Raw genomic sequence first — 270,413 nt, 5'->3', positions numbered from 1 at the left:
TGGGACTTGTAGTCCCAGCGCTGGGCGGGGCCCCGCGTTTCCCCGCACCGCGAGCCCTGGAGGTGGGAACTTCACTTGGTCCGTGGGCGGGGCGGGGCGGGGCGGGGCGGGGCGGGGCGGGGCGGGGCGGGGCCGTCAGAGACTGTACCTGTCGCGTTCGCTGCTGTGGCCGCACAGCATAGAGCCTGAGACACTCCACGAATATTGAATGAATGAATGGTGTCGAGGATGAGAGCTAACGATTTTTTTTTTTGAGCATTTAGGTTATGACCGACATTGCCCTAAGCATTTAATCTGTGTTCTCGCGTTGAACGAATGAATGACTACAATATGTTAAGTGCTAAAATATAGTTGTTAGATATACACGGGAAGAGTGAGAGCCTTTTTTTTTTTTTTTCTTCTTTCCCCCGGGGTGGGGGAGGACGTGAGGGTGCCACCTTGCTAGTCTGGAAAAAGGGGGAGGTGGGGAAGGGGACATTCCCAGCAGAGGAACTAGCCTTTACAAAGACAGAGGAGCCTCCAGGTTGTGGCTGGAGCCCTGACTGCAGAGGCGGTGTCAGGTGAAGCCAGGAGGTGAGGCCCACCTGAACCGTGGGATAAAGCCATGCTGCTGCTGGGGGTGCTGGATGCTGCTCATGAAGCAACTCCCCCGGATGCTGTGATGCCCAAGTGGGAGACCTAGGTGACAACATCTACCTAGAATACTGATGCTCTGCTAGCAGCGGGGGCTGGCACCGTCATTCCATGGGCCTCCGCATCTGAGGCCGCACAAGGAGGGGACTGAGACGCCTGCTAGATAAAGCTTTCCCCAGCTCCCATCCACCTGGATCTCCCCCATTACCCCGAGATGACATAAGGGTGGGAGTCCAGGCTGCCCACATTCTTGGTTTAGAGATGACAGTTTCTTCTAAGGAGCGTTCATTGGCCTCTGAAAAATCAAACTCATAACTTGCTTCTTAAATTGGGTGGATGGAGGAAGGGAAACCAAAGGCGTTATTTTTATATCAAAGTGCACAGTCACAGAGCTGAGTCCTGATTGGTAGGATGATGATGGGATGATTTGATTCCCCCAAATCATCTTTGGAAAACTGGGATACATACAATATGCTTATCCTTGCTCAATTACCCAGTGCCAACCCCAGGGACTGCTGGAACATGGAAACTAATTAGATGATTCTTGTCTTTAAGGAGCTCCCGGAAGAGGGGGCAGATTAATACCCCATCCTCCTGCCCTCCATCAGTCTGCCCTTGTGTAATATGCCCAGACAGATCTAAATAACCTTCCAGGGAAAAGATAAAGCAACTGCAATCAGTTTGTGCTGTGATCATACTGGTCAGGGATAATAATAATGCCACCGACAGCTAACACTGAATGCTCACTCAATGCTAAGCACTCCACTGAGCACCCCTCACCCCCACCATGTCCTCTGGGGGTAGGAACAGGGATGAAAAGGGAAATCTGTTAGGGGCAGGTTAGTGAACTCTGAATTGACCACACAGCATCTGAGACCCAGAAACCCAGCAGATGGTGAGAGAGGCTGCTTGCAGCCTGCACCGTGAGTCAGCGCGTTCGGGAGACCCCTGGAGATGCAGCCACCGGGGCATCCAACCAAGAGACGCTGCAACCTGGCCTTGAGCCAGGGCAGCAGAGCCGCAGGCTTTGGTTTTGCAGCTCTGTGTGCTAGGCTCAAAATTAAAAGTGTTATTTCTAAGAGGATGGAAACCAAAAAACATCTGAACAATCTACAAGGATTCATACCTTGACCCAAAGTGCTTGCATTTCTGTTTTATAAAAGGTATTTGGTGTGTTTAACACATAATAAAAATAGGCAATGTTGGTGGAGTGCTCACCCTCCCCAGGTGCCAAGCACTCTAAATTCCTTATCCCCTGACTACTCTGCCCCGGGGCTGTAGGGGGGAGATCTCTCGTGAGACGCCCCTTTGCCCCCCCCCCCCCCCGCCCGCCTCCATCGGTGTCCTCCAAGCTGCCCCTGGGTGCGCTGGGGGCGCTCCACCGGAGCCTGGCCTCTCCCCCTGCTTGCTCCCCAGCGCATCTCATCTTTCCCTTGTCCACAAAAGAAGCTGCTTTCACTTGTCAGTGGGCAGCGCGGGATTGGGGGGGGGGGGGGTGCGTGCTGGAAAGAGAATCCGGTCCAAGTTGATGGAGGAGAGTGGCTGCTAGGCGGCTTGTGTCTTATCAGAAATCGGCGAGCTGTGTACACGGAGGAGATCGCGTCCATTCCCCGCCCGTCTTCCCTGGGTGGCTCAGGTGCGCGCTGGGGGTTCAATGCCATCCCCATCCTGCACCCCCACGACCCTGGGGTGGCACCGAGCCCGGCTGGCCCTGCATCCTCACGCTCCTCGCCTGGGATCGCCCCTGCTCTGCCTCCACGTACCATAGTGGGCTTGCCCATTCATTCATTCGTTCATTCACTCATTCGTTCAGTGCTTGGTCCATGGCTCATTCCTCCAGGAACGCATCGGGGCCCGGCCCCACGCAGGTGCTTGGTTAGTGGCTGTGGAAGCAGAGCCAGGGAACCGGTGCCCGCGGAGGGGCCGCCGCCGCCAGGCCACAGGGCACCTTTTGGATTTTGACCTTCCAGCGGCTTTGGGCCAGGCGGGCTGCACCTGCCCCTCGCTCGTGCAGGTGAGCTTCCTCATGAGCTCATCCTCGGCCTCCCCCCCCGCCCCACCACCTCGCGGTTCCGTCCAGGGGCCTCAGGAGGAGGCTGGAGCCTGCTCGGGCTCCTGCAGGCCGGAGCGGCGCTGGGCGCGGTCGGGGCGCCCCCCCCCCCGCCGCAGGGCCCGCGCCCCGAGCGGGCGGAGCGATCTTTGGCGCCCCCTGGTGGCGCGGAGGAGACCTCGCGCTCCGGGAGCCCCTCCCCCGCCCGCGGCGCACCTGTCCTGGGGGCGCCCCCAGGCTCCGGTTCCCGAGGTCACCTGGGCCTCCTGCCCTTGGCCACAGAGCGAGCAGTGGGAGTGGCCAGAGGAGAATGCCAGCCTGTGGCCTGCCTGGCCTGCATCCCGCCGCCCACTGGGGAGGTTAGGGAGTTTGCGTGTAAGGACAGCGGGTTAGGGTCCCTCCTGCGCACAGGTCCTCAGAGAGCCCTGACGCTGTGCTGCGCGCTCCTCTCCGGAGGTGTCCTGCTCCTTCTCTCACCTAAGAACCACCTGTGTCCCCCACCACGGCCACGGCTCCCTGCGTGCCCTGGACCCCATCCTTCCTCGTGGGCATCACCTCCGAATTCTCCCCTGGCTCCCAAATGTGTTCCCACTGTCTCCTGGATCCTTTCCAGCGAAGCCCAACCTGCTCGAATGCATCTCTTCTTTAAAAGGAACGAAAACCCTGCCCCGTTGCCAGCGCGCCCCCCTCCACCTCTTCGCTGCCGTTTCCAGCATAATGTCTTGAAAATGAGCGACGGTGGGCCCGGCGCTCACTCTACCTTGAACACGATCAGGTGCTCCTGTCCCAGGCGTCGCTGGCATCTGCATGGCCAAACCCAGTGATCTGTTCTCATCTTGCTGGACCGCAGGGCAGCTTGGACACAGGGGGGCCCTATCTACCCCCTTTATTTTTTTTTTAAAGATTGTATTTATTTATTCATGAAAGACACACACACACACACACACACACACACACACACACACACACACAGAGGCAGAGACACAGGCAGAGGGAGAAGCAGGCTCCATGCAGGGAGCCTGATGTGGGACTCGATCCCGGGACCCCAGGATCACATCCTGGGCTGAAGGCAGACGCTAAACCACTGAGCCACCCAGGGATCCCCCACCTCTTCAAACTACCCCCTCGCCTCCTTTGCTGGACCCCTCCCCTTCCCTACCCCTAAAGGATTTTAGATTTTGACCTTCCAACAGCTTTGAGCCAGGCAGGCAGGCGCCGTTCCAACTAAAGGTTGGAGTGGCCCGATGCATAGTCTTCAGGTCACTTCTGTGCTCTAACAGTGCTCCCCAGGTGACCTCCCCTGGCCCCATGACATTGAACACACATCTAGACACGGATACCTCCCAATCTTAGAAGATTCATTATGCTGCTGTTGGGTTGAGTGTTCTAGGAAATATCAATTAGGCCAAGTTGGTTGAAAGTGTTGTTTAGGTCTTCTATATCCTTACCGATTTTCTACTTGTTCTAGCCATTTTTTAAAAAAGATTTAATTATTTATTTGAGAGAGAGAGAGAGGGAATGAGGGAGAGGGAGAGGGAGAAGCAGACTCACCACTGAGCAAGGAGCCCCGCCTAGGACTTGATTCCAGGACCCCGGGATCATGACCCTGAGCTGAAGGCAGATGCTTAACCAATAAGCCAGCCAGGTGCCCTGTTCTATATATTCTTTTTAAAAATGTTCTATATATTCTTTTTAAAAAGATTTTATTTATTTATTCATGAGAGACACGCAGAGAGAGAGAGAGAGAGAGAGAGAGAGAGAGAGAGAGAGGCAGAGACACAGGCAGAGGGAGAAGCAGGCTCCATGCAGGGAGCCCGATGTGGGACTCGATCCTGGGACTCCAGGATCACACCCTGGGCCGAAGGCAAGCCCTAAACCACTGAGCCACCCAGGGATTCCCTGTTCCTCTATTCCTAATAGTGTTATTTGCCCCATAATTTACTTTGATTATAGCATAGCCACTCTGGCTTTCCTTTGATCAGTGTTGGCATGGTCTGTCTTTTCCCATCCTTTATTTTTTTTAACTTATTAGGGCCTTTGTATTTAAAGAGGGTATCTTACAGGCAGCACATAGTTGGTTTTTGCTTTTAAAAAACCCTATGTTGGGATCCCTGGGTGGCTCAGCGGCTTAGCGCCTGCCTTTGGCCCAGGGCGTGATCCTGGAGTCCCGGGATCAAGTCCCACATCAGGCTCCCTGCATGGAGCCTGCTTCTCCCTCTGCCTGTGTCTCTGCCTCTCTGTCTCTCATGAATAAATACATAAAATCTTAAAAAAAAAAATCCTATGTGACAATCTACTGGCCCTCCCCTGGGCTGTTTGAGAGCTACCCGTAGGCCCCAGGGGAACAGTCTTTATAAACATAGGTCAAAGTGGTCAGTACTCTGTGGCTTCACACCCCTCTTAGTTGGAGAATGGTCCTTGGTTTGCCCACTGGGCCTGGAGTGATCTAGTCCTTGGCTTGTCTCCAAAGCCATCACCTACCTCTGTCCACCTTGGGTGTGCTGACCCTCTGTTGTCCCCAGTGATACCAAGCATGCCTCAGCCTGGGGGTCTTTCCCTTGTTCTAGAATGCTCTTCCTCCAGAGTCCTAAAGGGTTCACGCTTTCTCTTCATCAGCGCCTTCTCTTCATCAGCCGTCTGCTCAAGAGGACCTCTTTGACCACCTTCCCCACTACTTGCCCCTTTATCACCTTATTGTCTTCAGAGCATGTTTCTCTGCACAATACTTATCTGTGCTTCTCTCTCATGGTGAATGCCCCCAACTAGAATCTGATTCCATGAGGTCAAGGACTTTCTCTTGATAATGGCAAATCTTGTGCCATTATCTTATGTCTGTGCTTGGAACTGCATCTTGCTCTCCCATTTATTGTGGAATAAATCTTTGGGGCATGAGTAAATAAACAGAGTACGTTTGTTCTCTCCAGGTGAATTACACAGTGATTCTAACAGAACTAAAAAACTAAGAAAAAAAAAGTATTATTCAGCAACTAAGTTATATACACATCAAAGCCTTCCTCTTCTTCTTAAGAACCTGTCACAGCTTATTTCTGTAACGTTACAAATGCGCACTAAGTGCTCATGTGTCACATACACACGTCAACCCTGGGTCTAATTCAAGCCTTTGCAGTTTACCTCCATTCCTGATTGAAATGTCACCCCTTCCTTTCCTCAAGACTTTTTTTTTTTTTTTAAAGATTTTATTTATTTATTCATGAGAGACAGAGAGAGAGAGGCAGAGACACAGGCAGAGGGAGAAGCAGGCTCCGTGTGGGGAGCCCGACATGGGACTCGATCCAGGATCTCCAGGATCAGGCCCTGGGCTAAAGGCGGCGCCAAACCACCAAGCCACCCGGGCTGCCCCTCCTCAAGACTTTAAGAAGAGGGGGTATGAATACGAAGTTCTCAGTGCATCCTCATGAAGATGGTTTGTTGGGATATCTGGGGACTTGGGAGGTCATTTGTTGGGGGTTGAACTGTGTCCACCAAAAGACACACAGGACAGTAAAAATGAATCTGCAAGCTGAAATTATGCAAAGCAATCTTTTTATTTTTATTTTATTATTTTTTTTAATTTTTATTTATTTATGATAGTCACACACACACAGAGAGAGAGAGAGAGAGAGAGAGAGAGGCAGAGACACAGGTAGAGGGAGAAGCAGGCTCCATGCACCGGGAGCCCGATGTGGGATTCGATCCCGGGTCTCCAGGATCGCGCCCTGGGCCAAAGGCAGGCGCCAAACCGCTGCGCCACCCAGGGATCCCCTTTATTTTATTTTAAAAGATTTTATTTATTCATGAGAGACAGAGAGAGAGGGGTAGAGACACAGGCAGAGGGAGAAGCAGGCTTCCCACGGAGAGCCTGATGCAGGACTCGATCCCAGGACCCCGGGATCACGCCCTGAGCCAAAGGCAGCGCTCACCCACTGAGCCACGTCAGGTGTCCCCATGCAAAGCAATCTTGATAGTTGCAGGACACTGTGAATACACTAGAAACCCCCAAATCATACACTTTAAAATGATTAAAGTGGTGAATTTTATCTCAATAAAAGTAATTTTTAAATGGACATGTGGAGAGAAAAAAAAAATCTGCCGGACCAGTGTGATTGTTCAGTGACTTCCCAAACATTACAAACTTTCTCCTTGGTTATAAATACACAGGCAAATAAAAACAGTAAAACTAATATTTATTTAGTACACTCTAACTTAAAATATCAGAGGCATTGAGAGTGATGGTGCTTATTTCTTTGTTTGAAAGCAGCACAGGTGGTAAAATCGGAACGACCCAGAAAGATGAGCGTGTCTCTGCACAACATGGACACACAAGTCTGTGGAGCAGTCCCTGTTTGCCCAGCGGTGTGAACGTACCTGATGCCACAGAACTGGCCACTTGGAAGCAGTTAAGGTGGTGCACTGCATACTACGAGGATTTAACCACAATTATAAGAAAAAAAACTTACCAGGAGCAGTATGAGCAGGGCTTGCCTGTTCCGTGGTGTAACCTAGGATGCGCTGCGAGCATCTCTTCTGGGCCTTTCCCAGCTGTCACCGGCCCTCCCGGGTTGAGATCAGCTCCAGCGTTGCCTGTGCTCTTGGAGCCGTGGGAAGCATCTCTGAGGGCTCCTTCGGTGTGAAGTCTTCCCGATGTCACTGGCTCGGGACACGGTCCTTCTCGTGGCGTGGGCCTCGCCAGGCTCCTCTGGCCGCTCGCATCCACGCCCCTCGGCGGCGCTTTCTTCTGGGACCCCGATTGTGACCTCCAGGGTTAACACTCCTCTTCCTCGCTGCTCTCTCACCTGGGACAGCCAGGTCCCTGCTTCCGGGATGCACTTCGGTAAAATATCAAGTGTATTTGTCACGGACGGTGGCACACCTACCGACTTCGCTGGCTGTGTGGGAACCGAGGAGCACGCGTGGTGACCAGTGACCCACGGACTTTGCAAGAAGCGCCAGACAGTCGCTGATCACGATGCACGGCTGTCATTCATGGAGTGATCTGCATGCTGGAGAGCTCCCCGAAGTCTGTACCCGGGGCAGCTACTCGGTTAAGACACAGGGTAGCTGGTACTTGAACTGAGTTGTTGGGGGACTAATGTGATCTTATTAGACCGTAGTAATGAAAATTTCTGCGTATTGGAACCATGCAGAGCAGGGACCACGTATATTGAAATCCTGCCCCCCCCTTCTTGCTTTTCCTTCTCTGCATTCAAGGGGGACTTCTTGGCCTGGGGCTGAAGCAGAAGGGGCCTGTGGATCTTTTGAACTTTGTTTTTATTTCCCCCAAACCCCAGCCCTTAGGAGAACAAAGGGGAATGGAAGAGGGACAGCAGAACTGGTGTCGTCTTCCTTGTGGGCAAGGTGTCCTGGAGAAGCAGGGTTGATGAAGCATCTTGGACCACGGGGACATTCCCCTGGTCTGGAGTGAGGAGGTTCTGGGCCTGCTGCCTCCAGTGCCCAGCGAATGATGCAGGAGGGGTATGGCACCCAGGTGACAGGACCCTAGCAGGCAGGCTGCCCAAAGAGGCCCACATGCCCAGCAAGGCTGCAGACAGCACTGGAGTGTGGGACCCCATGGGGGCGGCAATGACCAGTGTGGACAGATAGGCCGTGGCAGCAGGCACCCCACAGGGCCCTATCCCTGCATGAGTCCTGACTTAGGAAGGGGGCAGGACTCTGAAACTGGCGTCCGTGGTGCGTTGCCCATGGCATCGTGGAATGTGAGGCTTGGGTCAGAAGCGAGGCTGTTACAGGAATGGAGTCCGTGGGATTGCCCGCACCCCTGAGTCTGTGGCTGGAGTCGTGCCCGTGATGCCTGGGCTGTGGCACCACTGTGATGAGCTGGCCGGTCCGAACCGGTACATTCACAGCACTAGAGATGGGAGGTTATTACTGCTGCAGTTGGGAGGACGTGGAGGTAGCAGGTTCAGAGCAGAAGTAGTTGTTTAAGGTCTCACAGGTAACGAGGTGGAGCAGGGGTTCAGACTCAGATACTGTCCTTGCCTGGAGACTGTAAACCCCTAGAAGGGCACGGGCTGGATCCTGTTCCGTCATTTTACCATTCCCCAGTGTAGCACCAGGCTTGGGCCAGCCTCCAGTGCTCCCTCCCTCTCTCCCAAATGTTGACCAGCACCTGCTCCCTGAGCTTGTTTTCCATCTACAGAGGATGAACTTGGTGCAAACCGTGATCTGAGGGTGCTTAGAGGAACAGGTGCCGCTGTCAGCCTGCGGGGACCCGGCCCAAGCCAGAGGCATCCTGACACCTAGTGGCTTCTCAGTGTAATTGCAGGCCCCAGCCCCTGATCCCCAAACTCCAGGGCTCTGGTCCTGTTCCTCTCCATCCCTGTGGGGAGTGAGGGGAGTGTGTGCGGGGGTGTCTATAGCTGCTTGCTGCCCTCGTTGACTTTCCCTCCTTGCCAGCAGGGCAGTGTTGGGCTAGAAACTGAATAGGCTCTGGTAGATATTTACTCAATTTTATTTAATTCCATAAGATATGGGGTGCCTGGGGGTTCAGTCCATTAAGCATCTGCCTTCTGTTCAGGTCATGATCCCAGGGTCCTAGGATTGAGTCCTGCATCTAGCTCCCTGCTCAGTGGGAGTCTGCTTCTCCCTCTCCCTCTGCCCTTTGTGCTCTCTCAAAAAAACAACCAAAATCTTTTTCAAAAATTCCATAAGATCTTTCACCCCAGGACCTCGGGATGGGCAGAGGCTGAATCTCCTTCCTTCTTGCTGAGGGAAGCCTACTGCTGGCCTAAAGCAACCACACGACCATCCAAAAACCTGCTCAGGTTAAGCATACAAGTGTTTACTTGGAAGAAAGAACCTCCTACTTCAAAGAATGTAAAATTTTACAGAGACAACCACAAAATTCCAGCAGAATGCCCTGGGTCTGGTGAGGTGCAAAGCACAGGACACAGTGTCCTGCTAGGTTAGGATTTTGTTTGACTTCAGTGCAATGGTCACTTTCACCATGAGTGGAGGCAGGGGAACACGTGTACATTTTTATTGACAAGACAAAACCCTTCTTCACCCTAAAAGGGATACGACATAAAATGGCTTATCAGAAGATGTTATAATACTATCTCAGCAGCTGCTGGCATCTCCTGGCACTGCCAGTCAGTTTTTCTTTTAAGTTTGACATCAGTTGGTGTTTCTCTATGTTGAAAACTCTAGTATTTATTTTTTAAGATTTAATTTTTAAGTTAATCTCTGTACTCAATGTGGGGCTTGAACTTGTGACCCCGAGATCGAGTCGCATGCCCTACTGATTGAGCCAGCCAGGCGCCCCTACTGTTTTCTAAGTTGAGCAAGCAGAGGACCACGAGTAAGACATCGAGCCTCCCTGCACTTCCATTCCTCACCTAGAGTGAAGACAAAACAAAGCAAGACCCTGTACTGCAAAGCATGTTGCCCCCAGTATGGCACAGGCAAGTGTGCATGGCAATTTGGAGGCCTGGGGCTGTCAGTGTTTTTTTTTTTTTTTTTAAGTAGGCTCCATGCCCAGTGTGGGCATGGCTCATGACCCTCATGACCGTGAGATCAAGAGTTGCATGCTGTAGCGACTGAGCTGGCCAGGTGCCCCGGTCAATGGCTCTTTTAATGAAAATGGGTGCTGGGGTCAAGTAAGATCAGGAATTGCTGGATTAGACAAAGCTTAACCAGTTTTTTTCACGAGAGGAATTTTCAGAGCCTCTAAAAGGTCCTTTGAATCTTGGGGGGGCAGAGGAAGGTGCAACATTTCCCAAGTTACTTGCTATGGGGCTCTTTTATGGGGGAACATCAAAGCCCAGTCCCTGTGGGGTTAGAGATCTATGGTGATACTTAGGGAAACTATCCTACAACAGAGGGCGATGTGCTTAATAAACATGGCCATTATTGCAGGGTTTTTGTTTTAAGAAGGTGACTAACCCCTCCTTTTGCTAGTCCTCATTTTTTTTTTTTTTTTAAGATTTTACTTATTCATGAGAGAGAGAGGCAGAGACACAGGCAGAGGTAGAAGCAGGCTCCACGCAGGGAGCCCAATGTGGGACCCGATCCCGGGACCCTAGGATCACCCCCTGGGCCGAAGGCAGGAGCTAAACCGCTAAGCCACTCAGGCGTCCTGCTAGTCCTCATTTTGACCAGATGGAGTATCCTGCAGCCACACACCAGCCTCAACCCCTGGCTTGTCGAAGGACACACCTCTGTTATGAGGATGGTTTTGGAGTTCGGGCTGTTGCAAGCCCTGCAGTGGGTGGTGAGAAGGGCCTGGCTCTGATAGGATCCTGGCACTGCTACTACCAGCTGTGTAGCCTCCGGTGAGTCCCTTAACCTCTCTGTGCTAAGTGCCCCTTTTTTAAATGAGGCTATTGCACATACCTGCCCCTGGGGCTGTGCGAGGAATGAAGGAGACCAAGTGGTAAAGCTGCCAGCACGGTGAGTGGTCCATCACAGGCAGCCCTACTAATGCCATTATTAGTAGTAATAGTAACGGTGATTATGCTGGAACCCCGGCTGCACAGATCGCTGACCTCAGGTGTATGGAGGAAATTTACTTATAAAGCCTCCAAGGGGCACTTTCATTTTGTTTTGAAATATACAGGTTTCCTTTATTGAAGAGCAAAGAGTAGAAGTCTTGCTTAGTATACGTGCTGCCGAAGTGAGTGCCAGAAGTCTTGTTTATATTGCATCTTTATTTCTTCACTTAAAAAAAAAAAAAAAACTACTGTGGTAAAAAAATACATAAACCTCACAATTTTAACCACGTGTAAGTGTGCAATCGGGCAATCAATCCTTGAAGGACATTTGCAAATCTGTGCAGCTACCACCACCACCCATGTCCAGGATGTCCTTATCATCCCAAACAGAAACTCGCTTCCCTTTAAACCCTGCTCCCCGCCACCCACAACCCAAGGGAGAGTTCGGACAAGGGACAATGGAGGGTGAAGTTCCTCTCAGTGTCCTGCCTGTGCAAGGACCCAGGATCCTACTCCGCTCTCCCGTCATGCAGAACACCAAAACGCAGCCCCATCCCCAGCATTTATAGACTTAAAGCCAAGGAAAAGATAAGCAGTTACGTGCTGCTCTAACCTCCTCTCTGCATATGGCACCTTCAGGAAAAAGTGAGGTGGACAGCTACATGTAATGTGGTGTCCTTGACGGGACCCTGGCCCAGAAAAATTAAGGAAAAAAGTAAGAAAATCCGAACTCTAGGGATCCCTGGGTGGCGCAGCGGTTTAGCGCCTGCCTTTGGCCCAGGGCGCGATCCTGGAGACCCGGGATCGAATCCCACGTCGGGCTCCCAGTGCATGGAGCCTGCTTCTCCCTCTGCCTGTGTCTCTGCCTCTCTCTCTCTCTCTCTGTGTGACTATCATAAATAAATAAATAAATAAAATTAAAAAAAAAAAGAAAATCCGAACTCTGGACTCTAGTTCATAATAATCCATCTATGGGCACCTGGGTGGCTCAGTGGGTTGAGCATCCAACTCTTGATTTCGGCTCAGGTGGTGATCTCGGGGGCCCTGTGCTCAGCAGGGAGCAGGAAGTCTGCTTGGGGTTCTCTCTCTCCCCTTCTGTCCCCCCCCCCTTTTGTACTCTCGCTCTTTCTAAAATAAATTAAAAAAAAAAGTATCAGCATGGTTTCCTCAATTGTAGCAAATGTACCAGACTAACATAAGGCATTAATAACAAGACAAACTCTGTCTGTGAGTGGGGTTATATGAGCACTCTGCACTCTCAATTTTCCTGTAAATCTTAATACTTTTTTTTTTTTTTAACTTTATTAAGGGCAGCCCGGGTGGCTTAGTGGTTTAGCACCGCCTTCAGCCCAGGACCGAGTCCCACGTCAGGGTCCCTGCATGGAGCCTGCTTCTCCCTCTGCCTGTGTCTCTGCCTCTCTCTCTCTCTCTCTCTCTCTGTGTGTCTCTAGTGAATAAACAAACAAACAAAAGTCTATTAAAACAGAGAAAGCGAGGCAAGGGGTGTCGTGATGATCGCCCAGCCAGCGAGCCCCTCCTATTGAAGACCAGATGGGGCTGGTGGGTGGCTTTGGGACTGGGGGCAAGGCTGTGAAGTGGCCATGCTCCATTGTATGGCAGCAGGCCCCGCCCTTGGCTGTGAGCATCACATCTCTGGGCCCATGGTTCAGCACCCCAACTATACTCCCCGACCACAAGCTTTTTGAGACCTGGGAGCACCAGGTTTCCAGATACTGGGGCTGATGATGGAAATACAGTCCCATTTCAGGGCTGGGGACACAAGTGACAGGTGGGGTCTTCAGGATGAGGGCTGAGTCCCTCTTGGAGGTGCGGCATGGTCCTCCTGCAACCTCTGGCCTGAACTGTCACCGGTAAGCCTCTGAGACCACAGGCTGGGTGTTGTTAGGGCACATCACATGGAGATTTCACCTGTACTGGCCATCTAAGCATGTGTACACCCTGCATGGCAGCCTCAGAGCTCAGAGACCTAGGCCATGAATGATGCAGAGGAAGATGGGACCAGTCAGGGCCAACTTTTCCCCAAGAAGATTCCACAGCCTAGAGTGGGGATCAAAGATGGGAAGATCAAATGGAAGGAGGAGGGCTGCTGCCCTGTCCTGGGCAAAAATGACAGATGTCAGTGTGGTTTTGGGAACAGAAGGCATACTGCCTTCTGCCTCTGGGGGGGGGGGTGGGGGGTGGTGTCCAGCTTGGTAAGAAGACAAAGCAACTCATGGGGTGTGTGTGTGTGTGTAGCTGTCTTAAAGCCCTATAATGGATTTATCTCGGTTAAAATTCCAAGTCCTTTTTGGGGCCACCTGTTACCTCTCTGACTATTGCCTATCCTCAAACCAACAATAGCTGCAGGTATCCACCCACCTCTTGCAAGTGCTGTGCCCTCTGCCTGGATGCTCTTCCATCACTTCCCTCAAACTCCCCTTCTCAGTACGGCTTTCCCTGCCCTTTATGTAAATCTGTCCCCAGCCCCTGGACCTTTTCTGTTTTGTTTTTCCCCCAGTGGATCTCACCAATTCTAATACAGTATGAACTGCATCTTGTTTATTGTCTCTTTCCTGCACTAGAAGATAAATCCTGGGAGGGTGAGGATTTCTACCTCCTTGCTCAATGCTATATCCCTAGTGCCTAGAGAGAAGGGCCTGGGAGCAGGTGTTTGATAAATACTCGCTGAACTGAATGAATGACGCTGCGGGTGGTTCTCTCGGGGGCTTGCACATTTCTCCCACGCCTCCTTCCAGGTCTGGCTTCTAGGCTCCTCACTCCCATTGCTTCTCTTTTCCTGGCTCTGCCTGAGACCCTCCTGTCCCTGGTCTAATGGGCTCAAGACACCAGACGGTCGTGCCCCAGTCGGGAGCGGAGCCTGGGAAGCAGCTGGCTCCATCCTCCAAGGTCATCAATCCCGTGGGCAAAAAGGGTGTCATCCGGGCTGGGGTGACCCCGAAAGGCACGGAGAGGGGGTGCTCCTGTTGGCGCGCCCACCTTCGCTTCTCAGGCTGTAGAAGCCACCTGGCTTTGGGTCAGCAGGCTGGTCAGGCTGATGCCTGGGTTCAGCCCCGGCTCCTCCACTTCCCGTCCCATCTGTGGGCCTCAACTACACTACCAGCCACTCCCTGCTGCTGTCAAGGTTTAGTAACGTGAAATAACAAACAGGCCCCAGGTGAAATCCCCTGTGCTAGGCGGTCCCCGGCCTAATACTCAACCTGAGTGCAGCTGCAGCCTCTCCCCGAAGGGAAGCTGGGACTACCCGGCCAGCACGCTGGCGTCACGTGCCCGGCAGACCCCTGGCCCTCCCCAGGGGCAGGCAATCCCCTCTTCCCGTTCCGGGCCCCTTCCGCTTCCTAGTAGCCCCTCGGCGCTCCTTCCTACCTGGCGGGGCGGGACGCTGCCCGCGGGGAATGGCTGAGTCCCATCCTCGAGCTCACCCAGCTGCGTCTCACAGAACTAAGACGAACGCCAGGGGCCCGGCACCCGAGCCCGGGCCGACACGGGCCGACGCGGGCCGAGGACGGAGGCCCCGCCCTGCTCAGCACGCCGCTGCACCGTCAGCCCCCGAGGCCCCGCTCGGGCCACCGCGCGGCCCGGCAGGCGGGCCCCTCCCCCAGCAGGTGACCCACCGGGGCCCCCCAGCCCCGGCGGGAAGCCCTTGGCGCCGCCGTCCTCGATTCCGGGCCCGGGCCCAGCGCCGCAGCCCTTTCCCGCCACAGGCAACCGGAGAACGCCTCCGCCGCGGTCACGTGACCGAGAGCCGGTGCGGTCAGGTGATCCAGGGGACCAATCGCTGCGCCCGGAACGGAGAGGCCTCGGGATTGGCCCATCCCAGGCAGGGGGCGGGACTTTGCTCGGAGGCCTGGAAGCCTCGCCCGCCCCTTCCCGCCTGCAGGTTACCCGCGTGAATCTCGTTCCCCCGCGAGACCCGGAGTCGGGCTGGGGCCTGTAATCCCCATAGTGCCCCGGGCGGGAGCGGAGCCGTCGCGTTTCGGGGTGCCCGTCGCGCGCCGCTTGCGTCATTTTCCCGCGCCCTGGGAGCTCTGCTCGCCTCCGCACCTTCATCTGCACCGGGAGCGGCTGGGGCGGGCATGGGCGCGGGCCGGGCGCCCGGGGGTCGGGGGTCGGGCGTCGGGCGTCGGGAGACAGGCGAGGCGGCGCGGCTGGAGATGAGCGCCCCTGCCTCGGGCACCGGGGAGAGCAGGTGCGGGAGCGGCCGGGGCGGGGCGGGGGCGGGGCGGGGGCGGGCCCGAGTAGCAGGTGGAGGCTCGCCGTGCCACGACCCGGCTTCTCCTAGGAAGGAGGAGGCAGGTGCCCCTGACTGTTGTTCTTTTTGAATTTTGAACAGCACGGCAAGCCGGAGAGAGACGCCAGGCCTTCATATTTCTGCACTGGCCGTGGCTGGGTACATCCCGGACTTGAAGGCACAGGGAGCACGAGCAAGGGCATGTTCTGCATACCTGGACACCTGAGGCCCGAGCGTCTGCCGCCAACACACCGGGCTTCAGTTGCTTCCTCCGTAGATCTGGGGACCAGTGAGGGCTTTCCAGAGGGCAAAGCAAGGCCTTAGGAGCCCACTGGCCTGCCTCTGGATTCCGACTCTACCTTTGACTAGTGAGTTTGGGTTAATCACATAATCTCTCAGAACCTCAGTGTTCTCATCTGAAAAATGGGGACGAACACCACCAGCCTGTGAGAATTCAGTAAGACGCTGCGTGCACAGGGACAGTCCAGCCTGTCGCCGGCGCTCAGGAAGTGCTGTGTCTGTGTTTCCCCCTCTTCGGGCTTTGAAGAGCCGGTGACTGCCAGGCAGGAGAAATGTAACTGATTAGCTGGTGTTTGTTCCTCTTATTCCACGGAGTTTAATTTCATTGAAAGTCCTTTAGAATGTGTGGTCCTGGAAGCACATGTCGAGGAGGACAGAGTTCAGTTTAAGGAACAGACAGACAAGGGATTTTTTTTTTTTTTTTAATTTATGATAGTCACAGAGAGAGAGAGAGAGAGAGAGGCAGAGACACAGGCAGAGGGAGAAGCAGGCTCCATGCACCGGGAGCCCGACGTGGGATTCGATCCCGGGTCTCCAGGATCGCGCCCTGGGCCAAAGGCAGGCGCCAAACCGCTGCGCCACCCAGGGATCCTCAGACAAGGGATTATGTAAAAAGGGTTGAAGGGGTGGAGGCTCAAAGCAGGTGTTCCATATGCAGGGGCGTGGCAGGGAGATGGCTGGTGGCCCGCCTCCTGGTGACCCTTGGTGGTGAGAAGGGGGACTACAAGTCTGCATCACAGCCTAAAGGCAAGCTGGGCCTGGCTGTTTTGGATGCTGTACTGAGGCATTGGACACGATTTCTTTTTTTAATTTTCTTTTTCTTTTTAATTTTTTTTATAATAAATTTATTTTTTATTGGTGTTCAATTTGCCAACATACAGAATAACACCCAGTGCTCATCCCGTCAAGTGCCCCCCCTCAGTGCCCGTCACCCATTCACCCCCACCCCCTGCCCTCCTCCCCTTCCACCACCCCTAGTTCATTTCCCAGAGTTAGGAGTCTTTATGTTCTGTCTCCCTTTCTGACACGATTTCTTTCTTTTTTTTTTTTAATATATTTTTAAAATTTTTTATTTATTTATGATAGTCGCAGAGAGAGAGAGGCAGAGACATAGGCAGAGGGAGAGGCAGGCTCCATGCACCGGGAGCCCGACGTGGGACTCGATCCCGGGACTCCAGGATCGCGCCCTGGGCCAAAGGCAGGCGCCAAACCGCTGCGCCACCCAGGGATCCCATGACACGATTTCTTAATAAGGTGATGTCTGTTTGTAAAATCAGTGCAGGTATTCCAGAATGTTCCAGAAAGATAGACATCCTTAGAATACTTATATATATAATGTTATATATATAACGTTAATAGGTGAAGAAACTTAGAATGTTTTATATATATAAATATATAAATATACACACATATTCTATGATATTTGGTATATGTTACATTTTAAGTTACTATATATATGGGTATGCACATACTATGATTCTATGCACACTGTTTTGGAACCTCCTTGTTTCATCCAAACATAGATGTGCTCAAATCAGTCTCCATTTGGAACAGCGAAAGCCTCTACAAATTGACTCCTGTGCACTTTTAACATTCTTCTTTAACGCATTCTTTCTTTGAGCACACCCTATCCTGGCAGGGTGTTTTCACATGTATCATGTGTGGAGTTATGACCTTGTTTTTGTCCTTGTTTGGAGATTAAGTATGGATTAAGGAGAAGCTTGTGGGTGCCACATTGACATGGGGTGGACTTGTGATAGATCGTTTTCTATGGTAACTTGGCTGGGCCATGGTACCCAGATACATGGTCAAAACGTATTCTGGATGTTTCGGTAAGGGTGTTTTGGGAAGAGATTAACATTTAAATCGTGGGCTTTGAGGAAAGCAGATTGCTCTCCATAATGTGGATGGGCCTCATCCAATCAGTTGAAGGCCTAAATAGACCAAAAGTCTGACAGCGGATGGTCTTCAGCCTTGAACTGCACCACTGGCTCTTCCCTGGATCTCTGGCATGCCAGACTACCTTGCAGATTTTGGATTTGCCAGCCTCTGTAATAACATGAACCTGTTTGTCCATCTGCCCACCCATCCATCCATCGATCCTGTTGGTTCTATATCTCTGGAAAACCCTGATTAATACAGCATGGTTAAGTGGAGTTTCTTCAAGCATTTTTTAAAATCACTTCTGGTTTAGACTTTCTTGTCTGGGGTTAGTTTGAGTTATATTTTCCTAGAAAATTATCCATTTCAAATGGGTTTCAAATTTATCTACAACTATTGTGCAAAGCAGTCTCTTATGATTTTAGAAAATGTCCTCTGTATTAATGCTTATTTTTCATTTGTTATTATTTATTTTGGATATTTAGGGGTTGACATGTGCCATTAAAAAAAAAAAAACAACTGGCTAGTGACTCATTTATTTGTTGATTTTTTTTAAAGATTTTATTTATTTATTCATAGAGACAGAGAGAGAGAGAGGCAGAGACACAGGCAGAGGGAGGAGCAGGCACCATACAAAGAGCCTGATGTGGGACTCGATCCACCGTCTCCAGGATCACGCCCTGGGCTACAGGCGGCGCTAAACTGCTGCGCCACTGGGGCTGCCCGATTTGTTGATTTTTTTGAAAAGTAATTGATCAGTTTTACTTTTTTTCTGGTTTCAAACTTCACTAAATTTCAACCCTTTTTTCTTTATTCCTACTTTCTGTTTTTTTAAAATTCTTTTCAATTTCTTTTTGTTAATGAATTATTGCTTTTAGAATAATAAAAAATGTTTTTGTTGTTACACTCTGCTTTCTTTTCAGACCAACCCTTGGTGTTCCGTCAAATCATTGGACCCAATATTAGTTTTTATTACTTTAAAATTTTTGCTTATTTATTTAAGGCAGGTTTATTGGGATATAGTTTAAATATGGCAAGATTAACACCTTTAAACATAATATTCTGTAAGTTTTGACAAACACAGATAAGCGGTGTGGTTACCACTACAATTAAGATGTGGAGTTTCCCCATCACCTCCCAAAAAGCTGCCTTATGCCCTTCTGTGGTTGTTCCTTCTTCACCCCAGGTCCTGGCAACCACTGATCAGATTTCTAGAGCTCCTCTGCCCTAAAGATCATAGCAAAAGGAATCAAACATCATGTAGCTTTTGGTATCTAAATTTTTTCACTTAAAGTTTTTGAGATTCATCCACATTAAATGTATCAGAATGTATCAATTCAAATTTTTTTTAATTGGTGAGGAGTATTCCATTGTATGGATACAACCAACTTGTTTTTCATTCACAGTTGGTGGGTATTTTGTGTTTCAATTTTTGACAATTAAAAGTAAAGCTGCAGGGTGCCTCGGTGGCTCAGTGGTTGAGCATCTGACTCTTGGCCCTCAGCTCAGGTCTCGATCTAAGTGTTGTGAGTTTGAGCCTCCTTAAAAAAGTCAACAAAGCTGCTCTAAACATTCTGATATAAGACTGGAAGAAATATGATTTCACTTCTGTTGGGTAAACACTTTTTTTTCTGGTATTTAGGAAGGCTTACAAATGGAATGATTGGGCCATATGGTAAGTGGAAAGTATATGTTTAATCTGAAAGAAACTACCAGATTGATTTCCAAAGTGGCCACACCATTTCACATCCTCACCAGCAATGAATGAGAGCTCCTGTTACTCTACCCTCTAAATACTTGATATCGTTAGGTTTTTAATTATAGTTATTCACGTAGCTGTAGATTATAATGATTTTAATTTACATTGCCCTAATAACTAATGATGTTAGACATCCTTTTACTTTCTGCTTTTAATAATATTACCTTGTTGCTTTTTTTTTTTTTACCTTGTTGCTTTGTAACTTAAAAAACATTTTTTTAGGGGTCCCTGGGTGGCTCAGTCGGTTGGGCATCTGCCTTCAGCCTGCTTCTCCCTCTTCCTCTGCCCACAGCTCCCCCTGCTTGTGCATATGTACTCTCTCTCTCTGTCAAATAAATACAATTTTTTAGATTTATTTATTTGAGAGAGAGAGAGTGAGCAGAGGGAGGGGCAGAGGGAGAGGGTGAGAAGCAGACTCCCTGCTGAATGTGGAGCCCAACACGGCTCGATCTCATGACCCTGAGATCCTGACCCAAGCTGAAATAAGTCCCAATGCTTAACCAACTGAGCCACCCAGACACCCCTTTTTGCAGCTTTTTATGTTGGCTATTCAACTTACTTAAAATTTTTTGATACGGATTTTGAAAGCTATGAATTTATGTCTAAGTATAGTGTTGGCTGCATCCCACAGATTGATATGTCACTGTTTAGTTACTATTATTCTGAGAAATGCTGCAGTGAATTTGTATTTTTCTCTTGATCTTGGAGTTATTTGGTGGGTTAAAAATTTCCAGGTGGAAAGACCTTTGAGGACGTTTTGTTCTTAATTTCCAGTTTTGTCACATGGCAGGCAGAGTGCTGTTGTATTATTCTGTTTGGAATTTCAGATTTTTGTGGCTTAGTATGTGATCAGTTTTCATAAATATTGCAGGTGAACTTAAAAAGCAGTGTTCTCTGATTTAAAGACTAGAGTTTGATGTCCATCTGCATGATCCACCTTATTTTATTTAGATCTACTTTGCTTCTAAATTTAAAAAAAAATTCTCTTTTTAATTTGATGTCTGAATCTGAGAGACATTAAAGCCTCCTTCTTTAAAAAAAAAACTTGTTTTTAAAATATTTTTATCTATTTATTTGAGAGAGAGAGAGAGCATGAGTGGGGGGAGAGGGGTGGTGGCACAGAGGGAGAGGGAGAGGGAGAAGCAGCAGGCTCTGGGCTGAGCAGGGAGCTTGATGCGGAGCTCGATCCCAGGACCCTGGGATCATGGCTTGAGCTGAAGGCAGATGCTTGGCCACCTGACGCCCTGATTTTGTGGTTTTCTGAAGCTTGTTCTGTAGGACGTTCCTCAGGAAGGGCTCAAGGGAAGGAACTCTTGCATCCTTGTGATTCTTTCTCTGCTTTTCAAAGCCAATTATCAGATTCACTGGCTATAAACAAAAACAAACAAAAAACCCCTAATCATCCTTGCCTCCTATTTTCTTGGGAATCTTGAACACGTTGCTCCGTTGTGCTTAACACAAGATGTCAGATGAAGCCATCTGGGCCTGTTTTCCCAGTCTTCAGCCTTGACCCGGTGATCAAAGGGTACATTCCACTTGAGGGACTGGAGTGTCACCTGTCACCTCTAACCTTATCGACCCCCTGCGTAGAATTCCTTACCACCTTCTCACTGCCTGCAGGCTAGAGTCCAAATTCCTTAGAAGAATTGGTGGGTTTCAGTGACCCAGCCCTGCAGGGTCGAGGCCACTCTCCCTGGCCACTCTGGTGACAGCCTAGCCCAGCAAAACTTCATGCCTCCCCCATCCATGGATCTTTTATGTGTCCCTTTGCTTGGAGCATTCCCCACTTTCACGGGGGGAGCCCCCCTGTAGTCTTGCCCTTCCCTGTCGTGATATGCACGTTTGAACCTGATTTGCTGGGCTGTCCTGGTTACACAGAAGTGGGATGTCTGTGTTGCTCATCAGCACCTCGATGCTGAGCATCAAAATGTTGCAACGAGCAGGCGTCCTGTTCCCACGGCCCTTCCTGCTGCAGACACACTGTCCCTGGTGTGTGTCCCAGCCCTCTGCACCCTCACCCACTTCACCCAGTGAGCCAAGTACCCTATTGCATGGGGATGGAGCTGAGTAGTAGGGGACAAATGAAAGAGCTGCTGAGGTCCCCATCTACTGGTGGAAGCACTTGACTAAGAAACAAATATAATTACAGATTGTATCAGGGCTCGGAAGGAAATGGGGAGTTCCCAAGCTTGACAGGGTGGTCAGAGAAGGCCGCTCTCAGGAGAAAACACTGACGTTTACACGTGCAGGATAGAAAGAAGTCAGCCATGCGACTCTGGGGATGGGGGTGGGCAATGATGGCCTGTGCAAAGGCCCTGGGGTGGAAAAGAGGTGAGAAAGAGAGGCCAGTGATGGACACATGGGACGTGGGAAGGAGTTCAGGCTTCATCTGAGTGCCATGTGAAGCCCCTCAAGGGTTTTAAACAAGAGGGGGACGTGATCACTGTTTTGAGATGCTGTCGAGGGAAGGATAGAGGCCAAGAGCAAAGGTGGGACAGGGCAGGCAGAGAGATGGGTCTGGAGGCACAATCTCCAGGATTTACGACTCCAGGCTGGGTTTCTGGCTTGGCCGAGGGTGTGGGGCTGTGCCACCACCAGATGGAGACAGAGGCAGGGCGGGGCTGGGGGGACATGAGCGTCAAGGCCATCGTCCCAGGCTCCCTGAGTCCCAGGGCCTGCAGGCCCAGACATCTGGTGTCTGGAATCCTTCTGTCCTCACTGAGGTAAAATTTTCACCCTGGGAGGCTGGATTTAATTTTGATTTTTTTTTTTTTGTATTCAAGTTTTACAAGGTCAACTGGTAGAAAATATGGGCATTTCTTCTTCTTTTTTTTTTTTAAGTTAGAAAATGTGTGGCTATAGATGACTGAGCATTTCTGGTCCATCCTGAACAACAGACCGAAGATGATTCCAAAGCCTTCTTCCAAAGGTTCTGGGAAACTTAGGTTTTAATATGGGACAATTTTTCTATTCAGGAAACATCTGAATTTTTACTTAGTAAAAATGTTTCCATAAGAGGCTCACCACCTATCTCAAACCAACCTTTCAAATATGCAATTCCTCGAGGCATTAAGAAAAATCCACAACCTAGAAAGAACGCAGGGGCAGCAGCATAAGGGGCTGCCCACAGCTACACAACTCTGAGGTCCTATTAAACGCGTCCAAACCAGGACGCCTAGGGGGCTCAGTCGGTTGAGTGTCCAACCTCTTTTTTTTTTTTTTTTAAGATTTTATTTATTTATTTAAAGTGATTTATTTTAAATATTTATTTATCCATGAGAGACAGAGACAGAGAGAGAGGCAGAGATACAGGCAGAGGGAGAAGCAGGCTGCATGCAGGGAGCCCGATGCAGGACTCGATCCCGGGACTTGATCCCACGCCCTGGGCCGAAGGCAGATGCCCAACCACTGAGCCACCCAGGCGTCCTGAGCATCCAACTCTTGATTGCAGCTCAGGTCATGATCTTGGGGTTGTGGGATCAAGTCCTGCATTCTGGCTTTGCACTCAGCGGGGAGTCTGGTTGTGATTCTCTCTCCCTCTCCTTCTGCCCCCCCCCCCCACCCTGCAGTTCGTGCTCAAATAAATAAAATCTTTAAAAAAAAGAAACCCCCAAACTTCCACGTCCAACCCGCTGGGTTGCAGCACTCACTAGTTAGGGGCTTTCTTTCTCTGAGTCTACTTCATTTTCCGTAAAATGAGGACTTTGAAGTAGACCAGGGTTCCCGGAATTCTGGATTTCATAGGTCAGGAGCAGAGTAGGATTGGGGAGGAAGACACAGTATCGCCACCTCTTTCCAAGTATGGAATTATAGAAGAAACTACTATAATTTATGTTTGCCATTTCATGAAGGTACACTGTAGGGCCAGAAGTGGAGGAAGAGCATGTCGGATGAAGGATAATAAGGCTTTAATGCAATTCATTCTCGAGGAACCGACTTGGCTGGTCCTTTCTCGTCCCTTAAGGACATGAAGCACTCAGTCATGCTTTGGGGCGCAGATGGGTGGTGGCGACCCGCGCCCGGTCAACAGAGACCTGACGCAGGCCCAGTGTCGCTTGGGTGGAGACTTCGGGTCTCACCTGGTGCCATGCGGGCGTCAGGACTTGGAGACGCGGGCTCTACGCTGCCCGAGCCTCGGTGGCCCTGGGTCTCCTCCCCGATGACATGCTTGCTTGGACTTGAAGTCGTGCCAATCTCCAGGCTGGAGAAAATGCTAGTAAGAGAGGATGTTAGTCGCTGTTGACCGCTTTTTTTTTTTTTTTTAAGATTTTATTTACTCATGAGAGACACAGAGAGAGAGAGGCAGAGACCCAGGCAGAGGGAGAAGCAGGCCCCATGCAGGGAGCCGGACGCGGGACTCGATCCCTAGTCTCCAGGATCAGGACCTTGACTGAAGGTGGCGCTAAACTGCTGAGCCACCCAGGCTGCCCCTGTTGACTGCTTTTTAGTTTGGGCAGGGGACCCAGGTGTCCGTCATGCTGCCTATGAATGAGTGAATGAGTGAATGAGTGAATGAGTAAATGAATGAGGTTTCTTTTGCCGGGGATTCCTGCACTCTGGAGGCTTTGGCTGGGCGTCTACGTTGCTAGGTACTAGGTGCTGGTGGCACAGTGGCCGTGCCTGAAAGTGAGGTTCTGTGTCCCGTATTTAATTCTGACGTTGCGTACAAGTGACCCCGAGCCGCCGCACGGAACTGAGCGGGGTCCCCCCAGGGTTGCCGACAGCGGCCCATGTGTCTCAGGGCCTGTTCTTTTACCGTCAGCAGGTTGGGAGCCCGGCCCGGGAATCCTCCACCTTCTCCAACGGGTTACTGGAAAGCGGGTCCTCTGACCGAGCCCGAAGGCCCGTCCTCTGTCCGCCTGTGTCGTGTCGTGGGAGGAGCAGTCAGAGGCCCGGGAGGGACCGCGGGCTCCCGGCCCCTCGACGCCGGTTAGGGACCTCTCTGCACCCCCGCTCCCTTGGCTGCAAGGACCTCCGTCCGGCCACTGCCCCCAGCTCCTGGCAGGTCGCCCCAAGCCCTGGGAAGTTCCTGCCGGACGAGCCTCTTTTCCTCCCTGGGGTCCTTGGGCCACGCTGTCCCGGCCACGCTGCCAACGGGGTCGGGGGCGGCTGTGGGCTGCACGGTGTCAGCCGGCCTGGGGGGCGAGGCACAAAGCAGCCAGTAAACGTGCCTCGGCCCGTAACACCCTGCGTGGCCAGGCTCCGGGGCACCTCGCCGCTTGGCACCACGCGCTCGGCCGGGAGCAGCGCCCTGGGAGGGGCCGTCGGGCTGCGGGCCTAGCCTCTCGGGGGCCGCCCGACGCCCCTTCTCCCGCGGCTGACCCGACCCGGGTCCTCGCTGTCATAAACCGTGACCGAGAGTAGCAGTGTTGCTTCCTTCTGGGTCCTTCCAGGGAAGGACGCACCTGGGATGGTCTCGGGCGTCCCTAACGTGGGAGCAGCCCCGCGCCACCGCACCCTGGGCCACCAGGCCACTCAGGCTCCGGGAAGCCGGGCCCTCTGCACCTGATGCTGGGCGACCCCGCTCACGCGGCCCGCACGTGGCGCGCTTTTTATTCTGGTCTCTTGAAACTCAGGAGGGAAACGGTTCTGCAAGAAGCGACCTCCGGCTCTCCTTCCGCCGCAGAACCATCTGGATTTCGACTACACGGAACAAAAGAGAACAATTTATCGAACTGTAAGACTTACCGGGGACGTGGTTTGCTTTTAGGCTCAAGAGCAGCCACGGAGTGTGGCCGAGGGGGTCAGCCTGGTTTTTGTGGGTTCAGCGGTGCCCCAACATTTGCCCAGCCTCAGGGCCAAGTCTTGTTCAGGAGGTGACCCTGCTTTGGTCTCAGGCAGTGTGCTCCGTCTGGACTTTTTTTTTTTTTAAGATTTTATTTATTTATTCATAAGAGACACACAGAGAGAGAGGCAGAGACACAGGCAGAGGGAGAAGCAGGCTCCCCGCAGGGAGCCCGACGCGGGACTCGATTCCAGGACCCCGGGGTCACACCCTGGGCCAAGGCAGATGCTCAACTGCTGAGCCACCCAGGTGTCCCTGGACTAACTTCTTGCTGGGGGAACCCTAAACACTCTGTCCTCTCGTGTTCACCCCCACATGCTCATGTTAGGGGTGGAGCGTGGGCTCCCGGAGAAAACCCCAAGCAGGGCAGAGCAGGCGATGACCGTGGCGCAGTCACCGGCTACAAGGTGCCTTTACATTCACAATTAATTTGCGGCCGGTTTCTCCAAGATGCATTTCAGAGACAGAAACGAAGATGCCAAGGAGGTGGCTGCGGCTGGGCCAGCGACAGGCCACCCGGGGCCGACCTCTCGGTGTGCTGCTCCAGGGTGCGGGGCCGCCCAACGTCCCAGGCATCCTTACCCCGACCGTGAGCGGATCCTGTGTGCTGGGGGTGGGGGTGGGGGAGCAGAGGCCGAGCACCCGGACCAGGACCAGACGCCCCGGGGACCCGGCTGCTGCATGCAAGCCGCGGCCCGAAGGCGCCTGGCTCCGCGCTCCCAGGGCGTCCGTCCCTCCCTGGCTGTTCGCAGGGCACCCAGGTCCTCCGCGGGGCAAGTGAGCCAGGGGGGGTCTGGGACGTACCTGTGGTCCCCGACGGTAGCCCCGTAAGCCACCGCAGGGCCCTGGAGCGCACTTTGCTGCGCCCCCCGCGTCCCCGGGGGCCGGAACCCTGGCGCGATGGTGAGTGACCACCGACGCATCAGCCTCTAAGATAAACCACACGTGCTGAGCGGTTTCTAGAAGCGCCCCGGGGAGCCAGTCGGGGTCTCCCCGGGCCGCCCCGTTGGGAGGCAGGTGGACGAGGCTGCGGGGCCCACCCAGGCTTTGGCAGAGCGCGCGTGGGGCCGGGCGCCTCTCCCGCCGCTGCTCCCATTTCCTTCTCCAGATGGCCCGTCCAGGGGGTCTGCAACTTTCGGACACCGGAATCGGCTTTTCCTCCCCAAAGGAAATCTTGCATAAACCCCGTCGCCGAGCCGAAGTCCTGATACACTTGCAGGTTCGTTTGGGGACGTTATAAAGCCAACGCCCGGGACAGAAGCAGCTGTGCTGCTGGTCCCCGCAGGGGGGAAAGTTGGTGTCACGTGCCTGTTTTTTTTTTTTTTTTGGTCATTGAAATATTACAAACCTTGACTTTATGTAAGAACGTAGCTTCCGAAGTGTGAAGGCCGCGGGGCTGGATGCTTCCTGGGTCCCTCCAGTTCTAGAAGCCAAGTGCACGGTGAGAAGCCCTCCCGTGCTCAGAGCCACCCCCTGCACCCCGCCCAGGGGTTCCTCTAGATGTCCCACCTGCTGCGGCGAGGGGATGGACAGATGGACTCCAGGATCACGCTGCCTGGGCTGAAGCCGGGCTCCACTCAGCACCTCTGTGACCCTGGGCAAGTGATGTGCCCTCTGGTGTCCCCATGTGCTCACCTGTCAATGAGGGGGACAGCGGCAAATACTCTGGCCGGCCGTGGGAGTTGAGTGAAGCAGCCCAGCCTCCCGAGCCCCTGGCACAACGTACCGGTTCTCCCGGAAGGACACAGACCGGTTCCACCTGCTACCTGGGGCCAGGAGCAGCTGGAGGCTGGGCTCGCGGCATGCGCCCCCTTTTACGGAGTCTCCCGGGGACCCCTGAGCTGCAGATGCCGCCGGACACGGCCAGGGCCCAGGTGCACCACACTTAAGGGGTCCTCTGACCCAGTGCACCTGCCCCCGGGGGGGAAGTGGGGCACGTGTGGTTCTCCAAACTCCCATGGGGCTCTGGGTGGTTTGTGGCAATGACTCGGGGGAAGAGCTCGATTCTCGGCCTGTTGTGTTGACTGTTCATTCATGGCGTCAGTGAGGATGAGGCAGGTCCCCCATGAAGACGGGGGTGGGTCCGCCCAGACTCCAAGTTCAGATTCCCAGAGCTTCTACTCTGTTCCCAGGACAGTAATTTCAAGAATCTCGAACATCACGATTTGGGCTCAAATAATCCTATAAACTGCTCTGTCTCACACTCGTCTACGCAAAGCAGAGAGGGGGTGGAAAGGCACCTCTACTTTCCCCCCAAGGGAGGTGAACAGCAGCCCCCGGAAGGGCCAAGGGAAGCCTGAGAACCACCAGGCCTGGCTGGCCCAACACCATGGCTAAATTTAGTGTCATGATGAGCAATAAAATTCACATGTTCTTTATTTAGTCCATATAATACACCATTTTTAGAGGTTTTTCTTTTTTAAAATTGGATAAAAGAGCATATTAAATGGCACGTGTATGAAGTTTTCTCTTCATAAACAATGTCAGAACAAAAAGTTTTGAATTACAAAATGTTAAAAAATATGTAGGTACTTAACATTTCACTAAAGCGTAAAGTTACAGATATCTTCTAAAGAAAAATAATTGTGCCACTTACCTATTTTTGCTGTTTCTATGAACTTTTTTTTATTCTGTACATAGGACATTTTGTACAAAATATGAAGTCTACATTTTTATTACTTATTACCATAAAACAAAGATACAATGTATGTACAATATTAAAAGGAAGCCATACTAAAGCCACACTAAAAAGACACTCGGAATAGTGACATTTCTGATGTACAGATACATTTTGGAAAGAGTGAAGATGCCGAAAGAACGCAGAACTTTATGAAGAAAAACAGTCACCGGTTTATTTTCAATGTAGTACTTTTGAAATCAGTTTGGTACAGAATAAACAGTGTATCTATATAATAATATATAAGTTGAACAATTAGCACAGGGAGTCTGAGTACTAACTAGGAAAACTTTAATAGGCCAAAATATTAAATAATACTCTTGTCAAAGAAAATTAGTCTCTCTCAAAACGTATTTTCCCCCCCTTTTTGGTGAATGTTTGTCTTCAATAAAGAGCAGAAATAAAACCTCGACAAAAAGGTGTTCTTACAGGTTGAGCTTTATACAATCACCCAATCGTGGATATTTTGCTTTTTATCTAGGGCAGAAGAGAGTCTTCCCAGAACCCTCTCTCACACACATACTGAACATCCAAAATCAAGGATATTTGAGAGTCTATCAGCTAAAGACGGAAGTTCAAACAATGGTATATCAAAATACATAAGACGCTGCTTTATACAATAAAAAGCACCCTTTTTCCCTCAAAAGGAGAAGGCATCTAAACTTTTTTTTTTTTAAATTATAAATTTCATAATGGTAAAATGGATAGGTAACTTGTCAAGTTTCTCAGGAAGTGTTTCTTCTCGCAAAGTGGCCTTTCCCACTTTCAGCTGGGGCGATCTTTTTAGTTAGTACTTGGCTCCTAACCCAGAACCACCCCCCACCCCCACCCCCCCATGATCTTCCTCCAGGGACACAAGGAAATAAACATCGTGGGTGGATGTTAAGTGACACCACATCGGCTTTCCACAATGTTTCCATGGACACCCGAGACCTCAATTAAAATACAGATCCTAAAAGCAGCCACATTTTTATCTTTTATGCATCAAGACATTTAACGTGAACTTTAATATAGTCTTATGCCAGAGACAAAAGAACCTAGAATCACTAGCAGTACGCATCTCAAACAGCTCTCAAGCGGGATAAAAGACGTCAAAATACTGGCCACCCTGAGAGAAATACAGAGCAGACGAAGCACTAGGTGTAAAGGGTTTTCTCTCCGTGCTATTCCATCCCAAACAAAAAGCTCGACACATGCAAGGAAGTCCGTGAACTCTAATAGCAGCATTTGAAGACCGATGGGAACTTAGACGCTGTATTTTCCTTATGAGGTGTTTAGAATGTGTGCTCTTTTGGCCTGGACACGGTTCAAGCGGTTCGCTGCAGCCCTCCTGCCGCGGCCGCCCGTCTGAGGTCCGGGGACCACGTCGCGGCAGCCAGGGGACATCGGGGCAGCGCCCGGCACCGGCCGTGGCCTCCTGCTACTTTCTGCCCAGAGGCACCTGCAGCTCTCATCAGGCCAGGAACTGGCCCGACTCAAGATGACCTCCTTCTACTTGCTAGAAAACGTAGAAAATGAATTCTTAGAGATGATAACTTTTATTAACTCAAGAGCCTTGTTACAGGGCAATAATGTTTAAGTAGAGAAAAATAAGAGCCTGCAAACGACAACAAAAATGGACACATCATTTTAAAATTCCAATTCCGGTCAAGGTAGACAGAGAAAGCTCTGTTTAAAATAAGTTTCTCCTATGAGCTTAATTCCCGGAGCCCCTGGTGCTGGACCCCGGGCTTGGAAATATGGCTTTAGCTATACACAACACAAGTGACACCGCATACGCGTCACTAATCAAAGTAAAGAGATACCATCGGAAAACACAGCGGCTGAGGATTGTCATGTCATGTTTCCCAGTAAGTTATGTTAGAACGATGACAGCAAAGAACCAGCTCAATGAGATAAAAAGAAAGGAAAAAAACAGAGAGAGAGAGAGAGAGAGAGAGAGAGAGAGAGAGAAGCTATTGGCGTAACAATCATGGAGAAACAATGGAACAAGTTGTAGAGTCTTCAAAAATATGTAATACTTTTTTAAAACTGTTCCTTTGATTTGAAGAACATTGATATTCTCCTAGAACCACTTATTTGATTTTGAATGACGGCGGATTCCGGCCGGGGAGGACGTGAAGAGGCAGGCCGGGGAGCTGTCCTTAGCTCTGACTGGGGAAGCGGTGGCCGGGCCACCATTGTTTGAACTCCTAATCTCGAGCTGAGGCCGAAGCGCGTTATTGCCTACAGAACGGGGTCGAAGAAAAGCTCTGACTCTGAGTGTAACTGATTTGTATGGCACAAAAAGGATGTATTTTCTACAGAATCCGGGGAAGCCCGGGCAGGCCCGCGGGGGGCTAGCGGCCGTCCTGGGACACCAGCTCGTCCGCTCGGCAGTGGGCCTCCAAGGCGTTCTTGGTGTGGGGGTCCTGAGGCAGCTCGGGCTTGCGGCGCACGCCAGGCCGGTCCTTCTTCAGATCCTTCTGGGCCTGCAATGAAAAAGGCAGCGGTGTCGGCCACAAACGAAGCCGTCGGGCCAGTGAGCTCACGTCCGCGTCCCAAGTCAAAGGGCGGCCGTGAGCCGGGTGCCCAGCGCCCACGTTTGAGGGCTGCCCTGGGACCTCTGTGGCTCGGGCACAGCCAGCTGTCCCCCGCCCAGATCGGTCTCGGCCACTAGGAGACCGCTAGCGACTGGCGGCGAAGGGCTGTGTGTGCCACACTGGCACCTGGGACCCTAAAGACGTGCTGTTCTGCACAGAGGACTCGGCCCCTCTATTTTGCAAAGCCACCAGTTTTAGGAAATGTCATCAACAGCAAAAGCCTCCGATTACACACAGTGTTACTGAAGGCATTTAAGCGGCTATGTCCATTACAGAAGCCTTTCAGAAGGTGGAAATGTCCTTTGGAGGTGCATAAAAATGAATGAAAACCACATTAAAGCTGGATTTAAAGTCAAGAAAATGTCTAAAACTTCTGTCGAATGGGAAAAAGGTCCCTAAAGTAAGAGGTATGAAGTGGATCACTCTGGGGAACAAACCCTCGAGACCTGGGAAAACTGTACTTGGTTATTTACATAACATTTCCTAATATTAAGGAGTAAAAGACTCCCTTCTCCACCCCATTCTCTTCCTGAAGTTTAGAACATTGAGGTTTTACTTAAAAATTAAAAAAAAAAAAAAGAATCCTATTTTTGCATGAGGACTTGGAGGATTGTGTCTGCAAAGAAAGTGGGGTGGGTGTGTGTAGGGGGTTGATATGGGGGAGTTTACACCAAAGGCACCCATTTCCAGGAATAACATTTAAACAGTAAACAGGTCACTCAGTTTTGAGGTAGGGCCACTGCATTAATACCAGTATTTCTGAAACAAAAGCAGCCATCGAAGTCGTCTAAACAGCGTATACAGAAGACTGCCAATTAGGTAGAGACTTTAACCAGAACCAAGCCTTTCTGCCTGGCGTCTCCATCAAAGAGAAGACAGGCTTTAGAGAGAACAAATGACTTTTGTGGTGGTGAACAAACGTCTAATCGGAAAAAACTCGTTTTAAGTCAATCATCTGACACCAAAAGGGGCAAAACCACAACCACCTCTCGTAGTTTCTGGATATCTAACCTCAGCATAAAGTATACTTTTCCTGACTTTTAAAATGACTCCAGAACCTGCAGAAGTCAGACATGAAAAGTTCACATTTTTGCAGAGCTAATGCTTCTTAGGGTTCTTTGCAAATTTATCTGTGGAAACAGCAAGAACACCGAGGCTTAGGAAGAGCTTTGTGTGACATTTTAGGAATAGTTCTAGAAACGTTATGTGAATATCAACATTCATTTATGGTAAAGGCAGGAGTTTTGCTTCCCCCCCCTGAAAATTAGTGTAAGATGGCTTCGGCTGAACCACCCCCATCAGGAGGTTGTGAGGGCTGGGCACACGCCCCGAGGGACCTCAGTCACGGTGCTGAAGCATGTTTGCTCTCGCCCCCCCTGAGAGCTCAAGAGGGAAAATTCTACCCTGGATTTTATGTCCCTTCCGCGCTGAGCTGTAAAACAAAGCAAAGCGAAGCCAAACAAAACCAAGGCTTTTCCCTACTCGAGATATGTAATCACTGCTGAAATAGGCACTCCAAAGGGAAGAAACATTTTTAAAGACCAAGGCCAGGGGGACACCGGGGGGCTGGAACCAGTAAATGCCAATGGGAGGGATGGGACATGACCCCAGTAGCGTCTGGAAGGGCACAAAGTGTGCCGGACACGTGTGGGCCTCTGTGCATCGGCATCTTGGGTTGGCAGGTAAAGCAGAGCATGAGTCTCACGAACCACAAGAGGAGGAACACAGCGGGCAGGGAGGGGTGAGGTCGGCCTGGGTGGGGGTGTGTGTGCAGGCAGTGGGGGGACATGCGGGCAGTGGGGGGGTGCTGGGGGGCATGCAGGTGGTGGCGGGGGCGTGCGGGCAGAGAGCAGGGCACGGCCTCTCTGCCGCGTGTGGGCAGATCTAAGAGGCTAAGTTTATACAGTAAGTGGTAGCAGAACAGGAGGGGTTGGGTGAACCTAATCGTGCACGTTTCTGCTATGCAGTTGAGGACACAGCTAATCGAGATGTCTTGAGGGACCAGATTTGTCTTTACCATCACCAGCTGGGATGACAGGGAGAGAAGGGAAAATACTTCATGTGCACAACGTTCATTTGTCCAGGCTCGTCCTGAGCACGCGAGCCTTACACACACTCCACGTATTGAGTAAGGAGTACCTTCACTTCCCACCTTTCCGTCTCTACACCTTCCTTATCTGCATGGTTGACACTGCTTTTCTCCCGACCGACTGTTAAAAATGAGAATTGTAAACATTGTAAACGTCTCCGGTATAAATGTCATTCACATGAAATTTTACTATTTTTTCTTGGGATGTTCTAGGTAGGGTTAGACAACTTTCTCAAAAAAAGAAAAAAAAACAAAAAAAGCAAATCATGGTTCTGACAGGTCAACACATAATTGAATTTCACAAAATTCCAACCAACTGCATCCCACTTCCACGAGGACTTCCTCCCCTGCCCTTGTGCAGTCCTGCCATTTACCTCTCACCCACGTCCTGTTCTGGCCAACGTTCAAGTCATTTTAAGGAAACGTGGAGTTATTTTGGAAAAACAAAATTAGCCGAAGATAAAATTAAAAGGCTACCGAAAATATTCAGACTTTAATTTTTAGCTGTAACTTCTTATGTAAATTTGGTCTCCAAATTGTACACATAAAGTTTTCCTCCGTCGAGGTATTTTCTCTTTGCCTTAACAATGTTTTTGAGAATTTCAGGAATAGGATGCCGACATTTTTCCAATTCAGGAGAATCTATTAAATCAAATATTATATTTAAGAGACTGTACTATAAATATCTTCATCTAGATAACCTGAGATGGGGATTCATTCGATCCATAGAAATTTTTTTTTATTCAATTTTTATTTATTTATGATAGTCACACAGAGAGAGAGAGAGGCAGAGACACAGGCAGAGGGAGAAGCAGGCTCCATGTACCGGGAGCCCGACGTGGGATTCGATCCCGGGTCTCCAGGATCGCGCCCTGGGCCAAAGGCAGGCGCTAAACCACTGTGCCACCCAGGGATCCCAATCCACAGAAATCTTTAATATGTCCTAAACTTGGGTAATATTACTCTTGGGTAGTTTTATTCTTTTTCAAAGTTGTTTTGGCTATTCTGGGTCCTTTGTGTTGTCATATGAATTTTAGAATCCATATGTCATTAAAAAAAAAAAGTATGCTGAGATTCTGATGGAGATCACATTAATTCAGGGGGAACTGGTATTTTAACGGCATCAAGTCTTTCAGACCCAGGAACGTGATCATAGAAATCTAAGAGGTAAGAGCAGGGGAATGCTTTTTGTAGGGCTGTCAATTAACGGAAAACTTAGTTACATGATCTTATTATAAGAGTCATGGAAACAAATATGCTACAAGAGTCCTCCAGGAAATGCCCTGTCTGGGGAGTAGAGATTGCCTTTCGGGATGCAGCGAAGGAGATATGCCCCGTGCTAAGGGCAGGGGACAGATCAACCGGGTGGAAGTTTTCTCGGGACTGGCTATCACATAAAGACTAGGGCCGACTTCACCTGAGAGGGGAATGCTATTTTGGTTTGCCTTTTTGATCAAATACTTGATTCCTCATAGAGTCACCTTAAATTAGAAATATCACCATAATTTATGTTACATTTTGGACACAGGTCATTATTTTCCTAGCATTGATTATGATCTGTACTGGACCAAAGGATGTTCTTTTTTATTTATTTATTTATTTATTTATATTTTTATTTTTTATTTTTTGGACCAAAGGATGTTCTAAAAAAAACCCCAAACCTCCAATCCCCAAATATTTAGTGCGTAAGAACTGGCTTGTAACTCATCAGCTTCCTATCCATCTCTAAATGGTCTACACGAGTTAAAAACTAATGTGGTCACAGATTTTTGAGTAGGCTTCTTGGCAGGAGGGGCGCTAATTTGATATCCTCTGTGTCTGCAAGTAATGGGCAAGCTCTCATGTCTTTTTTTTTTTTTAAAAGATTTTATTTATTTATTCATAGAGACACAGACTGAGAGAGAGAGAGAGAGGCAGAGACACAAGCAGAGGGAGAAGCAGGCTCCATGTAGGGAGCCCGACGTGGGACTCGATCCCAGGTCTCCAGGATCACACCCCGGGCTGCAGGCAGCGCTAAACCACTGTGCCACTGGGGCTGCCCTCTCATGTCTTTAGCACACTTTAAGACATAAAATTGAAATGGTAATTTAAAAAAAGACCTCAAATTCCTGTCCTAGTGAAAAAAAAAAAAAACACAAAAAACAAAATAGGAAAATTAAAGCCCCCATAGCCAAGATGGAGAAAAATAGAAGGATTTTTGCATTTGATTAAATCTGTTCATTGCTAACAACTATGGACTCCAACTGAATCAAATAAAAACGAGTTACTGACATTCGCTAGGAGCGTATGGAGTCTCTCCCACTGCATTTCTGGTATTTTCTTTCTTTTTTTTTTTTTTGCCATTTGAAAACATTTCTGGTATTTTCAAGTTGTGTTCTTACGCTAAGGCTGGGAGCTGGCTGGGCAGGAAGAGGCACGAATGTGGTCAGTGTGGCTGCCTTCTTTGGGCAGCTCTGTGAAAAAGGAGGCTGGACCAGTGCTGTCCAATAAAAAAATAACGTGTTCCAAGTATGGAACTCCGAATTTCCCAGCAGCCACAGTAAAAGAGAGCAAAGGGTGAACTTAATTTTAATAGCATTTTAAAATTTAACTTGATATATCCAAAATGCTATCATTTCAACATGTAATCAGTAGTAAAAAGTTACAAGTGAGATGTTTTTGCATTCTTTTCTTCCTACTGAGCGTGGGGATCCCTGTGCTTTAGAGGAGATGGCCACACCGCAAGGGCTCAGCAGCCCTGTGTGGCTTGTGGCTGCGTGTCGGGACACGGCAGCCTGGGTGGTGGAGGTCCGGTGCTCCTGCTCACGCCCGATCCCATCTGATCTTGTGGGGAGTGAACTTTACTTGCATTAAAACCTCTGCTTAAGTGAGTTCCAAGCGACACGAGCACTGGTGAACCACCTGCGTCCAGCGCACAGCATACCTTGGCCGCTCTGGCCTGCGCTTCAGAATCTTAGCGCCGGATGGCGTTAGGAATTCTCAAGTAGGCCGAAGGGGATTAAAGTTTCAGAGTCAGAAAGGCCCTCGCCCCTCCGCATCCCCATTAGGTCAAGACCACACCAGCTTCCATGAACTGAAGAGAGGCAGGTACGCTCGGAAGCACGGCCACCAACAGGCTCCTCATGCCCAGGCAGGACACGTACCCTCTCTAAAGCCCAAATTGGACATATTCCCAACTTAGTACTAGGACTAAGAGTCTGTCTTGGGATCGGTGGGGATGGGACTATGTATCTCCACCACTTGGAAACAAACCACCTGAACACAGGTGTTAAGGTGAGGCGGTCCTGACAAAGCCCCAGCCTGCGGGGAACCCCGGCTCCTGACCCTTCCTGCGAGGCAGTGCGGTTCTGCTGTCGGGGAAGATGACGAGGCTCGGCCCTGGTGTCCTGAAGCCAAGGGGCAGCAGTGGCTGCTGTGGGGAACTGCCCGGGGCGCCTCTGCACCACAGCACGAGTGGAGGGTGCACAGGGAAGGCAGTGCAAAGACACCACCCTTGTGGACTGTTGGGTTTTCTGTTCAGGTGAACATCTGAGGACTGGTGAGGAGCTGAGACTATCACTGTTAACTATAAATCAAGAACATAATCAAACCTCAGGCACATACTCAAGCCTCAAAAATGACTTCTAGTAGTTTGATCACTGAGATGCACGGACGAAATACCTCCTATGGGCTGACCCGAACTTAGTTTTTAGCTTCAGCTTTGCACAGAAGGCCCTGCTGTAGATCATATAAGCTCCTAAAACCCTAGACGTTTCTTAAGCAACTCTACCTGGTGCGTCCCGGCTTAGCTCTGTGCTTTTACCTGGCGAGCCTCTTCGTTCACGGCCTTTCTCAGCATCTGCACATCTTCAAACAAAGGCCCATCTGTCTCCATTGCAACCGGAATGCTCATGGTGCTCGCTTGACTATACACTGCGTACTGCAATGCAAAGTGTGGAATCACTCTCTCTGTTAACGCTCGGGTTCTGGACTCTGGGGCCTCATCCTGGCCAGGGGCATGGCTTCCCACTGGCGCCCTCCCCAGGGCCCTCTCCTGAATGAAGCCTGCTGGGTGGTAATTAAACCAGCTTACACCTGCAGCGCCTCAGAAACAACACTTTTACTCCCCTAGGCCACCAGGGGCACCAGGCGAGGACTCTGACATAGGCTCCAGCATCCCTTCCAAGGCCTCTCTGGTCCCTGGGGCAGCACCCCACCTGGCAACCTGGCACCTGAGTCCATGTGCTCATCTGGACCACTCACAGCCCATCCCCCCCGGGCTGTGCACAGCTGCCGACCTCACTCCTTCACACCACGCTCTAACTAGCTGGAACCCTGTTAGCAATCCCACTGCTTCGTCTATACCTTGGGTGTCTTGGCCCTCTAGCCAAACTCTGAGACCTGGCTGTGCGCTCTGGGGGCAGCCCTGGGACCCATTCTCTCAGGGCTCCGTGAGCCACGGGCAGGTTTCTGGCTGCTGGCCTCTCCATTTCTGAGTGGGACATGGGGGAAGGTCACTCCAGAGGAGGCCATTGTGGTGGTTACAGTGAGCTAAGTGTGCCCTTTGTGAGGGCGGACAGGGAAGGAAGGCACATGGGTGGGGGAGATGCGAGTGGGGTGCCACCGCAAGCACGTCATACATGGCAGCAAACCTGAGGTAAATACCGTCACTGGGCTGATAGGAGGGGACTGGGGGAGCTGGGGCTCACTCACCCACCTGACCTGCCCACCCCCTTTCTGCCCACATAGCACCCCTACTTCCTCCCCTTGGCTCCTCTGATGGGACCATGGGCTCCAGGGTTGGGTGACCTCTTGGTTGCTGAGCCAGTTTTTTGGTTTTATCCTCCTGGGCCTCTCTGTGGCATGAAGGGCACAACGGATGGACCACCACTACCGCAGGGGCGTTCCTCTGCTGCTTCCCTGCCTCCCTGCCCGTGCCCGGTGGCTCCCTGTCCCCCTGTCCCCCACTCCCTGCTCCCCAGAGCTCTCGCTAACCCATGCACTCGGCCTGCAGGGGGCAGCTGCGCCTTCACGGCTCTGGCCTAGCCTCTGTTCTGGGCCCCCAGGACATCATCCTTGTTATGGCCACTGGCTCACTGGAGCCTTGGCTCGGCTGGCCTCCTCCTTTCCATGCCACCGGGCACCAGTCTGCCATCCCGATCAACCCCGCTGCTGCCCACACGTCTACAGGAGCCCCTGGGTGCACTGGCCCCTTCCAGTATACCAGACGTGTCGCTGCCAGAAAGAACTATCTGAAATGCAAGTCTGACTAGGCCACTTCACTCTTTACGACGCTACCACCTGCGCCCATTCAAGGGGATAAAATCCACATTTGTTACCTCTCCGGCTGCGTCCCAAATAATCCAGACCACATCCAGCCCCTCCTGCACAGCTAACAATCCGCCTGTGCTGAACAACTCAGCTTCCTCACTCTGCTCTCTCTGCCTCGAATTCACACTGGGTAGGTCCCCCTGGTTGACACTTCCTCTCCAAGGGGCTCAGCCTCTTGCTGGGGACACCTCGACTGTGGCTGTCCCACAGTGTGTCTTTCTGCGTCCCCGATAGGCAGGAAGACCTCCTGCCTTCCTCTCTAGCATGATCTCATCTGTGTTATAATCTGACCACCTGAAATGAATTCTCTTTGCCTCCATCTGGCTCCCCTCTCGGATCCTAAGCTCCTCGAAGCTGTGTCCTGCTCTCATCTTTGGATCTCGGGAGAGTTCCATGATTCAGGACACCCAGCTGGCGCCCATCTGCCAAGTGAGGCGGCGGCCTGCTTGGCACCGCGCCTCCAGGGGCTCAGAGAAACACAAGTGACCGCACGACTCCTCAGGTGGCGCCCTGTGTGGACTCGGCCAACGGCCGGTGCTCAGGGCAGCGCGGGGCTCTGAGTCCTCGCTGGGGCTCCGGGCAAGGAGAAGGACGGACAAGAACGCTACACGACGGTCACAGCAAAGCGAGTGCCCGCAGCAGGCCCTGGCAGGGGAGGGTTCTTACTGGGAATAGAGACCTCTGTCGGGGCTGGAGTCCACAGCAGGGTAAAGGAACACAACGTCCCCCCAGAGAAGCCCACCTCTCAGAGGAAAGCAGCCAGCCGCGTCCTGCGCCCCGGGCCTCCCCGCACACTGGGCCCGAGGCCGCAGCAGGACGGGAGCCCCGAGCCAGCGCGGTACCCGAGGTGCACAGGAGTGCCTGCCTCGCTTCGCTCACACAATTCTCACCCAAGTCCGGGAGGAGCAAGCAGTAAACTGTTCCTTGGCCTCTCTGGAGGAGGAGGAAACCACACTTACGTTAGAGATCCTCAATATTTCATGATTTAAATTAAATCACGCGTGACGTTAAGCAACTCCAACGGAGCTGCCACAGTTGCTACAACAAACATGACCCAAGATTCTGGAGGCGCCGCAGAGTCCCCAAGCCCAGAGGGACGGACGGGGCCCATCCGAGTCTGAGCAGGTGAGCCTCGCGGAGACTTCCAGATACAGGTCAGGGAGCAGGCGGTGGATTCTGGGGGATCCACGCTACAGAAGAGGCTCTGAACTCACTCTCAAGAAGGCAGGTCTGAGATGGAGAGCCATGCTCCAAAACCCCGACGGGGGCCGGGGACAGGAATTTCGAAGATTCCCTCTCTTTCAAGTGAAAAGCAAGTCCCGAGTCCTTGCTTCTCAGCTCTGAGACCTGAGCCCATGAAGTATTTTCCTTTTGGACACACGCACGGGGGGGGGGGGGGGGGGGGTGTCAGGGCATGCGGGCGGGACTCACGGGGGTTGACTCACACACACACACATGGTTCCACCGGGGAGATGGGGAGCACAGCGCGGGGAGCCCCGGAGAGCCGGGGGGCTTGCGGAGTCGCCCGCCTGGCCCGCTGCAGAGGGGGCCCCGGGGGGGACGAGAACTCAGGGGAAGCTCGGCCAGAGGGAAATGAGAACAGTGTCTATTTCAGAAGGGACACTTGTTACAGCACAGCAGTGAAACCAGGCCACGCTTGTTACACAACCAACCAGCTCTTCTTCATTTGTAACATGAAAGCCTCGTGCGGTTTTTCATGAGATCATGATTTCTACGTCCTAGAATAGAATGCGTAAAACCGGACTCTCTGATTTGTGCACATTTTATGTTTCTCGGGGTGTTGATTCTGGGTGCGTGTGGGGCAAGGTCTCCAATGGCCCTAACTGGGACCCCGTCTGACTGCCCTTGGCACGGGCTGTCACCCAGAGGCCCCTCTGCCTCCACCTGCCTCAGATTTATGCTTCTGCTGTGTCTTAAATGCCAGTATTTCAACCTCACATTCCGTTTTTTTTTTTTTTTTTTGAAGATTTTATTTATTTATTCATGAGAGACACAGGCAGAAGGAGAAGCAGGCCCTGTGGAGGGAGCCCAATGTGGGACTCGATCCCGGGACCCCAGGATCACGCCTTGGGCCGCAGGCAGACGCTCACCCGCTGAGCCACCCAGGCGTCCCTCACATTCCGGTCCCTACAGCAGATACCCGGGGCTGTCTAGCTCCACGAGGTGCTCACGGGTTCACCGTAACCTTACGACAGCACTTCCGTGGAAGAGCACAGAACAGATGTCGTAAGGGGGGTGGCTGCTGAGTTCTTCCACGCGGGGACGAGGACCTCACTTAGGAACGTCATGCGATTTCCCTAGGGTTTAAGTCTCTTGAATGTGGTTTTTTTTCGAGCAGAACACAATCAATATGTCACACAGATTAAACATATACCTTCAAGCTTTGTGCTCATGTGTCCCTTTTTCCGAAACGTCACATTTAAAAACCTGCACGATGACCTCAGAGACTGAACAACTTATGCACACCTCTCACCAGAGAACACAGACTGCTTGTCATCTAGATCCACCTTAGCGAACCTTTTAGGATTTTTACGGGGAGCTGAGTGGTTCTCATAAAGTACCATCTTTTCTTTTCTGGGAGGCTGAGGACAGCCCGGGGACCGTTCCTCTGGCGCAGCGTGCGCCCCTGATTTTCAGACAGGCCTCGAGCCAGGAGCGCCTGCAAGGACAGCGCTCCGGTCCATGTGGACCTAACACCAAGGACCACACAACTCAGAACCCCCGGACGCTTGTCACACGGGGAGCTGGCCCCAGAGTCGGCGCCACGCAGGACGCCGTCACCTGCCGGCAGTTCCAGAGGACACACCGTGTGCCAGGGCGCCCTGGAGCCTCCTCGCTACGACAGGAGAAAGCGTTAGTGGCAAACACAGCACAAGTCAGGCAATTTTTGACAATTAGAGGCTCAGCCTATAGGAACCCGATTTTAGGAGAGACGATACCCACCCCACGCTTCATCTATTTCAAATCTAACTCCCTTTCTTTTTGAATCATTTTGATATCGAAAAGGAAGGGACGTATCTACGCTGAGCGACAGCATCTACGACATTCGTGGGGAGAAAACAAACTGAAATCTTGGCCCAAAATAGAGGTTGTATCCTGGTTTTATTTTTACCACAGTGTCTTGATAAGATTTCCAGCTCATTGAAAAAGCAGAGGCAAAAAAAAGGTCAATTCTGTGGTAAAAACTTTGTGGGACAAAAATAAGTTACTTGTACAGAAGTCGAGAAGTACTTTTATTGCAGACATTTCCACATACAAGGCTAGAGACCGCCCCCCTCCCCTCCTGTGATGAAGCCACACTCCTAGCTCATAGAAACACTCAGTTATACCCTAGACATTTTCATGTTACTCTTTTTAGTACCTGGGGGTTTGCTTTGGCTAGATTTTCTATTTTAACCCACGCTTCTTCTCGTTCTTTCATTTTTAGCTTCTCTCTGAAAAATAGTAAAACGTCATTGGTATTAGAGAGACGGATCAAATGCAAGAGAAGGCGAGAGGCAAAACGGACATGGCCAGCAACACAATCACCTACTTTTTCCTCTGTCCCTTTCTGGTCTCACTCCACATACTTCACCGTGGTGATCACAGGGTAACGTAACACGGAAAACGAAATGCGAAAGACAAGCCAGACTTAGGGGAAGAAATTTAACAAATAAATAGGCTACAATTTTAACATGTTGAAGACTGCAGGTTCTCAGGAACGCTTATGGGAGGACATGTCAGGTCTCCATCCCTCCTGCTTTAGCTGCTTCTTCAGAGGACCTACATAATTTTGAAGATAAGCTTAGGAAGCCATGAAAAGTGAGACCCTTCCATGGCATATAGGAACCAGGGTGAATGGCCAAAGTCCTAACGTGGACGGCTTTAAAAAGAAACCTTCAGACCCGATTCTCGTTGCATCATATGGCCAGTGAGTCACATGACCTTGAGCAAATCGCTTAACTTGGACCCAACTTATTTATTCATTTGTTTATTTTAAAATCTGGAGGATACGCTGCATGATCTTTAAGATCTTTTGCAGAAAGCTAAGATACTCGCCGTGTGAAAAGCCGACGGCATGTGTGAACACGGTGCTCAGCTCTGCGGGAGCCCGGGAGGCCCCGTGTGCACCTGTCCCCGGGCCCCTTCCCTGCCTTGCCGCCCACCACCTTGCACGCAGCGGGTCTTCCTCACGTGCGTTTCCCTGTCTTTCCCTTCCACGCTACCCGTGAGGGCAGGGAGTTTTGTTGTATTCACTGCTGTGCCGCCAGAACCTACAACGGCCTGGGGTCCAGGTCAACACATAGGTACCGTCTTGAAGCATGGACACGAGAGCTGGTTATGTGTCTCCCATAATTTGAATTATACTCGTTCAAAGTTTATCTCCCCTACCCTGCTTCAAGCGACAGGCAAAGAATAAAATCTGCCCAGACTCGACTCTGAAGTCCTCGGAGCCTGACAGCAGGCCTGGTCTCGCGAAGGACACAGGCTACGTTCCAGAGGAGGCCCGCGTTCAGTGGGCGCGATGAAGCTATGCTGAGATGAAGATGCTTGCTCCTTCGCGTACACCTCATGGAACAGAATTCCGACTCCTGCCTTATACACCTGAAAAGTTACTGGACCTCCAGCCTTTCAGCGTTCCCTGAGAAAAGCAAACATTCTGAAAGTGAACGTCTTGCCTGCACACACGTTTTGCAGAAGTGATTAAACTGGTCACATAATGGAGAGAACAGCGATGTTCTCCGAGAAGAGGTTAACAAATGGTTTCGTTTGCTTTCCAAGTATGCAAGAACCGATTTTACTTTAACGCAGAACGTTTTAGGACAAACCAAAGCAAGAGGTTTATTCAGAACTGAGGGAGACAAAAATCCTTGAAAGAGCAGCTTCTGAAAGGGGCAACTTACTTCAGTTTCTCTGCTTTAAACTGCTGGGTGCAGTCGTCGAATAGTTTCTGGTTCATCTCCATGAAGAGCTTCAGCGCGTTGTAGATCAAGCCATGTATCGTCCTGTAAGCAGAGCTTCATGTTCATGCTCCGAACACTCCGTCTTTCCATCCACTTCCCTGCCCTCCTCAGACACAACCCGCTGCTCCCCAACTCTCCAGCGACTGCAACGGCCCTCCGCCCCGCGCCTCCTGGGCTTTCCAACGAGAGCCCGTCATGCTGGATGCACCTGCGTGCACGCAGCCTGCAGAGCGCTCCTGACCAGCTCCTCGCTGAGCACCCCAGCACCCCCCGCCCCAGGCCCCTAGCTCTCTGTCCCGGCTGACAGCAGCCAAAAGCCATCTTCCATGGAAACGGAATAAAAAAACGTCAAAACTTGAAGAAATGTAATGCAGACAAACCACGATGTGTAGGGAACGATAGTGGAAGCATTTTATTTCCTTATAAATGTCAGTTTCCTTTTCATCTTACTAATTAAGGGCAGGAGAATTTTTAATATTGCCGAAACAGAGCTTTGGAAGGCAGAAAATAACACTGCCACGGCATGGCTTAATGGAACTCAGCTTCCCCGCTCTGACATCCGTGAGAGGGAGGAGGCCCAGCTGCTCTGCGAGCTAATGGAGCCTGGAGATGACGCCAGTCCCACTGGCCATCTGATGACAGCCACACGGGGACCCCCGGTGGGACGGGGACAACTGCCCCGCGGCCTCGTGAGTAGCCACAGGAAATCTCATCTGTCTCCCCGTAACTGCTCTCACCGCTGCCAGGACTACTTCTGCTTTTGCCGTCGCAGGATTCATAGCGACTTCTTAACTCAGTTTATAATAAAACCCAACTCGTATATGGAAACATTTAAAGTGACACGTCTCTCTTTGCAGTGGGCAGGGGTCTGCGGCCCGTCAGTAGTCACCGCTGACCCTCGCGTCATATCCTAAATGACACACGGGGACGGTGGCTGAGCTCCGAGGCTTTTGTTACCACCTGCTGAGCGCAATAAAAAATGAATGTTGCCAAGAAGAGGCTGCTGAAAGTCGATACACAGACGAGGTCTGCTGGGCCGTGCAAGCAGGCTCTGCGGCCCCTCCAGCTGCGCGCTGATGGCGAACGCTCGCCGGATGCCTGGTGGGTGCCAGGGACTTTCTGTATATCAACCTGACCTGCATTAACCTTCACAACAGGGTGAAGGGCGCTGCGAAGTGCTCATGTATATTAACGTTATTTTCTTGATGAGCCAGCACAAAACACCAAGGTGGGTGCCAGCGTTTTCTCTATTTCTCAGATGAGGCCACTGGCTGAGTGAGATGAGGCCAGAACGTGAGCCAGGCCAGCGGAAGGGTGTGCAGGGGGCCCTGTGAGCCAGGCAGCCGCCAGCCAGCCGGCGAGTGTGGCCCGGCTGCCACCGCCCTGAGCCTGGCTTTCCTCGCCTGTAAACAAGGGGGCAGGATGGGTATCGGGGCTCTGCTCTCCCTGCTTTCGATTCTGATATAATGATTACAACACAGAAAGGAAAGAAATGAAAGGAGGAGGGGAGAGCAAAGCGCTGGTACCCATATTCATGTAAAGGACACGAAAACCAGTCGGTATCCCCCAGTGACAGGGAGTCTGCCCTGACCGTGCCTTGGAAGGTGTCAGAAGACCACGGCTTAGTGTCCTCTCCTCATCCTTGTTAAGTGACAGGACAGAGGACGCGGTCAGGCTGTGTGCCAGCACCTGCTCACCCCTTGCCGTCCAGGCAGCGAGGACAGGAGGGCAGCTCGTGCTCTCAGAGGGGCTCAACAGGGTGTATGGTGGAGGCCTGGGCGCCTCCGAGAACAGGGTGGCCACCGTGCTCTGAGGGCTCTACAGTGACCTTAGCTGGAGGAGATCTAAGACGAGGCCCCGGGACGCCTGGGTGGCTCAATGGTTGAGTGTCTGCCTTCTGTCCAGGGCGTGATCCTGGAGTCTCAGGATCGAGTCCTCCATCGGGGTCCCTGCATGGAGCCTGCTTCTCCCTCTGCCTATGTCTCTGCCTCTCTCTCTGTCTCTCAAGAATAATAAGGTCTTTTTAAAAAATAAATAAATAAAGATGAAGCCTGGAAGATGCCACTGCCAATGCAGCCGGGAACGGTGGGTGCCAACAGATGTGCCTCCGTATTGGCTTGAAACGGGGGTGAGGAGGCAATAAAAGGCCACAGATACAACCCACACTTCTCCTTAATTCTAAGCCCGCAATAAAAGCAACATTTTCTTTTCTAACTGCTATTTCGGACTTGGATTTCAATCCGAATTGGTTGGAAGTTTCAGCGAGATACGTGAAATGTTAAAATGCCCCAGTGGGCGACAGCCAGCTGTTTCTTACTTGTTCCAGTGGGTCTTGGAGTTGCGGTACAAGGATGGAAACATGATGGGTAGGATCTTTGCTGCGTTGTCGCTGATTAGACTCATGATATACTCATTGTTCCAGTAATACAGTGCTCGCTCTGCCACCTGGAAGACAGACGGCACAACTGATGTGGCCGTGACGACAAACATTCATTCAGCAGGACCCTGCCCACAACTCTGCGGGTACGTGGTGAATTATACTGGATTAGCGACTCATTTCCACAACCTCAGCACACTCTAGACTGTAACCCTGAGGAGCCCCCGACAGGGAGGCAGAGGGTTTCTTGTACATCAAGAATACAATCATTCATTTCTCTATTCGTTTAATAAACATTTATGCTGGGCCCTGGGTCACACGTGGGCCACACACCCGCCAGATGTGCTCATCCCTCTGCCTCCCACCCACCTACTCCCATCACAGGTCTGGGACGGGTCTGGTGCTGAGGTGTCAGCAGTGATTGAGGTGATGCAGAACTCCTGCCCTTGTGGAGCTTACGTTCTGGCAGGGGAGACAGTGATGGGAGAATTCATACTCCCGAAGTGACAGGCCGTGTGGCCAAGGGCCGTAAGGAAGGGGGCCAGGAGGAGGGCTGGAGGGACGGGAGCGGGGCTGACACTGGGACCCCCGCTGGCCGGGCTGCCTTGCCCACTGTGAGCTCACGATACATGCCAGCAGGTCCACGGGAGGCAGACGGACGGCACAGAGGTCCTGGAGACGACCTCTGAACAAGGCCAGAAGGCCTGAATGAGGAGCCGAGGACAGGAGAGCGGTGTGTGACCAAGGCCCCCTCAAACAGGAACGTGCGTGTGTCAGAAATAAAGTGCTTATGGACGGGGAGTTTCGGGGCTGAACAGTTCATCTACAAGCATCCACCTCTCAGGTGTGGAAAGCGAGGTTCTACGTGTTTGGGGTGCGCCAAACGTAAAGACAAAGGCACTTGTACGGAGGAGCCATTTCTAACAACTTTTAGCGAAAACTACATGTTTGGTGATGGGGTCACCCTGGAGGCTGCTCCCTCCTTGCCCTCCGTACCTGGAAGTGTGGGCTGGACACACATTTGGCCAACTGCCGGAAGAGCGGCTCCATGATCTTCACAAATTCTGATGGTTCGATTACGTCTAAGATCTCTTCTAGTTCATTTAAGAACATGACTTCTTTTGGACTATGGGTCTTTGGCCAGTATTTGAGAAGTGCCATCACCACCTGCCAAAGAAACACACAGCGTGACGTCTGTGATGCCCGACATCTGTGTTTCGTTGAGGTGTCCCCCCGCAGGTGACCCCCCCACTCCAAGCAAAGCAACAAATTAAGGTGGTGCTTTCTTCCTTGTAGACGGAACAGCTGCATGGTAAATCAGCACGTGGGCTTTTGGGAACTAGAGAAACAGCTCATTTTATATACTTAAGAACCACAACTTTAATGTATGTGACCCACTCTCTCTGATGAACCACCACTGACTGCAGTCAGCCCCTTTAGAAAACAGAAAGATAAAAAACAAGCAGTTAGAAGGGTTAGAGAGAAAAAGAACAATGGAGAAACACGGGGCTTAGGACGTCGTATATTTGTTTCTGTGCAGAAGTCGCCAGCTCTGGGGCTGCTGGTCACACATATGCACAATCCGCTTCTGTCTCAAACTGATCATTCATTCATATTTGGCTCTACACAACCACACGTGGTGTTTTTGATTGTGTTAAATTGTGCTAGAATATATCAGAAGAGGGAGACATGACATAAGCCAATGTTGTCAGCTCACGCATGCAGGGCTGCAGAGGGACCCGGGGTCGGGCCTCACTGCTCTTGGCGCGCGTGACCTGTGACCCTGCGCTGCGAGGACCCTGCATCTGAGGAGGGCTGGCCCGCCGGGAGCACGGCAGTGTGGCCTCAGCTGGGACCCTGCCAGAGCGCACCTGCGTGGCCCGCCCCCGTGAGCCGTGTTCAGCTGGTCGACGGCGGCTTCCTCATTCGCGGGGATTGGACGTTATGTTTCTTGCCCACATCAGACAGGTAGAAGAGCTTCTGCGGGGCAACCTTTCTTTATCTCACTCCTAGAGTTTCCAAATTTCCTACCACAACCGTATCAGTAAAGAGCGTCCACCCGGAGTATCAGATTCGACTTGGTAAGGATTAGTAACGTTTCTAGAGTTTAGCTACCTAAAGGACGCTTGCCCACGTATGATTGCAGCCCACCAGGGCCATTCTGGGACTACTGTCCCAGCCCTAGCTAGCATCAGGACTGCCACGAAAATCACCCCAAGTGCCAGTTCTCCCGGGCTGGCAAGTGGTCTCCACTGGCCCATCCTCTGCAGCTCTGCAGACAGCACCTCACCGCTCAGTGGGCCAACTGCTCCATCGTTATTGTGGCTAAAAACACGGCCGGCCTTTGAACAACATCCATTCAGAACAAGTCTACTTAATGCTCTTGACCTTCAGGCTCCTGGATAACCTTTTATGATACTACACTTTATAAAATTCCAACATTTATAAAAAAGACAAGCCTCCTAGTTTCGGAGTCTGACATAAAAATTTACAACATGATGGTCTTTCTTTTTTTTTTCTTTTTTTTTTTTTCATGGTGGTCTTTAAAGGGAATTTCTTAAAAAAAAGAGCATTTAATGATTTTTGTCCTACTTTTTGCTCAAAACCACTGAACAGACATTTAATGAGCACCTACTATTCCCCGGTATGGGGACCACTGTTAAGAATACAGCAGATGCCAGTCTTGTCACAAATCCACTCTTCCTTGTCAAATGGTATTTTAGTAGGAAAAATAGATCAACATGTGAGATACAAAAACTACAACTGGTTTAGCTATTTAACGTCTCTGAAAAAGGTTTTATTTCTGGAATTGGAGCCACACGCTGGACCTACTTTTCACACTATTTGGAGCGACTTATGGTCGATGCCACGGTTTCAGAGTGCAGCAGCGTTTTGTAAAAGAAGGGTCTGTCTAGGGGATCCCTGGTGGCTCAGCGGTTGAGCGCCTGCCTTTGGCCCAGGGCGTGATCCTGGAGTCCTGGGATCAGGTCCCACATTAGGCTCCCTGCATGGAGCCTGCTTATCCCTCTGCCTGTGTCTCTGCCTCTCTTTCTCGCTCTCTGTCTCTCATGAATAAATAGATTAAAAAAAAAAAAAGAAAAAAAAAAAAAGAAGGGTCTGTTTGGTAACGTAATCTAGGCAAAAGAGGCAGCCTGCTGCTGGGCACATCACACACCGGGCTGTCCTTTGGAGACTCAATGGGCTGCCACTCTCTGGCCAGGGCTGGGGAGGGCGGGTGGGCCCGAGCATGTGTGCCAGTGGCTCTGTCCCCTCCCTGTCACCCCAGGGAAGAAGAGGGTTCCCACCAGGCCCTGTAGTAAAAGCCGATTATCCTAAAGCAACAGGCAGACGACAAGAGAACATGACTTTACTTCCGTCCTCAGTCCGATGGGCTCCTATTCTTCATATGATAATGTACACGTTCAATGTGCCCAGAAAGCTGCTGAGCTTTCTAAAGTGCAGTTTACAAATAAAAATATTAATTGCAGACCTTAAACGGGAAGGATGCAGGTCTTTTAAATGGACCGTACTTTAAACATTCCTGACCTTGGCCATACTGGCTTCTGGAGAGCCTTGGGTCCAGGACCCTGAGAGCCACGCATGTGCCACGTCCTCCTTAGCGCTGCCAAGGGGACACTCACCTTCACAGGACTTTACCCCATTCGCCTAATCGTCGACAAGCTTTCAATGCTGAAGGGAGACAGACCAGCCTCTGTATTTTTGTGATACGGGGATTTCAAAGGAAGGAGTTCACCGAGGCGGGGGTCCGAACATTTTTAATGTGCAGAAAACAAAACCTGCTGGTCAAGAGAGCACCCGCCTGTTGTCTGGGCTGCAGGAGATTCAGGAAGCGAATCTGGGTGGAGATCTTGGGAGGCTGGGTGTGCGGGGGCCTGAAGCTTCTCTGCCTATGCCACCTCAGAGGTTCCCATCGAGGATGGAAGGACCCGGTGGAAGCCAGCAGCCGCCTTGCTCCTCCCATCGGATTAGTGTGGCCAAGGGCTCCCGCTGCTGCAAACCTCTGTGGGCCTTCACGTTACTCCCAGGTGAAAGATGGCACAGAGGTGAGCTGGGACAGGATTGGGACTCGTGCTGTGACGGACCCAGCTGGGGACCAGGGCACTACTGTGGGGGCCTGGCCTGGGGTAAACGCAGCCCCACGTCTGGTGGGGTCTGGAGCCTGGGGAGTGTGAGAAATACACACTGAGGACAGTCATGAAGAAAAGTGCATGCGTTTTCTCTCCTTCCATGTTTTCCTTTCCCTTTTAGTTTTGAGGTAGGCAAAGGCAGGGTGTGTGCAAATCTGTTCCCACACTATCGTCTCTGGTAACGCTTCTCACCCGTTAGTGTGGAGCCACGGGACCATTGAGGCCACCTCAGGTGTCCTTCCCCACCTAGATGCGTCTCCAGTTTAGTCAGGGGGATAAAGAGAACCCTACCTACCGGGAGTAAACACTCCATGTTTGATACTCAAGACTGGTAAGTTTGGTGCCTTTCCTGGGGGGTGAAGCTTCCAGAATCTCAGACAGAGCTGAAGCAGAGGTGTGTGGGGACCCCGGGGAGGGGAGTGGGGCAGGTGCTGGGGGATGCGGCGGTTCCTGGGTGGGTGACTTGGGGTGTCCATGCACGGAGCTCAGCAGAGATCAGATACAGAGCATTAAGGATTCCTCACGCATTTCCACTGTAAGACTCATAACCTCACGGGACCGCTGTGGAAGGCGGCCAGGGGGACAGAGAGATGCTGGAATGACATCTGCCTTTTTTATTCCAACAGTAACTTAAAAAATAACGGCTCAAACACCGAAAGTGACTCAGGACTTCTTACTTTGTTACTCAACAGTAAAAAACAGCCTAGCTGATTAAAAAAAAAAAAAAGGGCAGTGGATCTGAAGATGTTTGTCCACAGACACACAGGTGGCCAACAGGCCATGAAGAGATGAAGAGATGCCCAACATCTTCAGCCATGAGGGAAATGCAAATCAAAAAGCCCCTAAGAGATGCCTGTGCACACTCACTGGAGGCTAGAACAGACCAAGGGACAATACCAGGTGTTGGCGAGGATGTGGAGAACGCGGGGTCCCTGTGCAGCTGCTGTGGAGGACAGAGGGGCAGCTCCTCATGAAGCCAAACACAGGATCACCAGCGGATCCAGCAGTTCCAAGAGCAGGGATTGGCGTAGACACCTGCATGCCCACATTCACAGCTGCATTATTTGCACTATTCACAGGGGGTGGAAGCAGCCTGAGCGTTCACTGACGGGAGCCTGCGAACCACACACCAGGGAGTCTATCCAGCCACATCCAGGGATGGAGCTCTGACACGGGCGTGGCCTGTCTGAACTCTGAGGACATCCTGCACGTTTCCACCCATGCCCGGTGCCCCAAGGAGGCAAACTCAGCAGAGACAGAGCAGGTGAGCGTTCCTGGGGTGGGCAGAGGGGAAGTGGGAGTCGGGGTCTGTGGGTGCAGACCTACTGTCTGGGGTGACAAAGCTCTGGGAATAGTGGTGCCAGCTGCGGAGCACTGGGGTGTAGTTAATGCCACTCGCCTGTACATTGAAAATGACAAATTTTATGTGACATGTACTTAAGCACAATTAAAATAACGTCATATACCAAAAAGCCACTGAGTTGTCCATTTTAAATGGGTAAATTGTGGGGTATGTGAATTATAATTGAATAAAGCTATTTGAAAAAAAAAAAAAAGTATATTCAAATGTTTAACCTGGCCCCCGGCACGCTCCACCTGGTTCATCTAGGCCACAACAGCTTTTTACTTCTAATAAACGTGATACGCCAAGAAATCTGGAAATCTACACGCTCGACGGCAGCAACCTGGCACTGGCGACGCGGTGATCACAAAGCAGCTAGCCTTGAGCCTGGAGGGAAGGTCGCAGGTCACCTCAATTGGCAGGACCCAAGAAAGCTGCGTGTCCTTAAACCAAGAAGGGAAAGTGCTCAAGGGCACGCCATCCGGCGGCCGCGGCCACTCCGAGTCTGACGGCGTAACGTCATCCCCGCAGTAGAGGAACGTGTAACTCAAGTGACCACACTCTGAAAAACACCTAACACATGAGGGAAACCGGCGTGTTTATCAGTTGTGTGACTTAAGGTGAAAAAGTGGTTTCAACCACTACTGGGCAGCAGAGCTGTGGTGACACTGCCGTTTGGGGACGCCCACGCGCCACATCCTGCCGCGTGCTGGCAGCAGGGCCAGGCCCCGGCTGGGGCGCGTACTCACCGGTTCAGTGAGGGTGCTGTCCTTTTCTAGAAACTGCACTACACAGTACGCCAGCTGCAAAGTACACGGAGAGGAGGTATTAGCATTTCGCTTTAACACGGCAGCGCTGCTCTGCCTCCTGGTGCCCTGTGCTGCCCCCGCGCCCTCCGCCTCCGCTGGGGCTCTCAGGGGGACTCTCAGGGACCAGGTCCAACAGCTAAAAATATCAGCAAAGGGTCCTCTGGGCTTAACATCGACAGGTCAGCCCGGGTTTGAAGGGGATTTCTCTCACGATTATTTTAGAGACTACAATGAACGAGGAATCTGACAGCTGGGGAAAAACCAAATTAAAATCTGGTTCCACCTTAAACCACTGAACAGCTGAGGTAACGATCTGGCTAGGTGTAAAGCTACGATCACCAGGTTAACAGCAAAAGGAGGTGAAAAAAAAAAAAAAAACCCACCTCAAAGTAAAATACGTCCCAGGAAGCCAACGTCCTTATTATCACATAAAGAATTCACTTCCTGTGACTCGTGCTGTGCCCGCTGGCTGTCGGGCCTGCACCTGCTCAGACTCCCAGCGATCACGCAGGGGACTGGACCGCAGCTGGGGGCCACCCTGTCCCCGACACTCAGCACCCGTCCTTGCAGGGCTCACAAGTGCAAGAGTGAAGGGGAGGCCACGTCTCCCGAGTCCGTGCAGCCGCCTGACCAGGTAGTAATCACTCACTGGCCAAATTTTCAGGGTAACTGTCATTAGATTTCCACAACTGCAGAAAGCCCACAGTTTACTTAAAAAAATAAAATAAATAAAAATAAAAACACCTTTTTCTTAGACCATGTCATTGGTCACAGACATAGAGGCTTTTTCTTAAAGGAGCCAGATTTTATGTTTTTTAAAAAATTATTTAAATTCAATTTGCCAACATATAGTCTAACACCCAGTGCTCATCCCATCAAGTGCCCTCCTAGTGCTTGTCACCCAGTCACCCCATCCAATATCCCCGCCTCCTGCAACGGGGTCTTTGTTTCCCAGAGTCAGAAGTCTCTCACGGTTTGTCTTCCTCTCTGATTTTTCCCCACTCAGTTTCCTAAAGGAGTCAGATTTTAAATCCCACGACAGAAAGCTTCCTCTGAGATCTCTTGACGCGGGGCATCAAGTGAGTCACCCTCTTCTCTGCGTTTAGAACTAATTCTGAAATTCTCCATTCCTGAGAGTTTTCTGATCTTCTTAAAAGGGAATTTCTTTACCCCTGTATCCTTTCAATTAGCACCAGAACCTACATCAGCAACGGGACACGACAAAGACAGTGCTCCCAGGTAACAGGCTGGAATTCTGTGTCTTAGACCAATGCTCACACGGAGATGCCATGCTAGCGCACGTCCCCACATATGTGTCCTGCGGAGCACCCCTTACCTGTGGATGGTAGACACTCAGAGATTTCACTTTGTGCAAAGGTAGCAACACCTTCAGTAAGAAAATCTTGTGCTCTTCTTTTAGTGGTAAGGCAAATCCATTAATTATACTGTGAAAACAGAATTTATTCAAAATTTGAATATTTACAACTTCCAGATTAAAAAAAAAAATCTTGCCTTTTTTATCCAGCATAAAAAAATCAGTAAGCAAAATGTACGTTGCACAAAAGAGGAGCATATTAGCGGAAATTAAAAAGAAAATTAAAAACCTTCCAAGAAGCATTGTCATTTCTTTCTTTGTTAAGTGTAAGATAATTCTAAAACTCTGGGTTTGCAGGGCATTACCCAGAAGAGCATGACCCCGGGGGCAAAGCCTCCTTCAGACAGGCGGAGGAGGCCGGGAGGCTCAGGTGGGGTGCCCGCTCTGCTCCACGGCTGTCCACACCCGGCACCTTCCCTTGACCTTTGCCTATTTTTAGGAATTCACGCTTCCCTGGAGAGATTCGGGCTTGTTATTCTAATGCTGGTGGGATAGAGTCCAAGTGTCCAAGTGGGAGCTGGGTGAGAATCAGCCAGGAAGCTGCTCCCTTCTACATAGAAAGAGGGTCTTATTCCTGGACTCCAAACTGAAGCTTTATCTCTAATGTCAAGTAGTTTATCTACTGGTTTATCAGTTGGGCGAGTGGGCTTTCTATTTATTTGATTTTATTATTAGGCAAGCACAGACACGTGTTAGAGCTACAGAGCAGTTAAGGCAATTTCTAGATGGACCCGCACCATCCAGGGGCCTTGGGCACAGGAGCGCTGCAGGCAGGGGTTGTCTGAGGTGGGCACCAGGGCTGGCCTGCTCATTCACATCGGGGGAGACCGTCAAGGTCAAACACCTCTTCTGGAAGGATAAAATTATCGATCCTAGCAGCAGGGAGCACAGAGTTGCCTGTGTGACATGCCAGGCTGCACGGACGCTTCACACGGTCGCACACCCTCCTCGACTCTTAGGAGGTGAGTGGATCCCTCCCCCTCTTACTAGGAAAACAGCAGCCAAGAGTAGTTAAGGAAGGTCATACACCTAGGAAGGGCCCTTGACCGCTCACCACGCTCTACTGAGCGGGAGAAACCCGCTGAGTGTGCCAAAACTGGTCAACGTAGAATTCTCCACGAGGACAAATGGTTTTTTCAAATTATATCTAAAATAGCAAGGAGAGTTTTCTCACCACTGGAGCACGGATTGACCAGATGACAACAATGTTGCCTGAGAGAGACTTGTGTTCCCAAAGCTTTGGGGATGTACAGAGGTGCCCTCTCTGCAGGTCCCTCAGAACCTTTTAGCTGCTAATGCAGCTCAATCCCCAAGTAAGGTGCTGGGAGAGAGCCTTCCAAGCTTTTTAGCTGTGGAACCCCGGGAATAGAGGGCTGGAAGTCTGATATAAAATCCATGGGTCGGGCAGTCCCAATGGCTGCCTTCAGCCTGGGGTATGGTCCTGGAGACCCGGGATCGAGTCCCACGTCAGGCTCCCTGATGGAGCCTGCTTCTACCTCTGCCTGTGTCTCTGCCTCTCTCTCTGTGTCTGTCATGAATAAATAAATAAAATCTTAAAAAACAAAAACAAAAACAAAAACCATGGGCCACTGATTTAAAAAAAATGATAGCAAGCAAAGATTTCACTTGGATGAAGATGGCGAAATTTTTGAAATGTCTATTATTGTTAAGTACAGATATGAAAAGTTTATAAAATCCAAGCAACATGAAATATTAGCATTTACTCAATACTCCCAATGTAGGATAAATGATCCACTCTTGGGATCCCTGGGTGGCGCAGCGGTTTGGCGCCTGCCTTTGGCCCAGGGCGTGATCCTGGAGACCCGGGATCGAATCCCACATTAGGCTCCCGGTGCATGGAGCCTGCTTCTCCCTCTGCCTGTGTCTCTGCCTCCCTCTCTCTCTGTGTGACTATCATAAATAAATAAAAAATTAAAAAAAAAAATGATCCACTCTTCTAGGTGTCAACATAAACCTTCTCAAGGTAACGGTCTTGGATGAGGTGTGTGAAACAGAATCTGCGCGTGGAGCCAGGCACACAGGAGGGTTTCCTATCCATGGCTTTTGACCCTAGACCTCACCAACCCCTTCCATCAAGTGAGATCTTAGTTCCTTTGGAAATGGTTTCAATTTTCCTCGCTCTGGGGAGGGCTGACGGACTCAGTGAACTGGAGCATCCTGGAATCAACTCCCCTCGCTGCCAGCAACAGAGACGACTCACCTCCCCAAGATTTCCAGTAATTCTGCTATGCCGTTGTGATGCTCTGTTTCATAAATAAACCTAGAAGAAACAATTTGCCATTTAGAATTAGACACTGAAAGAAGAGCTGGAGAGACTTAAATCCTCTAAGGAAACCGTGTGCTTGGGTGGGGGGAGCCACAGGTACCCCTACCTGGTCATCCTCAGTAATAGGAGTCCTCACAGTTGGGGGGTGTGAAGACCCGGAGGCCAGAGTGCACGGGACTGCTCAAATTCCCCCCCCCCCAACATTTTGGAAGGTTTCAACCAGAGAAAGGCTGCAAGGTTTGCACCGTGAACACCTGTACTTGAGCCGCTCAGAGGTGACGATGAGGGATTTGCCATCTGCCCCAGCACATGTACATCCCGCGACCCATCCCTCAGGCCTGTTTTGCTCTGTGCCAACCTAAGTTGATGCCTTACTCAATTTTAAAGCCTCCACTTGCCCAGTGTGTGCAAGGGCAGAAGTTCTTTCCTTCCCACTGGGGCCGTCCCGCCTACTGACTCACAGACACCCTGCAAGGCCCCCACGTGGCTTCAAGCACCACCTCCCAGAATCCCCAATATGAGCAGCCGATTTGTGTCCTTGGAGAAGCCTCTTTGCTGTGCCCGCCTGGTGGGCTCCTTGGGGCCCTTGCAGCATCTGCTGTGCCCGAGGTCAGCCTGAGGACAGGGCTAGGACTTTTGGTCACTGTGTCCCCAGTGCTAGGACTGGGGCTGGCATCTGTCCTGTGCTTGCAACACATGTGTTGACAGGCTGGCGACGATGAGAGGGAACAGGGACACCGAGCAGGGCGGTCTCTCCCTACCCCGAGGATTTCCTCAGAAGCCAGGAGCCCACTCCTGCCCACACCTCGCTCGCCTGAAGTCCGCCCCAACCAAGGCACGGGTGCCTGCCTGACGTCAGTGGTGTCTGAAAAAGGCTTCTGCCTTTCGGCCAACAACGAGCAGTTTAAGAGTCTGCTCTAAGCCAAAAATAAGAGTTTGTGATGATTAAAAAAAATCTGACTCTGAAGTTTCGTTGTCCACGTTTGCAACAATGGAATGGAGACCTCAAGGTAAAGAAGAGGTCAAACAATCTAGAGGATGTGAAATATTCCCAAAGGGTGGGCCTTAAGACCTCTACGTTCTCGAATGAGCAGAATCCTCGGAGGGTCTGAAAGATGTCTGGATGGTGTGGAGGAGGAGGAGGAGGGCAGGGCTGGAGAGGTCTGTGAAACGCAGCGGGGAGCAGGCCGTGAGGCAGACATGCAGGGGGGCCTCCAGCACCTCACACGGGTCTGCTGCGACCACCGGAACAGAGAACCACCGTGTCACAGAGACGAGTCTGGCCATGCACGAGGGTGAGGTGGGGTCACCCAGATGGCCCCGGGCACCCGGGTGGTGAGGAACGGGCGGTGTGGTCGTACTGCAGGTGACGGGGCCCCTCGGCTCCCCGCTGCCCTCCACACTGCACCTGCCTGGAGACGGGAAGCTGGCGCCAAGGAGTCCCCACCCCTCCATGGTGCCTTTGCTCTGAGAAACACTTTAATTTATGAAACTCAACCTGAGGGCTCCCTTGTGCATCGCGTGTTTTCTCAGTTTCCATGTGCAAAGTTATAGCTCTGTATAAAGTGCAGCCACGCCACCTGAGTCACCGCTCCCCGCGTCGGCAGCCTGGAGGGCACCCGCAGACCTCGGGGCTGGGCTCTGGGCCTCCGCCCCGCTCGGGATCTAGGCGCTCCAGTGCTCCCATTCGAACAAGGACGGCCTTCAGCTCTAAGCCATTTTGTTTTCCTAAATCAGCAGGACTATACTCTTACCGATAGATTAGTTTCTTTCTTTTCAACAGGGTTTTTTTTTTTTTTTTAATTTAAATTCAAGTTAGTTAATACGGAGTGTAGTATTGGTTTCAGGGGTAGAATCCAGTGATTTATCAGTTGTATAAAACCCCCAGTGCTCATTACATCACGTGCCTTCCTTAGTGCCCATCACCCAGTTACTCCATCCTCCCGCCCGCCTCCCCTCCAGCAACCCTGTTTGTTTCCTAGAGTTATGAGTCTCTTATGGTTTGTCTCCCTCTCTGATATCTTTTTTTCCTTCCTTTCTCTATGCTCCTGTTTCGTTTCTTAAATTCCGTGTGAGTGAAATCCTATAATTGTCTTTCTCAGACTGACTTATATTGCTCAGCATCATACCCTCTAGTTCCACCCACATCATTGCAAATGGCAAGATTTCATTTTTCTGATGGATGAGTACTATCCCATTGTATCTATACACCACATCGTCTTTATCCCTTCATCTGTCGGTGGACATCTGGGCTCGTTCCATAATTTGGCTATTGTGGATATTGCTGCTACGAGGATGGGGGTGCAGGTGCCCCTCGGAATTGGCATGATAAATTCTTTGTTTCTAATTATTTTGACCTGATTTGAAGCAGATCTAAAAAAGAGAAAACGGGCGTAGTTCTCTTTACTTTTTCCAAAAGAGGAAAGAGAAGAAGGTGCAGAATGGGTTGAAAGCCATAAAGACGCATGGAGAATAGTCTAGTTTCTCACTCTTCCAGCAAAAAGGGATTGGGACTCTCTAAAAATGGAGCCAGAACCTGCGTCTGGAGACAGTCTCCAAAAAAGACACGATCGATACCTTTCCTCCTGGTGGGATGTGCCCCGAGCCTCACGGGGAGAGGTGGAATCTGTCTCCCTCCCTGTGGCTCTGTCTTCCTGTGAGCAGCTTTTATCAGCACAGACGGTAGAAGCGGGTCTGTGCCAGAGATGGGCTGAGCCTCGCAGAGGCCTGGTGGGTCCTGGAAACCGGCTGAGGGCCTGCCCTGAGCCACCGTGGGGCAGCCCCCGCAGACCACATGGGGCAGCAGAACTGCCCAGAGTCCAGTTCCGATTACAGAACTGCGGTCAGTGATCCGTGGTTGCTGACTGCAGCGGCTACAGGGTGGGGCCGTCTGTTACGCAGACAGATCCGAAGCCCTGGTCCGCCCCATCCACCTGGGCTCCAGCTCACCATGGCTGGGTTATCAACGGTGCAGATCTCTGTGTAACTCACACCTTGAACGCGCTCATTAGAAGGAGAAATTGCACAAACAGGGACTTTATGTTGACGTTATTGATGAGATGGACCGAACAGGTTGGAGTTATCTTTTCTTACGGATGGGGTCATGCCACGAATGTTGATGAGCGGGGTACTTCTCTCATGGTTTTTCTCCTTACCTCCTTTCTGCATGATATGAGTGGTGTGGAAGGTGGAGACCAAATCAACTACTAGATCCACGTAACATGTTTGGTTTTGATTGCACAGATCACGAATGATAGAGAAAAGATCGCTAAAACACAAAAGCGCCACCCTCCAGCACTGGGCGCTCAGTGAGAACAAACTAAATTATGTGCAATCACTTTTAAATAATTTAAATATTTTCGTTACTCTATTGAGGTTCTTCATGATTTGTGATTCTGTGATCTGAACAAAACCTATATTTTGACGAACAAAACCTCACTTTATGTAGAGCTTTAATTTTAGGCCTAAAAGGCTATTTAAATTGTACCTGTTCTTTGCTGTTTAAATAATGTATAGAATGTTTTGATAAATACCGCTGCCACGTAATGATCTCGTTCAAAAGGAATCATGATACCAAGAAGCATGAACTAGGGAACACAACACGCAGGAAACGGGATGTCCTTCTCTGATCATATGTGGTGCCCAGTCCTGGGATGTGGGGGACTTGGAACAGGTTCAAAGGAACTGGCAGCTCTAACACTGGATGTCATATCAAGTGTGAAGATGAGAGAGAGGAGCAGATGCCCCGATGACTGCGGAGGGCAGGGTAGGGGACGCCGAGGATGAGAGGGACGGCTTCCAGAATCCCCAGAGGCTGCTGGTCTCCGTGGTGGGATCTTATTTCCCACACCCAAGTGTCTCCATCTGTCTCACCTCCCCTGTCTCCCTTGCTGGGTCATGATGCCTAAGAAGGGAACCACCTGGGCTCTGTGGTGCTCCTGGTGATCCTGCACGTCACTTTCCCTCCGGCTCTATGGCTAGCCTGGGCGAAACCCACCTGCTTTCTTACCTCACAAGGGGACCTGTTACTGCTAGGATTTTCACTACCTTAGCCATCCTGGAATCAGGGCCTTCAAGGGCAAGATGACCCAGGCAAGCCCAAATTCTTGGAATAAACTGCTCATAGCAAACTTTCCAGGGACAGATAAGAAACATTAAGTCTTTCATTCATCAACATTCTTTTGGTGCCACCACAGGTCAGGTGCAAAGCGGTCACTGGAAGTGTGATAAGGCCGCTAGCACAATGCCTGCCCCAGAGGGAGACCTGCCTGCCAAGCCAGGGAGGCTTTCTGGGGAGGGGGTGTGTCTAGAAGCCTGCGAGGATGTGGAGAAGGGCAGCTGGAAAGAATGTTCTGGGAGGCACTAGTGGGTAAGGAGCCTGGAGATGAGCAGAGACTCAAGTGAGAAGGCCTGCCCAGACCCACACACCCACACACGGCAGCGCCCAGGGGTGGGGCTCATCCATCCAAGCATGGCCAGTCACCCCGGGTGACTCAGACAGCAGCAGAACCGTGCAGATGTCAGCGGGTGGGTGGAAGGGTGTTCAGATCTTAAGAATCAATGAGAGGCGGTGGCCAGGACCGGGGGGCGGGGGCGCGGGCTTAAGGTGAATATTGCACTTGGAATGCCACAGAACATCCTCTCACGAGCCATGGGGCTGTGCCCTCTTCCACAGAAACCCAGACAGGGCAACTTCTGCACCCAGCTCCCCAGACGGACCAGTCTCTGCGGTCCTGCAGGCCTGGGACGCCAGGGTTTCCAGACCTCTAGTGTGGTTCTCCAGCCTGTGAGCATTTCTAAGGGTCCCCACTTTGCTCCCCACTCCTGCCTTCTCTCTGAGATGCTATTGGGGAGGATGAAGTAACCCGCAGGTGAAAGGAGTGACAGCTGGCTTTGGACAGGTTCTGGATGGCCCCACACCCAGGGTAACGGGACAGCTGGGTGAAAATGGAAACAGAGGAAGGACGTGTGCAGAGGTGCTGGGTTGGTGAGGGAGGGGAGCGAGCAAAGAGGGACTGAATGATGGGGTAGGGGGCACTGAGTAAGATCGCGATCATCATCATGCAAAGAGAGAAATGTCACCCACACGCTGACTTACCTATAAAATATATTATTTATCTGTTTTCTGATGTAAGCTCTTAAGCCTAAGAATTTTCCATAGATTCTGTGAAGGGTAGTTTTAAGAAAATCTCTCTCCCGAGGATCTTCACTGTCAAAGAGCTCTAAAAGCTTCAAGAAGAAAAAGACACTTAGTGGATCAGTATTCCTGCTCTGCAGATTAGGACTTTTGTAGCTTCAGCTAATTTGTACCTTACCTGCAATACAAACTTCTGATCAATATATTTCTTCGCTATATTAGGTTGGAAATCTGGAGACTCTAAAAATCTTAAGAAAAATTCATAAACAAGCTAGGAGGAAAAAAAAAACAATGAGTCAAATAATATGGTATTTTATTAGATGGAGACTAAAGGTACACCACGAGTTGAATCTCTGAAAATATTAGCCTTAAAAAAAAAAAGCTGCTTATCTACAGAATTAATACCAAATACCATGGCTTAATTTAATTATAATTGATGACGGTAATTGTTTTATTTAGCTCAGAACCACGGACTATGCCCTTAACTGGCATTTAAACGAAATGGTACCCATGGCTGGGGTCACTGGCACCTAACTGACGTGGCTGGGAGACGACAGTGAGGGGCGGGATCTGCAGCCCACCATGAGCACGTGTCCTGTCAGGGCCTGGGGGACAGGAAGCTGGGACTGCTCGGTGAGCGGGTCGCAGACAGTCACCCGGGGCTGGGATGCTCCTCCTCTTCATGAGTGGGCTATATGCTGTCACGGTTACACGGCAATCCCACATGCCTTGGGGGATGTTCTGTCCCCAAGACAGCCCCCCCTTTGTAATTGGATCCCCATCTAGCTCGTTCCCAGCTTTCACCTCTCTGTCTCCCCTCCTGTGGACGACCCAGGCCCCAAGGTGGTGCGTGGCTTGTGCACACTCTGCTCATGCTGAGCTCAGTGTCTTCTCAGGCATCCAGCCTGATCTATGAGCAATTTCTACTTTACGAATGTGTCAGAAAAAGGTGAGTCAGCAGGTGAGCCTTTGGGTGTGTTAAATCTAAGTGCTGAAAACTAGGGAAGCATCTATCTGCAAAAGGCCTCGATCTGATGGCTATCAACAAAGGGTCACTTTCATTACAAACATATTGACAATTCCAAATAGACAAAAAAACCCATTCATTGTTCTCACTTCTGCTAAAATACCTTTCTTATCTGCACAGGTTTGCAAGGTCAGCGGTCCACTTGCAATCAGCTGGAGTGAGGCCCTAGGGCCAGTTCACTCGCTTTAGAGAAAAAAACCCTGAGAATGCACACACTTAACTCACGCCCCTGTTGCTGGGGCACTCCCAGAGTTCAGTACCTGTAGATGAGGCCAGGCTGCTTCTAACGTGGGCTCGTCTTCCTCGGGGTCAAATTCTGCTCCCGTAGGATTGGAGGAAGGTGGTAACGTTCGAAACATGTTAACTGCAAACTAAAATCCACATATTCTTGAATTATAACCAGGACATTCAAGATATTTACAGAAAACATTGAAAAAAAAAAAAAAAAGACCATTTACAGAAATCATTTAAATTCTAACGACAGCTGCTCCCAGTGGTTATCTGGCTCGTCCTTATTCTGAAGATTCAGAAGCAGTGTGGATCCCCAACGAGAGTGGGTCAAAGCTGCAACAGGAAACCTGGCTTGTGGGACAGATGGCTACCGACACTCCTGCTCGACTCTGAGCTGCCAGATTCATGGACAACCAGCACCAACCAGTGCTGGGGGGGCAGCGGTGAGTTCACTGTGCCCAGTAAGCGCAGAGCAAGGAGGCGGGTGTAGTGCTGGGAAGAAAAGGATGGGCTTGAGCAGGAAGCAGCAGAGATTAAAGAACTGGTCTCCTGCCCCAGAAGTGCCTGCATTCAGCACCGAGAGAACCATCAGAGGGCAGCCGGCCGTGTGCCCAGGGCGGGACGCTCATGGCCTTAGTCTCTCTGGACTCACAAGGAAATGACTTTGGAAGAGATTTCTTGAGAATGTGAATGACCTCCTCGTACAACTTGCTACCTGCCTTTCTTTTATATTGTCCTTCACCACCTTCTCCCACTCCACGCTCTGTTTATTTCCAACTTAATAAAAGTCAGTGTTTTATAGGTGTTTCTACATAAAACCTAGAATTCTCTGGAGCACAGGTATACTTTAATGTCCACATGGTTAATTTTTTTTTCTTACGTGGTTAAATTCTAAATAAAGCATAACATATACTGATAAATTTGTGATATAAATGTTTAGTTTTTGTTTATCATCCATTTATAACTTATTCTTCTTTTGTAGTAAGTTTAAATGTGATAGCTACCTTACGGAAGCTCTGTACCTGCTGTATGTGGGTTACAGCCCTGGGCTCTGCTGACTGGCTCTCACAGATAATCAAAGCAAGGCCTCCGCCCCCTCACCCCCCAAAGCACAAAATCCAAACACCTGCCAGGCAAGGTAAGACCCAGCTCCATGACAACGAGTGGGAGGTAGCTGGGGACAGTCCAGGGCAAACCTGCTGCTCAGGTGACCAGTCTCGTAGAGACTGAGCTAAATCTCAAGGTCATCCGTTGTTTCTTCTGGTCTTGGCTGTTACTGACGGTGAACTCCGAGCCCCCTAACATCATGTTCCGGGAAGGAAAATGCTCCCATTTTACAGCATCAGCTATGAAAGCCCCGAGCCTCAAACATCTGTGGTCTGTGCTGTCCAAGAGGAGGAGTAGATGCAAGGAATCAGAACAGGAATGGAGGGTACCAGGGATCCCTGCATGGCTCAGTGGTTTAGCGCCTGCCTTCAGCCCAGGGTGTGATCCTGGAGACCCAGGATCGAGTCCCACGTCAGGCTCCCTGCATGGAGCCTGCTTCTCCCTCTGCCTGTGTCTCTGCCTCTCTCTGTGCGTCTCTCATGAATAAATAAAATCTTAAAAAAAAAAAAAAAAAAAAGGAATGGAAGGTACCGGAAAAAAAAAAAGGTAGGAAATCCAGAAACAAGTAAAAAAAAAAAAATCCTTTTGTAAAACCAAGAATAATACTCCAAAAACATACATAGAAAGAAACAAGGTCTGGAAGCTATGAACAGGGTCCTGGAAGAGGCCTCCCAAGTGACAGGTGACTAAGCGATGGAGGTGACAGGTGCTACGAGGTACGGGAGGCACGTCCTGTCACTGGCCCCCGGGGGACGGGGCAGCAGGGGCTCTCCTGACACTCTGATCCCAAAGCCCACGGAAGAGAACAAGGAGACAGCAGGAGCTCCCTCGCCAAGGAAAGGCCACAGGCGGGTGAGGGGCAGCAGGCCGCCCCGTCACCCCGGGCGCTCAGCCCTCCCTCCGGGGCTAGGGAAGTGCGGAGTGGAGTCAGATGGAGCCTGGGGCCCGCGTGGGCGTGTGGCCTTCCTGCGCTGGGTTTTCTACCCTTTCCCTCAAAGCCAAATGGCTGGGGGCGTCAAGACAGTCACCCAGAGACGGGGGGTGCCTTGAAGACAGCCAGGGGGACGCATGCTACGCCTGCCTCTCCCAGAGACTGAGGCCCACCCGGGAAGGAAGCATGCATGCAGGTGGCGGCTGCCCCCCGGCAGGTCCCTCACTGGCCAGGCAGCCCTCGGGGATTGACGCGTTACACCAGGTGGGGCAGCCGTCCCCACGGAGACTACGCAGGGGCAGGGAAGCAAGGTCTTAGGGGTCATGGCTTGCCCAGGAGCGCCCCGTTATCGAGCACTCATCTGAGCATCACTCGGGAAGGTATTTGTAGCCGTGGTCAGCATCTGCCATCGGCTGGCTTTAGGCACAGGAGAGTACCCGGAGGACGTGGGTGGCCTCATCCACTCAGCTGGAAAGTCAGAAGAGCAGAACTGTGGTTTCTCCCCCAAGGAGGAAGAAAATCCCCCTGTGGGGGCAGCCTCAGCTCCTGCCCCAGGGAGTTCCTGGAAATCATCTCTCAGGCTGTCTCTGTTTCTCTTACTGGTCATTTCTCTGACTGAACTCTGACACATCTGCTTAGTTAAGATTCTTAGTAAACTGGTTAGAGTCGACCAGTAGTGAAGCTACTGTCCCAGCTTCAAGCTGGAGCCCAGACCGCAGTGTGGGGTCACCTACGGCCCGTCCCCAGTGCCTGCATGGGCACCAAATCCCAGCAGCTCCCGAGTTGGGAGTCTGCAGGGGAGCTGGACCGCCTTGCTTTTAAGGCAATAAACCTCTTTTCAGCATCCTTGAAGGACCCCTCAGACCCAGGAAGTCTTCTCTTAGCCACCTCGGATTGATACGAAGTCATCCCTTTCACATGACAAAATAATCTCACGCTGGAGCTTCTACTCACCTTTCCTACCACAGTACATTGCATTGATTCAATGCTCGTCTCTGGAAATAACTGTATAAAACTAACATTTGGAAAAGAGAGCAGAAGGCAAATGGCATGCCATCTCAAATTATTTTTGGGTTGCAGTAATTCTGAGCGCAAGAGCTTCAGAGTCAGGCCAGCTGAGCACTGTCAGGAGGGGCTGCCAAGCTGTGCGGCCACAAGCACCACGGAAGGTGGTCATTGTCATCCTCGGGCCACAGAAACCGAGGGAACTTTGTTTGTACCATAGGTCGGATGGATCAAATGGACCCATTATACCCTCTCAGCTCACACATGCTGAGCTCTGCGCACCCTGCGGTGTGGACACGGCCAGGATCAGGCTACGTGGCCAGGGCGGCAGGGCTGGGTGGGGACAGGCTCCCGGCACTCTTCCTCCCCAGAAGCAGGAACTGTGCAACAAAAAAACCTGCCCACGCCTTGGAGAAAGAGGGTGAATCTTCTCCCTGCTTTGGGCCTGTGTGGTTACCATGCACACGGGTGTGCACGTACGTGATGCACACGGCCGTGCGGGGCGTGGACGGACTCTGTAATATTAGGAAGCACCTGCTTTCACAGCTTGCTCCACACTCCTACTTTCAGTACTTAAAATCAGCCGCGCAGATGCTCCTCTCCGGAGTGCTAAATTTACTGAATTAGATGCAAACCACACCGGCTTGAGAAGCAAGCAACCTTGTGGGAAATTCCTGCAATTCAGCAGTATCATGAAGCCTTTCTGTGTCTGTGACATTCACGTCCAGAGCGGGGAAGTAATAAGACATTCACGCCATGAGGGAACTGCACTATGGCAGAACATAGAAAGGTTTAGGATATGAAGGGACACCACACAAAAGAACACTGATAGTCTAATTTCAGAGACAATGAGTCAGGGAAGGTTGGTCATTCAGTTCTTCCTCTAAATCACAAAGGTTATTCCACTACTTGATATATTCTGTGTTATTCACACGAACAGGATTTATAAAGGTGAGTCCACCAAGGGCCAAATCTCAGTTCCTCCAGAGGCTCTTCCTCCCACAGACAGAAACACTAAGTTCTCAGAGTCACAAGAGATAACACTTTGGGGCTGGCAGGGGTGGGGGAAGTGGGGAGGGAGTCCATCAACATTATTACTTTTTTTTTTTTAACAGAAAACCATATTTGTTTGTAAATGTTACAGCGTATCTGGAAAAACCAACAGAGACAATAGTAGACCATTGCAGTTGGGCTATGGTACAGAATCCAAAAATATATATACAAAACAAACAGCAATGTAATTAGGGAACACGATTAATGGGAGGAGCCCAGGGACACAGTCCCAGAAGTGACTGAGGGCCCACTGCTCAGTTACAAGGCCCCAGTGGGGGAACACAAAAACCCTAATAAAGGGCACGCTAGCTTACATGAGTGAACAGAGGAAACTTTGTGCCCCAGTGGGGGGAGACATCCTATTATAAAGATAACTTCTCCACAAAGCAATCTGCACACTGAATACACTCTTAAACGTAATTCTAACTGGATTTTTGATGAACTTGAAGAACGTAATATAAAATTTAGGCAAATAATAAAAATCCCTGTGGCAATCATAAGAGAAACCCTGGGCCTTTATTCATTTGTGAGGTTAGTTCAGATCTGCTTTCCTGATAGAGCCCAGGTGTCACCCTGGGGAAGGCACACGGACAGCAGGACAGCCTTCACACTGAAAGTCGGTGGTCTGCACACTCTTATAATCAAGAAGCAGAAACTCTCAGAATGAATAGAAAAGTGACACTCAACTCCATGCTATCTGCAACAAGCCCCCTGTAAATATAAGGATACAAACTGGTCAAAAGTAAAAGCAAGGGAAAAAAAAAAAAAAAACCCTATCAGGATTGCATTAGTCAAGAGAGAGCTGGAGTGTCTATATGAACATCTGACAAAGTAGTTTTTGGAGCAAGTAACATGAACAGGGATGAAGAGGGTCACTCCATAATGACAGAGGAACCAACTAATAAATACTAATATCTATGCACTGAATAAGATGATGTAAAACTGGACAGAACTGCAAGAAAAAAGAGACAATTAGAAAATAAACAGCCCTAATTACAACAGCATGAAAGATGAAATGTTTATGAGTCTAAAAAAAAATACATGTAGGATCCATACGCCGAAAGGCACAAAACAAGGAATGCAAAAATGGAGACATACTATGTTCATGGACTGAAAAGTTCAATGCTGCTAAGGTATCAGCTCTGCCTGAATCTACACAGTAATGCAATTCCAATCAAAACCTCTGAAGAATATTTTGTAGGTGACAACTGATTCTAAAACTTAAATGGAAAGGTACAATAACTAGAGAGCCAAACTACTTTGAGAAAGAAAAAGATTGAAGCATTCATACTACCTGACCTCAGAATATACTGTGAAGTGATGGTAATGAAGACCATATGGTATCAGTGAGCAGATCGTAATCAGTGGAACAGAATGGAGTCCAGAAATAGACTCACAAGTATGGTCAACTGACTTTTGACAAAGGTGCAAAAGCGCTTGAAAGAATGGTTAGTCTTTTCAACGAATGGAATACTTAGACATCCATATGCCAAACAATGAACCTCAGCCAAAATGAATCACAGACCTAAATATGAAATGTAAAACTATAAAGCCATAAAACTTTTAGAGGAAAAATCTTTAGTAGGAGTTCGGGTTAGGCAAAGACTTCTCAAATATGACACCAGAAAAAGCATGGTCCACAAAAACAAATCATAAATTAGACTTCATCTGAACTAAAACTCTGCGAAAGACACCATCAAAATAAAAATACAAGCTGTAGACTGAGATAAAATATTTGCAAATCATATCACTGGCAAAGGTTTGTATATAGAACATGTAAAGAAGTCTCAAGCTCAATAATAAGAAAACAGAAAACCCAATTAAAAAATGGGCAAATAATTTGAATAGACACGTCACCAAGGAAGACTTACAAATGACAAATAAGCACAAGAAAAAAAGTGCTCGGCATCTTTAGTCATTAGGGAAATGCAAATCAAAACCAAAATGAGAGGGATGCCTGGCTGGCTCAGTTGGTGGAACATGAGATTCTTGATGCCAGGGTTCCGGGTTCGAGCCTCATGCTGGGTATATGGATTAGTTAAAAATAAAATCTTTTTTTTTTAAAGATTTATTTATTTACTTGAGAGACAGAGAAAGAGGTGAGAAGGGCAGAGGGAGAGGGAAAGAGTCTTTTTTTTAAAAATTTTTATTTATTTGTGATAGTCACAGAGAGAGAGAGAGAGAGAGGCAGAGACATAGGCAGAGGGAGAAGCAGGCTCCATGCACCAGGAGCCCGACGTGGGATTCGATCCTGGGTCCCCAGGATCGCGCCCTAGGCCAAAGGCAGGCGCTAAACTGCTGCGCCACCCAGGGATCCCGGGAAAGAGTGTTAAGCAGACTCCACACTCAGCTCAGAGTCTGAAGCAGGGCTTAATCTCATGACCTGAGCCAAAACCAGGAGTTGGATGCTCACCTGGTGGGGCTACCCAAGTGCCCCCCAAAATAAAATCTTTAAAAGAAAAAAAAGCCAAAATGAGGCAAAAGGACTGACGATCCCAAATGCTGACAAAGGTGCAGGGCGACCTCAATTCTCACACCCTGATGGCAGGGGTGCAAAAACAGCACAGTGGTTTTGGCAAACAGTTTAGAAAGTTAAACATATGACAGTGACCCAATAGTTCTGCATGTTTACCTGGGTTAAATGAAAACCTGTGTCCCAAACTTGCATATGAATATTTAGTTGTTTCATGGCCCCAAATGGGAAATAATCCAGATGCCTCTCCACTGGGGAATGGGTAAGCTGTGGTACATCAATGTCGTGAGGCACTACTGGGTAGTCCCCAAGAACAAGCCTCTGGGGCGGATCCCAAGCCCATTATGCAGAATGAAGGAAGCTGGACCCAAAAGGCTACCTACCATGTGAGCCCACCTACATGATGCTCTGGAAAAGACAAAATGGTAGAGCTGTGGATAGATCAGTGGTGGCCAGGGACAAACGGGGGTGGGGAGGTGGGGGGGGTGGGGGCGGGGGGGCAGGCAGAGGAGAAGCCTTGACTACAAAGTGGTAGCAAGTGTAGTTTTTTTGGAGGGTAATGAACTGTTCCCTATTTTGACTGTGCGGGTGACTACATGGGTTATAAGTATTTGTCAAATCTCAGATAACTGTTTACTAAGAAGAGTGAACTTTGCTGTACGTAAATTAAGAATTAATTTTAAAACATGCTATGAAAGGGTGCTTCTGGGCCGCAAGTTCCCAAAGCTTGGTTCACAACGCCCTCCATGTCTCAGTGATTTCTCCTCAGTGCTCCTAAATCTAAACACACAGCCTTCTACTTAGGAGCCTAAAAACCCCAGCTTTACTGAGGTGTAACTGACATACAACTATTGTATTTTTTTTTTTAATTTTTATTTTATTTTTTTTATGATAGTCACACACAGAGAGAGAGAGAGAGAGAGGCAGAGACACAGGCAGAGGGAGAAGCAGGCTCCATGCACCGGGCCCGATGTGGGATTCGATCCCGGGTCTCCAGGACCGCGCCCCGGGCCAAAGGCAGGTGCTAAACCGCTGCGCCACCCAGGGATCCCTACAACTATTGTATTTAAAGTGTTTAGGGGCACCTGGGTGACTCAGTTGGTTGTGTCTGCCTTCAGCTCAGGTCATGATCTCAGGGTCTTGGGATGGAGTCACTCATCAGGCTCCCTACTCAGCGGGGAGTCTGCTTCTCCCTCTGTCCTCTCTCATGCTCTCTCTCTTTCCAAGTAAATAAATAAAATCTTTAAAAAATGTACATGTTTAAAGCATTTATGATACATTTATGATATGCATATACCTGTGAAACCATCACAAAAGCAAAATAATGAATTTATTCGTCACCCTGCCTCAAAATTCTTAGAAGCCTTTTGAAAAAATAATACATATAAGTTGGTTGGCTGGAAGTGGGGATGGGTTTAGGCAGAATTGGGGAGGGGTGGAGAAAGGAGTGAAATGAACTCTAATTTCATACACTTTTATATTTATTTCAATTAGAAAACAAACGTGTGTTTCTTTTATAACTTAAAAACATCAAACAAAACAAAGGGAAATTCTCCCAAAGTAATATGAACAAATCTCCAGGGACGCCTGGGGAGCTCAGTGGTTGAGTGTCTGCCTTCGGCTGTAGCCGTGATCCTGGGTTCAGGGATCTAGTCCCACATCAGGTTCCCTCTGTCTATACCTCTCTGCCTCTCTGTCTCTCATGAATAAATAAATAAAATCTTTAAAAAAAATGGTACTTTTTGAAATCCAGAGAATGATTTTTCTACTTTAAATATCAGTAAGCCATCTCTTGAAGATTTGTTTTTTTTTTTTAAGATTTTATTTATTTATTCATGAGAGATGGGCGTGGGGGGGGGGGAGAGGCAGAGACAAAGGCAGCGGGAGAAGCAGGCTCCATGCAGGGAGCCCGACGTGGGATTTGATCCTGGGTCTCCAGGATCATGCCCTGGGCTGAAGGCGGCACTAAACCGCTGAGCCACCCAGGCTGCCCAGTACCATATGTTTTAATCTTCTTCTAGCTCATTGCTGAGGTCAGCGCCTCTCTAACCCATGTGTCTGTGACTTTGGCTACAAACAAAAAACCCCGAAGCACAAAAGGGGAATGCATGATTTAGATCCTCACTTGAAAGAAATCTGTACACCGTTTGAGACTTTACTGGCTAATACACTATCTTCTTTATTCAAAACATGCTTTCCTCTCCTATTTCCAAAACATCTCCACCCTCACAGCAAGTGGTGCTTTCCAGGACACACTGTGAACATCAGATGTAAACACAGATGAAGGAGAGCATCCAATGTCAACCTTAAAGTGAGGACAGGACAATTACTCCGGGGCTGTGGATGGCACACCTCTCCCAAGGATCCATGAAACACTACTTTGCCCTTAGTAGAAAATGTGGACTTGAGCCCTAAGCATAAAAGAACAAACTTGTGAGGTACTATCTGGTCATTTTCAAGCAGTACAGGTGAAAATGATGAGATGGACTTGTTTTCCCAGCGTGCGTCTGGGAAGGACAGCACTGCTGTTCACTGCATAGACAAGGCGTGGTGGTGTAAAGAAAACCTATTTATTAGTTTTTGATGATGACAAATGTACATGATCATTATTAAAAGCTGCAAAAATTACAAAAATCTAGTAAAATGGAAAAATCTGCATAGCCACACCATCCAAAAGTGCTGCTCTTCACAGCTTGTACTAGACTCCTCTGGAATACACGTGGTCTCCTAGGTGAGTAAGGGGTACAGTGTCTCATCCACAGTCATCACCCAGAACTGCAGGTGTGGACTGTTCTAGAGTGGGCCACTTGATGCAAAGCACCTTGAGCCTCTTGGCCCATCCCGCTACCAATCTAACCAATTCCTTCTCTGCATCACCACTAAGACCTAAGACCAGTTCTGATGTTTTTGTCTATGTAGAAAGCTCCGTACCGAATGAATGTCGACTGAGCTTATGAACACCACCAGCCAAACTCAGAGGAAGAAATGGGGGGACAAAAATCAGTCTTTCTCTCCTGGGATTTACAGCCTAGAGGAGCCCGATGTGGCACTTGATCCCAGGACCCGGATCATGCCCTGAGCTGAAGGCAGATGCTCAACCACTGAGCCACCCAGGCGTCCCGAGAAGCGGCATTTCTAACAAGCAGCTGGTGGTGCTCACACTGTGGCCTTTGAGCAGTGCCCTTCTGCAAGAGTGGTTCTCAAACTCTTTAAAGTCAGGAACTCTTTAAAGTCCTAAAAATTACTAAGGACCCCAAAGAACTTTTGTGTATAAGTCTTTCTGTTGATGTAGATAGACTGTATGAGAAATTAAATGAGAAAAAAAAAAAACCCACCATGAACCCATTAAAAAATAACAAGCCCACTGTCTCAATATAAATATACATTTATGAAAAATCATTTTTTGTGACAATTAATGTTAGTTCTTTCATAAAATCTCATATGACACAGAATACAGGTGACCCCTGAACAATGCATGGGTTGGAGATGTCAACCCATTGCACATAACTTCTGACTCTGCCCCAAAAAAACTTTACTACTAAGAGCCTATTGTTCACTGGAAGCCTTATCAATAACATAAAGATTGAACAACACATATTTTGTATGCTATATGTAGTACATGCTGTATTCTTACAAAAAGGCAATCTAGGGACGCCTGGGTGGCTCAGTGGTTGAGCGTCTGCCTTTGGCTCAGGGCGTGATCCTGGAGGCCTGATCCCACATCGGGCTCCCCGCGGGCAGCCTGCTTCTCCTTCTGCCTGTGTCTCTGCCTCTCTTGCTCTCTTTCTGTGTCTCTCATGAATAAATAAATAAAACCTTAAAAAAAAAAAAGGCAATCTAGAGAAAAGAAAATGCTAAGAAAATCTTAGGGAAGAGAAAATACATTTATGGTGCAGTAATATATTTGTTAAAAAAAAAAAAATCCATGTATAACTGGAGTTTCCTGGTTCAAACCTGTGCTGTTCAGAGATCAACTGCATTTCCCAAAACGAATAAGTATTTAGGGAGAAGAGTGGCGTTTTTTACGTTTTTGCTAATCTCTTTACTATCTGGCTAAATAGAAGACAGCTGGATTCCCATGTCTGCTTCTACATTCTGAATGTTGGTTTGGTTGAAATGTAGAAAGAAATAGAGAAGCTCTCTTACAGTTTGTAGTTGAAAAGGGAGGAGTAATCAATAGTCCTTTGAGGTAACTGAGGACCTGCATGGTACTACACCCTAACCTGACAAATGGTGCTTTCCTCATCAACGAGGGGTCTCTACGTCAAGATCCAATAGTGTGTCTTGCACTTTGAATGGCTCTCTGGCCCACGAATGATTACAGAACATTATTTACTGGCATCTGGAGAGCACTGGTCCCCTGGATTATGTAGATCTCCCAGTGGGGACTCATTTCCCCCGCTGGTTCCAGTCTCCACTGGCCTCAGCTGGAGAGCCTGCAGCCCCGGGAAGCTGACACCTGCACGGGTGGGCACGAACTTTCCAAAATCCAGATTTTTGCTCCCAAACTCAAACTTTGTCCCTGACAACAAACAAGGTCAGTTACTTCCCCTTAAGTGGCACTCCTGTGTCATTTTTTTGAGAAGATGCTCGCTAATGTTCGTTTGAGTGACCAGTCGGTCTGTGAGTGACGTAACGTCAAAATGGTGTCTGTGGAAACAGTGGTTTTGCTGTCAGCGTGTTGACTCTAAGAAAAATGCCAATGCCTGAAAAACGGATTAACTAGAGAATAGGAAAAACAGATGGCTGATCATATTTAAAATATGACTGAAATTAAGAGATAATGGAGTTTATGTGATTTAGGCCTGCGACTCTCAATGCCAGGAGCTCCCCCGTGGCCACTGCTCCTTTTCATCCTCATCTCTCGTTTTTTTTTTTTTTTTATTTATGATAGTCACAGAGAGAGAGAGAGAGAGAGAGAGGCAGAGACACAGGCAGAGGGAGAAACAGGCTCCATGCACCGGGAGCCCGACGTGGGATTCGATCCCGGGTCTCCAGGATCGTGCCCTGGGCCAAAGGCAGGCGCCAAACCGCTGCGCCACCCAGGGATCCCTTTCTCTCGGTTTTTTTAATTTGAAAATAAAGGGGCTGAATGATCTGTAATGTTCTTTTATGCTCTAGGACCAAAGTCTATGACGTATAAAAACATACTGCACACATGACCAAGACGCTCACCATCATCAATCCCCAGGGAAATGCAAAGCAAAACTACAGCGAGATCCCACTTCACCCCCATGAGAACGGCTGTCATCCAGAAGACAGACAACCGCAAGTGTTGACCATGTGGAGAAACTGGAACCCTCGTGCCCCGCTGGTGGGGATGCAGATGGGTGCAGCCGCTACGGGAAACAGTCTGGCCGTTCTTCAAAACATTAGACACACACAGTTAACATGGGACCCAGCAGCCCCACTCCGACGTAAATACTCAGGGGAAATGAAAACATACATGCACATGGCAGCTTGCACGTGAACGCTCACAGTGGCATTATTCATAACGGCCAAGTAGCAGAATTGACCCCAGGGCCCATCAATGCATGAAGGGATGAATAAAAATGTGGTACATATCCACATAATGAAATACTATTTAGCAATAAAATGAACTAGTGACACATGCTACGATACAGATGAATCCTGAAAGCATTAGGCTAAGTGAAAGAAGATCATGTATCATATAATTTCAGTTACATGAAATGTCCAGGTCAGGCACATCTATAAAGATAGGAAAGTAGTAAGTGGTTGCCAGAGGCTCAGGAGTGACAGGTTAGGGAGGAATGGCAGTGACCGTTAACAGATATGGGGCTTATTTTTTAGAGGGATAAAAATGTTATAAAAAATTAGATGTGATGATGGCTGCACAGTACTGTGAATATACTAAAAACCAAGGAACTGTGTATCTTAAATGGGTGAATTGCACGGTATAGGAATTATCTCTCAATACGTTTGTTTAAAAAACCATGTAGTAGCCCGTCTAACAGGCAACATATTTAAAAGAAATAAGGAGTATAACATCTATAGAGCTTTGGATTCTTCAAAGTGAGTGGAAATGAAGATCTTTAAAAATACCATAACAGAACACACGCACATGCACAGAAACACACAACAGGCGTACTCAAGGGAGCTGGCTAAGTGCTGCCTCGAGGGTCAGCAAAGCATGGAGCATCTACATCTCTTCTACCTGCCATGCTGCATCCAGGCACTGCTTGCGGTGGAGGCCTTCTATTGGCCCCTCGGGTTCTGTACCCACTCTCTACCTCTGAGAGGGCCAGAAACCACTGCCAGCTATCATCCCTTCCCTACTCTTTCTTCTTCATGCCTGTCCCCACGGAAAGGAAAGCTCTGGAAGGGCAGAAATAATGTTCACCACTCTATTTCCTCTCCTAAAAAAGTTTCTGGCCCACAGTGGATGGCCAACTGTCCAGTACTCCAAAGACCAACTTGAAATCTGGGGTGGGGACAAAGTGAATACAGCATGAAGAGAACCCAGTTAGGACACAACTGTTAACAGGGAGAGAAATGAATGATTATTTATTTATATTTTTAAATTAATGATTATTTAATCTAAAAAAAAAAAGTTCCAGGGCTTTAAGCATCCTCAGTAGTTCTGGTAATGTGCACCTGCTATGTAAATGCAAGGGAGCATGATCTGAGCAGGGGAGTAGGGCCTGGTTCAGGGCCGGCATCTGATCTAAACCAGGCCAACAGTAGCCTCACGCTCCGCAGATTCTTCCCTCTTTCCTCCTTAAAAACGGAAAGGCCTTCCAACCATGTGATTTAATATGTAACAAATTAATGTGCTTACAAATTTAATATATATTAATAAATGGATTTAAAGATAAAATAAATTTAATATGCAATAAAGAAGCTTTTAGATAGATAGGAAAAGGGGAAGGGGTGCCTGGGTGGGGGGCTCAGTCAGTTTAGCATCTGCCTTCGGCTCAGGTCATGAACCCAGGGTCCTGGGATTGAGCCTCCCATCAGGCTCCCTGCTCAGTGGGTAGCCTGCTTCTCCCTCTGCCTCTGTGCCTCCCCCTGCTTGGGCATGTGTGCACATGCACATGCACTCTCTCTAATAAATAAAATCTTAAAAAAAATTAATGGGTTAAGGGAATACATGATGTAGAGACAAGTGATTCTTCAGTCATTTTACAAGATAATAAAATTATATCCCTCCCCTGTACCATTAAGAAAAAAAAAGTTCCAGGAGGATTATTTTTGTGAACAACAAAATTATGAAGGTGTTGGGAGAAAATATTAGATTGTTCTTTGAGATTTGAGGATTTGGGGGACCTTCCAGAGTGAATGAGAATTGAAATTAAGGAGGAAAAAAAAAAAGAGACTCTTGTTTTCCTTAGTCTGAAGGAGGAAAGTGTCAGGGCTCTCACTGCTCAGGGCACACATCACGCTGGGTCTGGGGAGGGGTATCCATGTGGTCCCTGTACACTCGGGCCGGCCACACGCTAGTAAACTCTCAACTTTAAGAGTTAACAAGCTAAAATAATCAAGTTGATTTCAACTTCTGACACAACAGATTGCGAAAACTACAAAAAGGAACATTACTTTCAAATTCTTTTCCCAAAGCAAAATACGCAAGTGAGAAATTAACATATTTTAGGTTATGGGATCAGTCAATTCTGAATTATATAGCTTTGGGGAAAAATCAGTAACTTACGGAGGAGTTCAACGAAAATCAGGATATAAAATTTTATAGTAAGCAACAAGGACTCCTTTATAATCAGGGAGTACTAATTTTAAAGTTGGATAAGACACCAACCATTCCAAAAAAACTCAACAGAAAAATGAGTTCAGGGTCCAACAGTAGGAGTTTGAAATGAGATCCTGAAGAAGGCTTGGAGGGAACAGGCTGCAAAGTAGGAGACACAGAGGACTGAGGTTTGGGAGCTGAATGAAGCTAAGTGCAGGATGATAGAGGCCCCCGGCCAACGGGGGCAGCCTGTTCTGACCCTGGTATTGGCAGTGGAGGCCCCCGGCCAATGGGGCAGCCTGTCTGACACTGGCATTGGCAGTGGAGGCCACCAGCCAACCGGGGCAGCTTGTTCTGATCTGGGTATTGGCAGTGGAGGCCCCTGGCCAACAGGAGCAGCCTATCCTGACCCTGGTGTTGGCAGTGGAGGCCACCAGCCAACCGAGGTGGCCTGTTGTGAAACTGGCATTGGCAGTGGAGGCTGCCAGCCAATTGGGGTGGCCTGTCCCGACACTGGCATTGGCAGTGGAGGCTGCCAGCCAATTGGGGTGGCCTGTCCCGACACTGGCATTGGCAGTGGAGGACCCTGGCCAACGGGGCAGCCTGCCCGACACTGGCATTGGCAGAGGAGGCTGCTAGCCAATCAGGGTGGCCTGTCCTGACACCAGCTTGGTCCCATCACTATTTTAACTCTGCACCATTATTAGCATTTTCCTGCACATGCATGGACAACTCGTTTACTTCTCAATTATAACTGGCACCAGGACATTAAAGAGGGTAAAAACATAAATACAAATGAGCGCTCTGACGTATCTGGCTTGTAGGGTACGCGTGGAGTAAATGAGTTAACACGTAGGACACTTTGGACCTAGAAGGTACAATTCCTCTCCCTGTTGCCGCTACGACACTGGACACATTATAAAGACTTTCGTTCTTCGAGTGCAAATCCTGCGACAGGGAGGCTTCTTTGTGGGAAGCGTCGTGTGAGGCTCAGTCGGCTCGGCGTACGCCGGGACCAGCAGAGCCCCGTCCGGCACCCGGGCTGGGACGCACCGGTCAAACGGCGATCACTTACCATGTGGACTACTTCTGGGTAAATAGGCTCTGTGATCACGTTCCGATTATGGGTGATATACTCCACCATTTCACTTAGAGCGGCTCGTTTTACTTCCTTCCACTTTAGGTCACTTAGTGGGTCGGAAACAAAGTCAAAGAGGACACAACACTGACGTAGCTTCTGGATAAAAAGCTTCTCTTGATCAGCAGGAGGAACATCTGAAAGGCAGAAAGCAAAGTATACTGATCGCAAAGAGCTTAACCCAGAATTACTGTGAAACACTCTTAAGCCTCCTCCTACGGTCATTTTTGAATTAATAGAGATTCAAGATGAGAGACAGGCTAGGGATGAAGCGAGGTCAAACATCCGCCGAACAGAAGACAGCGAGTCACTCAGCTCGTATGCTTCTTACGATAAAACTTCTGTACTAGTTACTCTCTGAAACCACAGCCAGAGTACTGTTCAGCATAAACCCTCTGAATGCATGCGATCATTCATCAAGGATCATCTGAGGGCCACTTGTCACATGCTGGTGCTGTGCTGGGCAACGGAGCAAGAGCCAAACCACAGGCCCCAGTCTGGGGCGAGGGGCACGGACACTCACACCAGTGGTACCTGCGAATGCAGGGAGGGGCAAGGTGACGAGAGTGACAGGGGGAGGGATGCTCCCTCAGGTCTGCTCCTGTTCTAGACAGGGCACGTGGGTGTCCCCTGGCTGGCTGGCAAACACGGAGCAAGTGGCATCGGACTGAGCGGCTGCAAACACATGGAGCCACCATTCTGGTGCTCCACAGAGCACGTTTCATTCCTCATTCTGGGATACGGTCAACACATGCCACAGAGGCTGCCTGGTGATCTTCATGATGACAGCAGTATCGAAACAGAGCAAATAATAAATAACACTCGCTTTACTTAGTGAGTGCTTGCCTGGGCCGGGGACCATACTAAAGACTTTCTCCATATTTACACATTTTTTTTTTTTTCTTTCATGTCATCTCACCATGACACAACAGAGATAAGAAACCGGTCTGGAGGGTCATCTCAGGGCGGGGAAGTGAAGGAGCTCTGTACAATCTCCCAGTGTTCTGGGAAGTCTGGAAAACTATCTGCCAGTGTGAGCCTGACAGCTTCCCTGGGGTGAAGATGAGCTCGGGGGTGACACGAATGAAAGGGATTTATTGATATACATACCGAAACGTGTCCAACATTGCAAAATGTCTCAGAAGATTTGCACAACTCAGTGAACCAGTATTTTCATAATGATCAATAATTCGTGTTTCGATATTCAAGGGCAAGCGAACCACTCAGAGGGCAAGTCAGTCTACTGGGTTTTAATGGAATAAAATGTATGGATGGATGGCTCATTATACGGTTGCAGACTCCACAGTGCAGATTCCTTCAAGAAGCTGCCCATTTAAGGTTTGGTATAATATCAGAGAAAATGCCTATTACTATCTGAAGAGATTATCTGTACACTTCAATAGGGCAACAGAGTGAATGCAGAAGCAGGCAGGACAATCCAGTGATCTCCTAGGAAGCCAAACATTAGAGAGATGTGCACAAATATAAAACAATGCCGCCCTCTCATTAATTTGTTTCCGTTTCATAAAACATGGCTCTTTTCTTAAAAAATGTTATTTTTAAGGCCTATTATTTTTAATTTTAGCATACGTGCTGCCAAAGTGAGCACATAGGTTTATTATTTTTAAATGAATTAATTAACATATGCTTTATTTTTTCTGCTTTGATTTGGGATCTGGTCCATATTGGTAGCTAAGGCAACATGAACAAAAGCTCTTTGGGGTCCCATGTAATTTTTAGGAGTGTGAAGGGGTCCTGAGCCCGAAGCTGAGACCTACTGCCCCGCGCCTGCCTGCACCCCAATGTGTGCCCCTAGGTCCTTGGGCTTTCCCGCCTTCAGTTACTCATGTCATCCCCTCTTCACACCGAGGGTCCTCCCTGCTCCTCCTTCCCCTTCCTGCCCCTACTGTCCCATGTCCACATCCTGTTCAGGGTCCTTCTATAAACGCTTTGCTTACTTCCTAGTTGGATGGGGTGCCGTGCTCTGAGCCAGGCGCTCAGCACCTACTATTGCTTTAAGCAGTGAGCTGTCCTGCAGAGTGTTTCTTGCTTCCCCACACATGTTCCTTGAGGGCTCAGGCCAGATGATGATGTTTTCTAGTTCTCCATACTCTCTAATGCCCAGAAATGGGCCTTGCAAACAGCAGGCCACGTAGACGCTACCATCTGAATTGGCCCATTTGGTGGGAAACTGTAGTTCCCACAGAAGCAGCACAGGGCAGGGGAGGGGATTAGGAGATGTCGCCCAAGGGAGACTTAGGAGACCACGGGAACCCAACTGGTGAACACTGGAGTGCTCAGTGACTGTTGCATCATTATTTTATTATATTATATTTTATTTTATTTTATTTTTATTTTTATTTTATTATTTTATTTTATATTTATTTTTGTTGTTGCATCATTTTAAATGAGTGACGATCATGACAGTGTTTGGGTCCGCCTTTTCCAAAGGTTTTCTTTTCTGAATTCCTCACTTGACTCCTATCCCCACTCCACGCCAGTTTTGCTCCCCCTCCATTTTGCTAGGATCACCTTAGTGATTCAGTTTGCCATCATGGCTTGTATGTTTGGACTCTATTTGGCATTCTCGTGTTCTTGACACCATAGAAAGCGAGAAAGCCTGGGTTTACCCCAAGGGACACCTGATGAGGACCCAGACACCGAGAGCTCAAACGGCTTGTCCAGGGCCACCATGCCATTAAGTGGCACAGCACAGATAGGACAGTGGGATGTACTCGAAAGCAAGGGCATAGCTCGGGTCACTGAGGTGCTGCCAAATCTCCCACATATTGAAAGCATTCGAGAGCATCATTTACTCCTTTAATACAGCATCACAACTGACACTCAGAATAAAGACAAAGTTGTCACCAAAATACTAAATCAAATCTATTCCGATTAAGAAGGAAGAACGGACTAAAATAGTTTCCAAGTCTTCTATCTAAAATTCTTCTAAAAGGCAATAAAGTTCCAATTTTCTGGAAATTATGTCGATTCTTCCAGGGTACCAGACAGCTACGGTGTTACTGTACTATTTTCATTTATAGTTTCTAAAACGTCTGTGATTAAAACCTCCTGAGTTCCAATTTTTAGAACCTCATTGGTTATTTTTACAATTTCACAGTTTAAAGGTTTTAAGAAAATTTTAAATTAGCATCGCTAACCTTGGAAGAAAAAAGAGGTGTGACAGATTTGAACCTGTATTCGACTCCACTCCTCTGATTATCCCTGTAACGTAAACCGAATGTTACAGAACCAACCAGGCCTGGCACTGCTGGTGCATTACACTTGGGCATTCGGTATTCAAGAATGCCCGGCTCTTAATAAACCACCACCCTGGATTTGACCCAGACCTTACAATTTCTTTCTTGCAGCAGAATAAAAAACAAAAATGGGCTTTGAATTTTTGCTCACCAGTGACCATGGTTTGCTTTATTGTAAACTGCACACAGACTAGTAACACGGACAAACCTGTTTCAGAACGCGTCAATGGAGTCTTGATCCCAGCATCCCTACAGGCAACAACTGCAGCCTGTTGGCGGTGCCAGGACCCCCAGTGACAGGGCCCTTTAGCTAGGAGCGGGGTAAGAAGTACACTTGCCCATGACAAGCCCAACACCAGGCCGAAACTGCTAAGAGGAAGAGGGAAATAAAATTGATGATCACAGTTCTGGCTGGAGAACATTCTTTTATTATTTCTTAGGAGTTGTTACACTCTGCACGGATAATACCACAAACACTCTGGGTCTGTATTAATCTTTCAGCCCCTGCCGCTCACCCCAAGCGGCCTCGTGACTCAGTTATTGTGAACTGGAGACACTTCCCAACTGTTTCCAGGTACATCCTCAATGATACCTAGGAGCAAAATGTAGGGACGCACTCATGGCAAACCTGTAGGGCGAGAGGGGAAGGAGGACACTAACCCATCGGGAAACAGCATAAACAAGGTGGAGAGAAGCCTGTGTCATTCTTTTCAATACGTATTTATTAAAAGGAAGCCAGTAATTTGTAACTGACAGGGCTGCTCAATGAAGGTTACCATCGGGGGAGGGGGGGGTTTTTAGCTTCATGAATGTTCCTGGTCCCCAAAGTGAGGAAGGGCAGCATGCCTACACCCACAGCACCAGAGCAGCCATAGGGAACCGGCTTGTTCCTCTGATCCCTGACCTCCAAGGCCGGGATGAACTCCCAGGGGCACCCAGGGTGGTAACAGCAGAGCTTCTAGGTACCTAAACTTTCTTCTTCTGCAAAGAATAAAATGTAAGCTGTACCAACATGTAATCTATGGTCTGACACGTAGTGGAGGTGCGTGCTTGAGACCGCCCTGCAGCCGGCATGTGCGGTGGCATCTGGAGACCACTGCAAACCTTCACAAGTGAATCCTAAGGGGCTAATCGTTTCACAGCCGGCTTCCCAGGTGTGCCTCAATCACTCAAAGGGCAGGGCCCTGACACGACATACTTTAGCAACCGAATTACGGTATGGTATGGTAAGGCTGAGCTACTGAACTGTAGCTATATGGGAGGAGGCATCATGTGAACTGTCCGTGGACAGAAAAGTGATGAAAATAAAAAAGCCAACCAAGCCCACTTGCACCTGACAAGTCTTGGTGGTGAAAAGAAACAGGACAAGATACAATAGAGAACCAACTTTTAGCATGAGAGCATGAAAGACAGCAGAACCAGGCCTCCGTGGTATACAGGTGATGGCTTTTTCCAAATAATCTTGACCCCAACACGTAAGGACGGAATAGCCAAAACCATCAGCTCAGAGAACATCACATCAAGAGATGCTCCCCCCAAAGGCACACACTCCTGAGCTGTGAACTGCTTCGTGGTTGCTCACAGAATATTTGCTAAGCAGCTGACGCGGCTTGATTTCTAAGGAGAGTGACCACCGTGCAACCACAGCATCTCTGTGAGCCCTCAAGGGCATGGCACACGGGTTCCACGAGGGTCCGTGAAAATCCGTAAGTCGTGAGCCCACAGTCAGGAGATAGTTCACACACAATGGAGACAAACAAGCAATTCTCTCCAGAAGGAAAGAGCCAAACCTCAGCTATGGTGTCATCCTGTCTCTCCCATACATCTAATCTCAGTCCCAGGTGAGTGGGAATAAAGTTGGATTCCATTACTGACAATAGGGAGTAGATTTGGGAATCTTCATTAATATGTGCTGAATTCCACTTAGCTCTAGTTCTTATACGAGGAAGTGCGGCAGATGGCAAGTTTCTTCCACTAGAAAACAAAAGTTCAGCAATACTATTTTGTTTGCGAAAAAGGAATTTTATGTGCCATTTTGGAAATGACCCTTCTTTCCACTGCTGCCTGCGTCCCTTCTGTCCTGGATGAAGGGTCTGTGGGCACAGATCGCTCTGCTGTTGCACGGTCGCCCCCCCCAGGTCCCATACCAGCCTTAGCTCCCAGAGCTTTCAGACTGTATCTGTTGGACTAACTCCTTTCACCTTGTTCTGTTCCATGCCCTGACTATTCACGGCCCTTTAAATTCCCTTTATCAATCTGGGAAGAATGGAAGTCTCTGTAACACTGAGTCTTCTGATTCACGGATGTGGACTATTTCTCCCTAAACTCAAGTTTTCCTTAAATGCCTTTCAATAAAGTTTTATCACTTTCTCTTGAAATGTGTTACATATTTTTTAGATTTATTCTTAGGTATTTGTTATGTTCTGATGCCACTGTCAACGGTTATCTTTAAAAAGATTTAATTTTCTAACTGCTGCTGCGATGCACTAAAAAAAAAAAAAAAAGATTTGAGGGATTACTTTTGTATCTAGCTACCCTTTGTTTAACTCTTGTTAATTCTAATACTGTTATCCGCAAATCTTTTCTGTGAATACCATTCTTTCATCTGCAAAGACCAATGGTGTTCTTTTTCCTGCCTGAGCAATGTGCCAGGATGTGGCGGGAGCAGCTCCCTCAGCCTCTCCCAGCTCAGAGGGAAGCTCTTGCCAGATCCCACTGGGCCAGATGGATACACTGGACTCTGTAGATAACGTTCACCAGATGAAGAAACTGATACATTCAGTGCTGTCTCAACCCCTAGTCCACCAGAGACTTCTATGCAACGGGGTAAGTGGATTCTAAAATGCAGAGGAAATATAAGGGGTCAACACGAAACTAGGCCCAGAACAACAGGGTGGGACAACTTTTTCCAGAAACAAGTAAGTAGACTTACTGTAAAGCTTTATTAATGAAAACAGCCAAGCCACAGAGAACAGGGACCAGAAACAGGCATGAGCATACGTGGATTCTCAGTTGACGACAGAACTGTATTCCAGAACAGCAAAGAAAAGTCAGTCTTTAAACATAACACACTGGGACAACTAGGTACCCAGGGACAGAAAGGAAGAGGGGAGGGAGGAAGAAAGAAGTTGGATCCCACTACATATAAAAATGAAAATTAAGCTATTGGTGGGTTATAACTTTTTTTTTAAATTTCTTTTTATTGGAGTCCAATTTGCCAACATATAGCATAACACCCAGTGCTCATCCCATCAAGTGCCTCCGCCCTCAGTGCCCGTCACCCAGTCACCCCCACCCCCCGCCCACCTCCCTTTCCACCACCCCTTGTTCGTTTCCCAGAGTTAGGAGTCTCTCATGTTCTGTCTCCCTCTGATATTTCCCACTCATTTTCTCTCCTTTCTGGTGGGTTATGACTTAAATTTGAAAGACCAAACTCAAAAAAAAAAAAAAAAAAAAGCCAAAACTAATGCTTTTAGAAAACAATATGGAAGACAATCTTATGTCAAGAAAGAAGTGGAGAGGACTTTTTTTCTTTTGAGTATAGTTGACCCACAATGTGACATCAGTTTCAGGTATATGACAGTAATTCAACAACCCTATACTCTACATTATGCTCCGCTCACAAGTGTAGCTATCATCTGTCACCAGACAACACTATCCAATACTATTGACTATATTCCCTGTGCTCTTTGGTTCCCACAGCAGATTCATTCCATAACTGGGAGCCTGTATCTTCCATTTCCCTTCACTCATTTTTAAGAAAGATTTATTTTGCAGGTGGGGGTGATGGGGAAGCAAGTGTGAGCAGGGGGAGGGGCAGAGAGGGAGAGGGGGAGAGAATCCCAAGCCGACTCCGCACAGAGAACAGAGCAGAACAGAGCGGGGCTTGATCCCACACCCCTGAGCTCAAATTGAGTTGGACGCTTAACTGAGCCACCCAGGCGCCCCATCCCCTTCCCTCATTTTGTCCATCCTCCCCTCCCTGTTCCCTCCGGCAACCATCAGTTTGTTCTATTTACAGGCTTCAGTTTGCTTTTTGTTTGTTTTGAGATTCCATGTATGAGTGAGATCATAGGGTATTTGTCTTTCTCTGACTTACTTCACTTAGCAATATGCCCTCCTGCTCCATCTATGTTGTTGCAAATGGCAAGATCACATCCTTTTTTACGTCTGAGTAACATTTCGATATATATATATATACACACACACACACACACACACACACACACCTATATATATATCCCACATCTTCTTAATCCTTTCATCAATGGATACTTAGGTTCCTTCCACATCTTGTAAATAATGCTGTAGTAAATACAGAAGTGCATATATGGTTTTGAATTACTGTTTTCATTTTTGGGGGTAACTACTCACTAGTGGGATACTGGATCTTACGGTATTTCTTTTTTTTTTTTTTTTAGGAACCTCCATACTGTTTTTCACAGTGGCTACACCAATGTACATCCCGCCAACAGTGTAGGAGGGTTCCTTTTTCTCTACATTTGCCAACACTTATTTCTTGTGTTTTTGATACTAGCCATTCTGACAGGTGTAAGATGATATCGCATTGTGGTTTTGATTTGCATTTTCCCTGATGATGACTAATGTTCGGCATCTTTTCATGTGTCTGTTGGCCATCTGTATGTCTTTGAAAAAATGTCTATTCAGGTCTTCTCCCCATTTTGTAAACCAATTATTTGTATTTTTTTTGATGTTGAGTTGTATAAGCTCTTTACATATTTTGTATATTAGCCCCTTATAGGGTATATAATTTGGAAATATCTTCTTCCATTCAGTAGGTTGCCTTTTTGTTTTGTTGACTGTCTCCTTTGCTGTGCAAAGGGTTTTTATTTTGATGAAGTCCCTATAGTTTATTTTTGCTTTTGTTTCCCTTGCTTTAGGAGACCTATCTAGAAAAACGATGTTACGGCCAATAAAGAAATTACTACCTGTTCTCTTCTAGCGATTTTATGGCCTCACATTTAAGTCTTTAATCCATTTGCATTTTATTTTTGTGTTTTTCCATGTAGCTGTTCAACTTTCCCAGCACATTTATTGAAGAGACTGTCTTTTCCCCACGTATACTCCTACCTCATCACAGACTGACCATATAAACATGGGTTTATTTCTGGGCCCCCCATTCTGTTCTATTGATCTATGTGTCTATGTTGTCTATATTGTTTTGATTACTACACCTTTGTACTAGAACTTGAAATCTGGAATTGTGATACCTCTAGCTTTGTTCTTCTTTCTCAAGATTGCTTTAGCTATTTGGGATCTCTTGTGGTGTCATACAGATTTTAGTATTATTTGTCCTAGCTCTGTGAAAAATGCTGTTGGTATTTTGATAGGGATTGCACTGAATCTGTAGATTGCTTTGAGCAGTATAGACATTTTAACGATATTAATACTTCCAATCTAATGAGCATGGCATATCTTTCCATTTATTTGGTCATCTCCAATTTCTTTCATCAATGTCTTATAGTTTTCAGAATATAGGTCTTTCACTTCCTTGGTGAAGTTTATTCCTAGGTAGTTTATACTTTTTGGTGCATTATTTAAAAATTTTTATTTATTTATGATAGTCACACAGGGAGAGAGAGAGAGAGAGAGAGAGAGAGAGAGAGAGAGAGAGAGGCAGAGACACAGGCAGAGGGAGAAGCAGGCTCCATGCACCGGGAGCCCGACATGGGATTTGATCCCAGGTCTCCAGGATCGTGCCCTGGGCCAAAGGCAGGCACCAAACCGCTGCGCCACCCAGGGATCCCCTTTGGTGCATTTTTGAATGGAATTTTTCTTAATTTCTCCGCTACTTCATTATCAGTGTATAGAAATGCAACTAATTTCTGGGTATTAGTTTTGTATCCCGTAACTTTACTGAAATCATTGATTACTTCTAGTAGTTTTTTTTTTCTTTTTTTTTTTTTTTTTGGTGAGGTCTTTATTACATATAGTATCACGTCATCAGCTAACAACATTTCATTTCTAGATGCCTCTTATTTCTTTTTGTCTGATTGCTGTGGCTAGGACTTTCAGCACTATGTTGAATAAAAGCAGCAACACTGGATATATATGTCTTTTAGAGGAAAAGCTCTCAGTTTTTCACCATGGAGTATGATGTTAATCTGTGGAGTTTTTACATATGGCTATAAGGTATTATGTTAAGGTATGTTCCCTTTAAATCCACTCTGTTGAGTTTTTATCATGATTGGATGCTGAATTTTGTCACAGGTTTTTTTCTGCATCTATTGAGATGATCCTAGGATTTTTATCCTTCCCGTTGTTGACGTGGTGCATCACACTGATTCAGAAATGTTGAGCCAGGGATCCCTGGGTGGCGCAGCGGTTTGGCGCCTGCCTTTGGCCCAGGGCGCGATCCTGGAGACCCGGGATCGAATCCCACATCGGGCTCCCGGTGCATGGAGCCTGCTTCTCCCTCTGCCTGTGTCTCTGCCTCTCTCTCTCTCTCTGTGACTATCATAAATAAATAAAAATTAAAAAAAAAAAAAAAAAAAAAAAAAAAAAAAAAAAAAAAAAAAAAAAAAAAAAAAAAAAAAAAAAAGAAATGTTGAGCCATGACTGCATCCCTGGAATAAATCCCACTTGATCATGGTAATGATCATTTTAATGTGTTGTTGTGTGCAGCTTGCTAATATCTTGCCAAAGACTTTTTTTTTCTTTTTTTTTTTTTTTCTTGCCAAAGTTTTTTTTGCATCTATGTTCCTCAAGGACACTGGCCTATAGTTTTCTTATTTTGTGGTGTCCTTGTCTGGTTTTGGTATCAGGGTACTGATGACCTAGTAGAATGTATTTCTACTCTCCTTCCTCTTCTCTGTTTTTGAAATAATTTGAGGAGAACAGACATTAATTCTTTATATCTTTGGAAGAATTCACTTGTGAATCCATCTGGTCCTGGATTTTTTATTTTTTGGTAGTTTTTTTTTTGGGGGGGGGGTTGGAATTAGTGATTCACTTTCATTACTAGTGATTGTTCAGATTTTCTATTTCTTTTATATCCAGCTTTGTAAGATGGGCTGTTCCTAGGAATTTATTCATTTCTTCTAGGCTAGCTAGTTTGTTGGCATACAAATTTTTTTTTTTTTTGTAGTAGTAGTCTCTTATCTTTTGTGTTTCTGTGGTGTTGGTTGCTATTTCTCTTTCATTTCTCATTTTATTTGGTTTTGAGAACTTCTTAACACACAAACATAATAATCATTAAAAGACTGGTAAATTGAATATATAAGATCAGATATTTTTCCTCCTCATGATGTCACCCAAAATAATAGAGTAGAGAACTATTTAAATACATAAAACCAGTAGACTCTTGCTCTGTGAGCCAGGAACTGCATTCCTGGGCACAACCTATGAATCTCACGCACATGCAGCACAACACAGGTAAAGAGAATGCTCACATCAGCACTAACAGCAGAAACTGCCAACAACCTGAACATGCATCAGCAGTGCATGTTCTAGAACATTCTGAAACTACAGAGATGAATGAGCCCTAAACAATATGAATGAATCTTACCAAACACTGTTGAATGAAGAAGTGAAGATAAAAGGATTTATTCAGTATGATTTCATTTTTATAAAGTACAGAAACAGGCTTCCCTCAACCTATTCAAGACCCACAGGGGCTGTGGGGGCACCCGGTATGAGTGGTGGTTATGTATTTGCTTTATAATTATTCATTACACTTTGTTTTAAGTGCTCTGTGTATGAGTTGTATTTCAAACTAAAAAGGCTACAAAGTACATGTAGCAAAAACACAAAAACACAACAACCCTCAAAGGCACATAAGAACACAGAGAGTCTCCTTCCTCTATCCCCATCCTTTGCCTCCACCTCCCCTCCCAAAGGCAGCCACTGTTCCCAGGGTGGGAGTCTAATACATCTAAGTCTCTTCCACGATGGCTTTAGATGAACCAACACTGACAAATTCTAAATGAACCTCGATCTACTTGGGACTAGAATACAAACATACCCACCACAAAACCCTAACACATTCTCTATTGTACATAGTGCTTACATTGGAGAACTTAAGCTCCGGATATCTATTTCTTAATTGAAAACATTTCCCAATCAAAATGAAGTTTCTAGGGCAGCCCCAGTGGCCCAGCAGTTTAGCGTCGCCTTCAGTCTGGGGTGTGATCCTGGAGTCCCGGGATCGAGTCCCACGTCGGGCTCCCTGCATGGAGCCTGCTTCTCCCTCTGTGTCTCTGCCTCTCACTCTCTCTCTCTCTCTCTGTCACGAATAAATAAATAAAATCTTAAAAAAAAAACAAACAAAAAACAAAAATGAAGTTCTAAGTGACCTCTATTTTTTTTTATTTATATGAAGCTCCTTCCTCTCCTTCTCTCTTCAAGGTCAGCAATTATGATCCCAAATGTATAACAGTAAAATGGTAGATATGAGTTGTTTATCAGATCGAAAACATTTGATAGGAAGCAATCAGGGCATAGAAACTAATGTCTCAGGATAGGCCCCAACCCTGACTATGTAGTCTGTAGCGTAAGGAATTCATCGCAAAATTCACCCAATTCATACATGCCAGGCACTGTACTAGGCTCTGACAACACAAAGGTAAATTAAAACACAGTACTTGGGGATCCTGGGTGGCTCAGCGGTTAAGCGTCTGCCTTTAGCTCAGGGCGTGATCCTGGTTTGGGGATCAAGTCCCATATCAGGCTCCCTGTGAGGAGCCTGCTTCTCCCTCTGCCTATGTATCTGCTTCTCTCTGTGTCTCTCATGAATAAATAAACATAACAAAACAAAACAAAAAACCACAATACTTGATCTAAAAGAAAAAAGGACTAAACCACATGAGAAGGGCCATGAACAGAGATTTGCGAGGGGCTACAGGGACCCAGGGGAATGGACGTCAGGGATACAGGTTCAGGAAAGGTGTCCCTGGGGAGTACCTGAGTTTGGCCTTAGGAGCGGAGCAGGAGCCAAGTCAGTTCTGCTGTGAAGGGCCTGGGGCCACATTCAGTGGGGGAGGACTGTATCTCTAGGTCCCTACCTCTCAAATCAGAGGGCCCTGAAGTTACGGGACAAACTAAACAGGAAAATCAACTTTCCTGAAAAAGACAAAACTTTAAATGAGCAGAACGCTGTTTACATTTTACAAACCCCCAATTAATCAGAGGAGGGGCTCTGTCTTGTTCACCTCGTTATCCTCAGGATCTGAAACTGGGCCAGCACATATGTGACCCTCACATATTTGTGGAAGTAACAAAGCAACACTTGGGTACTGTAACTGGGAAGGACCATAATTCAAAACACATTAACATTAACACCGAATGTATCAGAACAGAATGCAAAGTCTCCATAAACTCTCAAGATAACATCCAGACCTTCAAAGATACCGCCTGTGTGGGCATCTGGGCACTCGGGACTGTCAGAGGTACCCTGACATGACTGTGAGCACAGATCTGAATCACAGACACACACAGCCTGATTTGGGAATAAGAACATTCTCTTCACAAGTGACAGAGGGACTGAAAGGAAGGTGCTAGAAGCAAGAAGACCCGCGTCACGAGAAGGGGTGAGTACAGCCTAGACCCAATCTGTGTCTTGTGAGGCAACCAGGACACCCAGCTCTGGTTCCCCAGGGTGCTGGCCTGACAGGGACCATTTCTGGGAGCAGTTTATCGCTTACCCCAGAAAATCCAAACTTCCACAACCTGAAAGCACGATAAACACAACTGGGTGAAATGTTCACTTTCATGGAGACTCACTTCAAACCCCTGACCCTTAGTCCCTGCATAATTTCAGAACTGAGTTAATCCTCTCAATCTGTACCTAACTCGATTATTTACAAAATCATAATAACCTTTCCCAATGTCAAAATGCCAAGTTTCACCATGTACCCTTCCTAACGCGTCCATTTCCCATATCAATGCCCCCAATCAAGTTGTGTCTTTCACTTCATGGTTCTTCCTTTCTTTCTTGGTAATCCTTAAAACACGCCTAACCTACAATCAATCAGTAGGGTCTCAGACTGGATGCGACATGGCACCTTAGCTTCACCACATGCCCTGTGCGCGTGGCCAGGCTTCTCAGTGGGTGTTACTTCATTCAAGAACGGTGCAGGGGCACCTGCCCATGTTCTGTCCGTACCACCTGACGCAAAGGAGCTGAAGTCACCACTGGCAACTGGAAGTAGGACTTGAAGAACCACGTCTCGGAGCTAAGAGCATGCATGCATGTGTGTGGGAATGCTGAGTGCTAGCTGCCTGCACCTGTCCTGTGTTTGTGGTATTCCAGGAGGATCACCCGGGAGGCACGGAGCATTCTTCCCTGTTGTGAGTATGCTGAGACCATCCTTTCCCACTCCCTGTGGCTGGGATGTCAGGACTCACACAAAATGGGAGCTCTGCCTGCCAAACTACTTTGAATGTAGATTTGGTAACGTAAGACTGGCTGGCAGCTTCTACAGTTACGCTTTTGCCTTAAACATGTTTTATTAAGAGGCAATCCATGGCTCAAAGTCCATTATGAATGTTCCCTTTCAGATCCCGGTTCTGCAGTTTTTTTCAGCTTTATTGCACACATTCACCAAGTTTAGATTCCTCCTTCCTTCCCGAGGGAACAGATCTGCTGACCCCAGGCCCAAGTCTGGGGTGGCAGTCTGCTCGGGACAGCAGGTGTGGTGTAAATCCCACAGCCCAGTGTTTCCCCACAAACCTGACAGCGCTCCTCCTCAGACATCTGAGATCCTCTCCCCCCTTTTGGTTTTTCTACATTTGCAAGACAGAGAAAGGGTTCCCCCACTGGCCTCCGGCCCACCACCCTGTCTCATGAAATTATAGCACAACTTAATAAGGCAGATATTTTCGTTTCAAAAGGCCGTGGCTGGAGCCAGGGTGTAGTCCATTCATGCCCTCAGCCTCCAGAACCAGCAGCCTCCACCAGGGAGTGGGTGGGGGAGGCGGCAGGGTGAGAGCACAGCCCAAAGCAGTAGGTCAGGAGGAGATAAGACAGGGACCAGGAGAGACTGGTTTCTTCAGGAAAGCTCTTCATCGAGGCACGTGAATTCTTTTTTTTTTTTTTTAAAGATTTATTTATTTATGATAGACAGACAGAGAGAGAGAGAGAGAGAGAGAGAGAGAGGCAGAGACACAGGAGGAGGGAGAAGCAGGCACCCTGCAGGGAGCCTGACGTGGGACTCGATCCCGGGACCCCAGGATCACACCCTGGGCCAAAGGCAGGCGCCAAACCGCTGAGCCACCCAGGGATCCCCAAGGCACATGAATTCTTCAGTGAAGGAAATCGCAAGGGAGAAACAAACTGACTTCTTGTGTAGACTTCACCGTAAGAACACGGTGAAGTCACAGCATCATTCTAAGCTTCGGGTTCCTGAAGCTATAAAACCGCTTGGGGACACACGTGCGTAGTCAGGAATGTGTCCCCACCTCCTACTAATACACATGAGGAATTCAAGAGACATTAGTTGAATCTGAAACCTTGTTTTTTGTTTTGTTTTTAAAAGGGAAAGATGACGACAAGTCAAACTCCCAGGGATAAAGATATAAATCCAAAACTGTGATTTGTTGACACAAGGCCGTATTTCCTGCTTAAGAATTTAGTTCTAAAGTGCCTTGTGGGGAATGAGGTTAGACAGCTACCATTAGTACAAATTAGTGAATGTTCAACACCTCTGGTTATGTCACTTTATCTTCCACTTAGACTAGCATTTCTGATGAAATATTGTACAATATTACTGCATCTGGCGACCAACAGCTCCAGCAACACAGGAGCTCATTTATCGAAAGCACAGGGGCAGGCAGCATTTCAGAAAAAGTCACTGCTTTTATTACATCTGACATATAAGAGATTGCCAAAGGAAGATTCCAGAACCCTTAATATGTTTACTGGCAGAACAGGGTAGAGCTGTGAGAAGGATATACTGAGAACGCGTACGTATTTTTTTCAGCTTTGATTTTATATTCTCTACTTCTTTTCTCAGCGTCTCAGAAAAGAGTGGTTCTTTCTGGACATGAGCAGTCTTAGGATGAATTCTGGGCTCATTGCATGTGATGTCTGGCCCAGAGTTGCAGCAGGGACAGTCAATGAAGGCCACGCTCAGTAAGTCTTCAGGGCCCGTGTGCTGGGACCTGCAGAGAACGAGCCTTCGGGTCACAGAGACCTGGGAAACCATGTAGTCGGGGACCATGTGCATGTGCATTTCCAAACTCCAGGGAGGTGACACAGATAAAAAGAGGGGCCAGGCCCCTCAAGTCTCCCTCCTGGGAGCTGCTAATCTCTCTCTGCACACACCCACCGCCCCACCCCTGCAGAATTAGTACGTGCTAATTAGTGTTAACATTTTTCTGTTCTGGGTTCCAGTCTTCATCTCACTGGGCCATCAACTAATGCTTGCCTAAAGGCCAACAGTATTAGGGCCACCAGCCAGCAAAGGTGGATGACAGCTCTTCCTGTCCCCAAGGGACAGTGGCACCCTGACGGCAGGGGAGTGGCCGACGCCCTCCTGGGGACCAGACAGGTCTGCCCTGGGGGCTTTCTGACTGGCTCCGGCACAGAACTTGGCCTCATCACTGTCATCAGGTGGCTGTTTGGGGAGGAACGCAGAGGCAAAGAGAGGACACAGCCTCCCGCACCTCCACCATACTCCGTAACAGGCGCTCCAGAGATGGACCACGTAAGCTTATGATGCAGGTGAGACCAAACCCCAGGTGCTCTTAACCTGGAATTTGCACACTTCTGTGCAGGGCAAGCCAGAGGCCAGGCTGGAGGGGATATCCAGTGTGGGGGGCCAGAGAGCATTCTGGGCGTAAATAGAAACCTTCTACGCTGCTTACACCTGTCATGTTACTGTCGCAAGTAATACACAAATTATAAAGTGAAGGATTTAAATTCAGAGAGTAGAGACAGACAGAAGAACCGGAAGGCTGCAGGGGTGAGAAGGCAGGCCTGTGCACCTGCACCCACCAGGCATGATGGGCTGCGGACCCGGCCCCAGATCTGTGACACTGGAGGGCGAGCTGGCTGACGCGCAGTACCACACGCCTGCCCACGCCCGCACCTCCTCAGACGTGGGCTCCTCGATGGCGAGGTGGCAGGGGTAATTAGTGGTGACACACAGCTCCACAACACAGCCCTCTCCCTCATCCCTGGCATGAGGGATGCTGCGGCTGGGCCAGCGAGTCTAGGTGGGTCTTTGGATGAACCACACACAGCCAGAGGCCAAAAGCCAGGCTCCTGGCTCTCCTGTCTCTCCAAGAAACCCTCCAGCGGTGGCTCACCAACCACACAAGCCCACCATGAGGCAAGGTAACCCACCAGGAGTGCTTCACACCCTCGTTCTCCTTTTATCTCTTAAGTTTATTTTTTTAGTAATCTCTACACCCAACATGGAGCTAAGCTCACCACCCTGAGATCAAAAGTCACATGCTCTTCTGACTGAGCTGGCCAGGCGCCCCCACTCTCCTTTTTTCAGGGGAGGCAAGTGTGCACTGAGACAGTTGGCTGTGGATGGCACACACTGCCTGCTGCTTTATAAAAGGGCCTTGATTACATCACGCTCCCCAAATCACACACTATCTAAATACACTGAGTGCATTATCCAAAGAGTCAACCAGAAGGCTCATTTCCCCCTCGGAGAAGAACATGCCACCTAAATATCTGATGTTTTTATTACTAGTTCAAACAGGAAACACTCTAGTGTCGGGTATGTGTTGAAGACATTTAGCGGATCTTCATCTACATATCTGATCCCATATTGCATGGGAAACTGAGATGCTGCTTCTAATCACGTGTGCATACTTCTATCCACAGAGCAAAATCTGTTGGGTAAAATGTGCTTGGCTCTTCTTGGGCCTGGGAAGAAGAACTCTCTGTGACAAGAAGAACCACATATAAGAAGTTCCAACACTGGAGCTCCAACCTCGCTTTTTTTTTTTTTAAAGAATTTATTTATTCATAATAAATAAATTCATATTTATTTATTATTCATAATAAAAGATTCATTTATTTATTCATAGAGAGAGGCAGAGACACAGGCAGAGGGAGAAGCAGGCTCCATGCAGGGAGCCCGACGTGGGACTCGATCCCAGGACCCCGGGATCTCGACTTGAGCCAAAGGCAGATGGTCAACCACTGAACCACCCAGGGGCTCCAACCTTGCTGTCTTTAAGGCAGGACAGGTGGAACGTGAGGGGACAGGACAGGCGGTGCATGTTCCTCCGCACCTGAGCAGGCGGGGCTGCAGCCTACCAGTAACACCTGCAGGACTTCAAGTGATGCCCCCAGTCAGCCCCAGAGGGTCCCTGACTGGCAGGCACTTCCCTTCCTTGTCTCCCTGGGGAAGGAGGGAGACTTTACTCTCAACCACTCTTTCTAACTGCAAGATTTTATTACAAAGAGAACACCACGTGGGTGCAGCCACCCTGGGAAATGCTTGTCTGGACACCCGGAGTAAGCACAGACCTGGACGGGGAGCAACCCTGAGGCAAGCTGGGGCCGTGGATAGACTTGGTGATCCGAGTGGGAGCTATTTGGGCAAACCTTCTCACCTAGTCCTTTAAAGCTGTTGTTCCTGTTCTAAGTACTTCCAAGGATTTATTCTTTATGGTCCCAGTTTTAGATCAGAACAGCTTATGCTCAGAGCACTTTGAGGTTGTCACCAGGTACAGCTGCCCCTCGCTTCTAACACTGAGTTCTTCATTTGGCAGAAAGCGAGTGGGAATCCCAGGTTGGGAGTCCCAGTTCCACCTGTTACTACCTTTGTGGCTTTAGGGCAAAATACATGATCTCTCCGGGCCTCTGTTTCCTCAGCTGGAAACTGGGGATAACTGTGCCCCACAATGCACTGGACTGTTGTGAATGATCACATGTCATGTACCCAGAGCGATGCCCGAAACAGAGCGTGTCCTCAATCAGTTACTGGTTTTTGTTTTTGCTAATCAGATGCGGTTAGCTTCTATCACTCAATCTTGTTTATGCTCTTATCCTGAAAAAAAAAAAAGTCTGTTACGGAAGCAACGTTTCTCATCCTCTCCAAGCATTTCCAAGCAGGCCACTAATGCACTGCACTCAGCAGCTAAATCTGTACCTAACAAAAGGCGGAATCTCAATCTGATGGTGTCTGGCTGTGCATAATTCAATTACGCGGGTGTCCTGGCAAACCGAGCACAGTGATGGTGCTTTGCCGTTCTGGTTCTTAGGACAGTGCAGCCCAAGAGTAGCTACTTAAATGTTCTCTGCAAGAGGCTGAATGAACCTCAAATCTAATTACTACATATGTGCCTGCCAGGTCATGGAGGAGCCAAGCTCTTGGACGAGCTCAGGGACGTCTTAGTACTATCAATTTGTGGCAGAATTAGATTTGAATGGAGAAATATCCTTTGAGTTTCATAGATTTATCAAGGATTATGGTGGAACTAGTGCTTTGGGTGATGGGTGCTGGAAGCTCACATGGGTAAGAAGATAAAAAAGTGGAAGGTGGCAAGCCTAGGGCAGTGGGAGGGCACTGCTCTGAGACCGCTGTGACACCTGCTTGATATTTCTGGGCCTCAGTTTCCATATCTGAACAATGAAGTTCTTTCTGGCTCTCCGAGACTGTGAAAGAACACTCCTCTCAAAGACTAGAGTGCCAGCAGCACTTCCTACAGATGGGAAAAGGTGAAATATGACATGGTCTCAAGACACAAATGGGGTCTACACAGAATAGCATGATTTTATTTTTCAGGAGAGTGAAAACCATGAGGAGGAACATATAAAAAACCAAGGGCTTGAACCTATATGTGAGATCATTTTCTCTGCATACAGTTGACCACTGGTCTTTAAATGAAATTTGAACTTAGTATTCAATTGCCAACATCTGATGTAATACATGTTTTTAAAGGATTTTGTTTTCAGAAGAGTGATACATGCTCACCATAAAAAAAAAAAAAAAAAAAAAAAAAAAAATCCCCAGACATAAGAAAGGAAAATTCAGAGCTAAGCACTGTTGGCATTTTGATGTCTACCCAGGGGTCTCCTGCGTGCACAGATGCGCTGCATCACATCAATGTACCACTAGGACCAGGCTTCATACACTCCTCTCTTTTTTACTGTGTTCAACCTTATGTCAAGAATGCCCTGTAGATCAATAAATAGAACAAGAACACATTGATTTAGTTTTGCTCCCTTCTAAGATTTAACTAAAAAGGTGAATTTTGTGAAGGATTGCTGAGCTGGAGGAGGGAGGCTGGCCCGACACCTGGGAGGACAGCCGTGTGGCCGTGGGATGGCGGAGAAGCAAGCTGGCACACACTGGCAAAGCCCCCAAGGCCTCGGTGAGGATGGCCACAAGCACCACCAAGTAGGGGCGCGGACGGGCCCGGCACAGGAAGGCCGGTGGAAAGGTACCTCGCCGTCCTCCACAGACCCCTCTGCTGGACTGCCAAACGCTGGCTCCTGTCCCATGAGGGACTCTGCTTCTGGGAACGGGGGAGTAGGTAACAGCCGACCTCCCACTGGAGCAGCAAGAAAAGCTTGCGACAACAAATACGTATACAAAGAATCTGATTAAAGGACAACTGTAAGCAGTTAAAGTAGTGAGAAGTTATAGGACCAAGAAGCAAAGATGACAAGAACCCAAAGGGATGGATGGCCCTGCACCTGGGGTCTGTCCTCCCCCCGTGAAGGTGGGAAAGGAGCCCCCCCGCCCTGACAATAAATACACATGTGCAAGACCTGACAGAGCAGATGTGCAGATGTGGGGAAAGTGGGCAACACTGATAAAGGAAAGTAATTAATTCAAACAGGCTCCACACCAGGTGTGGAGCCCAACGCGGGGCTTGAACTCATGGCCCTGACATCAAGACCTGAGCTGAGACCAAGAGTGGGATGCTCAAGCGACTGAGCACCCCAGGCGTCCTGATAAAGCAAATTCTTTACACCGTCCTTCACTCTGCTATACATTCGGGATTATTTCAGAAAGTTTCAATGAACAAACCAGCAGCTGAGAAAGGAAGTTGAGTCTCACTGGATGCCACCCTCGGACGTACGGAGACGCGCCTGCGTCCTCCCATGGAGCAGGTCCTGCTGTCGACTCTGGTCTCTCTCCTCTTTGTCACCAGGCTAGCCCCAGCAATCCCTGTCACCCTCCTGTCCCTGCACGCCGTGGCTACGCCTCCAAAACCTACTCCTCGGTGGCCTCTTCCTCTTTAGTGTCTTGGTTCATTCACTCTGTATTTAGTGCGATTTTTACTGCATTATGGTGACAGCCTACGGTTTCTACTTATTTCAATTTTTTTGGAGACCGCAGAGGTTTTCCCTGGGAACTAAATTTTTTTTTTTTCTTTTTTTTTCCTGGGAACTAAATGTTAAACGCACAACCTTGTGACCACCTGTCTCCGGAAGCCTCTCCTGGCTCATGGTTACCGCGTGTCGTCACCACCTGACCCTGGACGGGCCATGTGGTCTGGCCGTGTCTCCCACCACCACCCGCCTTATCTATTCTGTCTTAGAGTCCCACCAGCTCTTAAGGTTACGTCATCTAGAACTCATATGTCCCTGGTGGTTCTGCTATCTGGGGACCCCGTGGCTGGCTTGGCGAAGCAGTTCTGTCTCAGTGATGCTTTTTTGCCTTGAATTGAGCTTCACCTGCTATTAATGACATGCTTCCTACTTTTCTTTTGGGTCTAGCATATCCCTTATCTTCTTTTTAATAATACCCTATTAAATTTTATCCATCTCATATTAGGATTTAAAGCCAAAGTTAGATGAACCGTGTTTGTTATATACAGGAACATACATACGTATATATAAATTGTGTATATAAAATATATAATATTGTAACATACATGATATATATAATAATGCAAACAATGCATATATAAAGGTAAATGTAACTTTTAAAATTATGGAAATACATGGGGATCCTCGGGTGGCTCAGCAATTTAGCGCCTGCCTTTGGCCCAGGGCGCGATCCTGGAGTCCCGAGATCGAGTCCCACGTCGGGCTTCCTGCATGAGCCTGCTTCTCCCTCTGCTTGTGTCTCTGTCTCTCTCTGTGTCTCTCATGCATAGATAAATAAAATCTTTAAAAAAAAAAACAAAAAAAAATTATGGAAATGATCTTAAATTTTGGTCACCTAGAAAAATGTGTGCAATACCTCAGCTAGATATTTAGCATTGAGATATAGTTAAATAAATTTATTCAGATTAAAAAGCATTTTGGAAAAAAAAAAAAAAACTATCTTCGGTACTTGAGATAAAAATTTCCAAAATAACAAAATGACCCATTTGCAATAACAACTGACCAATGTCACAAACACTAGCTACGAGGGTGTGCGTGACCTAGGTGCTCTGATGCTGGTCTCATGGCTGGCAGGTCTGGAGCGCAGGAAAGATAAGGGCAGGGGAGCCCCCGCCCACTGCCACGGTTGGGCTTGCATGCCTGTGCTCTCTGCAGCAGCTGCATGGCAGGGGACTCCCAGCCCGCAGCTCTCTGCCCACAGTTCAGGCAACACCCTGTGGGCTCTGCAGCCTCAAACGCATAGAGCATGTCAGTTGCTTTTTTGCTGGAAGTCTCAGCTTCTTATTTTTGCTCTAGGATTGAAGAATCTCCTTAAACATGTTGAGAATCTAATCTCCCCACTGTATCTTGTCTTACTTTCTATATTATTTTCACTTTTGATCGTTTTAAGGAACACGGACAGCTCACCACTCCTGAGTACTTACTATGTGCTAGGTATCCCTCTAACTCCTCCAAGCCCTCGGATGCTCGTAGCACCACACCAAGGGGCTGCTATTCTTCCTGCGACATGAACAAGAGGTCAAAGGGACAGGCTGGTGTCTGAGCCAGGGCAGTGTGGTTTCAGAGTCTCTCGACGGCCTCCGGGAAACAAGCAGCTCCCTGGCAAGGGGACAGTTCTGGCCTCCACACTGGCACTGTCTAGCTGGCCAGCAGCCCTTCCAAACCTCCCAGGGTGGTCGCCTGCACGCTGCTTACCCCGTCCAGGGAGCAGCATGGCCTCATAGCCCCTGCTCCAGATAAAGCCTGTGTCTGTGGCCCCAGGAGACTTCAGAAACCTTAAAAAAATATCCTAAGGACTTAGAGCTCCTCGATGAAAAAAAAGATCTGTGAATTAAAATCACTGGTGCCTAGTACACGTAACTCTGACGTGGGCCAAATTCCCCATGAGCCGGTAGCATGGAGGAGAAGGTGGGATGGTTAAAGGAACCCTTTACACAAACTTAAATGGGATTTTGCCTTAGCTCCAAGTCTGACTTGGTAACATTACTACCCACCCAAATCCAAATCCTCAATTCTTCCTTCCCTTGAATACTCAGCAGACTGCAAAATGTGCCCCAAGCTGGACGCCAGGGTGAAGTTCGGACGGTTCAGGTCCGTGGTGTAATTCACCTACAAGCTCTCGGCCCATGTCCAGACCCCGGGCTCTTCCCCAGCCCCGCTGTCCCCCGGCCCCCTTGGCCATGAACATGGTCACCTGCTGCATCTTCCAGACAGTCTTCCTTGGAAGGCCTAGGCCAAGGGACTGTGCTCTCTGTGCTGGAAGGTACGGTCTTCCCAGGCTACCAGCCAGGCTGGAGTCAAAAGACAGGGGCTGCATTTTTTTCCTTACTGTGCATGTGCTTTGAATGCACGCCTAAAAGTAAAATGTTTCTCCAGGAATCTGGCAAGAAAGGAAAGCAAAACAGAAGATCTTGCCAGACCTACCCGTTCTCTGAGGCTTTCTTTGTCATGTGCTCACAGGCAAGCTGAAGTTAAGAAAGTGAATCTCCAAGATTTCAGGACTTTTTCTCAGAGCTTTTTGGCAGCTGTCTTGGGAGAGGAAAGGGTGGTAGCAGTCAATTATAGGGCTAATTTCTGGTTTGCCCAGTGTGTAATGCAGATTCACTCCTCTAACCCCATCCAGATTGCCGATAAGAACACGGTGGTATCTTAACGCACAAATTCTTTGTACAAATGCCCCCAAGCAACCTGACCGCCCTCGAGCATTAAGCTCGCATTATGGGACCCCACAATTTTACGAGGCTCACAGCTAGGACTGGCAGCGGGCCTCTGAGGTTTCACCTACGAGACGCCGAGTCTGGGAAGAGAGTTCTCCCCTGGAACAGTCGCCTGAGCTGGACAGGAAAACACCTCTTCAGACTCTGTCAGTTACGGGTGGGCCCTGGGGTGTCAGCAGCGACTCTCAGGTGCCCAAGCCAAGGGCCACTTACTGTCGTGATCTTTCCACACCTCCTGTTTTGGGGGGAAGACTGTTTCTCATCTTGACCGAAAAGACCACTTGGTCCTGAAACGGGCCTCAGTAGCTCCAGGGCCAGGTGCACAGGCCGCTGCTGCTCGGGCTCTCAGGGGACCCTTCACATGTGCTGCAAGCACCCGGCCGGGCCACAGTTGGGCAACCAGAGGAAGAGGCCATCCTCAATCTTTGGATTCAGCGAGGACGGGAAGTCAAAACCAAAAGCACTCCCGGTCATACTGGAGTGAAATTCAAAACAAAACCGTATTTATAGTACTTTGATGTTTTAGCGTATTTACAAACATCACGCTGTCCGATTCTTAGAACCATCTCACGAGAAAATTCTATGTTGGAACAGTTAACAGACTTGACGGTTAACAGAGATGGAACTCCAACTCCGGTCCTTTTACTTGCTCTCACTGTGTGCTTTCTAGAAGAAACCGAATGCACGTAAGGGACATAAGGGAGGGCTCTCTGGGGCTAGATGATCGGAGCCAGGAACCAGAAGGGTGGGCTACCCGGGAGGTAGCTCCTGAAGAATTATCAAACCCGTAATTGAATTAATCCTTTCGGGGCACTCTGTCATCCGCACACAGTCTAGAACTCTCCCAGCTGACCTGCTGTGACCCTATCTTCCTAAAACATCTGCTCCGGTGAGAACAAGCGGGCTGACTCCGAACCACCAGAGGTGAGAGCTGTTCTAGAGCGGGAGCTCACCTCCTTGCTCACGCGGATGAACACCCCAACTCCGGCCAGTAGTAGTGGCGCCTGCTGGCCCCTCCAGCAGCCACAGATGCTGCTCAGGCTGTGGGTTTTGGTGACACCTGGGACGCACTCCCAGGCAGCTCGGGCCACGAATAAATATCCTGACCCGAGGACGACGCTTTGGCCACATCAAAGCTTTTGTCCTGAACGCTGAGGCTACCATCAATCAATTTTCACCAACTGGAATCTGGATTTGCAAACATGGGGAGGAGCCAGCAGATTTAATCATCATTCCTCGGACGTGTCTGATGCCACTTTGCTCCAGACTCGGTGCCAAGTCCTCTCACCCCTCCTGTCACTGAATGCCCACAATGTTTCGTGAGGGAGATTTATTATTCCCATTTTGCAAATGAAGAAACGGTTACTCAGCAGGTTACGTAACTCGCTGGAGCCACACCACTGAGCAAAAGTTGAGACACGCAGAGCAGTTATCTGCGAAGGAGGGCACCGGGGGGGGCTGTGACGGCGGAGGCTGGGAGGCGGCAGGGAGGCCGGGGTCAGGGTGGAGGCCACCCTCCAGCCTCCATGGGCCAGCTCCACCGTGCTCACTGCGCTGGGAGCCAAACAGAAGACACGGGGGAGCGCGTTGTTGGAATGAACTCGGAGGGGGCCCACTCACTCACAGACGCCTTCTGGATCTTGCCACATCTGCGCAGAATTATGCTATTACCTGGTGTTTTTCTTTAAACAGACATAATTTTGACTGAGCTCTGTCCTCGGCAATAATAACCCAAGAAATCATGGATTTGACATGCTAATTATATATTTTTATACTTGTTAATGTATAATCATTTAAATGATGTCCCACGCTGCATCACTTGGATCATCTCTTGTGCCACCAGCAGCGTGGACCTACCACACTTGGGAGGAATCGGGACTGCCCCACAACAGAAAGGAGAGAACAAAATGAGAGCTCCCCCACCCTTTTGCCTTATTTATGGATTTCTAAGTTGATGCTTATCACTCCACAAAGTGCAGGCTTTGAGGCCTCCACCTACTGTCCTGAGTAGGGGGCAAGAAGGTCATCCTAGCTCACTGTCACTGCTGCATGGAGACCAGATGGACACCACCTCCCAGCCTCCACGGACCCCCTGCCGGTCTCTGGTTCTACAACCAGAAACTCCTTAGGACCCCGTGAAGAGCCTCTCCATCCACCCCAGCTACCAAGTAGTCATTTTTTTTTTTTTTAATTTTTAAGATTTATTTGTGAGAGAGAGCATGCACACATGTGCTTGTGCAAGACCACACCCACGGGGGAGGTGGAGACGTGGGGAGGGGTAGAAGGGGAGAGAGACAGGCTCTCAAGCAGGCTCTGTGCTGAGCACGGAGCCTGACATAGGGCTCGATTTCACAACCCTGAGATCATGACCTGAGCCGAAACCAAGAGTCAGATGTTCAACTGACTGAGCCACTCAGGTGTCCCCCAAGTAGCTACTTCTTTTTAAGGTTTGCCTCAAATTTCTGTCATAATACCGCTGCCAGGGATCCCTGGGTGGCTCAGTGGTTTAGCGCCTGCCTTCGGCCCAGGGCGTGATCCCGGGGTCTGGGATTGAGTCCCACATCAGGCTCCCTGCATGCAGCCTGCTTCTCCCTCTGCTTGTGTCTCTGCCTCTCTCTCTGTGTGTCTCTCATGAATAAATAAATAAAATCTTAAAAAAAAATACTGCTTCAAAAATAAGACTGCTTTTGGACAAATTAAGCTCAACTTTAGCCAGTGTAAGCATCTAGCTAAATCTCCTTATTTTGGGAATGTACCACTGTCTGGAGGACTGTTCCATCTAATAAACGGACAGGAAGGGAAACATCTTCCTGGGTACACTTGCAATGGTTTTAGTATCATGAACCAAAAGGCAGCTTAAAAAGAGGCTATGCCCATCAGTCATATAAGTTTCCTGAAACCATGTTCCACAACTCCACTCAGAAGCGGAACTGGCCCTCCACAGTGGCTTCTAGTCCCTTTTTTCCCTTTAATAGACTGTTGCATATTTTCTAATACTTTAGGCCACATCACATTCTTTTTTAGAGGTAGCCAAAATATAAATAACACCCCCCAAAATATGCAAGCACATCTCATATACATTGAGACATCATAGATACCAAGAAGAGGAACCCTCTTTCATTAGTGGTTAAACAAATGAACACCACCACACCACACCTCTCTTGCCCAGAGCTGAGCGAGGCTTACTTCCTGCACGTGTGCACGGCGCCGTATTTGCACATGGATTGCTGGCCTTTACACTCTTCACCGGTGTGTAGCAGGTATGGACACAGGACTGCTGAGAGGCGTGTGTCAGATGAACACGCCAACGGTGAGACAGCCATGCACCCAACCGCTGCACCCCATTACCGCCACCCCTGCCAGTTCCTCAAATCCACCCCCCCCCGCCCTGTGCAGTCTGCTCTGCCGAAACCCCCCACACCCCCAAACCCGTCCTCATGACTGCTCAGCGGCTCTCCCTCCCCTCACCCAATGGCACCTGTGGCTTGAGTGTCACTGTCATGTGAGTTTCCATCCCAGGGACTTCTGTTTTCTTCCCACCTTCCTTCACCGGCTTCCTTATCTTTGTGACCCTGCTTTATAGTTATAGGCTTGCATTTTCCACCTACACCTGTGAACACAAGCATCGGATACAACCGCTAATACCCTGACCCAACTCAGCAGAAATCGGGTTTCTTTTCAATAGAGTAATGCCATTAGGTCCTGTTTTGACTACGTGCCTTTGCTAGGTATTGGCTGGGACCCACGCTCAGAGCACGAACAAAACTGCCAGGTCCCTCCCCAAGGGAGACCCTGCGTGGGCCCATTTTCTCTGCTCTGGGCCAGCCCTTGGCTGTCGTCGGCCACCAAGTGGGACCAAATCAGGTCAGAGCTTTCAAAGCCACACTGAGGCTCTGTTTAGTCCTGGGGTAGATCATCCCTTGTGAGTGCCATCCCTGCTCCCGTGTCGGGAGAGCCGCGTGTGGCTCATCAATCCCATGTAGCTGCCAGGGATAACGGGGAGTGGTGGTGGTGGTGGCGGCGGTGGTTCATGGGAATAAAAGTTTACAGGGGTGGCAAGATGCCAATGGATGGATTTGGAAACCTGCTCTCCTGTGGACTGGCGGGTACTGAGCCCTGGGCAGGGCGGGAGAACACCTGGGCACATTTAGAGATTCCACTTCGGTTGTCCTCTGGGTCAGAAAGCTAAACAACAGGAGCTTCTGCATCGACGACAGGCTGAAGGCAGGTGCTTGCTTGACGCACACGGCACTCACAGCTTCTGAGGCCCCGACAGGAGTAAACGGGTCCCGTTTCTGCTCCAGCATCCCAGGCAGGAGGGCCCAGCGTTTAGCTCCCAGCTGGGTGGGGGCTAAACACAAGCACTTCTCGAGAACTTTCCCTTGTTGTCACAGTGGGCACAAAGCCAGTGCTGGGTTTCTAGGAGCACCATGTCAATACTGCAAACAAGGAAATGATGGAGACAGAGCCCCGCAGACAAGTGCAATCTGAAGGCGCCTCCAACGGTGCCGGGGGTGGGGGTGAGGGTGAGGAACCGCCATGCGGAGCTGTGGTCCCTTCCAACCCCCTGCAGGACCCCAGTGCCCCACCTGGCCCTCTGCCACCAGGGGCGATGTGTGGAAACCCATCGAAACGTCAACGAAGCACAAACATTCACAGATGGAGTGAGTCAAAGTTCAGTGGAAAAACCATCTTCCTTGAGAAGTTCCAATTAAATGGAATATTAAAAGAGATCTGTTCTAAGTAAAGCATAATCCATACTTTAACAGAGGTTAAGGTGACAAGCTTTCTTTCAGGAAACTAAGAAATCTGGACAGTAGTGAGTGTTCAGGTCGCCCTAGATCCTCAAGGGCAGCCAGGGCCCTAGCCCAGCATTTCTGGAAGCAGCAAGAAGAGAGTCTTAAAAAAATACTGTACTCAGAATTCATAAGAATTCTTGCTCCCTTAAAAATAATGTAGGGCCTTTCCTTTCCTGGTCCCTTCTTTTTGGGGGTGGGGGTGAGGAGGCCAAATCCCATGTTCCCCCCCTTCCAGGGTTTATAGGACAGAAGTCAACCGGCTGCCTTTAGCATGGTGGCTGGCATCCCAGTCAACACTAGGAACACAGCCACTGAAAGGAGCAATACGAAAAACTTTATTTGGATTTTTCCAGGAGGTGATTTTAAAACTTTGGCTTTCCAGGGTGAAAGGCTGCAAGAAGTTGGGGAAGATGTTTCTGAGGTGAGCATATAGAGTACCTTCGAGTCTGGGTGCAGGGTTAGAACAAACCTTTCTGCTGTCCCAGAGCAGAAAGTCTGTCCACCTGTCAGCTCTGGATGATGACACGTGGAAGCACGAAAGCACAGCACACGGCGCGGGGGAGGGTGTGGCCCACACTCACCTGGATTCACGTAACCCCCTCCTGCCCTCCGGCTTCCTACATAATGACACCAGTGAGTGGAGTGGGCTTTTAGAAATTGGAGGGATCCCTGGGTGGCGCAGCAGTTTAGCGCCTGCCTTTGGCCCAGGGCACAATCCTGGAGACCCGGGATCAAATCCCACGTCAGGCTCCCGGTGCATGGAGTCTGCTTCTCCCTCTGCCTATGTCTCTGCCTCTCTCTCTCTGTGTGACTATCATAAATAAATAAAAATTAAAAAAAAAAAAAAGAAATTGGAGGTTCAGTTACAGGACATCCAACCAGCCATTTTAAAGTGCACAACTACCCTCAGCAGCATAAGGTGTGCTCACAACGACGTGCAGCCACCCTTTCCCCGTTCCCACACCTTTTCACCCCTTGCAGTAATCGCGCCTCACTCCCTGCCCTCCGCCCCTGGCAACCTCTAATCTGCTTCCGGCCTCTATGAATTTGCCTAGACCAGATGTTTCATATAAAAGAAATATTCTTAAAATGAGCATTTAAGTTACATGAATTGCCTAATATTACGTGGTAATCCCAAATGTAAACAAGGTAAAAATCTGATATTTGTGGCTTAAAATGATGCTCTGGAGTTAGGATTTCACAAACTAGTAAAATTTCACAAAGAATCTTCATGATAGACGTTGGTTTACCACCCTGACAAAGAAGAACGTTAAAAAAAAAAAAATTCCCAACAGAAAAGATATTTTAATAGCACAGAGGACAAATCTTAGAATGAAGGAGAGTCCTGTAAATTGAAAAGATGTAGCCTTATAAAAAAACAACATTACATCACCTTGGTTTTTGCCTTGGACAGGTGAGAGCCTTGGGAGAGAGGGGCACAGGCTTTTGGGAATGACTGATCCTGGGCCACTATCCTGGGTGCATGTGAATGCAGCTAAACTACGTATGCATGCTCCCTGGCCCAAGGGAGGTCCCCCACAAAGACAGCCTGGGGAATGAGGTGGATTTCTTCCTCTAAGAAGGAATCTTTTTGACGGTGAAGAATGATAAGATCTAAATCTAGCTCAAGAATCAAGAAGGACGGTAGCTTTGCAAAATACATCAATATACTGTAAATCAGGGAATGCCACTTCACCCAGTGTGGACGGATGCCAGCCTGCGGTCTGGAGAGGTTACATAGCACGCAGCCAAAGCAACAACCTTTACAAATAAATACCAGAGCTCTGACAGGCAGGTTCTCCCCAACTTGGCCTTTTAAACTGGGGTATGCAACCTGGGGGGTGCGTAAAGCCACAGGATAAACATGACACACTTCCTGGAGTATCGGTTTGACAATGCAGTTAAATCGTGCTAAACGCTTTCACATTAACTCTAATGATAATGAAATAGAATACAAAATTCCAAGCTTTTTAGGATAAAACCTGAGACTTTGGGGGTTCTTCAAGGACTGAGTCATGAGTCAGGCCAAGGCCCCAGACTCTGCTAAGAGTGGGCTTTCCTGGCTCAGAGTCAGAGGAGCCGCCAGGGAGAGTGTGGACGGGGCTATCCTGATCTGACCGACTCCAGGCCAGACGGGGCTGCAGAGAGGCCAGGAGGGCGAACAAACTGGTTCTAATATTTACATGGAAACACGGGACCCTGAATACAAAACAATTTTGAAAAAGAAGAACAAAGCTGGAGGACTCCCACTTCCTGATTTTAAAACTTCTGACAGAGCTACAGTAATCAAGGCGGCAGACATATAGACCAACGGAAACAGCAGAGAGTCCAGAAATAAACCCTCACATTACGGTCCATTGATTTTTAACAAGCATGCCAGTCCATTTGATGGGGGGAAAGGATGGTCTTTTCAACAAATGGTGCTAGGAAAATTGGATGCCACTTGCAAAAGAAAGAGGTTGGACCTCACCTAATACCACGTACAAAAATTAACTCAAAATGGATCAAAGACCAACTATGATTACAACACCCTTCGAAGAAAACATAGGAGCAAATCTTTGGATTAGGTGGTGGTTTCTTAGATCTTAGCACCAAAACCACAAGTAGCAAAAGACACATCAGATAAACTGGACTTCGCCCAAATTAGAAACTCCTGAGCTGGAAATGAGATCATCAAGAAAGTGAAAAGATGACCTACAGACTGGCAGTAAATATTTGCAAACTCCAGCCATGATAAGGGACCGCTGTCTGGGTCCAGGTCCACAAAGACTGTGCGGTGACAAAGTCATGACTGTCACTTCCACCTGTATCTTTCAGGCCCCTCAGCATGTCACCAATGCTGGGTCAGCTCCTCTTCAATCTTCATGCTTCCCACCTCACTGGTTCCCCCGGGATTCCTGGCAGAGGCGTCCCCTTCTCCCCTCTGGTGCCACCAGGTAAACCAAAGCCATCGTGCCCTACCGTCCCCAGGTTCCTTCTCAAATTCCCCTCCCTCCCTAGAACCTTCTGAAAGCCCTATGTGCTGAAGAGGACCCCGAACATCTGGGTTTCAGCAGATCTGGTTTTGATAGCCTTATCATTTCACACGTAAGAAAGGAACAGGGCTGACCGCACAGTGACAGGGTCTGAAATAGAGCAAAACCAGTTCACTCACCTAATGAGACGCAATAACCAACCAGCGTGACAGACCATGAGCGAGCCCCTGGCTGGAAGGCTAGGGGATGACTGACCTGCCCAATCCACCTGCACCCTCGTGCTCTGCTGTCTTCACAAATAGGGGTGCACACTGCAACAGGCCAGGCAAGGGTGAGAGTGTCCCCCCCGGGAAAAGCACCAGCAGAGTTCAGTTCTGGCCAAGGCACAACACAAATCCGTGATTTTGGCTTTCCAGTGAGCGGACTCAATGCATAGCAGTAACTTCAAAGGCACAGAAAAATGCAGCCCCAGTATCTGAGAAGGTCAGGCATCAGTATAAAGCCTCCACTTTTAATGCTATGCCCGTTCTTAATTTTTTGAGTAGGTAATACGTTCACATGGCTTGAATACACACACAAACACACACTCATGGTGAAAACCCTCAGATTTCCTCACCAAAGGTATCGCTTTTAGTTTGTCTGCCCTTTGAGCTTCCCTACGGAACCCCAGGAATGCACCCTGAGGCCTCCCTCCCTCCCCCATGGGCTGACAAGAGTGTCCCCCATGGGCTGACAAGAGTGTCCCGCCTTTCCCCTCGATCCCTCTGACGCTCTCCACTAACCAGTCCACAGAGAGATGCTATTTGATAGAAGCCCTCTTCTCATATTTCTCTCACCACATAGCCATACCCCATATCCCAACATACTCTCTAGCATGTCAACTAATCCCCCGGCCCCCAGCAGCGTCTGGGGGCCACCGATGGGCTTACCAGGTGTTACTTCTCCTGGGGGGGCCCTGCCCTGCCCACTAGGCCTGCTTACCCTCCTGCATGCCTGACTGAAGCAGGTGTAGACAAGCACCCCCAGCACCCTGTATACTGCCAAGCACCCAAGGCGTGATTTCTAAATATTTGCCAAAGGAATGAAACACAGTTTTAGATGGACATGAGGCAGGAGGTCAAGAGGAAATTTTGTTGTTCTTTCTGTGTTAGGTATACTCCATAAAGGTTTCCTCCCTTCTGAAATGAACTCCTTTCACTAACAATTTTTAGTCTTAATTTTAACCCCCTTCGGTGTACCGAAGGATGTAGGGCGGCCACACTGCTTGTATCAACAAGAGCACACATACAGAGTACTTGAAAGCCAAGAATGAGGAAGGAAACATTTGCAGAGCTTTATGAAAATGAGGAACTTGAGTTCATAGACTGTTTTTCTACTACAACATAAACATCCCCTCGGTTGTATACATCATCAAGAAAGAGTTGTCTTTACTACTGTTTCCCCTTGGACAAATGCCTATACTATACCAAGTTTTCAGATAAAATAGGCAGGCCTCTCCCTATCTAGACCCTCATACTATATATACTATTATTAATAGGACAATAGATGCAATTTCATACTAAATTGTAAGAATTACTCAAGAGGAATCTTCACCAGTAGTAAGTTTATGTTCAGCACTGAAATCACTTCTGTTGCCTTTGTTGAAAATGCAACCTCACATTTGAGTGTCTCAGGATGTGTGAGGTCCTTAAACCAAGTGGAAAATAGTCAATCCGAGTTTCTCCGGTAGGAGCTTTGGGCTGGGCTGAGAGCAAGTGAGCCCAGTGTGAGGCTCCCCTGAGTTCAAGTTCACGTAGACCCACAACCTCCCAAGGTACAGCCCGACATTCAGGGCTCAGAATCTGTGTCTCCTTTCTAGATGATGCCCTAAGCTCAACCACGCTGGCTTCCGCAGCCCTGCACTCTACACACATCACGATAAAAAAAAAAAAAACTGAGAGCAGAAAGTACCGTGTAGATGGATCTCGGTGACAGAGGAACCTGTAAGAGCCGCCCTGGTGCGCATTCGGAGAGGTACGAGAGAGGCCAGAACGGTGAGTCAGAAAACCCCAGTGCTCATCTGGTCTGTCACCAACTCCTTGTGGGACCTCAGGCCAGGCGGTGAACCTTTCTACTTTGGTTTCCACGGCTGTAAAGGTGGGCCTAATAATACCTCTTTGCTGCCTCGTAGGAGAGAAGATGGTTAATGAACACATGCAAGGAGCTTTGAAGATGAAAAAGTTTCCTGGGTGCTAATGACAAACAATAACAGTCTACGTGTCCTCCTCCGGTGCCCACTCTGCAGCAGCTGGCAGTCCCGGCCTGCTCCTACTAAACTGGTGTCCTTAAACCATTTTTTTCTCACAGCTCCACAGCTCTGAAAAGCCCCGGAAGAAATGGATGACGGTAATGCTTAGGGTACCAGATGACATACGCAGGCAGCAGCCGCCAGACCTGCACCAGGTCCTGCGCTGTCCTGCCTCAGGTCTGCACACTCCTCATTGGCATAAATATTTCCATGGGCATGAGTTTCAGTTTCTTTGGGTGGGTGCCACAGTGAAGGCTATCAACTGGCTGAGATGTCCCTTGTTTTTCTGCCAAAGAATGTTTGCCTGAACATGCTCCTTAAACTTCCCTTTGTCATTATTGTTTTTAATATTCACAAGTGAAGTCTGGCGTGGAAAATTATTGGGGGGAGGGGTGGAATGGGAGGCTCCAAGTGTAGCTTATATTTCACTCAAAAGGAGGCTCTCCTTTTTTTCAGATAGAGAAAAGGCTCAAACAGGCAAATGATCAAGCCTATATACTAAAATAACAAGATTGTCGACTGAACTGGTTTTATAAGCTGATATCAGGCTTTAAATAAACATGCGTTCATGCACACAGGCACTCAAACACACCCTCCCCATCAAAAGGTATTTTTCCAACCTCCGTAGGCAGGGCAATCTATGTTTGTGTAATTGAATACACAAAATTACAACTGAAATCAAAATTAAATGCACAAAAATTTTCAGGATTAATATTTTGATATATGTTCACATGTAACTGATGCACAAAATTCAGAGGTAAAAAAAAATACAGGATTCAAGCTCCTGGTATTGCATTGTTTGAATTAGCAAAGTCAACCCAAAGGAAGTGTGAGGAGCCTTGGGAGGTCAGTTTGTGAAGGCCTCCTCTGGAAAACAAAGGACAGAAAACAAAGGACAGAAAGGAGTGCTTTAGGGGAGAAAGGGGCAGGGACTCCGAGGAAAGAATTTCAGGGCAGCCCAAATTTAACGTGGCTGAAAGTACAAATTTCAGTTAACCTTTAAGATGAACATCTTTTCAATGTAATTTTATTCATTACTGACTTTATTGCAGAGAGGAAAAGTGTCTGGATTTATCAGACTTTTAAAAAACCCTTACTCACTGGACAGTCACTGAAGTTTTCGAAGGCAAAGCATTTCTGCTAAGAATAAAGAAAAGGGAGGAAATTGCTCATTCTCTTGACAAGCTTTTGTCCTCAGAGATACCAGATGAACAGAAATGGAAGCACCTTTAAAATCCTTGAAAATAAGTAATTTAATCACATGCATATCTTCCTATCTGCTTACCTACCTACCTGCCTATTTTTAAGTGATCTCTATACCCAACACGGGGGCTCGAACTCAGGACCCTGAGATCAAGAGCTGCATCGCTCCCCTGACTGAACCAGCCAGGCCCCCTTCTCATGCATCTTTAAGGCATTTGCAGATTCAGGAAGGTATAGAAACTTGGGCAAGGACCCCAACAAGTGACTGGATCTGAGAGCTCTGGGTTCTGGTAGGAAGAGGCGGGCCACTAACATAACAAGACCTCAATGTTTCCAACCTCTACTGAAATATTTTAAGAGCAAACACAGAAGGGTCGGCAATGCTTTCTATAGGAAAATGTCTCCTCAGGACCAGGTCTCGAGCAGGGAAAAACAAAAACCCACATTTCTGGCAGCCTGGTGTAGCAGAAGTGGCCTAAGTTCTAGGCAGACGGTGCGAGGTTTCTTCTGGCCTTGCACTCACTGTTTAGTCAGGTGCACTCGGGGGATGGTTTCTAATGCCTGTAAAACAAGCCCAGAGCTTTTCTATCCTGCCAGGCTGTGGGCGTTGAGTGTCTGTGACGGCCCCTGGGACAGTCCCAGGCATGTGGTAGATGCTTCACGGGGTGTTCCTCCCAGAGGCCCACCTGGGCCAATAGTTTAAACCCAATTAGCAGAAGGATGTCTGAGATCGCACTAGAATTTATGCAATATATGTATATAAGGTACAATACACAGGATGATATAATGTAACAGTGTCACTCCAGGACATCAAAACACCATAGACAGCGACCAAATACTAAAAACCCATAAAACATTTACGTTTCTAAAACTGCTCTTGTGTCAATCTTTTTCTTAACCAAAACAAAAAATTCATACTTTCTGTGAATAACTACATTATGTACGTGAACATGAGTGCACGTCTGGAATGAGACACAGTGAACCCAAACAACTTACTTTGAGGCGACATGAAAGGAAGGAGGCTGACTGGGGGGGATAAAGCCAGAGAGATTTTCAGATTTGTAAATAAAACAAAATTTTAAAGTTTTCACATATGGATTTTTTTTTTTAAAGATTAAAAAAAGATACAAGGAAGCAGACTATGGTGGAAGGGGAATTCTGTGTCCTGGGGTTACTTTACCACCTGCGGTGCAGGCGTTGAGCTCAATTACCCAGTGCCTATGGCCTGGGAGACCTGTTCACAACATTAGGTGGCTGACTTTAATTTGGATTTTTTTGGGAGGTGGGGGAGAGAAAAAAATACAGAGTCCTGGTAAAAATAGGGCCAAGGTCACATCCAGCCCAAGGTAGAAAGATTTCCTAGGCCAGTGGCTTCCATTTTTTTTTTTTTTTTTTTTTTTTTTTTTTTTTTTTTTTTGGTGTTAGGACCCATGTACGTTCTATAAAGTCCAGAGGGCCCTAGAGAGCTTGGATTATGTGGGTTACATCTACTGATATTGACCAGGTGTTTTTTAAAAAAAAAAATATATATATACACACACACACACACGTTAAGTGTGTGTGAGAGAGAGAGAGAGAGAGAAAGGAGGGGAAGGGGCAGAGGGAGAAGAAGAGAGCATCTTCAGCAGGCTCCACACCCACCACAGAGCCTGATGTGGGGCTTGATCTCATGACCCTGAGATCATGACCTGAGCTGAAACCGAGAGTCAGACACTTGACCAACTGAGCCATCTGGGTGCCCTGAGAATGTTTAAAATATTTACGAATTCATTTAAAGCAATAAGAATAGGCTCATTTTGTGTGAATTTAAATATTATGAAAACAACCTCTCTCCCAAATTAGCAAAAAAACCTGTTTTACATTTCTTTGTCTCTCTTAATGTCTGACTTAACAGGACAGAAAGGAGTTGCATTTCTGCTTCTGTATTCTATTTGTTTGATGTGCTGTTTTGGTTGAAGTATGTGTGTGGGGGGGAGGAGCCCACCCTCACACAGATATGTTTATTTGAAGAACAGAGGCATTTTGATGACTTTCTCAAAAAATTGTGGTTATTCCTCTTTGAGTCTCTGCTAACATTCAACAAATAGTAGTTTCTCAAAAATTACTTGCAATACAGAACCTAAAACTATAGTGATGGACATTTTACATCCAAACCCCATGGTATGTCCTACATTTGAATGTCTCTTCTGCCTACATGCGTTGGTAGCATCATTTCTTGCTTGCTTGAACGTACTGGTGTGTGGGGTCATGCAGACCCGTCACGGACACATCAAGAAGCTCCATTTGTTAATATTACCAGGACCATCAGCATGAGGAGCTGTCAAGCTCACGTTGGCAGATACAATTTTCCCAAAATTCTAATTTTTGCTTGCAATCTTGGATTTTATCATGGGCAAGAATCAGCGTCACTGCTGTTTCCTTTGAATTGACTGATTAGCTTCATTACTTCTCAAGACCGTTTGTCTGTCTTTTGTTCTTTGAAGTAAGAATGTTGAGCCTGAAAAGTGGCTAGTTCAGCTTGTAACTCATATAACTGTATAGTTTTCCTCAAGACAAGCCCCCCTGCCCCAATGCTCCGGCATGCCAGAGGGCTCCACGGTCCATCACAGGCATCAAGATGGGTGGCAGGGATTGAAACTTCGTAAAACTAACCATGTCAAGCTTCATCAAGGACATTCCGAGGTCAGGCTGGTGGGCACACAATAAAACACAACCCACAGCCTAGCTCTGTGGAAGGAGCACTTTTACCCACCATGGCTACACCATGACAGAGGCACGAGGCCTTGGCATTCTTGTGAAGACCGTTTGGGCCTTGTAAATCCCTTGAAAGCATTTCTGGGACTCCAGGGGCCCCTGGAACCACACCTGTGAACCCTGCCCTGCCCAGAGACCGAGCACCTTCACACCTTCAGATTTCTGAAAACAGTCATCAGATGGGTCTACTCCATGAAGGTGAGAAAACCAAACTGTTGACAAAGCAAACCCACATGCATGCACATGCCCTCCCCATCTCCTCCTCCTCGAGGCCTACCATGAACGAGGGAACCCGCAATGCGGAAGAACTGGGCTTGTTCCCTCCAGTGAAACATAACTATTCTCATAACTTTAAGTCAGAAGACTGAAATTAGAACCCATCGCTCCTGAATGAAACAACCAGCAGACAAAAATCCTCAAGTAGTACAAAAGTTCACGTGCATCAGTGACAAAGGAGAGCATGAAGAACCCCATAGCCAGTGTTAAAACAGCTCAAGCTCTACTGTAAACGCCACAGCATTAACACAACAGTAAGATCTAAGGTTATCTTTGAGATCCCTCTGAGTTCAAATACTATTGCAAATAAGAAATCCCAGCAAGGGGTGCCTGGGTGGCTCCCATGGGTAAGCATCCGACTCTTGGGCTCTGGGCTCAGCTCAGGTCATAATCTTGGGGTCCTGGGATGGAGCCTGGCATCAGGCTCCGGGCTCAGTAGGGAGCTCTGCCCCTCCCCCCACCTGCTTTCAAATAAATATATCTTTAAAAAAATCTCAACACAAAAAAGGAATTCAGAGGAATTCAATGTAATGGGATTTGACAACAAGACTGTAAACTTTCAGAAGTCAAATTTCTAGAGCATCAGAAGCCTCACCTGCATTTAAACACAACTAAAGGGGAATGACAAGGGAAGTCACCCTGTTTGGGACTAATCACATATCATGTACCTTTGACTCTGAAAATAACATTCTTCCAGAACATTACTGAAAGACCTTTTTCGGGCACCTGGGTGGCTCAGTCAGCACGCTGCTCAGCGGTGAGCCTGCTTCTCCCTCTGTCCCTCTGTCCCCCACCCCAACTGGTGTGTGCTCTCTCTCCTCTCTCTCTCTCTCTCCCTTTCTCGCAAAAATAAATAAAACAAAAAAAAAAAAAGAGAAAGACCTTTTTCGAAAGTGTTATTAACAAGGGTGGGGAGGGAGGGATGCAAGCAGGCGCTGACCTCCTGTTTAGTGGAGCAGACTGGACCCAAGGGAGCTGCAGGATGAGCACAGGGACCAGCGAGGCCGGGAGGTGGTGCCTGTGACCGGCTTACTAGGTACTTTTACACAGTCTGTAAGTGGGACGCGGTACATGCATACTCCAGGATTATTGATGACGCTAATTTCTTCAGGCTGGTGAAAAGGCAAGCCAACTGGGAGATGAGAAAAGGCTAGCTAAGTGGGGGAGGGAGAGAGAAACAGATACGCTTCAAGATGAACCAACAACCAAGTAATACAGCGGAAGGGGAAAAAAAGTGTGGTTAAGATGCTGGGCTCTGAAGTCTATCTAGAAAAGGGGTGACAACTTGTGGGGAGCCTCGCAAGGCTCCAGGCACCATTTTAACACTTTATCTGCATGGGTTCCTCTTACCCTCATAAAACCCAGGGAGGCAGGGCATCGCATTCCCATTTCCAGGCACAGAGTGAGTCAGCCTGCCCAGGACGGCTCCGCCAGCCAGCGCCGGGGTGCGGGGTGGGGAGCCCGGGGCACCCGCCTCTCGTGTTCAGAGGGAACCCTGGTTTTCTCTGCGTGTGTGCCTTAAAGGCTGTTATGCTTTAAAAGACCAATAAAAATGCCAATAAACGTCCAAAAAGGTGTACACCCCCAAAACACCGTCTGGTAGGATGGTGCTGCTGTCTGTGCAGCCGCAGGCCTCGACGCTGCCCCGCCCGGGAGGCCGATCCCTCACCCGATGAGTCCACCAACGGCCACGGATTTGTCAACTGGCATAAAGGTTAAAAGGAGGAAAAGCCGGAACTTGAACATAAAGACCACTGCTCACTGTTTAGGAAACAATTTCTGAATAATTACACCTCCTCTGTGCATTTTCCCTAAAGCTGAACATCGTAAGGATACCTCGTAACACTATGGAAAAGTTTATGCCTCCACAGAAGCTTTATACCTGCTTCCCTAGATTCAACAGTTGTTCGTATTTTAGCGTACTTGCTTTACGGAGTTTTTCTGTGTATTATTTCAAGAAAGCTACAGAGCTCATCACACTGCACGCCTCAATAATCCCACCTCCAGTCCCCAAGGAGGAGGACAGTCCCTACAACAGGACCACACCTTTACTGCGCCCAAAACTAATTCCGCAGCATTCCATGTCATTCTGCACTCGACCTTCTCCGACTGTGCCCAAAATGTCCTCTATAGGTTTTTGTTTTTATTTTTTTAGAACAAAGATCTGATATATATTCATTTGTTGTATTTGTAACGTCTCTCTCTCTCTCTTTAACAGAAGGGCTTTTGATTTATGGACAACTTAAGGACCCAAACCAAAACCAGACTTCACCCGCTATCTATAGTTCTCTGTCCTCATGGGCTCCGGTCAGTGTCCTTCCAAGATTAAAAGACTTTCCTTTAAGTACATTATGAGAGAAAACCGATCACCCCATTTTTGAGTTCATGGCATCTCCACATCCTTGGTGGGACTATCTCCATCTGGTAGGGAAGAGGTTTCCTCCGAAGCCAGGCCCAGCAGAGAGTGGTTACCTGTGTCCACTTTTTAAATCAGGTACCTTGTACAGCTTCTCATGAGCCTGACAAGTACTATCTGATCAAGTAATTAGCTAAAAAACACACCAAATAAACACCATCTGGATGATCCTTCAGAGAAACAGCTTTTTATTTTCAACCCGCCAACACTGAGTGCTTTCACACTTGGGATGATGCTAGAGGTCATGGGAAATATCCAGCTGGCCGTGCCCTTCCTCAGGATACTTATGATCCGTGGAGGAGGCAAGAAAAAGAAGCTCACAATCAACACCTGGCAGACTAGGTGGTGAATCAGGACAGCAGGGAGGGGGATGATCACACTGAGTGGACGAGCGCCATGCAGCAAGCTCTCACGTGGACCTGAGATGAGCTCTGAACTCCAGACACTCGAATATATTACGCTGGGGAAAACAGTAACAATCAGCAGGCGCATGTGATGTGGAAGCTTCATGATTATCTCTCAACACCTGGATGTGGGGCAGAGGGGAGAGCATGATCTGAGACTCTGATTCCTTCATTCTCTGTGGCCCGGGCCTTGCACTCTCCATAAATGCTGCCTCCCCTCCTAGGACGGCCACTAGCAGCAGCTTGGGGACATGTAGCTGGCACCAGGGGCAGGCCCCCCCCCCCCCCCCACTCGGCCTTACAGGCTGGCGACCTTGGGGACGGGAGACACTGGCATGTGTCCTGCTCACCTCCCAGGCAGGAATGCTGGCAGGAACCAGTCCGTGTTCTCGAAGAGCGCCACTCTGCAACTGTATCTGACATATGGAACCAGAAGCCAGATGAGGAGGAGGATGTACCCCAACCACTCAGCCCGTGAGGAGTCTGTCCTCTTCCAAGGCTTAAAAACACACACCCTTTTCTTGACTGTCAACCTCATGTCTTTTTCTCCCATTCTTCCTATTTTAGTGAGAGAATTTTGGGAGTTTAGCTTTTGCTGTAAGGCAAGAGTCACGGTCAGAAAACTCTTAGGAGATGTTACACCCAAGTTCAAGGGAAGACTAATTAAGAAAAGGTGTGCAGACTTGATGCAAACACCCCCACCCCAAGGGAGCTGCGTTACTTTGGTTACCTTCCCCGCACCCTGGGGAGTACGCAAGAAACATCTTTACATACAGGATCACTACAGGTAAGCTTTAAAGGTGTAGTTCTAAAAAGCTGCTTCAGAGAGAAGCACAGGTGCACAAAACAGATGTCTGTGAAGTAAAACTCCTGAGCTGACCGGATGCGCAGTGCAGAGAGGTTCACCGTCTGAGCTTTTGGGAGGTCTTTTATCTTTGGTCGCCACTGAAACGTCTGGGGAGTGTGGGGCTGCTGGGTACCGTCCTCACTGTGTTTGCTGTCATCCCGTCACACGCGAGTGTCCGATGTCTGGCCGGCCACCTGCATGGTGCAGCCGTGCTGGCTAAGCCACGGGATTGAGCTGGACTTCCTCGCTGCCTCTGGCACATTTTACTTGTGAGAAAACAAACTCTTCTGCAGTCAGACCTCAATGTCCCAGGAAAAATGGGTTTCCACGTAAGGGATAACTGGCTCCTGAGCTCCCCACCTGGCCACGGCTGTGTCTCAGTCCTTCAAAGCCAGACTCCTCAACCGAGGGAGTTTACCAACAACTAGAACAAGATGCAAGTAGTTAACTCTCCTGAGGCCAGAGTAACGCAGCTGGAGAAGGGTCAAGAGCTCTCTCTCCTCTTACCATTAACAGCTTTTTGGCTTGGCTATTCTCGCCTTAAACCTGATTCTGGAAGTAACACGTTTTACTACACGAAAACCCACAGAATGGTCAAAACTCACGGAACGGTCAAGAATGGGGGGGTCGGCAAACTGGGTCCCAAGGGCCAAATCTGGCTTGCCACCTGTTTTTGTAAATAAAGCTTTCCTGGAACACAGGCATGCCTATTCACTTACTTACTGCCTATGCCTGCTTTCACGGTCAAAAAGATTTATTTACAGGCACACCTCATTTTATTGCGCCTCGCAGATACTGAGTTTTTAAACTGAAGGTTGGTGGCACCCTTGTGTTAGGCAGGTCTAGGGGGCACCATTTTTCCAACAGCATTTTGCTCACTTTGTGTCTCTGTGGCCTAGTTTTAGAGATTCTCGCAGAATGCCAAACTTTCTCATTATTATTATAAGTGTTGTGGTGATCTGTGATCACAGCCTTCTGGGAGCTCGGACAATGGTTAGCATTGCTTTAGCAATGAAGTATTTTTAAATTAAGGTATGTACATTGGTTTTTTTCCTGCCGTGGTGCCACCGGACACTTAATGGACCAGGGCAGGGTGTAAACATAACTTTTATAGGCACTGGGAAACCAAAAACTTCATTAGATTTGATTTAATGTGACACTAGCTTTCCTGCAGTGGTCTGGAACAGAACCTGCAACGTCTCCAAGGTTCGCTTGTACTATCCAGCCCTTTTTGGAAAAAGTGTCGATCCCAGGCTAGAGCTGTGCTGCCAAGTACAGGAGCCACTAGACACAAGTGTCTATTTAAAGTTGAAGTAACTATAATGAAATAAACCCAAAAATCCAGTTTCTGAGTCGCACGAGCCGCATTTTAAGTGCTCCACAGTCACACGCGACAGGGACCCCCGCAGTGGCCAGCAGAGAGAACACTGCCACCAACACAGGCAGTTCTCTTGGATGGCACTAGGGGATCAGGATTTAAGTCATCGAGCTAAATTTACAGCCTTTCAGTTCAGGTGACGTTCTCTCCTACAGACAGAAAAGTTTATATAAATTTCAATTTCAACCTTATGTTCCTCTCACACTTGAACTTTTTTTTTTTTATAAGCTAATTCACTGTATAAATTGCAAACTTTAGATTATTTAATAGGAGATAACTATCCAGCCAGCTGGGACCTACTGATCAGTTTAGAGATGTACGGATGTTTTTGTTTACTCGACTGTGCCACCCTGCTGGGGGCTGTAGACCCCCAAGGCTGGGCCACAGTGCTGGCTTGCTGCATGTCCTGAGTTGAGGACCTGCTTCGCACGGTGTGGCAGGGAACTGACAAATTTTTGTAAAATAAATGAAGAAATGAGCCCTGGGCACAGAACTGTCACACACAAGAGGCCAATGAAACAGATGAAAGTTGATAAGGTGCTGGGAAAAACCGCAAGTATAATCCTGTGACAAAAGGTTCTACAAACTGCCAAAATTTCTATTTAAAAATAAGTTGGTTTATTTTATTATTATTTTTTAAAGATGCCAAAGGAAACAACACAACTGCCTGGCCTCTGGATTCTGGCCTGACCACGTGTGGGCTGTGTGACCTTGGAAGGTCATTTACCCTTCAGTGTGGAAGACCCCTCCTCCCTAAATGGGAACCTCAGTGCACCGGCAGAGGGGGTGGCCCTCAGTGTCGCCCCCTCCTGGACGCCGCCTCTCCCCAGCAGCAGCGCATCAGTCCCTGTTACCCTGCACCTGGGCATCTGCGCATCAGCCCACCTGCCCAGAGTTAGCGCTCGTGTGTCCCTCCAGCACCAGGACCCCTGGGTAGTGGTGCTGCTGGTGGTGGGTCTCTCTGCAAAATCCTGGGCTCTGGGGTGGGGCTGTGCTTCTCAGTCACGGATACTGACCCTCAGCACTGGACACGCACGCAGGACAGCGGCTGATGGGATGTTTAATCGGTCAGGACTCTGAAAACCAGTATGAGCAAAACAAATCTTGCCAAACTGCACACTAACATGCTTGCTCTAAAAACTAGTGAGGAGTAAACAAAGAGTTTTTCAGGTTTTGAAATTAAAAATTACTCCCCCGTTGGAATGAAAAGTTACCGTTTGGTCCCTACAAGTTACCCGGCCTCTTAAAAACTTGTCTCTTTCAGGTTAGTACACTCCACTACTTTTTCCCTCCACGGTTCGATAGCAAGCAACCAATGGCTCAACCAAAGGCAAAAAATCCAACCTGGCTATAATAAAGTCTTGGTTTAAACAAACAAACAAAAAAATCAGCGTGCTATAATAGGTCATAAAGCCAAATGATTCCACTTCAGAATAAAGTTAGTTCAAAAAATGGCTAGTACCATCACTAATAAAATCAGAAAAAAAAACCTCACAAAAATCTTTTATAAGATACCTTAAAACTGTAAAAAAGTATTTTACATGTAATAAAGTTATCTTATTACTAACTCGTCAGTATTTAAGAACAAACTCAAACCTAAACACGATTACATTTTATTTTTACCCGTTTGGTTCCTGCCATTAAAATATCTGCATGCTGTCTGTGGTCACCACGGGCTCCTTCCTGGACACACGCTATAAAATGATGAATGCGTAGCCCAACCTACAAGTTGCTCGCTGTGGGTATTAATTTTCACCAGCTTTATTAAAGAGGGTTTGGAGAGAAAAGCAACACCCATTTTCTTCCAACAGATTGAGTATCCGTACGGTTTATCTTCCCTGGATACACCCTACGATCTGAAAAATCTTGTCCGGCATTTTAGTCACACGGACTATTAGTCACCTAGAGATGCTGCCCCCACCCTTCCTTAACACGGGTCCTCAGAGGAGATTCTGACAGTGACAACTGTTTTGTCAGGGCGGAGCTGTGACATTACACATTTTAAAGTGATCTGATAAAGCTTAACATCCATTTTCCTGTCTCTCTCGATTGTGAACAAAAATTTTTTTATATAACACAGGTTTCAAAATACCAACTCAGAGCAAGTATACTACTACCCTGGGATGCACACTTTAATATAATTATTATTTAAAAATTATTATTAATCACGCCGGTAATTGTGTTTTTCAGCTACATCTTGAGCCCAAATCTCGTATAAACTACAAGAAGCGAGATGTATGTGCACACTGGGAACTTGTTGCCATTTTAAGATTTAAAGTCAAGTGTCAACGCAGAGCCTACCGAAATGCAAAATATTTCCCACTAGTCCACGAACCCGCTAACGTCTGAGAAATCGTGACCCACAATAGATTTCTATCTCGCGAAGCTTGAGCCTATTTCTCTTGGAGGCTCCGCAGCAGGGATGCAAACGATCCTTTGAAAAAGCAAGTTCTCTTCCGGATTATTTCTGCATATTTGCTGACGGCGATCCATCTTTATTACAGAGACGTGCCCCCGATGAAACGTTTGCAGCGTCGAGCGGCACAGATGCAACAGAAACTCCGCGGACGGACAACTTGGCCAGGCGCTGCCGCCCGCCTCTCCTTCCCACCTCCACCCAATACCTTCCCCGGGCAGTGACTTCACATCCTTTGACATCAGCACGGCTCGGAAAGGGGGATGGGAGAGCGAGCAGAAAGCAGAAAAACCAGCTTTGAACTATGCGTGCAAGGCCTCTCTCAAGACTCCGATCGTGCGAGGCGTTCGGGGGAGGCCGGACCGCGGTGACACAGCCCCCCTCCCGCGGCCGGGTCTGCAGCGCCGGGAAGGCTCGGCCGCGGGGACTTCCTGGCCCTCTCCTCGGAGGCACAATAGCCATTTATTAACTAACCACGGAAGGTTCCGATTCAGCGAAACGCACAATAACTTACCTCGAATATGGAGAAGGGCCACGGGCTGGAAAGGCCCGTTGGAGTTCGCCGCGTCCACCACCATCCTGCTGCCCGCTTTATTACATGTCCACATCTAGACTCCAGCGGGAAAGGCAATGTACTCCTTAAGGCAAGAAACCAGCCTCCATTTTAGTTTAAAAAAAAAGACAAACTGAAGCTCTCTGCAGCTGGAGGGAACTGGCTGCCCCGTGATGTCAGCAGGCACGGGGCTCGCTGATTGGCCGGAAGCTGCAACTTAAAATGACACTAAAAAAACTGCAAATGGAGAGAGCGCCCTGCTCGGCTGTCAGTGTGCGCGGCTCCCGGCCCCGGGCTCCCGGCTCTCGCCTCCCGCGGGCTCCGCTCCCCGCCAACTTGCAGCCCGAGAGCCCATCTCCGAGGTGCGGGGTTGAGGCTGGGGACCCCCCCTCCCCAACCCCTGCTCCGCCGGACCCGGAGCGGCCGGTGGCGCGAGCCGCAGGACCTCCAGCGCCGGCGCCCCGGGCCGGCCCCCCAAAGTCAGGGGCGCCTCCTTCCCGCCAGCTGCCCCCGGCTCCAGGTGCTCCCACATCCCGAGTGGAGCTAGCACGCGGGCAACCTGGGCTCGTGCTGTTTAAGCAAAGGGCTGCTGTTCAAACATTATGCAATCCCAGATCGCCACTGTGGACTCGAGCTCAGCCCCTCCTGTTGCCGAGTTATGAGCTGATCCTCAAATGCCAGCTTTTCTCGAGATCTAGGGTTTTCATTGGGAAAACTTAGTTAAAAAATTACACGGGGCACGAAAGCTTCCTTAAGGTGAATACCTAGAAAGCGCTACAGATTAAAGGCAGTTAAAAGAGAGCCACAAAATGAGATGGCCGTGTTCATTTTTGTATCTCAAAGACGTCAACACATTACATACTTTCAAGTTTTTAGAAATTTTAAGTACGTTTAAAATCTCTAAGCTAAAAAAGGTTATTTCCCTTATTTTTATGGGGCTAGTTGTAAAAGCTATTACTTCAGATCTTTGTTTCTTGCCCTCAAGAAGAGTTCGTGTAAAAAGCTATTATGAGAAAGACACTTCTGGAGTATGAAGAGGGGATCAAAGAGGTGATCCCCTAACAAAAAGAAGCATCAAATAAACTACAGGAAAAGTCCTCTGGCAGATACAACTGTAAACAAAGTCCTCACTTCTTGACACACACGACTAAGTCTGTCCAAAAACCCATCTCTTTTCACGCGGTCTCATACAACTCCTTTGTGTGAACAAGAACGCAAAAGCCCCCTGAGTCCCAAACCTCATTCACAATAGTAAGCAGCACCCGACGTGCACGTGAGGTTAGCAGTTACACCTGTGGGCTGGCTCAGCGTACATTTCCAGGAATGACTGAACCACTACAATGGCTCAGTAAGGCCCCCCCACCGGCAAGAAGGTAGTTTTTCCAATATGCATCAATACCGATCACGAGAATAAATAAGTAAAAGCCAACTAAATCCCACCCCGGCCTCCCTCTTTCACAGAGCTGAAGGATGCTGCTGGCTTCTAGAACTGGCCACGCAATTATCTACAACAGGCAATGGGACCAGTCCTGTGGACACTTGGCCTGTACACACACTTGGCCTCACCCCTGCCTGGCTCCTCTGCTAGTCCAACAAAAACTGCCTGTGCTTTCAGTCAGATAATGTTCAGTTTGGATTTCAGTTCTGGCTGTTGACCCTCTGGTTTTGTCAGATGGAGGAGAGGACGGCTCCCCTAGGATCACCACCACCTTCTCATTCAGAGACTGATGCCAGATGAACTCAGAAGGGTCTGCAATTAGGAACGAGGGGGCTTGGTTAAGGGGTCTGGGGCAGATGCTTCCCGCAGATCTGTACTTTAAAAAGACAGTCTCTTTCTATCTCTCATAAATAAATAAAATCCTTAAAAAAAAAAAAAAAAAAAGGGATCCCTGGGTGGCTCAGCGGTTTGGTGCCTGGCTTCAGCCCAGGGTGTGATCCTGGAGACCTGCGATCGAGTCCCGTGTAGGGCTCCCTGCATGGTGCCTGCTTCTCCCTCTGCCTGTGTCTCTGCCTTGTGCACACTCTCTTTTTCTAATAAATAAATAAAATCTTAAAAAAATAAAAAGACAGAGACCTGCCCTCAAATAATTTGATATATCATACAGGATGAGAATGGGTAATGCGCCTGTCCCAAGACTGTGCTGATGATCTAAAATGAAGAAATGAGGGGGAAAGACTCCTAAAATCTTTCCATAAAATATACAGATTAGAAGTCAACGAACAAGTGAAGACATTCCTTGATGTATTTTTCCTAATGATCTCAGATCAAAGGATCTAAACTTTATTAGTGATTTCCCTCTATGCTCTTTTGAAGCCTTGTCCATATAAAGTGATTCTTTAAAGAACTCAAGTTCTGTGCTCTGGAAATCAGTCATGAAACACATCCTAAATATAAATAAGCAAACAAACAAGTAATATGGAGAGAGGAAAAAAACACTTGAACAAATACACAGAAGGCAGACTCCTGGAGTGAAGTATAAATACTATAAACATGCTGGTGTTAATTTTTCCCCAAATTGATTGGCAGGTTTAAAGCAATTCTGGTCAAAATCTGGTCGGGTCTCTTTATTTTCCTGTCCAGAATTTTTTTCTTAACAAAAACAATTTTAAAGTTCCCCTGGAAAAATAAAAAGCAAGAGAATGAGATAACTTGTGAGAAAGGCTAGTCCCACCCACTGGAAAGCTTGTGAATTCCTGCCTGTGGGATGAGGGCCTAAGAGGAGGTCAGGTCCGTGGGACAAAGCTACAGCCCCCAGAGCGGGAAGCATATGCATCCAAGTGTGTTATTACGACAAAGAAAGACTCCCAAATCAGTGGAAAGGGGACAATTAGATAACCGGTTGGCTATGTGGGAATAAGCGAATTTAAGTCTTTGCACCAAAATAAAATTTAAGAGGAGTTACATAAAAAAACCAAACAAATCCAAATCACCCTGTAAATCCCTAAGGCTTTCAGAAGAGGAGTGTCAAGAAAATAGGACATTTAAAAACTATGGAAAAACCCTTAATGGATATTGCTCACATTAAAAAATTCACAAATTTCTGATGTTCCCTCCAAAAAACCAGAGGAAATATAACTGCTATAAATATAAGGAATTAATAACACACTAGAGTTGATTATAAAAAAATGAGTCCTTGATGCTGAAATGATTCGGTTCACAAAAGAACTATAACCGATCATAATTGTATAAAGAAGCATTTCTCTACCTATCAAATCAACAGTAATTTTAACAAATGGTAGTTACTCAACGCTGGTAAAGGCACGTTGTGACCCTGCCAACAAATCTGTAAGTTGTTTTGATCCTTTCGGAATTAAAATAATCTGGCAAGATGGATCAAGATTCTTTAAGTAATTCTACTCCTGGGAATCTATTCTAGAAATGTTTCTATTCTAGAAACATAGTAGTAGAGTGTAGCATCACATTTTAATATTTTTTAAATTGGGCTAAAATACACATTTTATAAAATTCACCATCTTAACCACTTTTAAGTGTATAGCTCAGTGGTATTAAGTACACTTATGTCGTTGTGCAGCCACTGCCACCGTCCATCCACAGAGCTCTCTTCATCCTGCAGAACTGACACTCTGTCCCCATTAAATACTAATTCCCCAGCACCCCACCCCTATTCTACTTCTGTGTCTGGGGATCTGCATCCAAGCAGATTCAGGCAGGATTTTTCCTGTGGCAGCCTTACCTCACTGGGTGTAACATCCTCAAGGTCCCTGCCATAGCAGGTGTCAGCATCTTCCTTTGTAAGGCTGAGTAATATTCCGTTGTGTGAATGTGCTGTTCCATTCATCCGCAGATGGCCATTCGGGCTGCCTCTGCCTTCGGGCTACCGTGAATAAAGCCGCTATAACATGGGTGCGCAAGTATCTATTTTAAGTCCCTGCTTTCAGTTCCTTGGGGCGCACACCCAGAAGTGAAAATGCTGGAACATATGGCATTTCTATGTTTAACTCTCTGAGGAACTGCCATGATTTTTCCCACAGCAGTAGGATCACTTTTGCACTCCCACCAACAGTGCACAGGGCTCCAATTTCTCCATATCCTCGCCAACACTGGTTGTTTTCTGTTTTTTTTTTTTCTTTGATAGTAGGCAGACTAACAGATGTGAAGTAGTATCTCAATATGATTTTGTTTAGCATGTTCCTAACGATTGGTGATGCTGATTATGTTTTCATCTGCTTGCTGGCTTTGTGTATGTCTTCTTTGGAGAATGTTTCTTTGGGTCCTTTGCCCATTTTTGAATCTGGTTTTCTTGTCGTTGAGTTATAGGAGTTCTTTATATATTCTGGATATTAATCCCTTCTCAGATAAATGACCCTTATTTCCCCCATTCTTCAGAATGCCTTTTCACCTCATTGATTATATCTTTTGATGCACAGAAATTTTAAGTTTTGATGTTGTTCAACTATTTGTACTTTCATTGCCTGTGCTTTTGGTGTCATTTTGAAGAAATCACGAGCAAATTCAATTTCATGAAGCTTTTCTTCTAACAGCTTGTATTCTCAGCTCTTATATTTCGGTTTTTGATCCACTTTAAGCTACTTTATTTTTTTAAAGACTATACTTATTTATTTTAGAGAGAGAGAGAAAGAGATAGTAGGAATGGAGGGAGGGGTGGAGAGAGAATCTCAAGCAGACTCCTCGCTGAGCACAGAGCCCAATGGAGGGGGCTCAATCCCATGACCCCGAGATCATGACCTGAGCCAAAACCAAGAGTCCAAAGCTCAACCGAGTTACCCAGGTGCCCCTGAGTTACTCTTTGTGTATGGTATGAGGTAGGACTCCAACTTCATTCTGAACATCTGTTTCTTCTAGGGCCATTTGTTGGAAAGACTGTCCTTCCCCCACTGAGTGGGTGACACCCTTATTAAAAACCATGTGACCGTCTATGTGAGGGTTTATTTCCAGGCTCTCCAGTCTACTCTGTATTGGTATATATGCCTGTCTTTATGCTGGTATCACAACTGTTTTGATTACTGTAGCTTTGCAGGAAGTTTTAAAATCAGGAAATTTAAGACTTCCAAATGTGGTGTTCTTTTTCAAGACTGCTGTGGCCATCGGAGGTCCCTGGAGATACCATGTAAATTTTAGGATGGCTTTTCCACTTCTGGAAAAAACACTGTTAGGATTTTGATAAGCCTAGCAATATGGTCTTCCAGTCCACAAACACAGACGTTTGTCCAGTGACTGGCATTGTCTTCAGTGTCTTGAAGTAGTGTACAAAACACAAAAGTCTTTTACCTCCTTGGCTAATTCCTAATTTTTTTTTTTGGAGAGCATCACATTTTATTTATGATTCTAAAATACCAGAAACCACCTAAATGTCAAAGGGATGATCCCGCTCAATGAAATATTACACATCCACCAAAAATCTTTATAAGTATATAAAGTGAAAATAACTGAAAATGTCAGTGTGTAAGTTTCAAAAATAGCACGATCCATAAAAAGAAACACTCCCCAAACAACAACAGTAGTCACTGTTGAATGTTATGGCAACGGGTGGTTTTTATTCCTGAAACTTCTGTGTATTTTTCAGTACTGCTAAAATCAGCATATAATACTTAGATAAAAATGACAAGTAACAGTTTTTAAAAAGACATCCAAATGAAGTTACCACAAGGAGGAACCCTCAACAAACACTGCCTCTTGGGTGTAGGTGAAGAATCAAGAAGGGTCTGTGATGGGAAGGATGTATGATCCCCAAAGGTTTGTTCACTGTGATACATCTATGACCTCATGTATGTAAAAACACACCAACAAAAACTGGCCTAAGTTGGGCAGGACAAATTGAACCAACAAACTAGAGGATGTGGAGTCCCTGTCCCAAAGATTCAGTCATGGACTAGTTAATTTTTGCCACCACATCTGCCACCTTTGCTTGGATTCTGTACACACACAAGCTATCAGGGTTCAACCAGTCCCCGGAGTACTGTCTTCACTGATGAAGCAGCACTCAGTGGATGCTCCCAGAAGAGGCTACTACTGCAGCCACGCCCCTGTCACTGGGCTGCAAGTTTCTGCCACCTTGCATTACCCTGGGATGGTTCACTTTCCTCACTTGGAAAAGGAGGTATATGTGATATTCCATCTCCTCGGTTGTTAGGAGGCATAAATGTCACAGGTGGAGTATACCACCCTGCTGTGGTGAGGGGCAGAGCTTGGGAGGGAGTGGCTCCAGCCATTATAGGTGTCATGCTGGAAACCACCTGAAGAACATTGGCCTCTACCAATGGTGCTTCAGATAGATCTCCAGGCTGCAGTGGGATCTCTGCTTAGACCTCACCCCCACCTCCACCCCCATCCCAGAAGCCTTCCTACTTCCCACCCCAGGCCACAGACACTCTCCCCTGGCCAGCTCCCAGATGGTGCCTGGCACACAGCATGTGCACCATCAAATATACTGAATGATGGACAAATCAAGCAGCAACACCTATTCTGATGTTCCCAAACCCCCTTACTACTCTTTAAACCTCTTCCCTGTAGCACATAACCAAAATGGACATGTCACTTAGTTGCCTGGATAGTAACACTTCCTGTCCCCTGGGCACACAATGCCTGTCCCACTGTGCCCTCCAGTACCACCTGTGATGGGCCCCCCTGCTTTCCAGGATGGCCTCAAACCGGGCTCCTGACTCTCCAGTGATGACCGCCCCCCTCCCCTTTCCTGCTGCTGCAGCTGTGCCACCAAGGGCCTGAGCTAATGCCGAGGGGGGAAAGGCACCTTTCTGGGCTCCGGGCGGTGTGCCTTCCAGAACAGAAGGCCGGCAAACAGACCCACTGTTCCTCGTGCACTTTCCCATCAGAGATGCAAATGCAAGCAACTTTGTGCTGCACCAAAGTGAAGGTTTTAAAAGGAATTACTCTTTATTCTCTGGTCCCTCTGTCACTTTGTTTTGGTCTTTATTTAAAAGCAAACTGCCTGTAAATACATCCCACTGATTTTATTTCTGATTTAGCATTTCTGAATAAAACTTTCCAGTTTTCATTTCTAAATTTGGCTTAAGGTTTTTATTTTTCATCTCCCAGCAATTTTGTAGGCAAATTAAATCTGCTCATATTTTAGTGGAGAAGTTTTATAGTTTCTTTCGTTAAAAGAAAGTTGTTTTTGAACCTAGAGAGCCATGGCGCCGTCATAGCAAAGCAAGGCCGCTGTTCTGACCAGCACTATTTTTTTTTAACTGGAAACTGCATGAGCACGAGTGATGTATGTTTTGTTGGGTAAGAGAGCTAACCTAAAACATTTGGCTTCACTTAGAGTTTAAAATAGACTTTTTCCTTAGGCAGATCAAAGATACCTAACATTCAGCTGTGTTCAAAGGTTGCCAGGGAACTTCTGCTTGCCAAAAGCAAGGACAAAGGGACAGGCGCTTGTGGGCCTGTCGCCCTGCAGATCCGAAAGTCCTGTGAGTAGAAGGCGTGGCCAGGCTGGTCCCCAGGGAAGGCTGGCGGGGGTGAGTGGAGTAGACCAAGTAAAACTTACCCCCAGTGCTTGCTGGGCTTCTCCCCACAGCTGGGCTGGAAAGCTTTAAAGCAGAGCAAGTGTTCACAGCCCTTCCTTGTTCCAAGAAGGCAGGGCGCCCACACAAGGTGTCTCTAGCACACGTGACATATCAAGGTGCTCTCACGTCAGCTATTAATAACAAACTTCCTCTACACAGAAGAACCTGAGGTGGAGGAGCGGTGAGGCCATGGCAGTTCTCTGGAAACAGAAGGGCGTGTGGAAGGAGCAGTCGGAGGGCCTGGAGGGCTCTCCACTTCCTCCCATAGAGCGCATCTCCATCCTTGGCAGATGCTCCAAAACAGACATGCAAGCAGCTCTGCCCTCGGTGGCACTTCACCCAAGAGCACCACTTGTGGCACCTCCTGCCACCTGAGTGTCCATCGGCAGACAGATGGATACACACACTGTGGTCTAGCCATACGATTAAATATTATTCAGCCTTAAAAAGGAAGAAATCCCATCACTAGCTACAGCAAGGATGATCCTTGAGGACATTATGCTGAGAGAGATAAGTCAGAGCCAGCAGGACAAATTCTGCATGATCCCAATTCCTGGAGGAGTTGAAATCAGAGAGCCAGAAAGTAGAATGGCAGGTGCGGGGCTGGGGGAGGGCGACGGGAGGCACTGTTTACCAGGACAGGGCTTAGTTGGGGATGAAGAGATAGTGGTGATGGGCATACGGCACTGGGAATGTACTTAATGCCACTGAAATGCACACTTAGGAGTGGCTATGATGACAGATACTACGCTATGCAGATTTTGCCACAATTGCATGCATAGATAAGGCAGGCTCGAGCCAGGTGGTGCAGGACACATCGGTGTGGGCAGAAGTAGCAGGGCACGGCGGCTGCCTCTGAGGTTGGCAGAGCACAGAGGAAAACCAGGTGCTGAGGGTGACAGAGGATGGCCCTTCCAAGGAATGGCATGTGTGTGTGCGGTCATGAGCCGAACGCGAGGTGCCGTGAGAAATCGAGGTGAGGTGTGGGCGAGGCCTGAGCCAGGCACGAAGTGGAGAGTACAGCTGGCAGCTGGAAGCAGACGCCCAGGTTCTGCCCCGGGGCGGCTGCAGAGGCCTGAGCCTGAGCCTTGTGTAAAAGCCGCGTCTGTGGCCCAGGGAGAGCAGACAGGAGAGCAAGGTCTCAGGAGGACCGGCCTGGCCGACGTGGCATCAGCTCTGGGTTATGCACACGAGTGGCCCTGGTGGCGTCTCTGCTGCCCAGCTGCAGTCAGAAGGTAGCCAAGAGGAGCCTGAGTCGGGAAAGCACGGTGGATCTGGGTCTGCTGGCTCCTGGTGGGCAAGGGCCACCTCTGGCCGTTGTCATTGTCCTGACCACCTCCCCATGCTCCAGACAACCTGGTTGGTCAGGAAATATTTGTTGTGAACTGGCACCGGGGGCCATTTCCTCTGTCATGGTGTGCAGCCAGGAGCAGACACAGAAATCCAAGCATAGGGCAGAAGACGGGAGTGATGAGAGCAGTTTCTCAGGCCACCAGAACTAGGGCAGGCACTCTGGCAGCTGCTCATACTCCATTGTTATAATTCTGCAACTAACGGCCAAGAGGCAAAGCTCTCCTAAATACACGCACAATTCATCTTTAGGCAGTAAAAATGACCTGTAAGGCCAAACTTTCAACTGTATCAGAAAATGAACTGTTATGAATAAGGCTGAAGTATTGCATTTTCACTAAAGGAGAGCAAGAGATGTAAGATTTTAACTGCCATTCAAAACCCAAGTTTTAAGAATTCACAATAATAACGTAGCAACTTCTTTCACAAAAGCCCAAGTGCTTAGCAACACCAAATTTCTGCCCCAAGGTTTCCAGCTAATTGCTGTTAAGTCCTAGTTGTTCCTTTATGACCTGACTCTTCCCAGGCTCTTTTCCATCAGGAGAATGGCCCCAAGAAACAAACTGGGCAACTGATTTACCCCTCCTACACATCACCCAAAGCATCTCCCTTCAATTGGCATCGCTTCTACCGTAAGGAAGGGACTAACTCAGGAGGCTCTCTAAAAGCAAAAGGCCCGAAGACTACATTCGGCCTTACTGTTAAATGAGTAAAATAGGAAATGCTACTTTCCACTTAACAAATGACTCAGGTGTTAAATGACCCCAGTCTGGAAAAGGTGCGACAGGACAGGTGTCTCATCTGCTCTGGGTAGACTGTGTACGGTGCCACCTCTCTGGACAGTATCTGGGCAGTATCTCTCAGGGATTGTGAAAACACACAGGCTCTGATCCAGTACTTCCTTTCTGAGCCCACCTTAAGAAAAGGTTTAAAGATATGAACAACAATGAAAGGTTTATGTTATGCCACAATCTATACAGACTTAAAACCAAGGTTTCACCACACAATGGAATAACACGATCATTAAAAAAAAAATCCTGCTTCTACTTCCGTTAAAGTCAGAAACAAGACAAACATGCCTGCTTGCACCACCACCTATAACGCCTTACTGGAGTTTTCAGCCAGTTCAAGAGGAAGACACTAGAGGTACAAGAATTAGGAACAAAAATGTGAGGCCATCTTTAAGCACAGATCTAATTAGATACCTGGAACAACCAAAAGAAATCAATGGAAAAACTACTGCAAACAATAAGATAATTCAGTAAGAAAGCGGAGGTGAAAGCAAGACACAGAAATCAACAGCCTTCCTAAAAATAATTAACTATTCAGAAGACACAGCAGCAACAATAACAGAATATCTAGGTGTAAAACTTAATAAGAAATGTGCAAAACCCACACAAGGGAAACTTTAAAACACCCAAAGAGAAATGAGAGTGGCCTTCACATAGCACACTCTTAGGCCAGAGGATGAAAATATTCTCAAGGTGCCAATCCTTCCTGCACATTTAAAAAATGTGATAGGATCCAGATAAAAGCACAACCACTTTTTCTGCAATGAAATGAGCCAATTCAAAGTTCCTGCTGTTTGTAATAATATCCGCATTATTGTTGTGAATTATTTTAATAGGATACAGCAATAATTATGTCAATGATGTCAGAAAGCAAGATTTTCAGTGTAAAAGAGATAAAACTGAAAATTCAAGAATCATCTGAAAACACCATAATGAAAATTTAATTGAAAACGTCAATATGAATGTCAACATATTTATACTTATATTCCATCTCCCTCCATTGACAGCACCTAAAAGCAACACCAGTCCAATAGCAACAAGCACCCTTAGTACCCAGATTTTGGTCTCTAAAATCAGGTCCCACTGAAAGGAATCAGGGCTCTTTGAAAATAGTTGATTCCAAGTCTGGGGCAAGGAAGGTACAAAATGAGGCTGGGGGACATCTTACTGTGTTAGAAATCAAGGAATCAAAAATAAGTGTGTCCATGTCAAAAAAATACACAGGAGAGAGCTTCAAGAATACCCAATGGTTGAAGTTATGCAGCCACACATCAGAAAAACAGTAATTTTAGATGGCTGTAGCACACTGAAATAAATGAAATACCTAAGTCCATAATGATATTCAAAAAAAAGAAAACCAGAAAAAAATCTCTAGTTTTCACCAGTTGAGGGAAAGTCTAACTAAAATGCAGAGCATTACACCTGTTCTGACTTTCCGTAGGAACTATATGTCAAGATAACCAAGTATCTCCAGTTGGTAAGAAACAGCTCTGCTTTCAGAAGAATGCCAGATTAAATGTTAACTCTCTAGTGACACTGCTGACTCAAGCAAGGACTGTCTCATGGTATACATGGCATTAGCACACGGCTGGTGGGGAACAGACCTTGCAGATCGCCATCAGTACTTCGGGACAGCCTAGTCACAGGGGGAAGCATCGTGGTCTGATGGAGAGATCAACGTATCATTACCCTAACACGGTGTAGAATCTGGCATCACTTATGACAGTCACCAAATCGAACAATTATCCTGCACTACCACCAATATCTCCCGGGTTATACAGTAACATGTCTGATGTATTCCATCCAAAAAAGACTTCTATTTACAGGAACTGCAGGGAATAAGCGGGATATTTTACATGACAACCGGCCTGACTAATTTAACAAGTCGTAATAAACTAGTGCTGTGACTTACAACATTCCCAGACTGCTAGCGAACCAGGTATCTGGTAGAAGGAGCGAAAACAAATCCCTATTGAAGAAGATACTTTCATTTTAGGTTTTAACTTATTTTAAATAGTTGAGTACAATGACCAGCATATACTAGAAAATAGTCAGGTACTCAAGGAAATAAGACAACACAAGCACACTCTGACAAGGATGATAATACCATGTGACACAGAACTCGAAGTAGCTGTGCTTACTGCACCCCCAGAAATGGCAAGCGTGATCTGCGACAGAACAGGAAAATAGGAGAAAGTCATACTGCAGATTAAAAATGTAACTGCAATAAATGGAAAAGGATATGAGATGTAAAAGCTCAACAAAGGGGACTTTAGCACATGCTAGACAGACCTGAAGATTCCCAGCAAGGTAACAGAAATTAAGCATGGTGCTCAGAGATTCTGACAGCAGCTCAGCAAGGCAATTTTATATCTACTGGCTGTAATAACACAAAACGGCTGCATTTTACATTTCATTTGTATAGTTATTCATTTTCACAGTATTTTATAGAAGCATCAGTCCATGAAGGGTTGAAAATCAAGAAAAAAAAGCCTGGTCCTTCATCAGAGATAATGTGAGACGCTCTCAATGGGAACATAGCATGGGAAGTCACAAAAAGTGAAAAATACAGGTGAGGATTACAAAGAAAGATGGTAAATGGAAAAGTCCAATACATGTTTGATTAAAGCCAAAGACGAATGTAGAAGACATAATGGCTGGGAACCCTTCAGCACTGAGGAAGTATAATAATGTATGGATGTGCAACAAATCCCAAAAAAGGCTGATTGAAAAGAAATCCGCATTTGGACACCCAGCAGTGGAACTACTGAAAAATCAATGTTAGAGACAAAAATCAGAAAAGTAGCCAGAATCACAGTCCCTTCAAAGACTAACTTTGGTTTCTCAATTGTAACAAAGTCAAAGGTGATGAAATGCTTATCTTCCTTGTTCTCACAGAAAATAACTACACCTGCAATTCAATCTCAGTGAACATCTTTCAAGAATGAGGGCAGAATAAAGATCTTTTCTAGATAAATAATCTGCCACCACTAGACTCATTAGAGAAAGTTCTACAAGACATATTCCAATAGAAAGAAAGTGATCCTGGAGGAAAGTCGAAGATGCAAGGAGGAATGAAGAATAAAGTGATAAATAAGTGGATAAATCCAAACGATCACCAACAGAATATGACAGTAACGCTGTTGTGGAGGATTTTTAAGGGCTGGAAGAAAAATTCGAAGATCCAACAAAGGAGGGTCTTAGAAGATGGGAAAAGTAGCTTTTCTTTTCTTTCTCTTCTCTTCTCTTCTCTTCTCTCTTCTTCCATCCTCTCTCTCTTTCTCTTTTTCTTTCTTTCAAAGTAGTGGACTTTAACTTTCAGGCTTACAGAAAAATCAAATGTGAAGTACAGTTTTCATATTACCTGCCACCTGTTGTCCAATATTAACATTTTGCATTACAGTGAGTGCGTTTGTTACAATGGATGAGCCAATACTGATATATCATTATTAATTAAATACCATAGTTTACAGGAGGGTGTGTTCTTTGTGTCATACATTTTATGGGTTTTGGCAAATGCAAAATGCCACATACTCACTATCCTGGTATCGTACAGAATAGGTCCGCTGTCTTCAAACTCTCCTATGCTCCATCTATTCATCCCTCCCCAAAATGACTTCATATGCATATTATCTATGAGGAAACTAAACCAAATGTAAGCCAGATCCATGCTCTGCAAGCTGCAGGGAGCAGACAGCCTGGATTCCTAGCAAGTGAGGGGCAGGAAGAACATCTGTGAATCCAGAAACTGCTCATTCCCTCCATCCCTTCCTTCTTCCCTCCTCCTCCCCGACACGTCTGGCACCTCTGCACTGAGCCCTTGCTATCTGCCCTGCAGTGTGGAAGGCGCTGGAACACACCTGTAAAGAGGATGCACTTCCTGCTCTGGGTTCATGCGTCTCACAAAAGACCTGCTGTTATGAATTGGAGGTATGAAAAACATCTGATGTTTTATTTATCATGCTAGTCTTATGTTTTAGTAAAGATAAAGGTTTTCAGAGGTTCATGGCTGACTTTGGTCAAATTTGACTTTCCTTGATTTTATGAACTTCAACGTCAACATCTCCTAGGGGAGCACGTTTAGGGACTGAACACCCTCAGACGGAAAGAGGTGACTGTGCCATTTTGGGGGGAAATTCGAAGCAAAGGGCACCATTCCCTGACTAATCTCAAATAGGAAACCCCTGGGCAGTGTAATACCTATGTGACTCACAGGGAAAGAGTCCACAAAAGACCACGGTTACAATCCTCACTTCTCCAATACCAGGAAAGTGAAGAGGCTCTACTGTAGCTTTTATAACCTGTCTCCTGCAGTGGCTCCTTTCTGAATCATAGAGCCCACAGGTGACAAATGCAAGAGAAGACTGACTTGAAGGGAATGCCAGCTAGCTCAGTTACATAAAGAGATGTATGTCTTCCCCTGTCTTTTCTAGCGTGTTAGAGCTAGAACACATTCTCGATTACATTTTTATCTCAAACAGCTCTGGAATCTGAAATATCGGTTGGGTAAATCAGTTAGTGGCTTTTAATTGAAAAACAACAACAACAACAACCCTCAACAAGGAGGACCCGAATGAAACATAAATACAGCAGAAGCAGGAAGAAGCAGGCCAACTCTCCAAACACTCCTCCTCCCTAAACAGGCACACTTTGACTTTTAAAAGACAAATAATAGAGATTACCTTTTAGAGACGGCAGTTTTTGAAGCTCTCTGTTATTGCTGGCGTTAAACCTGGAGGAATTTTGCCGCTTCTCTTTCTTCACTATGGGCTGAGGGACTGGCACTTTTATTTTGCTGGACACTGTAGACGGGGGAGCAGCAAGGTTGTTTTTCCTGCTGGAAGTCTGTTTCCAAAATAAAAACAGAAACAAATGCATACCTCAAACGGTCGTGGTTTACAGCACAGTTAGAATCTGGAAAATCTATATGAGTTTTGCTCAGGGACAGTCCCTCCACTTGGCCGTAAACGTTGTTCCTTAAAGTGGCCAGAGTGGAAGCTAGATCCCACCTCTGGATGCTGGATTTCAAGGGATTCACAGAGATGCCTCATTACTCATGGCTTCCTTCAAACTTTTTACTTCTAAACATTTACTACTTAGGCTGATGCCTGTATACACAGGCGGATGATGACCCTTCAAAGATGTTCACATCCAACTCCCTGGAAGCTCTGAATATGCTTCCTTACTTGGCAAAAAAGACTTTGGAAATGGGACACGGTAAAAATGCAGGACTGTCAAAGCGGGCCCTGTATAATCACACAAGGTCTCGATAAGACAGGACAAGGCAACACAGAAGCAGATGACAAAGCAGAGGTGAGAGCCTCAGAAAGATTAGATTGCAAGAAGCCGTGCTGCTGGCTCGGAAGGGAGAGGAGGGGGCCGTGAGCCAAGAAACGCAGGAGGCCTCTAGACGCTGGAAGAGACCTAAACGGACTCTCAACCAGGGCTTCCAGAAAGAACTAGCCATGCTGACACCTTGATTTCAGCTCTATTTCAGACTTTTGACCTCTGGAACTGTAATAAGTTGGTGATCATTTGTCCAGCAGCCATAGGCATCTTGCAGAGCAGACACCTTCTCTGCTGACGCACCACTCAGCCCTCAGCAATCTGTGATAATGACTGAAAAGTGCTTGTCCCTCAAGCCTCAGGAAATGCTCTTCTTTCTAGCCTCCCCGTCCTTGCATCCATCTCCAGGCTCCAAATCTAGTGTGTTCATCTCTGCACTGCAACACCTGGGTTGTCTGAGGACAAGTGGCCAGCTCGCAAGGGGAGAAGGAGCTGTGCAAACACCCAAGCAGATAGGGGTGGGCATCGAGAGCATGTGCAGCACAGTCGGGGGTCCTGCTGCCCAGGTTGCTCAGGTGTGCATGGTCCCCCGCGGGGATGCCAGGGCGAGGGTCAATGAAGCATCGACCATCAAGATTCTTTGTGCAACCCGCTCACTCCTCCCACACCTCCAGGCTGCCCAAAGGAATGGAGTTTGTATGTACACGTAGGCGCTTTTCAAAAGCCTACCAAACTCACCCTAGAAACATAAACCCACCGAGCCTTTTCTAATCACACGAGTTATGAGAGCAGATGCACCAACTTAAGCACCCAACGATTTCCTCTCCTCCTTGAATGGAATTTTTACTAAGAAGTCAGAGCAGCTTTATTTTAAAAGAAGGTGCTTAGGAATAGTTGGCAAGAGTTTTCCAAGACGCAGGATGCCCAGACATAGGATTCTGAATAGGGAGCGAGGGCCTGGGCTCCCTCTTCTCCCACAGTTGGCAGCTTCTCCCTTGAAAGGGCTTTCCCGGATGTCATCTTTAACATGTGTCATTCTTTCCACCTGACCATGAAAGTTGGGTCTTCATCCTTAAAAACCCTATTCATACCTCTCCTCCTCCCCAGAATTCCCCAGAAGCCCTAGTTTTCACCCCCCAGTCACAAACAGCTCTTCCTAGGCATGCACCTGTCTTAAAATGTTAAGTTATACACCCATGTGTCTAGTACAGTTATACCTCCTTTCCACCTTCTATAATGCTGAATCCCATGTGCCACACATGAGGACCCTGAGGACAACAGGGCACGTGCTGCTCCCTCCTAGACAGGAGTGGACTGGCCATCTCCTGCAACAAAGCTTGGAACACTGGCATTGGGTGATGGGGCTAGCTCATAAACAGAATTAACTCCATGCATATCCACAGCCCATGCACGACACACGCTGAGGCGAGGCTTCTAATGTCTGACAGGGAAAAACGTTATTCCTAAGACCTGCTGACTCTGAGCCACTGGCTTTTCTGCGTGGGCCCTGCTGGCTACCCTCCTCCGAGCACTGTCCTTGGGACAGGCAGAGAGAGCTTCTAGAAAGAAGACCTAGTCCCATCACCCAGGCTAATCCACTGTAGTCACTTCCTAGGCCTTGGCTTCAGCCCATTGGCTTAACAGTGGTCTCTAGAGCCCCACGCTCAGGTCATCAGCTCCTGCACTGGTCCGCTCAGGTGAGGAGCAAGGAAGTGTGCTGCTCACCCTGAGTGCAGCTCCCTGAGGCCTCCAAGAAGTGTGGTCAACTCCGTGGGCTGCCGCCTGCCTGGCTGAGCTCTGCTACAAGGTGGCTGTCTGGTCTTTCCCTCAATGGGATGTCAGCTCCAGGAGGGCTTGGATGCCACGCTGTCCTGTTCTGTGAGAGCCAAGGACTGCCCCATACCGGCCAGGTCAGGCAGGCCCCTCTGAGGGCATGTGTGTGTGTCCTGGGGGGACAGCATTCAGGCAGGGCCACCAAGAGTGGGTGTCAGTGTGACCACCCTCGCTGCAGAGAGGTGAGCAGGCATCCGGGGAGCCTGGGGGCCACAGGTGCCTGCAGAGCCCAGTAGCCCAGGTCAGAGTCTGACCCTTGCCTGACGGGCACCTGGAAGCCACGCAGGAGGCGCTGAGCAGGGTGACGGTGTGAATTTATCTTCCTGTTCAAAAGGCGCTTCGGGCTGCAGTGTGGCCTGCAGACGGGAAAGGAGGAGGCTAGAGGTCTAGACCGCAGGTGGGACTAGTAGCTGCAGCAGACCAGTAGCTAGCAGGTGCGTGGGGAGTTCCAGGGGGGGGCACGGCAGAGGGCCGGGGAACCAGCGGCTGGGCGGCTGGGGGCACCAGTCACAGTGACGAGAAGGAGAAGTGGGCCAAGAAGCTGGGTCATGAGCATGCTGGGTCCGAGTCAAAGACATGGTGACACCCATCCTCACTGCCCCCCCGAGCTCTCTGCCTTGTGGACAAGGTCCAGAGTGCTTGCTGTCCTCGGTGTCCTGGCCACCGCCTGGCTGCCCTCGGCTGCCTTCTCCACCCACCCAGGGCCTAGCTGTGCGCCTGGCCCTTGGACACCTTGTGCGAGCTGAACACGAACTTTGCAGTTACCCGTCTCCATGGTCACTGAAGTCACCGAATGAGGAGACCACCCAGCAGAGGCGTGCAGAGCGGAAAAGGTGGAGGGGCGAGGGGCTGAGGAGAAGGATGAGGCTGAGAAAAGACAGTTTTTGAGGAAGGAGGAGGTCAACCCACCAAATGGCACTCAAAGCCAAAGACTCGGACTTGGCATTTTGGGGCTGGTGGAGGCTGCGGAGGGCAGTGGGGCAGCAGGGAGAGGCTGCCGGTCTGAGGCCAAGGCGGGGAGGCCTGTAACAGCTTCGGGAAGGTAGCCGGGAAGAGTGTCAGGGCAAGCAGCAGAGCCCCAGGAGGGACCTCGGACTGTCTGGAGGGCAAGAGGCTTGACCATGCTGGGTGCTGACTGGGAGGCCACCAAGGCTCGGCTGAGTGACAACGGAACAAGCGAGATCTGGGCCCTGGCGTGTAGTGACAATAGAACAGAGGATGGACAAGACAGGACAGCTGTCAGTCTGATGGCCGGAAGGGAGTCAGATATCTGAGGGCCTCCCCTGTGTGCACAGACACATGTAGTCACCTGCAAGAAGCACCCTGAAGGGAGGCGAGGCCTGAGAAGGTGAGGACCCTGAGGGTCCCTGAACAGCAGAGAGAGGCAGGAGCCCAGAGAAACAGAGATACTCTGAACACCAAATACCAGCAGCCAACTGGACATGTAGTGGTCGGTGCCCAGGGGGCCCACTGCCTACACAGAACAGTTGCTGGGACCCCCCAACCTACTCACGGCCAGGTGCTGTCCTGAGCCGGGATGGGCGCTGTTACCCCAGGGCCCTGCAGCACCCTGCCCCGTGGTGCAGTGTGATCTCCTGGGATCATACAGGGAGCAGTGAAGCCAGCTTGGACCTTGCTTGCTCCTTGGACTTCAGATACCACCTCCCTTGTGTCCCATATCCCAGCAATTCTACGCTCCAATATCTTCTAAATTTCTTCTAAAATTCTCCCCTTCTGCAATTAGACGATCACTATGATGGACTATCACCACTGTGTGCCAGAGACCGTGATTCAGAGCTCAAGAAGTATTTGCATACTTTTTAAGATCTTGAAAAAAACAATTCATCTAAAGAGTATGGTACTGGCATAAAGACAGCCACATAGATCGATGGAACAGAATTATGACCCAAGACCACTTGATGGGAGATGACGCTCTTCAACCGGTGGTGCCGGGACAGCCCTGCTGTTTGGCACTGTCAGCCTCGAGTGTTTGTGAGGGCAAGAAAGGTAGGTCTCCAGAGAAACCAGGCTGTCTAGGAAAAACTAAGGCTGCTAGTGTAGGAGCTGGCCCCTCAGAGCAAAGCTCCCTGCACTCGGCCTTTCAGGGCCGGAAGCCACAAGAGCCAGCTCTCAGCTCAGACCTGCCAAGCGAGCTGTTTGCTGACAAGCCCACCCAAGTCCAGCACCCACGGCCCGCTGTGCTGCGGCCTCAGCTCTGGGTATGCGGTACCCGGGCATCTGATGGACCTGCTGCCAGGGGGTCTCCTGGTTTCAACTTTTGTCCCTCTATTTCCTACACAGCAGCTGCATAGAGCTTTAATTTGTTTTTTGCAGAGAGCTTTTTAAATACATGTCGATTATCCTCTCCTGCTCAAACCATGTCAATGGCACTGCAGAGCCCACTAGCCCAGGTCAAAGTCTGACCCTCAATGGCTTCCTGTCACCCTAAGAATAAAACCCAAGGGCTGCTGACGAGATCCCACTGGACCTTCCTTGCCTGTCCCTATCTCTTTGTCCCTTCTGCTCAAGCCTCCCTTGTTTCTCTTCAGCCAAATTGGCCTCCCTTCCAGTGGACACACAAGCTCACTTGTGCCGAAGGGCCTGTGCACTAGCTACTTCCTCTGGCTGGAACGCCCTTCCCCAGATCTCTGCACCACTGGCTCCTTCTTCACATTCGGGAGTCACCTCTAACATCCTCTCCTTGGTGAGACCATCCCGGGCCACCTGAAGCAGCCTCGGGAAATGTGAGTAGCTTTGATATCACAGGGGTCAGGGAGTGCTCCTGATGTTGAGAGCTCCGGGGCCACTGCTCCATAGGGTGTGAGAAACCAAATGCCAACAGTGCACCTTACACACACCAGTGCACCTGGCGCTCGCTGAAAGCAAACTGCGCGAGTGCACGGGCCCTGCTGTGTCCCGCGCTGCACCCCCAGCACCCATCATGGCACCCAGCACTCAGGAGGGGGTCAGAGTGTGCCTGCGGGGTGACTGGGAAGGGGTCACCTGGAGGGAAGCCTGCAAGGTGGCAAAGCATGGCATCCAGGGAGGAAAAGGACTTGGGGAGAGAGAAAGGTCACTCCCATGAGGGACAGGGCACCCTCCAGGGCCTGCCCTCTGCCATGCGATACTTCCTCCCATAAGATCTGGACCAGGATGTGAATCAGTAGAGCAGGTAAGAAAGCTTGCTCCTAAGGGTATACTGGGTGAAATGAGAGAGTATCGAGTATTATGCTATTTTATTTTTTAACCATGTGTGTTTTGATCCCCAAAACAAAGATAAAATTTCTAAAAAGGAAGATGGGAAGCACATTGTTTCCCCTGGGCCTCCCCCAGGCCTGCTCCTATGGGAGACGGCGAGGCATTGTCCGGGTGTCAGGTGTAAGTCTTTGCAACTCAGGCAGTCCTGGGCTGGTGGGGAGCAGGGCCCCTCCTTCTCACCCCCACATTCCCTTCTCTTCTACCATCCGCTTTTCCCTAACTTCATCCACTTCCATCTAAATTTAATACTTCGTATTAGGAGTGACAGCCAATGAAGTTAAAATAAGTCACACGCACTTGAATTGAAATTATTTTGGAAAACACTACCGGTGCCTTTCTGTGAAGCGGGAAATATTCTTTACCTGCTGTCCAGTGGGGTAGCCACCAGTCACCTGCGGCTCCTGAGCACTTGAAATGTGGCTAGTATGACCGACGAACTAAATTTTCAAATTTAATTTGATTTCTATCCATTTCAAGAGCCACATGTAGCTAATGGTTAGCGTTCTCCAGGCATTTTGGTGTTCCTGCTGGATAAGAACAGCACGGGGCCAGAGCTACCATCCCGCTAGAATCATGCTAAGTTTCGTCTTAATAAAATATTTAAAATGAAGGAAATCCAATGTCCTCAAACTAATATCCAACCCCCCTTCGATTCTGGCCTTGTCCTCTCACTCCCCCAGGTGGAGGAAACGAAGATGACAGCATTGCCTGGATTTGGGCAGCAGGGCCTCCCAGCAGTGGCCCTTCCTAGACCTGACCGGACCAAAAGCAGAGCCCCGGAAGTCTTAGCTGAACACAACATACCAGCAGGAAGGTGCAAGGCCATCACCTATAATGTGTCAAGTTAGACACCACTGAGCCCTGACCTTTGGGCACCCGATGTTTTAAGGAAACACTGGAGACTTTTTACAGTGGAAATCTTTCTTTCTTTTTTTTTTTTTAGTGGAAATCTTTCACATGAATTTTCCCTGTGACTTGGGGAAATATCACCATGATTCATGTTGGTGGCAGACTGACTCACACAGCAGATGCAGGTGGAGAGCTCTGCACCCGGACACGCAGGGCTACAGGCGTGCACTCACCCCGCAACAGCTTTAACATGGGAACCCTGTGCTTTTTCCATGAATTGGAAAACTTTTATAAATGATTTCATGTCATTCACTGAACTCTTTCTAGAATTATGTATCCTGTAAATGGAGCTTTTCCTGAAGAGGGAGAGGGGTACAACACATGCCTAAGGTCCAACACACTTTCTGGGGCTCCATATTTAATGGTGACCTTGTGTTTGCTGAGGGGCTTTAAAGCATCTATTTCCTCTGGTTGGGTCTTTACAAGAAATGTGCTCCATCTTGTCCCATGTCTTCAGCAGCTGCAGGGTGTGATGGATGGAGGGCCAACTCACTCCCAAGTCTACCCAATGCCCATGAGCAATGGGTGGGACACGTTGTTAACACCAGAAACGGTCAACATTTAAGTTCTTAACAAGTGACAACAATGTTCTTTTTGTCTTTCCCAGTGTTTGTACAGCAAGACACAAAACTTTCTAATATATATATAAAACTTATAAAATAGTTTAAAAAATATACAGTTCACCCTTAACGCAGGTTTGAGTTGTGCAGGCCTACTTTTACACAATTTTTTTCAATAAGTTCACTATGTTTATATGTATTTTCTGTTAGCATTTTCTTTAGCTTACTTTATTGTAATAATACAATATACAATACCTGTACGATATCAGACGTGTTAATTGACTGTTCATGTTACTGGTAAGGCTACCTGTCAACTACGAATAGGCTATTCGTAGTTGTTATGGGGGAATCAACAGTTACACAACAGATTTTTCAGTGTGTACGCTGGGGGGGGGGGGCGTTGTGATTGGGACCCCTAGTCCCTATGTTGTTCATGTATATGTATGTTCTACTGAGAAAAGTTCTCCAAATAAACTAAAAAAAAATACAAAGCACTGAAAATCATATCGGAAACCTATTTAAAGATAAATCCTATTTTGAACTGCTTTAATTAAAACAAGATCTTTTGAGACTATACATCTTACCACCAACCTCTGGTGCTATATAAAGGCTAACTAAAACCAAAACCAAAAACCCTCTTCTTAAAATGTTCACAGGACATTAGAAAAACACCCAAGTACCATAATCTTTTGCTTTAGTCCACTGCTGTTTATTTAAAACAGATTGTACTGAAAGAAAACTCTGCATCAAAATTTCTTTAGAGGATCGAAAGATAAAGAAACATATTTTTTTCTTTCTAATTTATCATATCAGAAAACCAGCAAGCTCACTGATTGGAAGCTCCCTTTCTTCCTGAGAACTTTTTTTTTTTTTTTTTTTTATTTATGATAGTTACAGAGAGAGAGGCAGAGACACAGGCAGAGGGAGAAGCAGGCTCCATGCACCGGGAGCCCGATGTGGGACTCGATCCCGGGTCTCCAGGATCGCGCCCTGGGCCAAAGGCAGGCGCCAAACCACTGCGCCACCCAGGGATCCCTCTTCCTGAGAACTTTTAAAACCCACCAACACACACTTCTTGCCTCCAGGTCCTCACATACACGGCAAGTGCAAAGAAGAACCAAGCTAAATTGCTGTCCTCGAGTGCTTAATCTAGTTAGGGAGGCAGATCGAGATAAACAAAAGTTGTCCAAGGCAGTATAAAAGTTAAGTGACCGGTAGAGCCAATAACTGTTATATGAATTTAAAAAATGGAAAAAACATGGGCCAAGATGGTGAGAAAAGCTTCCTTTAAATTTCAGAATAAATGAACCTGAGCTGGAACTCAGATGACAAAGGGAGTAAGGGGGGGCAATGAGCATGTAAAGGGCGTTCAACAAAACAAGGCTTGGGGGGCTCCTGGAGACACTTTCTAGGGTCCGTGCTTTTACAACACAAAGACATGATTTGCCTTTATAACCATCATTATGCCAATTTTTCACAGGCTGCAAGGCACAGGATATCAAAACAGACAATGCAGGAACAACTCAAAAAGCCAGCTAGCTTCTATGAAGCCAGACATGAAAGGAATTTGCAAAAACATGGTGCAATGCCATTTTTCTCAGAGAATTTTTGTGAATGGTTAGTTCTCGTAAAAACATGCTGCTTATGTCAACATGTACTGGGTGTGTTACTATTAGATGAATTCATGAATATTCTTACAATTTGTTTTAATTTCTAGTAAGAAAAGTTATCAGCTAAAGCTGACCTAAATAAAAGCTCTTCGGGGTCCTAATTTTTAAGAGTGTAAAGGGGTGCTGATGCTCTTTAGGTTTGAACATTGCTATTCTAAAGGAGGAATGTGTGTCAGGCATGATTTGCAAGTGAACGTACATCCTCTGTGGAGAGGTTTTCCTAGGACAGTGGTCTCACCGGGGGCTCTTTTGCCCTCCAGATGTCTGGGAATGTCTGGAGGCACTGTGGGTTTGTCAAAACTGGAGGGTGGGGGGGGGGGACCAGTGGCATCTTGTGGGGAGGGCCGAGAGTGCTGGCAAACCTCCGCCAGTGCGCAGTCTGCAGGGCAGCCCTGCGGGAAGCATCTGGAACATGTGTCAACAGCCCTGAAGGTGGGGTGCCTGTTCAGTACAGCAGATCTCACCTGGGAGGTACTTTAGGGTCTGCCCAGTGCCCTGCTTGTCATATGGAGCAGGAGCGAGCCCTGGAAAGGGATGGGAAGCTCACAGAATCTGCCCCTAACTCACATGCCCTCCAATCCACTGCTGATTATCCCCTCTGCAGAGCCTCTGTCCTGAACACCAGGACTCTAAGCAAAGACGATGCAGCGTGGCTGGGAAAGTGGGCCAAGGCTTGGTGATCAAAAGCAGGAAATTCTACCCCTATATGTAATAGTTACTTAGGAATTGAAAAAAAAAATCTTAAAGTACTGGTTCTTTGGGTCCTGAGTTTCACTGGAGTCCGGTTTAGGGTTGTGTGGAGAAAAAGTGGGAAGAGAATGATGGGCAATGAATGTGGCGGGAAAGCCCCCCGCCCCGCAAGAGCCCGGGCTCAGAATTCAGCCTGTAGACCGTGGCTTTGGTGTTATAGGGGAGAGGAGTTGGGGACTCTCATTGCAGGAGGTGATGATCACAGCTGCCTCCCCAGGAAACACACCAACCAACAAACCACTTCCACTGTCCTCCGGCACTCAAGTTAAAATTCCTGCTACACAGCCGAGACTACAAAGTCCAATTTTCTTAAAAAGATACTCTTCACAAAAATGTTATCTATGTTACCATGTAATGGGTGTTGTTGTTAGATGAATTACTATTATTGAAATTTCAGTTTTAATTTCTGAGACATAAGTCTACCAGCTACACCTATGGGACTTCAGTAAGCCTGGCCCCTGCTCTCTGCAACACCAAGGTGGGTTGGAGGGGAGGCAAAGGGACAGATCATAGAGAGAAAAATGTCATTACTAAAAGTAGAACATGTCAAGATAAGCTAACAAGTTGGGGAGAGGACCATTCAAGTTTCTTTCAAACAACAGATGTTATGTACGAGTTGCTGTAGAGACTTTCAAACAAAGCTAAGCTGAAGCAGGACATAAAATTCGTGACCAGAGAACAACACTCAAAACAACCTTTAATGTGCTTAAAACAAATCACTTTACAAAGACTATTAACACTTTTAAAAGCAAACTGGACACAGTATACAAATTAAAACTACACAAAAAAATTACTGTGGCACGGTCTGATCTTCCAAAATGGACTTCACAAACCTGAGCAATTTATTAAGATTCTGGATATTGATAAAACATGCCTAGTTATGTTTGCACAGCTCTGAAGGTTACACTGAGAACAGGTGCTCAGAGCTGAGTTCTCCAACTTCCTGTTCCCCAGGAGCCCACCTGCAGCCTCACTCCCCAGAAGCATATCATGAAATAGACCCATTAGGACTGGGCAAACTTTGGTTTCCAGGACACATGTGGGTAAGTCAAATTTAAACATCCTACTTGAAAGAGAAGAGAATAAAACAAAACAAAACAAACATATCGATACACATCATTCAAGGAAGCAAGAAATTTCTAGAAAAGTGTGCACAGCAGCAGCTATGACCTTTAATAGTATTTTGTTACATCAGAAGATATTCTCTGCCACACATCCTGCAGGAAAAATTTCTTTCTTTCAAGAGGGGCCATGCCTCATCTATCCCATATAGTTAAAAATGGCCAAATCTGAGACTCACCATATTTTTAAAGGTGAGGTACTAGGGCCACAGAAGTCAGGTGACATCACTTAGTGGCAATCAGGAGTCAGCATTTTTACTACCTAATCCCCAGGTGAAAACACTTGCCCCTCATCCTTCCGACTAACCTCCCCAGGCTGTCTTTTTTTTTTTTTTTTTTTTCCCCAGGCTGTCTTTTAAGAAAAGAGCATTCTGCAGTTCCACGAGACTAGGTTACAGCCAGCCAGAATTTTAGTACAAGGACTTTCCCATTCTTGAAGTGGTGTGTTAAGTCAAACCACCACAGGCCAGGTTCTGTTCTGCTTTTCTCTGTTGAGGTGATTTCCCAAAAGCCTGGCTACTCTGCCCTGGATGGACACCTGTTCTGTGTGGCCCTCGGGCTGGGAAGCCCTGAATATGGTAACTGCTCTCACACAGGTGAGTTCATGGGTGGAGCCGAGGGAGAGCCAGCTGTGAAAGTAGCGTGACATTGAACAGGTCTGAAAAGCAGCACGGGAATAGCAGTCCTATTTGAATTGTTCAGGTTAAAATATTCATGTTCAGAGTAACGTTGACAGGAGAGGGAAAGAGTGCACAATGAGGGTTTCATGCACCTGAGTGGGTCAATCGTATTTGGTCACTGCGTGGAACCAGATATGAAGTGAGATGAAGGCTGAGAAGCAAAACAATTAAAAACAAAACAAAACAAAACAAACCAGGCTCAACCCAAAGTTCATATGAGAATATTGAAGTGCCTCAATTTGTGTTCCCGCAAAAATAATTTACACAGTGACCTGCCAACTGTCATGCTTAACATGCCATGTTGCCTCTGGGATCCTTATGAGGAAGTAGTGAAGGGCCCACCATTTCAGTATTTTTCGGTGGTAATTTCAAGCTCTGTAGCTCCAGCTCTTAGTAGCACTAGAAAAAATACAAAAAGACAAGTGGGGCATCACACTCAGGCACTGCAGGCCACACCTCAAGAGTCTTAAGCATCTGACAGTCTAGGAACCCAATCCACCTTAAAAACACGCATTCTAATTATGAGCGGTTTCATTATCTCTGAGTTAACTGATAGATTTTTGAGGTTCAGACTCAAAATCATTCATCCTTAGAGTCACGTTCTCTCTGCTACAACAGGAATAAATGAACCATACACACTGATATTCTTTGTCACACCAGCAGTGAGAGGAGACAGGTACGTAAGCAAGAAAGGTTTGGGGGAGGGCTGGGAGCCTTAGCAGTTTTAGTGAAATATCAGTAAACAAGAAAAAAGAAAATACACCCTCGCAGGGTGGCCAAATTTCATTTAAATCAATGTAGTCAAAAAAGTGACACGGAAGGAAGCAAGTCAAAAGCAGGAATACCACAGTAAAACGTGATTATGTGCTAAAATAAAGGGCAGGGAAAGACTGGCATGGATAATCCCCAACTACTGATATTTAAGAAACCTTTTGGATTTCTGTTTTTTTGCTTTGGGGAGGGTGACAGATTTGCTGGAACAGACCACCTGCTCAAGAGGACGGAGGCTTGGAATGCACCAAATGATAAGGAAAAGATACCCTCCCCCCCCTCCGCCGGGTTAAGGAAAAAAAAAAAAAAAAAGGCTACTGCCTATAATCAGCAGTTAACTGTGTTTTCCAGACGACTCTGAACTCATTCTAATTCGACTTATAAGAAGGGGTCTGACACTTGCAAACTAATGTCATCTGTGATAAGACCAGGGACCTCGATGATCCAGCTCTGGAGAACGTGACAATCAAGCAATTCTCCGCTACCAATGATCCAAAAGGGCCTGTCAGCTCTGCCTGGGTCCAGACGGCTCCAGAATCCTTAGCCTGAGGTTCTAGTTCAACAACTACTCACAAGGAAGAAAAGGCAAAGTGCTGACTCTGCAAATATTCTCAAAGCACAACTGTGCCAAACAATGACATCAACCCCACTAGGTAGACACAGTCCTCACGGAGCCCACAGGTGAGAAGGGAAAGAAGTCAGAACTGGCCAATGGAGAGAGGAAAAAAAAAAAAAACAAGTGAAAAGATGAGGGAGGACTGTAAACAGTAAGGTACCAACACTACTGGGGAAAGAGGCTCTGGGAATCGGACATCAACAGAGGAGCCAGTGTGAGACTGAAGCAGCGAAGACCGCACCAGGGTAGCAAAGGTGATGGAAGGAGGAGCCACGGAGAGGGACGGACCTGACCTGGCGGCTTGTGAAGGAAGGAAGGGGAGGGTCTGAAAGCTAAAACGAGCCTGAACAACAGTGGTGAAACCAGTCTCTGCAGGAGGGCTGCTGCCTATGAGGTGGGGGTTAGGAACTTAATACCAGCCGCCCAGATTACACCTTCCATCTCTCTTTTCCCAGCCCGAGATATTAAAAACTGAAAGAACTGACGTTTCAGGTCATGAGAAAGACTACGAGGAAAAACTCATGCAGGGAAACGTTCTAGAAGAGCCTGGTTTCCTCCACACTGTTTTTCTGCCCTTAGAGTTAAAACGTGTTCATGAAGGGGGGAGGGGGGGGAGGGAAAGGGAATATCGGAGAGCAGTTACCTCTGATTCTATTATGTCTTGTCCTTCTTTTGAACTTTTTCCACTTTTCCCTGCTTTTGGTGATTCCTGGGAAACATCAAGCAAATCAATTAGGCTTCTCGGTTTTTCGACGGCTACCCATCAGATAAGCCAAAGCGCGGCTTTAAAAACGGACTCGCGCTGTTTAACCGGCGCTCCGGACCATTTTAATCGGTACCATCGAGAAATCCCGACTCCTGTTGGAGACACACCAGGGCGAGGCGACTCCCCCGCCCCCAGATTCAGACCCTCCCTGTTTGCTCGACGTGTGCTTGGCGTCGGAAACTTGAGGCAGGAGCCGAGAAGCGCACGTCTGCGGGGTCCCCAGCACATCCCTTCCGGGCCTCGCACCCTAAACCCCGAGAGCTGGGATTTCGGGCGGGATCCGAGGCGCTGGCTACCGGGCTCCACCTGGAGCAGCAACGTACCCCCCACCCCCAGATGCAACGCAGCACACTCACAGCCATCACCGCCGCCACCCGGGATAATAATAGTATTTCAGAGCGTCCCCCCGGAGAGGAGGCAGGTCTTCACCGCAGCGGGGAGCGGGCTCCATGGGCTCCCCTCCTCCGGCCCGGGGTCCCTCCAGCCCCCGCCCCGGGCCAACCACCTCCGGCCGCACCTGCCCCCGCCCGCGCCCCCGCCCCGCGCGCCGCCCCCGCCGCCGCCCCCGCCCCCGCCCCGCACGCCGGCCCGGGCAGTCGCGACCCCCGCAGCCCGGGCGGCGCCCCCGCGCCCTGGGACCCCGCCCCGCGCGGCCCCTGCCCCTCCCCAGGCGGCCGGCGGCCCGGGCCCGGACTCACTTTCTCCTTCTTGTTTTTATTCGGCATGGCTGGTGCTCACCGCCGCCGCCTGCGCCCCGCAGCAGCAGCAGCAGCAGCAGCGCCCCCCCGCCCCCGCCCCGGCCGCCGCGACCCCCGGCCGCCGCCGCCGCCGCCGCCCGGGGACCGAGTTGCTCGCTCGCCCGCACTTCCCCTTCTCCAGGCTCCCACAGGCTGCGGCAGCCGCGGCGGCGGCGGCGGCGGCGGCAGCGGCGGCGGCGGCGTCTCTCCGCCCCTCCCCCGGCCCGCCCCGCCCCGCCCCTCCCCCCGGCCCAGGCCCCGGCCCCGGCCCGCCGCCCCCGCCCCGCCCCGCCCCCGCGCCGGCCCCGCCCCCCGGCTCCAGGCCGCTCGCCATTGGCCGACGCGCCCTCACGTGCCCCAACGCTCCCCCCGAGGCCACGCCCCCCGCGCGCGGCCCCGCCCCCGCGGCCCTCCTCCCCGCGCCGCGCCGCGCTCCGGCTCCCGGGGCCTCGTCGGCGGTGCCGGTGCGCCGCGGCGGCCACGGGGCGGCCGGGGGAGCCGAGCCCAGGCTGGGAAGCGGGCGTGGGGCTGCGCGCGGCGCAGGCGCGGGACGGAGACAGCAGGGGGCGAGCCAGGCGTGCAACAGGCACGCTTGAAACGGACGGCAGCAACTACTGCAGCCGGCGGGACGTGGGCAGGCGCGACCGGAGGCCTCCGGACCTCGCCGCCGCCGCCGCCGCCGCCGCGCTAGCCAGGCTCCCAGGCGCCCGCGCGCCGGCGCACAGGACGGGATGCGGAGGCCCGCGGCCGCGCGAGCGGCGGTTTCGCTGGACCCCCGCCGGCCCCGCCCCCGGCCGGAGGCCCCGCCCACACGGCGCCGGAGGCCCCGCCCCCGAGCCCCCCTCCGTCTCCCCCCACGTCTGGCCCCGCCCCTCAGGTCAGGCTCCCGCTGCGCCAATGGGGTTTGAGTTTACTCTTTGCTTTGGCTTGAGCGTAAACCACGTGAGGAGGCTTCTGCCTCGTGACCAGGGCGTCACGTGACGCCCCTCTCCGCGCTCGCCGCTCTGGGGCCCGGCGCTCTCCCGGGGAAGGAGGGCGACTCTGATGAGCTACTAACGCAGCGTGTCTGGTGGCACAAACTCCGGGGACCGCTCCTGAGAGGCGTGGAGGCTCGTCGCCCAGAAATGTGTAGGGCGATGAGGCGCTGGGACTGGACGGGCTCCCGTGTGACGGGCGCGGCCACGCCCCTGCCGCCCCGGGGGCCCGGCTGGATCTTCTTGGAGATCGTTGCGCCCCGTTGGGCACCCGGTTTTCGCTCTTGAAAGTTGCTAGGCAAAGCATTTTCGGTTATTTTGTTCTTCGCCGCGACGGGAGGGCTAACAGAAGAAGGAGAAGGAAAAGATCTAAAGTGAGGAGTGTCGTGGGAGGTCCTGAAAGTAAGTGCTGCCCGCAGGTGTCTGAATCCGCGTCTGCAGGCGGGTGTCGGCAGGTGAACGGCCGTTTGTGCACAAGAGGCGGTTTTAAGTGGTTTCATCGTTGCTCAAAAACAAATAGTTAAAAAAAAAACAACAACAACAGGGGGTGTAGAAGAGTGTCCTCCATTAACTTAGTTACGCTTCATTTTTAAAATAAAGCACATGCTAGCGTACATCCGTATCAGAAAGGAGTCGCTCTGCACCTGTGTGTGACCATGAGGCTCTAAGGGGGCCGAGGGTCTTCTCGGAGGCATGTCTGTGCCTCGGGTATCCTCGTGTTGTAGCTCCTGCTGCGTGTCGCGCATCAGTCGCTCAGCAGACATTTGTGTGATGCCCACTGTGTGCAAACCACGGGGCAGGGGAATCCACCAGGGACAAGGCACTGCCCTTGTCGGCTTGCACGCCCCATCCTGGAGGTGGAAGCAAGAACGCCAGCGATCAGAAGGATGTAGCATTCCGCAAGTCCACGTGGGCTGGGCCGAGAGGGTCTGGCTCAGCAGCACGCGAGAGCCCTGCACAGGAGTATTTTGTCATGGCTAGAGGTGAGAGTCAGAATCGGAAGCCTCTGACTGGTCTTGCCAAGGAATTGGACTTTTTTTTTTTTTTTTTTTGGAATGTGACTTAGGGTCACTGAAGGATATTAAACTGGGGAGTGACATACTCACATGTGCACGAGGAAGACATCTGTGGCAGGCATGTTGGGGGTGGAGTAAAGGCAGCAACCTTTAGGAGAGCAACCAGGATGGAGTTAGGGTCCAGGTGTGTGCCAGGGCATGGCAGAGGCGCAGGCAGCAGGAAAGCCTGCTGGAAGGCAGGTTGTTCCCTAAGTAGCTGCAGTGTGTTCAAGTGGCCAATTTGAGTTCCTGTCCTAAATTTTGATTTACTGGTTCAAACAGGCAGGACAGATGGCCCAGTCAAGAAGATCTAACTGGGGGAAAAAAAAAAAAAAAAAAAAAAGGTCTAACTGGAAATAAAAGAAGGAAAGATCTAGGTCCAGAGGCATACAGTACTCAGTAATCTTACTTGCCACCAAGCGGACAGTGGTTTGATGTGTGGTGCTATTGAGTTCCAAAGACACCCCCGAAGATTGCCACCTCAAGGCCCAAGAACACCCAAAGAGCTCTGTTAGATGAAGAAAAGCCTCCTGCTTGGCTCTTGAGGAGCTTTGACAAATGCCAGGAGCCAGTTGCTCCTGCTAGCTGGGAGTAAACACCACCCAGTCCCGCAGCACATCATGCCCAGAGTCCTTCCCTAAGCAACTAAAACCTCTAGGGAGATTCTGAAAACTTAAAGTTTCACAGGTTAGTTCTAAAACAATCTATGAACGTTCTAAAAAAGTGTTCTAAATATTTCAACAAGTTTCTAATGCAAGTAGTAAAGAAAAAGGGAAATGATCCCAAAATTAATTTCATTTTCCTGTAAGTGGGATGAAAAACAGTCCCCTCCTTTTTCCCCTCCCAAATCCCCAAGTCCAGTGGAAGCAATAAGACAGGACAGAAATAACCCAAGGTGGAGAGAGAATGCCCTCAGAGCATTATAGATGATGGATAAGGAGGTTTTGGAGAGAGGAGGGCTCCTTCAGAGACGCAGGCAGCAGGAAGCCTGCTGGAAGGCAAGTTGTCCCTAAGTATCTGCAGTGTGTTCAAGGGGCCAGTGTGAGTTCCTGTCCTAAATTTTGATTTACTGGTTCAGGCAGGACAGATGGCCCAGTCAAGAAGGTGTAACTGGAAATAAATGAAAGAAATATCTAGGTACAAAGGCATACAGGGCTCAAACAAACGGGAGACAGAGAGGAAAGTGTGCTGGGGCTGATAGTCTGGGAGCTGTCCCTATTCCCACTCCTCCCACAAACCCTCAACCTGATGGTTCTTAAATAGGGGTGATTTTGTTCCCCAGGGGACACCTGGCAGTATCTGTACACATTTTTGATGGTCACAACTGGGAGTGTGTGTGTGTAGGGTGCCACTAGCATCTAGTGGTTAGAAGCTAGGGATGCTGCTAAATATCCTACACTGCACAGGGCAGCCCCTCGTAACAAAGTATCCTCCCGCCCCAAATGTCAACAGTGCTGAGATGGAGAAACCTGGGTCTAAACCCACGTCAAACGGATGTGATGCAATCCACCCTTTCCCCTTTGTGGTTACCGAGAGCTGCAGAAGGTAATGGGTGTGAAAGCCAGAACTGTTAGAGCTGCAGAAGGTAATGGGTCTGAAAGCCAGAACTGTGTTTACAGGCCTCATTTAAGAAGAAATTGTCCATCTGGACAGAACTCTGTAGTTTGCTGAATGTAACACGCACACACAGTCTCTCTCTCTCTCTCTCTCTCTCTCTCTCCCTCTCCCTCTCCCTCTCCCTCTCTCATCATTTTTCTGTCCTTGACAGAAAACCTAGAGAAAGAAAAGGTCAGCTGTGTCTTAGAAAGATGAGAGCAACACTCTGCTACAGTCCAGGTCCTGACCACCTCCCAGGACAGCTGCACTGGCCACCATCAGCGTTAGAGCTGAAAGGTGGTGAGACAGCCTTTCCAAAACCATTCTGAATTGTGGTAAAATACACATAATTAAAAATTCAGGGGCAGTCCCGGTGGTGCAGCGGTTTAGTGCCGCCTGCAGCCCAGGGTGTGATCCTGGAGACGCAGGATCGAGTCCCACATCAGGCTCCTTGCATGGAGCCTGCTTCTCCCTCTGCCTGTGTCTCTGCCTCTCTCTCTCTCTCTCTCTGTGTCTATCATGAATAAATAAAATCTTAAAAAAATAAAATTCACCACGTTATCCATTAAAATGTACAGTTCAGTGCTGGTAAGTATATTCATATCTTCACATCCAATTTTTTTTTTTCATCTTGCGAAACTGAAACAGCCCTCATTCCCTGCTTCACCCAACCCTGGAACCCACCATTCTGCTTTCCATCTCTTTGGATCTGACAACTCTAAGTACCTCGTATAAGAGGAATCATACAGTATTTGTCCTGCTGAGTCTGGCTTATTTCACTTGGTGTAATGTCTTCAAGGTTCATCTGCATCGTAGCATGTGATAGAACTTACCCCTTTTTAAGGCTGAGTAATATTCCATTGTGTGGGTAGACCACATTTTGTTTATCCTTCATCCTTTGATGAACACTTGGGTTGCGTCCACTTCTTGGCTATTGTGAATAATGTTGCTATGAACATGGGTGTGCGGATACCTCTTTGAGACTGTGCTTTCAAATCGTTGGTATATACCCAGAAGCAGAGTTGCTCGGTCATATGGTGATTCTATTTTTAATTTTTTGAGTGTCCTTCATGCTGTTCACCACAGTGGCTGCACCATTTTACATTCTCACCAACAGTGCACTAGGGTTCCAATTTCTCCACAACTTCAGCAACACTTGCTATTTTATTTTATTTTATTTTATTTTATTTTATTTATTTTATTTTTATTTATTTTATTTTATTTATTTTATTTTATTTTAATTTTTTTTTTTTGATAATGGCTAACCTGACTGGTAGGAGGTGATATCTCATTGTGGTTTTCATTTGCATTTCTCTAGTTATTAGTGATATTGAGCATCTTTTCATATGCTTGTTGCTATTTTTATACCCTCCTTGGGGAAATACCTAGTCAAGTCCTTTGTCCATTTTTAAATTGGGTTGTTTGATTTTTTTTTTGTTGTTAAATTGTAGGAGTTCCTTAAATATTCTGGTTGTGAACTCTGGTCTGAATCGTATTTTCTCCCATTCTGTAGGATGATTTTTTACTCTGTTGATTGTGTTCTTTGATGCACAGAAATTTAAATTTTGCCGTCGTCCATTTTTCTCTTTTGCTGTTTGTGTTTTTGGTGCTCTGTCCAAGGAATCATTGACAATTCCAACGTCAGGAAGCTTTTCTCCTTTTTTTTTTTTCCTGAGAGTTTTATAGTTTTAGCTCTTATGTTTAGATCTTTGATCCATTTTGAGTCAATTTCAGGTTCATTCTTTTGCATGTGAATATCCAGTTTTCCCAAAACCATTTCTTTTTTTTTTTTATTTTTTTATTTTTTATTTATTTATTCGAGAGAGAGAGAGAGAGAGAGACACAGGCAGAGGGAGAAGCAGGCTCCATGCACCGGGAGCCCGACGTGGGATTCGATCCCGGGTCTCCAGGATCGCGCCCTGGGCCAAAGGCAGGCGCCAAACCGCTGCGCCACCCAGGGATCCCTCCCAAAACCATTTCTTGAACAGACTGTCCTTTTCCCCATGAGTGGTCTTGGCACCCTTGTTGAAGACCATTGACTGTCTATGTGAGGATTTATTTCGGGGCTCTTTATTCTAGTCTGCTCTCTCCCATTGCCTGTCTTTATGCCAGCCTGCTCTTCTGATTACTGTAGCTTTGCATAATATTTTGAAACCAGGAAGTGTGAGGTCTCCAACTTTGTTCTTCTTTTTCGAGATCACTTTGGCTATTCAGGATCCCTTGAGATTCCACATGCATTTTGAGATGGATTTTTCTTTCTTAAAAAAATTCCATTGGGATTCTGATATTGCATTAAATCTATAGATTGCTTTGGGTAGTTTTGATACATTAAGAACATTAAGCCTCTCACGCCATAAACACAGGATGTCTTTCAATTTATTTGTGTTGTCTTTAATTTTTTCAACAATGTTTTACAGTTTCTGGTGCATAAATCTTTTACATGTTAAGTTTATTCTAAAGTATTTTCTTCTTGATGCTATTATAAATGGAATTATTTCCTTAATTTCTTTTTTGGAGTGTTTGTGTTTAGTCCACATAAACACAACTGATTTTTATATATTGATTTTTGTATCCTGCAACTTTGCTGAATTCATCGATTAGTTTTAACCATTTTTTACAAATGGAATTGTTAGGGTTTTCTGTATTGTAAGAGCATGTTGTCTGCAGAGATAAGTTTACTTTTTCTTTTCCAATTTGAATGCCCTTGCTTTCTTTTTCTTGCCTTGTTGTTCTGGTTGGAACAATTGCTGTGCTGAATAGAACCAGTAAAAGCCATCATCCTTGTCTTCTTCCTGATCTTAGAGCAAAAATGTTCAGTTGTTCACCTTTGAGTATAAAGTGAACTATTGGCTTTTTATATATAGCCATTATTGTAATGAAGTAGTTTCATTCTATTCTTAGTTTATTGAGTGTTTTTATCAGGGAGTGTTAAATTTTGTCAAGTGCTTTTTCTGCATCAATTGAGATGATCATGTGTTTTTTTCTTTTATATTGTTGAGTAGTATATTCTAGCAATTGATTTTCGTATGTTGAACCATCTTTGCATTTCAGAAATAAATTCGAGTTGGCCATGATATATAGTCTTTTTAATGTGCTGCTGAAATCTTTTTGCTAGTATTTTGTTGAAGATTGTTGTATTGATATTTGTCAGGGATATTGTCTAAATTTCTTTATTATAGCATATTTGTCAGGCTTTGGCATCATGCTGATTTCATCGAATGAGTTTGGAGGTGCTCTTTCCTCTTGAATTTTTTGAAATAATTTAAGGACTGATGTTAATTCTTCAATTTGTTTGGTAGGATTCACCAGTGAAGATGGTCCCGGGCTTTTCTTTGTCAAGAGGTTTTTGATTGTTGATTCGATGAGATTGTCTTTTCAGGATATATATTTTAACTTCTGCGTCTAAACAAATTTCCCTTCCAGAGGACTAGTCCTTCACTTTCAAAAGTTATGTGCTTTTTATAACCATGTACTTTCCTCAGAAGATTGTTAGAACATGGTTTTGGAAGAGTAAGCTCTGAAGTCATTACTTTATTGCCATGTACATTTTCTTCTTAAATAGAAAAACAAAAACAAAAACAAGCAAACCTTGACAATATTCTCAACTTAACTTGGCATACAATGATTTCTGGTGTCTCCAGATAGCAAATGTACTCAGAAGATAAAGAAGAGTTGCCACCATTTCAGGTATGTAAGAGGACGTGGACTGTGCAGCAGCCTTTATCAAACCATGAGTTCTGACTCACAGTAGACAGATAGATCCAGGACTAATGACAGAAGGTCTTTAATCTGGTAAGCGCCCAGATAGGGAGGTCAACAGGCCCTGGCAGCTGCGAATTCATGGGAAAGGCAGAGAATTGGTACAGAGGATCCCAAGTCCTGCCACTTGCTGTTTGCACATGTTGTGCAAGTTTGCAGGGCTGAGTTTCTGTGGTTTCTCAAAGTTGTGATAACCTACCTAGGCTAGAAAAAAAAAAAACAAACAGTTGGACCCAGGATTCCACCAACTGGCCCAACAGGGCTCCTAGAGTCCTCAGGGGTGTTCCTCAGTGAACCTGTGATGTGCCAAAACAGCACTGACTTTGAAGTTAGAGCCATCTCCCACTTTCATCCATCTCTCCAGCCACCCATTCATTCTTTACTGAGCCTTACTAGCCATGTCTTGTTCACTTAATCACTATGGGGCTTGGCTCCCTCATCAACTCCATGGAGATTAAAAATGCCCCCTTGAAGGCCAGGGAGAAATGGGATGGGGATGAAGGAGTGTACCTGTTGTGATGAACACCAGATGATGTACAGAAGTGTTGCATCACTATATAGTACACCCGAAACTAACATCACACTGTATGTTAACTAACTGGAATTAAAATAAAAATTTTAAAAAATGCCCCCCTTGTAAGATCTTTGTAAGAGATGAGAAAAAACTTATATAGAGTTCCCAGCGCAAGGTCTGGTCAGAGCTGGCTTCATGGGTCTGTGACCTGTGTGGTCACTCTGGGCCACGTGCAGAACGCACCATGCTTTGGTTAATGCTCAGACATTATCATCTTGAAATTATTACTGTTTTTGGACAAGGGGCCCCACATGTGTTTGTGGAAGTTCCTTCCAATTTACAAAAAGCTGCAAAAATAAAGTCAGTGGAGAGAACTCCCATATACCTTTTACTCAGATTCATGTATTGTTAACATTTTACCCCATTTGCTTTGTCTACAATTTTTTTTCTGATTCATATAAGTCACTTGTATTATGGCGCTTTCTCCCCAAATACTTGAGTCTGTATGTCCTAAGAATAGGGACATTCTCTTATATAAGCGTGACACATGAGTTTGCATTGATACAATACCGGAACCGACATCTCACATTCTAGTTTTGTCAGTTGACCAAGGTAGACCTTCCACCACACTGTTTCCCTCCAGTGTAGGATCCAGCCCCCAGGGTTAGGTGTTGCCCTGAATGGTCATGTCTCCTTAGCCTCCTTCAATCTGGAATTTTTCTATAACCTTTCATTGTCTTTATTGATGCTAACAATTCATTTTTTTATTAAAACTTTTAAAAAATTAATTAATTTTTTTTTCAAGTCTGCTACATGCCCAGTGTGGAGCCCAACATGGGGCTTGAGCTGATGACCCAGAGATCAAGACCTGAGCTGAGATCAAGAGATGCTTAACTGACTGAGCCACCCAGGCGACCCTGATACTGACATTTGAAAAGAGTACAGCTCCTCCTCCCATTTTATATTTGAACATTCCTCATTTCCGTTGTCTGATGTTTCCTTTGATTTGCTTGAGGTTGTTGCATCTTTCTCGAGATCATGCTTCTGGAGACAGCAATGCCCTCAGCTTTTCATGGTGACTCCAGATGCTGGCCTGAGTCAAAATTTTGAAGCAAGAGCAAGTTTTCCTTGGGTGACCCTGACGTCCCTTTGTGCCTTCCTTTCCTGCCTACGTAGCCCTAATGCAAATCTGCTCTATGAGAAGAGTGTGTAACGCATCTATGCTGAGATAGAAGTAGGACCGTTTGGACCATCTTTCCGTGCTTTACCCTTTTGATCTGCATGAGCTCTGTCCCTGGCATGCACACAGCACTGCTTGGGCTTCCTCCGTGCCAAGGAATAGGAACCGCTCTAAGCTAACTTAAAGAAAAACTGGGGGCACCTGGATGGTTCCGTGGGTTAAGTGTCTGACTCGATCTCGGCTCAGGTCTTGATCTCAGGGTTGTGAGTTCACGCCTCACATTGCGCTCCATGGAGCCTCCTTAAAAAACAAACTGGAGGTCGGATGAGGGAGTCAGCCATGTCAGGTATCAGGAGAGAGCATTGCAGCGTAAGGACCAACCAGTGCAAAGGCCCTGAGGCATAAATTGACATCGGCAATGCAGTCTGACTTAGACCATGAAAGCGTCGCTTTGGCTGAAGGGCAAGGGCAGATGTGTATGAGGGTGGGTGGAAGAAGCTGGGATGCTAATTGGCAGCTTTCACAGCAATCGTGGCTGGGCATCAAGTTGACTTGAGCTATTTTTTCCATCATAAATTGCTGCTGGTACTGACTGGATAATTTCACGTCCTCATTATTTTCGGGCTCATTCTGCTGCTGAGATGACACTGACCAGCATGGTAATACTGTAAGCATTTTACAGACTGCTGCCTGAATTGGCTTTGACGTGATGGGGAAGGCCTCATTACAGCCATGTGCCTTTTCTTTTTTCAAAATCTAACTTGTGCCAAAAGGAAAATACAGATTGCGCAGATTTGGGCAAGCACAGGTAAACAAGAGAAAGAAATGTTCATAATTTTTTATAACCCCATCTTCTGAAGACTGCTTTCCCTGTCTTGTGTATGTGTTTCCAGTTTTTTCCCAGTACATATATGTTTGTGTGTGTGTGTGTGTGTGGCATGAATGTGATCACACTAACCCTGCAGTTCCACAGCTGAACTGTGAGTCATGGCACCAAGACTTGCTCCTGCGGCTCAGTCTGTGGACCCTCCTGCCCAGGAAATGGGCTTTCTCTGGAATCTCCTGCCCCCGTATCACAATCCCCTTCATCCCCCTTCCTCATCAGAGCCCCTAATCTCTCCCTCTGTTGAGCCCCAGAGCGGGCTCCTCTCTGAGACCATATGTGCATCTCACACCGCCCACCACCACGTTGCTGATGTAGAGACCCTCCAGGGGCACGAGGGGCTCTAGTCCAGGGTCATCCTCCAGCCCTGCGTCTCTGACTCTGTCAGAGTCTCCTGTTTGCATCTCTGGGCTGGTGGATGTGGATGCCCTGACTCAACGTTGGTGGCCAAGGGGAGCCTTGGCTCAGACTCTCCTTCCAGATCTTTCCACCACTGGCTGCCTTGGGTGGAACATCCCTTGTTCTGACCCCTGGGGTCTGGCCCCAGTCTCCTCAGTCAGCATCCTGGTTTGGTCATCTACTCCCCAGAATAAAGAGTTGAAGTATCAGGAGTCTTTTCAGGGGCCCCTGGACATCCATCGATTTCTCCCCTGATCAATTCTGCCCACTGTTGTCAGCGGCCTTCCTCTGACACGGGCTGGATCGGGTCACATCCATCTTCATCTTCTACGGCACCAGCAAGACAAATTGAACTCTGAGGCGTGCCAGGAGGGCCCTGTGAGCTCTGCCCCGCACCTGAGCTCCATCCACCGCCCTCCCGGTTACCCCCCATCCCGCCACCAGCGTGGTCTGCTCTGCCTCCACCTGTGCTGGGCTTCCCCAGCCTCCTGACCTGTTGAAATCCTTCTTGTTCTTCAAACTCGGCTCAAAGTCCACTCCATCCCTGCCACTTGTCCCCTTCTCCTCTGGGAGCCACTCCCTTTTCTGTGGCTTCAAGCTCCTCTTAGCACCTGTCAGCCTTATCTGGCATTCTTGTGGGCTGCTCACCTGTCCACTCCCCATCTCTTGCCTGGGATCTCTCGCCTCTTGTGTGCTGGGCTCACTACTTCAGCCCGCTGTGCAGAGCCAGGCTGGGTCCGCACGCCAGCTCTCTACTTCCTATTCCCCACCGCAGGGAACGGCTGGACCTCTAGCCACGGTTGCCACATCTGTAAAATGGGCATAATATTTGTGCCTCCTGTAGACATCGGAATGAAAAAGACAAGGTGTGACTGAATCTCTCTCCCTGATGCATCTGTAACTCTGTTAGGGGCAGGAATCCCAGCACATGCATCTCGGTCTCCCCACCCCTCCCACCCCACCGTACCCCTCCCCTTCCGAGTACCGTGTGTGGTATGCAGAAGTCGCTCAATCAACGATCGTGGAACTGAGCTGTCAGGCAAGTCGTGTGCTCCTTGCATGAAAGATGCTTCCTGTATTCCCATGGCACCTGGCATATTGTAGCCGCTCAGTAAATGTGTTTCACACTGAACATGGGGGTGCATTCCTCTGGAACTTGAAGCCATGGCCTCACTATGTGTCAGCACGTTGTGGCCAACTGCTGACTCATGCTGGTTTCCTTGCATCCCGCAGGAGCAACGAAAAGTGGCATGAAGGGAAAGAGGGGCCATATGCCCAACAGATCTTCCCTGAGATGCTCGGCGTCTATAATTATTCACTGTTTGCAGGGAAAAGATGGCATTCTAATTTATGCGCTTGGCATTCTCGTTCTTGTCGTGCCCAAAACCCTTCTGCCCGGCATCACTCAGTGTCCACCCGCCGCAGAGGCTGCTTTCACCACAAATATTTGCCCTTCCCTTCCCTTCCTTTTCTCTCTTCTTTCCTTTCCTTTTTATTGAAGAATAAAGCAGAGCTCTCAAAAGACCAGTTTAAAATAATTTCCAGAGGTATTTGAATTATTAAGATTCTGCATGAAGCATCACATGAAATGCCTTTAATCTACAGTAGGCTACACCAGAGACGTGACGTAACTTCAAAACACGCTCCAAAGCCATGATCTGCCCCGTGCAAGGTGGGGTGAGTCTGCGAGAGTGCGCCAGATGCTGTCACTCGGAGCCCAATATCCTACACCCTACAAAACGAGGCTGGCCTGTGGTGGCACAAAATAAACGAGGCTATTTTGGACCCAAACTATGATTAGTTTTTCTGGATGTTGCTGAAGGCTATAAAATACTCAGCCCACCCACATATGACTTGTATGCTGAATAACCTGCAGCTGTTACAAATCCATATTAAATCAATTTTATGGGCATTTATTCAGTACCTACTCTGTGCTGGATGATGAGCCAGGGGCCGTGAGGACTCCTGGCTCCACTTGACAGGTGGACTCTGTGAACTGTGAGGACTCCATGGGCTCCACTTCACGGGTGGCTGGAGAGGGGCTCATGTCAGGGGCAAGTAGAGGACATCGTGAAGTCGGTCCTGCAGACCCGGGCACCCAGACTCAGGCCCTGGCACACAGTAGGTGCTCCATGGTTGCTCCTGGCATGAATGAATTGACAGCACTCACCCTGTCCAGCACCTCCATGTGGTTATCTCATTCTGGGATGTCAACAGGGCAGGTGTATTAGTGTCCCAGGGCTGCTATTACAAAATGCCACAAAATGGGGTCCTTAAACAACAGGAATGTATTGGCTTACAGTTCTGGAGCCGAGGGGTCTGAAATCAAGGTGTCAGTAGGCTTGCCTCCTGAGGGCCTTGAGGGAAGGAGGTGTCCCAGCCCACCCCCCGCTGGCTTGCAGATGGCCATCTTCTCCCTATGTCATCCCACTATCCGTGTGTATCTGTGTCCCAGCTTCTCATCCTTTAAATTTTTTAATTTTTTAATTTTTTATTTATGATAGTCACAGAGAGAGAGAGAGAGAGGCAGAGACACAGGCAGAGGGAGAAGCAGGCTCCATGCACCGGGAGCCCGACGTGGGATTCGATCCTGGGTCTCCAGGATCGCGCCCTGGGCCAAAGGCAGGCGCTAAACCGCTGTGCCACCAGGGATCCCCCCAGCTTCTCATCCTTAAGAGGACACCAGTCCTATTGGATTAGGACCCACCCTTATGACCTCATTCAATTTTTAAAAAATATTTTATTTATTTATTCATGAAAGACACACACAGAGAGGCAGAGATGCAGGCAGAGGGAGAAGCAGGCTCCATGCAGGAAGCCTGATGTGGGACTCAATTCCGGGTCTCCAGGATCAGGCCCTGGGCTGAAGGCAGTGCTAAACCGCTGAGCCACCTGGGCTGCCCTCAATTTTTTAATTAAAATTTTATTTATTTGTTTATGAGATAGAGACAGAGACACAGGCAGAGGGAGAAGCAGGCTCCTTGTGGGGAGCCCGATGTGGGACTCGATCCCAGGACCCCGGAATCACACCCTAAACTGAAGGCAGACGCTCAACCTTTGAGCCATCCAGGTGCCCCTGACCTCATTTCAACTTGATCATCTCTACAAAGACCCCATCTCCACATATGGTTTCGCTCTGAGGTGCTAGGTGGCAGGACTCCAGCATGTAGTTTGGGGGGAGAGGTGGGACACAATTCAACCCATAACAGTGTGAGAGGTGACCTGGTGGCCTTGGGGTCAGAGAGAGTTAACAGTTGGTCCAGGTCACATGACTAGGATGAGTTTACATCAGAACCCGTTGCTTTGAGTCCCCACACTTCCCCACCGTCCACAAGGCCCCTCCATGCAGATGAGGCAGGGGGACAGTGCGCCCTGAGGGAGCATGAGCCATTGTGGAGAGGAGGCCCTGGCAGTGGGGTCCACATCACATCCCCAACATTGCCTGGAGGTGAGCTCATGTTGGCAATCGAGTGTGGGAATGGTTTCTCTCAGGTAGGAACTCCTTTGCAACCGAGTTCTAAATCCTAGGTGGGGGGGGGGGGGCGGAAGCCCCAGGCAGTTGACATAAGTGGGGGAAAGGTGGGGAGGGATTGCCTAGGAGTCCAAAGGTGGCAGGGAGGGGTTGTTTATGAGAAAATAGTTCACGCCCTGAACCTCGAGCAGAGTTAAGTCTTGGAAGAGTTCAAAGTCTTAAATCGGGCTGGAGAGGTTTTCTTGAGGTGATAAGTGGGAGGCAGAAGGAATTCTTCTGGAGAGGAGGGGGGTAGGAGCCTTCCCTCCCTTGCTGCAAGCTGGGAGAGAGCCGGTGTGCCCAGCGTCGTCCGAAGCAGCATCCAGACAGGAGAGGCCTCCTGCCCTCCGCTGCCTGGGAGCCCACGGAGCCCTGCCTCCCTGTCTCCCCCACCAGCGGGCCAGGGTACTGCAAACAGGAGTCGGTTGCAAAGTGCCTGTGACCGGTTAGGAACGCCTACAGGGTTTAGAGGCAGGCGGTGTTCTGAGCACCGTGTGGGGAAGCCCTAGCGCGGCAGCTCAGCTCCTGCTGCCAGCCCTCCCCTCCCGGGGTCACTGCGTCAGCCTCCCTAGCTGGGGTCCCAGCCAGGCCACCACGACAATAGGGGCTGAGTGTGTCAGGGGCCTCCACGAAAGTCGGGGACCGACAAATACCTATGTTGATGTTACATCAACTTCATGGATTGATTATATTGAGCATTAACAGAAAGCTACCTTGAAAAACAGTTGCTGGGTTAGATTTTCCTATTTTGTAAGGATTCTTCAGGGTACATTATCTCCTTGAAACCTGGGGGCATTTGGGGGCTCATGCTCAGGGCCCAGCACTTTTGAGGGCTCCACACTGGCCCAGCACCTTCAGCAGAACTAGCTGGCCTGGAAGGCTGGGGGCACGAAGCCCATGGGGAGCCCACACCCCGTACCCCTCTAGACCACATTTTGGGTACCTGGGGCCCTGCAAGTCCTTGCTCTCAAACCCTACTTAGGGAGACTTCTCTCTCTCCAGGGTCCTCCTAGAAACCATCACACCGCTGGGCGCACCAGGCTAGGCCAGAGGGCCAGGGGACAGCCGCTTAAGGGGCAAGGTGCTGGAATGTGGGCATGAGGGCCGCGTAGACAGGGATCTGCCTCCACCCACACTCTTGCCCCGGCCTCACAGACGGGAGGAGCAGGTCTGCAGGCTCGCACAGTAATCCGTCAGTGAGTTATAGCCAAGACTCAATGGAGTGTGTTACTCCCAACCAAAGAATTTCAAAAGCAAATTAAAAAAATCAGATACATTTTATCACAAAGCAGAATTAAATCTAAGTGTACTTGATGGGATGAGCACTGGGTGTTATTCTGTATGTTGGTAAATTGAACACCAATAAAAAATTAATTTATTAAAAAAATAAATCTAAGTGTAGTTGGAGGGTATATTCCAATGTGTTGGATCCGATGCTCACCATAGCTTCTCAAACCGGGAACCCTGCCTGCTTCTCAGTGCCTATCCTGCCCTCCCCCAAAGTCACTCCTTTCTCCTTTGGTCTCACTGCACGAGGGCCAGAACCACCCATCAAAAGCCCAAATCTCTCTCTCTCTCCTTTTTTTTTTTTTTTTAAGGATTTTATTTATTTATTTATTTGAAAGAGAGAAAAAGAGAGCATGAGCGGAGGGGAGAGGCAGAGGGAGAGGGAGAAGCAGACTCCCATTGAGCAAAGAGCCGGACATGGGGCTCGATCCCAGGACCCTGGGATCATGACCTGTGCTGAAATCAGACACGTAACCCACTGAGCCACCCAGGTGCCCCGCCCCCGCAAAGCCCAAATCTGATGGTGTCACTTCCCACCTGAAACTTGGCAGCTTCAGGATGCTGTCAGCCCCCTGGCTGGGCCTCTGAGGCCCTTGGGCACCTGGCTTCTGCTGGCTTTTAAGCCTCATCTCTTACCACCATCCCGTGCCTCACTCCAGCCTTAATAAAACCAGGGCAGCTTTCCCCTGGAGTTGTGCAAGTTCCTGTGTGGGCCGGGAGGCCATGCCTTCCCCACCAGGAGCACCCCCAGCTGAGACCCCGGCCGACAGCCCAGCCGCATGGGTGAGGGAGGCTTCTGGAGGCTCTAACCCTGGCCCCAGACCTCAGAGTCCCCGAGAGGCCCCGAGGGGGCGAGAACCGCCTGGCCCAGCCCAGTTGCATCCCCACCCCACGCCCGGGAGCTGATAACACAATTCTTAATTGTAAAGTGCTTATTGTTGTCTTCCGCTGCTAAGTTTTGGGGGTGATTCGTTAGGCAGCAATAAGTAACTGGAATCGATGGACACGGAGCTAATAGAATGCAAGCCGACCAAGTGAGCACGGCTGATCGTGTCCGGTGGTTCACACGGGCCACGCTTCAGCTCTCACACACGATGTTGCACATTAGACGCCTAATTGCATCTGCCCCACATAATTAGCAGCGGCGCTCTGCGGCGGGTGGGTGTGGGCTGCCATGGAGATGCAGAGCACCGCGGAGCACAGGCCCCGGAGACGATGTGGAGGTAGATGTAGGGTTCATCAGTTACTCAGATATTATTAGGCATGTTTACCTGAGAGGAACAATCTGTGAAATAATAAATCTGCTGATTTCTATTCTTCTCCCTTTGCAAACCGGTCCCAGCACCAATTAGAAGACCGCGGTGTCTAAATATTGAAACGTGTTGCCTCCCAAAGCTGCTGAGATGTACTGGCAAAGGTAGCCCTGCGATGTGATTTCTCTCCAGCATCTCAGATTTTAGAGAAAGATCCAAACGACATGGATCCTTGTGCTCAAGGGTAATGCAGTGCGCTCTGGTGAGACATCAGGCACCAGCACGCAGGCCTTCTGGTGGATCCCCGGAAAAACCCTCCAAGATGGTAATTATCTCACCATGCTGTAGACCCGGGCACCTCTTAGGGGTGGCTCCAGGTTGGTGGGTCCTAAAGCTTTTAAGTTAGGGAGGATCCGTGCGGGGAAAGAATGCATATTACCAAGTGAGGTCCAGGGCCTTGGGAAGGTGGTGGGCAGGGCCCGCACAGTAAAGCTTATTTAGCTCCCAGTAAGTGCACCTTGGAGCCTGTAAATGATAACGCTGGAATTTGGGCCCAGGAGCGTCAGATGCAAAGTCCGAGATCTTTCTGCGACACCAAGGTCTTCCTGTATGATGGGCAACAGCAGGCTGTTGGGTCCAGGTGGAAGAAGCATCACTTTCCGAGGAGGTGGGTCTGCAGGATGGGCAGTGGCTGGCTGCTGCTGGCACCGCAGCATCTCCAGGGCATAGGCCGCATGGTGGGAACCCACTGGCAGTCTGCTGCTACTTGGGGACACCTCCATCCTACTGCCTTCGTGTGTCTCTCAGGCTGTTCCTCTTTTGCTTTCAAGGTGGGCAAAGGGTACATCCCAGCCTATAGCTCCCTCCTGGCACCTCTCAAATGCATTTACAAATGAGGAAGGCAAGGGAGAATGATGGTTCTGCTAGCAACAGGTGACCTTCTCTTCCACCTGAAAGGTAAAAATGGGCTCCATCTGGTCACCCCGAAGCTGTCTGGTCCCAGCTGGGCACTGAAGCGTTGGGAAGCCCATCTTCCTCCCACACCCCTCACATCCCTGGCCTGTGACTCATGCCTGAAATGCTTCCACTGAAGCAATTCTTCCTTTTATTGTTGAACATTGGCCTCCTCTGGCTCATCCTCTGGGCCTCCATGCAGGGGAGGATTCAGGGACACGTAGCCTATTTCCACACTGTAGTCAGGGACAAAGCCATGATCACTGGTTTTGGGCATCCAGATCCCAAGCGAGGGGTTTGCAAACAGAATCTCTTGCGGGGGAGCTTGTTAAAACAAACATTCCTGGGTCTACCGCAGAGCTTTTACTCAACAGCATCCCCCCACCCCCAGCTCTGATGCCGATGGGAACCAAAGTTGGATGAGCTCTGGTCCCTATCATCGCCAAGAGCATTAAAAGCCAGGCGTGGGTTCTTTTGGAGTTACACCCAAATCATCGTCTCTGGGAGGAGGTGCAAAGCCATCAGGAATTCCAGAAGAAAAATGTGCAAAGTGTAAGGAGAAAAGAGTCTGGCCCTAACTGTGGGCAGCCTCAGGCTTAGAGCCCTTAGAAATAAGTAACTGGCTTTTTATTTTTTAATTTAACTTAATTTTAAAGATGTTATTTATTCATTCATGAGAGACACACAGAGAGAGGCAGAGACGCAGGCAGAAGGAGAAGAAGGCTCCCTGCAGGGAGCCCGGTGTGGGACTCGATCCCGGGACTCTGAGATCACGCCCTGAGCGGATGGCAGACGCTCAACTACTGAGCCACCCAGGTGCCCTGAACTCTGGCTTTTTAAACCAAATGAAAGCTGGGCCCTGAGTGCACCCTGCCCCATCCCCATCCCCCTGGGAACTTGTGGAGGGCAGGCATCCTTGCTGGGGGCGGGGGTTTAGTGTCAGCCTGTCCAATGATTCAACATTCAAGAGCAGATAGCCAGGGAGGCAGGTTTTGGATAGGAGAGAGCATTCTTTTTTTTTAAAGAATAAATTTATTTTTTATTGGTGTTCAATTTGCCAACATACAGAATAACACCCAGTGCTCATCCCGTCAAGTGCCCCCCTTGGTGCCCATCACCCATTCACCGCCACCCCCCGCCCTCCTCCCCTTCCACCACCCCTAGTTCGTTTCCCAGAGTTAGGAGTTAGGAGAGAACATTCTTGTGTGGGATCTTTCGTTTTATGTTTACAAAGAGCTTTATTGAGTTCTAATCCACTGATGTACAAGAAACTGCACGTATTCAAAGTGTACAACTTACTAAAAAATTTTTTTTTAGTAATTCCTACACCCAGGGTGGGGCTCTAACTCATGACCCCGAGATCAAAAGTTGCAGGCTCTACCCACTGAGCCAGCCAGGCGCCCTGGATTTACTAGGTTTTGACATCGACACACGCCTAAGAAGTCTTTAGAATTATCAAGATAACAAACAGATTTGGCTTCCCAGAGTTTCCTTATGTTTAGGGTCCTCCTTGTCCTTCTCCTGGTCCCCCAACCCCAGGCAAACCATTGATCTGCTTTCTCTTCTATATATTATATAGAATTTCTTAGAATTTTACATAAGTCGAGTATATCCTCATTTTACGTCTGTTTCCTCTCCCTCAGCATCATGACCTTGAGGCTCATCTCTATGGGAGCACGTATCAGTAACGCAGCCCTGTATCCTGGATGAGCCCCACCTGGCCATGACATGCTGTCCTCTTCTGTAGGTGGTTGGGCTCCATCTGCTACAATTTTGTTTGCATTTCTGTGTCTAGGTGCGGGAGGAATATTGGAGTCTCTTCTTTTATTTCTTTTTTTGGGGTAATACCTTTGGTTTTAGTATCAAGGTCATACTGGTTTCATATAAGTTGGGAAATCTCTTTTTCAGGTATCCCAGAGGAATTTTTATAGAATGAGTGTGGTCGCCTCCTTTGTAGAGTTCACTGGTTTTCTCTAAGGGAAGGTCTTTCACTGTGGATGCTATTTCTTTCGTCGAAAAAGATGATGGATAGAGACTAGATAGAAAAACAGATGATAGAGGAAGCTATTCAGGCTATCAACTTCTTTTTTAGAGAATTTTGATAGTTTGTGTCAATCAAGGCATGTGCGCATTTCATCTGGATTGTCTAATTGTTCATAGGAGCGATTAGGTGGCTCGGGGGTTGAGCATCTGCCTTCGGCTCAGGTCGTGATGGGGTTCCGGGATCAAGTCCCACGTTGGGCTCCCTGCAAGCCTGCTTCTCCCTCTGCCTGTGTCTCTGCCTCTCTCTCTGTGGCTGTCATGAATAAAGAAATCTTAAAAAAATAAAATTGCTCATAATATTGCTTTACTATCTTTTTAATATTGCAGGGTCCTTGGTGATATCACCCTTCTTGTTCCTGAGTTTGGTAATTTGTGTCTTTTTTGTTTTTTTTGTTTTTTTCCCTGATCAGTCCAGTGAGAGGTTTATTCATTTCCATGATCTTCTCAAAGAATCAGCTTTTGGTTTTATTGATTTTAATCTATGTTTTTTTTTTCTGTTTTGTATTATGATGATTTCCACTTTAATCATGTTTATTTTCTTTCCTCTGGGTTAAATTTGCTCTTCTTCCTTTGGTTTCTAAAAGTGGATGCTTAGGTCATCAATTTGAGATTGTTCTTTTTTTTCTAGCCTAAGCATTTAATGTTATAAATTTCCCCCAAGTACCGTTTTAATGGTATGTTTGTCAGCTCACTGTCATAACAAGATACCACAGACCGGTGGCTTAAAAACAGAAATTAATTTTCTCACAGTTCTGGAGGCTACACTACCAAGATTGAGGTGACTTTAGGGCTGGCTTCTGAGGAGAGCTGTGTTCCCAGTGACCTGCGGGGTCCCCACATGGCCTTTCCTCTGTATGTGTGCAGAGAGAAGCCTGTGTGGTGTTTCCCCCTCTTCTCAGGACACCAGCCCTGTCATGTTAGGATTTCACACTTGTGATCACCCCCCTAAAGGCCCCATCTCCAAATACAGTCACTTTGGGGGTCAAGACTTCAATTTTGGAGGAACGTAATTCAGTCCATAATGAGCAGCACCTGCCCTCCCCCAAATTCTTATACATTCTGTTTTCATTTTCCTTCAGTTCAGAAAACTTTCTGCTTGCCTCTTGGACTTATTCTTTGATCCATGGTTATTTAGAAGTATATTTAGCTTCCAAAAAACCGGAGATTTTCCAGATATCTTTCTGCTATTGATTTGTTATTTGATAACACTGTAGCCAGAGAGCATACACGAATTCTTTAAAATTTATTGATACTTGTGTTTTGGACGAGAATATGATTTATCTTGATAAATGTTCCATGTGCACTTGCAAAGAATGTGTACCTTTCTGGTTTTGGGGTGAAGTGTTTAATAAATGTCAGGTCAAGTTGTTGATGATGCTGTTCACATCTGATGTATTTCTGTTGATTTTCTGTCCACTTATTCTATTGGTTCTTGAAAAAGTTGTTGAAATCTCCAACTATGATTGGGGATTTGTCTATTTCTCCTTGCTGTTCTAACAGTTTTTGCTTCTTGTATTTTAGAGCTCAATTATTAAGTGCATCAGCACTTAGGGTTCTTATGTCCTTTTGATGAACTAGCACCTTGTCATTACAAAATGATTTCCTTCATCACTGGAAATACCTTTTGCTCTAAAATTTACTTTGATGTTAATATAGCCACTTGAACTTTCTTTTGACCAATGTTGGCATGGTATGGGTATTTCCTTCCTTTTACCTTTAGCCTATTAATTTCTTCGTATTTAAACTGCATTTCTTGTAAGCAACAAATAGTTGGGTGTTGCTTTTTAATCCAATCCGACCATCTCTGCCTTTGAATTAGGGTGTTTAGACCATTTACATATAGTGTGATTTTTGATATGGTTAGGTTGTCGATAATCTTGCTGTTTTTTACAGTTTCCCTCCATGTGATATTATGTCATGTATATTCACATATGGAATAAGAACCCTATAATAATATACTGCCATAGCTCTCCTTGGGGCCTTTCTGTTGTTGTCATACATTTTATTCATACATATGTTATAAATCTCACAACACATCATTTTTGTTTTGTTTAGATAATAAATTACATCTTAAAGAATAGTAAAGAATAAGAAAAAAAATCTTAGCTATTAATTCATGTAAACCTTTCCAGTGCTCTTCATTCCTTTGTGTAGATCCATATTTTTACCAGAAATAATTTTCCTTCCCCTTAACTAGCATCCTTTAACATGTCCTATCATGCAGATCTGTTAGTAAATTCTTTAAGCTTGTGTATGTCTGAAATTGTCTTTATTTTGCTTTCCTTAAAAAATTGTTTTTGCTCAGCATAGACTTTAGACTTCTAGGTTGACAGGTATTTTCTTTCAGTAATTTAAAGGTGTTGTTCTATTCTCTTTTTGCATGCATTTGTTCTGGTGAGAAATCTGCTGCCATTCTATCTTTGTTCTTTGCGCATGATGTGTTTGTTTTCCTCTAGTTGCTTTTAAGATTTTTCTCTTTATTACTGGTTTTGAGCAATTTGAATATTATGTGATTTCATCGAGTTTTTATCCTGTTATTTGGACTTTGGATTTGTTGAGAGATTCTTGGATCTTTGGATTTATAGTTATTATTAAATTGGCAGATTTGGGGCCATTATTTTTTTTAAATTTTCTGAACCTTCTTGCCTGTCACTTGGGGGTTCTAACTATATGTATGTTAGGCCACTTGAAGCTGCCCATAGCTTATTCATGTTCTCTTCACTTTTATTTTTATCCTTTTGTGTCTTATTTTGGATAGTTTCTGTTGCTGTCTTTGAATTAACTAATCTTTTCTTCTTTAATGTCAGTTGCCATTAATTTCATCAAGTGTTCTTTTTCATTTCACATATTTTAGTTTTTATTTCTAAAAAGTTGACTTGGGTCTTTTTTATGTCTGTGTCTCTATGAGACATTGGAACATATGGAATACAGTTTTAATAACTTTTACTGTTTTTGTGTACTAATTCTTTCATCTATCTCAGTTCTGAGGTGATTTTGATCGACTGAGTAGTCTCCTCCTCCTCCATTTTTTTTTAGAGAGGGAGAGAGAGAGGGTTGGGCAGGTGGGAAGGGAGAGAGAGAATTTCAGCAGGCTCCCTGTGGAGCCTGACACAAACCTCGATCTCACAACCCTGAAATCAGAACCTGAGCTGAAATAAAAAGTTGGATGCTTAATCAACTGAGCCACCCAGGTGCATCAAGTATACTCATTCTTGTGTTTTCTGGCTTTTTTGCATGTCTAGAATTTTCTTATCGGATGCTAGATATCATCCATTTTATCTTGTTGGGTGCTGGATATTTTATATTGTTATAAGTGTTCTTTAACTTTGTTTTGGAATATGTTAAGTTACTTAGACACAGTTTGACCCCCTCTGGGTTTGATTTATGATACCTTAGGTGGGCATATAATAGCTTTTATTTTAGGCCTAATTATTTCCCACTACTGAGGCAAGGTCTTCTTGAATATTTTACCTTATGCTTTATAGGTAGGAATTTTCCAGGCTGGTTAGTTGGAAGAGAGACTATTCTCAGCCCTGTGTGAATACCAGGCACTGTCACCCCTAGTCCTTTCTGATGGTTCCTGCCCCCTTTTGGATTGTTTTCTCAGAGGCATATGCTGATCAATTCTTTACTGAATGCTTGAGGGGGACTCTGCAGATCTTTGGGTTCTATCTCTGCTCAGCTCTCTCTTATCTGATACTCTACCCTAAGAGTTCTAGCTATCTTGTTCTCCCTAGACTCTCCACTCTGTCTCCTCAACTCAAGAAGTCTGCCAAATTCTACTGGGTACCCCTTTCCTTGTTGTGGCTTGGAAATCTTCTCAAGGAAGTAAGATTAGATAATTTGGAGTTCATGGCACTTATTCCCACATTCTCAAAGATTATTGTGTTTTATTGTCTGATATCCAATGAGTCGAGAACTTTTATTTCATACACTTGGTCCAGGTTATTTTGGTTGTTTCAGGAAGGAGGGTAAATCTAGTGTCTATTACTTCATTTTGCTTGGGGGTGAAAGCTTCCATTTTCTTTTATTTTTTTATTTTTATTTTTTTAAGAAAACAAAACATTTTTATTTGGTCCATTTTCTTTTAAAATTGAAAATACTCTTCTAATTATAAAATTAGCTCACACTCATGAAAAAATCAGAAAATAACAAAAAGAGAAGAACATAAAAACCACTCATTCATAACCACTGCTAACATTTTGGTGTATATTTTGTCACCTTTTTTCCCCTAAGCATATGTGTACATGTAGCAGGGTCACAAAATCACTCACAAATATATAAGATGTACAAAGAAAACAGAGTTTCTTTATTTTCCTACTTAATTTGATCTTTCTTGGGAGGTACCATCTGCTGGGTAATAAGGAGGGGAGACAATGAGAGTCCAGTGTAGTGACCTTAGTCTAATACAATAATCCAAATAGTTCTTTGAGAAACTCATGTTTATTAGGTTAAAATGCATGGTCAATCAGATTTTTACAGCCCCATGTCCTCCATTCCTCCACTGGAGGCTGTGGGGGCATATCAGGTGGGCGGTTTCTGAGTCCTCTTGTGGCTAGTCCTCATGTGGCCCACACATGTTTTCCAGGTTCTCTATGATATTGGGTGCAAAATAGTTGGCCTGACTGCTCCATAGAATGGTGGCTGCTGAGGGGAAATAATGATGGGAGACCAGATCATGTAGGGATCATATAGGGCGTATGGGTCATTGTAAGGACTTTAGCTTTTGTCCCAAGTGAAATAGAGAAGTCAGTGAAGAGTTTCATTGCACCAGTAAGAGGCAGAAGCCTGACTGAAATGGGTCTAAGAGAAAATGGGAAGAGAGGAATTGGTGAGAGTGAGAATTGACACTTTCAGAGACTCTTCCTGAAAAGAGGAAGTCGAATGAGAAATCCAGAGGTTTTTTTCAAATGGGATATAATGGGAATTATCCAACAGAGAGGGAACATGATGGATGGTAGAAAGTTGCTGAAGGGGGTGGGGAGCTAGTTTATAAGTGAGGGGTTGGTGTTTAGGGCACAGCCAGGAGATGACGGGGCAGGGTGGCTGGGCAGATGTGGTGGGGAGCTGTTCATTGTTCTCCTTGTCTCACTTCCCTTTCTCACTGAAATAGGAAATAAGTCATCAGCCGAGCATGAAGTGTTGAAACGGGGAAGGAAATGCTGGGATTTTGAGGAGAAGAGTAGAAATGTAGTAGGATGGCCAGTCTGCATTAAGGGAGTACTTGAGTTCAGCATATGAAATTTAAAATGAGACCAATCACCATGTCTGTGAGTTTTCCTGCAGCCTCATTCAGCCTAACAGGTGCTGGCATGGTGTTCTAATTAACCAGGTTAGAGGTTTTCCCAAGTGTTTGCAGTGCAGTGAGAGACAGATGAGGAAGCTGAAAGATACACATGAGACAGGGCTGTGATGACAGACCGTGGAATTCCAGCTGGGAAGAAGGGGAGCGAAGACATATGATAGAGTTAATAGTGGTGGTAACAAGTGGAAAGGCTAACTGATGACTTGTAGATCTCAGTGAGCTTGGAAGTTGTTGATATAAGGGCACTAATGGCATGAGTTGGAATGATGAGAGATGATAGTCAAGGTGGCATGCTTGAAACTGAGATTATGGAAGGAGTGACAGTTTGGGTAAATAGCAAGAGCTTAGAGCAGTGTGGTCTGACAGAGGTAATGCGGGAGGTACAAATGTGAGCCACATAGGCAGCTAGAAGTTCTCTAGTGGCAACATTAAAAAAGCAAAAAGAGGGACACCTGAGTGGCTCAGCGGTTGAGCGTCTGCCTTTGGCCCAGGGCGTGATCCCAGGACTCCCGGGATCGAGTCCTGCATCAGGCTCCCTGCATGGAGCCTGCCTATGTCTCTGCCTCTCTCTCTGTGTCTCTCATGAATAAATAAATAAAATTTAAAAAAACAAGAATAAATGGGCAAAAATAATTTAAATAACACGTTTTACTTGACTCAGTACATCCCAGAGATAATCGTTCCAACATGCAATTAAGTTTTATAAATTATTAGTGAAGAAGACATAGGGAAAAAAGCTTGTTGACATTGTTTTTGGCAGTGGTGTTTTTGGCCCTAATAGCACAAACAACAAAAGTGAAAATAGATAAATGGGATTGCATCAAACTGAAAAGCTTCTGCACAGTGAAGGGAGCCATCCATCAACAGAATGAAGAGACAACCTACAGCATGGGGGGAAATACTTGCAAGCCATACATCTGATATAGGTTCAGATCCAAAATGTATAAGGAACTTAACTCAATATATATATATATACCAAACCAAATAACCCAGTGAAAAAATGGGCAAAGGACCTGAATATATATTCTCAAAAGAAGACATGCACATGGCCAACAGGTATGTCAGCAAATACTCAACATCACTAATCATCAGGGAAATGCAGATTAAACCATAATGAGATACCACCTCACCTTGTTAGAATTACCAAAAAGACAAAAGATAACCAGAGTTGGCGAGGATGTGGAGAAAAGGGAGCCCTTGCACACTGCTGGTGGGAATGCAAACTGATGCACCCACTGTGGGAATGCAAACTGGTGCACTGGTGCACCCACTGTCCACAAAAAAATAAAAACAGAACCACCATACAATCCAGCAATCCCACTCTGGGTATATATCAAAAGCCAATGAATTCAGTATCTCAAAGAGTTTTCCACATTTTCATGTTCATTGCAGCATTATTCAGATAGCCAGCATATGAGATCTACTTAAGTGTCCATGAAAGGATTAATGGGTAAAGAAAATGGGATATATATACACAATGAAATATTATTCAGCCATAGAAAAGGAGGTGATTCTCTCATTTGTGACAATGTGGATGAACCTGGAGGACATCATGCTAAGTGAAATAAGCCAGGCACAGAAATGAATACTGCATGACCTCATCTATACGTGGAACCTGAAAAAGTTCAAGTCATAGAGACAGAATAGAATGGTAGTTGCCAGGGGCTGGGAATGAGGGAAATAGGGATGGTGGTCAAAGTTTACAAAGTTTCAGTTGTGCAGGATGAGTAAGGCCTAAAGCTTAGATGTACAGCGGGGCAACTTGACTACAGTTAATAATACTCTATTGTATACTCGAAATGTGCTAAAAGAGTAGATATTTCTTTTTAGAAGGGGGAGGGACAGAGAGAGAGGGAGAGAATCTTTTTTAAAATAAATTTATATTTTATTGGTGTTCAATTTGCCAACATATAGAATAACACCCAGTGCTCATCCTATCAAGTTCCCCCCTCAGTGCCCGTCACCCAGTCACCCCCATCCCCCGCCCACCTCCCCTTCCAGCACCCCTAGTTCATTTCCCAGAGTTAGGAGTCTCTCATGTTCTGTCTCCCTTTCTGGTATTTCCCACTCATTTTTTATTCTTTCCCCTTTATTCCCTTTCACTATTTTTTATATTCCCCAAATGAATGAGACCATATAATGTTTGTCCTTCTCCAATTAACTTATTTCATTCAGCATAATACCCTCCAGTTCCATCCATGTTGAAGCAAATAGTGGGTATTTGTCGTTTCTAATAGCTGAGGAATATTCCATTGTATACATGAACCACATCTTCTTTATCCATTCATCTTTCGATGGACACCGAGGCTCCTTCCACAGTTTGGCTACAGTGGACATTGCTGCTATAAACATTGGGGTGCAGGTGTCCTGCCGTTTCACTGCATCTGTATCTTTGGGGTAAATCCCCAGCAAGGCAATTGCTGGGTCATAGGACAGATCTATTTTAAACTCTTTGAGGAACCTCCACACATTTTTCCAGAGTGGCTGCGCCAGTTCACATTCCCACCAACAGTGCAAGAGGGTTCCCCTTTCGCCACATCCTCTCCAACATTTGTGGTTTCCTGCCTTGTTAATTTTAGAGAGGGAGAGAATCTTAAGCAGACTCCTTTATTTATGGACAGATCTGAGGCTTGATCTCACAACCCTGAGATCATGACCTGAGCCAAAATCAAGAGTCGGACACTTAACCAACTGAGCCACCCAGAGGCCCCTAAAGGAGTAGGTCCTATATGTTCTCATTCATCACACACACACACACACACACACACACACACACACACACACAGCTATATGAGGTGGTGGATATGTTAATTAGCTTGATTGTAGTGATCCTCCCACAATGCACACGTGTATTAAAACATCACATCAGGGATCCCTGGGTGGCGCAGCGGTTTGGTGCCTGCCTTTGGCCCAGGGCGCGATCCTGGAGACCCGGGATCGAATCCCACATCGGGCTCCTGGTGCATGGAGCCTGCTTCTCCCTCTGCCTGTGTCTCTGCCTCTCTCTCTCTCTCTCTCTCTGTGACTATCATAAATAAATAAAAATTAAAAAAAAAAAATAAAACATCACATCATCCACTGTGATATGTACAATTCTTATTCGTCAATTATACCTCCCTAAAGCTGGAAAAAAGTTTTAAAAAATCTTAAGACTAATTAAGACCTTTAAAAAGTATTAATGAGATATTTAAAAAAATTTTATGCTAAGCCTTGAAATCTGTATTTTATACTGACAGCACATCTCATTTTGGACCAGTTTCAAGCAGCTTGTGGCACCTGAGCTGGACAGCACACAGCTAGAGAATGACCGTGGGGAGAATGGCTAAGAAAGTGTGGAGGACAAGATCACTGGAGGCATGGAGGTTAAAGAATGGAGAGGTCATCTCTGTAGATAGTTAAATCACCAAGATTTAGGACAGGAGCGGTTAGGACAAGTGACAATGAGCCAGGAGTGGAAATCTTCTAGGAACAAGTAAGAGGGATTAGCAGACAGTTGCAACCAGGAGCTGGAGAGTTTGGGGAAGGTGGGAGGGGTGGTAATCTGGAAGGAAACATGAGGAGCAAGGGTGGTGCCATAGAGGGCTGGGCTCCAGCCAGAGCAAGTCCATGGAGAAGACTTAGAAGAGAGAGATTCTCTTGCTCATGGTGTATATTAAGGTGTAGGGGGCACAGTAAAGGCCTTTGGTAGTCGAGGAGGGATAGAGGATGGGGCTGGATTCCAAGATGGGCAGAGCTTTATGGGGATTAGGGTCCCTAGGGATGGTCCAAAAGCCTGGGCAGTTTTGCTCTATGAGGAGAACAGAACTGAACAGTTAACAATGCTCTTTTGACCTGACTTACAGCCTTTTCCCATTTCCATGGTATAAATACTCCTACGATGGCTCATTTTAAGCTACCAATGGTTTAACAACCAGAATGCAGAATGTCAGAAAATGGAGCAATCAGCTCTCCCAACAGTACACGCTGTTCCCAGAAGTGGAGCACTAGGTACGGGGGATTTTGGGAGAGGCCCTGGTTGTCTCCAGAGAAGACATGGTGGGATGTGAGAGTAGGGGGCAGAAGTAGAGGAGGTCTTACAAGAATGAGAAGTCTAGCCCCCATTAAACTCTGTCATGGAGCATGGAGAAATGGGTGGCATATTGAAAGGACTTCCAATATGGATTTTTCTGTATCTTTGTGATGAGTCACCCAGATTCTTCTTCCAGGAAGGACCTGTCACCCCAGCTGCTGGGAGTGCCTTCAGCTGTCAGCCCCTTCAAGGATTGCTCAGCTGCAAAGAGCCACCTCATCCAAAGTCATGACCGTTCCACCAGGCAGCTCCCTTCAGTGATATATCAATGCAGGGGCAAAGAGATCAGCCAACTCCACCCAACTGAGGACACTGCTCATGGGTCATTCCAGCTCAGGCATTCCCTGTGGGAGCTATCACCATGTCTGTGTCAAAGTCTTCCTTCTTTCTCTGACCTGGCCTCCCCCACCTCCCTTCCACAGGTATTGATCCAAGGGCCAGTCCTTAATAAATACCCCATTGCTCACTAACTCCATTTCAGACTCTGTTTCTGGAAGGACCCAACTTGCAATGCTCTCTGCCATGGAGACAATTTCTTTAGGATCTCAGCCAGTTCAATCGAGTGGAAAGCTGCCTTGTTTAAATTTGCCTCTCTTTGATAACTGGGTGGGGGGGGGGACTGAATTTTTTTTTTTTTTAACAAGCATTGGCTGAATTACTTCCTGTGTGGATTGCCTTCTTAAATTACTTCCTTTGCCTGTTTTTCTATTGAAGTGTTTGTCTTTTTCTCGTTGGTAAGAGTGCGTATATGTATTACCGTCATAAAGATACCAATCTTTGCTTTTTGTGTATGGTTCAAGAAATGTTCTCAGGTTTTCCAGTCTGTGGTGTGTGTTTCTTTTGTGGTTGAGAGCACACACCCAGTCACACTGCCCTATCGCTTCCTAACTGTGTGACTTTGGGTACATTCCTTCCCCTACAAGAGCCTTTATTTTTCATCTGTAATTGGAAGTCGAGTTAACACTTTGTAGGCTTGTTACGGGGATCGGATGATTTAATAAAGTGCTTAAAACAGTTCCTGGAGTACAGTGAATATGAGATAATTATCTGCTTTTTAAAAATTGGTATCTGTATTATTTTTTCTTATCGGCCACACAGAGGTTATATATACTTCAGGTACTCATAGCCAGCTTTCGTGGGTTTTGCTTTTGGAGTCATATTCAGGAAAAACTTCTTTCTTTTAAGATTCTGTAAATATTTACCACTATTTTCATTTAGTACTTTTATATATATATATATTTCTCCTACATCTATATAGAATCCAGAGTTTATTTGGACGTGAGGTTTGCATGTTTCTTGAATGCCCAATATTACTTTAGGAACTCTATCAGTCAGCATTCTCCAGTGGAGTGGAACCAAATAGGATATTCACGTATATAAAGGGAGATTTACTATGAAGAATTGGTTCACACAGTTTTGGAGGCTGAGAAATCCCATGGTCTGCTGTCTGCAAGCTGGACACCCGGGAGAGCTGAAGGTGAAGTTCTGAAGGCCTGAGAGCCAGGGAAGCCAGTGGTGCGAATCCCAGTCTGAGGGCGGGAGAAGATGAGGTGAGATGTCTCAGCTCAGAGAGGCAAGAGAAAAGGGAAAAATTCTTCCTTCTTCCACCTTTTGTTCTATTCAGGGCCTCGGTGGATCGGATGGTGGGCACCTACATAAGAGAGAGCAATTTACTATACTGAGTTCACTGATTCAAATACTAATCTTACTCACAAACACTCTCTCAGACACACTCAGAAATAACGTTTAATCTGGGCACCCCATGGCCATAAAATTCACCTTCACCAGTCTACCCTTTGTCAAACTGGCACCATCTGAATCTCCTAAACCATACTTATCTCCGAACAAACATGAACAAGGTCATAATTCCGCCGACACGTTACAGCTATCCTGTGTACAACGGAAAACATGCTGACTCCATCCCCAGATGAGGAGGTAATATCCTTGAGTGATATTTGCTCTTCTCCTTGGTTTTCTGTAACATAAATACCGTGATGTAAAATTAACAATTCTTTTTTTAAAGATTTTATTTATTTATTCATGAGAGGCACATAGAGAGAGGCAGAGACACAGGCAGAGGGGGAAACAAGCTTCTCGCAGGGAGCCTGATGTGGGACTTGATCCTGGGATTCCGGGATCACATCCTGAACTGAAGGCAGACCCTCAACCCCTGAGACACCCAGGCATCCCTAAAATGAGCAATTCTTAAATACTAGGATACAGAGTCATTATATCTTAAGTAACATGATAAAGGAATAAGAGAGGAAAGAAAACACACACATACACACACATTCATAGCAAAATAAGAAGGAAATACATGATGATTATAGTCCCTGTCCCTGTAACTGGTCGTGTGGTCATGGCTGGTATTCGTAACGCCTTACTTCTACTACCCATTCTTATTCCCTTAGTCTTAAGTAAGCATCTTAGCTGGTCATGTTTCTTTATATGGTGGGGTGACCCCAACCTTCATTCCTGAAGAGTCTGGGCCACTGGTAGTCTTGCCTGGATTGGCTTGTTGCAGTTTTCTGACTGTGGGCCATGGTAACACTAAGAGACGCCCTTAGTATGTCTGCATCCCATACCCTACCTCCACTGTGGAGGAGTAGCCTAATTTCCCCTTGAGGTCAGGATCAATTGCCCCATCCAACACCATAACTGCCTTCTTTGCCTGTTGTTTCCAAGGCACGAGGAGCCCAAAGTTCCTGGGTGCCAACCCAACTTCCGGGTCAGTGGAGTCATTGTGTGTCTTGGTGGAAACATTCTTCCTTCTGGAAGTAAGATCTCTAGGCCAGCAGAACATAAAGTTGAGGGAACAGGAGGCAAACATTTGCTCACGGGTCACTAGGGATAATAGTGAGTGGTGCCACTCCCATTTCCACACCTTAATTCCTGGACCTTCGAGTCCTGGCTATCGGAGAAATCACGCCATGTCTTGGATGTTGTCCAGAGCATATGCAACCTTCTGGAGAACCTTGCTCCAGCCCTGCATGGTACTGCCACCTAGCTGCACCATAACTAATGCTTCAAAGGGCCATTTGACCCCACTCTCAAGTCAGCTGCCCCAGGACAGTGTGGGGACATGGAAGGACCAGTGGGTTCCAGGAACACAGGCCCACTGCTGCACTTCTTTGCTAAGAAGTGAGTTCCTTGACCAGAAGCGATGATGCGTGAAGCAACTTGACAGTGGATAAGGCATTTTGTAAGCCCATAGGTGGTAGTTTTGGCAGAAGGAGGGTGTGCGAAGAAGGAAAATCCATACCCAGAGTAAACATCTTTTCCAGTAAGAATAAGACTTTGCCTCTTCCACAGGGAAAATGGTCTAGTGTAATCAACCCGCCACCAGGTAGCAGCTGGTTGATCATCCCAGGAAATGGCGCCATATGAATGGCTCAATGTTGGTCTCTGTTGCTGGTAGATTGGGCACTCTGCCAGACGGTAGCCAGATCAGCTTTGGTGAGGGCAAGTCCGTGCTGCTAAGCCCACGCATAACCTCCATCCCTGCCACCATGGCCACCTTGTTCACAAGCCTGTTGGGGCACGACAGGGGTGGCTGGGGAAAGGGGCCATCATTTCATTATTAAAATCTACCTACTTGATTATTAAAATGCTCCTCTGCTGAGGCCATCCTTTGGTGAGGATCCAAGTCCCTGACCATCAAGCCAAACCATTGTCTCCCAGCCCATGAACTGGGATATAATTGTATGTCTGGACATTTCTACGTCCAAGCAAAGTGAACGATTAGGTTACTGCTCAACATTCTGTCCCCGGGAGGATTTCCTTCCCCACAGCTCTTCAGGATGTCCCAGAGAGAGGCTGTAGTTCTGCAGCTGTCCCCTTTCTGGGGGTGCCAGTAGATTGTGCAGAAGCGTCTATAAACCAGCCCCAAGTCTTCTCTTCCCCTGTGAACTGATTGTTTGGATCTCCAAGTAATGTCAGGGGTACAAGTTGGGAGAGGAGGCAGTGTGGCAGGGTGGGGACCATGGATATTTGGCCATTTCCTCAGGTAACTTCCTTGTGGCTTCAGGCTCTGCTCCGACCTGCTCACATACCTATTATTTCCATCTGATGATAGAGTGCTGCAGTCCATGGCTCGGTGGGTCAGATAACACCCAGCTCACGGTGGATGACTCAGGGCACATGGTGGCCCATGGGCAAGTGTTCAGTCGCTACTAAGACCCAATAGCAGGCCAGGATCGGTTGCTGCAGAAGAATAGTTATCTGTGGATGATGGCAGACCCTTGCTCCAAAATCCTAAGGGCCGGTGCTTCGATTCTCCTCTAGGGGCCTGCCAAGGGCTCCAAAGAGCATCCCTATCTGTCACTGATGCGTCAGGCACCTTTGAATTTGCTGGATCACGTGGCCCAAAAGGCAGAGTAGCTGGCACAGCAGCGTGGGCCTTTGCAGAGCCTTCTCTTGCTCTGGGCACCACTCAAAACTAGCAGCTTTTTGGGTGACTCTGTGAATGGGCCAGAGCAACACACCCAAATGAGGACTACGTTGTCTCCAAGATGCAAAGCAGCCTACTGGGCATTGTGCCTCTTTCTCGGTTGTAGGAGGGATCAGATGCAACCACTTACCCTTTACCTTCTTTAAAAAAAATTTTTTTTAATTGGAGTTCAATTTGCCAACATATAGCATAACACCCAGTGCTCATCCCATCAAGTGCCCCCCTCAGTGCCTGTCACCCAGTCACCCCCATCCCCTACCCACCTCCCTTTCCACCACCACTGGGCTTCTAGAAATTTCACTGAGGTAGAAGCTTCCTGAGAGTTGGATTTCCCACTCTCGGACATCTTACCTATAACTCTAGAGGAGTTGTTGCTCTTTGCTCAATAGGTCCAATCCGTAAATGTCATCGATAAAATGGAATAGTGTGACATCCTATGGAAGGGATAAGTAGTCAGGATCCCTGTGAACTAAATTATGACATAGAATGAGGGAGCCGATACATCCCTGAGGAAGGGGCCGTGAAGGTGCATGGCTGGCTTCGGGAGCTGAAAGCAGCTGGATTCTGCTGGATCTTATGCATAGGGATGGAGAAAAGTGCATCTCCCAGGCCAAGAGCTCATTCCAGGTGTCAGTGGATGTGTTAACTTGCTCAAGCAATGAAAGTACATCTGGTGCAGTGGCTGCAACAGGAGTCATGAACTGGTTAAGCCAATGATAATTAACTGTCATTCTCAGGATCCATCTGTCCTGGGCACCTGGGTGGCTCAGTGGGTTAAGTGGCCGACTCTTGATTTCAGCTCAGGTTGGGATCTCAGGGTCCTGGGATCGAGCCCCATGTTGGGCTCTATGCTCAGAGGGGAGTCTGCTTGAGATCCTCTCTCTCCTTCTGCCTCTGCCCCTCTCTCCCTCAAATAAATAAATAAATAAATATTAAAAAAAAGGATTCATCTGTCTTTGCAACAGGCCAAATAGGTGAAGTGAGTGGGGAAGTGATGGGAGTCACCACTCTGCATCTTTCAAGGCTTTGCTGGTGGCACTCATCTCTGCATCCCTCCAGAGATGTGATATTGCTTTTGGTATACTATTTTCCCAAGTAGCTGTGGTCCTGGGGCTTCCACTTGGTCTTTCCCACCATGCTAGCCCTTGTAGACAGATCATGGGCCACTGGCAGGGGAGGGGGACGTCTTCCTGCTACCAAGTGTATCAATTCCAATGGTGCCATCTGGAAATGGGGAAAGAAACACAAGGTGGGCTTGGGGCCTCTCTGGACCCACTGTGGGACACGCTTGAGCTAAAAGTGCGTGGACTGCCTGACCTGCTCTGACTGGTGAGCCACAGTGACATTTTGGGTCTCCTGGAATCAGTATTCAGAGCCCGGATCCAGCAGTCCTCCGAAGATCTGATATTCCCACCCCCACTGCCTCCTTGGTGTATAGTTACCCTGGGAAAAACCCTTTGGGGCCCTTTGTCCCTTTGAGGAAGTCTGGGAGAAAGATCGACAGGATACATTTTCAGCAGTGTGCTGGGGCTTTCCTCAAGGGGCCCTGGCCCCCACTTGCTTCAAGGGGTCCTGAGTCTATAAACCAGCTCAAGACCGGGGCTTGATTGACGGGCTGTGACTTTCTGTTTTTATGATTCAGGTCAGACCTTTGTTCACTTAGAAATTTTCTGCTTATACAGACCCAGTAAGAATGTAGTAGGCTCCATTTCACTTCCAGGAACGTCATGATCTTTTAGCCAACAGCCTGGGTCTGCCGGAGTCAGACTGTTCTCATCGCTGCTTTGACGCTGCTGTCTGCTGCGGTAAGCACGCCCACCTGGTCTCTGGCAGCTGTGTGCCGCCACTTGGTCCCCGCCAACCTGGGTTCCCATCACTCCCACGGCAGTTATGTTTCCTTGATAAGTGACCAAAGTTCCCCCTGGGAGGGCTGGCCCACAGACAAGGACAATCACAGGGCTCTGTAAGGATGCAGGGGCTCCCCTAACCAATTCATTCCTCAAAGTATTAGTGAGAGGTGTGACTTCTGGACACTCCCAGTGGGGGCGAGTAGATCTTAAATGATCAATCCATTCCAACTGCCCCATCTTTCGGGACCTTTGAGCCCTTTCCGCACATTAGAGCAAAGCACAGTCTGGTTTACCCACACTGGGCCACTTTCGGGCTTGTGTTTCAGCCCCTTAATCAGCCAAGGCACGGGAGCCCCTCCTAACATCCCCGGCTGCAACATTAAATGCAAAAGCTCTGCTTAGTGAACACATGTCAGAATATTGGGCTTGACCAACTTTTTGTTCCTTTCCCCGTATCCCACACCCTTAGGGTCCATTCCCACACGTGTTCCCCATATTTCCATCTGTACAAATTAGAAAATTCAGGCAGTTGTCTTGGGATGTAACACACCTCCTTGTGAATCACATTTTAAATCTCACCTGGGGGAGCTAGAGCTTAGTTGAAAGTCAAGAAGCAAAGATGGGGGGTTGGGGAGGTGGCTCCTGAGAATCAGCATGGTCCTGCATGACACCTGCTGAGGGGGGATGGTTACGACATTCTCGGACAATACAGGGCTCATCCCCCCAGATGGAGGTGGAGAGTCCCATACATCTTTGGGTGGAGAGGCGATACCATTGTTGGTTGGGGAGACCCTTTCCACTGGTACAGAAAACTCATCAGAATCTAGGGGCTCGGGGATGCCTGGGTGGCTCAGCGGTTTAGTGCCTGCCTTCGGCCTGGGGCATGATCCTGGAGTCCTGGGTCAGGTCCCATGTTGGGCTCCCTGCATGGAGCCTGCTTCTCCCTCTGCCTATGTCTCTGCCTCTCTCTGTGTGTCTCTCATGAATGAATAAATACAATCTTAAAAAAAAAAAGAATCTAGGGGCTCACTGTGCCCAGCTGCATCAGTGCCCATGCACAATGGGGAGAGCGCTCCATCCACTACACCGAGTCCACGGATTCAAGTGCTAATCTCATCCCGAAACACCCTCTTGGATGCACCCAGAAATAATTTTAATGTGGCCAGTCAAGTTGACGTGAAAGTAACCATCACAGGACCTGGTCCTGATTTTATTTAGTTTTACATAAGCCTTTTACCTGAGGACCCTTTTACAGCTACAGAATTATTATGAAGATAGCACAGAGAGTTCCTATACGCTCCACAGGGCGTCCCTGGCTGTTGTGATATGGTGCACTTGTCACAATTATTGAATCTCTACTGCCATACTCTTATCGACCAAATTCCATACGTGATTCAGATTCCCTTAGTTGTTCCCTATTGTCCTTCTGCTCCAAGAATCACATTACATTTAGCCCTCACATCTCCGTAGGCTCTTCTTGGCTGTGACAGTTTTTTAGATTTTCCTTGTTTTTATGACCTTGACATTTTGAGAACTACTCGTTGAATGTTTTCTAAGATGTCCCCCGACTGGGTTTTGTCTGATGTCTTTCTTGTGATTACGCTGGGGTTATGGGATTTTGGGGAGGAGAGCACAGAAGTCAAGTTTTACTTTCATCACATCATTTCAAGGGACGTCCTATCAACATGATGCATCACTGTCGATGCTGACCTTGGGCCCTTGGCTGAGATGACGTGTGTCAGGTTTCTCCTGACAAAAACTACATTACCTCCCTGCATCCACACTGTTATCTTTGGAAGGAAGTCACTTGCCGCCCCCATTTGAGTGGGAAGTCGTGCTCCTTGAGGGTGGGGTATCTGCCAAATTATTGTATTCAAAATACAAATTATTTTGAATTTTTCTGCATGGGAGATTTGTCTCTTTTGTCACATTTATTTATTCGATCATCAATAGCAATATGAACTCTGGATTATTTATTTATTTATTTATTTACTTACTTCTTTATTTTTTGAACTCTGCATTTTACGGTCAGCCTCTGTGTTCTGAGAGGACAACCCTGCCCCTCTGCCAGCCCATTGGCCTGGCCTCTAAACCCCTCAGCAGCGTGGCCTGACCCTCTACAGGAGGTGCTTCCCCTCCGCAAAGCTGCTGCTGAGGAGACTTACCCCAGGGCAGAACCTGCATGAGGAAAGAGGAGCCAGGAGACGCAGATGCAGAAGAGAAAAAGAAAGAGCCAGAAGAAATCCTGGGTCTTGGGGCACCCAGATCTTGGACTGCTCTGTCATTGACCTAAGACATTTTCTTTTTGTTTAAAGTGATTTTAATCTGAGTTTCTGTCACTGGCAACTAACTATCTGCTGGACAAGACTCTGTTATGGTGTGTGTCTTAATCTGCTCAGTCTGCTGTAACAAAACACTACAGACTGGCTGACTTCAACGACAGAATTTGATTTTTTCACCATCTGGAGGCCAGAAGTCTGAGACTGAGGTGCTGACAGGGAGGGTTTCTGGAGAGAACACTCTTCCTGGCTTGGAGACACTGCCCTCCTGCTGTGTCCTTACCTTTCTCTATGTGTGTGTGCATGAAGAAAGAGATCTCTGGTGTTTTTTCTTTTTTTTTTTTTAGAAGGACACCAACCTTATAGGATTAGGGCTCCACCCTATGACCTCATTTTTCTCTAAAGGCCCAAACTCCAAATATAGTCACAGTGGGGGTTTGGGATTCAACATATGAATTTTGGGGGGGACACAAGTTAATTCATAACAGGCTGAGTTGTGTCCTCCATCCTAGATTCATGTGCTAAAGTCTTAATCCCCAGCATCTCAGGATGTGATCTTATTGCAAATAAGGTCTCTACAGACATAAGTAAGTTAAGAGGGGGTCACAATGGTGGGTGCTACTGTAATACGACCAGTGTCTACCAGCACACAGATACCCACTCAGAGAGGATGCCACATGCAGACTGCATGGAGCTGCCACAAGCCAAACAACTACTAGACGCTGGGAGGGAGGCCTGGAGGCGGCCCTGCCTGCACCTGGATTTAGGAGTTCCCACCCCCAGACCTCTGAGGCAATACATCATTATTGGAAGCCACGGTGCTAGTTTGCTGGTGCTGCCATCACAGAATACCATTGACCACGTGGCTGAAGCAACATTTGTTTTCCCACAGTCCCGGAGGCTAATGGTCTGGGATTGATCAAGGCGCTGGCAGGGCTGGTGCCTCCCAAGGCCTCTCTCTTTGGCTTGCAGAGGGCTGTGTCTCTGTGTGTGTCAGATCTCGTCTTCCTAAAGGGACCCCAGTCCTGTTGGATCGGGGCCCACCTACGTGACCTCATTCAGCCTTGCTCACCTCTTTATAGGCCCCATCTCCAGAAACAGTCACCGTCTGAGGTCCTAGGGGCCGGGGGGGGCGGGGGCGCTGTTCAGCCCCTAACAGCACTCAGTTTGTGGTGCTTGTCATGGCAGCTCTGCATAGTCTCTAATTTATTTGTCTCTAAATGGTCGCTTGTCTCAGCTCTGCCCACGTCCAGCAGTGTGCTCTGGACCCTGCCACACAGCAGCGTCTCCCGGGCTGGCCCCTCTGGGGACACCCGCACCGTCCCACTCCTGCTGAGTCATCCCCTGGGCCCTGCCATGCAACGTGCTTTGCTGAGTGCCTGCGGAGCCAGGGGTGAGCACAGCAGACCCATCGCTGCCAGGGCAGGGCCCACAGTCGAACACGCGAAGAGCAGATGGCAAAGAGCGTGGTGGGCTGTGCACCAGTGGGCGCTGTGTAGGGCTGACACCCAGCCATGCTCCTTCTGCATCCGAGCCCCACAACCAGCCAGGGGTGTCCCTTCCTAATTGGCACAGCGACTTTTTGCAGGCCAGCTGAGGAGGGGTCGGGGGCAGGCGTTCTGGAAGCTGAGGGATGCTCCCCAGGAGTGGCCACTGGGTGAAAGATGGGGAGGACCAAAATCTCACGGTAACTTTGCATGGAAAGGACAAATCATAGCCAGCATGTGTGCAAAGTTGTCCAGCCCCTGGTTTGCATGTTGGCTTGGCCAGAGGGGTCTGCTTTGAGCCCGGGAAGAGCTTGATTAGCTTCCTGCTAGGGGAGGCCCTCCACTCACACTCTCTCCCTGGACCCTGTCCCCAGCCAGTCTTGTTTCACTGAGGTACCTCTGTGCACCGAGGTGCCCTGACCCCTGAACTAGGCTTTTCTCCAGAGGCAGCTCCACTTCCCCAAACCACCCTTGGGTTCCTGGGACCTGGAGACATGCATCTATCAAGCTGTGCCACCAGCCTACCTTGGGATGAATGAACCTTGAGGCTGAGAGGCCGTGACCTCCAGCCCCTGTGAGGCTGGCACTGGCCAGACTGTGGGTAGACAGGGCCCTGCTCTAGAACATAGGAAGGAAGTGCCTCCTCAGGAAAACCTCTCTGGAAGGTTAAGCCATTGGACACCCTCCGCCCCTCCATGAGAAGAGTTGGGGGCTGCTGGGGGCCACAGACTCCCCAGAACTGGATGCTTCTCTCTGCACCAGCCCTTACTGGTATGCCCAGCCCCTCCCCCTTGCCTTCCCAGGGAAGACCCAGAAGAGAGAAAGGCAAGGAGCCTCTCCCCTTTCCCGTCTAGGCAAGAACCTCTTAAAGTTTCATTCACGGCCCTGCTGCATCCCGGCTGCCTGGTCCTTCCCACCGTAATATCACACTTACTTAACTCATCAGAAAACCAGCAAACAAGATCAAGATTCTTCTTATTGTGTGTGTGTGTGGCGGGGGGGGGGGGGGGGGGGGGGGCGGGGGGCGGGGAGGAGTAGCATAGCTCATACAACACTCACATCAAAAGACCTTAGGAAAAAAAGCAAAACAAAACAAAAAAAAAACAAAAGACCTTAGAACTCTCTAGACCCACACCATCCAACAGAAGTAGAATGAGAGCCGCATATGTAACTTAAAATGTTCTAGTAGCCACATTGACAAAGTAAAAAGAAACAGGTGAATTAATCTTAATATATCTTTGATTCGACCCAATACACCCCAAACATCATTTTAACATGCAATTGATACAAAACGTACTAAGAGAAATTCTGCATCCCCCGCCCCCCGCCCCCCCAAAGTCTACACTCCAGAGTGTATCTTGCATTTACAATGTGGCTCAGCTCAGACTGGCTCAGTAGCAGCCTGAGGACAGTGTAGCTCTGGGCTGTCCTGGGAGAGGGGCTCACTAACATCCCCAGGAGGCAGTGGGCGGCCAACCCGAAACTAGAATCAATCTTTCTCAGCCCCAAAAAGTGGCGCCTGGGGATCCCCGGCATCTTCTCACGGACTTGTTCAAAGAGTGAGAAGGAAATGTGGTGGCGTGTGAGACTACCTGTGGGGCCACCTGGCTGAGCCGACCTGCTCCCTCGGCCCCTCCCCCTCCCCGCCCCTCTGGGTTCCAGGGCAGCAGGGGCCGCCCCAGACACCGGGGAAGCTTCTGGCAAATACCAGCTGAGTCCCAGCTTCTGCGCCTCTGTGAGAGCCCCTGGCTGCCCCAGCTCCCCAGACAGAGGAATGTCTCCCACCTGTGACCCCAGACACCTTGCTCTGATTGGCTTTCATTTTCCTGGGTTCCTTCATCCCCTTGCCCCTCCCTCCCTCTCTCCCTCCTCTCCCTCCTCTCCTCTGGAGATAGTGAGCGAAGGCCCAATGACAAGGGGACCCAGTAGTGCTGGGCGCCTAGAGCCTCCGGAGCCGCCCTTGGAGGCAGCTAAGGAGGATGCCGCCAGCACCCAGTGGAGCCTTTCCTGGGGGCTGGGAGTCAGCTTTTCCTCCCTTGGCCATGGGAGCCCAGAGCACCGGCCGGCCGGCGTCCACCCAGCTCCTCGGAGGTGTGGGAGCCCAGCTTCCTTTGGGTTGCTGGCATTGTTTTGGTTGGGTACAATCACATTTTACTTGTTTAATTTTATACCAGAGGTGGGGGCTCAAGGACAGGTCCTGATGAAAGAAATCCAATGACCGGATGAGCCTTCAAGAGGCAGGCAGAGCTGACCCACCGGGGTTCCTATGCCAGGCTGGGCCCTGGTGCCCAACGCGGGGCGGTGACTGCGGTAGGCACAGGAAGTAGCCCTGGGCTCTTGGTGCTAAAAATAATACAATAGAAACAATAAAATAAAATAAGAAATAATTAGAGGAAACCAAGCATGAGTTTCCCAGGCAGACAGCCTGGGCCTGGGAGGAGCACCCAGGAAAACCGCGTAAAGAACCAGCCGGACCCTGGAGACGCCTGTCGGCTACTCCAGGGCCGTGTGCCTGGGCACATGAGTTGACCCCTCTGAACCTCGGTCTCCTCCTCTGTGCAGTGAAGGCTCCACCTGCCCGCGTGGATTTAAGGACTGGCTGGGCTCCAGCGTTCTCGCCGGCAGAGCTCCCGGGACATTCCTGGAGAGTGGGCTCCGGGTGGGCGGGGATGGGGGGTGGTGGTGGGTGGTGGGGTGGTGGTGGGGGGTGGGTGGGGTGGAGGTGGGGGGGTGGGATTGGGGGTGGGTGGGTGGGGTGGAGTTCGGGGGTGTGGGTGTGGGGGTGTGGGGTGGGGGTGTGGGGGGTGTGGGGTGGTGGGTGGGATGGGTGGGGTGGGGGTGGTGGGGGTGTGAGGTGGTGGTGTGGGGTGGTGGGTGGGGTGGGGGTGTGGGGCCCGGCCTCTCAGCCTGGCAGCTCCGCCTCTGTCGCTTGCATCTTGTGGGGACCCACCTGCGCTGTTGGTGGGGGAAGAGGCCCTGGCTCCGGTGGGGGGACCTCGCCCATGGGACTGGCTGCAGGAGTCACAGGTGGCTCCGCCGTCCACGTGGGCATGGCCGTCCGCGGGGTCTCCGCAGGTAAGCCCATCTGTGCCCTCCCATTCCCTGGACCCTGAGCTGCCGGCGGGCAGGCCGGGAGAGGGGCAGCCGGCCTGGCCCCGGCCTGTCCCCTGGGCCCGGGCTGCTGTCCCCCCAGCGCTCCAGGCAGACCCCCGGGGGGCTGGGCAGGTTCCCTCTGCAACTGGTAGGTGGTCTTTCCCTAGTGTCACCCTGCAGGGCAGCGGGGACAGCGGGGACAGCGGGGTGGAGCTGTGGGGTCAGGGGGACCTCATCTCAATGAAGGCGGAGCTCAGGTGCGGGCTGCAGACTGGTGAGCCCAACACAGAGGCTTGTCTTCTTGTCCCCATATCCCAGTCTCCCCCCTCCCCGTCGGTGGTCTATAGCACCCCTGATATGCAGGACGTGCCTCCCTCACTCAAGTCCCCTTTCTGTTCTGTGCGTGTCTCCAGCCCTGGACGGAGCTGTTTTGAGGGGGGGTCCTCTGCTCCCACCAATGCCTCCACACCTCTCAGCTCCTCTCCATCCTCAGTCCTTGGTTCCTATCTACACTCACCCCTCGGGGGTCTCATCTGTATGACAAGCGCACCCACATTGACATCTCCCATCCACCCCCAGCTGTTGATTCCTTGTGGCTGATCATGTTCCACATTTCACACCCCAAACCCAGCCCTGTCACCTCCTGCAGCCTCACCTCTCTGACAATGAAAGGCAATGGATAGCACCTCCACCCCTTCCAGTGCTCAGGCCCAAACCAGGGCTCCATTCCTTCCCCCTCTCCTCCCTCATGCCTCATGTGGAGGCCACCAGGAAACCCCCCTGGGTCTTCTTTCAAAACATATCCGCATCCGCATCTGATCTTCTCACCACCTCCCTGGCTGCCGCGTGGTCCAGCCGCTGTGGTCTCCGGTCTGGATCCTGGAGGCATCATACTCATTTCTTAATGGTTGGAGTGGTTGGTTCTGTTAAATTGCAAGTCAGCTCATGTGCCTTTGTACTCAGAGCCTTCAATGGCTCCTCCCTTCACTCCAAGTAAAAACCAACACTTGATGGGACAAGCACTGGGTGTTAGACTGTGTGTTGGCGAATCAAACTTCAATAAAAACAAATGAAAAAAAAACAGTAAAAATCAAAATCCTTTAAACCACCTGAAAATCTCTGTCACCCTGGGCTCCAGCCACGCTGGCCACCAGCCCCTGGCCTGGCTCAGGGCTCCCACTGCCTGGCTATCATTGCTGTTCCTGCCAGTGCTGCCGCCTGCGAATCTGTGCTCCAACCTCAGCCTTGCAACCAGCCCCGTGCCGGCCCCTGTGCCCCTTCCCCAGCGCTGTTTTTGTTGTAGCACTCACTTAACCCGTCGGAGAGTTGGCAGGTTAATTATGGTTACGCTCTGTTGTCTGTGCTTCCGTGCAGGTGGGGTTCTTTATCTGCCTTGTTCACAGATGCAGCTCCAGCACCGGGAACCGTGCCTGGCACATAGCAGGCCCTCAATGAGTACTTGTTGACTGAAGAGTCACTCGTCTCGGGTAAATTTTAGGGATGCGGTCTGTGGGTGCGGGCCCCAGGGGTATGGTGGGTGGTTAACTCATGACCAGGTAAAGGGAAAAGATATCACTGACCCTCCCATTTGCTTGTTGGGCCGAGGCAGAGGACCATGTCAGGGAACGTTAGCAAAACCCAAAACATAAGAAGGGAATTTAAAAGGCCCAAAGCTGGGATGCCTGCGTGGCTCAGTGGTCCAGCATCTGCCTTTGGCCCAGGGCGTGATCCCCGGGTCCTAGGATCGAGTTCCACATCGAGTTCCCTGCAGGGAGCCTGCTTCTCCCTCTGCCTGTGTCTCTGCCTCTCTCTATGTTTCTCATGAATAAATAAATAAAATCTTAAAAAAAAAAAAAAGACCCAAAGCTGGAACCATCGGCCCCAGTCAGGTGTGCCATGCAGAAGTAGGGCAGGCCCCAGAAGGTGGTTCACACACAAACTCACCTGGCCACGAGGAGAGGGACACCAGCCTCTCTGGGGGCACTGGGTCCAAGTTAAAACCAGGAATTGGTCCTACAGGCAAAACAGAGATGGGGAACACAGGAACAACACTGTTCCCTCCATCCCGTTTGTCCATGTGGCAGGTGCAGAAGCAGAAGGAGATGTCCCGAGCGGTGGGAGAAGGGGGAAGAACAGAAGGGGAGCCCAGATCTGCAGGAAGAAGAAGTGGCAGGAGGAGGCTTCAGCTGCCCCTGGGAAATTCAAGGGAAATTCAGGAGCTGAGCATCAGCTAGGTCGGGGTAGGGGGTGGGGAGTCAATACACAGAGGGTCACTTTCCAATGAGGATGAATTTGGGCCACTAGAGAACTCTGCCTTGGGGCAGCCTCATCTATGAAAGAATATTCTAGAAGAGGAGAGAACCACAGGGTTCCCTCAGGGAAGAACAGAGGCATAGCAGGCCATTGGCTCAGGGACTGTGAGGTCTAGAACTTTTCCTTGTAGGCTTTCTTGTTGTGGGTATATATGTATGTGTCACATTGTATGTGGGTGGAGGTGTGTTAAAGGGGAAATAAAAAGAGGTTGTGTGTGTTGTTTTTAAAAGATTTTATTTATTTATTCATGAGATACAGAGAGAGAGAGAGGCAGAGACATAGGCAGAGGGAGAAGCAGGCTCCGTGCAGGGAGCCCGATGTGGGACTTGATCCCAGGATTCCGGGATCACGCCCTGAGCCAAAGGCAGACGCTCCACTGCTGACCCCACAGGCGTCCCCAAAAGAGTTTTTAGACACCAGAACTGTGAGGATAAAGGCTTCTCTAGCTGTATGAGCCACAGAAAATCTGACTCAGCCTTGCTTAAGTGAAAAGTGAATCTATTTGTTCACAAAACCTGGAAAAGCCTAGACCTGGCTTCAGGTACAGCTTGACTGGGGCTCCAGGGAGGTCAGCAGGGATCTCAGCTGGGCTTCTTTAGGTCACTTGACAGTGGCCCTGCAGCTTCAGAATCTTATAAACTGAAGCCCAGGGTCCTGTGCCCCTTCCTGACCAGTTGGAATGTTCTAGATTGTTGTCCCTGGGTCATCACCTCCTTTTAGTCCAGTGGCTTCACCACAGGCATGGCCAAGACAGAGTGGTATCCCTTAAGGGAAAGTGGGGTCCAGCTGCCGTGAGGACTCATATTGGGGCATAAAAGCAGCAGATACCCCCACCTCAGAGGACGAGGTGAAATCGGGCTTGAGGTACCACCTGCAGTGGCAAAATCCCCGAGTTTAAAAGAAGGAGGGATGTTTTGGATCCTGTTTTCCGAGGGAAGCAGCCACATAAAGGTGGTTCACAGCTTGCTTCCTGGTTGGAGATTTTCTTCTGAGTTTTAAGCTCACAAGGTGTGAACTATGAACAACTGGCGTCTAGTCTCGGTGCTGATGAGCACAGGGGTTCCCTTCTCCTGGCTTCCTGTTTCCACCCAGGGGGTCCCTGGTCCCTCCCCTGCTCTGTGTAGGGCAGAGGGGAGACCCTGGCTTCCCTTGGGCTGAATCTGATATGGGGGCCTCTCCCTATTGTCTTGGCCACTCTGGGGAACTGAGGTTGGGTTAATTCCTGCTGTGGAAGTGCTCCTGAAACCACCTGGTTAGTGAAAGATGACTCAGCCCCAGCCCCCGCTGGGCTTCACCCCACATTCGGATCCTGATAGATGAGTCCCTGTGCCAGATGGTTCAGGAGGCTTTCATTCCACTGCGACTTTAACTTCAGTGGGGGAATTTTTGACTTTTAACTTCTTTATGGTAGAGTCTACTGGGAGGGGCATCACAGGGGTTCATCTTGCTTTGCTTTGGCATTGGGATAATTTGGGCTGGGCTGTCCCCTGACTCCCCCCAATATTGGGGATCATTCAGGTGGGAGATAGACAAGCAGGAGGTAAGATTGAATTTTTATGGCTTTGGTGTAGTTTAGAATTAAGATAATGGATGTCTTATTTTGATCCATTTCAGAGGCTTTTTGGGGACATCAGAGTTGAACATCTCCTTGGTTCTAGAAGAAAACCAAGGAATCTGGGTAAATATGCATTGGAGGATGTGGATGAGAAGGTGGGAATGGATTCTTTCAGTAGAGGAGTGACCACACCTCTAGCTGACTCCATGCTTATTTGTGTTCAAATAAACAAAAAGAACATCCAGAATGCCTTAAAAGTAGGTAAATGGTTCTGGTTTCTGGTCCAGCATATAAGGAACTTGAAGTTGCCATTCTGGCCTAGTAAGTAAATAGTTGAACCGACGGTAAAAGCATCAACACTTAGATGTATATATAAGAGAAGGGAGGTCACAGGGTAAACTGCTGCCCCTAAAGTTGGAGAGACTGGCAGGTGAATACAGAGAATCCCAACGTACTGGGCAGGGGCCCACAAGCAGAAACCTCTGTTTCTAAGTGCTAAGGTAGGAAAACCTGAGCTTTTGAATCACTGGATGCTCAGTGTGGACAATCCTGGAGTCAAAACTCCAGGGGGACCCATCAAGGAGGGCCCTCCCCCTTCTGTGAGTTTTCACCTCCAGGTTCTTACCAGGAACATCGGGGAGAAATCCCCTCGTGTTTTTTGGCAGGAGGAGGGGAAACGAGCCATCTTGAAGTACCCCAGAGCACAAGGCCTGCGCTCAGGAGGAACCAGTTACCCAGAGCCTAACCTGCTGGGGTTTTATCAGAGCCTAACTGACCCAGGGGCAGGGGAACACCCAGCTTCAGCTGGCTCTAGCCAGCCCATCCCACCCAAGGGAGAAGTGCTGAGAAGGACGTGGGAAGCTCAGAGTCCAGAGCACAGGCTCACACAAAAACCAGGACCTGCTCACAGGACTACAGAAGTCTTCTCTCCCGCCCACACCTCACCACCACATCACTAGAGCCTACTTGCAGCGGTTCCCTTTACCCAGTACGTTGTGTCCTGCTAGCAAGAAAAAAATTGCAAAATATACTAAAAGGAAAAAAAAACACCCCACAGTTTGAAGAGATAGAGCAAATATCAGAACCAGACTCAGGTTTGGCAGGGATGTTGGAATCATCAGACAGGGAATTTAAAACAACGATAAATATGCTCAGGGCCCTCATAAAGTAGACAGCATGCAAATACAGGTGTGCCATGGAAGCAGAGATGGAGATCCTAAGGAAGAACCAAAAAGAAATGCGAGAGATCAAATGCACTGTAAGAGAAATGAAGAATGCCTTTGATGGGCTTATTAGTAGACTGGACACGACTGAGGAAAGCATCTCTGAGCTTGAGGATATCTCGATAGAGACCCGCAGAACTAAAAAGCAAAGAGAACACGGACCGAAAAACATACCATAGAATATCTGTGGACTGTGGGACAGTTACAAAGGTGTGACATGGTGTAATGGGAAGGCCAGAAGGAGAAGAAAGAAGAAAGGAACAGAATAAACATTTGAAACAAGAATGACTGAGAATTTCCCCAAATTAACACCAAACATGGAGCCACAGATCTACAAAGTTCAGAGAGTACTAAGCAGGATAAATACCCAGAAAACTGCATCTATGCATTTCATTTTCAAAGTACAGAAAATTAAAGATAAAGAAAAAAAACCTTGAAAGAAGCCAAAGGAGAAAACACCTTACCTATGGAGGAACAAAGATGAGAATCATATCCTTAAAATGAATAAGACCTGGATGTAATGTACAGCATGGGGGATATAGTCAATAACTTTGTAACAACTTTATATGGTGACAGATGATAACTAGATTTGTTGTGGTGATCATTCTGTAATGTATATAAATATTGAATCACTATGTTGTACCTGAAACTAATATAACCTTACATGTCAATTATTCTTTAATTAAAAAAATTACATTCAATTTCTCTTCAGAAATCATGCAAGAACAGAGTGGAGTGACATATTTAAAATTTGAGAGTTAAAGACTACCAATAAAATTGATCAGCCTTTACCCAGGCTAACCAAGGAAAAAAGAAAAGACAAATTAATATCAGAAATGAAAAAGGGGACATCACTACAGATCATTAAAAAGATAACAAAGGAGGGTCATCTGGATGGCTCAGTAGCTGAGCGTCTGACTCTTGCTTTTGGCTTAGGTCATGATCTCAGGGTCATGTGATCGAGCCCCTCTTTGGGCTCCACATTCAGCAGTGAATTTGTTTAAGATTCTCTCTCTCCCCTCCCTCTGCCTCTCTCCTGGTGCTCTCACTCACTCTCCAATAAAAAAGGAAAACAGGGATCCCTGGGTGGCGCAGTGGTTTAGCGCCTGCCTTTGGCCCAGGGCGCGATCCTGGAGACCCGGGATCGAATCCCACGTCAGGCTCCCGGTGCATGGAGCCTGCTTCTCCCTCTGCCTGTGTCTCTGCCTCTCTCTCTCTCTCTCTGTGACTATCATAAATAAATAAAAATTAAAAAAAAAAATTTAAAAAAAAAAAAAAAAAAAAAAAAAAAAAAAGGAAAACAAAGAAAGAAATGCTATAAACTCTGCTCACAACTTTGATAAAATGGACCTATTTTTCAAAAGACACAATCTGCCAAAACTCACACACAAAGAAGTAGCAATCTGAATAAGACTGTATCTATTAAAATGGTTGAATTAACAATTAATAGTCTTCCAAAACTGCACCAAGTCCAGATGGGTTTGCTGGTGAATCCTACCAAACATTCAAATTCAACAATGTATAAAAAGAATAGACCCTGATCAAGTGGGAGTTTTCATAGATGTGTGAGGCTGTTTCAACATTTGGAAACCATTTAATGTAATCCATCACACCAACAGGCTAAAGAAGAATCATTTGATCAAATGATCATTTCAATGATCAAAAATTAATGGATAAATTTTGACATCCATTCTTTATAAAATTCTCAGTAAACTTACAATACAGACAGAATTTCCTCTACTTGATAAAGAATGTCTACAAAAAAAACTAGAGCTAACATCATACTTAATGGCGAGAAGCTGAAGCTTTCCCATTAAGATTAGAAACAAGGTAAGGATGCCCCTTCTCACCACTCCTTTTTGATATAGTACTTGAAGTCCTGACTAATGCAATAAGACAAGAAAAGGAAATAAAAGGCATACAGATTGGGAAGTAAGAAATAAAACTACGTTTGTTCACTAATGATGTGGTTGTCTATATAGAACATAAGAAAAGAATTGACAAAAACTGGAACAAATAAACAATCATAGCGAGGTTGTAGGATATAAGATTCAGATACAAAAGTCAATTGTTTTCTTATATACCAGCGGTGGAAATGTGGAATTTGAAAGTAAAAGCATAATGCTATTTACATTAGCACCTCCTCCAAAATGAAATACTTAGGTTTATAACTAACAAAATATGTGTAAGATCTATATGAGGAAAACTACAAAACTCTGATGAAAGAAATAAAAAAAGAATGAAATAGAGAGATATCCTATGTTCATAAATAGGAAGATTCACAATTGCTAAGATGTTGGTTCTTGTCTTGATTTATAGATTAAATGCAGTCCCAATAAAAATCTCAGCAAGTTATTTTGTGGATATTGAAAAACCGATTCTAAAGTTTCTATGGAAAAAAATAAAATAAAGTTTCTATGGAGAGGCAAAAGACTCAGAATAGTCAACGCAATGTTGAAGGGAACAGAGTTAGAGGACTGACACTATCTGACTTCAAGACTTTCTATAAAGCTACAGTAATCAAGACAATGTGGTATTATCAACAAAATGGACAAATAGATCAATAGGGCAGAAGCAAGAGCCCAGACCCTCGTGAATACAGTCAAATGATCTTTGACAAAGCAAAAAAGGCAATACTATGCAGCAAAGACAATGTCTTCAACAAATGGTGCTGAAACAATTTGACATCCACATGGGTAGAAATAAATCTAGACACAGACCTTGTGCCCTCCACGAAAATTCACTCAAAATGGATCATGAACCTAAATGGGAAATGCAAAACTATAAAACTAGAAGATAGCATAGGAGAAAATCTAAATGACCTTGGGTTTGATCACACTTTGCATATAACATCAAAGGCTTGATCTGTGAAAGAAATAATTGATGAGCTGGACTTCATTTAAATGAAAAAAAACTTTTCCTCTGTGAAAGACACTGTCAAGAGAATGAGAAGACAAGCCACAATCTGGGAGAAAATATTTGCAATAGGCACATCTGATAAAGGATTACCCAAGATGTACGAAGAACGTTTAAAACGCAACAATAAGAAAACAAACAATGCAATTTAAAAAATGGTCCAAGTTTCTTAGCAGACACCTAATCAAAGAGGATATATGGATGGCAAATAAACATATGAGATGTTGCTCCACATCCCATGTCATCAGAAAGACGCAAATTACAAAAGCAGTGAGCTACCACGACACACCTATCAGAATGGCTGAAATCTGGAACATTGACAACACCAAATGCTGGTGAGGATGTGGAGCAACAGGGACTCTCATTCACTGCTGGAGGGAATGGGAAATGGTGCAACCACTGGGGAAGGCACTTGGGCAATTTCTTATAAAACTCAACATACTCACACTGCATGATCCAGCAGCCGTGCTCCTTTGTTTTTACCCAAAGGAGCTGAAGACTTACGTCCACACAAAACTTGCACTAGATATTCACAAGTTTTATTCATAATTGCTCAAACTCAGAAGCAACCAAGATGTTCTTCAGTAGGTAAATGGATAAACTGGGGTCCATCCAGACAAGGGAATGGTTTTCAGTGCTAACAAGAAAATGAACGATCAAACCGTGAAAAGGCACGGAGCAAACTTAAATGCATATTGCTGAGTGAAAGACAATCTGAAAATGACACACAACTGTGTGACATTCTGGAAAAGGCAAAATCACGAAGACTGTAAAAAGATCAGGAGTCGCCGAGGCGGGGGTGGGGTGGGGGGAGGGAGGGATAAACTGCAGAGTGTGGGGATTTGCAAGGCAGTGAAACCACTCTGTGTGGAACCGTAATGATGGATACGTGTCGCTTTATATTTGCTCAAACCCACACAATGTACGAAAGCAAGACGAAGCCCTGATGTAAACTGGGTGAGGATGTCAGTGTAGACTCATTGATTGTAACCAATGTTCCACTTCAGTGGGAATGCTGGTGATGGGACAGGCTGTGCATGTGTGGGGACAGGGACCTTATAGGAAATTTCTGTCCCTTCTGCTCAGTTTTGCTATGAATCTAAAGCTGTTGTAAAAAATGGCCTAGAAGGAAATCTGATAAGTCCAGAAGTTGCCACCCCTTCCCACAGCTCTGCTCTCACTCTAAGGGGGTCACATATGGCTCTGTGCGGCCTCCAATCTCTGTAAGGCAGGCGGACAAGGGAACCCGACGAATGCCCTTGAGTGTCCTTGCCACTCCCTCGGTTTTACATGGTGGCTGCCCCCCCAGACTGTAGGCCAGCACCGGCTCGGCCTAAGCAGTGCCCTCGAGCTCAGCTTTCTCGAAAGGCCCTGCCGGACACTGGCCACCAGGACCCAACAGCTCTCTGTGTCCTTCTTGTCCTTGTTCCCAAAGGATGTCTTCCTGGGAAGGCCCAGGATGGTTGAGAGAGCAGGACCCAGGCGCTGTGGGGTCCCCCAGACGGATACCACCAAACGCCACCCAATGTGTCTCAAAACTGATAAACATTGGCAAAAAAAAAAAAAAAAATCAGTAAATAAAAATCTAAAAACTACACACTTCTCATTTTATGGGAGGAAACAGGCTGAAAGAGGAGTCACACTATGATCAAGAGGTGGAAGTGGAACTCAGGGCCCCACTGCATGCGGCTGGGTGGGGGCACTCTACCTGCAGGAGGCACCTGACAGGTGTCCTGGGGGGACGGAGACCTCGCCTTCCGCTTTGAGCTGCTCACCAGCACGGCTGCCTGCATCTGGGCAGCCAGAGGAAGCATTCACTGGCCTCCCAGTGACTTTTCCCCCAGACGTGGGTGCTGACGCTCCGAGGTGGAGGCGGGGGGTGGCCCAGGGCCCCCTTCCCAGCCTGCTGGCCAGGGTGGCGGAGCAGCACACAGATGTCAGAGTAGGCTGGGATCCCGTGGGGGCACCTGTTTGAAAGTTGAGCCAGCTGTCACAATGTCGTGGTGGCCAAGAGAAGACCCGCTTTGGGGTGGCTTAGGCTCCCAGGTCTGGGTGTCAGCCAGCAGCTTCTCACAGAGCCTGCCCCACTGCATGGGCTAAACCCATCCTGCTTCCACTGCTCGGCTCCCAAACCTGAAAGTTTCCTCCTGACCCCTCTGTTCTCAAGACCTTTTTAGAGTGCAGATCTCACTGTATTGTACCCTACACACGGGCGTGCTCTGCTTGTGGATAAGTGCTGAACCCTGGAGAGAAAGCCCGGTTTGCAGCATCTGCCAATCTCCTGGTGTAAATGTGCCCTCGGGGCGGTCTCAGAGGACAGCCTGAGGTCCCTGAGGGTGGGGCGGGGAAGGCACTCAGCAAGACGCTTATGCAGTATTGCTTCTCTAAGATGAGCAGCTGCAAATAACCTCAACGGTAGAGACCACCACGAAGTGTGGTAAGACAATAAGGAAGCAATAAATTTTGAGTATGTATGACCTCTTATTAAATGTAATTTAATTGTAAGTTTGCATAATTGAGTGCTTAATAATGGCTGTGCTTACCAACTGGTCTGTGGAATTCCTGGAAATAATGGTGGGCTCTGTGAGCCAGACTGCTGCAGGGCACCCCTGAGCTCCTCCCCGTGGCTTCCTTGGGGGGACCTTTGCCGCTGCAGCCTCACCCTCCTGGGCACTGGCCATGCCCCATGCCGGCTCCCTGGAACCATGGGCAGGTCCCCAAACGGACCTTGCTGTCCTTGCTGCTGCTGCCCTGTGTCTGAGCCTGCCTGTCCCCCCCGTCCCAGTTGCCCTGCCCCCCGCAAGCCCTGGAAGGAGGAGGTGGGGGGGTGGGCCTGCCTCTGGTGCATGCTGCTCATCCCCTAGCTTTTCAAACAACAGTTTGGCATTTTAGGGAGAGAATTTGCTAGAGCACGAACTCGAACGCTTGAGACCTCACAGAGGACAAATGGGAAGCCGTGCGATGGGTACAGACTGCAGACTCCGGAGTCAAGGTGTGGGTTTGATCCTGCTCCCCTGAGTCACTCACTGCTGTGTGACCTCAGGCAAGTGTCTGAGGCTCTCTCAGCCTTGGGCTCTTCATCTGTAAATCGGCCACAGCCAACAAATTGAAGGTGTTTGTGAGGCCTGGGTTAAAGAAGAAACACACTCGCTCTAGTGTCTGGCACGTGTGGAGCAATCAGAAAGCAGAAGTCCTCTTGCTGTGCAGAAGCTTTTTATCTTGATGAAATCCCAATAATTCCTTTTTGCTTTTGTTTCCCTTGCCTTTACGGATGGATCTTGCAAGAAGTTGCTGCGGCCAAGTTCAAAAAGGGTGTCGCCTGTGTTCTCCTCGAGGATTCTGATGGATTCTTGTCTCACCATTTGCTTTGACGTGGATGGAACAGGAGGGCGTTATGCTGAGTGAAATAAGTCAATGGGAAAAGGACAAACATTATATGGTCTCATTCATTTGGGGAATATAAGGATTAGTGAAAGGGAGTAAAGGGGAAAGGAGAGAAAATGAGTGAAAATATCAGTGAAGGTGACAAAACACGAGAGACTCCTAACTCTGGGAAACGAACAGGGGGTAGTGGAAGGGGAGGTGGGTGGTGGGTTGGGGTGACTGGGTGATGGGCACTGAGGAGGACACTTGGCTATTATGCTATATGTTGGCAAATTGAGTTCCAATAAAAAAAAAAAGAAAAAAGAAAAGAAAAGAAAGCAGAAGTCCTTCTGTCCCCTCCGCTGCGACAGCGTGAATAGGATTGGGCTGCGGGCTAAAAGCAAAGATGATCACCGCCCGCCATCTGGTGTGGGGACTTGGCGTCACACCCAAGGTTGCGCACAGGTGGCTCATTCTCCTGTCGCGGGCCGTGCGCCCTCCTGCTGGCCACGTGAGTGCACGGAGAGGCCCAGCTCGGTGTCCTGGAGAGGCCGCGGGGCCTCTGGGACCAAACGGCCTTCCCCGGGGCGAAGGAGCGCCTCGCACCCACGGCTCGGGAAGCGGGCAGGGCCCTGGCCCCAGGCTTCCGAGGACGGCCGACCTCCTGCCGGGCGCCCCGCAGCTGGGCCTCCTCGCGGCCTCTGCTGTCACTCGGTCACTAGGTCACTCGAGGCCCCGGGCCCTTCCCTCTCTGCACCTGCTCCCCCGCAAGTGCTCTGCCGCCAGGACGCAGCCTCGGGGACAGCGCAGCTGTCCGCCACGTGGTTTACGGAATATTGGAAGCCCGCTGCTGAGACCTGCTGCTCCGAGAAAAAAAAAGGCTTCCTTCCAGAACACGACTGCTCGGGGCCCCTGGGCGGCCCAGTGGTTGCGCATCTGCCTTCGGCCCAGGGCGTGATCCTGGAGCCCCGGGATCGAGTCCCACATTGGGCTCCCTGCATGGAGCCTGCTTCTCCTTCTGCTTGCGGTTCTGCCTCTCTCTCTTTCTGTGTCTCTCATGAATAAATAAATAAAATCTTAAAAACAAAACAAAACCCCACTGCTCAGGGCTGCCTGGGTGGCCCAGTGGTTGTGCACCTGCCGCCGGCTCAAGTCACGATCTCGGGCCCTGGGGTCGAGCCCCGCATGGGCTCCCTGCTCAGCGGGGAGCCTGCTTCTCCCCCTTCATCTGCCCCCCCCGCCCCCCCCCCCACTCTCTCTCTTTCAAATACCTAAGTACAACCTCGAAACAACAGTCACAGCCTGATGGCTCCGGGGCAGTGCACCTGGGCGCCCGGGAGCTCCGACGGCGATGCTCGCGGGACTGTGCCGCCTTCGTACCTGCCGCCGCCACCTCGTCCTGCAGCCCAAGGATCACCGAGGCATTTTGACTTTCAAGTCTTATTAAGAGGAAAGCATGTCGCGAGGCCGTGGCTTCCGCACCTGGTGACTCCTCTGTGGGTCCCTGCGAGGTAAATGGAAGCCTCCTGAAGGGGATTCAGCTCGCCAGGTGCGGGTGAGATCCTCCGTGACTCCTGGGGCACCGCGGGGCTCAGTGGCTGAGCGTCCGCCTTCGGCTCAAAGTGTGATCCCGGGGTCCTGGGATCGAGCCCCACGTTGGGCTCTGCAGGGAGCCTGCTTCTCCCTCTGCCTGTGTCTCTCCCTCTCTCTCTGTGTCTCTCATGAATAAATAAATAAGATCTTAAAAAAAAAAATCCTCCGTGACTCCCGGGACAGCTACAACATTCCCAGGGGTGTGGACGACGTGGATTCCAGCCCTTGTGGGTGACGTCGAGGGCTCAAGTCTTGAGTGGACAGAGTCGCCGCAGCCGCAGTGGGGACAGCGAGAGAACCGGGCCCAGAGGTGGCCCCGAGGATGGGGGGGGGGGGACGGACTCAATGTCGTGATGAAACCTCAAGGGATGGGGGGCGGCTTCTCGGGCCGAGCAAGGAGCCGGCTGTCTTGACACGGAAACTACCCCTGGTGGGGACGCTGCGAAGATGTTGGGATGACAACCAAGGACCCGACTATCGCGTGACCCGAGTTGGTAGAGCAGCCGCAGGGTTTGAGGATCGACTCCCACCTTGAAAGAAGTTCTGTGGGTAAAATGCTGTCGAGCAGCGCCGCCGGCTGCGGAGACATCGTCCCCGAAGGAAGGGCCCGTCTACGCAAACTTCCTTCTCGTCTTATTTGAAGAAGTTGCCCCGAGCACCCAGCCTCCAGCACCCAGCACCCTGACCAGCCGGCAGGCAGCCCCACGGGGACCAGACCCCCCAGCAAAGAGGTTATGACTGGCCAAGAGCTCCAATGATGGTGAGCATTTTCAGCAATGAGGTTTCTTTCTTTCTTTCTTTTTCTTTCTTTCTTTCTTTCTTTCTTTCTTTCTTTCTTTCTTTCTTTCTTCTTTCTTTCTTCTCTTTCTTTCTTTCTTTCTTTCTTTCTTTCCTTCTTTCTTTTTTTTAAGATTTTATTTATTTATTTGAGAGACACACAGAGAGACAGAGACACAGGCAGAGGGAGAAGCAGAGCCCCCAAAACTCACGTGCTTTGTTTCAATACTCGCCTTCTCGCGGTGGCCTGGAACCCACCCTGCGGGGTCTCCGCGGTGCTCCCGTAAAGGCCAGATCTCTCCCATCCCTCAAGGTCTGGCCGGTGCCACCTCCTCCCAGGCGACCTCTCTGATCATCTGACCTCCAGGAGGGTCTGTGTCGCAGTCTGTCCCTCCTCCCCGGATGGCCTGCTCCACCATGGTGTTCCCAGCACGCAGCCCAGGGACTGGCTTCCAGGAGATGGCAGCGAACATTTGCTGAGTCGGGGGGGGGGGTGTCCTTGTGCCCTTAAGGTGTCATGGGGTCCTCGGGTGCCTCCTCCCCAGTATGTGCTCCCCCACCCCAATCTGCTAGTCATGGCTCCTATATGGATCCCAGGCCCATGGGCTCCCTTGGGTTATCTACTCCTGACCCCTAGACCTTGCCCCAGGGGCCAGGGTCCTCCATGGGGGTAGGGGGTGTCTAGGCTGAACTGTACGGCCCCAGGGAGGTCACAGAGGCCACTTCCCTGTGGCTGAAGGAGAGACCAAGTCCTGGGATGGAGATGACACGAGCTTGGAGAACCTCAGGGAAGCTGGAAGATCCAGGGCTCACTGGGGAGCAGAGAGCGTGTAGGTAGGTCAGGGGGCCTGGGTTAGGACTGTGAACCCCATGAGGGTGTTGGAGGTCTCCCCTTAACCAGGTGCACCTGTGTCTGGGTTGGCCTGAGTAAGGCGCCCACTCCTGGACGGCTGACATGTCCCCCTTCTGCCCAGGTAGATGGTGACCATGGTGTTGAGAGAGACGCCTCGCTTGGTGATGGTGGGCAGTCCCTGGGGGCCACTGGGGCCCTTCAGGAATCTGTCCCCTGGTCCCGGGTCAAGAGCCCACCCACCCACAGGTCCTCATGGCACAGGCAGAGGGCGCATGTGCCCTTCGCTTTCCCTCAGGGGGAGCTGGGACCACGTTCCTGGGGTCATCCTCCCCCACCTCACCCCACCCCCAGCCACCCTCTGGTCATCCCAGTGCCTGGGACCTGACCACGGGCCCCAAATCTCATTGGCCTTCTATTCCCCAGGGGCCAGCGACCACCTGGAAACTCTCCCCAGAGATGCCCTGACCCCCCCTGAGCCCCTTGGGTGGGCATGTTCTGTTCTGTTTCCTCCCTGCTCAGCCTCCCAAGTGGCACCCAGCTGTGTGGCCGCTCCCAGGGACAGTTGCCTTTAAAGGGGCTGAAAGTGTAAAACAAAGGAATGACTGTCTAAGGGGAGGAATCGCTTTTGTGCCTGTCGCGGGGATGGGGGTGGGCGTCCTGGTGGGCTGAGCTCTCAGGTGGGAGCTGCTGCGGCCAGGTGACCCCCACCCCCCGGGGGTGCCCTGAGCCCTGCCTGAGGCTGGCTGTGCATCCGTGGCCCTCGGAATGCCGCAGCCCCCTCCCCGGGGTAAGTGGGAGCTCACCCGGCCCTAGGGGGTCCACGCTGCTGCCTCCCTAGAGGGCGGGGAGGAGGCTGGGCTGCCCGGGGCTGGGGGCAGCCGCTGGGACAATGACGGGGGTCAGGCAGGGGGAGGCCCAGCTCTGGGCCACAGTGGGCCCCCCCGCCCCCGTGTCCCCGCCCTGGGAGGGGGGCTCCACGCCCCGGCCATACCCACCTGGGCGAGGACAGGGCCCTGGGGCCAGGTGACGGGGTGCCCAACACCCAGCAGAGCCCGAGGAGCTGAGTGGGGGTGAGATGGGGGCCCGGCGGCCCCAGCAGCCTGCTCAGGTTCAAGAGCGCTTCATTGTGACATCCGGCGGGGTCCTCAAACCGCGGACCGTGGTCCCACGGCCTGGTCATCAAATGCGGATTCTGATTCGAGCTCCCGCCGCGGTGCAGTGTCCTGTGATCAGACGGGTGTCAGGGAACTGGGAGAGGTTTCCAGGGAGGCCGGGGAAGGGTCTGGCCCCAGGGTGCGTCAGAACTTGGCTACAGAGGCCAGGGAGCAGAAGGAAGTGTCCTGGCTTTCGGGGGGGCTACCTGACAGCGGAGCCTCAGGCTCCCTCCCACACCCCCGTCCCTCGGCTCTGGGCCTCTCTCCCCTCAGCCTCCTTCTAAGGAAATCTCTCGTGTTACCGACTTTTATTTAGCACTTACTAGGTTTTAGGTGCTGGGGTTACAGGGTAACCAAGGCTGACAGAGTCCTGTCCTGGAGTCTGTGTTGTAATGGGGCCGTACAACCACTCCTGGTTGTGACAGGAAACCCAACTCAAACCGCCTTAAACAATACAAGGACTTCCCTGGCTCCAGTACCAACTTCAGGTGTGGCTTGATCCAGCATCCGTGTGTCCTGGTTTCTTTCTCTCCTGCTGGCCCTCCTGGCAGGGGGCTTCTAGCACAGCCTCTTGGGTGCAGAACGACGGCCAGCAGCTCTCTCCTCATTCACTACAGGCTCCACCCTCGGGAGGAGTTGGGACTTTATTTTCCGGGCCACAGGGAGCGAGATCCACAACATTTTCAAGCATGGAGTCAACTCTGGTGGCTGATGCAGATGTGGATGGTGGGTTTGAACCTGGGAGGTAGGGCTGAAGGGGAGAGGCTGTTTCCAGGAGAGAAGGCTGGAGATGTACCGAGCTAGAGGTGTAGGTGGACCGGGTGACACTAGGTGGTGCTCCTGGGCCACCCATTTCCCTGGTCGGAGCCCTCGAACCTCCACTGCCCTCACCACCTCCATGTGTGGGCTCCATCCTTCCCAACTTTTTTTTTTTTTTAAGATTTTATTTATTTATTTATTTATTTATTTATTTATTTATTTATTATTTATTTGAGAGAGAGAGAGAGAGAGAGAGAGAGGCAGAGACACAGGCAGAGGGAGAAGCAGGCTCCATGCAGGGAGCCCAACTCGGGACTCGATCCCGGGTCCCCAGGATCACACCCTGGGCCAAAGGCAGACGCTAACCCCTGGGCCACCCAGGCGCCCCCGCTTCCTGACTTCTTATCTGTGGCTCACCGACAACTGGATGAGGGGAGCTTTTTTTTTTTTTAATTAAAAACCCAAACAAACCAGAACACTCACCCTGAGACCTACCGACCCTTGCAACGAAGTTTTACATGCACAGAACAGTATTATTAGCTACCGAAAGCCCGTCCTACAGCAGATCTCCAGGACTCTCCCGGCTCCTAGAACTGGGACTCTCCCTGCGGAGCAGCACCCCCGTGTCTCTCCCCGCCCCGCTCCCTCGCAGCCACCCTTCTTTATATCCTGCCACATTGCTGAACTCCTGCATGAGATCTAGCAGTTTGGAGGTGGAGTCTTTAGGGTTTTCCACACAGAGCGTCATGTCATCTGCGAAGGCTGAGTCTGACTTCTTCTTTGCCAGTTCGAATGCATCTTATTTCTTTCTGTTTGGTGTCTGATTGCTGAGGCCAGGACTTCCAGAACTCTGATGAACAACAGCGGCGAGAGCGAGCATCCCCGCGGTAACCCTGACCTTAGGGGAGAAGCTGTTGAAGGGGTATTTGCTGTGGGCTTTTTGTATATGGCTTTTACGATATTGGGGTGTGTCCCCTCCAGCTCCACACTGTGGAGAGTCTTAATCAAGAAAGGATGCTGTATTTTGTCAAAAGCCTTCTCTGCATCAATTAAGAGGATCATATGATTCTTGACCTTTTTTTTTAAAAATTAATGTGTTATATCACATTGATCAATTCACGAATGTTGAACCACCTTTGTGGTCCAGGAACAAATCCCATTTGGTCGTGGCAAATTATCCCTTTAACGTACTGCTGGATCCCACTGGCTAGTCTTGGTGAGAATTTTGGCATCCATGTTCACCAGGGATGTTGGTCTGTAATTCTCCTTTTTGGTGGGTTCTTTGGTTTTGGGATCAAAGTAATGCTGGCCCCATAGAATCAGTTTGGAAGTTTTCCTTTTCTTTCTTTCTTTTTTTTTTTTTTTTTCTTTCTTTCTTTCTTTCTTCCTTCCTTTCTTTCTTCTTTCTTCTTTCTTTCTTTCTTTCTTTCTTTCTTTCTTTCTCTTCCTTCCTTCCTTCCTTCCTTCCTTCCTTCCTTCCTTCTTTCTTTCTTTCTTTCTTTCTTTCTTTCTTTCTTTCTTTCTTTCTTTCTTTCTTTCTTTCTCTCTCCCTCTCTCTTTCTTTTTTTGAACAACTTCAGAAGAATAGGTATTAGTTCTTTAAATGTTTGATAGAGGGACACCTGGGTGGTTCAGGGGTTGAGTGTCTGCCTCTGGCTTAGGTCGTGATCCCCGGGATCCTGGGATCGAATCCTACGTTGGAGCCTGCTTCTCCCTCTGCTGGCATCTCTGCCTCTCTCTGTGTCTCTTGTGAATAAATAATAAAATCTTAAAAAAATAAATGTTTGATAGAATTCCCCCGTGAAGACACTCCAGCCCTGGACTCTTGTTTCTTGGGAGATTTTTGGTTAACTGCTTCATTTTCTTTGCTGGTGATGGGTCTGTTCAGGTTTTCTATTTCTTCCTGCTTCAGTTTTGGTAGTTTATAAGTTTCTAGGAATGTATCCATTTTTTCCAGATTGCCTAATTCATGGGCATATAGTTGCTCATAATATGTTCTTAAAATTGTTTGTATTTTCTCAGTGTTGGTTGTGATCTCTCCTTTCATTCATGATTTTATTTATTTGGGTCCTTTCTCTCTCTCTCTCTCTTTTTTGGAAAAGTCTGGCTAGGGGTTTATCGATCTTATTCTTTCTTTCAAAGAACCAGCTCTTAGTTTCATTGATCTGTTCTACTGTTCTTTTGATTTCTATCTCACTGAGTCCTGCTATAATCTTTATTTTTCTCTCTTCTCCTGCTTGGTTCAGGCTTTATTTGCTGTTCTTTCTCCAGCTCCCTTAGGTGTAAGGTTAGCTTGTGTATTTGAGATTTTTCTAATTTGTTGAGAAAGGCTTGTATTGCATGTACTTCCCTCTGAGGACCACCTTTGCTGCATCCCAAAGGTTTTGAACAGTTGTATTTTCTTTTTATTTTTCAGAGTATGAACAGTTGTATTTTCATTTTCATTTGTTTCCACGAATTTTAAAAAATTCTTCTTTAATTTCCTGGCTGACCCACTCATTCTTTTGTAGGATACTCTTTAACCTCCAAATATTTGAGTTCCTTCCAAATTTCCTCTTGTGATTGAGTTCAAGATTCAAAGCATTGTTGTCTAAAAATATGCAGGAATAATCCCAATCTTTTGGTACTTGTTGAGACTTGATTTGTGACCCGGTATGTGATCTACTCTGGAGAATGTTCCATGCGCACTCCAGAAGAATGTGTATTCTTTTGCTAGGATGGAATGCTCTGTGTATATCATTAAGTCCATCTGGTCCAGTGTGTCATTCAAAGTCCTTGTTTCCTTATCGATCTTGTGCTTAGGTGCTCTGTCCATTGCTGTGAATGGGGAGTTAAAGTCCCCTGCTATGATTGTATTATTATCAATATGTTTCCTTAATTTTGTTATTAATTGGTTTATATAATTGGCTGCTCCCTATTTAAGAGCATAAATGTTTATAATTATTAGATCGTAATTCTCCTTTTTGGTGGGTTCTTTGGTTTTGAGATCAAGGTAATGCTGGCTCCATAGAATCAGTTTGGAAGTTTTCCTTCTCTCTCTTTCTTTCTTTCTTTCTTTCTTTCTTTCTTTCTTTCTTTCTTTCTTTCTTTCTTTCTTTCTTTCTTCTTTCTTTCTTTCTTTCCTTTTTTGGAACAACTTCAGAAGAATAGGTATTAGTTCTTTAAATGTTTGAAGGGATAGGCCCTTTAGGTATGATATAGTGTCCCTCTTCATCCCTTACTACAGTCTTTGGTGTAAAATCTAATTTGTCTGATATAAACATGGCTACCCCAGCTTTCTTTTGAGGTCCATTAGCATGACAAATGGCTCTACACCCCTTCGCTTTCAGTCTGCAGGTGTCTTTGGGTCTAAAATGAGTCTCTTGTAGACAGTGTATGGATGGGTCTTGCTTGCCTTTTTAATTTTTTTAGATTTTATTTATTTATTTTAGAAAGAGAGTGAGAGAGAGCACAAGCAGGGGGAGGGGCAAAGGAAAGAGAAGCAGACCCCCTACCCCAAGCAGGGATCCTGATGCAGGGGTTGATCCCAGGACCCTACAATCATGACCTGAGCTGAAGGCAGATGCTTAACTGACCGAGCCACCTAGGTGCCCCAGGTCTTGCTCTTTTGTCCAATCTAATACCCTGTGTCTTTTGATTGAAGCACTTAGGCCATTTACATTCAGAGTGACTATTGAAAGATGTGAATTTAGTGCCATTGGATTACCTGTAAAGTCCTTATTTTTGTATATTGTCCCTGTTTCTTTCTGGTCTGTGTTATGTTTGGGCTCTCTCTTTGCTTACAGGATCCCCTTTAATATTTCTTGCAGGGCTGGTTTAGTGATCACAAATTCTTTTAGTTTTTGTTTGTTCTGAAAGCTCTTTATCACTCCTTCCATTCTGAATGACAGCCTTGCTGGAGAACTCTTCTTGGCTGCATGCTTTTCTCATTTAGTTCTGTGAATGTCTCATGCCAGTTCTTTCTGACCTACCAGGTCTTTATGGATTGGTCTGCTGCTGTTTCTACCCTTGTAGGTGAAGGATCTCTTGTCTTGAGCTGCTTTCAGGATTTTCTCTTTATCTCTGAAATTTGCAAGCTTCATTATTATATTTTTTTCAGGGTGTTGATCTATTTTTATTGATTTTGAAGGGGATTCTCTGTACCTCCTGGACTTGAATGTCTGTTTCCTTCCCCAGATCAGGAAGTTCTCAGCTACGACTTGATCAATATACCTTCTGTCCTCCACCCCACCCTGCCCGCCACTTCTCTTTCTTCTTCCTCTGGGACCCCCATAATTCTGATATTGTTTCACTTTATGGAATAGCTGATTTCTCAAAGCCTCCCCTCATGGTCCATTAGTGGTTTTTCTTTCTTTTCATCAGCTTCCTTCCTTTCCATCATTTTGTCTTCTATGTCACTGACTTCTGCCTCATTTACCCCAGCTGTTAGAACATCCATTTTAGATTGCCTCTCAATTAAAGCATTTTTAATTTCAGCCTGATTAGGTTTTATTTCTGTACCAAGAGATTCTCTAGAGTCCTTTATGCCTTTTTTAGAAAAGGTTCTATTTATTTATTCATGAGAGACAGAAAGAGAGAGACAGAGACATAGGCAGAGGGAGAAGCACGCTCCCTGTGGGGAGCCCGATTTGGGCCTCGATCCCAGGACCCTGGGATCATGCCCTGAGCCGAAGGCAGATGCTGGACCTCTGAGCCACCCAGGTGCCCTCCTTTATGCTTTTTTCAAGCCCAGCTAGCAATCGTTACTCTGAATTCTAGGTCTGACATTTTACTTATATCCATATCGATTAGGTCTATAGCAGAGAGTATTACCTCTGGTTCTTTCTTTTGTTGTTGTTGTTGTTTCTCCTTATAGTCATTTGTCCAGAAAAGAATAGATGAATGAGAGAACAAAATAAAAAATGCCAACCATGACCCCAGCGAAATACACACTAGACAAATCTAAAGAGGTCAGACACCAAAACAGAAAAGAAAGAAAAAAAAAAGAGGGAAAAAAGAGAGACTATAATCTCATAGGTGGACAAAACAGGGTGATCTACTTGGTCCTGGGTATATTTTTGTCTGTTTGTTAGAAGACACTAAATCCCAAAAAAGCAAAAAAAAAAAAAAAAAAAGAAAAAAAGAAAAGAAGAGAAAAAAAATGTATGTATATATATATGTGTGTGTATATGTATATTCTTTGTGTGTGTATATATATATAGTATAGATATTGTGTGTATATATATATACACACACACAAAGAAAACACTAAATCCCAAAATTGAAAAGAAAAACATATACGTATAGTGTGTGTGTATATATAGTACATATATATGTACATATATATAAAATAAAATTGTTTATATACACAAAAATAAAATTGAATACAGTGAAAGGAAGCCAAAGTGCAGAATATATCTATAAAATGTAAATGTAAAGTGAAAAAATAAATGTAAAATGAAAATTAAAAATGACTTAAGAACAAAAAGTTGATAAAATAAGAAACTAGGTGAAAAGGAAAAAAAGAAAAAAGAAAAATTTAAATGGAAAGATTAAAGATTCATGAGAAAAAACCCATTAATTCTATATACTGTTTTTCCTTGGCGCAGGACTTTTTAGTTCTGTGTGATCCATAAACTTGGTATTCCCCTGATATTCCTGTTGATCTTCTGGGGACAGGGCCTGCTGCACTGGTTCTCAGGTGTCTTTGCCTGGACCGGGTAGTAGCAGCCCTTGCCAGGGGGTCGGGCTCAGTGTAAGCTGCTTTGGGTTGCTCTATCTGGCTTTTGTTCCCTGAGGGCTTTTCATGCCACTTGCAAAAAGTGGTCGCTTTTCTATTTGTAGAACTGTAGCAATTCTTTTCTTAGATCTCAGGTTGAATTCACAGGTGTTCAGAATGATTTGATAGATACGTAGCTGAATTCAAGGGACCAGATGGAACACAGGTCCCTACTCTTCCACCATCTTTGAACTGATTCTCTCATATAGTTTTGAATTGCGTTTCCCTGATGATTAGTGATGTGGAGCATCTTTACATGTATCTGTTCATCTTTACATGTACCTGTTGCCCATTTGTATATTTTCTTTGGAAAAATATCTAGACAAATCCCTTGGTCACTTTTAATCAGGTTTTTTGATTATTTTGCTACTGAGTTTAAGAGATTCTCGCATATATTGAATAGTGGCCCCTTATCAGAGACATAGTTGCAAATATCTCCTCCCATTCCATGGCTTGCCTTTTATTCTTTTGATAGTTCCCTCTATGGTAAGAAGTTTTTTAGTTTGATGTAGTCCTACTTGTTGATTTCTGCTTTTGTTGCCTGTGCTTTTGATGTCGTATCCAAGAAATCATTGCCAAGACCAATGTTATGAAATTTTTCCTATATTTTCTTCTTGGAGTTTTATGGTTTCAGGTCTTACATTTAAATATTTAATCTATTTTGAGTTGATTTTTGTATATGGTGCCAGACAAGGGTCCAATTTCTGTCTTTTGCATGTGGATATCAGTTTTCCCAGCACCATTTGCTAAAGAATGTCTTTTCTGCATTGCGTATTGTTGACTCACTTGTTGAAGATCAGTGGACTGTACATATGTGGATTTACTTCTGGTCCTTCTGTTCTGATCCATTGATCTGCTTGTAATTTTTTTTAAGATTTATTTATTTATTTATTTTATATATATATAGAGAGTGCATGCATGCCGGGGGTTGGGGTGGCTGTCTGGGGAGTGATGGGGAGAGAAAATCCCAAGCACACTCCCCACTGAGTGGGGAGCCTGACACAGGACTCCATCTCATAAACCAGAGATCATGACCTGAGCTGAAACCAGGTCATAGGCCACCTGGGGACCCCAGCAGGTCTGTTTTTATGCCAGTACCATGTTGTTTTAATTATTGTATATTTGTAGTATCTTTTGAAATCAGGAAGTGTGATGCCTTCAGCTTTGTTCTTTCTGGAGATTGCTTTAGCCATTCAGGATTCTTTGTGGTTCCACATGAATTTTAGGATTGTTTTTTCTACTCCAGGAAAAATTGCCTTTGGGATTTTGATAAAGATTGCGTCAAGGGACACCTGGGTGGCTCAGTGGTTAAGCGTCTGCCTTTGACCCAGCGTGTGATCCTGGAGACCAGGGATCAAGTCCCGCACCGGGGATCGAGTCCCGCATTGGGCTCCCTGCATGGAGCCTGCTTCTCCCTCTGCCTGTGTCTCTGCCTCTCTTTCTCTCTCTCTGTCTCTCATGAATAAATAAATAAAATCTTATAAAAAAAGATTGCGTCAAATCTACTTTGGGTAATATGAACATTCTAGCAATGGGAAGTCTTTTGATTCATGAACATTGTGTTTTCTTTAATTTCTTTCATCAGTGTCATGGTTTTTAGTATATAAGTCTCTCACTTCCTTGACTGCTTTTTTTTTCCTAAATATTTTATTCTTTTTGGCGCTATTTTAAATTGGAATGTTTCCTTAATTTCCTTTCTGGAGGGCTCACTGTTAGTCTATAGAAACACATTGGATTTTTGTGTGTTAATTTTTGTATTCTGCAGCTTTACTGAATTCATAGATTAGTTCTCCCAACAGTTTTTTTTTTTTTGTGTGTGTGTGTGTGTGTAGGATGGTTTTTTAGTGTTTTCTGTATGTAAGATCATGTCAACTGCAAACAGATCACCTTACTTTTTTCTTTCTAATTTGGATGCCTTTTATTTCTTCTTCTTGCCTGATTGCTATGGCTGGGACTGTCAGGACCATGTTGAATAGGAGTGGTAAGATCTTAGTACCTCTATTTTTTCTCCCCTCCATTCTTTTCCTTCCTTGTGCTTTATTCTGGATATTCTCTTCCAGCTTATAAAATTTGCAACTCAGCCCACCAAATGAATTTATAATTTCAGTTATTTTATTATTATTTAGTTAATGAAATTTCTTTTATTTTTATTTTTATTTTTTTTGAAATTTCTATTTATTTATTTGGATTCTAGCCAGGGTTGCCTGGTGATATGAATTGGATTGTGTCCCCCAAATACTATATTGAAGTCCTACCCACCCCTCAGTATATCAGAATGTGACTCTATTTTGGAATAGGGTCTTTATAGGGGTAATCAAGTTAAAATGAGGTCATTAGGGTGAGCCCTAATCCAATATGCCTGGTTCCCCTTTTAGAGGGGAATTTGGACCCAGAGACTGACAGGCATAGGGAGGACAATGAGGGGCACAGGGGATACCACCACCTGGAGAGGGAGGCAGAGGGTTGCTGCCCTAAGCCTGGAATGCCTGGAGCCCTCAGGAGCTGGAAAAAGCAAGGAATATTTCTCCCCTAGAGCCTTTGAAGACAGCATCGCCTGACTGACTCCTTGGTCTTGGACTTCTAGCTCCAGAACTGTGAGACAAGACATTTCTGTTATTTTAAGTCATACAGTTTGTGGTACTTTGTTATGGCGACCACAGGACACTCACACACCCGGGAAGGAAAATGTGAGGCAAAGGCTCAGGGCTCCTATTGTATTAGGGAAATCAGGTAGTCAGGAGTGACACAGGGCGTGGCAGAGGCAGGACTGGAGATCAGTCGACTGGTTATTCCATTTCATTGCAACATCTTCCAAGAGGCTGAGTATCAGCATATTCTGTTCAGGAGGAGGAATGGGGAATAGTTTACTTACAAGCCAGTGCCCAAATCCCACTCATCATAAGTTCATCCCAGGGAGTATTAACTCGCCCACCTTTACATAGTACAAATGTGATTGCTGAGTGAGTCAGCTTTTCATGCTGCAGTGGAAACTGAGAAGACCTTGGGTTGGAACTAAGTGGTGCCCAGGGTAGGCTTGATGTGCAATGATGCTGAGTTGCACCTGCATGGAGTCAGGTGAGGCTGCCCAGGACTGGTTACCACCGTGACAGTTGAAGCAAAACCAATGGCCACACGCTCTGGGACGAGCACAGCCAAGAGAGCCTGCACTCATCTTAAGAGGCATATGATACAATTCTATTTCTTTCTTTTTATAGTTTTCAGATCTCTGCCAAAATTCTCAATCTTGCCTTTTATCTACTTGATGAATACATATTTTTTGAGATGCGTATACTAGTTTATGATAATGTAAATATATGGATGCCCATGGGCTTGTTACTATTTTTCACTTGTACATCTACACATTCTGTCCTGTCCCCTTGTAGGCTCATTGTGGGACAGACTTTGTATTTGTCACATTATAGAAATACTTTAGGATGCAAGAGGAAGTCTTCCTCCATGTGATTGAGGTCTGCTTCTGCCAGGCACCAGGGGGCACCAAAACTCTATGGTTGCCTTAATCTAGTTTTTGAGTATAAAGATGATTCAGGGATGAATTTTACTCCCCCTCCACCTCAGAGCCTGGAACGATCCTGGGTTCTCTATATGCCAAGCTAGTGGTCTGCACCCAAAGCAAGAGACCACCCATCTCTTTTCTTTAGGCTGATATAGCTAATTTTCAACAAAAGTAAAGGAACTTGGGGGCATCAGAATGATATCTCTAAGTGCTACAAGATGGATAGCTGTTGAACTATTTTGTATGCAAAGAAAATATCCTTCGAGACTGAAGGTAAAATCAAGACATTTTCAGATGGAAAGACAGAGAGAGTTTGGCATAAGAAGGACGACACTAAAGAAAATACTAAGAGGTATTCTTCAGGAAAAAGAATGATCTCAGGAAGAATAGAGAGGCACAAAGGTATAAAGGAAAGAAACAAAACAGTAAATATGTAGATGGATCTTAGTGGTGTTTATAGTATGTAACAGCAATAATAACGGGTTGGGTGAAGTATATGGAGAAGTTGAAGATACACGGTGACATTGGTCTGTAATTTGTGAGCAAGTTGGTAGAGTTACAATGTTCTGACATTTTTGCATTCTTCATAAAGGTATCATTTAATGTTACATGTTGAAAAGTTCAGGAAGCAAATTATAATCTCTAGAGTAGCTTCTGAAAGAAAAGTAAAAGACTGCATAACTTCCAAGGTCATAGAGTAGAATAATGGAATAATAAAAAGCAATTTATTCAAAAGTAGGTAGTCAGAGAGAGCAAGGGGAATATAGATCAAGTGGAAGAGTGTAAAGCATTTATTAAACCTAAACATGCCAGTAATTACTAGTTATTTGAACCTAAATATATTAATAATTATATATGAATGACTAGAGAGTTCTTCTTGGAACAAACATGGAATAACGGGGTTTAGATATGTCCCATCATCTGAATCAGCCAAAGAATGGACAAAATATGTGAAGCAATGACTTCCAAGACACAGAGCACCAGCCATTCCTCCAGAGATGAGAAATTAATGGAGTTTGCCCCAGCATGCTGCCTTGACAGCTTCTGAGGTGGAGCTGGGTGGGCTTCTGGGGTTGAGGTGATGGAGCTAAGAGTCTGAGGACAGGGCACTGGGTGTCTGCAGGACAGAGGGCCTGACAAGAGAGGGTTGCCCAAGGACAGAACCCCAGAGACCTACATGGACATCTCCCCCTGCCTTCTCTCCCACAGTACCCAGCCTAGTAGTGATCAGTACAAACCTGGGACGCAATGACCTAAGCTGTGGAAAGAACCACCCAAAGGTTAGAGGTACTAGTCTTCAGTGCTCACACCAGGTTGTGAATAGAGCCTGCTCCAACTACCCAAACTGGAAAACCTCAGAGATGGATGGTGCATTAGGAAGAACACACAGAAGGGTTTTCCCTCAGTAGTGGGAAATAATTAGTCCTAGAGCAAGCACGGCTCTGGTCAACCTAACAAACCTTACCAGGAAGACTCCAAAAGATCATACTATTTCTGAGGACCTTAACAACACCCCAGAACAAAGCTCAAGGATATTTACAGAAATACAAAAATAGCCAACAGTCAACTAATTCACAACATTTTTATTCAAGCAAAAGTAACCAAGCATACAAAGAAGCAGAAGAAAATAGCCCATAATGAAGAGAGCAGTAAATCAATTGAAATCAGCCCAGAACTGATATGGAAGTTAGAATTAGCAGACAAAGGTATTTAAAAAGTTGCCATCACTATATTTCATATACTCAAAAGTCAAGTAGAGACAGGGACAATATCAATGTTTCAATGTAGATGAAACAACCATTTGTGAGGTGAACGCTGTCAGCAGACTTCTGAACATTGCGGAAGAAAACATTAGGAGGGAGACCTGAAGACATGGCAATAAAAATAATCTAAAATGAAACACACAGAGAAAAGAGAATTATAAAATGAAAAGAGAATCAGTGAGCTATAGGTAGGTAGGTAGTTGGAGTCCTGGAAGGAGAGGAGAAAGAGGAGAAACATAAAGAATATTTCAAGAAATAAGAGCTAAAATTGTTTCCAAAGTTGATGAAAACTATAAACTCACACCTTCCAGAGCCCACTGAATTCCAAACATAAGAAACCCGAGTAAAACTACTTTAAACACAACATAACCAAATTGCTCTAAAGTAGTGATAAAGAGAAAATCTTAAAGCAGCCAGAGGGGGGGGGAAAAAGACTTGTTATGTACTAAGGAACAAAGCTAAAGATGACAGCAGATTTCTCATAAAAAAACATCAAAGCAAGGAGCCAGTGAGGCAACATCTTCAAAATACTGAAAGAAAAATCCCTACAATCTTATATCTAGTAAAGTATCTTTCAACAATGATGGCAAGATAAATACAGAAGCTGAGAAAGTTGGTGAGCAACACACTTGTACTATAGGAAATGGTACGGGGAGCGTCACACAGAGCGAAAATGGTGCCTTGCAGAAATGCAGATCCACCAACAGGAGGAAGAGCAGTATTACTATAAATATTACATACCTACAGCAGCAGGTATGTAAGGTTGAAATAATTCTTTAAATCTTTGGTGAAAAAATGTAATAACAGCCTATCATTGGTTTTATACATTTTTATTTTTTTATTTATTTTTTTAAATTTATTTATTTATGATAGTCACAGAGAGAGAGAGAGAGAGAGAGGCAGAGACACAGGCAGAGGGAGAAGCAGGCTCCATGCACCGGGAGCCCGACGTGGGACTCGATCCCGGGTCTCCAGGATCGCGCCCTGGGACAAAGGCAGGCGCCAAACTGCTGCACCACCCAGGGATCCCCGGTTTTATACATTTTTAAAGATAAAGGCATGGCAATAGTAGTGCAAAGATCACGAGCAGAGAAATGGAAGGTATCGGTGTAAGTTTCTTATACATGAAATGGTAGATCATTAAATGTAGATTGTATAAGGTAAAGATGTTTACTATAATCTACAAAACACCCACAAAAATAACAGAGACCTAATTGGCCAGAGAGATAAAATGGAATCATGAAAAACAAGTAATCCCAAAAAAGGCAGAAAAGGGGGATAAAGAGCACAGAGAGCAGATGAAACAAGTACAAAACAAGTGAGCAAGATAAGCTTAAATGTGATCAAAACTACAATTGAATGTAAATGATCTAAGCACCCAAATGAAAGTCAGGGACTGTCAGGCTGGATAAAAATGTAAGAGATGAAGATCTTCTGTCCATAAGAAATTCGCTTTACGTATATGGATGGATGAATAGGTTAAAAGTGAGAGGAGAGAGAACAGTATGCCTCGCCAATACTAACCAAAAGGAAGCTGGGGTCAGCACGATAATGTAAAACAAAGTGGACTTAAGAGTGAAGAATGTTACCAAGGATGAGGAAGCTCATTTTACAAAGAGAAATGTTTCATCAAGGAGACATGACAATCCCAGACCTGTACTCAGCTAATGACAGATCTGAAGCACACGGAGCGAAGTCTGATAGAACTGCAAGGAGATAGAGACGCAACCACACTCAGATTTCATACCTCCTTTCAACCGCCTACGAGCATGATTAGACAGAGAATCAGCGTGGGTGTGGAGAACTTGAACAACACCATCAACCACATTGACCTAACGGACGTTTATAGGACACTCCACCCAACAACAGCGGAATACACGTATTTTTTTTTTCACGTGCACACACACACGCCATTTACCAACACTGACTATTGTGAGCCATACAACCAGGCTCAATACATTTAAAAGGATTCAAGTCGTATCAAATACGCTCTTTGGCAACAATGGAATTAAATTAGAAATCAGCAACAGAAGAATCTCTAGAAAATCCCCATATAATTGGAAACTAAATAACACACTTGTAAAATAATCCATGGATCAAAGAAGAAATCAAAACAGAAATTAGAATTGGATGCAAATGAAAACACAATATATTCAATTTGTAGGACGCTGTACAAGCCCTACTTAGGGTGAAATTGATAGCAGTAAACATATAAATTATAAAAGAAGAAAGGTCTCAGATCAACAATCTCGGCTTCTACCTTAAGCTAGAAAAATCCGAGCGTGTTACGCACATGTTTATATATATTGATGAAAATGTTATTTGTAATAGCTCTAAACTGGTAACCAAGACAAAAACTGGGCAGAAAGAGAATCAAAGTTGACCAAGGTGCTGGAGTTAGCAGACACTTTTTATCAAGTTTTTAAATTTTAATTCCAGTGTGGTTTACGTACGGAGTTATATTAGTTTCAGGTGTACAATATAGTGGTTCAGCAATTCTATACATCACTCAGTGCTCGTCACGATAAGCGTGCTCTCTTCATCTCCGTCACCTACTTCCCCCTTCCCTTCTGGTAACCATCAGTTTGCTCTCTTTTTTCTTCTTAAGATTTTATTTATCTATTCATGAGAGACACAAGAGAGAGAGAGAGAGGCAGAGACACAGGCAGAGGGAGAAGCAGGCTCCCTGCAGGACCCTGATGCTGGACTCGATCCTGGATCCTGGGATCACGCCCTGAGTGAAAGGCAGACGCTCAACTGCTGAGCCACCCAGGTGTCCCATCAGTTTGTCCTCTTAAGAGTCTGAATCCTGGTTTGTCCCCCTCTCTTGTTTCCCTTTGTGCCTTTGTTTTGTTTAACTTCCATATATGAGTGAAATCACATGGTATTTGTTTATGGCTGGATAATATTCCATCTTACACACATATCACCTCTTCTTTATCCATTCATCAATTGATGGGCACTTGGTCTGCCTCCCTGTCTTATCTTGGCTATTGTAAATAATATGGCCTTAAACATAGGGATGCATATATCCCTTCAAATTAGTGTTTTCGTATTCTTCAGGTAGATACCCAGGAGAGTGATGACTGGACCCTAGGGTAGTTCTATTTTTGACATTTTGAGGAACCTCCATACTGTTTTCCACAGTGGCTGTACCAGTTTGCATTCCCACCATTGGTGTAAGAGGGTCCCCTCATCTCCACATCCTTACCAACACCTGTTGTCTCTTGTGTTGTTGATTCTAGCCATTCTGACATGTGTGAGGTGATATTTCATTGTGGTTTTGATTTGCATCTCCCTGATGATGAGTGATGTTGAGCATCTTTCCATGAGTCTGTTGGCTAGTTAGATGTCTCTTTTAGAGAAATACCTGTTCAATGTCCTCTGCCCATTTTTAAATGGGATTATTTGTGTTTTGGATGTTGAGTTGTAGAAGTTCTTTATATTTTTTGGATACTAACCGTTTATCGGATATGTCATTTCAAATCTTTTCCCATTTCATAGGTTGCCTTTTAGTTCTGTTGATTGTTTCCTTCACTGTGCAGAAGCCTTTTATTTTGATGTGATCTCAATACTTTAATTTTGCTTTTATTTCCCTTGCCTCAGGAGACATATGTTGCTATGGCCAATGTCAGAGAAATTATTGACCATCCTCTCTTCTGGGATTTTTATAGTTTCAGGTGTCACATTTAATACATTTGAATTTATTTTTGTGCATGGTATGAGAAAGTGGTCCAGTTCCATTCTTCTGCATGCTGCTGTCTGGTTTTCCCAACACCATTTGTTGAAGAGACTGTTTTTTTCCCCCATTGGATATTCTTTCCTGCTCTGCTGAAGATTAATTGACCATATAATTGGGGGTTTATTTCTGGGATTTCTATTCTGTTCCATTGATCCATGTGTCTATTTTTGTGCCAGTACCATATTGTTTTGATTACTACAACTTTGTAGTATAACTTGAAGTCTAGAATTGTGACACCTCCAGTTTTGTTTTTCTTTTTCAAGATTGTTTTAGCTATTTGAGGTCTTTTGTGGTTCCATGCAAATTTTAGAATTGTTTGTTCCCATTCTGTGAAAAATACTGTTGGTGTTTTGGAAGGAACTGCATTAAAATTGTAGGTTGAAAAGAAAAAACAAAAAAAAAAAACAAAAAAAAACTGTAGGTTGCTTGGGCCATATAGATATTTTGACAATATTTGTTCTTCCAATCCATGAGCGCAGAATGTCTTTCCATTTCTTTGTGTCATCTTGAATTTTTTTCCTCAATGTTTTTTTTTAAGATTTTTAAATTTGTTCATGACACACACACACACACACACACACACACACACACACACAGAGGCAGAGATACAGGCAGAGGGAAAAGCAGGCTCCATACAGGGAGCGTGATGTGGGACTCGATCCCAGGTCTCCAGGATCACGCCCTGGGCTGAAGGCAGGTGCTAAACTGCTGAGCCACCCAGGCACCCCCCTCAATGTCTTATAGTTCTCAAAGTACTGGTCTTTCACTTCTTTGGTTAAGTTTATTTTTAGGTACTTTATTATTTTTGGTGTAATTATAAATGGGATTGTTTTCTTAATTTATTTTTAGCAGACATGGACTTTAAAGTAACCAGCATCAATGTGCTTAAGGCAACAGGAAAAAGATCAAGAAAACCCATGAAAACGTGGGGGATTTCAAAAGAGAACTGGAATCCATTAAAAAAGAATCAAGGAGCAATTCTAGAGCTGAAAAAGACAATATCTGAAATAAAAGAACTCACTAGGAGCATTTAACAAAAGATTAGACAAAGCAGAAGACAGAATTATTCGTTAATGATGGCATCTTCTTCCTGCCTTTTGCTTTCAACCTTTCTGTGTCCTTCAGATATTCTTCTGTGTAGAATGTGCACGTGCCAAACAGTGCACAGTGGGTCTTGATTTTTATCCAGTCTGACATTTTTGTTTTTTAATTGGAATATTTATTCCATTATGTTTAATAAAATTAACCTGTAGCTAGCTGGAAGTCTACCATCCTGCCATGTTTTCTGTATGTTCCATCTGTTTCTTCTTCCTTAATGGCCTTTCCTACTTTATTTAAGAATAATCAAGTATTAGTACACTTGATCTATTAGATCTTCAGTCAAACACTTTTAATTCATTCTAGTGGTTTTTATGGACTAGAGATTTCAATATGCATTCCTGACTTACTAAAGTCTCCCTTATGTTAGCTTCAGGTGATCACCCCCCAGACAGTGCAAGAACCTTAGAAAAGTTTAGCTACGCTTCCCCCCTTCTGCTCTGTACACTAATGTTTTCACATATTTTTACTTCTCTTTTATAACGCCACGGCACATTATTATTTGTTTTGAACAGTGAACCTGCATTCGTAAAAATGATATATATTTAACCATTGATTTGCTCCTTCCCATATTCTTCACTCTTTCCCATAAGTCTGTGCCTCCCTCTGGGGCTATTTCCATTTGACCTGAAAAAACTCGCTTATTATTTCTTGTTCTGCCGCTATGCTGGTAACAAAATTACTTATCTTTTGTTTGTCTGAAAATTTCTTTTATGTCACCTTCATCTTTTTCTTTCTTTTTTTCAAAAGAATTTTTTATACTGAAATAATTATAGATTTATTGGAGGTTGCAAAGATAGCACACAGAGGTCCCATGTACTCTTCATTCAATTTCTCCAGTAATTACTTCTTGTATAATTATGGAGCAGTATCGCAAGCAGGGGACTGACACTGGTACAATGTGTATATATAGCTCTATACCATTTTATCGCACATGGAGATTCGTGTCATCATTACTGAAATCCAGATACAGAACCTTTCCATCACCACAAAGATCTGTTGGGCTCCGTATTTTGTCACCTTGAGGGAAATATACAAAACTTCCTTCCTTTCGGTCCCTGGTCTCCCTCATTTATAATAGAATTGTCTTGGGGTGCCTGGGTGGCTCAGCTGATTAAGTGTCTGCCTTCAGCTCGGGTAATGATCCCGGGGTCCTGAGATCGAGCCCCACATCGGGCTCCCTGCTCGGTGGAGCGTCTGCTTCTCCCTCTCCCTCTCCCTCTGCCTCTCTTCCTGCTGTGTTCTCTCACTCTCTCAAATAAATAAATAAATAAAATCTTTAAAAACATGTAGTAGAATTGTCTTAAATATTTCCTCTACATGCATCAAAATCTACATCAGGCAGTGTTACACTTTTTGGCTTGGCTGTCAAACATAATTTAGAAAACTCAGGGGGCACCTGGGTGGCTCAGTGGTTGAGGGTCTGCCTTCGGCTCAGGTTGGGATCCTGGGATCCTGGGATCGAGTCCCATATCAGGTTCCCTGTGGGGAGCCTGCTTCTCCCTCTGCCTATGTCTCTGCTTCTCTCTCAGTGTCTCTCATGAATAAATAAATACAATCTTAAGGAGGAAAAAAAGAAAACTCAGGAGAGAAGACTCTATTATATATACTTGTTATTTACTCTTTATGTTGTTCCTTTTTCCCTCCTGTTGTCTCAAGATTCCTTCTTTTTTCCCTTCCTTTTCAAGAACTTCCTTTGGCCAATATTTTCAGGTAGATTTGCTGGTATAAAATTTTCTTAGCTTTCCTTCATCTTAGAATTTTTTTTTAAAACAGATTTTATCTATTTATCTGAGAGAGAGCAAGAGAGAGAGAAAGCATGAGTAAGGTGAAGGTCAGAGGGAGAGGGAGAAGCAGGTTCACCACTGAGCAGGGAGCCCAACACAGGCTCTACCCCAGGACTCCAGGCTCATGACCTGAGCTGAAGGCAGGTCTTAAGGCTTAACCAAATGAGCCCCCAGGTACCCCCATCTTAGACTGTTTTATTTCCTATTCGTTCCTGAAGGGATTTTTTTTTTTGATATAGAATTTGGTGTTGACAGTTCTTTAGTTTCAGCACTTGAAAAATGGGTCACTTCCTTCTAGCCTCCCTGGTTTCTGATGAGAAAATCGCTGTCACTCAAGTCGGTTTCTCCCCATAGGTTACATGTCATTTCTAACTGCTTCAGGATTTTTCCTTGGTTGTTAGTTACCTGAAGCTTGATCATGATGAGATGTGGTGTCAATTTCTTTAGGTTTATCATGGTGGGAGTTTGTTCAGCTTCTAAATGGGTAGGTTTATGTCTTTTGCCAACTTTGAGAAGACTTCAGCCATATTTCTTTGAATGTTTTTCCAGCTCTGTATTGGAAAAATACAATTTCCAATTGTATTCTTTCTCCTTTCTTTCTGGGGCTCCAATAACATGAATGTTAGATTTTTGTTGTTGCTGTTATCCCATGGGTCCCTGAGGGTCTATTCATTCTTTTGCATCATTTTCTCTCTGCTCAGGTATGTTGTTTTCTCTCATTCTACCTTCATGTTCACTGCTTCTTTCGTCTGTCCTCTCCATTTTTCTGTTGATTCCATACAGTGAGTTCTTAGCTTTGGTTATTATACCCCTTAGTCTCCAAATTTTCATTTGGATCTTCTTTATATTTTCTTTTTCTTTGCTGAGATTCTCTATGTTTTTATTTGTTTCAAGTATGGTTGTAGTTGCTCATTATGATGAACTGCTTTAAAATCCTTGCTGAATAATTCCAACATTGCTATCATCTCCTTCTTAGCATCTACTGATTGCCTTTGCCTTCACTTGAGGTGTTCCTGGTTCTAGTATAACGCTGGATTTTCTATTGTATTCTGGATATCTTGGGTATCATGAATGAGACTCTGGATATTGTCTCATATATGCCATTGTTGTATTCTCATTTTTCTCCAGTTCTTCAGGCTTCATTTTGGTTAATTCCTATTGACTTGTCTTCCATTTCATTAATCCTTTTTTTTATGACTGTGTCAGATAATAATATTTTAAATTCTTAATTATCCATCTCATTTTTTTCTAGAGATTCCATTGTCTGTTGAAGTTCCCCATCTTTTAATATTTGTTAGCCGTCTTGTCTTCCTAATAAGATTTTTTTAATAGTATTTAAATGTTTTTGACTGCTAAATCCAGCATCACGGTCATCTATTGGTCTGTTTCCTCTGACAGTTTTTTTTCCCTGATCCAGGGGTCACCTTTTCCTGCTTATTTGCATATCTTGCAAATATTGACTTTATGCTAGGTATTTTGTTTTAAAAAACTGTAAAGGCTGAAATAAATATTAATTTCCCCCCAGAGAACATGCACCCTTTTTTCTTTTAGGCAGACAGTGTTAGGACCTTGGTCAGATCTGGATTACTGGTCTAGTTAGTTTGAGTTCACCTCTGGTTTTGAATATCTTGAGGGTGTAATCTATTCTGTTTGCATGAGAGACTTCTTTCTCCATCAGGACATTGGTATGTAAACATCACAAGCTTTTTTTAATCTCTGTGATTCACTCTGGATTTTCTCTTTCTCTTTTGCTCTTAATACCACCTATTTAGTTTTTAATTTTAATATTTTTCATTTTTAGAATTTCCATTAGAATCTTTTAAAAGTATAAATTTCAGGCTCTCAGTGAATTTTCCTCTCTTTTCTTATACATATGAATCAGAGTTATTTTAAAATTCCTTCATTGCTAGCTCAAATGTCTGAATCATCTATGATTCAAAAATTCACAAAAAATCATTTCTGATTCAAAACCTATTGTTTGTTTTTGTCTCTTTTGCCATTTTGTCTCTTCACCAAAATGAAACCTTTGGTTTTCAGTCATTTAGACCATTATTTAAAAAATATGCTTTACAATTTTTGTTTGGATGCCAGATATTATAAAGGTGGAGAGACTCTGCAAAATGTTGTTTTTCTCTGAAGAGGCTTTTTCTTCTGGTATGCAGGATACCAGATCTCCTTGACTTTGTTGAGCATTGGTCTTAAGCTCTGCTAGGGTTGGCTTATTCTAATTTCCCCTCACTCTTAGGATAATCTGTACTCCTTGATGTGATCTTTAGTCCTGGAGTATTGCCCTTGCTTCTAAAATGTGGCTTTTTTGCAGTCTCATCTGAAAGTCCAGAAGGTCTTTCAAAGACCCTCAGTCTTGTAGGGTGTGAACTCCAACATCTGCCTCTACAGTTCTTTATGGCTGGTGTGTCCTTCCTTACCTCCTTAGCCTACCAATTTTTTTTTTTTTTTTTTTTTTTTTGCATTATGTCTTAGGGTCTCACTCTAAGTAATCACAACTTGAAATAGTGACTTGAGAGGAATTTGTGCAGAGAATTTTATGCTAGAAATGGTCTTCTCCACCTCAAAATTTTACCCCTCAAGTCCCAGCTGATTTGGTAGCTCTAAATCCAAACTCTGTCTCCCCATTCCACTAGGTCTTCTGCTTTCTGGCTGAACTTGGTATCACCTCATTAGGAAGTGGAAATGCCCCTATAGAAAAAGTGAGGATGTTTGTGGAATTCCTATCATGCACTTCCTCCTCTCATGGGTTATATCAACTTCTGTCTGCCTTGGCTGTTCTCTAGTGTCTTCCCATGGTTGTTTCATCTTCTTTATCCACCTATTCCAGTTGTTGTAAATAAGAGGATTAGCTCTACAAAGCATTCTCTTATGGCTGGAGCTGGAATCCTCCTTTTTTAAAATTTATTTTTTATTTTTATTTTTTTGTAATTTATTTTTTAAATTCAATGCTTTATGCTCCTTGATGATAAAATACCCCCCAATTTGCCTAATAGGGAACCTCCTCGGGCTAATTCTTATAAAATTTTGACATGTCTTCATGAGTTTTGAATGCTTTCTTACTTTCTGGCACAAATAATTTTGACTTTTCTTGCTCCAGGCCTGTTACCAACTTCTAGGCCAACTCAGTGGAGAGAGCTAACAAGTAAATATTTAAAAATTAGTTCATATTGATAGTTCTAATTTCATCCCAACATCTTGGTGTTCTTCCAATCCTCCCTACTGCATTTTTGCATCTCTCTTACCATACAAAGAACCCTGGTTTTTAATAACATCCATGTTTACTTTTTTTGCTCAGCCCTACAATACACAGTAAATCGTTTAAGAATTGCAGCCCCAAATTCACTACCAACAACAGACTTCTCATTAAAGTTCAGAATTTCTTTTAATTCTTCTATCCTCAGGCAAACAGATTCCTGTGTTAACGTACTTGGATTAATTCTTTTTTCTTTTATGTGGTTATGTTATCAAACTGACATGTACTTATAGTCATTTGTTTCTGTTTGTATTCAATTTCTGGGGTTTCCCTCCCAAATCTTGCTGATTTAATTTTATGAATATATAATATAATAACATGATCCAGGAGTCAAAACCATTTAAAAAGGTTTGGAGAAGTCTCATTTTCCCTTACTATGAGCAGGTCTTAGCATTTAAAAATATATTTAAGGTTTTCTGCTCTTAGAGCTACCCAATTTCATTGGTTTTTGTTTTATTCTTTGTATTTCTTTTTGCAGACCCTCCTGATTTTCTGTTGTGTGTGTGTGTGTGTGTGTGTGTGAAATTAGGGTGTTTAAACTTCTTGTTTAGATCAATTTCAGTAAACTGTGCTTTCTTAGCAAACTGTCCAGTTCATCTAAGGTTTTCACATTTATTTTCATAGAGCTGTGTAAAGTAGCCCACAGCTGACTTGTGAACAACACAGGGGTTGGGGGTGCCAACTCCCAGTACTGTCAAAACCCCACATATCACTTAACTACCAATAGCCTACTATTGACCAGAAGCCTTCCTGAGAACATGAACAGTTGATAATCACATATTTTTGCATATTTATTGTGTACTGTATTCTTACAATAAAATAAGCTAGAGAAAAGAAAATGTTAATAAGAAAATCGTAAGAAAAAATACATGTACAGTACAGTATTTATCAAAAAAATCCATGTATAAATGGACCCATCCAATTCAAACATGTGTTGTTCAAGGTCAACTGTACTATGATTTTTTAAAATCCCTCTCTTGCAATGTGGACTACCTTATCATTTATTTTGTATCCATGTGCTTCATCCCTTTTTTCTTGACCATGAAGGGCTTCTTTATTTTATTATCAAAGGGTCAGAATTTTGATTTATTTTTATTAATACTTTTAAATATTTTATTTATTTATTCATGAGAGACCTAGAAAGAGAGGCTGAGACATAGGCAAAGGGAGAAGCAGACTCCCTGTGGGGAGTCTGATGCAGGACTTGATCCCAGGACCCCAGGATCATGACTTGAGCCAAAGGTAGATGCTCAACCACTGAGCCACCCAGGTGTCCCCAGAATTCTGATTTATTAATTAGTTTTATGGCTTTTCTCTTCTACTCATTAATTTCTTCTTTTTCTTTTTAAAAATTGAGGTGGAATTCACACAACACACAACGAACCATTTTCAAGTGAAAAACTCAGCAGTACTTAGTGTTTCTGGTGTGGTACAAACAACCCCTCTCTCTTGAGTTTTAGCATTTTTTTTTTATCATCCCATAAAAACACTCTGTACTCATTAAGTAATTATTTTCTATTTTCCTCTCCCATAACCCCTTGGCAATCTACTTTCTCTCTCTACAGATTTGCCTATTTCAGATCTATCATAAAAAGGAAGTCATACAATCTGTAATCTTTTGTGTGTGCCTTGTTTCACTCTGCAGAATGTTTTTGATGCTCATCCAAGTTGTGGCATGCATGAGTACTTTGTTCCTTTTTATGGCTGAGTGCTATTCCATTGTGTGGGCAGACCATACTTTGTTTCTCCAGTCATCAGTGCAGTAGGCATTTGGGTTGTTTCCATTTTGGGGTTGTTACGAATGATGCTACTATGGATATTCATGTACAAGTTTCTACTTGGACATGTGTTTTCATTTCTCTTGGGTGGATACCTAGGGCTGGAACTGCTTAATCATATGTAACTCTGCATTTATCTTTTTTTGGCGAACTGCCCAACTTTTCCCAGAGTGGCTGCTTCATTTCTAGTCCTACTACCTCATTATTTTCTGCTACTCCATTATGTCCTTATTGTGCATTCTTCTGGTATCCTATGTTGCTCACCTTCTTTAGAGTTGGGAGTTTAGTTTCCTTGTTTCCATTATTTGGTTTTTACTGATAAAAGTATTTGAAATCATGAATTTTTTTTTCTCTGACAACGGTCTTAAAAGTATCCCAAAGATACTAATATGTAGCATTGTCATTATTCTGAAAGAAACCCTGCAATTTCAGTTTGCATTTTGCTTTTCACCTGAGAGTTGTTTAAGAGAGAATTTAAGTTCCTAGGGAGAAAATTTGGTTGTTTTTTTGTTTTGTTTTGTTTTTAATTTCCACTTTTAATGCATTTTAATCAACAAAGTCTGTATCATATCCACTTTGTAAAAAGCATTGTGACTTTGTGTGTGTGTGTATAAATTTCCATCTTGGTGAATGTTCTATGTATGTTTGAGAAGAAGGGATGTTATTTTATTTTTAAGATTTATTTATTTATTTATTTATTTATTTATTTATTTATTTATTTATTTATAGAGATGGTGAGTAGGGGAAGGGGCAGAGGGAGAAGGAGAGAGAAAATCTTAAAAAGACTCTGTGTTGAGCTTGGAGTCCCATGTGGGGCTTGATCTCATGACATTGAGATCATGACCTGAGCTGCAATCAAGAGTTGGATGCTCAACCAACTGAGCCACTCAAAGGCCCCAGGGATATTCTTTTTTATTATGAGGTAAATTTCACACAAAACCATAAAATATTCCTTATTGATTATATTGTTTAGTTTTAAAAATAGCTTTTCTGTATTTTGTTGTTGTTGTTGTTTACTTGACCAAGAGTGGCGTGTAAGAGGCAGCAGTGTGTTTCTCCTACATCTCCTGCACCTTTTGCTTTGTCAGGGTGCTTGTGTGCTCTTTGTTGCATAGGAATTCCTGTTAGATCTCCTTTGGCCCGAATGACATAACTTTTTGATCACATTTATTGCTTTTTGATCCAAATTCTACCTTCTCTGACATCAGAGTCAGACCCCGGCATTTTTTGTAGTTTCCACTGACCCAATATACCTTTGCCTGGCTCCTAGATTTTCATTTTCCTAAATTACTCTGTGTAGGGGCATGGCTTGCTCTACACTCTGATTTGAACATCTTGTTCTCCTAAGAGGTGATTAAGTCCGTTTGTGTTCACTGTGACTGATGGGCTGGTGTCCATCCTGCCACTTGTCCATTAAATCTACTATGTATCCGGCACTTTGTTCTATTTCTTTCTCTACGTGTCGTTTCCTTTCCTCTTTTTTTTTTTTCAAAGATTTATTTATTTATTTATGATAGACATAGAGAGAGAAAGAGAGGCAGAGACACAGGCAGAGGGAGAAGCAGGCTCCATGCCGGGAGCCCGATGTGGGACTTGATCCCAGGACTCCAGGATCACGCCCTGGGCCAAAAGCAGGCGCCAAATGGCTGAGCCACCCAGGGATCCCCCCCCCCTTTTTTAAAGCACAATTTCTTTTATCCTTATGTTTTCTTCTTTTTGGGGATGGTGGTATTAAACAACATTATTGAGATCTATTTCACATACCCTACAACTCACCCATTTAAAGTGTGCAATTCAATGGTTTTTGGTACGTTACAGTATTAATTTTTTTAAAAACTTGTGGTAAACATATATAATATCATTTAAACCATTTTCAAGTGTACAATTCAGTGGCATGAAGGACATTTGGGGTGTTGCACAATCATCACCACCAGCCATGTGCAGAGCCTTGAGCCTTTTCCTCACCCCAGAGAGAAACCCTGTGCTCAGTGAGCAATAAACCCCTAGTGCCCCTTCCCCAGCCCCTGGGGTCCTGGAGTCTACTTCCTGGGCGCAGATCTGACTACTCTAAGGTACCACTTACAAGGGGAACAAGCAGTTTATCCTTCTGGGTCTGCCTTATTTGGGTAGCCTGATGTTCTCAAGCTGTATCCATGTAGCAACATGGCTTTGTTTTTGCAACTCTTTTGCAAGTTAGGAAGCCTGTGCTTTTGTTTGGTCCGCTGTCTTTCTTCTAATATCTTTTCCTAACATTTAATTAGCTTGAGCCCCATAGAAGTGGCATTTTCGTAGGTCAAAAATGGTCAGACACTGGCAGTTTCAGAAGGTGTAGCCCAACATCTGGTGTGGCAGCGTTGGTGACGTCCTGTGCCTCACACCTGTCACTTCTGTGGCAGCCGGTGCATTTATTCCATTCCCCGCCCCTTTGAAATTGTGTTCTATTTTGTCAGAACACATAACAGTTTTGTGTTACTCTTCTAGACCCACAGTTAAACACATCTAGTGCTGGCCACCAGCCTTCCAGCTGATTCCTCCAGAAGGGGGCTGGCAGGGACGCTATTGCCCGAGTTGGAGACTCTTTCACAGCCTTGGTAGTTGAGGGACAGCTTGGCCTGATAATCCTTGCAATTCCAGTTAAGTTCCTGCAGGTACCCCACGGGGCCCGGTTAATTGTCAGAGCCAGGGGAGACTTGCTAAGTGAGTCATTGCCACTTTTCCACATGCTTTTCTTCTCTTAGCTCCTAAACTCTTGACATCATCCCATTCTTTGCACAGCCACGCTGGTGCGGAACAGCCGAGCCTGGTATTCAGATGCCGCTCTTCCCCAGGTGATGTCGAAACACAAGTACTATCACAGCTCGGGTTGTATTAGAATCACCCGTTTGATATGTCACTGAGCAGGAAAGTCAGATCTGCACGCAAACTTTTTAGAGGAGAGGCTGCGAATAATGCCATGCATTCCTTGAATCTCGGGACTTTCTAGAACAAACCCCCGATGTGCCGCCGTGATACCTTCCAACATCACAGCACATCTGTACACGACAGGGCAGGGCCTCTGCAGTGAGATCTGCATCTCAAAGTATTAATTTACCAGTTTGAACATTTCGTTCCCAGTAATTTGTTTGGGGACCAAACGGCGTCTCCCCAGTTTCTCTCCTTCAGAGATTCTAATTGGCGCTATTAATTGAGCCCAATTAGACGCATTAATATACAGATTCATCAATCTGCAATGAAAACTTTTTTGGACTTAATAAGCCCCTGAATCAGCGTTATCTTTGTCATCTGACGTATTGTCAATTCGTTTACTAATAATATTATTCGAAAATGTCACCTTTTCCATTCCCTTTGCTTCATTAAACTCAGACACGGTGTTGACAATTTCCAATCAGGCTGTTAAAATGAGCGACTCTGCAATTATGTGAGTCATTTCGGCTGTAGCTCTTAATTGCTCGACCTCGTAACCAGCTCTTTGGGCTCCATCGGATACCGGGGCAATCGATCTCAGCAAAGAACTTTGTTTTTTAATTCCTGCTTGTGGATGCTGATAAAAGGTCAAGGCTTTTTTCTGCGCAACACGCACAGTGCCCGGTGAGGTGCTGGCGAGGTCTGCTTGGCTCCCTTCCTCGCTGGGTAATTCTCTCAGCCAAATAAGACATTTAGGCCGAGGGGGTGGTAATTGTCAGGGCACACGATCCCAACGTGTGACAATTCTCATTATGTTGCCTAATTAACGACTTAGACTTTTGGGCACAATTGCTGCTTGTCTTGTGATGATGATAACTTTCCAGCTTTAATTAAAAAGTTGTCCATTATGGAGAGGATATAAATATCTGTAAAAATACATCCATTTAGATATGAAATACTTAAGGACATCTGAGGCCTTTGCAGCTTCTGAAAATCAATTTCTCAAGGTTTTTTTTTTTTTTTTAAAGTCTGCATTATTGTGTTTAAAAAATATAAATACAAATTAAAATAAACTTAAGCGGGAGTCAACAAAATAGGTTGTATAAAGTGTTGATTTGTATTTAATTCAGAAATTAAATTTCTGAAAAATTCACAAAATATGACTACTACCTACACATATGTATAATGAAATACAGTTTGAAAAGATAGATTTTCCGAGTGCTGCAAATGCCTTCAGTCCCGTCTAATGAATTGACTTACTTAAAGCATGTTAAATTATTTTTAAATGTATAAGCATTGTTTCTTAATTTCTAAAACCAACTAATAATTCATTATGAAATTTTATTAAGAATTAGACTTTGGCTAATCGTAAATTTCAGCTTTTAAAAATAAATGAAAAAATGAAAGAGCAATCTGGAAAATTAACAAAGTCGATCAGTCTTTGTTTGGAAATACCTAGCACTGGGATCCCTGGGTGGCGCAGCGGTTTGGCGCCTGCCTTTGGCCCAGGGTGCGATCCTGGAGACCCGGGATCGAATCCCACGTCGGGCTCCCGGTGCATGGAGCCTGCTTCTCCCTCTGCCTGTGTCTCTGCCTCTCTCTCTCACTGTGTGCCTATCATAAATAAATAATAAAAAAAAAAAAAAAAGGAAATACCTAGCACTAAGATTCACCACCATCGTTCAGATAAGGGAAAAATAAAATCATTTGACAATTGATGATAGAATTAAGAATTATAAAATAAAAGCGAGTGAAAAAGTAAATATTTTCATATGTTTAGAAAACAGAGGATCTCACTGATAAACAGTGGGGGAGTAAATTCATAATCTGACTCTGACTGGTGTGAAGGCCAGGGTTGTGCCGTTGGGCGTAGCCTCTAGGGGCTGGAGGAGGTACAATCTGAGGTGCCAGAGTGATAACTGATTTAGGTAGCTTATGGAAGGTTCTCTAGTCTGGGGTCCTCCCAAGGAAAAGGAGTTACTGAAAGAAGTGGCTGGGCCAGCCTTGAAGACTCAGATGGCAGCCGCTATCTTGGTTTCAGTTGGAAGACAACACCAGGGCCCAAATAGAAAGAGAGAGGGGAACACAGAGTACAAAAATGGAAAGAAACTGGGTCCCTGAGCTCAACGCAGGGCTGCTGCATCTGCCCACCCTGAAACCTGCTTGATTTTGGGATCTTTTATATGAATATGTGTTGTTATCCTTTGCACTTGAGCTGGATGTTTTCTGTTCCTGTAGCCAGAGACTCCTCAATGAATGTTCAACAGATAGCTGGGAAGTTGGGTGAGAAGAAGGTGATTAAGAAGTCAAACTAAAAGCTATGTGTGGAGCGGCTGGAGTACCCCATCCCCTAAAAGGTGGCTGGTGTGGGTCCTGCTGGCTGAAGGAGCCCTGCCAGGCTGGCACTTGCCGGCGGGTGTGCCACAAAGTGCCTTAGTTCTCCCAGGTTTGCAAAGTTTTATTATGATTCAGAAAGGAATGACAGTGTTTTTGTGTGGGGGCGGGAAGGGGAATAAGTGATCAGTCTTCTCGGAGACAGATTTCATCTTCCGAACATTCGATCAGACCATGAGTGATTGGTGGGTATTAAATGCTCACCTTTAAAGGTCAGCACACAGACAGGCGGGCTGCGTGGCCCAGACGTGTGCCTTGGGTGACCATGGCAGGATTCATTAACTTGTCACGGCTGTCTCAGAGCCTGTCAAATGTTCTTCCCCGGGACATACGTCATCCTCAACAACTTCCAACCGGGCCGGGGCAAAACGCGAAGCTCCGCAAGCCCCGGGAGGCGGAGTTTGGGGGAAGCCGATGGGAGTCCACCCACCTGATCCCGAGCCTCCCCGAGAGCACCCGAGAGCAGGAGCACCCTGGGCACCCAGCGCTCGCCGCTCACTCCGGCAGCAGTTCTCCCGCCCCTCGGAGGGGCAGGGGGTGAGGCCTGTTTAAAGAAAAGGAGGCCTGGCAGGGGTGGGGGTGTCCTTGGATGTCCCAGAGCTGGATGTCACACCCGACAGTACGGTCCTGGGTCCATGCCCTTAACTGGTACAGCCCCAGGGCTCCTCTAGGAGGTGACATCACGTTGGGCCCTGGGTGACCCGGAGGGAAGGGGCCGGGTCCTCGTGGGTATGTGCATGTGACACACATACAACAACAACAAAACCACATAAGCCACTGGGAAAGCAGGGCGGGGGCGGGGGGAGCTCACCTTTCTAGACACGGCCAGCTCCAGGGGCCTTGGGTCCGTGCATCCCCAAACAGAATGAGGCTGCAGGGAGGGCCCCTCACCCCCCACTCTGGGGGTGCTGAGAAGGGTGCCCAGACCCCTGCAGGCAGGGGAGGAGCAGGCCGGGCCCCCACGAGCGTCCCCCTCACCTCCCACAGTGAGACCTGGGCCCGGTTCCCTCCCCAGGGCATCCAGGTGTTCGATGCACACTCGAAAACAACGATTGGACACCCATGTTTTCTGACTCGATCAGAAGCGCCAGTTCACTGTGGAAAATTTGGAAAGTGCTGGTGTGTATCAGTTAGAACAGAAAATTACTCACAACCCCCCTGAGAGAAGTGCTGAAAACAATGTGGGCTGCTTCTTTCCAGCTTCCCTCTCTCTGGAAATCTCTGTTTCCCTCAAGTATCTACAGTCATTTCTCCACAAATGTTCACTGAGCACCTACGAGGTGCCAGGCACTGGCCCTCCCCCAGTGCCACCCTGCCACCCGGAACGCTCTTAGGGGCCCCACCTTCCTGGGGTTCCAGCCCCCAGGAAGGGAGGTTATTAAGAGCAGCGCACAGGAGACAGGTAGCTGGGAGTCAGGTAAGGGCAGTGGGAGGAGGTGGCATTTTGGCAGCGTCAGAACGAGGCAGCAAGGATCCAGGGGGCGCTCTGGGTTGGAGAAGAGTCCTGGGCCAGGAGGATGAGGACCACATGCTCACGGAGGCAGCTGGGGTGTGTTTCGGGGCGTCCCAGTCCGGACTGGGGTTCGTCAGGCTGGACTGAGCTGTCCTGTGTGTTTGCAGGGCTTAGAGGCCGGGGGAGAGGCCCTTGGAGCTCAGCTCACCTGCACCCCTGACTCCTGTCCCTGCCTGGCCCTGAGTGCCTCTCCATGTCTGAAAGGCCCCATTGCCCTATTTGGGCTCTGCACCCTCCCTGATGGGCTCTGGTCAGGTCCCAGCTTTGGGTCTCGGTCATCCTGGCTTTGATGAGTCAGCATCCCAGACCCTGGGGGTCTCCTCCGTGCAGTGGGATTGCCCCTGGCCTCCAGTGGGATCCTAACTTTAAAGCAACCACAGAGGATACTGCCTCTAGGACCTCTCCCCTTAGACACCCTTCACCTTAAACTCAGCATTTCCTGAACCCAACTCTCTGTGGCCCCCAAACCTGCTCCTCCCCCGGTGTCTCCCAAATCTGGGGACCATCCACACAATTCATCAGGCTGGAAGCCTGGGGTCACCCCTACACCCCCAGCTCCTCCAAAGACCTCACTCAAGGCTTTCGGACCCCAACTCCTCCAGGACGCTGGCGTCCGTTCACTTGGCTTCATCTGCCTTTGTCCCCAGTGGAGTCCCAGAAGCTTCCTCTCCCTGGTCCACACCCCAGAGCACCTCCTTGGAAGTTGCCTCCCTGGGGCATTTCTGATCTCATCGCCCTGCCTGAAACTCTTCACCATCAAGTTCCCCACCGCTCTTAAGAAAATGGTCAAACTCCTCAACAAGGTTCCCTGGTAAGTGCTCTCGAAGTGCCTGCACAGCACTGCTCCTAACTGTAATGAATTAATCATTGCTCCTAACTGCAGTGAATTAATTGTGCATGAGTGTTGGTTTAATGTCTGTCTCTATTGGAGTTTAGCTGTCACCGCCGGATTCTTAGCACCGAGCGCAATGACATGTTTATATGTAGAAAAACAAGTGAATAATAAAAACAGCTAACATTTGGGTACTTATTATCTTCTAGGCAGTGAGCTAAGCATTTTGCATATATTAGCTTTAACCTCAGCAACCCCACGAGGCAGGTGCTGTCCTCATTTTATGGGTAGGAAGCGGAAGCACAGAGGGGTTAAGTAACTTGCCCGAGGGTACACAGAGAGGGCGAGACCCAGGCGGTCTGTCTCCCAGGCCCTGCTCCAAAATAAACAAAAAGATGCATTCATTCATTGTGGGAAACATCAGAACATGCAGAGGCTTGGAAAAGAGAAGCCACTCAGAAATGACCAGCTTTCTACGCCTACACAGCAATTAGAGATTTAGACAGCCCTTCTATTTTATGGCACGTGATTGGCGACATACCGTCTACAGTGCTTTGTAACCTGCTTTTCTCACTGGATGCTTTGGTGAGACCACCTTTTCACGGCACCACCTACGACAATATGTTTTATTCGTATTCCAGGGTATGGCTGAACTAGCATTTGCTCAGCTCGGGCTCTTGTCAGCATAGAGAACCACGTCACCCGTTTAGAACATTGTGGCAATAATCCTGGGAGTAGCTACATCATCCTGCCTGTCTTTATTTATTTCTGGTGATGGAGTCTTTGAGGTGGAATTGCAGGATCCAGGGGCGTGCCAGGTTTTAAGGCTTGCGATCAGAGGTGCTAGAGCCCTCCAGGAAGGCCGGAGGGACCTGCCTGAGAAGGTCCTCCCAGCTCAGAGTCAGGTCCACGCCGGGCACCCCCATCCCCAGGGTCGGGTCCTCGGCTGCGGTTATGTGGAACAGACGTGGCAAGTTCTCAAAGAACTGTCTGCTTCCCCACCTTCCCTCCTGCCGTCCCTCCTCGGTCCTCATGCCGGTCCCCTCTGGGGCTCGCACCGCTGAATCACAGCCCTCCAGCAGGGCCAGGCCCAGGAGGGTCGTCCTACGAAATCGAGATCCAGGGTGGAGCGCTGGCCCGGAAGCCAGAATCTTTCTCTCTGCCCCGCTTCCCCCTCGCTCTAGATCTAGACTCCAGCCAGGATTGTGCATCTTCTGTCAGAAACCAGAGGTGATCGTTCCCCCCACCCCTTCCCTCGTCTCTTTTCAAGTCTGGAAAATTCCTGCAGATGTTGCATTGGGATTATTAAGAAAACACTACATTCCCAATAAGATGGGACTTTGCTTTTTTAAAAGAAAAGGTTTTCTATGTTTTCAAATAACCTGGAGCAGCTGAATAAACCTAGCACGCAAATGGGCCCCAGGTGGCCCCCGCTGGCAGGTTGGAGGGGACAGGGGCTTGGAGTGGCAGCTGGTGGTCCTCGGATCTGGGACTGGAGGAGAAGTTGACAGGTTTGGAAATAAAAGGAACTCTCTCTCTCCACTGGAACTTGTGTGTCAAAACCAGAGAACGTCAGGCTGGGGAGTTTGCTGGCTGCGAAAAACCAAACAGCGTGCATGTTGTAGGCAAGCTCCTCACCTCGGCGCCCCCACACCGGGAGGCCTCCTACGGCCAGACCCCCTCTCCGGGCCCCTGAGGGTCTGCAGGAAAAGACGAGAGAGGTCAGGTCATCGTTCGCAGCTTGTCGGTGACTGTGAGTCTACTGTTGTTGCTGTTCCCATTCAGGAAGCAAAGAGCAACACAAACAAAAACAAAGCCCTGGGGTGGGTGCCTCGTGGAAGCACACACTAGTCCTCACGGGGCAGCCTGCAGGGAGGCCTCTCTGCCCTCACTGTGCAGATGGGGAAACCGAGGCCAGGCAGGTGAAGGGAGCTGCCCCGGAGCACCGAGGTAACGGAGCCTGGAATGGGAGCCTGCCCAAACCCACGTGCCCCTGGGGCCTCCCCGCCCTGCACCTCCACAGGCCGCCCCTGCCCCCGGTGGTGCCTGGTTTCCAGCACTTTCTTCTCCTCCGCTGCAGAGGATGCTCGTGGAGGTGCAGGGAGAGAAGCAGGTGTCAACTTGGGGCTGCCTCACTCCCAGTTCCACCGGGGAGGCCTGTGTGTGTGGGGGGCTCACTTCTCGGGGCACAGGTGGCTGCAATTCCGACTTCCACCAGCAGGGTGCTTGCGCCCCGCATCCTCCCCTCGGGGACCAGCAGGTCTTTACTTTGCTGCCCACCTGCCAGATGAAACATGCACCCAGGCTTAAAAAAAAAAAAACAACAACAACCGGAAAAGTGTTATAGGCAACACACCTTCCCTAAGCACATCTGGGAAAGTGCAGGAGCAGAAATAAGTGCGGGGCTCCTGGCGCCCCAATGGGGGCCAGCCCTAAGCAAGCGCAGGGGGCGGTGGTGGCAATATCTGCTGAAGGGAACCGGGGAAAAAAAGCACGGGTCCACCAACAAGCAACAGCTCTGTCAACATTTTGGTGTGTGTATTTTCTCTGAGTGGTTTCCCTTGCATCGTTTAGGTTTGTTTACATTCATTATGATCTCCTGGCAGACACAGTTTTCTATCCTGTTTCTTTCATTTCACATCATCTGACACATATGCTTCCCTCTTCTATGTAGCATTTCAAACATCTCTATAATATCCTGCGAGTGTGTGAACCACAGCTTATTGGAGTCTTCTGTTGTCGAACTTTTAGGCTGTTCTCAATTTTTCTCTTTGTGAGCGACGCGGCTGGTATCTGTATGCAGACAACCGTGCCCGGATTTCAGCTTACTTCCTAAGGAGAGAGGCTCGGAAGAAAGACAAACTCGGTCAAAGGTTTTTTAAAATCTGATTTCATATTTCTTAAGAGTGACATACCTTATGAAACAGCTTTGTATCTGCAGAGAAACCTGGTTAAGTTCTTTTTTTAATATTGTTTTTTTTAAAAAATGACTTGTTCTGAACAATATCCTGTGCCTTTCAGAAAACAGCGGCGGATATGAAAGGAGATTTGTTCCCTCCGAGCTCTTAGGAGGCGATCTGGCTCAGGAAACAGGCACATCAGATCCGTGCGTGTATCTGATGGTTGCCATGGGAACAAGTCATTTAACACAAAGCTAGGTTACAGCATTGATCAATAAGGGAGGGGACAAGAGTGAAACAAATGAGTTGGCGTCTGAACAGCCCCCAGGGATAACAGCAATAACGCGGACTGCTCTGTCTGTCCCCCTCCCCAAGGCGGGGACCTGGGCGGGTGGGGCAGGAGCGAAGTCCCCTCCGTCCTGGGTTGGGATGCATGGGGCAGGGGGGCAGAGAGCAGTCATACCAGGCTGAGAAACCTGTTCCTCCAAGCTGGGTATTGGGGCAAGAGGGCGCTGAGACGAGATCGGGGACCTCGGATCCCAGGGCCAGGGGGACAGGACACACGGGAAGGGGCTGGAATGGACCCCGGGGCCCCGTTTCTCCGAGCTCGTGCAATGCGTTGGCAGGGCCAGCGGGGACAGCTTGCTGCTTTCCTCATCGCCTGGGTGGGGAGCCCTAGTCCAGAGAGGAGCCATGACTCGCTGCAGGCACTCGGCGGCTCCAGGTCCCATCCCAGCTCCCTGCGGGGGTGATGTGTGCCCCAAAGCAGGTCCAATCCCACGTGCCAAGGGGCTGCCAGCCTGCTGGGGGAGAATGCAGTTCTTCATGTGTTCATTCACTTCTTCCTCCGCAGATACTTCCTGAGGATGTCCGAGGGGCTGTGCCCTGGCCTGGGCAGGCAATGGGGACCCAAGTGGACTGGACATGGGCTCTGGGGTCAGATCTCAGCCCTGCCATGTGGCAGGCCCCTACCTGTAACTCATTATGATCCCCAGGCCTGGGAAATACTGAGCGCTCGGTGGCAATCACGATGACAATAATGTAGGGGATGCAGAGTGTGCTGGTGGGAGGAAGACGGGGAGGGTACCCTCCCTAAATCGACTGAATCCTGAAAGTTCACATGGGGAGAGGTTGACATGGGGAAGCCGTGGTCAAGGGCCGAAGGGTGGCTGGGATTACTTGGGGAGCAAGGGTGGGAGCGAAGTGAGGGTGTCTGGGACCGCCCGTGGCTGTGGCTGTGCCAGTCCACGTCCAACCCCCTGAGGGAGTGGGGGTGAGTGGGGCAGGTTCCAGGGGCTCCTACCTGTTTCCAAAAACCTGGCACGAATAACCACAAGTTGAATCACAGTCACCCCGGGTTTCTGCAGCATGCCAGCCTGGCGGTGGAAGGCAGCTAACTATCTTCCAGAGACTGCTCACCATGGCTGGGGGGGCCGGGGTCCCCTCTTCAAAGGACCCCCCCATGAGTGTGAGTTGACATACTCTTACAAGAAGGCGATTTAATAACTGGCATCCCAAACCTGTAACTGTGCCAACCTTTGGTTTCAGTAGCTTGACCTGGGGGGCGGAAGTAATCCTTTCCCCAAAGAGAGCCACAACTGTGCTGTTCACAGCGAGGGCTGGAAATGACACGGGGGCCCCAAATCATGCGCCTGGTTAAGTCCATAGTGATTCATTTTCTTGGTTTAACTCAGCTGGCTCCCCAAGTAGGGTGCAGGAGGGCCCTGGGCCCTGTGTTTGTGGTAGGGATGGGCCATTTCCCTCCTCCTTTGAGGAACCAGAAGGAACTGGTCTGGTCTTGGCATGGTCAAGGGGTCAGGCCCCCCGCTTGGCAAGACCCAGTTCCAGCTCCTCCCACACTTCCCCCCTGTTGAGCTGGGCACGGCACCCAAGCCTGTCGGTGCCTCAGCCTTCTTGTCTGTGAGATGGGCAGAGGGCTCTGTGCCCATTCCATTGGGAAGCAACCGGGGCTTGGTGCCTGCTGCAGAGTCAGCCCTCGGGAGGTCATAAGGGTTCTCTGTTTGTGTGCTTCTAACCGGGCCTGGGTGGCCGGGGATGGGGACCGCCACGGAGGCCGCCTGGCAGGAGCAGGAGAGCACGGCCTTGGGGCCCCGGTGCGGGGGCACTGCAGGCCCACCAGCTCCTGGCTGTGTGACCTCAGCCAGTCACTTAGCATCGCTGAGCTTGGCTGTGCACCTGGGTCAGGTGGGGATGCCCGCACCTGTCCTCGGGATGCTGCGGGGCCTTGCGGGCTGTCACAGGCGGGCCAGCTGCGGGCGGGTGGTGGCGCCCTGCAGGGGGGCGGGGGGGGGGCGCACCTGCTCTACGCGCCCCAGCGGCTCGACCCGCAGGCCCCCGAGCGGCCGGCAGGAGGCGGGCTGTGCCCGCGAGCCGCCGTGTCCTCGCCTCACCCCGCCGCAGCCCTGCCTGCTTAAAGGGCCAGGCGCGCCCTGGGCGCAGGGGCCGCTCCTTCGCGCCGGCCCGGGGTTTCCATTTCATTTGTGAGCGCTCTGATGTTTAATTTAAAAACCTGAAAGATTCACTGCCCTATTAATAAATATCAACATTTATTATTCTCCTAATGAGTGTCCAAAATACAAAGGCAATTACACCGTCTTCTATATTTCGCCTAAATGGAGACAGCGGAGCGTGAATTGCGGAGACTCCGGCACCCACCGCGCTCGGTCCTCCGGGTCCGCCTTCCTCTGGCCCCGACCCAGCTGCTCTCCCGCTTCCAGAGCCCCCCCTGCATGTAGGGGAGGGGGCGGGTGGGGCCGGTGGCTCCGCTCCAGTTTGATTCCGATCCATCCCTGATCCTCCCTGTCCCCCCGCCCCTCCTCCCCTCCCTCCTCCCCTGTCCCCCTCCTTCCACTCCTTCCCCTCCTCCTCTTCCCCATCCCCATCCCCCTCTCCTCCCTGTCCCCATTGCCCCTCCTCCTCTCCCTCCTCCCCCTGTCCCCCTCCCTCTACTCCTCTCCCCATCACCCCTCCGCTTCCTCCTCTCTTCCCTTCCCATCCCCCTCTCCTCCCTGTCCTCCCTCCTTCCCCTTCCCACTTCTCTCCCTCCTTTCCTCTTTGTCCCCCCTCGTCCTTCTCTCACTCCTCCCCCCCACCCCTCCTTCCCCTCCTCCTCTTCCCCTTCCCATCCCCCTCTCCTCCCTGTCCCCCCTCCCATCCTCCCTCCCATCCCGGACCCCCTGGGACCCCCTCGCAGGCAAGCCCCTCTCCCTCTCTCCTCCACCTCTCCCCTGGGCTAGCTTCCTTCAGCAGGATGGGTGGGCTGGGAAATGTGCCTCTGCCCCCAGGCCTGGGAGAGTCAGAAATGCCCTTTTTTTCGTTCATGCTTTCCTTCCAGGAATATCCACTGAGTGTTGGCGTGTATCTTTGCTGCACACATGGAGAAACTGAGTCTTGGCGGAAGGAGCTCCATGACCCTCAGCTGGCAAGGGGCAGAGCCAGGCTCCACACTGTCTGTTGGCTCCCAGTGCTGGTTCTTGCTTCTGCCCCAGTGCAGGTTGGAGCAGGCCCTGTGCAGGCAGGCGTGAGGGCGGCGGGGGTCTGGATAAATCCAGAGCTGGCCAACGCCCCTGGCTGGCTTCACCGTGGCTTTGCTTCTTTCCAGATCAGCAAAAGTTGTTCATGCTTATTGTAAAAAATGTGGAAGGTTAAAAGCAAAATAGACAGCAAAGCAGGCAAGTGAGCAAGATGCCATAATCTCATCCCCTGAGGCAGCGGCGGGGTCTGGAGGTTTATACCCCCAAGGTTTGAGAGGGAGAGGTCTCTATTTAAAGGGCAGAGAGGGGCGTCCACCCTCTGTCCTGCTACCTGACCTTAGACACTTGCTTCTGGAAGAGCAGGGCAGGGTCTTCACCTGCTTGCCCCCCCTCACCATCCCCCCAGGGATAAAGTCAGAGATCGACGGCCACTCCTCTTGTCTGCACCCTATATGGATAAACTCCCAGGAAGAAAACCCACTCCTGCGACAGCCAGGCATTTGGGTGTATATCCCTCTAGGACTTTATCCATGCAAATGCTCAAAAAGAGACTTTTCCGAGAAACACGAGACCTTACTCCATGTGCAATTTCCTATCTCGATTTTCTCACAAGTGTTCTTTCCCAGCATTTCCTCATGTCACTGAGCCATTCTTCAAGCACCTGGGTTTGCACAGCTGCATAATATTCTCCAGCAGAGCCGTGCCCGGTGCTACTGAGGCTGAGCCGGTGATTGTTTGAAGCTTCCCCCTTCGTGGACAACGCACAGTGGCCATTCTGTGCTTAGGTCTCTGCAGGAATCCTTGATTACCTCCTTAGGGTCCGTTCCTAGAAGTGGAATTACTGGGTCAGAGAGCACGAGTGCCTGTCAGCGGGGCACGCCCATGCACACTCCCCGGGCAGGCCTGGCAGGCCCGGCTCGCTGACGCGCCCTTGGCATCCCGGCCAAAGCTGACATTATCGTCTGACAAGCTCTTTGCAGCACTTACTGTTTTCCAGGTGCTGCTGTGCTCGTCCTTTCACCGGGTCATCCTGGGAATCTGGAAATATAGGCGGGCTGGTTGTGTTTTCACATGTGGGGAGACTGAGGGAGGCCCATTGAGGTCAGGCACATTTGACCCATAAGATTCTAGAGTCCCTTTTAGATCTGAGGGAATATTCAAGCCTCTCTGTGTTTCACATATTGGGGAAAGGCTCAGTGAGATGTCGCTGGGAGAGCACTGTTTCTGGAGTCCATCTGTTCATCTACACACCCATCCATCCACTCATCTACTCATTCAGGAGCTCATCTATCCATCCATCCATCCATCCATCCATCCACCCACTTATCCATCCATCCATCCATCCATCCATCCATCCATCCATCCACCTGCCCATCCACTCATCCAGCCTTCCAGTCATCTGTGCATCCATTGATCTGCCCATCTGCCCATCCATTCAATAAATGTTTACTGAGAACCAGCTCTGGGCAGGCCCAAGTGGAGGGAATTTTGCATGAACAGCTCTGGCTCTTGCAGGGAAGTCACACTGTAAAGACATGACCGCAGGTGTGGTGACAGAGCTAACAGGCGAGGATTAGGCTGTTATAAGGGCATATGGCAGGGACACCAGAGCTGGTTGGGGCAGGGGTCAGAGGAGCCTTTCTCAGGAGGATAAACCCCGGTCCCCACTGGCACTCCACTCTCCTCGTGACCTTGGGTGAGTCCCTGTGTCTTCCGCCCTGCTTCCTACTCTGAACCACAGAGGAGACAAGCCGTGATTGACCTGTGCGGGGGAGGCCAGGTTGGTCAGGACAACGAGGTTGGAGGGGCATGGCAGGGAATGAATGGGAGCTACGGCCCCTGTGCTGCCGTGTGCGTGGCGGTTATTCTCTGGGGTCCTGAAGAGCTGCTGAGAACTAACCAGGAGTCAGTACCAAGCACCCTCTGGCTCAATCCACCCAAAGCCACGTGCAGTCTCTCTCTCATTATAATTATTATTGTTACTAACATCTTCTGAGTTTTTATCACAGGCCGGGCATTATGCTGAGCACTTCCGTGTATCAGTTTATTTAATCCTCATCAGCCCTGTCAGGTAGGTAGAAATCACTCTGCCCACCATGCAGATGAGACCACTGAGGCACAGAGTGGTTACATACACAGCCCCGCTCATGTGGCCAGTAGGTGGGGGATCCGGGCAGCCTGCCACCAGAAACCATGCTCTTGAACCCGCAGGCATGCCCGCTCTCTCTTCTTAATCATGTTGTTCTTATTGCAGGAATTTCTATTTTACAGATGAGGAAATGGGCACTCAGGGAACCCAGACTTGCCCAGGGACCAAGAATTCAGGCCTGCGGGACCTCCAGCCTGGCTCTTGCCTGTGGTCCACCTGCCCAGTGTCCCTGGGGCAGCACTGTGCCCCCTGCAGCATGAGATGAGTTTTCTCCTTACTCCATAGGCCATTGGGGTCACCAAACACACCCTGAACCCTTCAAGGGGAGGACACGATGCCCAAACAGACTTGGGGGGCAGAGTTTAAGCTGTGTGGCTTTGCACAAGTCTCTCATGCTCTGTGAGCTTCTCTTTCCTCATGGTGACCCAGGAAAACCATGCTATGGACAAGAAAGAGCCAGGAACACCAACTGCAATTGTCATTCTTTTGTTCATTCATTCATTCATTCATTCATTCATTCAATGACTATATATTCCGTCTTACCATGTGCCAGAGCCCTTCTAAGTGCTGGGGTTCCAGCAATGAATAAGGTCAGGACTCTGACAATCGACAGAGAGGCAGGCAGGGAACAAACAAACAAATAATTACCTAATGAAATGTGAAGACTAAGTGCTACGAAGAAAATCTAGGAGAGAGGTTGGAGGATAATAAGAAAGGAGGTCCCAGAAGAACTGAAGAGGTGACATTTAAACAGAATAGAGTGGGCAAGTCACATGTCTGTCTCAGGAGAGGATATTTTAGGCAAGGAACAGCAAGTGCAAAGGTCCTGAGGCAGATCTTGCTCAATGAGTCTGAGGCAAACTAAGGAGGTTGATGGTGGGGAAAGAAAGTGGTAGATGAAGGGACGCCTGCATGACTCAGTTGTTGAGCGTCTGCCTTCGGCCCAGGGCATGATCCTGGGGTCCCGGGATCGAGTCCCACATCAAGCTCCCTGCATGGAGCCTGCTTCTCCCTCTGCCTGTGTCTCTGACTCTCTCTCTGTGTCTCCATGAATAAATAAATAAAATACTTTTTAACAAAAAAAAAAAAGAAAGTGGTAGATGGTGAGGCCAAGGAGGCAGGGTGGGGTAGGGGGCAGCCCTGCTGTGGCCATAGGGTGAGGACCGTGCACCGCGATGTGGTTTAACTTTGGATTCCAGGGTGCTCCCGGGTGCCGGGAGGCAGAGGCAGGTGGCTGGCTTGGGGGCGGGGGCACTGTGATGGCTCAGATCGGGGTGGTGGCCGTGCAGGTGGGGACTGGTTAGATCTGGGGCAAACCTCAGACACGGAGGAGACAACAGAACGACGTGGTGGTTCGAAGGTAGAGGTGAAAAACTGAAGTTCAAAGGTGACTCCCAAGTCTGGGTCTGAGCCCTGGGAGGGAGGAGGTGCCATTTGCTGAGACAGGAGGGCGGGGATGGCGCAGGGTGTGAGGGGCTTGGGGGACGCAGGTTTGGGCCTGAGCTGCCCACTCACCACCCCATGGGGCGTCCGCAGGCGGGGGGTCTGGAGCTGGGGGTGGTGTTGTCCTAGTGATGGAAAACGAAAGCTTTCCTCGGAGCTGGGAACAGATGCTCCCCACCTGCCCCCCTTGTGCCGTCCTTGCCCTGAGAGCCAGCGGTGACCCTCAGCCTCCAGGCCGCCACTCCTCAGGCCCACACGGTCCTCTCCCTCGTCTCCCTTCTGAGATGGTGCCTCTTGCCCATCTATCTAAACAACCCACCTGACCAGCTGCCTCCCTGCCAACCACCCTCTATGGCTTCCTGCACCCCGGTGCCCAGACTGGCCTGTGCCCCCTGCTCTGGCCGTGCCAAACCGCCCCAGAGCGGCCCCTCTACCCCCAGCGCCCAGGCTCTTCCCCTGCCAACACTGCTGCTCCCTCTGCCCCCTCCACCTTGAACGCCTACCTTCTTCTAGCTGACTCTGAACACACCGCATGTGTGACCCAAACAAGGGACTTCCCCCCTCCCCCGAACCTCAGTTTCCCCATCTGTAAAACAGGGGCAGTAATCATTGTACCTGTGTTGCAGCTGCTGGCAGGCATGGCTGAGATAACACATCTGACACGGGCACAATGCCTAAGAAGTTTGAATGTACGAGAGAGGCTCAGGTGTCACCTCTTTCTGGAAGCCCTCCCAGGCTGCCTCAGGCCCTCACACTTCGTGATACTTTCTGGTTGATGTTCACCCTGCCAAGGGCAGCAGCTGCTTCTCATCCCAAAGCCTGCCCTGGGTCTGGCACTCAGCAGGGATGAAAGAAAGCATCATCCGAAGGGTCAGAGGTGGACAAGCTGTCCTCCCACCCTGCCCGATCCTCTCAAAGCCCCTGAGAATGGGGTCTTATCCCTCTGGGCACTCATGTGAATGCTGGGGTTCCCAGGGGGTGGGGGATGGCTTTTCAACATCTCACAGCCCAGAGTCTGTGCATCCAGGTTTGGCCTCACTGGCTGGGCTAGGACAGTGCCTCGGATGAGCACAGGGAGTGGGGTGGAGTGGGGCTGGGCCTCCTGGTGCAAGGCGTGCAAGGCGTGCAAGATGGCCAGCCCTCCTCCTGCCTGCCCTGGGGGCACAGAGATTCCCAGAGGAGGCATGGCCGAGCCAGGCCTGAAGGAAGCAACAGGATTTGGCCAAGCAGCAGAGGCGGGGAGGGCATTTCAGGAAAAGAAACTGCAGGAGCAGTGGTGTGGGGTCGGGCAGGGGGTGTTCTCCTGATTGAGGGGCTCCTTCTCCCCAGGGGCTCCCGTTGAAGGGGAGCAGGAATGGCAGCCACGCTAGTGTTTGTTGAGCGCCCTCTTTGCTGGCATCGACCTTCCTCCTTCAAGCAATTTTCTCGCCATTGAGAGGGCATGCTGCTCACCCACTTCTCAGCTTAGGAAACCAGGGCTGTTCCCTGTGTGCAGGACCCAGGAAAAATGTGTTTCGTGGGCCTTCCGTCTATACCAGCAACTTGATTAAAAACCAGTGGTTTGGTGCTGGGTATAATGAGGACGTGCTTCCTCTTATGCAGGTGAAGGTCCTGGGCAGCACACCTGTGTCTTCCTGCTCAGGTCTGGGGATAACCCATCTCTGCACACCCTGGGTCAACCGTGCTGTTCCAGGTAAGGGTTCCTGACCTCCCACCTGGAGAAAGCAGTAACGATGCCATCAGGACTCACAGCCAGGGCTCCCCGAAACTGCATTGAAAGGTTGACAGCCCCCATCTGGCCCGGTGGGTCCCCAATACCGTCTACTTAATGCTGACAGCACCACGCAACCCCACGACCCCACGGGGATGGCCCTTCCACCGCTGCCAGAGGCTGTGGCCGTCCTTTGTTGATGATGACCTGGAATGTGGGTACCCAGACAGCGCGGGAAAACGGGAACCAGCCCATGCTGTGGTGATGATAACTTTGCCACTTGGAACTACCCGGTGCCCATGCAGAGGAGAAACATAGTCCTTTCCCCTCCCTGTGTGCCCTGGTCTGTCCCCCAAGTGAGGGGACAGGGGCTCCCTCCTCCTCATTGTTGTCAGAGGGTCTGACTTCTATCCCAAAGTTTCCTCCCTGGACCGAGCTCCTGGGCAACCCCAGGTCTCAGCCTCCCAGGCTCTCCCGCTCAGGTTGGCCAGAGAGTGTCCTATTGCATCAACACACGTGACATCTGCCAGATAAATGGTTTTGCCATTCTGTCTTCAATCTTGATGCCTTTTATTTATTTTTTCTTTCCTAATTATAATGCCAGGACCTCTAGGATAATGTTGAACGGAAGTGGTGAAAGTGGGCATCCTTGCTTTGTTCCCAATCTTAGGCAAGAAGTGCCAATATTTCAGCATTAAATATGAGGTTAGCCTAGGCTTTTCTTAGACTGGATCTAGGAAATTCCACCCCCCCCCCCACCAACCTTTTTAAAAAGTAGGTTCCACACCCAGTGTGGAGTCCAATGCGGAGCTTAAACTCATGACCCTGAGATTGAGACCTGAGCTGAGGCCTAGAGTCTGTGGCTTAACTGACTGAGCCACCCAGGTGCCCCTCAGGAAATTATCTTTTTCTTAGTTTTCTGAGATTGTTATCAAGTATGTGTGTTGAATTGATCATGTTTTAAATGTTCTCCTCTCTTGTTTTGACATGGCATAAATTATGTTGGCTTTCAAGGGTTAAAACATTTCTATTCCCTTGGTATAAATCCCTGGGCCTTTTAAATACATTGTTGGATTCTATTTGCTAATATCTTAAGAAATTTTGTTTCTATATTTTTATGAGAGATACTGATCTGTGATTTTTTTTTGCAATGTTTTTATCAGGGTTGGGATTAAGGTTATACTAACCTCTAAAATAAAAAGTGTTCCTTTTATCTTCTATTTTCTGAAAGAGTTTGCATAAACTTAGTATTATTTCTTCCTTCAATGTTTGATGTAATTCACCAATGAAAACATCTGGGCCTGGTGTAAATATAGGACTGTTTAGATTTTCTATTTCATCTATGTCAATTTTGATAAGTTGCAACTTTTTTTTTTTTTTTCCTAAAGGAATTTGCCATTTCATCGAAGTTATTGGGTTTGCTGATAAAGTTGTATGCAGGGTCTGTAGTGATAATCTCTGTTTAATTTCTGGTATGGGTAATTTATGTTCTCTTTTTCATGATCAGTCCGGCTATAGGTTTATCAGTTGTGTTCATCTTCTCAAACAGCCAGTGTTTGGCCTTGTTAATTTTCTCCACAGTTTCCTACTTTGTTGATTTCTGCTCCATGTTATTGCTTTCCTTCCGCTTTCTTTCTTCACTTTCCTTGCTGTTCTGTTTTAGCTTCTTATAGCCTTAGGTCACTGATTTTTATACTTCTCTCTTTATAAGCATCTAAAGCTATACATTTGCATCTAAGTGATGTTTTTGCTAAATCCCATAATTTTGACATGTTGTATTTGTGTCATTATTCAGTTCTTGTGATTTCTCTTATTCGTTGATTATTTAGAAGTGTGTTGTTTGATTCCAAAATATCTTTGGTTTTTGTAGATACTGTATTATTGGATGTAATTCCACTGTGATCAGATACACTCTGTCTGATTTCAGTCCTTTTAAATTTATTGAACTTTGTCTTATAGGTCAGCATGTGGTCTATTTTGATGAATGCCCTTGAAAAGGATGTGGACTCTGTAATTGTTAGATGTGGTGTTCCATAAATATCAGTTAGGCAAAGGTGATGGATGGTATTGTTCAGAACGCCTATGCCATTTAGGTCTGAGAGAGTGGAGTTAAAATCTCTAATGATTATTTTTTTTAAAAGATTTTATTTATTCATGAGAGACACACACAGAGAGAGAGAAAGAGGCAGAGACATAGGCAGAGGGAGAAGCAGGCTCCATGCAGGGATCCCAATGTGGGACCCGATCCTGGGTCTCCAGGATCATGCCCTGAGCCAAAGGTAGGTGCTAAATTGCTGAGCTACCCAGGAGCCCCAAATCTCTAATGATTATTAAAGAATTGACATTTTCCCTTTAAATTCTATGAAACTTTGCTTCATGTATTTTGAAGTATTATTATTATATGAATACCCTTATGTTTGTGTGTCTTTATGATGAAGTGACCCTTTTATCATTATGAACTGGTCTTAATTATCTCCAGTAACACCCTTGGTCTTGAAATCTTTTTAAAAATCTGATATTAATATAATGATTCCAGAGTTCTTACACTTATTTTTTTCTCTCTGTCTTCACATCTACTTACTTCCCATCATTCTGTGTCTTTATATTTAGAGAATATCACTTTTAGAAAGCCTATAGTTGATATTTGCTTTTGCATCCATTCTGACAGCCTCTGCCTTTTAATTGTAGTATTTAGTTCATGTTTGTCTCTCATTTTACTATTTGTTTTCTGATTATCCCTTTTGTTGTTGTTTCCTGTGATTCTCCTTTCTGTCTTCATTTGGATAATTTGAATATCTTTTATGGTTTTATTTTAACTTATCTATCAGCAGGGATGTCTCCGTAGCACAGTGGTTGAGCGCCTCCCTTTGGCCCAGGGTGTGATCCTGGAGACCCGGGATCAAGTCCCACATCGGGCTCCCTCTGCCTGTGTCTCTGTCTCTGTCTCTCTCTGTGTCTCTCATGGATAAATACATAAAATCTAAAAAAAAAAAACACCTTATCTATCAGCATTTTTAGTTCTACCTTCTTGTATTAAAATTTATTTATTTTTGAGAGAGAGAGAGAGAACAGGGTGGGAGGGGGCAGACAGAGAGAGAGCGAGAGAGAGAATCCTAAGCAGGCTCCACGCCCAGTGCAGGGCTCGATCTCACAGCCCTGAAATCATGACCTGAGCTGAAATCAAGAATTGGATGCTTAATTGACTGAGCCACCCAGGTGCCCCTAAAATTTTTTTAATAGTTGTTCCAGGGATTAAAATATGCATTCTTATCTTTTGCCAGTTGACTTAGAATGAATATTTTATCACTTCATGTACAATGTAGAAATCTTGCACCCCATATGCATCCATTTGTCACTCCCCTCTACTTTATGTTATGGTTGTTATATGTAATCTATCAACGTGCATTGTAACAACAGGAAAATGGAGTTTGCTTCAAAAAGCCTTATCTACTTTTAAGAAATAAGAAGTTAACAAATTACCAGATACTCACCATTTCCAAGCCTCTCTATCCTTTCCAAAGATCTGGTATCATTTCCCTTCAGCCTGAAGAACCTCCCGTAGGATTTCTTACAGAGCAAGTGTGCTGGATACAAATTCTCTTCCTCTGAAAATGTTCTTATTTCACTTTCACTCTGGAAGGATACTTTCTTCGGTTATACAGTTCTGAGTGGAAAGTGTCTTCTTTCAGCATTTTAAAGATGTTGTTCTATCTTCTCAACTCCATAGTTTCTGATGAGAAATCAGTGGTTTTTGACTTTTTGTTTTACTGTATGCAATCGTGGTTTCCTCTGGCTGTTTTTATGACTTTCCTTTTTTACTTTTAGCAGTTCAACTATTGTGTGCTCAGGCACTTTTTAAGAATTACTGTTCTGCTTGGAGTCTGCTGAACTCCTTGAATCATCAAATTTTTGCCTTTCACTGCATTTGGGAAATCTTGGGCATTATTTCTTTAAATATTTATTCTTCCCCATTTTCTCTTCTTTCTCTTTTTGTGGCTTCAAATATATTTATGGATGGCCTTTGGGCATTTCCCCACAGGTCCCTGAAGCTCTGTTCATTTCTTTTCAACCCTACTTCTCTCTGGTTTCTATTGAAATTTTTGAGGTTACTGACCCTTTCCTCTTTTATTCCATTACAATTAATAAACCAGTACTGGCACGTAGCATTAACTAGTGATTGATTCATTTGGACTTCATTAGTTTTTATTCAATGTCCTTTTCTGTCCTAGGATCCTAGACCACTTACTTTTTATGTCTCCTTAAGCTCCTCTTGGCAGTGAGAGTTTCTCAGACTGTTCTTGTTTTTGATGACTTTGGTACTCTTGAGATGTACTGGTCAGATATTTTGTAGAATGCTCCTCAGTTATGATTTTTCTGATGTTTTTCTGGGATTAGACTGGAGTTTTGGGGAAAAGACCAAGCAAATGTGCCATTCTCATCATATTCTATCAAGGGTACATGGTATTGACACGACTTATTACTGTTGATGTCGACCTCGGTCACCTGGCTGAGATATTTATCAGGTTTATCCATTGTAAAGTCACCCACTCCTCCTATCCATAGTGATTGTAAAGAGGGACACCACCACACTCAAGGAGTGTACTCCCTGAGGGTAAACATCTATATAAATTATTTAGAATTCTTCTGCAAGGGATATCTGTCTCTTCTCCCACATTTATTTATTTATTCAATCATTTATTTATATCAGTAAGGACTCATGAAGATATATTTGTACTTTGGATTAGAATCCACTAGTGATCAATCTCATTGCTTGCATTTTTTCTGCTTTGCCTGTTGGGAGCTCTTCCACTAGGAGACAGGAGCAGGACACATGAGCAGGACACAGGAGCTCCTGTGTCATTTGCCCCATCAATGCACGTAGGTTTTTTGTTTTTGTTTGTTTGTTTGTGTTAGCACTTCTTTACTTCCTCGCACGATATGATGCTCCAGACTCATTTTGTATACTTCCTACCCCAGCTCCAGATTGGTCATTGTTTCAAGGAGCCATGGTTCCTTTTACTGGAAAATGGTATCAAAAACCAAGATCTGCATACTGGATGTACTCACTGTTGTTGCTTCAAGGCCCTCTCAGTTGACATAATAGGACATATGCGTGTGCATAGGAACCCGTGTAGACACACGTACCTGTGCGTGTATATATAACCATCTGTATCTATCCTAGACTCAACATGTATTCATTCTGGTGCCTCCAAATCCAATCCACTACCCTATGGATCATTCTAGCCTCCTCACATTCTACTACTCCAACAGTGAGAAACCTGGGTCCCACCACCCACCAACCCTGGACTTAATTGTGCAGTCCTATTCTATGCATATAGCAGTATCAGAATTAATACTGCCCCACCTTGGGAAACAGTGGTCAACAAGAGTACAGTGTTATGCGTAGTTTCTTTTAGATCTACAGGCTCCACTCATCTCCAAAATTATTTTGGGTTAGCATATTTTCCCTCCATCCCTTTCACTGAGGTTGTTTTATACATTTGATAAATACACCTAGATCTGTTCTTAGAGTCTGCATTCCTTCCTGGGATCCTCTGACATCCTAAATGATTTTTAAAAAAATTTGCATGCATTAGATTTCATTCTTTTGTGTGCTGTGTAGTTTTGTGGGTTTTGACAAATGCATGTCATGTATCCACCACCATAGTATCATATATCATACAGAATACTTTCCGTCGAGTTGATTGATAGTGCTCTTCAGGTCAATTATATCCTGCCTGATTTTCTACATGCTTCATGTATTAATTACTGAAAGAAGGGTGTTGAAAATCTCCAACCATAATAGTGAATTTGTCCATTTTTCCATGGAGTTCTATGGGTTTCGGCTTCATGTGTTTTGATACTTTGTTGTGAGGTGCAAACACATCCAGGATTGTTACAACCTCTTGGAGAATCAATACCTTTATCATTATGTAACCTCTTTCCCTATCCCTGATAATTTTCCTTGCCCTGAAGTCAGCTTTGTCTGAGATTAATAAAGCTACATCAGTTTCTTAATTTGCACAAGCATTGTATAACTTTCTCCATCCCTTTGTTTTTAATTTGTATGTGTCATTATATTTAGGGTAGGTTTTCATATTGATACCATAGAGTTGGGTCTTGTTTTCTCAATCTACTTTTATTTTTATTTATTTATTTTTTAAAAAAATATTTCAATAATTTATTTGAGAGAGAGTGAGCAAATGAGAGAGTGAGAAAGAGAGAGAGAGAGAGAGTGTGAGCAGTGGGAGGGGGAGAAGAAACTCCCCACTGAGTAGGGATTTCAATGTGGGGCTCGATCCCAGGACCCTGGGATCACACCCTGAGTAGAAGGCAGATGCTCAACCACTGAGCCACCCAGGCGCTCCTTGAAGAACTTCTTTTACCATTTCTTGCAAGGCAGATCTCGTGGTAATGAATTCCTTCAATTTTTTATTTGTCTGAAAAACTTTTTATTTATTTCTTATTTTTGAAGGGTAGTTTTGCTGGATGTAGAATTATGGGTCAGTGAGCTTTTTCTTTAAGCCCTTTAAATATTTCACTCCATCCTCTTCTTGCTTTCTCTCTAGGTAAAGCACCTTTTTCCTCTTCTTTCAAAATTTTCTTTTTTTTCCAGCTTAAATATGATGTGTTTAAGTATAAATTTTTGAGTATTTTTCCTGCTTGGTGTTTTCTGAGCTTCCTGGATCTGTGGTTAGCTGTCTTTCATTAATTTTGGAAAGTCCTCAGCCATTATTACTTCAAATATTTCTTCTGCTTCATTATCTCTTCTCCTTGTGGTGTTGCAGTTATTACACCTTTTAAACCTGCTCCACAGTTCTTGGGTGTTCTACTCTCTCTTTTTCATTCTTTACATTTTTTTTCATCTTCACATATCAGCCTGGGAAGTTTCTATGGGCATATTTTCATGCTCACTAATTCTTTCCTTGGCTGTGTCCAATCTACTGATGAGCCCATCAAAGGCATTCTTCCTTTCTGTTATAGTGTTTCTCATTTCTAGCATTTCCTTTGGAAATTCTTAGAGTTTCTCTCAGCTGACATTACCTATCACTTATTGCATGTTGTCTACTTTTTCCAGTAGAACTCAGCATACTTATCACAGTCATTTTAAATTGCTGATCTGGGGGATCCCTGGATGGCTCAGCGGTTTAGCACCTGCCTTTGGCCCAGGGCGTGATCCTGGAGTCCCGGGATCGAGTCTCACGTCAGGCTCTTGGTGTGGAGCCTGCTTCTCCCTCTGCCTGTGTCTCTGCCTCTCTCTCTCTCTCTCTATGTCTATCATGAATAAATGAATAAATCTTAAAAAAAATCGCTCATCTGATGATTCTAAATCTGTGCCACATGCAAATTTAACAGGTAGGTGACAGATGAAGAGAATATACTTGCAACATCCAAAACTGACCAGGGATTAATGTCTAGAATAGACAAAGAGTTACAATAAAAATCCTGCAAACCCACTGGAAAAATTAGTGACCAATAGTCATCTATATGGTGATCACTATGTTCTGAGAACTCGCAGAAATGTCAGAACAGAATCCAGTAAGGATCTTGAGGACCTTGGGGAGGGAGGCACCACAGCCATTTTTGGGTGGGTGTGGTGGGGATTGAGAAAGGATATTTGTAGACGATGGGCTCTGAGGAATAAATAAGAATTTCCTGGGGAAGGAGCTATGGTACAGGCATTCTAGGCCATGGGAAGAGCCAAGCAAATGCGTGGAGAGAGTGAGGTGCGAGTCAAGTTTCCTAGAAATACGTGCGAGACAGCATCAAGAGATACAGCCAGAAAGACAGAGTTAGGAGCTAAGGGCATAATCCTGTAGACAGAGTTGGAGGTGAAGGAGGTGGGAAGCAGAGAAGCAGGTGTGGCTGGAGGTGTAAGGCCCTACATCATCAGGCACCTCCACAAGTGGGGCTCTGGCCTCTCTGGTGACCTGATCTGAGCCCAAAACAGCGGTCTCCCACTTCCTGGGCCTGAGAGGCCAAGCCAGAGTGGGGAGGTCCTGCCAGAGCCAGAAATCTGGTGCATGAAGTAGCAGCAAGGTTTGGGTAGAGGAACTGGAATTGGGGTGCTCCAGGACCACCCCCTCCGGAGAGAGAGGAGAGCTAGAGCCCCACCCCAGGTCTTCACTACTGCTCCTCATTCTGCTGAGGGAAGAGGTCTGAGCTCCCTTCTAGGTACCCTGTGGGTGGCCCACAGCTTCCCAGGGTAGTGGCTGGGGTGCCTCTGGAGCCCATCCAGAGCTCTGAGCAGGTCTTGATTTATGCCTCGGTCTCTGTCCTCCCGATCTGGGCCCATCCCTTCTGCAAACTTCAGTGCTCCCACCCTCCCACCCAGAACCTTCTTTAATCCACTTTCTCTGCCCGGAGGATGAGAAAGCCTGCCTTCGTTATTCGCACAGTTGATTCCCAGGGAGACCCACTCTTTCCCCCTGTCCAACCCGCCCTCTCACCTCTCCTGCTTCTACTTCCCTCTTTGCTGGGACATGCTGAGCTCTGAACCTTTGCCCTTGCTGTTCCTGCTGCCAGGAGCACCCTTTCCCCACCTGCCAGGGCTTACTCAGGCTAGAAGAGATCGTCATCATCACCCGTGCCCTCTGCTTTTCCCTTTGAGCTTTGCATTTATGTGCATGTTTTCCTGTTTGCCTGTTGGATGAGTGTTGGTGTGTGGCTGGGCCTTCAGATCTTGCCATCATTATGTTTGTGGAATAAAGCAAATTAAAATTTTAACTTAAAAAGATCACTGCAGGGGTGGTCTTGGATTTTGTGACCCGAGTCACGCAGTGAGTTTGAGCAGTAAAACCATAAAGTTATGTGGTCTCGCGCCTTCTCCCCGCAATGTATGTTTTGACTGAGAAATTTGGTTTATGTGTTCTGATTAAAATGAGAGCCACAGAGAGAACTTCACGGTGAATGATTTTTTAAATAAGATTTTATTTATTTATTTGAGAGACAGAGAACAGAGGGAGAGGGAGAATCAGACTCCCCGCTGAGCAGGGAGCCTGACGCAGGGCTCGATCCCAGGACCCCGAGATCATGGCCTGAGCCGAAGGCAGATACTTAACAGACTGAGCCATGCTTGCTGTGAACGATTTAAACATGACGTTGGAGAGATGTTTTAAACATGCCATTGGGAGAATTTCTGATAGTTCATAAAGGGAGGCTGGAGAAACCGAAAGCGTTTAAACTTTCAGGGACAAATTGATCTGACTTGTTCTCTGTGTCCTCTGTGGACAGAACCAGGGCTGGGGTGAGGGTGGAGAGTTATGGGGCAGATCGATTTTAGCCAAAGGAAAAACCATCTATCTGTGAAGAATGAGTCAAAAGGCCACGTGCCTCCAGGCCCTTGAAGGTATGAGATTTTTGCCAAGGGAGGAGTGAATGGAGAGGAGTTTGCGGAGGAAGGGTCCAGGGGATGGGAAGGGCTTACTTACCACCTTAGGCCTGGCAAAGTGGCCAGCAGGGCCCCACACCTGGAACTTGTGATTTGTAGCTTCTCTAGGGACTTGGATCTCAGAGCCTCAGAGCCAGGGGAGAGCACTGACCCTGATCTACCTCCTTTTCCTTTCTCTTCCGTCCCTCTCTCCTCCCTCCCCTCCCCTTCTTCCTGCCTCCTCTCTTCCTCTCCTCCCCCTCGCTCTCCCTCCTGACCTCCTCTCTCCTCCTCTCTCCTCCCTCCTCCTCTCTTTGCCCCGTGGTCCCTGCCATGAGGTCAGGCACCCAGGGCTGAAGAACTCCTGTAAGGAGGATCAGCCCTAAGTCGGGACAGAAGCAGGGGGAGGGCCCTGTGTGCGGTGGGCAGGCCCTGGACGTCCTCAGATGACCTCTGTTCCCTTCCAGGGCTCACAGTCAATTCAATTTAGCAAGAAGGCTGCAAGCGGATATGCAGTGCTTAAAGATCATAGTAACCTTGGTCCTTGGGCGTCCCTGCCAGGCCACTGCTCCTCAGGGCCTGGGTGTCTTCATCTGTAAAATGGGCACAAAAGTCGCTTGCTCCCTCCCTTTCTCCCTCTTCCCCTTCCTGCCTCCCTCCCAGGCTCGGGTTCTGGGCTCCCAGCTCACGTCCTGGGGCCAAGTGTGGAGTGGGCCCCTGGGATCGAGCTCCCTGTGCAGCCCCGCTGGAGCCTGCAGAGCAGACTCCATTGCTAGATCGTGGGGCCAGGCGGCAGGGGCCCCTTGCCCAGAGACAGCGGGGTGTGTCAGCCAGAGAGCCAGGATTCCACTGGCGCCTGCCTGTCAGGACTCCCTGGGTCACCCCCATGGTGACATTGCCCCCCCACCAGCCAAGGAGGCAGTGCAACTTTGAGGAGAGTTCACAAGAGCCTGTGCTCTCCCAGGCTGCCTGCAGCCATTCCTGCAGCTCCACCTCCTCCTTCTCACCTCCCCAGGGTCTGGGAGCCAGGATGCTCCCATGGCCCTGTCCCTGCTCTCAGTGCTCCCTGAAGCCCTTAGCAGAGGTGAGTGGAGAGGAGGGGGGAGAGGGGGTGAGAGCCGCTGTGGGTGCCACCCTTGGCAGGAGGGTGCTGTGTGGTGGCCTGCCTGGGGCATTGGGCACTTCTAAACCCAGGTGGTCCTCAGGCAGGGCAGGGCAGGGCAGGGCCTGCTGTTTCTGTGTCACAGTTAGGTAAACTGAGGCCCAGAGGTGTAAGGAGCTCTCGAGGCCTCTGAGCTATGGGGAGTAGCCAGAGGGCATGGAGTGGGTCTGTGCCTCCTCTGGCAGCCCCCTCCTGAGGCAGAAGCTGGGGAGACGGGGGGTCTGTGCCTGGCCTGGCTCCCAGAGGCCCTCCTGTGTCTGGGCCCTCCTGCTATCTCCTGCCCACCCCTTGCTCCCAGGACTCTCGGGTGAGGGTGGGGGTGCCCAGAACACCTGGCTGGGAAGGCCCGGAGGGCGTGCACATCCGTTGTTGGAGCATGACTCGCGGGGCAGACTGCAAGTCTGAGCAGGAGCCCGCAGCTCAGTGAGTGGGGCACTTTCAGGGTCAGAGGCTCCCACGGGGAGGGGAGAGCTTAATGCTGAGTGGGGAGCCTGCCAAGCCCGCTCCCCCTTCGCACCCCCCGCCCAGGCTGTGCCCTGCACCCTTGCACACACGAGGCACTGCCGGGAACGCCTGTGCCTCGGGAGGCCTGGGGACACGCAGGAGCCACCAGCCGTGGTCTGTGGGCGCTTGCCTGGGTCCCTGTCCTCTGGGCACAGCGATCATGCGCAGGGCTTCCCCCCAACCCCCCCAACCCCCCCCCCCCCCGGTGACAGGTGGGGAACCGGAAGCTCAGAGAACTAATGGGACTTACCCAGGTTTGGGGCAGGATGACCGGGAAGGCGCGTGTTTTCTCTGCGTAGACCCAGAATTCCCTGGGGCCAGACCACTGTTGGTTGAGTGAATCAAGGCAAGTGGGGTGAAGCCGGGCTCAGGCAGGGATGCATGGGTGCCCCCCGCTGTGCACCCCTGCTCAGCCGCCTCACCTCCCTGAGCCTCCTACCCTGCGTAAGGGGACCGAAGCGCCCCGCAGCCCCTGCTCAGGGCCTCACTCCTGAATCAGGTGAGATGGGAAGTGCAAGTGGACTCACAAGACAGGCCACTGGGCTCGAGTCCCGGGTCCTGGGATCCATGACTACGGGTCCCCGGTGAGCCAACCAGCCAGCGCACCTCAGTGTGCTCCCCTGTAAAGTGGGTACAGCAGCCCCTGCCCAACATGGCTTTTAGCACAGAACTCAGCCCGTGATGGGAAGTGATGGGGTGGGGCAGGGTAGGGGGTATGGGCCAGAGTGGCTGTGGGGTGGCGGGTCTGGACCAGGCCACCAAGGGCCACAAAGTTTGTGTCTCTGCTCTGAGGCAATGGGGAGCCATGGCAGGCTCAAGTGCGGTGGTGATGCCCTCAGATTTCTTTGAAAGGTCACTGCCTGGGGCGTGGAGGCTGCATTGCTGGGGTAAGAGGTGGCCATGAGGTGGGAGCAGACTGTGGTGGCCAGGCCCAGGGCAGCGGCTGGCGGGCTGGAGAGGAGCGGGTGGCCTTGAGGGAGATGCAGAAGGGGAGACTAGCAGAATGGACTTGCCAGTCTAGCGGCCCTGTTGGTCATTTGCTGTGTGACCTTGGCAAGTTGCTCCACCTCTCTGAGTCTCGGCATTTCTTTCTTCCTCCCTCCCTCCCTCCCTCTATCCTTCGACCTCCCTTTCTTCCTTCCTTTTGCTTTCTCAGACTCCACACCCAGTGTGGAGCCCAATGCAGGGCTTGACCTGAGGTCATGACCCCGAGGTCAAGACCTGAGCTGAGATCAAGGATGGTCGCTGACCCACTTGAGCCCCCCAGGCTCGGCTCAGCCTTTTTCCACTGTCAATCTAGAGTCCCCGATGCCTCCTTCTTGGGTTGGCAAGAAGCCTACGTGGAAGCAAAGGTGAGGGCCTCAGCGCGTGCAACAAACACGCAGGAGCTGGCAGTCGTGATGCTTCTTTGTCGGGTCTGGCCGAACGATGGAGACCTCCTGGGGGTCTGACCTGGGCCACCAGGGGGGACATCGGGGACATCGGTTGGGGCAGACTCAGAATAAGGGCCTTACACAAGGCGGGCACTGGCTTCTCCCCGCACAGGTCTCCGCGGCAGGCCCAGCGGCGCTCGGTGAAGCTGTCAGGCCCCTGGCATCCCTCGCGTCCTGCCCTCATCGGCTTGGTCCCCGGAGGGCTCCCACCGGGCTGCACTCCCGCGGGCGAGGGCCGGAGGGGAGGGGAGGAGCAGACTCATGCTGCCCCTTTAAGAGCATGACCCAGAGGCAGCGCCGAGAGCACTCCTGCTCACATCCCATTGGCCAGAACTTAGCCACGTGGCCACACTTGGCTGCAAGGGAGGCTGGGAAATGTAGTCTTTATGGTGGCTGGCCGTGTGCCCCACAAAGAATCAGGCGTTCTATTCTCCGGGGGGGGGGAAAAGAGAACCGGAAGTCTCTGTTGGAGACAAGGCGCATGGGCCGAGCAGCAGATTGGGGTGGTGAGGGCGGAGGCAATAGATTCCTCTGGGGCCTGGATCAGTTTGGGGAGGAGAGGTTCCCTTCCACCTGGGTCTCTGCGGCTGCCCCTGGTGCCCCCACCCCACCTTCTGGCAGGCACAGCCCCTTGCACCGCACAGCATGTGTGAGCCACTCTCCAGGTGGGAATCCAGGGCTCCCTTGCCCCCCCCCCCCCCCCCCCCCGGGGCTGGGCTGTGATAATTTCTATTTTCCTGGGGTGGGCTGTGCTGCTGTCTCATCTTGTAGCCAATGGTTTTTCCCTCCTTTTTGGGGTCATTTCTGGGATCAGAGTCCCCAAAGCAGGGCAGTGACAGGCTTGAGCTACCCTCCCCACCCTCATACTCTGGTTGTCGCAGAGAGTCAAATGGCCGTGAAGGGACCCTGGGCCCTCCTCTGCTCACCTCATCAGCACCAGGGGTCTTGAAACAGAAACCTGAGCACAGCGTTTCCTTTTCCTGTCGCAACCTGAACATGTCCACACATCTGGTCTGCAGCCGACAGCCAAGAGGGGTGGGATGGGGTGGATCGTAGCCTGGGGACCTGCAGGAGATGGAAGCTTCTGCTTGACTCACCTGTAGTGGTGCAGAGCCTGACACGGCACTGTAGGGGCTCAGCAAAGCAGCCGACGCGTGCCTGGGGCTCCCGTTGAGAGACTGGGATCTACATCCTACCCGTCACGCTCCTGGGCTGGGGGACCACCGGCAAGTTAGAGCCCCTGGCTTCTCCTGAGACCCTGCCAGGACTCCATCCTGTGGGCAATATAAATCTCAAGAAAGACTGTGGATCTGTTTTTGCTTTGGCTGCTAGGGAGCTCGGTGCCAAAGTTGGAGCCCAGTTTTAGGAATTTTACTCTTAGGGACTTTTTGCCCTTATTCCTTTATCTACATTCGTTCCCATCTTATTCTGCTATTTCTGACGTCACACGCACTTAGGGACACAGCAGGAGAGCCTCACCTGCTTCTCTCTAAGATGGGAGAAATGTCATCTTCTTCTGCAGTTCTTCTGAGCTACCCTCCCCACTTTTTGTGGGAAGGGATTTGTGGGATTGTGGGAAGGGAGGGGCTGGTGCAGAAAAGGCTGGCCGGCGGGTGCTGCTCTGCCCTCGGCAGAAGCAAGTGTAGATTTGGTGAACTGGACGCAGGCTGCGCACTCAGTCCGAGCCACCTCTGTCATGGGTATCTGTAGCTGGAACCAGGGATTCCATCCAGAAATGCTCCTGGTCCCAGGGGCTTCTGGAATCTCCATTCTCTCTACCGCCCTGGGAGTGGGCTCTGTGAGGGCCCCCCTGGTCCAGGGCACAGCAGTGGGAACCAGGGAAGAGTGTTCTTGTTTCCTCTCCTCACTCCAGATCCCTCCTCTCCCTGGGGGTGCTGAGGGGTGCTGACTGACGGGCTCCCCCCTCCAGACAACCTCTTCCCCCCATCCTTCCCCAGAAGGTGCTCTTGAGCTTCTCCTTACGCCTGGGTATCAGCTAGGGGGCAGGATTCCCAACTCCCTGGGCCTCTGGAACCCGGGAAATGGGACCAACCCAACTTTCTGGAAAGGCTGTGATGTCCTGGTATTTGTAAGCTTCCCCTCTTCTGCTTCTGAAAGATCTCAGATGTCCACAGACACAGAACATCGCAAAGCTGTGTTTTCATGGAGGAAAAAAAGGACTGTTTCTGGGGATGCGAGAATCTGCGATTCCACATGTCTGAGCTCTAGCCCCTGACTTAAAAAATATTTTTTTTTAAGTTTATTTAAGCAGTCTCTATACCCAGCGTGGGGCTCGAACTCGCCACCTCTAGATCAAGGGCTGCATGCTCTACTGACTGAGCCAGCCAGGCGCCCCTGTAGCCTTGACCTTTAAACTCATGGAAGTGGGGACACTGTGAGCTACTTCAGTTCTTGTGTGAAAGAACCGGGCCTCTGGAGGAGGGCTGGGCAGGTGCCTGGGAGCAGGAAAGGGGTAGAGGACATCCCCAGTGGAGAGTCACGTTGGGGTTGGGAGCTGCCTCTCCAGCTTCTTCCCTCCTTGGCTCCCCGTATCTTGTTTTTCTTGGGTTCCAACACGGCAGAGTGTTGAGGTTGCCCTCAGAAGGGGCGCTAGCCTCTTCCTCTCAGAGACCACGAGGGCCCCTCGGTGTGAGGACATGAGCCGCGACATGGTTGGCTTGGACTCCTCTACGGCCTGCGCCCCGGCCACGTCGAGGCTGGGGGTGCTGGCACACGGTAGGGACCCTGTAACTGCACGTCAAATGAGCGATGCAGGGTTAAGCGAGTCTGAGCGTGGCCTGAAGCTTCTGTCCCCCCACTCAGGGCCCGGCGGGAAGAGGAGCTCTTCTCAGACCCGGGCCACATACGCTGGAGCCCCTCGGCGCTCTGCGTCAGGCCCTCGGCATCACTGGGAGAGCCCGGCACACGGTGGCTGTCGTTCCCTCACTCCCACCCCTCGGAGCCCCGCTGACCGAGCCCTGAGCTCTGGGCTTGCAGGTGCACCTGCCCCAGGACCTCTCTGCCTGGACGACTCAAAACCCTCAAACGTCGCCCGTCCCTGACTGCCCGCCCTGCCTTCAGTGGCGGCCCTGCAGCCCGTGACAAGCCTGACATCACAGGACGTCACCCCACATGCAGTCCATCACCTCGACCCGGATTCGACGCCCACTTTGCCTCACCTGCCTGCTCTCCTTCCTCCGTCCTGCCCCCTGGCCAGGGGGCCACTGTTTCTGGGCCTGTTGCTTCCCTGTGGCCCCTCTGGCTGCCTGTCCCCCACCCCTCTCGCTGCGGTGGACTGAATAGATCTGAACTGCAGACCTGACCATGTCACCCCCCACCCTCCACTGTCCCCCTGCTTAAAATCATTAACTAGAGCCCAATCCCCTGGCCAGCGTCGTGGGTCGGGTTGTCGGGAGGCCGACTCTGGAACAGGGCTTGGCAGCTTCCACAGGCGGAGGGTGGGGACAGGATCGGGCAGAGGGAGAGGCTGCGGCGACGGGCGTGGAGCAGACTCCAAAATGCCTCCATCAGACCAGGCACCACCCACTGCAGGGCCCCCAGCTGGGCCCCGATGGCCCCGGTGACACAGCCCCACTCGTACTCGCTGACTCCTGCGGGGGCTGCCTGCTGTGGGGGGTCCCCTGGCCACGCCGCTACCCTGGGCTCCCGGTCCTTCCTGGAAGGGACACCGGCCAGGGCGCCCCTGTGCCCGCCGCACCTGGGGCTCAGCCTGGCCCCACCGCATGCACCTCGGGAACGGAATCCCTGGTGACCGTTCTTCGTGAGGGGAAACTCCGAGGAGGGAGGTTAGGGGCAGAGGAGAGCTGACACCACAGTGCGTCTCAGGGCCACGGCTGATACCGAGCCCGTCTCCCTTCCGCTACCTGTTCTAGATCCGCCCCCACCCCCCACCTGTTGGTAGTGCAGCTTCAGGACTCGCCCGGAGGCCTGACCCAGGGGCCTGGGGTCCACATGCCTTCTGTGGTCACAGCTGGGCAAGGAAGCCCGAAGAGGTGCCCCCTGGGTCTCACCTGGTCCCACATGTCATCTTTGCTGCCCCCGCTGTGTACCAGCAGCCCTGCCTCTTTCTGCGGATGCGAGTCAATCCTGCCCGGACGGGTAGCTCTTCTTGCATGGCTGGACCCGAGATGCCCGACTGCCCGGGCAGCAGCCACATGCTCCAATTTAATGGGACACTTTCTGTGGCCCCTGGTGAAAGGCTGTCCCTTTAGGGAATGAGGACGTCCAGCCTTGCAGAGCCCAGAGGCGGGGGAGCGGGAAGCACAAAGTTCCCAGTGGGTCATTGGGCCCTGGCTTCCGTCCCGGGACTGATGCACCCATGGGTTTTCACTACCTGTTGGGCACAGGTGCCACAGAGAAGGTGGATGTGGCACATATGCCGTGTTCTGGAGGATGAGCCCCCTCCCCATCCCTGCAGAGTGCGAGTGCCTCCAAGCCGGCGCTGCAGGGGCAGCTTCTGAAAGGTGTGGTGCGAGATACGGCCATAGGGTCCCCCGTCCTGGGCCCCCTCCCACAACCTTTTGGCTATACAGTGGCTCCCCTGGGCTGATGCGAACGATGCGACTCCATGCTGACGGGTTAAACACTAAGCCCTCGGACAGCGATGCTGACTGAGGTCTGGAGGGCAGGGGAGGCAAGCCCATGCTCGAAATAGGTGTCTACTCTGGGAAGAACAAACCACTGCCCTGCTGGTATGGAGGTGACCCAGTGTAATCAAGGTGCCACTGGGTGGCTGGTTGGTTTCCTGTGAGAATGGCACCATAATAAGGGTCGGCGACGGTCTCCACTGCTGCCATCCTGGACGCTCTGTGGTGGCAGTAGGTCTAGCTATCAGGTTTGATAAGTGGGAGTCCATGCTATTGGACCTGTGTGTACCCTGCGTCTCGGCCACCATGGTCGCTTCATCCATGTGCCAGTTGTGGCAGCTCTGGGGTGGCCCATGGCAGAGGCTGGCTGGTGTCAAGCGGCTGGGTTATTTTGTCTGCTTGTTTACCTGGGGCCTCTCTTACACTGGCTGTTTGCTGGTCTGCGCTTCGTGTCTACTCCTACATGTGCGTCATGGCTCTGCCTGAGAATTCCTTGCCTCTGATCAATGCCCCACCCCCGGCTTTTTTTTTCTATTCATCCTAACCAAGTGGCCAGGCCACTTGTCACTACTCATGAGTCCACATATAACTTCTGTTTCTCTCTCCATGCAAGGTAGATGACCACCTGAAGAGCTGCTGATTTCAAGGCCGTTCTTGAGTGCAGGTGTAGAGCAGCCGGTGTCTGTCCTTGGCTCACATTCTCAAACTGAACCCACCCATTTGTGAACTGGGTTCAGGCATTTCCTGTACTGCATGGGCACAGGCCCGAACAGAGGGAGGGTGGGTCCCATGGAGATGCCATTGGGGTGTTGGCCATCTCTTCCTGCAGTGGGTGCCCTCTGGTCCTGCTGGTGTTTGGTCCTGGCTGCACCATTTTCCTGTGATGGTGGCCTGCTGCTCGGCTCATTTGATCTGATGACTTGTTGCATCTGATAGAGCATATGGTGGGTATTGGAGAAGCCAGTCACTTGGTGTAATGTGGTCAGGCATCTTGCCTCTATTGGGCCAAATAGCACTCCACGAGTTGTTTCTCAAAAGTATAATTCTTGCTAGTGTCCAAAATCTATAAAGAACTTATGAGACTCAACACCCAAAAAACAAATAATCCAGTCAAGAAAAGGGCAGAAGACATGAACTGACATTTCTCCGAAGAAGACATACACGTGGCCAACAGACGCATGACACAATGCTCCACATCACTCTGCATCAGGGAGATACACATCAAAATCACAGAGAGATACCACCCCACACCAGTCAGAGTGGCTAAAATTAACAAGTCAGGAAATGACAGGTATTGGTGAGGGTGCAGAGAAAGGGGAACCCTCTTCCACTGCTGGTGGGAATGCAAGAAGCTGGTGCAGCCCCTCTGGAAAATAGTATGGAGATTCCTCAAACACTTGAAAATAGAGCTACCCTACGACCCAGCAATTGCACTACTAGGTATTCACCCCAAGATACAGATGTATTGATCTGAAGGGACATCTGCACCCCAATGATCATAGCAGCAATGTCCACAACAGCCAAACTAAGGAAAAAGTCCAGGTGTCCATCAACAGACGGACAGATAAAGATGTGGTGTATACATTCAATGGAATATTACTCAGTCGTCAAAAACATGAAACCTTACCATTTGCAACGATGTGGATGGAATTAGAGGATAACATGCTAAGTGAAATAAGTCAATCAGGAAAAGACAATTATACGATTTCACTCATTTGTGGAATTTAAGAAACAAAACAGAGGATCAAAGCAGAAGGGAGGGAAAAATAAGATGAAATCAGGGAGGGAGACAAACCATAAGAGACCCTTAACTCTA

The 270,413-nt window shown here is 48.0% G+C and overlaps 1 protein-coding gene and 4 long non-coding RNA genes across 14 annotated transcripts in view; 2 read left to right on the top strand and 3 right to left on the bottom strand.

Annotated features, from left to right (window-relative positions):
• Nucleotides 1–6,850: 6,850 nt before the first annotated feature.
• On the bottom strand, nt 6,851–14,664 carry LOC119876510. The gene is made up of 2 exons (XR_005363801.1): nt 14,518–14,664; nt 6,851–11,359 (listed from the first exon to the last, which is right to left on the bottom strand). It is a non-coding gene; the product is annotated as an uncharacterized LOC119876510 (long non-coding RNA).
• Nucleotides 14,665–15,111: 447 nt separating this feature from the next.
• On the top strand, nt 15,112–15,813 carry LOC119873028. Its single transcript, XR_005362975.1, has 2 exons — nt 15,112–15,340; nt 15,485–15,813. It is a non-coding gene; the product is annotated as an uncharacterized LOC119873028 (long non-coding RNA).
• Nucleotides 15,814–27,465: 11,652 nt separating this feature from the next.
• Nucleotides 27,466–151,102, bottom strand: PPP2R5C (protein phosphatase 2 regulatory subunit B'gamma). Of its 8 annotated transcripts, none has more exons than XM_038545748.1 (17): nt 150,994–151,100; nt 150,173–150,238; nt 136,758–136,920; nt 76,809–77,008; nt 61,492–61,602; nt 60,383–60,475; nt 60,166–60,296; nt 55,002–55,061; nt 52,742–52,850; nt 51,346–51,399; nt 46,103–46,273; nt 45,047–45,174; nt 42,670–42,771; nt 41,148–41,220; nt 36,258–36,374; nt 32,519–32,576; nt 27,466–30,255 (listed from the first exon to the last, which is right to left on the bottom strand). In XM_038545748.1, exons 1-16 carry the CDS (start codon nt 151,018–151,020, stop codon nt 32,529–32,531), a joined length of 1,653 nt encoding a protein of 550 aa, XP_038401676.1. In that variant the 5' UTR covers nt 151,021–151,100; the 3' UTR covers nt 27,466–30,255; nt 32,519–32,528. The 8 variants fall into 8 exon arrangements, with proteins under 8 accessions (XP_038401676.1, XP_038401673.1, XP_038401674.1 ...); XM_038545747.1 differs by having other exon boundaries at nt 30,122–30,255; nt 32,506–32,576; XM_038545745.1 differs by lacking the exon at nt 32,519–32,576 and having other exon boundaries at nt 150,994–151,102.
• An 883-nt stretch (nt 151,103–151,985) lies between these two features.
• Nucleotides 151,986–180,831, top strand: LOC102152682. Of its 2 annotated transcripts, XR_005363800.1 has the most exons (5): nt 151,986–152,408; nt 167,533–167,768; nt 168,274–168,400; nt 178,982–179,732; nt 179,951–180,831. It is a non-coding gene; the product is annotated as an uncharacterized LOC102152682 (long non-coding RNA). The 2 variants fall into 2 exon arrangements; XR_005363799.1 differs by having other exon boundaries at nt 151,988–152,408; nt 178,982–180,831.
• An 81,940-nt stretch (nt 180,832–262,771) lies between these two features.
• LOC111097252 overlaps nt 262,772–270,413 on the bottom strand; it is a 9,728-nt gene continuing 2,086 nt past the window's right edge. Inside the window, exons 3-4 of one of the 2 annotated variants that reach the window (XR_005362973.1) lie at nt 264,917–265,055; nt 262,772–262,882 (exon numbers count right to left, since the gene is read on the bottom strand). This is a non-coding gene — a long non-coding RNA (uncharacterized LOC111097252). Of the gene's footprint in view, nt 262,883–264,916; nt 265,056–265,452; nt 265,701–270,413 lie in introns of those variants that run through there. The other variant, XR_005362974.1, reaches the window with a different exon arrangement.

Source organism: Canis lupus, chromosome 8 (assembly GCF_011100685.1).
Source record: "Canis lupus familiaris isolate Mischka breed German Shepherd chromosome 8, alternate assembly UU_Cfam_GSD_1.0, whole genome shotgun sequence".
Classification (NCBI taxonomy): domain Eukaryota; kingdom Metazoa; phylum Chordata; class Mammalia; order Carnivora; family Canidae; genus Canis; species Canis lupus.
The sequence above is the reverse complement of the archived record's forward strand: the minus strand, read 5'-3'. Positions and strand labels throughout refer to the sequence as shown.

What these genes read in the sequence shown, in the direction of transcription:
- PPP2R5C (XM_038545745.1), bottom strand. Translation starts at nt 151,020, where the DNA reads ATGCCGAATAAAAACAAGAAGGAGAAA. An exon ending in TTACTGGAAATCTTGGGGAG is followed by an intron (nt 52,851 to 55,001) that starts GTGAGTCGTCTC and finishes CTGTTTTCACAG; the next exon opens with TATAATTAATGGATTTGCCT. An exon ending in TGTCCAGCCCACACTTCCAG is followed by an intron (nt 45,175 to 46,102) that starts GTACGGAGGGCA and finishes TCTGTCTTCCAG; the next exon opens with GTGGCAGAGCGAGCACTGTA.